The 287,117-nt window shown below is 46.6% G+C and overlaps 1 protein-coding gene across 1 annotated transcript; it reads left to right on the forward strand.

Moving 5' to 3' along the window:
• Positions 1-43,863: 43,863 nt before the first annotated feature.
• On the forward strand, positions 43,864-197,121 carry CADM1 (cell adhesion molecule 1). Its single transcript, XM_065738301.1, has 12 exons — positions 43,864-43,987; positions 147,954-148,100; positions 149,426-149,578; positions 152,403-152,540; positions 154,337-154,492; positions 165,449-165,548; positions 168,824-168,996; positions 172,468-172,539; positions 182,221-182,253; positions 187,914-187,967; positions 196,095-196,226; positions 196,793-197,121. The coding sequence occupies exons 1-12, from the start codon at positions 43,864-43,866 to the stop codon at positions 196,909-196,911; spliced, it is 1,401 nt and encodes a 466-aa protein (XP_065594373.1). The 3' UTR covers positions 196,912-197,121.
• Positions 197,122-287,117: the final 89,996 nt, after the last annotated feature.

Genomic DNA, 287,117 nt, shown 5'->3' on the forward strand with positions numbered 1-287,117 from the left:
CCTCTGCAAAACAGTGGAGTTATGCTGCTTTGAGCAGGCCAAGCGTCCCCTCTGGTGTGCAGTGGGCTTTCTCTCACCATTGGTAACTTCTGTTTGCTGTTTTGTCTCTATTGCTCCAACCATCAGTATCCCAGTTGTACTGAATGCTAAATACTGCTTTGACCTCAAATTCCAGCTGAATTTCCTCAGATACAGTATTCCAAGCAGCAGTTCACAATTCCCCCTGCAAGCTGGGGAGGGGGTGTTAAAAATGGTAAAAAGCATTATTCATACCTCCTTGCACCAGAAGGTTTCCAAGCCCTTTGCAAATAGAAATGAAGAAAGCAGGTGAGGATTAGTGTTCCTGCTCAGCGGATATACATGAAGAGAAAGCTGTGTGGAGGTGGCTGGGTGCACACAAGGGCACGTACAGGGGTCTGCATCGGGTCACGCGTGCAGCAGGGGGGTGCTGCATGATGGGTTCCCTGTGGTCCTCTCCTGCTGGGCCCTGTAACAACCTGTGCTTGCAGCATTGCCTGCTATCTTTGTTTGGGATTTTTGGGATGTGTGTTCCTTGGGATTTGTCCTGCAAGCAGCGATTAAGAGCTGCTTTCAGGTGTGCTAGAGGACAGAAGTGCCTGAGCAATTAGCTCCTAGGCAAGCCCAGTGTCCTAGATATCTATCTCCTACTTCTTGGCTCAATACATGGAGACTGGGAATCCTTAAATACAGAAGAACCTGTCCTGTTTTCTTCTCTCTGGTTTTATTTCACTCTTTAAATTATTTAATTGATTACTTCTTTCTTATATATATGTTCACATTTAGCTGGTTTCCACAGTAACAACCAAAACTGAAACCCAAAGCTTGGAGTTGTTTGAGTAAATAATGCCAAATACAGTCTTGGAATATTTAATTAAATTCTCTGTCGTGCCCCTTTTATCTTTATTTTCTGTAAATCTCCTGTAAACAAATTTCATGGAAACACAAGCAGCAAAGAAACTGGTAGGGGAAGGACATCCTTCAGGTGAGACACCAGAGCTGGGTCTACAGCAAACCCCACAGCCTCCAGTTTGCTGGCAGAATTGCTCTTGGGCAGAACCTCTCCACATCCTGCAGAGTGCACGTTTGTGACTGCATCCTGTGGCAGTGCCTGTGTGCAACAACACGTGGCTGTTGGCTCATGTTCAATTTGTGACCCGCAGCAACCCTGATCTTTCTGTGGTCCTGGCTTGCCAGCAATACCTTATGAGTTAATTAGATTCCCTGGACTTTTTGATCATGCTTCCAGTTTATCAGAATCGCTATTGATCCTCAGCTTATCCTCCAGTGTACTGCCAGCCCTGGTGCAGGGTCATCTGCAAGTCTAATAATTCTTTCCATTCCATCATTTAGGCCAGGAATGAAAACACCAACTTGTGCTAGACCTCAGACCCCAGCATGTCCCTGGCACATATATCCTTCTGTTTTGACAGCAAACCATGGGTAAGTACTCTTTGCATACAGTAATTTATCCCTTGGTATAAATGTGTTCTCTGGGAACAGTTTGAATGATGTGTTTTCGCACCTACAAGAACTCATTCCTCCTGAAATAGTGCTGTTATGTCAGAGCAGCGGTCAGCTCTGGGGCACTGCAAAACGGGAGCTCTGTGCCTTACAAAGGATTGACCTAGATGGGATGGCTCTCACTGAGAGCACTGTGGGACTGCTGGCAATGTGTCCTCTCTCGTTAGGCTTTCTAATCACAGTCCTGTGCCACTACCTTGGTTCACCAGGAATATCCCTTGAAGCGGTGTGGAACAAAGTAGAGCATCTGAGTTTTCCTAAGCACTCAAGCCAAAGGAATTCCTCCCCACTAAATTCCCCCACAGAGGAAAAAGGAGGACAGAGAGACCTGTATCTTTGGAGTGGGAAGCAAGAAACTGTGCTGCGTTCTGTCCCAATTTCACATCTTCATGCACAAGTCAGAGGATGGTATTGCAGATGCAGCATCAAGATGAAGAATTTGGATTTGGCTTGGTTTCTCGGAGATGAGTTGCTTGTAGGCATTGAAATGCCTTGTGAAAATCTGGCCCCAGGCCCTTAAAACAAAGCGTTTAGTCCCAGCATCTGGCCTTTTAGGCATGAATTGCAGCCAGGTGAGAAAGTAGGGCTTGTTCTGCTCTCCTTTGCCCTAAATAAGAAGGAATTGCAGGGATTTAGCTTTTAGAAAACCTGATATCAACTTTTCTTCCTCAGAATTTTGAGGGAGAGGTTTAGGGATGGGGGAGAATTTCAACCAGCACGCTGCTGTTTTACTTTGAGTGAGACACAGAGGGAAGTGTGGAGGTTGTTTCAGTAACACCGTGTTACAAGTCAGCAACGCGAGCTGTCTGGGGGCAGCTTTCAGCATCTTTTATCCCTGGTGCTGCCACGGGGAGCGAGAGGTTTAACACTGACAATATTGTCAACCTGCAGTAATTATCTTGGTTAACCTCTAGGCAGATCAATTATCCCTTCTGACAAGGAATATAATATTAATACCCAGTTGTGTAGGTTTACTTACAATAGCTCTTTGGTACTTTTCCATAGTATCACTACACATCTTAATCAGATGGTGAGTGGGCTTAATTAGCTGAAGTATAGGTTTTATTTTTGATTTCTATGACTACTTAATCTAATGGAAACACATTATCTGCTCTGAGGTCTGCAGTTTTCCATTTGTAATTATTGCTGCTCTTAATTGATGGTGCATCAGGGGTTGTGGCTGCAATATGGGAGTTGAAATATGTCGCCTTTCTTGAGTACAGCTCCTGGTCTGTTACTGCTGAAGCGTCTGTGACCCCACAGGCTGAAGCAGATGGGCTCCTGGTTTTGACTTGGTGTATGGGAACTGTTGAATCACGGCCTGAACCACTGATTGATCACCATAGGTGAGCACTGAGTCAGCCATGGGAGCACAGGTGAAGGCAATGCACTGTGTGAGCAGGAGGGGTGGAGTCTGACTCCACCTCCCCAGACCCCATTGAAGGGCTGACCAGCACTGGGGAAGGATCTCTTGTTGGAGATCCCTCCTCTGTGGAGTTTTCCCCTGCGAGCCTCGATCCTCAGAGACAGGTGAGCATTTCCTTTTATATCGCTTGTCTCTTTTCCATCCTGATAATCTTTATAACAACACCATCTGTAAAGTATATCAGCTAACAATAGCATTTGGTATTACTCGTTTCGTTAACTTTACCCCTTACATTTGGAGGATACCTGGCTTCTTTCAAAGGAAGGGGAAATTCTTTGGGGCAATGGGATGCATTGAGGCTGTTGTGCAAAAGCGATGCATTGGAAAGTTTCTCGTGTTGTTTCGTGGTGGAGCTCAGGCAGTTACAATTCCTGCTATAGGATCTGGAAGCTGTTCAGGTAATGGAAGCAAACCAGCTTATAAATTTCCAAAATGAGGCCTGGCATTTATGACTAAAACTTCACATTTCAGGACATGCAGATGGTGAGGGAAGAACAGCTTGGAGGGATGGGCTAATACAAAATTATTAATTGTAGCAATGTTTTTGGCACCTTTTTTTTTATCCAAACCAGCTCTCAGGACTCCTGTTTCAATAGGCCTTTGGGGAGGGCTGGGTGCTGGGGGGGGGGGGAGGAGTGTCTTGGTGTTGTTGCACTGGATTTGCTATTTGCGTGCCCTTCGTGGCTCACAGCCCCTCCTGCCCACCCTGCAGAGAGAAGGGAACCTGCCCCATCGGTGGGGCTGGAGGAGCTGCTGATATGCAGTGATAACATCGCACCATCTGAGACGTACCCGCAGCTCATGAAGTGCGCTTTGCAACTCGGGCGTCTTCTTGAGTTTAGGGTGTTGCCTTTTCCAACTTCTGCCAGCAGAGGGAATATATGCAAATGTGCCAAATCCTCGTTTTCTCCTCTGTTTGTTTCGATTAAAAGCGCACGGTGTAGCTGTGGAGTGGGCAGGTGCTCGGCACTGGGTGCTGCCTCTTGGACCACATCAGCACGCAGGACCCCACGCATACAGCAGCGGTGCTGGGAGGCAGCTTGTTTTACAAAAGATTTGCACCAATTCCTTTGTGCCTGACCTGCTTCAGTGACAAGGAGAAGCTGAAGACTCTTCCCCAACCTCTTACAGGGTGACTGATCAGATAATGTTCACTAAGCAAATGCACAAATAACATGAATTGGGGTTGGCACTGAGCAGCGAGGTGTAAAAAAAGCAATTTGAGGTGTTCTAAGAAAATGCCAGAGCCTCTGAGATGTGATTGCTTGTCGGGAAGCCGTGCCCGGAGCACAGAGCTGCTGCAGCACTGGGAGCGTGGCTGCAGAGAGAGCAAAGGGGGTCCTGGGGACAAAACACAGAGCTGAGCCAAGAGGGCAAATCCCAATCCCACCCTGCAGTCCTCATCTGGTCAGTCAGTCTCACTCAGTCCTCAGCTGCAGGAATTGGCTTCTGCACTGTGAGCTGCTCAGGGCAGGGATGTGCAGCACTGAGGGTGATGGTGTGAGAACAGGAGCTGATGCAAGCGGTGCTGGGAGGGCACTGGCTGCTGGAACAGGGCACGAGCTTTTTCCTCCTTTGAATACGTGGAGTGGCAGGGTTCAGCAGAGCTGCTGTCGCCTGCTGGTTCAGCGACACGCGTGGCTTTGTGCTCAACACGGTTCCCTCTGCAACTGGAGGTGTATGTGTGCACTGCTTCCACTCTGGACTTGTCCCTTATCAGTGCTCCCTTGGAAAACTGGTGTGCCTGCAGCCCCCCATGCTTTCACCATGCTCCAACCCTTTGTGCTCCAGCACTGCCGTGCCCATGGCAGCTCCCCTGCTCTGGGGAGCAGTTCCCCCTGTGCCTGCCTGTCTGCAGAGGGGAGGATGATATCTGAGATGGCAGCCCTGCATTTCTGCTCCATTTCTCTCCTGCCTCTGCCGCCTCCCTCTCCTCTTGTATCACTCATTAGCCGTGGAGAGGCGAGGCTGAAGCACTGAGCAGAGGTTGTGTGCAACCCCTGAGTAACCTCGCTGCTGAATGCTGTGCCTCTGTACCCCTCCAGCTCCTCTCAGTAGAGTAGTAAGCCCTCACCTCCGTGCCCCAGCCACCCTGTGTAATGCTGGTGCTCCTCATTAGTGCAGCAGAATCAACATCTGTCTCTTTTACGGTGTCTGTTTACATTGGGAAACTTCTGGGGGAAGTTCTTTATCATTTGAGCAAAAGGCAGGTTATAGGAGACCTGGGAATTCCGTGCATTCGTATTGTTTAGGAATGACAGAGCTTTCACTTGTAGCAGATGATGGCTTGCAGCTTCTGCAGGCAACTGAATGGACATTGTCTACACAGCCTGGTGACGTGGCAGAGCAGGACAGAGCCTGTCCAGTGCAGGGCTGAAGTCTTTGGGAGCCTCTCTGTTCTGATTTGAACAGAAACCACACGGGGTCCACAAGTTGAGATGCACTGCTGGATTGGACCACTGCTGTCCAAGCCACTGTTGGACCACCACTATGTGCAGCTGTATGTGAGGGATGGGGCTATTCCTCACCAGACCTTGATGCTGCAGCACTCATCACTGAGTTTCTTTTTGCCTCTGTTCCCTGCCTGGCAGAAAGGGGGATTGCAATGCAAGGGGCAGGAAGGAGGGCAGAGCTGTGGTCTAGGAGCTTTCTGCTCATTGCTGGAAGGGAGAGGCAACAGGATTGCTGTGGCACCTGGGAGCAGAGGGAAGTGAGAAGAAGCACTGCAGCACAAGTGAAGGGCTGTACTTGAGGCGATGAGAGCAGAACCTGTTCTGAACACCCTGGATCTCTGCAGCTGGTGTGAGTGGTTGGTGTGCTGCCTACTGAGTCTGGTGGATGGGCTTTTGATGTGGTGGCAAAACCAAAGGTGCTGGGGAGGGTTCAGATGAGCAGCTGAAAGCTGCCTTCCTCTCCATCTCCTCCTGAGCACTCCTGGAGCTTTCTTTGCGTGTCTTCACTGCCGCTTGAGCGTAATGCTGGGACAGGAGCGAAAATACTCTTTCAGATAAGGATGTGAGGGTGTTATCTGGAAGCCTGCAGATACCGTATGTCAGGGGAAAGGTCACTGAAAAGAGGGAGGTGGTGGAGATGGAGATTAGGTGATTTGGAGATGGCTTGAGGGATTTAGTGGAGAGACAGAGCTCCCGTGGAGCATGAATGGGCAATGGCACCTCTGACGGATTATAGGGCACCTTGTTCAGAGGCTTTCCATGCTGCTGCAGACGCCAGCAGGGAAGAGAAGGGGAAATCTTGCATTGAAAGGAAGCTGCAGAGCTCCAGATAGTTACATCCCTTGTTATTTCTCTACCTGCCCAAAAAGCGCCTTATCATCCAGGCAGAGTTGAAGCAGCTGACTGCTGCGCTGGCAGTGGGTGCCAAGCTGCCCCTGAGCTGGGAGCAGTGCATTGCTCTGCAGCAGCACAGGTGAGATGGGGATGAGGTGGCTTTGGTCTTTGAGCAACATCGGGGTGCTCCCAGGGCTGGACTCTGCTGGGGAAGGCACCTCGTGCCTTGCTGTGCTCACCTCCAAGCAGCTGCTTCTGGTGCTGAGGTGTTTCAGGAGCTTGCTCCAGGATGGATGTGCTGCCTCTGATGTCCTCCTGCTGCTTCTGCCTTTGGGATCTGCCCTTTCATATCCAATTTCAAACCTACTTCTGTTACTGTAAGCACAGTTTACAGTCTTGATTATATTATGCTGGGGTTTTTCTTTGCACCTTTATTGCTACGGAAAATATATGGCAAGCTGATAGTGCTTTGTGATTGCTGCCAAGGATGTGAACCCTGGGTAATCTGCCACAGCATCGTTATCGTTTCAGCTGGAGCCGAGCAGTGAGACCCCAGCACTACAGCTGAGCAAACTGCATCAGGGTTTGTGAAGGGCAAAGATACTAAGAGCAGGGATTTGTAGGTCTGGCAAAGCTTAAGCCATACCCACGGGGATGTTCCCCAAACTTTCTGCTGGCTGTGTTCCTAGACCAGCTTTTTCCCTGGGCTGTGTTTGTTTTGCACGGGTGTTGCACTTTGCAGTCAGTGCTTGGTAGAACATTCTCAAGTAGCACTGCAGACCGGCAGCAGTGTGGGTTTCAGAGCATCACTTTCTCTGCCCAGCTCCGTGCCCTGGTTCCCTCCCAGCTGCTGCCAGCATTACCCCTGGTTGCACAGGAGGTGCATCCTGAAGAGCGTGTTAACATTTAGATCAGGGCGATGGGCTGGGAATAGCATCAGGTTAAAAGGACCTCTCCTGAAAAGAGCACAGCAGGACTCAGGCTGAAGAGTTCTCTCATCCCCCTGAACGCTGGCTGCTCTGTGGATTTCCATCAGCAGCGACTCCATGCTGGGCCATCAGGGCTCGGTGGAGCTGCAGTGCTCAGGGTGGGAGGAGGAAAGGGGTAGGAGTGTGAATTGTCCTGTGTATGATGGATGGTGCGGGGAGACCTAAGACTTGCTGCTCCCTTTTCTCCTTCCCCGCAAGCCCCAGTTTCCATGCCTTATAGAAGCAGAGTCAGAAGGGACCCCCAAAGGCCGCGTGGTGCCGCTCCCTGCAGTGCTCAGGGACACCCACAGCTCCATCAGTGCTCAGAGCCCCGTCCAGCCTGACCTTGGCTGTGTGCAGGGACGGGGCAGCACCGCCTCTCTGGGCAACCTGTGCCAGTGCCTCACCGCCCTCAGTGTCAAACCTTCTTCCTTATAGCCAGTCTGAATCTCCCTCTTTGAGCTGGGAGCCATTTCCCCTTTTCCTGTCACACAGACCAGCTGAAGAGTCTGCCCCCTTCCTTCTTACATCCCCCATTTAGATACTGAAAGGAGATGCCGAAGTTCCGATCTTCCATTTTCTTTTTGTTGTTTCCCCTTACCAGCTGTTACTCCAAAGGCAAAGTCTCAATGTTTTAAAGTCTCTCCTCACTTTGGATTTTCCCACTCCTCTCCACCCAGCACCCCCCTATTCCTCTGGTCCTGCAGGTGGGATTCCAGCAGCATCCCGGAGTGCTGCTGCCCATTGCTGCTGAGCAGTGCTGTCAGCAAGCTGTCAGCAGGGCTGACAGGCCCTCGAGCTGAGCTGACAGGATTAATTTAAAATCCCATATGGCGGAAGAGTTGGCTGTCCCCCCAGCTCACTCCATGCATGGGCAGCAGCCCTCAGCTGGTGGTTTGCTGCCACCTCACCTGAGTTCCCTCTGATCTCCAAAGCTCTTTGGTCTTCCCTCAGCCTGGCAAAGCGTAGCAGCTGTCCCGGACATGTGGTGTTGTGATTCTCTTCCTGGGATAACAAAGTACATCAAAGGCTGTAAGGGGACACCGTGAGTGCTCGGGGTCCTGAGTTATGGGGCAGCCCTATGTGCCCTGGTAAGCTCCCAGCAGGGAGGTGGGCAGCTGTGCCTTAAAGCAGGGGAGCTGAGGGCAGGATTCTGTTTGCAAGTCTGCCTTGATTTAACGTAACTTCAGGCAAGTGAATTAATCTTCCTGCATTTGTTCCTTCTGCGGATCCCAGCACTGAGGTTTTGTTGGTTAATGTTTGTAAAAGTCTTTTGAAATGTGGCTGTTGCTGTGTGGATCCAACAAAGCGAAGCAACAGTGAACAATAAGAGAGTATTTTCCAAAATACAGTGTAGTAAGAGCGACTGAGATAAGGTCTGCTCTCATTAATTTTAAAAATGATATTTTTCTTTCTTTCAATAAAAACTGTCTGCTTGATAAACTGACATCTTAAACAATTGTTTAAGCAGCACAGGTTTAAATATACACTTCCTGCATATGCCGCCGATGAGTCACTGCTCGGTTATTTATCAGATGTGATGGTTCTGTAGGAGACAGTGCAAAACTGAGCTCCTTTTTTCCCAGAGTGGCACAGTTACTGCGAACAATGAGGGTGGATGGAGTTGTGCCTGTGCTTAAATGACTTGGAGTTGGTTTTAACATCTTCCAGGGAGAGTTCTGGAGATGGGTGCGTGTGGCACTGAGAGTGGTCTGAAGAAACAGGCAGCGCTGTTAGAAATGCATTTTGGGAATCTCAGCTGCTCAGAGCTCCACTGTCAGTGTTTGAGTGCTTACAACCCTCTTCCTTTTGATTGCAAATACGCAAATGCTGTTTGGCTAATGTGAAAGTAACTTGCTATGTGGGGAAAGGAACAAACAGACTACACAAAGGGCTGACAATATGTGCATGAGAACTGATTTAATAAATGTATGTAGACGTGCATACGCCCAATAAGCTTTTATTTCTGTCAACATCAGATGGTGTGTAACAATATAAACAATGTAGGGAAGGTGGTTGGTAAGATGTATACCAAAAGTTAGTGCTGGATGGTTTTTGAGCTTTGCTTTTGAAAGGATTCGAGCCCTTGGCATCTGTGATTTGCCTGCAGCTGATAGTTGGGATCACGGTAGATGTGTTCACTTCAATGAATTGGCAGTGGTGTTGAGGTGAGGGATGTGTTTATGGTCTGCACATCAAACACGGGGCTCAGTGTGCTATGGGCTAATGAGGATGATGCCGTAGAATCTTAAAATATTTCAGGTTGGAAAAGATCTCTAAGGTCACCCAGTCCAGCCATCCATCTACCACTAATGTTGCTCACTAACTGTGTCCCTCAGTGCAACACCTCCACGTTCCTTGAATGCCTCCAGGGATGGTGCCCCACCATCTCCCTGTGCCAATGATCACTCTTTTGGAGTTGCTTTTCCTCGTGGCTGTGTCATTCTCAATAGGACACAGAGTCCCTGAGTTATGTTCTGGGCCATGCCCTCGCCTGCAGGAGGACGGGGCTCCTTGCTGCAGCTCCCAGGCTCGAGCTCCTACACAAAACACCTCTATTTTCTTTTAATCAAGTTGTCCCCATGAAGCACATCTGTTACTGCTTGCCTCGCTGCTTTCATCAAGGTGAGGATGGAGCGATCCTTTTGAGCCCGCCGCTGTTTATGTAAAGCACTTCAGCCAGGCAGGGCTACTTGGATATCAAAGGCAGAGACTGGAGAGGTGGCCTGCTGGAATTTGCATATAAAATTGCAAACCGAAATACAAACACCAGAAAGATGTGAAGATCAGTGTGAAGGGTGAGCATGAAAAGCGTCGGGGAAGGGGGGGAGCAAGGGCAGGTGGGGAGAGGGGAGCAGCGAGATATGAAAGAGGCAGAAAATGAACACACAGAATATTTTAACTAACAGAAAAGTTTCTTGTTCTGAAGACAGATGATGAAAGAGAGACAGTGAGGAATTATTAGGACAGAAGATAAGGAAACAGCAGAGATAGGAAATAATTATTTTGTATCTGTCTTTATAAATGAAAATGAAGGGCATTAACTTAAATAGGATTTAGATTTTCAGGGACAGAAGGGGATGAATTAGGAAGTGTTCAGATAACAGAAGAAATGATTATTAAAGGTCGGGGGCTCTTGAAACCGACGCCGCTCCTCGACCACTTGCGGCCATGCTGGGATGGGAAGGGAGAAATCATGGTGCCATTGAAATCATGGAACCATTGAACTGTTTGAGTTGGAAAGGACCCTAAAACATCATCCAGTCCAAATCCCCTGCAGTGAACAGAGACACAACAGAGGTGGGAACAATGCAGGGAAGGCCCTTCCCTACGGCTGGGGGGCGCTGAGGGGCTGCAGGGCCACTAGGGGAGGGAGGGAGGAATATTAATGGTGTTGGAGGAGCTATGGGCTGCATACTCCCTCCATGCTGTGTGCCCTCTGGGAATTGCAGTTGGTTTTGCCTATGCTTCATCTGGATGGCTCTGGTAGGATGTGCTAGTGGTCCATCTTCTCTCTAAAATGCATTGCCCACGGCAAAGAGTTCCCCAGCATAGATGCTGCTGTTTAGGATAATGATAATTAGCAACACTTTCCAGTATTGCTGTGGGGTAAAAAGTAAACAGCCCCAGTAAGAATTTCCTCGAGGTATGTTTTTATCCCCCTTGCACACATACAACCAAATTCAGCAAGTCAAGCATTTTATTACGTTCTGAAGCCAAACAGCCCTAGGCCCTATTGCATTTTCATGCACTTAGAGCAGCACTTGCAAAATTCTTTTCATTTTCAAGTAGTTTAATTTCAGATGATGCTCTCATAAATCATCTTCACTGCTTTGCATGCACGGTTTGGTACCTGCAGTTATTCATAGATGTAAAACTGCATCTGTGTAAGTAGAAGTGTTTGTTCGGTTTCACGGAACACGTGGGTAGTTTGGGATGTGCCAGTAACTGGAGACCTAGAGGTGGGGCTGAGCATTTCATTTAGCACTACAGCTCAAGATTTTGCAGGTGTCAAGGCTGATGTCAGAGCTCTGTGAACAACGCCTGACCTTTGGAGGCTGCGTGCTCACTGCCTACCAAGAACGGCATTGGGAGTGCTGTCTGTTGGGTGTTGAACCTCGTGAGCCACTGATGGAAATCCTTGATTGCCCCCCAGCACTGCCCATGGAAGGAGCTGAGTGATGTACTGCATGGTCTTCCCATTAAAATCCTGCATGGGAAAAGCTAGAGGAGTTCCATATGTTTGTTGCTGAAAAGAGGAACAGGATCAACTTTGTGAGTGGGCGAGTCACTTATTTATAACTCTCCTACTGAGCCGGAGTTTGTTTAATTTTCTGGAGCAGCACAGCACTCGCAAATGTGGCTGTGTAAATTTGCTAACAATAGTCTGTGGCTATATATAAACCTGAGGGTGCTGCAGTCCATAGTGTGTTCGCATTAATGGGATGATGCACTGAGATATGGCATGCCATGTACCGTGGCACAGGTAATCAGGGATCTTAGGTTGCTGCTGATCTGAATAGCAGGAGCTGCAGGTGTGCTGCCCAGTGTGTTCAGATCTTCTCATTGGTGGCCCCTCCCAGTCTAAAGAGATGTCTGTTACATTGCTAATTGCTTCATTCTGATGAAGTGAAGGACATAGTCTGCGTGAGGGAAGCTAAACTTGTCCCATACATTACCCAAATAGAGTTAGATTTTCTTCTTGGGTGTTCCATCAGTAAGCTCTGTTTGCCTGCTGAAGTAGGAAACCACAATCACAATAAGATTTAGAGCAGGGTTGTGGGGGAAGACTCAAAGGCAGGGACTGTGTCTCAAACAGCTGATGACAGAGCATGGGGTGGCCAAACAAGGGCACCTTGGGAGCATGGCATAAGGTCCTGAGCACAGCTTTGTGCTGGTGCGTATGGCTGAATATCCAACTGGCCAAAGGGGCTCTTCTAGAGGCACTCTGTTACGCTGATGTGTCTTGTTAGCAGAACTAGTTCTGATAGTAACCTGAGCCTTAGTGAAGAGATTTGGGAACTTAATTTTGGAAGAGCATACCAACCTGTACGGTCTCAGAACGGTTCGTACCCTGTGTGGTGGTGCCTGCTGTTTGGCATGCAGCAGCAGTAACGTGTTCTGCACCATCTTAATGGAGCAAAGTAAATTCCATCAGCTCCAGAGCTATAGGCTGAACCTGGGGAGGGACTGCTCCAACCTCTGGATAAGCTGAGTCACAATATGACCGTCTGATGTCATGCAAAACGAAAGGTGCAATTTAAACTACCATCCTCGAGATGCGTTGAGCAGTATTGGGTTGTCAAATGTGGATTTCTTTTAAATCAGTGGTCCAGAATAACCTGGTAATGAGGAGCTGTTTGACAGCAGACAAGCTGAAAACACATATATGAAGATATACACGAGTTGCTAGATTTTGTGAATTTGACTTTTGTTTTTCACATACAGCAACTTGCACGGAAAGTAATTCAGCTCAACTGTATTTTAGGGAATGAGACTGCATAAATAAACTGCATGTGTGCAAGGTGTGTAAAAGGGCCTTCAAGGCAGGAAGCCCACGGCAGTGGGTGGAAGTGGCTGATCTTCAAGGTCCCTTCCAACCCAAGCCTTCCTATGCTGATGGCTAGAGGTCAGGCATCTTCCACACGGAGCCACTGCTCCTAGACACAGAGCACATTTCCACTCGAGCTAACATAAAGGATAAATGCCTCATTCCTTGATTTTTACATCATTCCTCTCTGGTCTTGAAGCAATGTCTGACAAGACCTATTATTTTTCCTGTTATCCAAGCTGTCCACATCTTAACAGCTTCCTACTTCAGCCGAGACAGTCTGAAAAGTTTAATATCATTTCAAATCAGAGAGCCAATAAAACTTGACATTATTAATATGATGTCAAGGGGTTTTCCAAATGCTTAGGGAAAAACAATGTGTCCCATTAAACACAGCTCCTTGCATGGTGAAATATTAAGTGACTTTTCAATGAGTACCAGCTGGAGCTATTAGTTTTTCTTTGCTACAGTTGATATTGAGAGCAGGTTTGGTTGAGAACCTTTTATGAAGACATTAGCTGAATCTGTGCAATCCAAAAAAGCTCACGATTTCCAAGGGACTGCACTCTATCGGGGGCTGCATATGCGAGCATGAATTATTAAAGGCTGTAAATACATTTGTCAGGATGTGCTTTCTCTCCCTTAATGCACTTGTTACACCAGGGAGTCTGGAGCATCTACTGGGAATTTGATCTTGGATTTTAATAAACTGAACCAACTTCTTAATCTTCTCCTGCACCTTCCGCTGGGGGGCTGGAAAATGGGAGTGTTGCAGACGTTATCTCTGGACTGTGGTAGTTTGCTCTGGGTGTTGCTGTCGGATATCACCTAATAGCAGCCCTGCTCTTTGTCCTGAAAAGCTCTCCTTGGCTCCGGATGTTAATTTTTCCAGGCCTCTCCTGGGCATTCCTGCCTTCCTGCTGGCTTGTTTGCTTTGCCAGTGCCGAGTGGCTTTGAGCAGGTGGGAGGCCTGATGGCTCTGCAGTCTTTCCTTTACTTTTAAGTTATTGTACAAGAAAATTGCTTCATCTCTTTGTCTATCCAGACTAAGCATGTTCTGCACAAAAAAAAGTCGAAACTTTTTAAGAATGCCTTTTGGTAACACACCCTGGGATGGAGAAGCTATTCAGTGTGCTCAAGGCTTTGCACAGCACATTAAAGCCTCATCTGGGCTAGGTGTTTACAGTGCGTATGTGTTGGTGCATGTTCTGAAATGCACCTCCAAATTCTGGTCTTGGCTGTGCGTTGGTGTCTTGTTTCCCCACTCGTACAATAATGCTTTGATGTCTCACGGGGGAAGTGTGAGTGTTTAATTTAACTTTTATGAAGTTCTTTGACAGTGTAAGGAGCTCTGAATATTAAGCAGTTTCGGGGAAGTCGAGGCAGCGTTGTTCCACTTTTATCTCCGATAGGAGCTCACATCTGAGCCTCGGTCTCTCTAAACACCAGGCTCCCAGCCAACCCCAGGGCTCCCAGCCAACCGTGTTGTTGCCGTAAGGTCAGCTCTTCTCGGTGTTTTTAGGCAATAAAAGTGTAACTCCTCCTTTCTGACATGATCATAAACCATTTTATTACCGTAGCTGCTAATTCAGCTGCAGTCCTGCCTCTTCAAGGCACCGTGGCCAGGAATTGGGATGAGAACTGGCCAGGCCACGCAGCAAAGCAGGAGGTTGTACGCAGCCCTGGATGCCTTTTGCTGCCTCTTTTGCGCTGCACAACCTTCCTTCACCTTCTTTCTTTTAATGTCTTAATCAAGAGGCTGATAAGAGAAGTGATCCATGAAAAGGACGGGTATCTTGACAAGACACAGAAGCTTGTGGCAGCACTTTCCCCACAGATCAGCATCCTCCACAAGAGGGAGAGACAAAAAAGACAGATTTTTGTACCCTTAAGCTTCCACCACTGCAGTTCAAAAGACCAATCTTTACAGAAAATAAATTTAAAGGAGAATTTTTGATGTATATGATGGTCTCTTGTGGTTGACAGGAGTGCTGCTGGCAGTATATGGAGCTATGCAAAGCCAGAGTTGGGATTACTTAAAAGTGTCTGTAGTTCTTTGATTAACCAGTGTGTATTTTATTTTTTATATGGCACAATCAGAGCCCTACATTGATAATATCTTGCTATTATTGTTCAATACATGAAACTCCCCTTTTTCCTGCAGTGTGTAGCTCCTTTTTAGGGCACTTTTTAAAGAATTCATTCTCTGCATGTTAAATGGCTTGCTTTCAAGCCAGCTTTGTGCACTTGGGTGCTGTGTTGGAGTGGTGGTGCTCTCAGTCTCGTGGGGTTGAGAGCGCAGGAAGGGAAGGGTGCAAATGGCAATGAGTGTAACGCTTGCAGGGGACCCGTGCCACCTCCTCCCCATTGATGGCAGCGTGCTGCAGCTCTGCACAGAGTTGTTTAGGTTGGAAAATACCAATCAGCAACCCCATGCCCCCTAAGCCACGTCCCCAAATGCCACTCTCATGCAGAAGTGCGAGCAATAGTACTGAGGAGGGAGGTGCTGAGCTGGAGATGATGCATCAGGTCACCAGCACAGGCAGGAACAGATGCAGAGCCTCCGCTCTCCCAAACAACTGCGTTTCCTTTGTACCCTCTCTCATCAGCTGCCTTGTTCAGCTGTTTCCTGGGTCTGGCCCGAAGGCATGTGAGAAGTTTGCAAAATCAAGAGATAATAATAGTAAACTCTGAGAAGGCAGAAGCGAGCAACGTGAAACTTGAGCCGCTTCAAGGGGAAGCTCGGCAGCTGGAAGCGAAACAAAGAAGGAAAGCTGCTCTGCACCGAGGGCACGTTGGGGTTTGGGGGCTGTGCTTTGCTGCACACTCACTTCTGAAGTCAACGCACAGCCCTCAGCCCCCCCTGGGGCAGGCATGGGGGCAAAGCTGCAGCCTGGGCACGGTGCTCTGCCAATTAGCAGCTTGTCCCTGCCCTGCAGGTCTCGCAGCCTTCCCAGCACATGCAGGGCTTGAAGCCACGGCGGTGCATGCGAGCCGTGATCTCGGTCTGGCCGCTCTCCTCTGCTTTTATCCTGTGATTTTATTTATTTATTTCGCCTCTGGCCTCTTTGCTGCCAGCAATGTCTGTTCCTGAATCGGGCTGAGCTGGTGTAGCGTTGAGGATCACAGTCTTCACGATGCTGTGTGATCCGTACATCCCATGCGATGCAGGAACGGCTCTCCCCTCTGCGGCCGCACTGCTGATGGCTGTAATGACTTGTTCCTGTCAGCTGGCAGAGCGCAGGGCTCCTGGGTGTGTGTGCAGAGAGGAGCTAAATCAGCGTGCCTTGTTTCCTCTACAGACCTACCTCCACGTTCCTTCTGAATGGGAAAAAAATGCTATGGAGATGGCCTGGCTCGTTTGTAGGGAAGCTCTGGCTCTGCCCTTTTTCCATTCGCCTCATGTGAGCTGCTCTGGGGTGGAGGAGCATCCCTGTGGCTGGGGCAGGGAATGATGGGCTGCTGGTATTGGGGGCTGGAGGGACATGGCACGGGCAGTGCTATGGGTGGGAAATTAAGAGGGAAGTTGATGCTCGGCCCTCTGATCATCTTCCTCCTTTTATAATGCTTTCATATGAAATAGAAATGAAAGTAGGGAGTAAATTTCCCATCCGATGATGGGTGTCTAGTTCAGAATAGGACTGGGTTAGAGTCAGTGCTTCCATAGCTCTGAGGATTTGGGATTCAGAAGTTCCCACCCATTACTGCAGTCAGATTCTTCTAAAGGGCCGTACACGATGACATTTACAGCCAGGATTCTCAAAACCAGTGCAGTACTTCAGATGCTGAACTCCTGAAAATCTACTCATTTAATTTGTTAAATGAGAGTGAAGGTCTCTTCAGATAATCTCTGTCACTGTAAGAGTGGAGCTCTTTGGTGAGAAATGCAGCCTGTTCCTCCCCAAACCTCCTTTCGGGTCTGAAGCACATTAGCCTGGAGTCACTTTAAAGCCCATTTGAAAGGCTGAGAGGAACCTAAAGAGGGAAACGTGACCTCATCTCAATTAGCTGAAGTCTTCATGGCTTGTCACTTAAATTCAGACGCATTTTCTTTGTGACAACGTCTGTGCTCATTGGAGGCGAGTTGCAGAACGTTGGCGTGGCATTCCCCATGCAGTCACTGGGAAGGATGCTGCACGAGTCTGCCCGGGTGAGGGATGGCTCTCTGAAGGCAAATAAAAATACTTCTGTGACAATTCACTTTGAAGATTTCAGGCGCATCTTTTCCTTAAGAGACTCCGGTGGGCTGAGCACCGCCTGGGGGGACACAACTCTGGGCTCATTGCTCCCTCCAGCCACAGCCTTCTGGGCAGACACTTCATCTGCCCGCTCAGTGTTGGTGGGTCAGGAGTTCCTGTTGGCTAAATTTGGGTGTACCGAGGGAAGAGAAATGGAGGAGGAGGGGGAGAGATCCGTCACTTCTGTCGGCGGTGATCTTTCCTTTCGTGTGTATAATAATCCCAAAGCAGCAAAATAATGGCTAGTCACTGCGTGCCTCCTTTCATCCAGAGGTCTGTATTTCTGCAGACTTTGAAGGCATGAGCACTTGGAGAGCACCAGGGCTTGAATGTGAGCACAGTGTCCCTGTACGTGTGGTTGGTTTGGAGGGCATCTCTCTGGATAAATACTCACCGACGGGCTGGACCTCTTATTGACCTTTAACTACTTGGTAACTGATTCTCTCCCATAACAAATACCTCCTGCAATTAATAGTCAATTGGTACTTAATTAATGAAGCAATAACAGCGGAACAGAACATTGTCACAGGGTAATGGTCTCCTGCAGCCGTTATACCGCCGCTGTCCCACTAAATCTAAATTAAGTGTGGTGTCTTCTGGGAGCAGGGAGGGAAGGACTGCAGGTTCCCTGCACTGCCCAGCCCACCGCGGGGTGCTCCCAGCCCCCCAGCTCCAGCCAACGAAGCAGGGAAATGGCTCTGGAGTAAAGCAGGCAGGTAATTGCACTGAAGGTTAAGAGCACAGAACAAATGGAGGCTTTAAATAATCTGCCCCAAAATTCTCCAGGAGCCTCCTGGCAGAGCTGCAGCGTGCAGGGGCTGAGTGCTGGCAGCAGTGCTGTGCAGGGGAAAGCTCAGCGTGCACAAGTTTAATGCCACCAGTGGCGTGGTCCTGTTTGTCTTTCATCCTCTCCTTCCTCATGCAGATATCTCAGTTGAAATGAGTGCTTCTCTGGAAAAGGACTCTAAGTGCTGGATGCGGCAGCCTTTGCTCTAGGGATGGGGCTGTGCTGGTGCTGAGCACCATGCTGTAAAACCTCCTGCAGCTCACTCCCATGCCCCGTCCTTTCCCAATGCTCAGGCTGTTGTGTTAAAGGTGACTCAAGCCATCTGAACACTGGCTTCCTGTTCGTTTTGTTTTTTTTTTTTCTTCTTTCTAAAGTCCCATTTTTCTGTCTTGTCAGGTCTATTTAAGTATTTAATGAGGTGAGATAGCACCAATAAATTTAACACAGCACAATAACTCTGATGTGGGCCACAGCCTCATAAACTCCCATGCTGGGGACGAGAGGCGCCGGCTGCGATTCCCTGGCTGAGGCACTGCGAAGGTTGGCCAAGGACTCAGAGCACTGCTGCAGACCTGCTCCTGCTCCCTGGGCACGGAGCTGCCAACAGCAGCTGGGAATTGAGGACGGGGTTCATTCCTGCACACCCCGTGGTACACAGCCCATAGACTCATTAAGGTTGGAAAAGACCATGACGTTGGTCATGCCCAGTGCCAGTCCATCCACAGCCCACTCACCACGTCTCTGAGTGCCACATCTCCATGCTTCTGGAGCACCTCCAGAGATGGTGACTCCACCACTTCCCTGGGCTTCCTGTGCCAGAACCAGACTGCTCTTTCCATGAAGAAACTTCTCCTAATATCCAACCTAAGGCCTGCACTGAGACACTATGGTTTGTTGGGTTTTTCAGCCCATGCTGGTGGATGTGTGGCTGTTTCCCTTTGCTGCAGCTGACCCCAGCTTTGGGCAGATTGGGTTGGATGAGCCCTGCAATGAGCCTGAGGTCAGCATCATTGCCCTGCTGCTTTCAGTCTCAGAGGAAATGCTGGGGGATCTTTGCATTGTGTTATAGAGTGTAGAGGAATCCTTTACTTGTCTGTTTTAAATGTCTCCAGAATGAGTAATTTAACAGATTTTTTCTCCCCCCTCACTACTTGCAAATCTGTTTGCAAGCAGCTTGCTTTCTCAGAGGAGGACTTGGAATTGTCAGCTGGCTCCTGCAAACCATTTACTAAGGCATCCCTTCCTCTGACTGGCATTGGCAATGCCATTTCTCCCAATCTGAACGCTTTGGAGTGGAGAGAATGGGGAAAGATGAGTGTAAAGCTGTATCACGTGAGGATATCAGCAAGCCTGAGATTCATTCTGGCACTCTGGCATACGAATTCGTGGCTGAAGGAAAGCTATATCAAAGCTGGGAAGAATTGTCTCTTTAAGTCTTGAGATTGTCACTGCTTCTGTAGTGTGATGCTGCCCGCTCTGCAGGGGCAAGAGCTGAAGGGTTAGAGGAATTATCCATTTGAAGTGGGCTCTACACAATACAGCCGTAGGCAGCATGAAGTCACAAGGATTGCATGGTTCTGCTCCTCTCGCTTCTTCAGCTGCTTAAATACACAAGGCACAAAGAGAAACTGTGCTAGCCCTGGCCCATGCCAGCAGTACCCATTAGCTCTACCTAGACCTGCCAGCATCCCCTCCTTACACCAATCCCATACAAATTTGCTTTGTGCTGTCTTACAAATAGCTTTACAATGCCTGCCCATACTGAAAAACCATCCTGCACCATAAGTGGCTGGGCACAAATCTAATTATCCCAAAAGGGGAGGGAGCGGAGGGAAGAAAGCACACAGAAATTTCATCATCTAACCTTGTGAAATCTGTGTGACTCAGGGCCCCGGAGTCTTTGCTTTGCAGCTCACCTCCAGGAACACGGCTTCCTTCAGCACGCTTCTGTTTAGCTGGTTATTTTTTGCTCTGTGCGCTGTGCTAAGGGACACGCTGCGAGTAGTTTATTACAGCTTTCTGTTCCGTTCTGCTGCAGTACAGTAGAAATAATGCAATCATGTCTCAGCTCCATATGGTCTCGGAGGCTGAGAAGCAGAACAACCTTTTTGCTTTGTTTGTGTTTTCACTCCCAGCACTGAGGGGTGTTGCAGGGAGCTGCCGGCTCAGCCCCTGCTGGGCTGCACCCTGCTCCCAAAAATGCTGTTGGGGGAGGGGGGTGGCCGTGCACTCAGAGCGGTGGTGTGGCTGGAGAGGGAATCCTGTGCTTGGAAAACGGCCATCATTTATCTAAATATTTGTGTTTGTATGTGTGGGCTCCATATTGCGGAGAGCAAGTGCGATGCTTGTAGCCTTCCTACTCCAGCAGGTCACACCATATGATCCAGGGATGCCTGCCAGGTTTGCAGTGCCTCATGTAGCAGAAAATAGCCCCGTGCTGCCCGTGGGATTGGATTGCTGAGAGTGCTGGGGGCTGCAGGAAACGAGGGGGCACCCGCTGGTGTTGGGCCCCCACGGAGCTGCTGTGGGTCACGGGGGCAGAGCAGCGGGGGCTCTTCTGGGGCGGTGCTGCCGGTCTCTTTCTGTTTCTGTGTGCGCAATGTTGGCTGTGAGGTTGACCAAAAGAACCCCGTTCTGCACCCAGCACTGAGGTTTGTTAGCAGTGAGCTGCTCCAAGCCAGCCCAGGGATAGCTCACTGCTCTGAGCAGGGAATCTGATGCAGCTAAATAAAGAATTCAGCTATTCTTTGAACAAAGGGTCGAAAGGTGCTGTTCTTGCCAAGTATGGATTGGTGCAGTGCACATACATTCCTGAACCACTGAGTTTGCTTGGCTTTGGGGGTCGTGAACTCGGCTAAATTCTTCCAGACTCCGATGCTGGAGCTCCATGAAACAAACCTGGGGAGAAGGAAAACATTCCTGGTACCCATTGCCTCTGCACAGAGCTGCACTAACAAATGGTTCCAATTATGGAATGGAGTTTGCATGCGCTGTGTTATTTCACCAAATGCCAGAGGGTCTGAATTTCCTCGGCGCTATGGATCAAGTCCGTCAGCCAACATCTACATTGGTGTAAAAATGTAAGATTTAGCTTTGTGTTTCATCAGAAAACTAAAGTCTGTGCCATAGAGCGGGGTTGCAGAGGCAGTGAGGCACCCTGCTTTGCTGGAGATAAGGAAGAGCAGCGAGCTGCACGTGGCAGTGCGTATTGCATTGCTTCCATGCACTGCTGCTGGGCATGGCAGCGTGCAGAGAGACCCTGAGGTGAGGCAGCCTGAAAAGTCAGGGATGGTTCTGTGCAAAGATGGAAAGCAGCAGAGAAGGTGGCTGCTGCTTACAGAGCTGCGCTGCAGCAGGACTCGGGATGGTCTGCTTTCAGTTGCTGTGGATCAGGAAGCTATCTGAGTGTAGTGTAGATACAGGAACACAGCACGTCTCTTATCAGAGGATGCTGGGTCAAAAAGCTCGTGTGTTATCGGTGGAGTGCTTCCTACTTGGTGCTTAACATGAGTGCGTCCCAGAGCACTTGACAGAAGAGGGCAGGGATTGTGCTGGGTGCAGAGCTGTGCCCCGGCTCTTGGAGGTGGCAAAGGAGCAGAGTGGGTCCTTCCAGCCACGCTGCCTGCCTGCGATGCACAGGAAAGGCTCTGCAGAAGTCTTCCAGCTAAAAGGAAAGGTGACAGGAGGGAGGGCAGCCCGTGCCAAACAGCGAGCAGCACCCTGCGTCCCAGCCCCCTACTGGCACCAAACGCGGGCAGAGCCCAGGTCTGCTGCTTTCTGCATCTCCAGCCTCTCCCCACACAAAGAGCACTTTTCTCTCTTCTGCAGGATCTGAAGAGCTCTCGTGACCAGCATAATTTTTCCAGCTACTCCTTTCTCTACCTTCCATGCGTGCGCTTGCACTTTTTCAGCCTTGTGTTGGCATCACTTTTCAGTATAGCAGCAGTAATGTCCAACCAGGAGGATATGATCTGTTGTGGGCATGAGAAATGAAATAGCTTCACCTGTGACATGTGTCAGAGGTGGGACAGTCTGTCCCAGTGCCCCGGCAGGGCAGCCCAGCCTGGGGATGCTGCTCGTCTAAATGCCCTGCAACCCGTGGCTATAATTAGGCTGCACTCTGGCTATTTATAACCCCTCCTGTCGTGATGTTTGCAATTGCTGAGTGCAGAATCTTGTCTGGGAGGGCGGGAGGATCTCGGTGTGCTGTGTGCAGGATGGCAGCCCCTGTGCTATTGTGGCCTTTGGGGCAGGGGCTGTCTGTGCTCAGGGTGCAGGTCCCAGCCTGCTCGTCCTCACCCACCATCCCAGGCACTCTCCACGCTGCCTTCCTAAATGCCCTACATATGGATGAATGTTTCTTTAAAGCCTTTAAAAACAAGCAGCAGCAAAAATGATCCTTGGCTGCTTGACAGCCCAAATGTGGTGGAAATCCCATATGTTTCTGGCTTTGACCTTCCTTAGGGTGCCCCACTTTCTCCACGTTTTGATTCCTAGATCAGTCTCAAGCAACCATTCTCAGCGGTCTGGCTGCTGCTGGGAAGTCCTCCTGTCCCCTACTCCTTTGTTGCTGGAGCAAATGAAGCAGACCTTCAGCTCCTTTACCCGAACACTTGGTGTCCAGTAATCCTGCAACTTTTTTTTTTTTTGGGTGGCGACATAAATTTGCAATGGTGTTCTGCAAAAGCACCCTACCAACCCAGAGCTGCCTAGCATCCGTAACAAGCTTATCAAAGGGTTCCTTTGCAGCGAGATCTGAGCCCTCCAGGTTTTGATTCATAGCAGGTGAAGGCAGAGTGTGCTGAAACCTGATTGAAATGTGCGAGGTCAACAAAATAGAGCAGAGAGTGCACAATAATTGGGGAAGAAGCAGCAGCCTTGCTTTCTGCATGTGTTCCAGTGATCCCTGTACTTTAATCTCCCATTTCCAAAGGGAAGCCTGTCTTGCATACTTCATCACAGCGTTCATTTGCACAGGAGGTCTCTTGTTACGAAAAAAATAAAAAGAGTGGGGGGAAAAACAAAACTAAAATTACTGCTGACTTTACTCTCCTCCTTTCTTGTTAAAGCAAAAAGGGAAAAGCCTCTCTCCTTCCCACCAAGCAGGGGAGCGGGGAGAGGAGTGCTACCTGACTTCCATCCCAAAGATCCTCAGCTCTCGCAGAGCTGGAGCCCTTTCTGGTGCTGCAGTGCCAATGTTTACTACAGATGAGCAGATCTGAGAATGAGGAAAACCTCCCGTGCTCTTTGGGAAATTAAAATCTCCTGAAAGATGAGGGCTTAGGGCTGAAGGAGCTGGGCTCCTTGGGGCAGAATGTGTTTTCAGAACGTACTCTTACCTCTGCATGGAAGAGCTGTCACAGATTTGGGGATCTCTGACCTTTCTCAGATATTTGGGGAAGAAGTAGGAAGAGTTTTAAGTAAATATTTTCCCCAAAGCCCATAACGTTTTGTTGGAAATGCTCCATTCCCTAACATCTGTGCAAATTAAAACCTATCTCTGCTTTCAAGTGTTTGTTGGGGGGGGGGGGGGTGAGGGTTGCCTTTCTTCTGCATTGGGAGTGGGAATATATTAGAAAAAAAAAGGGCAGAAGGAGAGAGGGGAAGGGGAAAGAAATCTGTCCCTTTCTCCCTCCTTCCCATCTGTTGTTGAATCAGCAGCTGTTTGTTCTTAAGCTTGCATTACAACCTCTTCATCAGCCCCTCCTGTGCAGTGGGGTCTGGCACGCTGCGTTACCCCAAAGGGCAACGATGCAGGGACAGCTTCAGCCCTGCTGCCCGTCCTCTCTCAACGTGAATTTCTCCATCCTGCGTATTCCTGCTGGAAATCCCTTCGAGGTGGAGCACGGGTTTAATCCTCCCACCGCAGGGTACAGATGCTCTGGGTTGCTGCCTTTCCCCGTTGCAGTGGGAAGGGATCTGAATGCTGGGGGGGGTTGCACTGGCTCTCAGGGCACTCGGCTGCGACACGCCGATGAGCAAATGCTGTGTGATGGACTTGAAGCCAAGAGTGACGCCGGAGCTTTGGGATGGGTGCCAACTCTGCCTCCGTCTAGCAGAGCCGTAGGGGAAGTCAGCAGAAAAGCTAGGGACTGCTTAACAAGCTCTTCAGTGCGACTGAATGTGCTGAGCTCATCCGGGCGAGCCGCGGGTGCCAAGTGTGCTCCACCGACGGGCTTGATGCTATGGGATGAGGAGCTGTCAGTCTGCTCCCTCTGCTTCTCCCTTCTGCCCCAGCTGGAGGAGAGCTTGGTACGCTGCAGCAAAGCTGGGTGCTTGCTGCTGCTGTGCTGCTGATACCGCTGTCAAATGCAGACTGTACTCAGACGCCCGTGTCAGTGGGACAAGGCAGAAGCAGAAAGCCAGGGCTGCAGCGCACAGCACTCAAAATGTTCTTATAAATTAGCCCCGCTCCTTTTTCAGAAGGGAAAGATGTTCAAAGGGAAGGAGGGCACGCTGAGCAGCCCGCTCCAGAACACGTGGAAGCATTAACTGACTTCACCCTATTGACAAAACCAAAGCAGAGAAAGGGAGGATGTTTTGAGGAATTTCTTGCTCGATTTTTTTTCTGCACGGAGCTGCTGTTGGGTCCAGATGCACTTCGCCTGCGTGCTGCGCTCAGGCGTTGCATAGGGCACTGTTATGTGTGTGCAATGGGGGAGGAGAGGTTGCCAGGCCTGAATTGCAGCAGGGTGAGCTCTGCAGACGGAGCCTCCACCGCAGCCCAGTCCAGCTCTGACACCAGACGACGTCTCTGGAAGAGAGGAAAACACTGTGTTCGTAAGCCCGCCTCAGATAACAGCTTGCTGGGTCACCACGGGGTCACCCACTGCCCTGTCCCTTAGGTGAAGGCTGTGAGCAGTGGCTTTAAAACAGCTTTTAATCTCCGATTTCCTGGGAAACGCAGTAATGCAAGAGCCAGGAGCTGGCTGGAGTCCGTTGGCGGTTGGTTAATGCATCACCAGCAAATCAGGGCTTCGTTAGAGGAGGGCTAATCATTTACAAGCTTTAGGTTTGTATGCACGGCTTAAACCTCATTACTTCATGCCTTGGGTATGTGCTTCAATGTCCTGGCTGTAGATGTGGCTGCGCTGGTCTTTGTGCCCCTGTACTGGAGAGATTGGCAATGCAGCACAGATCTCATCTGGTGTTTGCATGGGCTCGCTGCCCCGTGTCTGCTGAACGTCAGTGTCAGCGTGTGTCTGGAAAGAAAAGCCATCTCACAGCGAAGCTGCGTGCGAGCCTCCAGATAGCCGAGCTTTTAAAGCTTCTCTCTTTTGTTTTCTGCATATGTTAATAGGGGGGAAATGAGTACAAACCTCAATGCAGGAAGCGGGGCTCTTGGGGGGGTCCAGGGGAAGCCAAATGTGCAGACACCAGACCTGGAACAACGCAAATCGCACCTGCGTGCCAAAGCTGTGCCCCAGAGATGCACCATCTGCTCAGGACTCGTGTGGCTCTGGGCACGGCGGGGTCAGCCCCCACCTGCCCCACAGTGACCTCCTTCCAGCCCCCCACCCCTCAGCTCAGTGCTCGGGCTGCCCTGCAAACTTCACATTGGAAACCGCTATCGATTTTCCTTACTAATGCACTTCGCTGCGTTGTGCAACGCGCACCAAACAAAGCACAAAGAACTCAATCAGCCACTTAAAAACAAAAAAACAAACACGAAACAACCGAACAACACAGCAAAACAAAACAACAAAGCAAGTCAAACAAAACCCACTGCCTTCCCATTACAGGCCGGGCAGATCATGCAGTTAGAGCTTGAAAGGGCTCCCATTGACCCGTAGCACTCAGTTAAAATGAAGGCAGCAGTGCGAATACGGGTGGAAGATGCGGGCTCAAGAGAGCTCTTTCCTTACATAAAAAGAACATTTTACTTTTTTCTTTCTTGTTACCTGCAAATGAGAAAGAAATGCTGTGCTCCTCTGCTCCGTGTAGCATTATTCCAACCGTACCAGCTCTCAGCTCCCTTTTCCCTTAGCTAATAAGTAATCATGAGGAGGTTTGTGGCCTTGTTTACTATATTTGGCCCAGAAAATGCTTTTTTTCCTCTCCTCTTCCCCCTGCCTCTTGCAGTAAAGTGCTTCCTGAGATTTATTTATAAGCCCATAAATACAGAGTAAATAGCTTTAATTTAATTTACCGGGCTCCTATAAGAAATTGTATCTGTGAGCAGGAATTGTTTCAGCCTCTGAGCTGAGAAGAGCGTGTGGATGCAGGATGGTCAGGTCCTTTGTCTTGCTTTTTATTTTTTCCCTAAGGAAGAAAGAGTTTCCCTGCCTTCTGCTGCCCCTGGGTGTGTTGCTTGCAGCGTGCTCAGAGCGCTGGTCAGGCACACGGTGTTGAATGTAACGCACTGCTATTTGGACCCTGAGAAATGGAAGGTAGTGGTGTGATCCTACAGTGGGGACCACACACCTGTTGGCCCAGCTTGCTTTTAAGGCTTACAGATCCAGAGGGGACACCCTTCTGCCCAGGAGAGGCTGCTTTGCTATTTTCTTCCTGGTACCGTAGGGTTTGTGGGTTCTGGTCCCTGGCAGGCAGAGCTCGGCACCCTTCCTATCAACTTTGTGTCTACAGAGCTGTGACTTTAGAGCAGGGTTTTATGAATGAGGAATGCTGGCGGCATATGGGAAGCAGCTCTGTGCCTGAAATCCTGGTGAGAAAAAGGAGGAGGACGTGCGATGGCATCCGGTGGAGGCTGGAACACAGGAGGTTCAGCCTGGATGGGTGCCCAGGGCTCTGTCTGCGACGGAGGGGTCTTTCGGACCCAAGCTGACTGCTGTTGCCATGTAACAGAGCTGCCGGACTGCCAAGTGGGGGACCCCATGTGCCCATGACGCAATGTCAGGTCCCTGTGCAAAGCAAACAGGAGCTGGAGCAGCACAGCTTTTGGAAAGGCAAAAAGTGCCAGTGGTGACGTGCAGTCACAGCACTGCTTTTCTCTGCTTTCTGCTCCTGGAGCGGGGTGAAGCCGCTCATCCCCGCACTGCTCGGCAGCGGAGCGCTCCGTGGACGCGAGCCCAGAGCGTAACGGGTGGGAATAGAGGCAAAGCTGGCAGCCTTGGCACGTTATCCAAGATAAATCCTGGATAAATGAGTCACTGACGCAGGCGGCTCGCTACGCCCCGTTTCGCCCCCGTAACGGTGCCTGGCACTCTCCCAGTTAATCAAGTGTTGCTTGTGCACCAGCTCGTGTGCGGGGTTGGAGTGCTACTCCAGGCTTGCTCATCTGCCAGTGACGAGCTCGGGTGGCTGTGCTGCATACTTTGTGTGTGGTTTTGTGCTCCGAGTTATGAGATTCACCAACAGAGATTTTATTCTCTTTTTTTTTTTTTTGCATCAATTTATTAGGATGTTACACCCCCCCTCCCCACCCCCCAAAGCCCCCCACCTTCCTTGCACCTCTTTTATTTCGTTAGCTGCCTTGGTTAAGTCTGACAGCTTATTTAGAACGGGCCGGCGCCCAGAGGTAGAATTTGCAAACAAATAACTTTCACCCAACATGACAGCGTGCGATAGATTGCAAAAATCCGAGGCGATGCTCTCTGACATGACAGTGACAATAGGAGTTTTGTCCTCATTAGTTTTCCCCACATAAAGACTTCCTGCTCTGCCCAGCCCTGATTGCATGTCAGTAGGAACAGACTCCAGCAACACCCCGCTGCTCTGCAGCACGGAGCTGCTGTCTCGGGGATGTGCACCCATGGCTGCGTGGATGCTGTGCAGATGAGCCTCACATCTGCAGGAGGATTTGGCCCCGCTGTGCACGAATCATCCGTGGGAATTGGAATCCACGTCTGGTTCTGGATGGGAGGGAGCAGGAAAGGGAAGATGGTAGTCTGCCTTCTGCTGCTGAGCATAGATCTAAGAGTTGCAGCAAGTGTTGTTCTCTTCTGTGGTCATAGCAACTTCTAAATTAATTTTGCTTACTTTTAATCTGAAGTATTTGTGGATCCCAAATGAGTTGTCCTCTCCAGCATTGATCTCAATTACTTTGTTAGGATCAGAGCGTGCATGGTGGCAGGGGAAGGGGAGGAGAGACTCATAGCCCTGCTTGCTGTGGGCTTTGCAGAGGGGTGGGGGCTTCCTGGTCTGGAAGGAGTGCTCCTATTTAATGCAGCTTTTTAGCATCGCTGAATCAGAGAATGTTGGAGTCAGAAGGGACCCCCAAAGGCCGCGTGGTGCCGCTCCCTGCAGTGCTCAGGGACACCCACAGCTCCATCAGTGCTCAGAGCCCCGTCCAGCCTGACCTTGGCTGTGTGCAGGGACGGGGCAGCACCGCCTCTCTGGGCAACCTGTGCCAGTGCCTCACCACCAATCTCATAGAAAAGTCAAATTATGCCACAACGTTGGGTTCATGTCTCCCATATTCAAGCCTTTGGATGTCGACCTCCCGGAGGAACAGGAACCCTTTCCCCATCCCTTCCCACTCCCAGGGTGCTGCTAACAAATGCCTTTGGAGCAGCTGTTGGATGTCCGTGGAGAAAAACCGCCTGTCTCCCTGAGAAAGGAGACGGATGACACACTCCTGCTCGGGTGTAAGGGGGTGACCATTTTTCCTAATTAGTCATGATGTCTTGCCCATCACAGGAATAAATAGCAAGCTTTCCCTAAGGATGTGAGATGAGAAGCACTATTTATCGTTGCTCTCAGAGGAAGCTGACAACATGACAGGTGAAATATCAGGAATAATTAAGAAAAATAAGGGCTTATGTACTTTATTGCATCAACAGCAGGAATGCATGGCCAGCTCCTCGTGGATCCTCATGCGTGCCCCCATCCTGACATCACCCGTGAATCGCGTGCTTTCTCTGCGCCTGTGCAGAGCTCTCACTGGGGCCCTTGGCAACGCCGCATCCCAGCGGGCACCGAGCACTGCTCATTGTTCCCTTTTAGCTGCTTCAGTGAGACAAAGGTGCCTGCCTGGTGACTCAGCGATGGCTTCGATCGCAGCGCTGGTTCTCAGCTTCCCGCTGAGCTGTTGGAAAACATCACCTCCTCCTTCCCCGCCATGCTGTGTCTGATACTCCGTCCTGTTCCTCTGACCACAGCTCCTTTTTTTTCTTTCTTGGGAAAGTCTTTGCTCCCACACAGCATGCATGAGTTTTTCCCCAAATCGTCCCAGGTTTGCTTTGCGTCACTGAGCATTGGGGAACGAAGGTGCGTGCTTGGTAAATACTCTTTTCCAGTAAACTCTTTGTCCAGGAGAGAGGAAGGAGAAATCACTAACTGAAGACTTATAGATTTTAGGCTGAGCCTTTTTGCAAATGGTTGTCTTCAGACAAGTGGCTGGGAAACAGATCCCTCTGAGACTGGTGCTCGGGGAAGGCTACGCCTGCCCTCACCACTTACCAACCCATGCATCTTCTTTCTGTCTGGTTGCGAGAGCTCTTGACTGCATTAGGAAGAACAACTCCTGGCTTTGAACTGCTGCTTTTTTGCACTATCCCCACTGAAATCGATGGTGGATGATGGAGCAGAGCTGGGGGAGGAGGGGAGGGGGGAGCAGCTTTCCCTGTCCTTGGGATACTGTTGGGCTGGTGCACACTTTGGGTGCGGAGCCAAAGCTGCATCCTTCTGCATTACAGAGATGTGTTTGCTTACAAGGCAGGACAGCTGGAGAGCTCAGGAACTGTATCTATTCAAACAATGTGAAAATCTGATTACAGCAAGTGTCACTGGGCATCACTTAACTCTTCCTCTGCAGCCCTGGCTTTGGCTGACAAGCATAATAGAACTCCCGGATACATCTTGTGCTGGAATAAAATACCTGGTCAGAAGTGCTTAAAATCGCTCAAGTTTATGGAGTTTGCTAATCATGTCTCTCATTTGTTGGCTCAATGTGATTTTGGGGCTGTCCGTCCTACATTAAGCCTCATTAAGATGGTGTAGCGGCGCTGGTAAATGTGGTCAGTGGAATGTGTCTTTTTTTAGCCACTGAGGAGAAAAGAAATTGTATGTCACAGTCCTCATCTTGTCCCCTTTGACCAAGTGCTCATTGGAACTTTTAAAGAGGCTCTGAAAGAGGTCTTTTGTTAGAGGGGGAGGAGAAAGCGAGCAGCAAACAACTCCTGCACTGGGAAATGCTGCTCTTGGGGCACTTATATTTAGCTCGCTTGCAGCAGTGTCCCTTCAATTTGTACTCGCACTTTTGTTCCTTTTAACTACCACCACTAAGGGTCTAAAAGAGAGACACCAGCGAGGGATAGGCAGTTTCTCCTTGCAGAGGTGAAGGTATTTTTAACACAATGCCCGAGAGAAAGGGATTTGTTTCCTCCAACATTCAGTTGAAATCAGCACTGCAAAGGATCCCTCGTGGAAAGCAAAAGCACTTCTGCCCACAAAAGCATCGCATGCAGCAGTGGGAGAGAAATCAAACAAAAGCTGAAGAAGTGTGTGGGAAAACAAAGGTAGAAGTTCAGCCCTGCTCAGTGGCCTGCAGTGATTCACTGCGCTGCGAGGGAGCCATGTGCATCCATTGGAAATGTGCAGGGTGGCCAGAATTCCAGCCCAGCAACAGGAGAGGACGGCATTGGGCTGCAATGAGAGCCAGAATTAAAACTGTTGTGGTTTATTTTTTGTTCTTTTAAATACTTATCGCATGCTGTAGCACCTCGTACGCAGCCCTGAGGCTTTGGAATAGGAAGAAATGTCTGGAGCTCTGCTGGCTCACAGCACTGCTGCTTTAGAGCCGACCTTGGGGATTTTTCACCTCCCTTTTGATTTACGGGCAGAGTGGCCCCAGGGAGGGAGCACAGAAGCACAAATCCATTGCAGCTGTGGCTGGAACCCAAAACTGAGTATTTCATGCCCAGTGCTGTGTGCCAATGAGGTGTGTTGCCTTGGGAGAGGAGTCCTGCTGGCCCAGCAGATAAGGTGTGAGGTGAAGGTCCTGCCAAGCCCAGACTTCCCTTCTCCTCCACTATCTTTCAAGTGTTTGCTTTCTTTATCAGTAGCTGGCTGGTAACAAGTCGGACAAGTCTTGGGTTTAAATGTGTTATTCCTCAATTCTCCCGGCAAATAAGCCAAGATAAGACCCTGACCTTTGAAGCCAATTGTAATTTAATACAGCTTAAATAGTAAACATTGAACAGTTGCAAAGGCGTATGATCAAAGCCATTGATTTCTGGGTAGTGACATGGTGACTTGCTGAATAATTCCCAATAATGAGAAAATCTGAGAAAATTGAGACCTGCTTCCAAATATTATAAGCACAACTGATCAAATAAATAATTAGTAAGCTGCTCATTTAAGCTTTGCATATGAGAAAGCAAGAAAATCCTTCACTTGCAGTAAAAATGCTACACTGAGCATGTTTCTTTTGGGGAAAACAGAAAAAAGTCACCCCAGGCAGAGTTGAAAATAGATTTCTTCCTCCAGGATGAGAGCAGGATGCTTACTGCAGAGCACAAACAGCTTTTTCCAAACGGCATCAATACAGCCCTATACTTTTTCCACTGGGCAGTTTACAGTTCTTTGCTGGGTGGTGGATTAATTTAGGAGCACTCATTATGAGGGGCTTGATACTGCGTTGAGACCCTGCAGAAGGACTCATTGGCAAGAGCAGTGATGCATCCATTTGTATGTTTGTTTGAAGTTGTCAAAAACAAACTAGCCAACGAGACAAATATCACTGACTCTGTTTGGAAACGGTGTCCATTTCAGAGGTTAACAGTGACCAAAGACCCCATGGATGCACCAAGCGTCACCATAAAGCCCCCAGCCCCTTTCATAGGGTCACAGAATGGCTGGAGTTGGAAGGGAGCCTTGGAGGTCATCTAATCCAACCCTCCTGCAATGGATGTGGATGCATACAGCTTCGCTGCACGTGCCCACCTCTTGTGCTTTCCACAGCACGGAAAGCGAAAGTCAGCACAACACTAATGGCAAACAGCACTCTCTGAAATATTTCTTCCTAATGAAAACGTTCTAGGAAAGCAGTATTTGAACATTTGTTAAAGAACGTGTTTGTGCCTGGGTTTGTTTAATGCTGGCTGCCGGTGGTGCCACAGTAGGAGATGTTGTAAAGCACCTTGGTGCTCTGCTGACTGCCTCTGTGCATTTGGATAGGGCCAGCACTGCCCTGCCCCACACTGCCAGCAGCTCCCTGCCCTGGGAGGAGCCCCTGGTTGCTGGCCCTGTTCTGCTCCACCAGCTGCACAAACACAGCGTGCAACCCACAGAGCAACCTCCACTCCGTGCCCTGACCCCATGCCTGTCCTTCATCTGGTTCTGCCAGAGGAAATTGGCTCTCACTTGGTTCTGCCTTTGTACACAACCAGATCTTCGTTTCTATTATGAAAAGCAGTCCCCATGGCCCTGCCTTGCTGAGAGCCCCTTCTGCTTCTGCTGCTCACCCACCACCAGCACACACCGTGCTGTGATGTGGCTCTTGCAGCAGAGCAGCTCCTGTGCCTGGTCATACCCAAGGCGTGCCACTAAAATTGCTTCTGCTTTAAGTGCTGCCAGGTCTGGGAGAGAAGCTTCTCCTTGTTTCCAGCCTAGAAACAGAGGACATGCAGCACTAAATGCTGTTGTGTTGGGGAACGTCCGTTGTGGTGCTCTGTTACTGGTGGACAAGAAGCAGAGCTTCTGGTTTGTGCTGCACACAGCACACCTGCCTGCTGCTGAGCTGCTCCACTCCAGAGATGTTCCCATACTGGCACATTGAGTGGGATGCTTGCCCACCCCATGCAGACCCCCATCCAGGCTACTCTGGCTTTTTGCAGGCAGCCATGCGGTCTTTCAGATGTCAGTATTTCAGCTTTGTCTTGTGGCTGCTGTTCAAAGGACAAAAGTACGGTGGCCAAAAATCCGGATGCAGCAGATCACACTGACAGTCACATCAGGGCAGCTCTGCCTCTCAGGGCAGGAAGCCACCATTTATTGCTAATGCCAGGACGAAGCTCCAAGTGGATGTCCTCGAAGCACAGCCTCGCTCTTCCCCAGCCCTTCAGACAGAAATGAAAAGGCTTTCATGTTCTGCGGGGGTGGAGAGCACAATTTGTGGTGACCTGACTCTGGCTGGTATTTGAAAGGTCACTTTGAGTACGATGCTATCTGAGCCCATTGATTTAAAAAAAAAAAACCAACCCAAAAACAAAACAAAACAACAACAACAACAACAAAAACCCCAGCCCTGTACAGAAGGGGAAAGCGGGGGAGAGGAAGTGAAAATAGAGCTGGCCACAGCCATTGTTTAAAACCAACAAAGAGGCACTGAAGGGCTCTGTGTGCTGCCAATAGCCGAGGCCAAGCGGGCAGCTGGGCAGCTCCATGCAGCAGTGCGTGGGGATCTGCAGCTCCCTCCTGCTGCTGGGGGCACACAGCCACCCCACAGCAGCGACTTTGAGTCCCCACTGCATGACAGCAATCCAAAAGGGAGATGGGTGCTGGTAGGATGCAATTGCACGGGCGTGTTTAATGCTGTGTGTCACTGAAATGCAGTGAACTCGTGAGCAGCGAACTGCTCACTGGGTGCTCTGGTTTTGTGGGCTCGTAGAGTGGCTTAAGTTGGAAGAGGTCTTAAAGATCATCGAGCTGCAACCCTCCTGCTGTGGAGAGGTGTGCATCATCCCACTGAAGGTGCAAGGGTGTGCATGTCGAGCTGAGCATGCCTTGCAGGGTTTGGTGCCAACTGCAGAGGCAAGTTGGGTTCCTACACACTGCACTGCAGCCTGAAAGGGCCTCACCCCACAACTACAAATGGATCATTACCCTGAAAGCAGCCGGGGCCAGGGAAGAAATTGGTTGCCCTGAAGAGCTCAGCCAACTGTCAGATGTTTTGTGAGCATTAGTGAATAATAAGGAGAAAGAGCAGCATTAGCCCTGCATCCATGCAGCAAACTGTCACATAACAAGGGGAGTATTGGCACATTGTCATGTTTCAAACACTGATAATCAATGTCTCATAGAAAAACAACAAAATCACCCCAACTGCACCCGGTGCCATGCAGCTGGAGCCTTGCAGAGGGCAGGGACAGCTGCCCTGTGCCAGCAGGGTTGGTGGGGGCTGTGTGTCCTCATCCTGAGCCTTTGGTGCATGCAGAACATGCATAGCTGCAATTTTTAGAAGGGTGGCAGTGGACCAAACTGCAAATTTGTAGCTGCTGCCATGTGGAGGGGTTGGTCTAGTCCCAGGAAGGATCTCTTATTTTGGGGTGTTGGTGAGGAGATCTCCTCTCCCTGTGAGCATCGGTGGGCACAGCAGCACTGAATAAACTGTTTTTTATCAGGTGCCAATGGTCCCTGCACGGGAAACAAAGCTGAGGGGAGCGGTGGCAGACCATAGAATCATGAAGGTAGGAAATGACCTCTAAGATCATCCAATCCAAACAGCCACCTCCCAGTACTGCCCACTGACCGCATCCCTCACAGCCATGTCCTCAGGGTTCCTGAACACCTCCAGGGACAGTGGCCCCAACCCCCCCAGGCAGCTTGTGCCAATGACCACTCTTTTGGCGAAGGAGTTTTTCCTCACATCCAACGTGAGCCTCCCCTGGTGCAACATAGGGCCATCCCCCTCTCATCTCGTGGTCATGGAAGAGAAAGTTACAGTGAGGGAGACCCAGATTCAGTCTGTCGGATTGTCTTACCTTCCGTGTGGGACTGGATAAATTAATCTCCAGCTCAGTGCCCTGTCTGCAAAATAGGGATAATAGCATCTCAGAGATGCTCTGTGGGTGGTAAATGCGTATGAGAGACAGAGGATGCTCTAATGCTACCATCTTGGGAACAGTTTGAGTGCAGTAGATGGGAGAAGCCTAGCAACTGCTACCTCATTCACCTCTCATAATTAATTGCAACATGCAGTGGCAGACATTTCAATGGTTGAGAGGGGAAAGGGAAAGACTTAAAACTTGTAACTAAATTTCTGCAGTAAAGAGGGAAAAAATGAATTTTGAACCACAGAGAAGTGCAGAAAGGATGCTAGGGGAAGACAGGAGGGAGGGGACAGCACTGAGTGTTGGGAAGGAGTGCAGAGGGGATGCTTTTAGGGAGCTCACACTGATAGGTATTTGGGGAAGGGGGATTTTCTTATTGGTGTAGCAGAGGAGAGACCAAAAGGAGCTTTGCCAGTCAGCAGTGGGACCTTCCTGCTTTGGGCATGAACTCAGAGGGGTCCTGGGCAGTGTGATGTACCTGGAATGGCAAAGTTCTGTGTTGGCAGAAAGAGATTCAGCAAAACCACTTCCAAGCTTTGGATATAAGCAATGAGGGCAAGTTAAGGCATGGATTATAAAAGTGATGGATCTAAAGAAAAGGAAGAGTTTTGAAGGGTTGAAATTTACTGCAAAGTCTGGCCCAGAAATGACCCTCTTTCTCCTCCTTTGAATTTTTTCATCTTGTGCAGAAAAAATGCAGCTGGTCAGCTTGACAAGTGGAAACTGTAGCTTTGTCATTAATGTGCAATGCTGAAACAATGATGTATGGCTGGCGATAGATCATGTTGGGTTTCCGGAGAGCAGGGAAGAGTAAGGCATGCGACTAATTCATGATGCATGAACGCATTGATCTTCCTGGCTCTGAAAATACAATGTAATGAACCCCCGCTAACACATCATTTTTATGCCACTGCACCTCACTAATATCTAATGATTTCACCTTGCTCTGAGATAAAACATAATTGTATGGGAGTTCCAGCTTTGTTCTTCAATATCTGAGCAGAGGTAACGAATTATGTTTTGCTCTGTAGCTATTGGCAAGTTGGGACAAGCCTACAAAAAAACTGCAATTATTGGGCTAAGACGTGTTTGGAGCCCTGTGTGTGTGTGTGTGTGTGTGACACTGTGTGTATATATATATGCTAGATATTAGGAAAATACTTTGAAAGAGTGGTCAGGCACCAGAATGGGCTGCCCAGGCAGATGGTGGAGTCACCGTCCCTGGAGGTGTTCAGGAAACATTTAGGTGTTGTACTGAGAGATGTGGTTTAGTGGGGAAATAATGGTGGGTGGTTGGACTGGATGATCTTAGAGGTCTTTTTCAGCCTTGATGATTACATGATGCTATATGGGTGTGTGGATATGCACGTCTTCAGGTGTCCAGGACTGGAGATCTCTGGATCTCGCCCACCCAACTGGTGCTCAGAAAATGGCACTGCCCATAGACAGGGGCTGCCCTGTAAACATTATGTCTGCAGAATTCCAGCTGGTGGTTTGAGAGCACAACAACTGCCTTTTTCCAAAGTCCACAATCCCTTTGAAGATCAACCTGCCGCAGTTTGCCCTCGCACAGCTCTCTCTAGACAGAGCATTTTTTCTGAAGAAAACAGATTTGTGCTCCTTTTGATAATTTTGAGTGCCAGCACACTCCTAAGTTGTTTGTACTTCATCTCAACAAAGCTGCCCACCGGGATTTTTTCCTGCTTGTTGTCCATAAGCAAACGCTCTCTCTCTTCCAAGACATCCTAATGCCTGCAGCCTGCATAAATGCCAACAGTGAATGCTTTGGACCCTGATCAAATGGTCACAAGTAGTGCTTCCCAGCACTTGTTGCATTCCCCATTACACTGAGTGCTCTGGAAGGTGAAGAAGGATGTGGGGAGAGGGGCAGTACTGGGCTGGTCATCCTATGCATGTAGTGACTGGAAGCTCTTGGAGGATGAGCAAGCGGTAAACTCTTGTTTGTGGTACATCATCTGCTGCAGTTGAGGTCCTGGCCAAGACTGTGGCTTTTAAGCACTCTTGCAGCACAAAAATTGAGCAAGAGCAGTCAATGTGAGTTGAAGGTGAAGATGCTTGTGGATTCTTCAAAGGAAAACCCTACTGGTGCAAAATAAGTCAATGAAAGTCTAACCGTTCTTGACAGTGAAAGCTGAAGTAATGTTGTACCTAATTTGAAATTCCCTCTAGGCTAAGTAAGACTTTTCCTTTCATGTGTGATGTCTGTGTCCCTTCTGGGAGCCCTTTCTTCCGTACCATGGTTGGTTACATGTGGTGTTGACAGATGATTAAGACATGAAGCCTCTCAAATCAGAGGAACAGTCAAAGCTTTGCATTGTGTGCTCAGGTGTTTACCCACACCATTTTAATCATTTCAGGCTGACTTTGAGGTTCTGGGCTTGCTGCCTCTTGCATCTTACGGTGTCCATAGCAAACAAGATGCTGAAGGGAACAACACAGCTCAGTTCAGCGAGCGAGATACAAGAGGAGAGAACTGGCAGCAATATAGCTGGAGCAGATGATCTTACTGGATTTGCAAGTTTCCAGCCTCTACAATACTCTGCTTGCCACATCAGTTTAGGGAAGTGCTGCTTCCAGCCCTGCCTCTGCATGTTTCCAGTGTTGCCATAACAAGCGTGGGCAGCGTTGCTCTGTGGGCTGCGCCGCCCCGTCCAGGTTTTGGGGTACTGGAGTGGGGCAGAAAATGCCCAGCAGGCATCTCGATGGGGAGGAGATGCAGCTTTGGATGCCATCAAAGGGGCTGTATTTGCAGCTGCACGTAACAAAATCCCAGCCCTTGTGGTGCCAGACAGACCCGTGCCCCCCCCGGCACTTATTTTGATGGTTTCCTTTTGTCCCCATCCCCACGATCTCTACGTCTTGACTCTCGCAGGCATTTCCTCCTATAAGCATATTAAACGTATTTAAAAAACCCTTAAATGCTAATGTGAAACCTGAAAAGAGGATGTCAAACGCAAGAGACATGATGTCTCTGTAGAAGGATTTGACCCCGGTAATCTAATTTGCTTTACATTTCAAATGATACTTCATTCTCTTATTAAAAGGCTCTGTGTCATTGGCTCATAAAGATTACAATTTCTCATCTCCCAATTGTAATAAATCCAATTCAAGCACCCTCTTGATTTGAAATTTGTCACAACAACATGTGGAGGGCACAGTTCCTGAGTTTTATGGCGAGGGTGCATTAGACTCATCTGCAGAGAAGATGACGCAAGACTATAAAGCAATTTGTCCCTCCATCTCCATTGTATTCATGTTTTTTTTTTTTTTTTTTTATAAAAAATGTCTAAATTATAGCTTATTCCCTATTATCCCACTGTAAAGAGGTTAGAGCGGCGGGGGAGCCAGACTGACTGGATGTTTTGTGCTTCATCGTTACACTGGGGAATCATCTGGCTTCTTTAAAACCATCTGAAAACATTTCATCTTGCTTCGGCAGGCTTGGGAGCTCAACCTTCCTGCTTATAATTATTGGAGATGATAGAAAACCGATCAGTGCTTTGTGCACGCATCGGGTCGGGCACTAAGTAATGCAGTCACAGCAGATGATGCATGGCTGCTTGCTGGCCAGGCCCAGCCACGTCTCCACGGGCGGGCAGCAATCAGGTGTTGGCACAGAGCTCCGTGTTTGCATTGCAGGAGCATCCAGGTGCTGGGTGCTGTGCATCGAGGGTTGTTTTTTATTTTGTCGGCCTCCATCGTGTTTGTTTTCAGTGACAGCAGGCTGTGCTGAGCTCTGATGGAGGAGGTTTTGTTCCACATTATGTCTGTTGAAAGACGTGTGCACCTCGGTGGAGGTGTGGTGCAGATCCCAGCCCGGCAGCTGGGTGTGAACCGGCGCTCAGTGTGCTGCTGGGCACCTGCCCGTTGGGATCAGCTCTCCTGTTTTGTCAGTCTTCCTCCCATCCACACTCGTTTGGTTTTTTTTCTCCTACGGAGTGCAACAGCTGCCCTGGGCTGCCGCTTCATTTCCTGCCTGTATCCATCAAGGACAGGGCGATCCGCAGTGGGCAGCGGATTCCTGCGATGAAAGCCACGGTTTCATGGCAGGCTCTCACTCGCTGCGCTGTCGAAGCAATTGTAAATTCATGAAAATAGAGCAGCCTGCCCTCGGTAACCCTTTCTTTGATGGCAACCCCTCAGGGCGGCAGGCAGCTGCGCAGGGCAGGACGATGGCATGCTGCAGGAGCCGGGTTCGGGTGGCTCCAAGCACAGGACAGCAGCAGGGCAATGGAGCTGACGGCAGAGTAGCTGCTCATCATCCACTGGTGGCATGAAATGCAGCTCGTGGACAGCCTCATGTAAACAGATGCGAGAGACTTTGCTCAGAGAGAACTTTCACACTTTCGGTGGCTGCTGCTCCTCAGGGCTTTTTTTTTTTTTTCTTATTTTCTTTTTTAACAAAGATTTTAGCCCAGAAAAAAAAAAAAATAAATCCCACCGGTCTGGCTTTTTTATTAAAAGATGAAAAGGAGGAGTTCATAGGAGCCAGCATTAAGTCACGGTCCGTAGCAATCTAAGGTATTCGCTGGCTGGGGACTCTCTCTGTTTATTTCAAATACCCCTTTATCATTTTGTTGAAAGAGCGGTGTTCTCTGTAAAGCTCTGCCAATTGAAAAAAGAATCAGATAATGAAGACTGATGCTGCACTGATGACAGCCCTTCAGATCCTCAATAGGATTTCTCCAAAATCAAAAGCCTTTTTTTTTTTGTTTTGTTTTGTTTTGTTTTATTGTCACACTTGTGGCTTAAAAAATAATTAAATTTCATCTTCCAGGTCGGGGATATGAAAATTTAAAAGCAGACCCCCCCTCCCCGCCCCCCACACGTGCAGGATAGAGACAAAGCAAATGCAAATACGCAGTAGGTGTTGAAGAAAAAGTTGCCAATTATGAATGAAAATATCCTATTTACAGTGGGGGCTGAGCGTAAGTGCTTCACAACGAGTACGTTATTGCTCCCCGTGAGTGTGACCGGTCTTTGTGTGCGCCTGCGGTGTTTGTCACCAGGGAATTAAAGCCTCTGACTACAAGTTAGAAGCGGTGCTGCTGTTTTTAAGGCAAGGCTCCCCAGCCCAGCCTGCCTGAGAGCAGTGCGTGGGGTTGTGCTGGCTGCTGCTGAGATGCTGGGAGTGCTGGAGATGCGGTCACTGCACCACAGCACTGGGGTGACAGAATCGCAGGGCTGGAGGGGACCTCTGGAGACCAGCGAGTCCAACCCCTTGCTGAAGCAGTGCCCTACGATAGGTCATACAGCTCTTGAGTATCTCCAGCTCTCTGTTCCAGTGCTCTGTCACTGTGACAGTAAAGAAGTTCTTGTTGTGTTCATACGGAACTCCCTGGGTTCCAGTTTCTGCCCAATGCCCCATGTCCTGTTGCTGTATGCCACTGAAAAGAGTCCAGCCCCAACAACTCAACTCCCTTGAGGTATCTACAGTGATGAGATCCCCTCTGAGCCCTCTCTTCCCCAGGCTGAACAGCTCCGGAGCTCTCAGCCTTCTCTCATACAAAAGATGCTCCTGGCCCTTCGTCCTCTCTGTGGCCCTTTTAGGAGATCCCTACCTCCTTCGAACTGGAGAGCCCAGACAGGGACGCAGTGCTCCAGATGTGGCCTCCAAGGGGTCCAACAGATTGGGAGCATCACCTCCCTTGCCCTGCCAGCCAAGATACTGCCGTCCTTGGCCACCAAGGCACACAGCTGGCTCATGGCCAGCCTGTTGGCCACCGGGACTCCCAGATCCTTCTCTGCACAGCTCCTCACCAGCAGGTCAGCCCCCAGCCTAGACTGACTCATTCAGTTACTCCTCCCTGGGTGCAGGACCCTACACTTGCCTTTGTTGAACCCCCAGGTTCCTCCCTGCCCAATTCTCCAGTCTGCCCAGACTTTGTTGAATGGCAGCACAGCCTTCTGGTGACGCAGTGTTTGTGGTAATGGCAAGTAGTCCAGCTTTGCCTTTTAAATTCTGTTTTGCACCTCCTAAAGTTTCGAGCCAATTTGTCGCTCATCATAGCAGACGCCAGAGACATCACGTACAGAGGGAGACGTTTGTACCGTAACAAAAGTGCTGAGTTTATATAGGGAGAGCGTGGAGCAAACTTTGTCACAGTGTATGGAAGAGCAGAAATTAAGCTTTGCATTTCTCCCTATCTGCAAGCAGAGAACTCGGTTCCTTGGCTGGGACAGGTAGAGGGAGATGTGGGGAGGCCCCAGCAGGGAGATCAGCCGAGGAAGCACGCGGCACTTCCTTCCGAGGAGCCGTTAAATCCGAAATGCTATAACTTGATTATTCCTTCCCTGGATTCCTTTTGAAAAACTCCTAAATTTTCAAAGAGGTACACAGGATTTAGCCCCATGCCGGCTTTAATGTGAATTGTGTCGCTAAAATTCCATGCAGTTCTTTGAACATTTCAGAGCCGGCGCTTTTCACAAGATCGACAACTGTTTTATTTCTCTTGACAGAATATATGGAGTGAACAAACACTGCCATTTGTAGAGAAATCTTTTTGGTCTCTCAGTCTCTATAGCACCTTTAATCTGAGACTCAAAGAGCTGTGTAAGAATGGAAAGTCCCAGAGTACCTGCAGAAGTTAAACACATTGTGCATTATCTCCGTTTTCTAGAGCAGAAAACTTGGGCTTTTTTAGGTTATCTTTTTCCCTTCTTAGATTTATGCAGTGAGAGGATGAGGTGGAAAGCCATTTTGGCCAGAGAGTGATCTTGGTTCCCCAGCCTGTGTCAAACCAAATAACTGATCACGGTGGTGTCATCTCTTCTGAGACGGGCGTAATTAATGCCAGGTACTTGGGCTGGAAGGCAGATGAAGCTGCACCCTCTAACCCAATTCCCAGCAGCAGCCACAGAGGGACGGCAGTGACTTGCATAGGAACTGGTTCCATCTCCAGCCTGTTGTCTTGGCAGCACCTTCTGTCATAAAACAGCTCTTGCCACCAAAGGACACCAGAGTGCCCCAAAACATAGTGCCCAGTGCTGGCTCTCATGAGAAGGTAACGTACAGCTGAAGGTTCTGGTTCTTTCCATTCCCATTTGGTACACGCTTGGTTTTGGCTCTTTGTTTAGAAGAACACGCCACAGATTGCAATTGTCATTTTTATTTCTTCTCCTGACTCGAAAACTGAATTAACAAACAATTGATTATCAGTTTTAAAATGCAAAAAACACCATCTGGTCTTCGAGATGTGCTAAGCAGCCGTGGGGGGGGCAGAACGATGAGTCTGAAGGATTGCCACAAGTGGCCACAGAGGGTCCTGGTGTGACATTCCTGCTGCTCATAACCCCTGCAGAGCAGACCCAAGGTCGGGAAATGCCATCCCCCACACGTGCATATCTAAATCTTCAGCTTGGGGCCTGTCTCCCATTGCACGGGGGCTGTGGGGACAGGTGCTGGGTGCTTCTCCTCACTGCCAAGTGTTGCTCTGGACTCTGAGGGCCAGCAAGGGCACAGCCCGAGTGCGGCCCCGCTCCCGGAGCAGGAGCAGAGTGGTTTTTCCATCGCTCTGTGCCTCCTGGCTGCTTCCCATGAGAGCCGGGTCACCGCGAGTCTCAGCAATGAGTGGCTGCTTGTCAGTGGGATGTGGCACTTCAGGAGCGACCTTGTCATGTAATGCCAACAATTACATCAGCTACAGTTGTGGGTCAGGTCAGCCTTCATCAGACCTTTCTCTCCCCTCCCCTTCCCCTGCTCCTGCCACCGCTCCCCTCTGAGCCAGCTGCTGTCTCGGCCTGCCTATAACTTGAGCCATCGCTGATTTAATACAGCTTTCAATCACTGCCAATGGGGCTCACGCTTCAATATCATAACTGCTAAACACACTGTGACAAATAATCTGAGGCTAAGCTTCCAGGACAGAGGAAATCACTTTCTTTTTGAAATTAAAGTTGATGCATAATGGAATGCAATGAGATGTTTCCAGCAGGAACATGGCCAGGCTTAGGACCTCCCGAGTCCCCTCCTGTCTGCACAGGTTACAGAAGTCATTTCCTAGAGTTCAGGATCTGCAGTTGGCATTCTGCAATCAAACCTGGTCATTCAGCAGCAGATCATCTGCCTGGGTTTGTTTCAGCTGTTGTGATACTGATATTTATTATGCAAATTGTATTTCTTACTCCACATTATTGCTCCACACCCCACAAATACTTAAATTGCTGTGAACCTTTTGGCTTATTACGGGCTGTCTTTCCGTTTGGTGTTTGAGCAGCAGTATGTCACAGCTCACAATACTGTACAAAACACGTCGGAAATGTGTAATTAAAAATAGACAAATGGGATAATCTGGTGCCTAATGACACAGAGGCAAAGACAGCCACTCCGCACAGCCTCTCAAGCCCGAGTTGTTTACCAGCACTAAAGTCCTTTGGAGAGGAGGGAATATAGCATTGTAGCCCAAGATAAACCAGGGATAAATTTGGCTTAGTTACATAATTGTGATGAGTGTGGTGTGCTGGAAGCGTGTGTCCATCGCAGTGCTGGGGCAAGAAGGAAGGAGCCATTCCCTGTGCCTATGGGGCAAAACGTTCCAGGGATGGATGGGGCCGTAGCATATGGGGCACAGAGAGGCGTGTGTTATCTCCCCAGGCGTCAAACCGTGCTGGGAGCCACGGGGAGGGGGGAGAGCTCTCCCACCCGCACTGTGACTCAACGTTGGCCCTGAGCACTTCTGATGTGGGGCTCGGAGGAGGATGGGATGATGAGGTTAAGCTGACACCTCAGCTGCCTCAGGCTCACGTGGGATAACCTAATTAATAATGTCAGAGGTACTGACGTCTGTTCGCCTCGTGCAGGGTCGCCATACAGCGGGTGGGAGGGGGGAGCATCCTCGCGCTCGCAGTTGAGCGCTGCTCACGGGCTCCATACCCCACTCCCCCATTCATTAAGGCGGAGAGAGCAATTATCCCGGCTCGGTGCGGCTGAACCGAGAAGGGCTCGTTCACCGACTCGATGTAAACACGACCGCCCCAATTCCTTCCGCAGCGCCGATCCCGGCCCCGCTCCGCTCCTGGCGGCCGCCGCCCGGCTCCGCACCGCCCCCAGCGGCCACGCACCACGCGGGGGGGGGGACACAGACACACGAGGGGTGGGGGGAGCGGCGGATCTATAGGGCGGGACTGCGCTTAGGGCCGCCCCCCATAAAAACCCATCCCGGAGACATCACCCCCTGAGCCGAGCCGCCTCCCCCCATCCCGTCCCGCTTCACCCCGCGCGGCGCGGGGGGGGGGAGGAGCTCGGAACGAGGGGGGGGGCGTGGCTTCTCATAGGCCCCTCCTACAGTCGTGGTGACGTCGCGCATCTCATTATCGCGGCGCGCGGTCGCTAGGTGCCGGTGCGGCAGACAGAGCGAAGCAGGTGCCGGAGATGGCGGTTCGCTTCCAGCACAGCAGTTCCGCGGCGAACGGCGGCGGCGGCGGCGGCGGAACAGCTCCATCCCTCCTCCCGCTGCTCCTCCTGCTCCTATCCGTCGCCGCCATCATCCCCAGAGGTATGGCGATGTTCTGCCCCACCCGTAGGGGGCGCCCCGCGGCCGCAGGGTTGGCGGGGTGCGTGCCCGCGCGCGCGGTTTCCACAGGGTTTCCATGGCGGCGGCGGCGGTCGCTCGGTGCTGTCCTCGTGTCCGTGGGGGGGGGAGGTCCGCGACGAGCAGTGCCCCGCAGCCGCCGGACCTGTTGGCAGCGAAGTGCAACTTCCGAGCGCTTCCATTTTTCTCGTGGGAGAAGCGCGAGGTGCGGGAGGGAGAGAGGAGGAGGAGGAGGAGGACGGGGGGATCGAAACGGGACCAAAGCGGGGGGGGGGGCCGTCTCGGGGGCACTGCTGGCGGGTGGGTGCCGTGCCGTGCCGCTCCGTGCTATTCCGCTCCGATCTGTGCCGTGCCGTGCCGCCCGCTATTGTTGCATCGCCCTGCACTGAGCCGAACAGCCGCAGGAGGGACCGCCACCCGCGTCTGATGGCTTTGATAGAATATCCCTCGTTTAATGCCACTTTATATTTGCAGTGTGTCACTGGAGACGCACAAGGCTCCCTTTAGCGGCTCGAGCGACGAGAGGAGCTCGCGTTGTTGGCCCTGGAAGTTTGGGAGGAACAAGGGGACCATTGAGCAATCTGTTGAATTTCGCTGATACCAAAACGGGGAGGGGGGGGCAGCAGGGGGTGGGGGGGAAAGAAAGGAGCGGGCAGCTCTGGCGGACAAAGAGCTTTATTCATGCGTGTATCGTACACGCTTCGCCCCGTCCTCCCCCGTGGCCGTCCGGGTGCGGTTCGGGGCTGTCCCGCTCGGTGCATCCCCGTGCTGGGATCGGTGCCCTCGGAATGGGGCCACCCAACAGCGACAGTCACTTTTTGTCCCCGGTGCTCTGTTGATTCCGCTTTCGGGAGCGCTGATGGGGTGTCCGAACCCCACCGAGGGCGGGTGGCAGAGGGCCGGCATCGCTGTTGTCGCTTCAGCTCTGGGATACGGGGGAACGCTCCAAGAGCATCCGAACATCGGTGTCCCCGGCGCTGTCTGAAGGCGTTGCGCGTTCAGGTGGTTTCTCTGGGATTCGCGTTTCTCCCCGCCCGGTGCCGAGCGCATCGTCTGGCGGTTGGTCCAGGGCAGCTCCCTGCAGCCTGAATCCCGCTGCAGCCGGGCTGCCGCTCGTTCTTTGTTTTGCTTTAAAGCGAAGGCTCGGGTGATGCTCCCATAGCGTCCGCCCGTTAGCTGCAGCCCTGCTGATGGCTGGAATAACCCCGGGGAGGTTATTGAAGCGGTGCCGACAGCTGGAAAGGAACAAATGCAGGGTGTGATGCTGTGGTTACGGTGCTGGAGCCTGACCTGTACCCTTGATGCTGTCTGATAGCACGAAGCATCACCCGGTGTGAACTGAGATGGCGGTGCTGTGGGTGCAAGACAGCTCCCTTGTCATTTTAGCACTCCGTCGTGAGCTAAGGGATCAAACCCTACAAGGCTCCCTAATGTATTTTAAACAAAACTTCCTTAACACTGAAGGCGTTATTGCTTTATTTTGCTTTTTTTTTTTTCTTTCCTTCTGTTCCCCCCATCTTTTAAAAGCCATCAGTGGCCCTCGGGGGCAGTGTGTGCTGTGCAGTGATTGCGGCGTTGGTCCCGGCCCCGCAGGGTCTGTGTGTGTCTGCAGTCACCGTGTGCCCAGCTGTGAGCGGGGCTGATGGGGATGGCAGTGAGCAGTGCTGGGGCTCCCATTAAGCTAGGAATCACATGAATCTCTGCATTCCTTTGGCACCTTTTATTATTATTTTTTTTCATCTGATCTCGATGCTGTACAGTTAATTAAACTTCATAACACCCACATTAAGTGGGAAGAGAGCTGGAGAGTGGCTTCGGCTGATGCTGGGATGGAACGGTGCTGGGATGCTGTATGACCACACTGCACAGCAGCAGAGGAAGACTACTTCTCAGGAGGAGCTGCAGGAGGCACTGAGAGCAGCCGGGTGCTAGCATCACGCAGGAGCCAGCTGTGGTGCTGGATGGATGCACGGAAACAGCTGAGGATGAGGAGTGGGGTATCTGCCAGCACCACGTGCAATAGGCCAGGGAGAGACCTCGGATGTGGTGGGGGATCCCATGAGGTTGCATTGAACCGGGCTCCTTTGGAGTGAATGTGTGAGTGAGCAGGACAAGCTTTCTGATCTGCAGTGGTTTCGCTGAGACTTGGCTGGGCTCTGCCTTGGGAAACACACCGACGTTGTGGTTGTATTCTGAATGGAATGCAAACACTTGGGGAAAATGGCAAGGAAGAGGCTGGTAAATAAAGTAATCCATCTGGATTGCAGCTTGGGCTCATTTGTCTTGCATGTAGGCAGTTGGGCACAGGTTGATAAGCACGACAATCTGGCTGGGGAGCCCCTGCCAAGGAGCTCCTGTGGTTCCCAGGGATGGGAGGAGGAGGAGAGGCAGCTCTGCTCCGAGCCGGGGCAGCTCTCTGCTCCTTCAGCTCAATGGCACTGTCTGGGTTGGGTTCTGCTGATGGTTGCAGCGTGCTGGGTTGCACCTGAGGTCAGAAGGAGCTGCGTTCCTCCTGCAGACACCCGCCTTTATCAGGTGCTGTTTGTTGACGTTGCTTTGCTGATTGCTTTGTTTGCATTCCGTGCTGTCTCTGCTGGGTGTGCAAGGAAGGCTCTGTAAGCATGTCTGCTCTGTAACCCCACGGACGTCAGGGCCAAGGTTTTGCTCTGGGCTTTGCATGCTCCTAATATGGGGTTTGCTTAAAAACATACTTTACAAAATACCTTTCTGATATTACCTTCGGGCACATTTTTTGGGGCTGTTTAGTGCTATTATCATAGTTTTAAAAAGGAGTTTAACCATTTGTCCTTTCTCATTTTTAGCTGTACTCTTCTTGAATGCAGGAGCTCTGCATATCCAAAAGGTGCATTTGCTTTGCACGGTTCAGGGATTTTTAGCAGCCTTCAGAAGCTTTACACATAACACGAGCTGTAAGTCTGCAGCTCGCTGCAGTTGGAGCCGGGCCAGGAGGTAAATACTTCTGCATGGGAGTTGCAGAGCACAGGCAGGGCTGGACGTGTAAGCTGTGTCTTTGCTGAGAAATGGGATGTGTGCAGAGAGTTGTGTTGGTTTCTCTGGGGAATACTGTCTGCTCCTCTCTAGTGGTGTGCGCAACCACGAGCATTAAATAAAGAGACTGTGTTTGGAAACCTGTAATGAAGGAGAGACCCTCACTGGAATGCTGTAATTAGGAGTGGTATGTACTTGTTTAAGTTTCATCAATCACTTTGCTGGCGATGTAATTGTGTGCTGCAGCTAGCAGCTGCTGTTGTGGGTAATGGCAGCTCCACCACTGAACTCTTTGAAGCTGTCCAGCGTGGAAGCTTTGGTGTGCTCAGCTTCCAGGCAGAGCAGGAGGCTATTTCTGCATGTGGGGCAGGCAGCTATGAAGAAGAATACCACGAGGCTTCCATTGAAAACACAGTAATAGGGGTGTTCGACAGCAGGACGTGCTGCTCCCAGCTGGGCCGGGCTCCATGGCCGGCCCTGGCTGTGCATTTGAGTTCTCCATGCATGGTTTGCAAGTGCAGGAGCCCCGAGTGCAAGCTATGGAGATGCCCAGAGGGGTGATGGATGCCCTGTCCCTGCACACAGCCAAGGTCAGGCTGGATGGGGCTCTGATGGAGCTGTGGGTGTCCCTGAGCACTGCAGGGAGTGGGACCAAATGGCCTTTAAGGGTCCCTTCCAACTCAAACCATCCTTTGATTCTTTGTAGGCTGGCTCTTCTCATCAGTGCCCGCGTGTGAGCAGAATCTGCCTACTTTCTCAACTTTTTTTCTTTCCAGAATCATGTATATTTCTGCTTCCTTCCTCATCTGTTTGTTACATCTTGAACTTGTTCTTTCTGTTATGTTGTGCGTCAGGTTGTCGTAGGTCTTTGTAGGTCGATGAAGTTAGATAGCAGGGAGCTGTGTGCTGCATGGGACTCCTGGAAATGCGACTTTAGGGTTAACCTCATTCACCCATTCCACGTGTGTCACCACCAGCACCTGCATGGCAGTGACTCTTGCAGTGTGTTCCCTGCTATGTGTGCTCAGAGGCTTCTGTGTTCTGCTTCAATCACCCAACTGGGCTGTGCTCAGAGCTCCTGTTGGCCTGCTAACTGCAGATTAATTAAGAGTATTTCTAACAGCAGGTTCAGGGTGGAATTGATTACGCTCTTCTGTAGTTTAAAAACTCGAGCAGTAACACCTGACCCCAATGAATTCTCAAGGTGGAGCTCTTAGAACGATTGAGACCCCATTAAGATGCTGGTATATAGGATAACAATGATATTTAAGCACATCTCTGCTCCGAAATATTAAACCTCTGAGGGCTGTAGCTTAACTGAAATGTCTCTTTAGTTGTGCTTCCCTTAAATGTGCATTTGAAGTAATTGTGTTAGGAACTTGCACTCCGACTGGACAAGAGGAGAGATGCTTGCCCCTAAGGACGGACATCACTGCCTGATCGTTCACTGAAACAGCAAATCCAAAACTGGTGCTGCATTTTCCAGTCTCCTTGGCTAAGTGATGGGTGCTTGATAGCAAGAAATTGTAGTCAAACGTTTTGCTCAAATGGTTTCCTCTGAAGAGGTTCGGGTGCTGATTGCCTTACGTGGCAGCAAGCATCCCTTACCAGAGCATGTACAGCACCCTGAAAATGAGGGAAATCTAAAGAAAATGCTTTTGCTCATTGTATTGAGCTCTGGTGCGGGGTGTAACTGCTGGAGGGCACAGACAGGGAGTGGGGTCAGCATTGTGTGGGGAGCTGGGATGCTGCGGGGCTGGGATGCTCCTCCGGTTACAGCTCCCAGGTATACCAAACGCTGGGTTCAGGTTATGGGTGGGAAGGAACCCCTTTAATCTTTCTGTGTCTTTTTTTTTAGCAGTGTTTGCAAGCGGCTGGATCTGATTTATAATCTCTTCAAAGGTCTGCCTGCAGAATGGGAGCGTTATTGTGTTCCCTGAGCTATCAGCCAGCGCCACAAGCTGATCTGCTCCCAGGTGGACTCGAGTGGCTTTCTTCCTTATACGAGATGTAGCCCAGCGCTAATCCAGAATGTGACAGCTGGACCTAGGATATGTCAAAACTTGGTGCAGAAACGCAGTGCTGGTGGTAGATGGGATCCCTTTGTGGGGCCACAGCTCTTAAGCGTGGTTGGAGAGTGCCATCACCGCAGTGCTGCAGGGGGTGGGCACAAAGAATTACAGAGTCATCAAGGTTGGAAGAGACTTCTAGGACCACCAAGTCCAACCTACATCCCCAGGTGCCATATCTTGCTGCTTGCAGTGTGTGCTTCTCCCTGGGAGCATGACAAGGAGGAAAGAAATGTCAGGCAGCAAAGTGACGCTCCCCTCCCCTGCCCACCCCCAACCCCTGTTTGGTGATAGAAATACGACTCTGAGTCTGCAGCATCAAAAGGGAGATCAGAGTAATCGGATCAAGCATGAGAAACTGCTTGTTGCTGCTTTTCTGTTTTCAGACAGGGCTGCCTGGCAGCTTCCCTCTTGGAAGACCTGAAATATTAGTGACGTTCAGCTTGAGAGCTGGGGCTGCGGCTCAGGAGGGCTCAACTGAAATTAGGCTGGGAGGGGAAACTTTCTCGGTGCAGTTTATTATGTGTAAATGGGACTGATGCGCTGATACAGAGGAGCATCTCTCATATAAGCACACAGGGCAAACACGATGCTCTGTATTGCTTGGTGTAGTTGGGCTATGGGGCTGGTCATCCAATTCTGATGGATCTTATTATAATGAAATCCTAAAATACTCTCATTGAGATGGGTTGCTGTCACTTGGTATCTATTTATTCATTTTAAATTTGCTTTCTAAATTACTGAGTTTGTAAATGTGACTTGGGCAATCCATTCCTTGCCTTTTTGGTGTCTTTATCCGCTTGAGCTATTTTGGACTCAGGTTGTGAAGTTAGGTGTGAGTAGGAGCAGAGGGCCTCTGGGAACGGCCCCTCCTGCTTCCGCAGCCAGTAGGTGATGCTCTTGTTAGTTGAATTTGTGAGTAGGTGCTGCTTGTGCCTGGCTTTGGGACAACCTCATTCCACTGTTGGGTGGTGTGTGATGCTGTTCTCACCACCATTCCCTGGCATGTTCCTCTTGCAGAGGGATGGGAGGCAGATTGTGAGCACCAGAGCCATCCCCAGGTGGGCAGCAGTGATGGTCAGTGCTGGAGTGAGCTCCGGACCGTGGCTGGGGACGTGGCTGTGTTGTGTGAAGTGCTTCCGTGGTGTCAGTGGGAATCTAGGTCAGCTTAACAGCAACTCCAGCTCTCTAGGCAGATTAGTATTTTTTTTTACCACCCTAGTTTCTTACCATGCTGTGCAGAGTCCGTGGAAACTACGCCGGTTCCTTGGCGCATATTAACCTACGGGGGGTCAGATTAAAGTGATGCACGGAAACGTTTTGATTTGCAGTTGAGCAGAGGGTGTAGTTGGGTTGTGATGGGGCATCCCGCTGAGCTCCTGGTGTTTCCTTTGCTCTTCTGCAAACCAAAAGCGTGTACGCTGAGCATGGGAGGTGCTGGGCTCCTCCTGGATGCAGCACCTGAGGTTGGTGCTGGGGGCAGGGCAGCAGGATGGCAGGGCTTGGCACACTTCTGCATCTTGGAGTCAGTGTGTTGGTACTGTGTCTCAGTCTGCCCCATGTGAGAGCCAGCAGCAGCTCACGTGGTGTGAGGAGGGCAGAACCCATTGAACCTGTCCCAGCCTCATGGTTATGACTGAAGCATGGGTGCGTGGGGAGATTCTTTTGGGTGTGTGAAAACACCAAGCGTGACTTCTCCTTTGTCGCTTTTACACTTCTGAACTTCATTTTCGAACAGTTAACTACTGCTCAAATTAAGACTTCTGCTGTGTCACTTAGGAGTGCGTGTAACCGTGACCTTATGCACGTGGCCATTTGCTGCCACGCTGCAGTTAAGCACCGTTCCTCCTCCTCCTCGCTCAGCTTCTGCTCCGAAAGAGCCATTATTCATTAACCTTGTAGGCAGAACTGCTGGAGATGCCTCCCACCTCGAGGCTATGGGGCTCTGTCCACTTTAATGGCCTTCTGTTCGATTTAAAGGTCTTATGCTCTTAATCGTGCCATATAATCTTTAGTAGAACGTACACATTGAGTCAACTCTTCCTGAATCCATACCTGCCAGTGGCTGCTGCTTCTGCGTGTGAAGTGTAGTTTCATCTTTTCTTTTTGGTAAAAGCAAGGATTAAAGTGAGATGGATAGGAGATTAACACTGTTCCCTTCGGACATCTTCAGCGAGAGATGGAGAAAATTGTAGACAAGAAAGAAAAGAAAATACTTGGAGGCAAATCATTTCTCGCTATATAGCGATACATAGAGCTGTGTAAACAGAGGGTTTATAGCAAACCCAGTGATGTAGGTCTTTAAATCTCTCTGGGAGAATCTTGAGGGCGTGCTTATGCGACTCTGCCATGGAGGCTCTTTGTTGTAAATCGGGTCCTCAGTTTTCAAGTATGTTAACACAGTGGGATGTGTAGAATGCAGTGGTGAAGGTGTGTGTGCTGCGTTAGATAACACTGTCACGTTGTCTTTTTTGGGGGGTAGATTTTAATTTTTCAGCTTCACATTGAATTTGGATCACAGAATTGCAGGGGGTGGAAGGGACTTCAAGAGATCGTGGCCAGTGCCTCTGCTAAAGCAGTGTCCTGCAGCAGGTGGGACGGGTCCTGAGGTTGGGATAGAGAGCAGAAATCAGTGGCCAGGGGTGTTTGGTGTGTGTTACCATCTGGAGTCCCAGATTGTTAAGAAGTCCTGGAATTAATCCTTAGCACAGTAAAGCAGCATTGGTGGAACAGCGTTGTGCGTCTGAGATGTCTTGGAGTCTCACAGTGTCTTTGGATTGGAAGGGACCTCGAGGATCATCAGGTTTCTAACCCCCTGGCACAGGCAGGAGCAGAGTCAAGGAGCATTGTCATGCTTCATATGGACTGCCTAAATATGTTCCCAGGGTTCTTTTCTTCTTTCCTCTTTTTATTTATTTATTTTTTTAAGGCAAGAGCCACTGTTGCAGCGGTGGTGAGGACTTAAACCTGCTTTCTGGAGCAAGCCTAAAATGGAGTGTAACCTTTGGCGCTTTGCTACGCTGTGCCATCATTCAGTAAGAAATGACCATGGCTTGGTTTCTTCTCAAGGACTTTGTTATGAGGCTGAAGGGCGTTGGGAAGAGCACATGCATCTCCTCTAGTGATGCGGGCTGGAAAATCCATGTCACGTTGTCCCATCCTCCTCTTCGTTGCATAGAAATCCTTCTGCCAAATAGGGAGTGACTTAAATCACCCCGCAGTAAATAAATAGGCATTAGGAAGCTATTTTAAGCTTGGTCATCTGCCACTCCGTCTGGGGAGAGCCGAGTGGGCAGAGCTGTGGAGGTATGGGAGGAGTTTCGTGCTGGGCAATCAGAGCAATGTTAAAGTTTTAATAGCTTGATACTTCTGTTGTGCCAAAAAAGCCAGAAATCAGATTACTTAAAGAATAACCTTTCCTGGCTCAGCTGATTTATAAATGCCTCGGAAGTATTTTGCCTGAACCTCTAAGTTGTGTTGGAGCGAAGCGGCTGTTGAGCTGTCAGTTTAATAAGCGTAATAAAACAGTAAATCCTAGTGGAGAAAAAAAGAAAAAGGACCTCTGAAATGGGTATCTTTTCATTTTAAATTGGTTCTTAGGATTTATAAGGAATTCAGAGGCTGATGGAGAATGAACAGCTCCGGGTAGATGTTGGAAGAACGCGTCCCTGTTTTTTTTGTTTTGTTTTTTTTCCTGGGAAATATACGGATGGTGTGGAACAGGAGCTGAGCTCTGAGAAGGGCTGCACGTAAACCACAGCTGCGTGGCTTGAGTGTGGCAGAAGTGTTCTTGGGGTGGACACTGGTTTCTCCTGTGCACTGACTTCACCAATGGCACCTTTCTGTATCGCTGGTGCGCTCGCTCCTCTCTTGGATTGCCTTTCCACCATCCGTTTGTCCAGACAATCAGCATGCAGAGGAGGGCTGACTCGTATTTACATGATTTAGTTGTAAATACGGTAAGTGTTGATAGATATTGTTGTCATAAGTGCTTACAGCTCCCGTCCTCGTTACTGCATTGCCTCCGTGCAGCTCTGTACAAGCCATGCGTGCGAGCAGCATCCCAAGGGAAGAGCGTGAAATGAGCTCTGGTTGGCACGTACAGACCAACTCCTAGGTGTGGCCGTGTTGTGCTGAGCTACTGGGGAGGTATTGTCTGGCAACAGGCGGGATTTTGAGGCTGGAATGAAGGGGAAAGAGAAGGTGACTGTTCTGTGGCTCTTTTTGTTTTTGTGGGAGCAGGTTCCGTTGTGTGGAAGATCCATTTGGGGAGGGTACATGTAGAAAACATCTGTAATGCTCTGCACGAGGGGCATGGTGTGAGCGGTGTTCATCGTTGCCACTGGGGTTGAAGGAGCAAATGCTTCATCTGCTGGTGGTTCCTTTCTAACTGACCGATACGCTCTGCCTGAACCACCATTATTTAACAGCCTTCCTTCCAGGATTCCCACTTAACGGGGTCAGGAAAAAGGGGAGAAGAAGGAATCCTGAGTACTTAGTATGGGCAGTGTAAGCTTTGCAGAGTCACACATCCAGATGGATTACATGAGGAACTTGACATCTTGTTTAAAAACAAATCATTCATTATGTAGCGATGAATAATCAAGCATTACAGTTTCATCTCTGGAGGTTCCTTTTTTTGGTTGGGATTTTGATAGTTCAGTAATTAAAAGCTGAAAGCTATTACACTGTCTCCGTGTTGATCAATTGGTAATTAAAAAGTTGATGATAGATACGGTATTTCGTGGGACTGGTTTGTTACGATCAGATTTCCTTAGTGTGTTTTGGAAATTGTCATTTAACTCAGCACTTAAGCGTTTTTCAATATTCATGGCCTATTTTATTTGAATGTTATAAATGCCTTTAAATTATCAAAATTTGCATACAGTAATTTGAGATTCTAATGGATCGCGTGATTTTAATGTGATCTGAAAGGTTGGTTTTCTCCCCATCTATAGAAACGCCTTTCGAGCCTGTGTAAATACTCTTCCTCTGGATGCTCTGTAATTATTTGCCTGTTGTATCATTAATTTGCTGCGGCAGATTGCTGTGGCTGGTTTAATCAGCCTGAATCGAAGGCAAGCACTTAAGTGTGCTTGAGGTGTGACCCTTGTCCCGGGACTTGCTCCCTGCAAGCGTGCCCGAGGTGTGCTTGCAGGGGCTGCAGCACGCACCGGGCTCGCTGTGTGCATGTGGAGGTGATGCTCAGGGCAGGCCTTTGCCTTCTGCTTCTGTAGCACGAAGGCATCAATCTTCCCCCAGGAGAGGCTGCTGCAGATTGCTTGTTTGCAATTGCGGCGTTAAACGAAAAGAGCTGGAAGGATCTTAAGCGGAAGGCTATCAAAATACTGCTTTATTTAAATTGGAGGATTTGGTCAAATTGATTTTCAAAGGGACAAGTAATAGTGGTAAGTAGCACACTTAAAAAGCGCAGTGCTTTGCTGCAGTATCCATATCTCGGGTAGTATAGGGCAGCTTGCCGTGCCGGAGCAGCTCCTGCTCTTTCAGCTTCTGGCTTCCCTGCTTGATGAATATTTGAAGAGCCCAGAGGCCTGCTGAGCCCCTTACAGCTGGGGAAGGGCTGAAGATGAGTTTGGTAATACAATCAGGGATAAAGCAGTCTAAAATGAAGGAAAACTGTGCTGGTAATGGCCTCCTTGATGGAAGATTCATTGCTTCAGGAGTCTAATCTGAGACCAAAATGAAGCCCAAACCTGACACTCTTTGGAGTGTAATGCAAGATTTACAGGTCTGCCATACTCCAGAGATTAAAAAATAAAAAACCTCCAGACCTCCCTTCCTACCTTTGCGAAACTTCAGGGCGAAACAGGAGATTTGTTTTCTTGAGAACAAAGGGGGAGGGGGGGAAGGAAAAAAGAAAAAAAGGCTTGCCCTTGCCATCTTTCTGCCAAGGCATTCAGATCCCTCCTTTGCATGAAGCTGGTGGCAGGGAGGTGATGGGGGAGATGCCATTGGGCAGCAGCAGCAGTGGTCCTGGTGCTGTGGGTTGCACTGTGTGCGTGGGGCAGCTCGGGGCCGGGCAGCCCGGCTGCTTTGCTGGGCACTGGGTGAGCTTGCTTGGTTCGGAAATCCTTCTGGAGCGGTCGGCAGCTTGGCTGGGGCCAGCCTGGCAGAGTGCCCCGGCGGAGCTGTGCTCCTGGAATGGTGCTGCTGTAATTGGCGTGAATGCAGAGAGCTGTTCAACATCCCTGCCAAGCTGATCTACGGGAAGACTCCTTATCTGCTAATCTGGCAATGCAGTAAACCTGGGAAGGCAGGCAGGGCTTTGCTGGCGGGCACCTGTTTGGGGTGGTGAGCTCATCCCTTACACGGCATCCCTGGGATGCTGCAGGGAGCTGGGAGGCAGCATTCAGATTCTTCAGAACAGAAGAGACTTGATGTGACTGGGCTCAGAGTCCCCCTGTACCCGAGGACAGAGCTCTGTGCACTCACCTAATGGTGTAAAGCCTTGTTGCTGTTTCATCCATTCTCTTTAGGCACATGCAGTGCCTGCTTCTGTCCCCGGAGGTGCTCAAAGGAAAGGGCAGATGTTGTATGTAGGGACACGGTTTAGTGGGCAGTATTGGTGGCAGGAAGATGGTTGGGCTGGATGGTCTTAGAGGTCTTTTCCAACCTTAATGGTTCTCTGAATCTGCTCGGGAAGGTGACATGACTTTGGTGTGAGCACAAATGACCTAGAGGCGTCCTGAAAAGCCACTGGTTTAAAAAGCACTCTGTCCTTAGGTACTTGTTGCTTTGTGACAGCTGGTTCCAGTAATTTGTTTTTATAGGGCAGTTTGTAGCAAATGAATGACATGCTGAATATTTTAGTGAGATTTTAGATTATCTAAAGAATACTTTCTGGTTTACTAATTGGTAGATAATGCTGAGTACATTGATGTTGACATGAGCAAATGGATTTAAAATGATTTTGAAGCGAGCCTCATTAAAAGATGCTCTAATTCAGTCAACAGGAAATGTCAACTAATATGTCCGTGCTTACTCTCTCAGACCAGACTGTAGTTGTGGTGTGGTTTTTACAGGTCTGCATTCATTACAGGCGAATATGACCGCTGCATGTGGATATTGATAAGTCTTGTTCAATTCCAGGTGACAAATTCTATGAATTCAGTCCATTAGGAGGTGGCAAGTGTGAAAACTGAATAATAAGAAGGCAGAATTCCTCGTCGAGGACCTGTTTTGATGTGTATTTTGCTATGATGCACGGAGATTTTGCTGGCAAAGGTGATCAGATCTTCGGCATGGATTCTGATCAGCAGATGCTTTCAGATTGGAACTCACCTTGCTTTTTAATCCTGAGCAAGGGGGTGGATTTTGCTGTCTCCTCAGGTTTTTAATAAATCACAGCAGCGTCATGGTGCTCCAGGCCACTTTTGTTGTAATGGGGGAGCCACGCAGATGAGGATCTGCCTTTTGTGAGTCTTCTGACAATCAAATCACTTTGGCACCTTTACAGACCTGAGTAGTACTTGGCTGTGCTACGTTCATTTGCCTGTAGCAGACCCATGAGTGCAGTGGTGATGGGGAAGGCTCCCTCCAGCACTTGCTGTTATCACTTGCTGTTTCTGCCTTGTTCTGTGCTGTGCAGGTGGATGTTGTGAGGGTGAGCCTGGTGGTTTTCTTCAAAGCTTCCCATTAGTGTGTGTTCTAGAAGATCATTCTTGCAAGCATCCCTTGCTCACTGGACACCATCCACTTCAGGTCGTACTGAAGGACGCTGCTTTGCTGCCTTGCAAATGGTGCCTGAGGTTTTGTATTGGTAACAATGCATTTGGCTCAACCTCTGGTATTGGTTTCCTCAAGAAGACAAATGGGGAAATCAGGGCATGTGCAGATCTGGGCCAGCATTAACCCTTCTCTCTTTCAGGGAAAATGAGTTTCTCTGAAGCCTGGGGAACGAAGGCACAAATGCCTTGGAGATGTGGCTATGCTGCATAAACCTTCTATGAGTGTGATGTGATGTTGCCTCTAAAGAGATTCGTGGTTGTTGGGGCGAGTGAGGCAGCAATCTTTTTCAGAAAATTGTGGCTTGATGAATATATTTTTAAACAGAAGCTGAGAAACTTAGACTTCTCTTAGAGAATTGTTTCTCTTCCACTTTGTCTCTAGCTGCAGCCATCTGGCTTGCTGAGGGAACGTGGTGTTCCCTGAAATAAGACTAATGGCTGAAATATTTGGCTTTACTAACAGGTTGAGTGCAGAGGAGAAGATTGCCTGTAGTCTTTGCTAGTAGTCTTTAAATCTTGGAGACAGGAGAAGCAGTGTGTGTGATGCCACAGCTACGGCCACGTGGGCAGAGATGCCACTTGCTCTCCAGACCTCTGCTGTATTGGCAGTACTGCTGCTGACAGTCGATGCTTCTGTTTCCCTGCTGCTGTCTTGTTTCCTGGATAGTTATTTCTGTCGATGGCTCTCATGCCATGTGTTACACAGCGCAGCATTCGTGTTTGTTATGCCTTCTGGTTGCTGCCCTTTTCCAAATTAACAACATCATTGCTAATGTTAGAGGGGAGCTTTCCCTACCGAACCCAACTATAGAGTAATAACATCAAATGGGAGCAGATTAAGTTCCTTTTCTTGGTGCTTCCGTGCTGCTCCTTTCCTATCCAACACTTGTGGGGTGGCCTTAGAGGAATGAAGGTTGATGTGATGTCAGCAGGTGAACAAACACTTTTGTATGCCCAGTGCTATACCGCGGCTATGAGCAATGGCTGGGGAGATTTACCAAAGCTGAAAGATTCTTTTGATGTCTCTTAAGTTAAAATCTGAGCAGTTCTGCATTAACTTTATAGGAATAACTCTTCGTTTCCCAAGGTTGATTTCCATGGACAAATCGTGAATGAAAGCTGCCAGGGAAGAGTAAATGAGGCATAGGAGTCCTTCACTAAAAATACTTTCCCATGCAACAAGGAATCTTGAAGAGCTTTTTTCAGAAGGGAGGAGAACTTGCAGAACCAGGAAATCAGTTTTCCTTTGCCATTACGGACGTGCCAGGCTGAATGGGGCTTGAGCCATTCTGAGTTTTCATCAGCGTCTGAAGCTAATAAATACAAGCGTTATCCATTTAGTGGATAATCTCTTCAGTAGATTGTGCCTACATGCAATCAAAGGATACTTCATGCACTACGTTACCTGGGATATTGGGGGGGAATTTTTATTATATTCTGAAAATAGTCCGCAAGATCTGATGTGAAGAGGCACAAAAGGTTGGTAGAAAGCAGACAAGAACCGAATCATTGAACTGAATAAAAACTGCATTGTGCAAGCTGTAATGCTCCTTACCATTCATTACTGCAATTATAATTATGGAACCCAAAGTATTTAATTGGCCTCGCGTACTCTTTGCGCTGAATAGATTGCATTGTTACTATTTAAAAAAACACATCCTCTTATGCATTGCAAATACACGTACGTGTTGCTCTCTGGTTCTCAAGAGGTTTCTTTGTTTATATGATGAGTGATTAACTGAATTATGGATCTCTCCTATGTTGTGTCAAACTAAAATCAAATGGAAGAATAATTCTTCCCCTGCATCAGATGGAATTAAATAGAAACTTAAAAAGTACAACTTCCTATGTTTAAAAACTCTACCCGTAACCGAAGTAACTTGGATCATTGCAAGTGTGGATCATCAGAAAGTGTGGCAAGCTCTTTTTGAAGGGGGAAAAAAAAATAAGATAAAGCCAGAACATCAGTTTAAAGGCTGAAAAAGTTGCTCTTTTGGGTTTGATGCATTTCAGGAACAGCATGCTGCAGATGAAGCTTCAGTATGCCACGCACAGCCACTAAAGGGCAGTGGTTTTGTTTAAAGGATCTCACAATTGCTGTTCCTCTAACAACTGGCCAAGAACTGATACTGTTTTTTTCTGTTGATGAAAACTGCTGGCCAGGCAGCAGGGATTATGGCTGGAAGGCTGGAATTTTGTGTCAGCACAGCGTTGTATTTATCTCATCAGTGACAGGTATTGCAAATTTCCTTTTAGAGGGAAATGAAAAGTCATCACTGTATGAGGTTTGTTTTAGTTTTTAAACTAAACGTGTGCATTAAACTGAGCATCCAAAACTGTAGTGGGAAAAGGGTTCTGTGTTTTACTTTAGTTCCAGGGCAGTCCATTGTACATCTGTTCAGACTTCCATCCCTGGGAGCAGTCGGTTGACGTGCTGCTTTGTGAAACCATTTTTGTTTTCCACTCCTGCATAAAGCTCTATCAAGACTTTAAAAGCATGGATCTACCAGTTTGTGTTTGTGCTGAGAGTCTATCAGCTGAGCTCGCATCTGTTTGTTTGGCTTTGATGCACACACTGCCCTGGGTTAACGTGTGGTGTGTGCTCTCTGTACCGTGCAAGGTGCCTTCTCTCCATTTCATTATGGGTAAGCTAGCTCAAATGATCTCGCCTTGTGCAACTTTGCTCTTAGTGCACAGTGTGAAACAAGCAGACATGTTTAATTGCAAAGCAGTAATTCCATCAGCAAGGCTCTAGTGAGCCCTGCAGATGCTGGGAGAGCCTATTTCTTCACCATTAAGAACAGAAAGGTGGGGAAATTTGTTTTTCCCTGTTTGCTGTTCATACAGTAGTTACTGTTTCTTCCTGATCTTTTAATGCTTCCGCAAATGGAAGGACAGTGAGCTCTGATATACCCAGATCATAACTTCCCACTTAAATGGCTTTTTAAATGGAGCGTTTTTCTGAATTGCTGTTTCTTCTTGTTGGCTAATCTTTGCTGAGGGGCTGGTGGGGGATGAGGGCTGAAGTCGTCATACACAAAGATGCTGTGTGTAACACTTGGCAGGAAGACTTGAAATTGGATTACAAGCTACTATTCCAGCAAGTAAATGTCCGTGGTGTTTTTATAGCTTATCTCTATTCATCTATGTTTGCTGGGCTTTGCTTGCCAAGTGTTAATGTAAACACTCTATTTTGAGACATTGGTCCATTTGCCTTCTGGAAATCCTTCTTTTATAAGGTGGTAGTAAACCTCTGTACACAAAAATAAAATAGCCCCACGGTCAGAACTGCATGCGTACTAACACTGCTGATGCAAAGTGTCTGACAGCAATTGTCACCTGTGTCAGCAAATGAGCACGCTCAAACCAAGGCATGATTTCAGTGAGATTCTCTTGCTGTAGGCACTGGAGCTTGCTGTGGGTTTGATGATGTCCTCTGGTTGCTGACTGGCTGCTTTGAGCTTCGGTACAGGCTGAAACAAGCTGTTAACTGAGGAACACAGCTGTATGGGAACTGTTGAATCACGGCCTGAACCACTGATGGATCACCATAGGTGAGCACTGAGTCAGCCATGGGAGCACAGGTGAAGGCAATGCACTGTGTGAGCAGGAGGGGTGGAGTCTGACTCCACCTCCCCAGGCCCCATTGAAGGGCTGACCAGCACTGGGGAAGGATCTCTTGGAGATCCCTCCCTGTGGAGTTCTGGGCAAGCCTTTGACCATCTATGACAGGTGAGCCTTTCTTTATTTTACTGGTTGTCTTTATACCACCCAGGTAAGCCAAACAAAATATACCATCCACCCCATTACGTTCTGTGGATACTATTCTTTTGGGTTATTCACCCTACAACAGTCAGTGAGGCCTGCAGCTTGGTGCCCCTCAGGGAGCTCCGTTTGTGATGTGTGGTCGTGGGTTCCTTGGGGCCTGCTGAGAGCAGCCCATTCAGGCCTCTTCCCTCCAGGGGAACAGTGTCTCAGGGCTTTGTAGCTTGAAGCTGGGCAGCAAGTCTGTGCAACCATATTCATGTTTGTCAGAGCCCCGTCCAGCCTGACCTTGGCTGTGTGCAGGTGGGCAACCTGTGCCAGTGCCTCACCGCCCTCAGTGTCAAACCTTCTTCCTTATAGCCAGTCTGAATCTTCTTAATTGAAGGTAGAGCTCTTAGGAAACAGGAGCAGAGCCTGGTGGTGTATATACATATATTTTTTTTTATTCCACTGGAGAGAGACCGGAGATCTCTTACAGTTGAGTTTGGAAGAATTAAGTTGACTTAAACAGAGTTGCTTCTGATGAGTCTGCAAGAAGAAGGGCTGTTGACTTGATGCTTGGTGCAAAATGGCTAATATTTCAAACTCTTTCTGAGGATTTAGGAAATGGGTTTAGTATGTTGTTGGTTTGGCTGAAAAATGGTTTAGAAACATCATTCGAGAGTGACTGAAAAGAGAAAATGAGCAAAGCCTGTATGTCCAGCCAAGCAGTAGATTATTTTGGTGGTATGTGTTGTACAATATTTTGGAATAAGCTGTCCTAGTTCTCTGAACTATAGCCTAGAGAATGTGTGGGGAATTACAGTAGTCTGTGAATGTGCAATCTCTGTAGTTGTTAGAGGAAACATGATGTCAGGTACTTTGTATTTTGTGGGTCGCAGTACCTGAAATGTGATAGTGATGTGGAGTGGAATGCAGAGCGTAAATGCCCATTATACTTTGCTTAACAAACACATTTGTACTTGTGTATAATAAAATACTTTTATCCCACGTTATAATTAATGTGCTTACTGTTACAGTGCTGCTCCACTCTCGTTTAGGCCAGGGGAACTCAAGGGTCAGCTGTGTTCTGCATGATTTTATGAGGAATATGTGTGATCAGCTCCCAGAGTGACAAATGGTAACTGTCACTTAATTTTTATCCCCAATTATGTAGCTCTGGGACCAATTTTTCAGGTGGAATGTTGGAGCCATTAAAAAGAAATAAGTAAACTATACTGTATTCCATCATCTTTGGCAGCTGCCCAGTGGTCTGTAGCTTTAATATATGCATTTCTCTGTGGATATTTTTCATAAAGCTTCTGCAAGAGGACTGTTTAACACTTCGCTTGTCGACTTAATTTATGTAAGATGCAAGTGTCAAGTAAATCTTGAGCCAGGCTCTTACATGTGGAGCGAACGATAGTTCTGTGCTATTGTTCCCTGAGTTTGTAGGTAAATTGGTAGTGGATGTGTTTAATACTTAAATCTGTGGTATTTCTGGCCTCAAATAAGGGAAGCTCTTCCCAGAACCATAAATGTTTAAGGAAGTGACATTGCATTGCTCTGCTTCTTTTTTACTGATCGGATTAGAGGTAGATAAACTGGTCTGTGCTTTGCACTTTTTGGCAGCGCAGTGGTTTCTGCAACTTCCTTGTAATTTAAAGGCTGGCAGAACCTTAGTTTTATTGGAAGCAATAATGTACCGCATAGAGGCTTAAACATTATCAAGCTTTGCCAGTTGCTCTTAATATTTTCTATAGAAAGCAATAAAGATCACGGTTTTCAGATGCTATAATATTCAAATAAATTTTCAGTGCTCCTAGGCACGTTATGAAGGTTCTTACCTCCTTTGTTACGGGGGACAGAAGTCCTACATCACCTGATGTAGGATTTCCAGCCTGCTAGTTTCCTTCCAAGTCAAAGTTTTATGGTGTGTTGCAGGTGATTCAGCCTTTTTTAGAGGTAGCTTGGGAGAAGCTGGGTTTCCTTGGGAGCTGAAAGAATCCATTCTCGGCGTGGGCTTCGCCGTTGCTTCAGACCGCTGTGTGAGTTTTTGATCTTGTTTTGGCCGTGAATCTGTCCTCACCTTGGTGTAGTCTGCTTTCTATGGAGCTGCCTATGACCGCAGCAGCGTGTGATTTGTGAGTAGCTTGTGCTGTCGGTGTCTGCCTTTGTTTTCCATCAGCCATTTTAGGAAGGGAGCGCAGGTATTTTACTGTGAGTGGCAGAACAAGCCTTCGATTGTGTGCCCTCTTTCACTTGCTAATATATTTAATGAGCTTACTGTGTTACAGGAAATACACACGAGCGTATCTGTTTCTTTAGCAGATTAATATGTGTATACGCATATCAACCTACATAAAAACGAAAGCTGCTTAGCAGCTGTGGTTCTGGGTGCACCCTAGGCTTGTTGGACACGCGGTCCCTTGGTTGCTGCCGTTGACACAGTGAAGTGGCTCCAGTTGGTTAGCTCACTGCCTTCCCTGGAAATACTGAGATTAGCATGTGCTGAGTTTTGTTCCTGGGTGGGATTTTCTGACAAACTTGTTATCTTCTTTAAAGCAGAGTGAATATTCTTAGCGTGCGAACTCTATTATAAATTCAACGTGGCCCTTTGTTTGCATCAGCCCAGGCCAGCGAACTGGCTTACCCTTGCTTGTGCACAGGTCAGAAGAAGAAAAGTGAGGTCGGAAACCTGCCTTTACTGGGCAGAGTTGCTATCTGTCACTGTCACAGCCTTGCCCTGCCTGGGTTGCTTCTGCCTGAGTCTAAGGAAATGCTTCACATTTCCTGTGAGCGGAGTCTGAGCCTTGCTTTCTAATGTACATACACTCTTGCCCTTTCTGAAGTAGATGCTCTCTCCCCAGAGCTGTCCCCCTCAACCCTCTTGGTGGCCTCTTGGATGTCCCCAGTGCTCCTGATGTCACTTAGCTTGACAATCGCAATTGAAAGATTAACTTTAATAGATGTTACCCACGAAGAAAGCAGTTGATGTCCTTTTTGAAAGTTATTTCTCTCTGTATGATGCAACTGGAATGAATGAGAGTACGCCTAATTGCAGGCTGCGTTATTTAAAGGTTTTGCAGTTGTGGAGTTTTGTCCTCCTACTGTTATCTTTGCAGTTCTGTGTTTGGGATAATTATATCCAGAATGAGGTTTCACTGTAAGAGAAAGCCCTGCTTCTTTAAAGTAACTGCAGGTTTGCCTGTTGTCTGGTAAAGTTACTGTGTTGAAATGGCCAGGTGTAATAATACAGTGTTAACTATGTGAGTTTTATTGACCTAAAATAGTTGTGTATCTTCAGGTATCGCTTTTTGACTAATGGATATCTCCAAGCTTTGGTTGTGAACGTGTCCTTAGCTTTGCTTCTGAGTTTACTTGTTCTTAAATGAGCGATGAGAGCACATGCACAACTTCAGGAGGGACAATGTGGTTCTTGTGCAGGGCTGGTGTGTGGCTGCGCTTGTCTGGGGGAACTCAGTGTTGAAGGCTGGAAGATAATGAAGTTAATGAGTACACAGAGTCAGTGGAGTTCTTGGATTGAGAACAGAGTGAATAGAAGATGCTGTCCTTGGTTAAACTAATTTCAATAGAGGCTTAGTTTAGGAAACATGTGCCTTTCAGTAAAAGCACGGTAGAGATTTATTTCAGTATATTGAATTTTACTTTGTGCTTATTAGTCACTACTGTTAAAAATAAATGCTCATTGATACCTTGATGTTAAAGATGTTCCAGAGCACAAGGGAAGCACGTGGTCACGGGTGTCCCTACCTACAGCTTAGCTGCCAGTGGCCCTCTTTCCAGCGACCACATTGGTCCTATTCCATGGAAGGATTTGACCCTGTTAACCCCTTGAAGAGCGACAAAGGTGATGGTGGCAATACTTGCAAGGTTAGTATTGGCTAGGAAATGGCTTTTAAGACTGGTCAAGCTTGAAATGTGGCATTTTTCTTTTCAAATAAAGCATGCTTCTGCTTTTGAAAAAATTCATCTGAAGAAATCCCATTCTTCTCAAAAAGCTCAATGATAGAAAGTACAGGTTATGAGCACCCTAGATAATAGAAAGGGAGCTGAAAGAGATTATCTTTATTTCTGAGATAGGATCAGATGTATTAGATGATTTCTAATTTAGTTTTGAAAATCCTCCAGTTACGGCGTTCCTGCAACGTTCCTTGGCAGCATTTGCACGTGCTTAGCTACCCTGATAGTTCTTGTATTCTTGAGTTTTCTAACTATTAGGTTTAAATCTTGCTTGCTGAGGAGGTTGTGCTGTAAAATTGCTCAATGGGATTTAAACACATGTGCAGCAAATTGCTGAGGCCTGGAGCACAGGTGCTCTGGATATGGAGTATTTTCGTTTTATTGACCTTAGCCAAAGAAGTAAAAAGAAATCAGCAAACGTGATTCAAGATAATGCGATTTGCTGAAAAAGTATATGCTTTTAGGGGCTTTACTGCAGAGGTCTGAGGTTATGTGGACAGTTTACCACCACCAACAAGAAAAAAAAAGGCATCTCCAGTTAAATTTTGTAATAAAGTCAGTGTTTTAATAGACTTGTTCCTTAAAAGCTCAAGCAGTTTAATGAATCACAGACTCACAGAATGGCTCAGGTTGGAGGGGACCATAAAGATCGCCCAATGTCACTCCTGGCTGTGGGCAGGGCGGCCCCCCCCCCCCCCAGCTCAGGCTGACCAGGGCCCCATCCCACCTGGCCCTGAGTGCCTCCAGAGCGCCCACAACTCTCTGGGCAGCCTGTTAATGAAACTTGCTTCGTCATAAATCAAAGCACTTATTCCTCTGTAACCAAGAAGTCTGAATCAGGGCTGGCATTTCTTTTATCATGGTGAATAGTACTGACACCTTTCACCTGATTTGTTTCCTTATTTTCTTTCAGAATAGTACATCATCTGTAGGCAGTGATTCTTAAGGTGTCAGTTTACGGATTCAGCAGTAAGCTGAGCCTTAGAGTTGTGGTGCAGTGCTGCCATGGAGCACAGAACCTAGGGCAGCAGTATTGATCCTCTGCTGCCTTACACAGTAATGCATCTAAAGCCCTTGCTCCCGATTCCTCCTGCAACCTCCTCCTTCCTCTGCTTTCCTGAAAAGTAGAGGTAGCACACTTGCTGGAAGGCTGAGCTGCGTGTTGCACGGGCGTGGTGCCACCTCCTGCACAGGGACGGTCAGAGCTCCCTGTGCCCCAACCAGTGCACGGCCGCTGGAGGCTCACAGCAGATCAATAGCAATTCTGTTATGGGCCAGATGTCAAAGCACAGAAATATGCTTTCAGATCCCAGGGACTTGCTGTGACAGCCAGTGTGCTCAGAGACATTTGCTTGGCAATCAAAGGCATTAATAGTGGTTTTTGTTGACCACCTGTTCGGGGGAGGTTTTTAATTACCTTTTTGGTTGCTGGCCAGTGTGATAATGCCTCTACATGTTTCTTTTCCTCTGTTTGGTTCTCCCAGCTTGAACACAAAGCGAGCATTAAATTGCCTTTTTAGAAGTGTCGAAGCTGTTGGAAGGAGTAGCATGCTTATGCCATATCTTGGTTGTATCTTGAAACCTGGGGTGACGGGAAGTTGAATTTCAAGGGAAAAGGCTAAGAACAGGCTTCAGCAGTAATTGGCAGTCTTTAGGCTGCTCGCTTTGTTCAGGAAGTTTGCATGCTAGAGGATGGATGGGAAAGGCACTTCATTACTGGTGGCATGAACTGGAAGAAGAAAGGACTGCTGATGTCTGTGTAATTTTTTTGGATGCAATCTTCCAATCTGAGAACTTGAAAATGTGTAGTCTGACACCTGAAGTGTGTTTATTCCAGTGTGGATCATCAACCTTCAGATTCCTGTTAAGAGACCTCTGTCTCCTGAGCTAATGCAGAAACATTGTGGTAAGCTGTTATTTTCTGTGTGAACCAGTCGACAGAAGAGGGATGAAATGTGCACTGGTGAATGGGTTTTATAGATATTTGTTGACAGCAGTAGAGGATTGCAGTGTTCTGGACTTGCTTTGGGACCTCTGGCAACACTCTGCTTATAGATTTTCTTTGCTTTTACCCCGGGCTATCTCATTTCCTACTCGGTTTACTTTTTGGTACCTCTCAGCTTGTGTAACCTTTGGTTTGCCTGCCTCCTGAATCCGGAGGTGAGTGAGCGGCCTTGGTGCTCCCTTCTGGCTCATCTTCAGGAAGGTAAACACGAAGCCCACGTGCTCCCAGCCATGGGGATGAGAGGGGAATCCCTCTGGTGGGGGCTGTATGGCGAGAAATTGGGTTTAAGCGCAGGGTTGGGGCCTTTGGGGGTTTGATGGGATGATGGTTGGACAGGACGATATTCTGCAACTATGATTCTTTGAAACAAGGGTGGGTGAAGAGCATTGGGAAGCTGAGATGCTCTGACAAGGTCTGGTGGGATGAGGCAGAGCAAGCAGCCTGGGCAGCAGCGAGCCAGGGCTGCTCCGGCCTCCGCCAGCAGAGCTGTCAGCCATGTCTTTGATGTGGGGAGAGGATCATGCCGGCCTCCCTCTGAGAGCTGTTAAGGATTAATGTTTACATGGGGCTTGGAATATGTCAAGCGTTATGTAAATACCAGAGATGAGGTTGTTTTTTTTTATTATTAATACCCCCTAATGCTCTCAAGTGAATAACCCATGCTGTGTACGTGGCAGGCCTGAAGGCGGCCTGTGGGCACTGCATGGGGCAGGCAGGGTGGATGGCCTGTAGCATTTTGGCATCAAAATGGCATTAATTTACACCTTGCCCTTGCACTTAACGTGGGATGTTGAAAGGAGGAGGATTAACCTGTGTTTTTTAAACTCACGTGTTTGTGTGTGTCTGCAGTAACAGACAAAAACAACCCTCTGCATCCCACCTCTCCTGTATGGCTCTTATATAAGGCTGAAGTGCTCAGTTCAGGACCTCATTTTCAAAACATCACGTTATGCCTGAGAAACTATGGAGGGTAGGAATTGACTCTTTGCCAGTTACTTACTTAAACTTAAGAGATCTTTGCATTCAAATTACTTATCTGGAGTGCTGGCAGGCTAATAAATTCATGGGACTGTTCTAAACACCGTCAATCTCAAAATGTAATCCTATTAAAATAATTGAGTATTTTCCCTCTTCCTGCTGTCCGCAGCACACAAGAGAAAACATGAAAGGCAGCCTGGAGTGTCCTCTGCACATCATTGAGCCGACCCCCACATGTGCTGTGCAATGCCTGTCAGCCAGGACTTCGGAGAGGCAAAGTTTGTGGCACAAAGTTTGTGACAGGCCTAGTGTATCTATAATTGAGCACTGTGCCTCTTTTGTGACAGTGATGCGAGTGATTTTCGGCCTCGCTCCGTGGTGAGGTGGGTTAGTGCACCTTGATTATGATGGGGGACTTTCTGTTATCCTCTGGGATTGGTGTTTGGAACGCCAGGAATGTGAACCTGACGTGACCTGCTCTTGCAGGAGCCAGCCCGTGATGCTGCCAGATGCGTCGTGCTCTTAATTCAAGTAGGAGGCTACTGACCCCATAACAGATTTCCTTCTTTCTTCTGATCATTATGGGCTGTTTTACACTTAGGTAGGTGCTAGCAATCCCTCTCTGCCTGTGTGCTTTTTGTCATTTCCAAGTCAGATCAGCTCTTGGGGTTGTAGTGCAGCTCTGCGATCGGTTGTTTCAGCAGAGCCAGGACAATGGGAGCTCTTTGTGGTGGTGCTGCTGTCGGAGCCCACAGGACATCAAAGCATAGCTTCTGCTGCTTTTTTTCAGAGGTGACAGTTTTTCCAGTTTGCCTTTTGATAATCTTCAAATGCAAGCATGACCTGAATTTACGACGTGGAGAAAGAGAGAAACGATAGGAAAAATATCTCTGAAAGCCTTTAAGGTATCTTTGACAGCAGTAAACTGGAGAAAATAAGCACAAGTTCTTCCCTCTCCCCTTTATTTTTGCAGGTCACTTTAGGGGAGATCTGAGCAAATCAGAGTACTTCAAAAACACCCCTCAACCCAATCACTGCCCGCATCCAATCAAAAAAAATCTGTAGCACAGCCCACAGATCTCAAATTCTCTTTGGCAGGCTTGTGTGAAAGCCATCTTTGAATAACTTGCCACAAACAGGTCTTGAAGTTATCTTTATTTGGGAGAATGAACAAATTTATGTCCTTAATGTATTGGCTCACTGCTGCAGCTCACGTGTGGTACGGTACTGGCCAAGGCAGCTGGCCTGTGTGTCTTCCCAACGAGCTCGAAGGACAGCATCACTTAGCGAGTGGTGTGCTGCAGAGGTGAATCCTGTAGCTCGTATCTTGTAATTGTAAGGTGCTGTATTGTTTAGCCCACCCTTTTTGCTGTGGAGAGTAATCTAAAATGTGTGCCCATCTAGTTCTGCGTGTGTGTGCTGTTTTCCCCCCCCCCCCATCAGCTTGCGTTACCTTGAATTGAGCTGGTTTATGGCATGCCGTTTTCGGTAAAGCGGCAAAAGAAATGGTCACATAATTCAGCAGGGCTTGCCCTTGGAGAGATTTAGTTATGCTGGGTGATGGCTGAGGTGCCTTATTGATTTGGAGCTCCCATTGGAGCTGAATTCGGAAGGGCTGCAGCACCTGCAAGACACCCGCCTGAATGGAGCTACTGAGAGAAGCGTTTCAGTTATTGGCATTGCTCCTAATGCATTTTGTATGTGTCTATACCACAGGGAGAAATGTGTGGTTATTGTTGAAATATTATCTACACAGGTTTTCAGAAGATGAAGAAAAGGCACTTTGCTGCAATAACCGTTGTGGCCGTGCTATTGTGATAATGCTTTGGCATTTTTATATTGAGATGAGGCTCAATATATTTTTTTCTCCTTGCTGTGTCTGTTTTTAAAACAAGTCAAGCAGAGAGATTCTGATTAATGGTGCTTTGAAGGCTGCTTTCTGCTGTCCAGTAATTTTGTGTTGAAATGTTTATTTGAACCATTATTTAGTTTAATCTACTTGGATCTAGTAATACTTACCAGCTGTTCCAGTGGCTGTAGCATGAAATAATGTTGGTCATAGGAATATGAAGAAATAAATGAATCTCGGAATTGCTTTGTATTGATAAGTTGATTTGGTTGAACTTTAAGGAGGAGATTTCCTTTGGTCATGGCTTTGCAGTGTACGCTGTGAAGCAGCTCTAAATGTGTCATGCAGCCAAGCATGTTTGTGTGAGGAAATACTCTTTGTGCGTGATGACTTTGAGGAAGGTTTTGCAATTATTTGCCATAACAGCGCAAATCCTGTGGCTTTTTCTCCAATCCATTTTAGATACAGTTCATAAATTATCCTTCAAGTGTGCAAGTGAAGGGGGGCTTTGCGTGAAAGGCAGTGACTTGTGCTGGCCTCGAGGTAGATGGTACAGTGTGGAGAAACCCAGAGGTGAAAATAGGAAACCTGTTTTGTATCTCAGTGTTCCTCTCTCGTTTGCTGAATTCCCACCCTCTTTCATCCTTGTGAAGGGAACAGGAGTTTATTGTCTAATCACCGAAGTTGCAGAGTAAGTACTTGTGTCCAGGGTGATACTTGTCAGTGCCAAGAAATAGAATTGAGCAAAATTAAACCAAAGCCTTATTAGTGACCTACTTACAAGATGCAGAAGGGTCTGGGATACTAGCTGAAGCAAACTCAAAGGCTGTGTTTAATTGTTTTCCCTGGGTGAAAAATACCCATGTGAAACATCAGTCAAGATTTTGAAAACAAGGAAGCAACTTTAAAACATTGCGTTTGTTTTACCTTGGGAGAACTTAATTAGCTGTCAGCAGCGCTGCACATGAGTGGTGACTTCTGAATGAAATTATCAAATCTTTATTCCTGAGGCATTTTTCTCCCTCGTTCCAGGATAGAGAGAAACACAAAAGATCTGTTTAGATAGAAACCAAAGTAATTTTAGGAAAATGCTGCTGTGCGTGCAGTTTTCTTGTATTAATTACACAAGTGTATAACTCTTCCTATGTGAAAGGGAGTGACTCGCACGGAGGGGTTATTAAATCAGGTTGGAAACACGCTTCCAAGCAAATACAAGATTGTGGTCTTGTGGTTCTCCATTAATGGGCTAATTTCTTAAGTGATTGAACTTCGATCATTCAACTGGGTACCATGGTAATTTACTTATTTTACAAATGCAATAAATGAAAGAAAAGCAGCCAATCACTTGAACAATCCTAATTTACTGCTCCTTGCTTTTGCTGCCGCGTGATGGAAGCGGTGCGTGGTTATCAGGAAATTCAATGCGTGCTGAAGAGAGATTGAGGACATAGTAGCACAGGAAAGCAAGACAATTTGAAGTGTTAAAGTAACGTGGTGTTTTGATAGGTTTGTTGGCAATGATGTGAGTTGGTGAGACAGTGTGCTAGTATAAACAGAGAACGTGCTGGTCTTAACCCAAGGCGTGTCTCTTGTAGGAGCGCTTTATCCGAATGGATCCTCTGAATGTGTATTTGAAATACCACCTTCCTGCTATTAGATCTGATGCTGACCATGCCATTCTTTAAGGATTTCTCAACAAAACCTTGCCAACGTGTTGTTAAAATGGAGGGGATTGGGAAATCCGATGTATGCCTACAGTGTCAGTCAAACTTCCAGTCAGACCTTCATTAAACGGTCATATTCTTCTTTTTTCCAGGATCCTTGGGCAGGGAAGAACTCTAGACACAAAAAACACCTACTGAGAGGGCCATCACAAGTTTTGTGAAAATCTTTCATGTGCTGAGCTGTGATTGTAAAGAGTCAAAATCAGTTGGCAATCTGTCTTAATAAGTTCAGGCCTTTCTTTTTTTTTTTTTTAACTTAGAATGAGCTTTAAGGTTTATTACGTGGGTCGAGTACCACGAGGCTTCCTCTGCGTGGCATGCTCTGGTTGTGTTGTATGAAGCATCTTCTGTCACGGTGATGTCTTTCGTTCTTATTCTGAACTGTAATTCATCTCTTTGTAGTGATGCATATGTTTTGTGAAACAAATCAGCAGCTTCTCTAATCACTCTCGAAGCAGTGTTGTTTTGTCACCTCATGAATGATCTGCGAGGCAATATAACGCAAAGGGGAAATGCTTCTGCCATTCACAAGTGATTACATTCAGTCCACAGTGCTCAAGCACCAGAAGGAATGAAGTCAGTGCTGCTAATGGCACTGATAAAAGCAAGTTTGCTGTAGTCACTACATCATCTTGACCATCGGGAGCTGCAGGTGGATTCTCACACCAGATGGGTGTTGAGTTGGTGATGGTAGAGGAGCTCCTTGCCTCTGCTGGGCTATGTCTCTCTTTGTAACTGGAGATTCTGCTGCTGACTGGAGTTTTGCGGGTGTCTGAATTAGGGCTGAGGTAATTAGGGCTCTGTTTTATGAGCATTCATCTGTAGTATTGGTGCTGTGTATGCTGATACCTTGTAAGCTTGCCTCCTTTGTCCCATGACCAGAGTCCTCCTGTGTTTCGCTGGGGACGTGCATTTGCTGAATCTGCTTGGAAACAGGGACACTCAAGACAACGTGGGAAAGGATTGCTTTGGCAAAACGTGTAATAAATAATGTTGGGGTTGTTGTATTCAATCCAAAACTAGCCTTCAGCCTCACCGTCGTGGGTCTTTGTGGACCTTCTGTCTGAGCTCTCCTGCCTTCCGAGGCAATATTGAGAGAGACTGTAAAGTGCTCCCCCCATATTTGTGGCAACTTGTGACAAACAATTTAAGATTTGGCAGATGTAACAGAATTGTTAGCTGTATCCTGACACTACTTCTGGGGCTTAGGAATGTGTTTTTGTAGCAGATGGAGCTATTAGTTAGCTGTGCTATCTTGAAGAATTGCTTTCCCAGGTAATCAGCTCTGCTCATTTAGGATGTCGTTTCCCCACCTCGATATGTCAGCGGAGGAAGCAGGAATGATTAATCACTGCGGCTTGGACACTGCACAAGAATAACTGCGGAGAGGGAATCGTTCTGTGGAGCGCCAATGCCACAGGGAGTTTAAAGCGCTCTGATGCAAAGCAAACAAGATGGAAAAGATGACCGTGATGCTTCCTGATGGCTGTGTGTCAGCGCGGAGAGTTTCTGTGGCAACCCGAAGATTTGCAATTCATGGAAAGCCTGGAGCGAGACAAAACTTTTAAGCCCTGGCTGTCACTGCTGTGCAGTGGGTATCACCAACACCTGGCGACCTTCTTCCTTTGCTTGCTTTTCACGCTTGGCAGAAGAAATCATATAAAAGTACCATGCGCAGTTAACCCTTCTTAAAATATGTGTGCCTTCAACGTTTTCAATTACTTTATACAAAGGAAAGGCTTATGGGAAGTGTTTTTAAAATCAGCATTTGCTATTGATCCTAGCTGCAGACTTACTGTTGAAAATACTGCCTTCTTGTGATTGGATATGAAAAATAATATAAGTGTTGGATTAAACACTGAAAATCATATAACCATAGAATTGTTTGAGTTGGAAGGGGCTCTCAACAACCACCTGGCCCAGCTCCCCTGCAAGGAACAGGGACACCTGCAGCTCCATCAGGTGCAAAGCGAGGCAGCCTTGAGTTGGTGATATGAAAGGTATCTTCAGCTCTGAAGTGTGACCCAGTAGATTAAGCATAGTAGGCAGCCTCATAATGATGGATATGCTGGACTTGCAACCTTATCCCTTCTCAACCTTATCCTTTCTGGTTGCAGCCTTCTCTTGCTGCCTTTCCCCTGGGCCAAGTGCTCTTTGTGTTGGATTTCCCACTGCTGTTGGAAGACCTGGAAGGAGAGTGCCAGGACTTGGGATGCCTCAGCTTAATGTGTGATATTATTTTCTGCCAGGGTGAATAAAAACAAATTAAAGTAGGTGGAAATCACTAAGCCAGTGCTGTGGGAGTTGATGCTGGTGAGCTTAATCTTTGCCAAGCTGTCAACTTGAAATACAGATGTTTGGAACTTATCTGACCTGCTCTTGTTAACCATTAGGGTTAATCCTCGTTTCACTGTGGTTGTGCAGCAAATGGTGAGCTCCGAATATCAAAGTTATAGTGGTATTAAATGTTTTGTGTCTCCAGGATGCCCCAGTTACAACTGGTGCCCACCAGTAGTGCTGTCACCTGTGCTTAACAGCTGCTTAAATCACTTCACAGTGAGTGCTTCCCGACTCTGTCTTTAAAAAGTCACTGCAGTGTTGGAATAACTCTTCCAGAAATTTGCTTTGGGGGTTTCTTGGTGAATGTAGTGTTTCCTGTGGCTTCTTGAGTGTTTTTTTTTTCCTTTGTTTTCCTCTCTTTGGGCACAGTGGTTGTGAAATGCATCCATCTGCAGTCATTGCTGGCGGGATAACAAACTATTTCCTCAGCAGAGCTTGGGGCTTGTGTACCTTTGCATTTTCTGCGTTCTCTGCACCTAATCCTAGATGTTTCCAAAGTTTAAATACGAGGTCATACATATTTAATACATCTGACATAACCATGTTATTCTCTACTTAAATGGAAACAGACCGAGTGAGAAGTTGCGTGCATAGTAAGTAAGATAATACGCAGCTCAGGGCTGGTTGTTTTCCAGAGTGTGTTGGCCCCAAGGCATCGAGGCATATAATTTGTAGTGCAGAAAAGTTATTTACCTTGAAGCGTGTTTGTGAACTCCTGTTATCCTTACCTACTTTAGTCATGTCTGTTCCTGAAAACATTTGTGTTTAGTTTCAAAGCACCTGGTGCCTGTAGCAAAATTCTGCAGTTAATTGCCTCAATATATAGCGCATGGAAAATGAAGTGTTACAAGAAGATAGCTGTAGATAGAGGGATTCAGAGAATAACCTCGGGGCATCTGCCTGTGAGCAGACACGTAAAAATACTAATTTTTTAAACTTCTGACTTCCAGTGTTTCGTGTAGAAATGTTTAAATACTTTTTTTTTGTATCAGATTTGGTCTTTCGGAAGCACGGAACCTTTTTGTGGTTGGCAGAGCTCCTGTAACATATTTCTTCTTATGCGATCTCTGAAGTTGTCAAGCGTATTTGTTCGACAGTGCTCAGTGGAAAGCTGTACAGTTTGTTCAGGCAGTGGCATAGAATGGTTTTTATTTCAGTGGAAGCTGAGTTGGCTTTTCAAAACTCTGTTCCTAGTGTTCAGGAGAAGGTTTGATGTGCGACGCTTGCAGAAGTCCAAGCACAGCTGCTTCTTGGGTAGCTCTCCTAAACACTGTGAAATTACACAGTGCAGTGTGCGTTTTCAGGTGTAATCTGTATCTTGAACCTGGAAAGTTAGTCCTAAAATACAAAATAAAAACCAGAGGGGTGCGAGCCTTGTTTTTTTTTCGAGATGTTTGTATGTCGACTTTCACAATTTGTCTGCCCCCTCCTCCCCACCATGTGTTGTCATCGTGGTGGATGAATTTTTTGGCTACCAGTTCCATAGTTGTTTTGACTGAGTAGGAGCATCCTGACATGCAGAATCGTACCAGACTGTAGCTGAGTCATCAATGATTGAACTAGTTAGATTATCACTTCCTACACAGGCTCTCTGAAGTTGTCCTGAGAATCCAAATGAAGGGAACTTCATTAACAGTGGGGAGAGCTCTGAAGACTTTGATGCGGTTGTGCGTTTGTCTATTTATATATGTGTGTCCATATGCATAAATAAAATGATTGTTACTTTTAGTATCAGATAACGGATAACCCAGTCCGTGTGTTCCTTGCTGGTGACTTTGCAGACCTTCTGTGGGTTGAAGAACTTGTGTTTTCTAAGCACTGAAGATGTCTTTGAAGACGAAGGATTCTTGGCTGGGACAGATAGTCAGGAATTACTGTTGGATCCCCTGGGCGACCTGACCTGGTGCCTGATTGAATGGTTGGCAACCCTGCCCATGACAGGGGGCTTGAGACTAGATGGCCTTTGAGGTCCCTTCCAACCCAAGCCGTTCTATGGTGTGATTCAGCTGACCCACAAGCAAGCAGCAGTGTTCATCAAGATGGACCACTTCACTGTAAATAATTCAGGGTTAAGAAACGTATCATAAGAAAAGCAGAATGCTCCTGACATATTTCATTAGTCGAGGAAAAATGGTCAGCTTCAGTAAAGTTCTTGTTTCAGTCTTGAGGTTTGTTCCCTAGGGATTGGTAACTTAATGCTAAAGGAGTCTTCAGCACAGAGTACGCTTTTGACCCCGGTAAGATGGACAAGAGAAAAGAGCAGCAAGAATATATCAGCTGCAAAATTACATGAAAAAAAATAGATTATGTTCTGTGGAACTGTGCTTTTTTTAATAGGAAACAGCAGTGGTGTCCAGGCTGATGTGGTTAAAGTTCAGTTCGTGGCTAAATGTTTTGCTGAGTCTAGGGCTTAATGAGGTGCCGTTTTGGGGAGATAGTTATGCTTGCCGACACGAGCCCGTGGTGAAGTGTACCTTTAATAAGAAGTGTCACTTGTCAAAATAAATGAGCAAGATTTTTATTGCATGTTCAGTCGCTTGTAAAATTTGCTAGTCTGCGGTGGCTCTTAATCATTAATGTGAATTAGCCAGGTTCTCCCGTAGTTTAATTACTAGTATGTCATGTTTACATTCCCTCTTGATGAACTAATGGTTACACTGTGTGCACGGTTTCATAACAGGCAAAATAGAAATACAAAAGATGAGTGAAGATGTGTGAAGTGCTCGTTCTGCAGAAGACTGAAGGATAATTGCAGCTGGGGATGGAAGGTGGGATGGGAACGCAGGGTCACCGCGTCCAGTCCTGCACTAATTGTAGGATGAGGAGCTGCCCTACCCCAGGGCATGTTTCACCCTCCTCTGGGGGTTGGTGTGCCTAAAGGGCAGTGTCATGCCAATGTTGCTGTAGCCAGAATGTCACCTCTCTGCTCTGATCATACCTGTGGTTTGCTTGGGATTCTGCTTTCTGTTGACATCATGTTGCTTTATGTTGTTACGTGATGGCATTTGTTCTGTATTCACAGCCTGTTTCTCATAGCAAGGTTTAATTATTTTGACAAGCAAAAGCAGGCATGCTTTCTATTGTTTCATGTTTCTTTGTTCCTTGAGGATTAATGAGGAAATTGGCAGAGAATTGGCCAAAGATGCGGACTTTTGAAAGGATTTTTTTCCCTATATGGTATTACTTACAGCTTTTCAATAACCAAAAGAGCTTCGAAGCTGTGTCACTCTGTGGAAATGCTGGATGTTAATTGTTTGACTCGGTTTTTATAAGATGACTGAGCTACAGTATTTAAACAGAATGGCAGGTGGAGCAATAGATAACATTAAACGGAAAGTCATTGCAAGAGATGTACTCCTACAGATTGTCTGAATTCAGCTGTGGCTTTACTCATCTCTCTAGCTGAGTAAAGCAGGGACAGTGATTGAGCCTGGAAGTGGTGTTGGGGGCACTGCAGCCTGGCCCAGCTCTGCAGGCGGCTGCCAACGCACCCTTCTGGTGGCAGCACTTCCACCTCTTCCTTCTTTCTTGACCTCTTGCTCAAAATGAATTTGTTAATTACTGAAGAAACTGATAAACTGAGTCATGCCACGTGTTGTCAAGGAGACAAAGCCCGCTGAGATCATAGGAACTGTATGAAGGGACTGGCACGTTTCCTCTTGGTTGTGGAAGAGAGTGGTTTGAGATGCTCAAGTTCTCCAGATGTTACCTACAGCTGTTGCCTGAACAATATAGACTTCAAAATGACATACCTGAGCACAAAAAGCAGGCTTCCTCCTGCCTTTCTCTAATCTCCCAGGGAGTTCTCCATCTACGTTGGCAGGGCAGGTTTCTAAGTGGCCACATTGGATAATGACTGCACGAGAGGAGACAAGATGTGCAGAGGTCGTAATTGGAAAGGAAATAACATTTAAGAAGTGGGAAATTGAAGATGCTTTCCATATGGAATAATATGTAATCAACCTTTTAAATGCGAGGACTGTCTGATTGCTTTTTTGGGCACAACATGTTCAGCAAATCACCTGCAGCAGTTCAGCTGGATACGTGGCCTTGAAATAACTAAACAGGAAATTAGACTTAGTGTCCAGCATTTGTTTACTGCTTTTTTTTACATATTGTTTCACTTGCAGCTGAGAGGATCCAGATTAAGAAGTGGTGGTTTGTGAGCACTCTGCACTTCTTTCCATTGCCATAAATGTGCTGTGAGCCTGCTTTGCTTTGAGCTCATGCCTGTGCACAGCAGTGCAGGGTGTGTGTGTTCCTGCTGTGCGTGTGTCTGCAGGGCTCTGGGAAGGGACCCACATCTCTTCTAGGAATATTTATTTCTGGATTTACTTGCATGAATGGATCCGAATGATTTCCATAATATTACCTTCGGTAATTCCAGTACTTGAGCAGTTCTTAACTGGTTTTAGGTGAAGAGCTGACGAGGTGAAAGCAGTTAATGCTGCAGCAGCTCCTGGTCCCTCGCTAACCCTAGGGTCGGATTCTGGCATGCTGACTTTATCACTATTGGGTCACCATTTTCTTCCATTGAAGACTGAAATGCAGGGCATTAAGTAACTCCAGGACCTTAAGCTTCACGTGAAGCCTGTACAAGCACAGTTATAAGGATGGAGCATGGGTTGCCTGCATCCCTGAGAGTATGGTTAACAGAATGTATAATGCTAGATAGTATTGTAGTTGAGATATTTTACAGGTTATACAGTTAGGAAGGTTATCATGATGGAAAGAGAGAATAAAAAATGAAGGAAAATGCTCCCTTGTGCCCTAGGCTCACAGTAGGAAACTCCAAAGGAGCAATCTCCAGAAAGAGATCCTTCCCCAGTGCTGGTCAGCCCTTCAAAGGGGTCTGGGGAGGTGGAGTCAGACTCCATCCCTTCTGCTCACACAGTGCATTGCCTTCACCTGTGCTGCCGTGGCTGACTCAGTGCTCACCTCAGGTGATCCATCAGAGGTTCAGGCCGTGATTCAACAGTTCCCATACACTGAGCAATGGGTTGTTGAGCTGCGTCACGTTCAGGCATTTCTCTGCAGTTCACTGGGATGATGCTGAGGATAGCTTTACACGTGTACACCTGCCTTCTAACTCAGGGCTTGGAAGAATCCAGATGCGTGCCCGTCAGTGTGTCTGCTTAAATTAGAGGTGACAAATTATTGATAATTAGCGTCGCTTTTTGTTTCACCATTGCAAAATGTGAATTTATAAAAGGCAATTTATTTTTATCTTTGGCCTCAGGAACTCCAAAGCAGTTGTACTTATTCTTAATTGCTTGTTTTATGGGTGAAAATTAAGGCTGTAACACAGACTGCAGTGTGAGGAGTCTCAGAATGCTTGCAGTGTTGGAACAGGAGGGAGGAGAACTGGTTTTTAGGGTTTGCCTAATACTTCACAAATTCCAATCTGTATTAAGTTTAACAATGCAACCATTTCCAAGCATTCTATAACTAAATATAGTAATGAAATTTTATTTGAAGTCAGGAACATTATCCAGATATGACTTGATGTGTGTAAGATACTGCACATCAATGGAGTGGTACAGATTGTGTTAAATGGGCCTGAAATAATCTTCGGGAAAGAAAATCGTTTTCTATTCTTCTTGACACAAAGTGTTTGTCACAGATACGCATTCTTATCCGCATCTTGTTAGTGAAATCATTATACTTTTCATTACAACTTTTATGCAAATACACTGGTTTTCCTTGATTAGGTTTTCACGAATATGCTGTAATTACAGGCTGAGGTGTTATTAATGTGTAACAATTAAATATGAAATTACGATGTGTAATTACAGCTTGAAGAAAGTGTTGTAATAGCGCCCGCACCACGCTGGCTTACAGGCAGGGTGTTGCCCACAGGAGATAACAGCTCTGATGTTCTGCATATTTATCCTAACAAATCTTCTTGGCAGAGGAGCATCCTCGAGCAGGAGGATGGGGATCCGTTCTGGCTGGGGATGCATGGCATTAACACATGTCCTATTCAGGAGCTCAGGGTAGGGGAGGACGGCAGGGGGACGTTCCTGCACCGTGGACAGCTCTCCCAAAGTGTCTACTGCTGTGCATTGGGTTTTGGGAGTGAGGAGCCTTCCATCCCTCTCCTGCTCTGCTGCTCAAGGATGCAGTGCCCTGGGGGCTCGATGTGTAGATCTTCCAGTACGCTCTGTATGATGTCTGATGTATCCCCAGGAATAGTTCTTCTTGTGGAAGGACTTGGTACTCAAGTAGGGGGTTGAATTTTTAGCTTCAGCCTGGCAGTGTAATGCATTGGTTCTGTTGCCATTGGGGTATATGGATAGATGCATGTGAAAGGGTCTGTGCTTGAGAGGTGCTCTCTGCTTTCCTGTATGGTTCTGTATAGGTTAATGTGACAAAGGGGAGCAGCTTTGAACTAAAAAATTGGAGATGTTGGTTAGATGTGAGGAAGCAATCCTTCCCTCAGAGGGCGGTGAGGCGCTGGCACTGCTGCCCAGAGAGCTGTGGGTGCCCCATCCCTGCAGGCACTCAAGGCCAGGTGGGATGGGGCCCTGGGCAGCCTGAGCTGGTGGGGGGCAGCCCCATGGCTGGGGGTGGCTCTGGGTGGGCTTTAAGGTCCTCTCCCACCTAAGTATTCTGTGATTCTCTTCCTCCTGTATGTGTAAGGAGAAGGTCTGTGCTTAGGCTGTGGCACTGCTGTAGATCCACCAGAGTTCATGCTGAACCCTTCTCAGCAACTTAAGCAACTGCTGCGACTTGGAGCCTCACTAGAGAGTGACTTAAGGGCAACTCTTCAGCCACGTCCTGCAGATGTGCAGAGTGCTCCTTTTACCTGGCTCTAGGACAGCTGGTTGGTTATGTATATCTGGAGATGAGATCTGTTTTCCTTTTAGTATGTTTTTGCTCTGATGCTCTGAGGATGATTTTGCTTTAGCTCCTTTTCATTGAAGTGTAGGCCAGGCAACAAGAACGCCTGGGGGGTACATCTTGAAGAAGGCTACCACGAAGCAGATAAAACAGTAATACTTCTTTTGCTGGAAGAATACCAATGAGGGACTGGAAGAACCTGCTTAACTTAGGTTTTATCTGTACTAAGAAAGTAACTGAAGAATACAGATGGGGCACAGTTAAAACACACCTCATATCTGCATTGCAGTGAGGACATGAGCACATGGGTGGGGGATCTGAGATAGGAGAGGGAAGAAGGTTTGAGGTGATGGGAGCTGGCCGATGGTATCCTGGTGCTGCCCTGTGAGCACAGAGCTGGGGAGGATGCCTGTGTCCCAGTGTGGCATCGCTTTGTGGCCTGAAGCTGCACGTGTGCTCCTGCTGTGCATGCACAGGGGTCTGTCCTTGCTACGTGGCTTCTAGCAGAACTGCCACAGAAAGCAGATAGATCCATTAAGCGATGCAACTCAGGGCTGCTGGAACTGGAGTTACTGCAGCTTTTCTGTCCTCAGACGAGTTATTTTTCCTCGGTGAGCTCTCTGCAGTGAAGTGTTGCTCCTCTGTGTGCTCTCTGTGTTGAGGATGCGCAGGACACGCTCTGGGGAAACACAGGCAGAGTTAAAATCGACCTCCAGGATTTGTTCTAGTGAAATTGATAGGAAGAAGCATCCCAGGGGCTACCTTCCCAAAAGCATTAATAAATTAAACCCTTCACTTCAGTGTCTGGAGCTCCACGTGGAGGTATGCGTTCAGTTGTCTTAGTGCTGGAAGAGTGCAAACTCCCTTCAGGTGCTTCTGTGTGTGCCCTCTCTTGGCCTTGCCATGCTGTCCATCTGCATGAGGCTCAGATCCTATTTGCATTCCTTCTCTTGCCTCCTGGATCACACGTGGCCTTTGAAGTTTTACATTTATGGAAACTTTTTTTTTTTTCAGGCACCTTATTATGTCTGGTTTAATTTCTGTTAATCTCTTCGTGCGTGCGGCTTATGACTTTTAAATGATGGGATTTTTCCCTCTGTGTGACACTTTGCTGGGTTTTCAGTCGGTGCTGGCAGAAGGAATACAAAAATAGAAATGGAAAAAAAAAAGAAGAGAAACGGTAACCTCAAGATGCTTGCTGAAAAAAAAAAAATCCTCCTCTTGGAAAAAGGCCAGAAGAGTTTTTCCAGTGGATTCAAGGTCAGGCTGGACCAGGAGCACATGTTTGAGCTGTAGAGGTCTCTGTTTGTTGCGGGGGAGTTGGACCAGATGGCCTTGAAGGGCCCCTTCCAACTCAGACAATTCCATGAGGAAGTGTTGAGACGTTCTCAGATGCTGAGGATATCCACTTCTTGCTTTGGGAGGATTGCAGAGGGTTTGTTTGTTTGTCAGAGCCGCCTCTTGTGGGAGGAGGGATTCAGTGTTGGCAGTCATGGAAATGCAGTTCTGGAGAGGGCTGGATGTAATTAAAGATGTGTTGGCGAGGGCACGTATTTAAATGGCTCTGTTTTTTTCATGGCATCCTTATTGCAGCTACAGGGGCACCCCGAATTTCTTTATTTTTGCTTTGGAGCTGGGCTTTTCAATCGGCTGATGTGCAGCAAGAGCTTCCTCTTGGAGAGGAAGGGCAGCCCCTGTTTGTTGCCTTCCTGCTGCTTTGCATCCCAGAGCACGAGCTGTGCTGGGATTCCTGGCGCAGAAGCACTACTTGCTGTCTTAGCTTGGAGAAACGAGTTATTGTGCCGGCAAGAATTGTTTGAAGAATTAAAATTGACCCATTTCCTTCAGGCGCAGTGAAGTTAATACTCAAGAGTGTTAACATCGTAGGAGTGATTTGAGAAGTATTATTTGTCAAATCCCTGAGCTAATATGTATGTAGGTATAAATAAGAAGGCCTCAAAGGTTGTTTTAGTATTTATTAACCTCTCCTCTTCTTCAGGGGCCTAACGTGGCTGCTAAAGCTTGGCCGAGGCTTGTAGCTGGCTGTCTGGATGCTGTTTCCCAACGTCCTAAAGCATCTTCCAGGAAAAAAAAAACAAAAAAAGGGATTTGTTAACACTTGCTATGAGAAGCTTCGTGGCTGTTGTTGCTTGCTCTGCCCTTCTCTTGATAAATGGAAGGAATGTGGAGATGTACACTCGTGGACGTGGTTGGTGGGGATGGGTGGGGCTGGACTTGGTGATCTCAGAAGTCTTTCCCAACCTTAATGATTCTATGTTTCTAACTGGTGTCATGTCCTGAATGCTTTTGTCTGCTACATTATGGCTGGTGTCATACACCTGGATGTAAACAAGGAACTTCCAGGGGCTGTGGGTTGAATTTGTCTTGTTTCCTTGACAGCAGCACACGCTGAGCAGCAGTGGGTTTGGGGATGAGCCTCAGCTGAAGTGTACTCATGCAGCCACTGGAATGGGTGCGTGATAGCTCAGCACAGACCTGCTGCTGGCAAGTATTAAGTCACAGACACTATCACATGCATCACCTTTCATTTTTCAGTGATGTTGCTTGAAAGTAGGGTCTGTATTCACTGCATTTTGATCCTGCAGAATAAAAGCACCGAATGATGCTTTTCCTCCTCTAGATTTCTGTATCTAACTCGCTATGTTTGTACTAAACTTACTTTTTTTCTTCCCATTTTCTTTAGGTAAGTGGACACGATTTGACTGTTGATGTTCTGCATTGGACAACTGCTGAGTCTGGACACTGGAAACCATAAGCCAGGTGTCAGCTGGGAGGTGCTCCATGCAGTAGTGAGTCCAGAACAAAATGGTCAGCGGAAATGTGGTGTCCCTACAGCGCGGAGTGGGGTCAGCACATGTTGGTTGGAGGCACACCGCTCCTGGGTTACAGGTGTTTGTCTTTTTCTGGTATTATCTCAGTGGAGGGAGGAAAAGAGAACTTGAGTGCGTCCTTACCCCGTTCCTGTTGTGCAAATGCGTGCAGCCTTTGCTGTGCAGTGATTTATTCTTTTCTCCATTGCATATTTACAGTTGTTACTTGTTCCTCGTTTTTAAATGCAGTTTGATTCCTTGGCTTGGGAGTGTTCTTCAGCTTAGTGCTGAAAGGGAGCGTGAGGTAAGAGGCAGGAAGGGATTTTATGTATGTATGTATTTATTTATTTTATTATTATTTTTAAGTAATGCTTAATCTAGAATTAAATTCAGAGGAGTGCCTGGAGAAAATAAGATCTCTCTGATCAGATTCTCTGAATACTTTTTTGTCTTATCTAATAAGCAAGAGAAGCTAGTAGAGGGAATTATATGCTGGAAGGGGAATTTTAATAGCAACAGATATGCAAAGAGGAATGTATCTCAAGTGAACAAAGAGTACAGGCTGGCAAATGATGAATCTTTTCCCTGCTTGAAAATTGCAACCTTTCTGTGGTATGAACCTAACACTTGGCCTTCCTCATTTAAGCTGGAGAAGTCTTACCAGCTCCCTTGAGGTTTTGAGGTTGTGAGAATCTGTGGTCCTTCCCTGTTGATGTGGGAGCCACCAACGAGAAATAAATAGGATAACATAGCATGCTGACTTCTGATTGCAGAGGCCTTGGCCACGTGAATGAATTTGTTTGGCAGCCCCGCTTGGAAGTAGTGGAGTTAAGTACTTGACTCCCTTAATTAAAGTAGTCTCGATAAAGGACAAAATGTATTGTCCTGTGAGTGATGACTTCAGCTGAGTTAGTTTTGGAAGGAGGTGTCCTAACAGAGGGGCAGTCACAGTGGTCAGGTCTCCTTCTGTTAGTGATGCCTGGGCACGTTACAGGAAAATGTGAGTGTGTCTGGGTGGGTGTTAGCTGCTCTCACTGCCTTCTTGTCTAAGAACCCAGTTAAATAATACAGAATTTTTGTCTAATTTCTGGAGGTGGTATTGCAGGAGCTGTGTGCTAGGGGCAGGGCTAGCAGAAAACCCAGGGTTCTGGCAGATGTGCTGCCATTAAATTGGAGGAGGCAGACTTGCAGGAGCTGAGCACTACGGGCAGCTGAGGAGCTGGTGCCATTTGGGGTCACTCATTTCATTGTACTGCAGCTAATTCCAATTAAAGCAGAAAGCATTTTCCTTTTTTAAAAAGAGAAAAAAAATATTGAAAGCTTTAATTTCATGCAGTGAACTCTCAGAGCTGGGCAGTTGAGTCCCATCGTGCAGGGCTCCACAGCAAAGTAATGCAAACCTTGGGTGTAACAGGTGGTTTCCTGGGGTGTGTATGATATAGTGAAGGTCTGGACGAGCATCCCTCTTTGCCTGTGTAGTTGTGGGCACCTGTCTATTGTGTGTGCAACCAGACATGTGGAGAGCCCCTTAATGAGAAGGGGAAAATGGGAATGAGAGCCAATGAAGTTATCGTTCCAAGCAGGACACACTTAGGAAAAAAAAGAAAGAAGAATATAGTTGGGTAATGTGCTAGAATCCCATTTTTGAGCAATAACACCCTCATCGTTGTATTCAAACACTGAGATAAATGCATCAATCTAAATTCATGATTTGGGTTTTTTTCATATAGTTGCTAATTATTGAACATAACTAGCTTATTCATAATTTCTTTTCTCCTTCTGCTTGATAGCCTTAATCCTGTATTTGTGCGGCTGTCATTCCCATGGTAACAGACTAGTGTCTGAAGCAGAAGATTATTAAATACAGAATAGCACATTAAAATAATGTTAAGGTTCTGACTTAGAGACTTTCACATGGGGGCAAACTTCAAAAAAAAAAAAAGAGAACATTTTAACAAAAAGCAATTTACTTTGCCAGTAATGTTCTCTATTCCCATAGCTATTACTGAGGAGATTTGTTTGAGTAACAGCCTGCTCCCTCGCAAGCCATCTTCTCCTCCTGCTTTGCAGAGAAATCCTAATCTCGTGTTTATGTCGTCAGTCTGTTTCCATGGGAACTTTGTCACCAATGCATCGTGACCTCACAACAGGGCGGCAGAGGAGGAAAATGTAGGTTGAGAGGCAGCATTAAAAATGATCATTAAAAAAAAAAAGAAATGATAACAAAAGGAAGCAACCTCAAGCTTTAGTGGGTGGAACAAAGCAAAACAGACGAAAGGGAAATGGGGTTGTTGTGTACTTAGCTAGAAGCTTCTGTATGCATGTGTACAACCATGTTTGTTTTGTCTCCTAATCTGGCTTTGCAGAAACTTTCCTATTAAGCCTTGTCAGTGCTATAGCTTTATTTATCCCATTGGATTTGTGGCAGTGTCGAGCATCCAAGGCTACATCAGTACAGAACAGAAGTGAACAGAGTTTCCTTCAATTTGCTGTTGTCTGCCAGGAACGAGTGCACCCGTTGGTGTCAGGAGCACGGAGGCAGTTGTAAGAGCTTGGCAGACTTCGTGTGATCCTTCTCACAGCTGTCAGTTAAGACGTGGTGTGGATAACTGGTGTTCATCATGGAGGCAGCAAAGCTTGTGTCACCATGTTGTGTGTGCCCGTGTCACCGTGGGGTGCCTCTGTGTTGGTGCACACACACATCCCAGTGGGACACCCCATGGGGGCACCACAACGTGGTGCAGAGAGATGGTTCTATGGAGGGGTGCAGTCACTGTCCTTGGGGGTGTTCAGGAAAAGGGTAGGTGTGGCACCGAGGGACGTGGTGAGTGGTGAAGTTGGTGGTTGGTTGGACTGGATGATCTTAGAGGTCTTTTCCAACCTTCGTGATTGTAAGGAGGGATCTCCAAAGGAAGGTTCTCCTTCTCGTGGGAGAGCTGTGTGGTGGAGCCACTGCGGTGTGCTGACTGATCTGCGTGCCTGGGCTCGGAGCAAGGGCTTGTATTGCATTGCTTTTCAGCTTGACCATTTCCTAAATATCAAGCAAGTAGCAAGGCAAGATGATAAAAATAAAGAGCTGCGTACAGGAAGATGCAGCTGCTCAAACGTTATCTTCATTTCCAGGTGCTTAAAGCAGTGAAACCACGTAGAGAAAGTGTGATTGTCTGCATACTTAAGGTATTTTTAATACAATTCTTTAGAGTAGAAATAGATCTTTGTGCAGCTTGAACATCAGTGAGTGCTACTGGCCATTCCAAATCGTAATGGATAGGTGTACGTTAGGCTTTGCAGACAGCTCATTTGTAGAGTGTGTGCTTCAGTATTCCCTTCCTCTTTTAAGCAGTTTCTCTTGCTTCTGAAGAGTTTAAGCATCATTTGCCTCTTCAATTGGTGAAGCTGCAAGAATTGTGCAAGCACAGATTTGTGTTCTGCCTGCAACTTAAAGCTTCTCTTCTTTATTTGCTTTGTTATTGCTTTTCACGCACGTGTGTTTGGTTTTAACAAACAAGGTTTCCCCTCCTGGACACATTAAAAGAAAAATAAAAAAAGGTGGAAAAAAGGCTGTAAGGAAACATATTGTTATCAGAGGATCTTGTTTTGCTCTTAGCCTTAAGAAATCTGTGGCTTCAAAAGAAGATAGCATTTGGTCTGCTTGGTTTTTTTTGTACCTTTCCTTTGTTCCATTTGCAACGCATGCTGCCTAACTTTGTTTTAGTCTGCAGCCTACGATGACTTTACAAGACAGTTTTGTAAAATCAGAGAGCTGTAACGTTTCCTGCAATGGATTTTGATGTCTCTTCCATCACTGGCACATCCCTCTGGCTGCCAGGGGGAGTTTGAATACTTCCACTTGGATTGGAGTGTGCATCCCCTTGAGTATCCTTCGTAGGTGCATTTTAGAAGAGGGAAATGACAAAGTTAGCAGAAAAATATCCTTTATAAGTAGGGCATCCTCGATGCTTGTCTGTTGCAGAGCTGCTGCTGTTTTGTAGCTGTTTTCTTGTCCCTCCTTCCCAGCCCTGTGCCTCCTGGGTAATTTATGACCAAGTCACTGGAATTCTATATTTGGCTGATATATTGAAAAATCCATTTGCTATCAATGACTTCCTTTAATATAAAGGGAAGCAGATTTATGGGAAGAGGAGCACCTGCATCACACGTACCCTTTAACTTTGCTCTTTTCGTTCATTTGCCCCCAAGCCGTGTTGGTGTGAACCGGGTGCGTTATTGGCGCTCTGAAAGACGAGGATTTGAAACTGTAATTTTCGCTCTGGTTTCCACCTCCTGAGAGATAACCCAAGGATGTGAGGTTTCAGTCACACTGGAACACTGAGACGTGTTCCTTTCTGTGCTGTGTCTTAATTCTTAATCTTTTCTTGAGCTTTTCCAACTGTAGCTAGAGAGGGAGAATTCAAAATGTATGAACTGCAAAGCAAGAATTTTTGACTTCTGACTCGGTTCTTTTCCTGCTTGTGTGACAAAGAAAATGAGGTGGTGCTTTAAAAATAGTGCTTTTGGGGTATGTCACCCAAAGTTAGTCATGGTTATGACATCTGATATGTGCAGTAGATGGGTAAGGTTCTGCGACCAGCACGCTATGTGGAGCTGAAGGTGAGATGGGAGATGGGTGAGGAGATGGGTGAGTACTGACTCCGGTGTCCCTGCAGCAGCGACTGTGGATTGAGCGCCTATCAACAAATTATCTTCAAATCATCTTCTCTGCCTCGCTTTTCAATTCAGCAGTCATGCCAGCGTGCTAATCCCTGGGCTCCTGCAAATGCAAAGAGCTCTGGAGCAGTGAGGCAGGGCAAAATTAAATTGGCACTGGGGTTGTTTGGTTGAAGGGGACTGGAGATGACGTCTGAACTCTGTGCAATTTGACTTCTAGAACAGTCGAGCTGTAGGTAAAAATATTTCTTGACAAAAGGGGTAGAAAAGCTCTGAGGTTCGTAATGGAGTACTTATCCTAAAATAATTTCAGTGGCTTTCACGGGAAGATCGCTTCCCACATTAATTGACTTGTATTTTCACTTTACAAGAGGATTGCTCTGAAGTAATGAGGCTCTATTTCAAGACATCTGAAGAGCTGCCCTGGGATGTTTCCCAAAGTCTGGGAAGCGCTGGGGTGATGCAGTGTGTCCTTTTGAAAGGGAACAAGAATTAGATGGTAAACAACTGTGGTTTTGTTCATTCTGATGAATTCTCCAAATGCTGTGTCTAATTGTGCTCAATCATTACCTCCTAGCGCAGATACGTTAATAGTTTCTAGACGTTGATGTACATTGATTCCTTTCACAGGCTTTGAGACAATAGTCGGTTTATAAGGAATGACTAACTTTGGTTTACTGACAATTGTTGGTTGTTTTTTTCTGCATTTCTGCTGCTGTATCATTGGCAGCCTTTAAATTGATCCAATTTGAAAACGGAATGAGAAATTAGAATGTACTTAGGTGGACGTGTTTCAGCTAAATTATTAAATGAAGTGGTTGACTTTTCTGTCTGAATTAAACCAGTAGAAAAACTACAATTAACTACTTCATTGACTGAGGAGAAGCTGGAAATTTGACGTGAGGCATTGACCTCATAGATTTTTTTTCTTCTTCCCCGACCTGTGGAAGCCAGGGAAAGCTTAAACAGGGATAAAAGAGGAGACGGGCGCACCTAATTTGCTTTCAGAAATAACAAAAGGTCTTCGTTCTTGCGGATCTCTTTCGCTTTATTTCTCCTTTCCCTCAGAAAGGTTATCTGTCGGTTTCTGATACTTGGCAGTGCAATGATCCTTGCAGCTTCTCTGGTATCGCTCATCCTTGTAAAGAGGTGCCTTTGGATGTGCCAGAGGCACGGGCTCCTTGGGGGACCTTGCCGTGCTCTGACGATACAGCATGCAGTTTTAATTATGGCTCAGAGGGATGGGGGGACGGTGGGTTTCATTTCTTTTGCAGGAAAAGCACGTAGCTGCTCTGATGACAAACAGTCTGAGGCTTTGTTGTGTGCCTTCCCGTGTGCCTCTGTAGTGAGTGCTGTGCACAAGTCTTGTTTAATTTCTTAAGCTCTGTGGCAGAAGCAGACTTGTCCCAGCATGGATTGCGTGCCCTCTGCTTTACCCCCTGTGATAGAATTGAAGCACTCTGCTGATGCTGAATGCTCTGAAGATGCTCATGGATATATACCCCCAGGTCTGTGCTTGCACAACAGTTACGTGGTGTTGGAAGACTGACATGGATAGAGGAGGTTGGGCATTGGGAGGTGCAGCTTGTGGTCTGTTTTTGCTATTAATGGGCATGGCTCATGGCCCTTTCCCTGCTCCCAGAGCGCCCATCCTTATCCTGTGCCCCTCTGCAGCCCCACAGCACCTCTACCTGTGGTGGAGGTCAGGAACCGTGGAGGTGTGGCACTGAGGAACACGGTCAGTGGGCAGCATTGGTGGTAGATGTACAGTTGGACTGGGTGATCTTAGAGGTCTTTTCCATCCTGAGTGATTCTGTGACTCTCTGGCAGTCTGACTCGCCTGTGTTCTCCTCTTAGCCATCAGTGGCTTTTCTTACAGAAAAGAAACGAAGCGGTGCAGCACCACCTCTGGTTTGGATATTTGCTTAACAAAACACACGTGCTGCTTACATGACAGAATCAGCTTCTCCAGGAAGAGTCCAGCAAAGCTCAAATGAGACAAGGTGCTTCGTTCAAGTCTCTGGGATGCGAGCAGATGTCCTGCACCCGTTGTTAGGCCGGGATTCGACAGCTGCTCGGCTGCCAAATATGTTAAGTATGACGGGTAGACACTTACTTGGCACAGCTGCCTGTTCTGGTGAAATGCTGGAAAATGCATCGTATTCATATCTTGTGAAAGCAGCATGTAATAAGTGGTCAGTGAGAGCCTATTAAGGCAACCAGGACAGAACTTACTCCCAGCTCCTCAGGGGTGTGTAGCTTTGGTTTGCAAGCAGGGAGATGGAGATGTATGTAGGTGAAAAACCAAGGTTTGGAAGTGCGTGGCATCTCTGTATCAGGCAGTGATGTGAGCCGGTGGTTACACAGTAAATCCTGCTATATGAAGTATCAGCAGCTGTTCATTACAGAAGAGTACATCACTGTTATCTGAATAGTGGGCATTTTTCTTTGCTTTATTTGCATGCAGAAATTATCGTACGTTTTCTTGAAAGCTGAATGCATGCGGATCTGTATCACACAACAAACTGAGAAATGAAGGATCACGTTTTCTTAGCACAGTGCTATGCTACTGTGGTACTTACAGCCCCTTTGATCTAGGAAAATATTTGCTTTTTATCAAGACTATCCAAGTTACTCTCCTAATACGAAACCACATAAGGCATATAAAAGCAGATTTCTTGGCACTGCATTAGTAATTAATTTTTGTTGTTAGTAATTAGCAGTTCTTTTTTGTTGTTGTTCAGATGCATTTTATTTCCTATCCAAAGCGTGCACCTACACGTATAAACCAGCTTGAAGGTTCTTCACTATAATGAAAACTCCTGGGTGACCTGAGGGAGCAGTGATTGAGTTCTGTGACCTGAAGTTCTTGTAAGCGTTGTATGACACTGTGTGGGTCTGTTGAGCTCGTTCACATATCCCTGTCTCATACATAGCAACTTCTTTAACCTTATCTATTTTTAATCATGCTGTACTGCAGTATGTATGTATGATAGCCAGCTTGGTGGGAGAAGCTAAAACTGCCACGAATGCAGGTTTGCTGTAAGGTTTCTGAGAGCAATAATGGGATGCATTTGAGGTATGCCGTTACAAAAAGGTGAGCTATCCATCAAAGGCTCAATCTTGGATTTGAGGCTTCTATTTAGATTAAGCGTGTTAAGAAAGATGGATGGCAAATGCGTTTCAGCAGCATTGTCCCCCAAACCAGAATGAAATGTAAAGACGCTTGAAGGATTCAATTACGTTAGCAAATAGTGTGAACAGGAACTGGGTGAGAACGAAGGTCATGGGGAAGTGGAATGCTAGCTTTAGATTTTTAAGATGAAAACATTATTTTCATTAACATTCTCATTCATACATCATCCCCCGAGCTGCTTGTTTGGTGCATTTAATGAAGATATACCTCTAAGTTTCTTTATGTAGTGGTTTTTATGGTGCTTTCTGTGCGTGGATATGTATGGAGTGTTTCATGCAAGTGGCATGCCTAGTTAATGCTCATGTGAAATTCTTTAGAGTTTTTAGGCTTCAGGGTTTTTTTTGGCACTATTAAGTTGGGAATTGCTCTTGTCACTGCCTTTTGGGGTCAGGTATTTATTGTTTCTGCTGGGGGAGCACAGCTTTTGGGTTGCAGGGTGGTAGAGTGGGGGAGGCGTGTTGGGTGAACCTGCAGTGTTTGCTGATGGATCTGAAGGGCAACACCAAATGAGCTGGAGTGCAGGTAAATACATTCAGTGCCTGGTTTTGGTTACAGGAACAAAAACAAGCACATCTGTCTTGTCTTCGAATATTCTTTTCTTAAAGCAAAGTTATGTCAGCAGTTGGGATGCTGCTGGGACTGGTGGCTGGAAGGTGTTGCTGTTATTCAGTGCCTCAGGCACACAACGTGGGGAGGGACCTGCTCAAGCTCTTGGCTAATCTGCACATCCACTGAAGAACTTTCTTCAGTGCTGTAACACAACTGGAGTGGGCAGAGTGGCCCACGGCCATGGTCCCATCCTACAAGCTGGATCCCAAGCCTTGCCTTCTGGTTCTGGGGGCTGGCAGAAAAAGTTCTGTAGGTCAGCCTGGAATCAGCATGCTTGCAAGGGAAAAAATTAAACTCGACTTCAAAGGACAACTCTGACACGGTCAATTAATAATTAAAACAGTTCTTTAATGAGCTATGCAATTACCTGTGTGTCCCTGGAGATGATGGTTTATGGTATTACTGCACAGTGCCCTTTCTTTAGTCATGGCAGATGACATCTGTAATTTAAAGCAGGCTAGACATTAAAGTGACAGAACTTTCATTAACCTTGTCTAAAGTTTGTTAATGACAAATGTCTCGTTAAATAAAAAGAAAAGCTTTTGTCAAAATACGAGTGTGAGCCTTTAACCCCGTGCTTTGAGAGGTTTCATAGAATCATAGGGGTGGGAGGGGACCTCAAGAGACCATAGTTCAACCCCCCTGCCAAAGCAGGTTCCCTACACCAGGTTTCTTTCCTGTTGGCAGGTACGTGAGAACCCTCATGGTGTCAGTGGGGCACACTGGTTTTGAGACATTAGTTTCCTTCCTTGCTTCCTGATGCCTAAACTGGACAGCTCCGTATGTGCATGTGTTTTCCACCTACTTCTTCTGCTTGAGTTTTGGCTTCCGTAGCAGCAGTAGTTCAGTCCTGAAGTGTCAGAGCTAGTTGTTGCTTCAGGTTGGGTCGGTCACATCCACGAATGTGTTGTGGGCATGGCAGGAAGGCTGAAATAAGGCAGAGGGTGAGAGGTCAAGGCCACATCTGCTTGGTGAGCTGCACTGCTGCTGAACTGCGGTCAGTTTCCATATGTTTTCCCAGCTGCAAGCCACAGACTGCTGGCTGCTGTTAGGCTGCTCTTAATTCTTGGTATCTCTGGCTGATGGAGGCTGGGATTTGTGTACGAAGGAGAGGTAAGGCACAAGGATGGTGCGTTTGTATTTGTGCATCTTGCAGGCACCCTGTCTGGGAATGCTGAGATACAAGAGGTATTTATGGAAGTATTGTAATACATTGACAGCCTTAACTCCTCCAGCGTGACTCCTCTGATGCAGTGCTTTCCATTTGTGGCACTGAGAAGTTAATTTGGTTTCCAGTGGAATCTAGATGAAAAACAGAAATTATCTGTTCGAATCACGAGCAACTTTGTAGGAGAGGGATCAGCCCCAGCGAAGGCTGGTGGGGACAGATGCATTAGTGAGGAGATTGCTTTGAAAAGGATAAGTCAGATCTTAACATCAGCATTGTGTGTCAGGCTGTTCGGAAATGGAATTTTTGCAGAAGCGTCGGTGGAGATATTGTTGGAGAAAACACTTTGTTTGGCATTCTCTGTGTCTCTGCTATGAAGCAGGTAGGAGGTGGCTTTTTCAATTATTTTCTTCAGGTGAACTTCTAAGAGTTCGTAGCATCTCATTAGCATCCTGTTGCCTTGTGCTTGGTTAAAGTGGATAAATTCTTGCTGCCAGCCCTGTGAGATTTAAAGACCTATTAATACTGACTGCAGTATTTAGGAAATATATTCCATGCAGAACAGTTACTTCTGATGTATTTTGAGATCACGAGACCTGTATTTCATCTGCCAGGAGGAAATGTTATTTCCCATTTTAAATTAGCAATAAGGAATGCAAATGTCTGAATAAGGGTAACAACGTGTTTCATGCCTTCCTATTTGTTGTGACAAATTGGATTTTAAAAACTTCCTTCTGCAAGAGTGTTTTATTTGCCCCGAGGAAGGGATTTGCAATACTTGTTGGAGCTTTTCACTGTTAATGTGTGTGCATGTGTACCTGTTTGCACACACTTTCCTGTCCATATAAGCAAACATTTCCTCCCTGTTGCTCCAGCTGGTCAGAATTGGGGTACTGGGACAGAAGGAGTTACCTGCCTTTGGACAGTGGTTTGATGGCAAGCCTGGAGTGCTGTTGTTGCCTTCAGTGATTTTTTCACTAACTTTCAGTGGTTTTCAATTTGTGTTTATTTCTTGTTGTTAATAAGGAGTAGTCTCTGTATCTCCTGCAGAATGTCACTTGTACTCTCACCACTGACTTCAGTTTGTAAGGAGCAAAGGGCAATGACAGCAGCCTGCCATCATGTCTTGCTCTCACGAGCTGAATGTGGCATGGATTTGTCTTGGTAAGTAGGTTCTATTTCTCCTTAATGAATATTTTTGAGGTTTTAGGCCTTTAATAAGATTGCTAAAGACAAAATCATGTGCTTCTTTCCTTTTCGTGCTGTTAATGAAGGTTTAGGCAGTGCAAGTAGCACCTTCACCTTCTCCAAAGGTCCTGTGCGTGTTGTTATGCCATCTCAGAGGCATTGCTAATTCCAGTTTTTCTTGCTTGTCTTCTCAGCATAGATTTCACTGTGGCCTTTGGTCTTTCACTGTCACGTGGTCACTACGGAATTGATTTGGGAAGGATCCCTATGTTGGGAAGGAAACACAGCAACCTGGAGCTGATGGAGTAGTTAAAACATAGTTAAAATCCCTTCTCTCTGTGTTCTCTTCAATTCTGCCATTTTATAATTTTCCAGTTGAAAAAGTGAGGTTCTCGAGTGAAAAGTATCCTCTTATGAGGATGTAGAGGGCTGTTCACTTTGTGGCTTTTTATTCAAGCCATCGTTCACTGTGTTTTTTTTCTGTTTTTTACTATTCACAAGTCCTTGAGTACAGATGCAGTCCATGGGTACATGAGGATTCCCATAAAAACGTACATTTCTCCTGTAAACCACTACTAAATAAAGACAAGACACAGCAAAGTGGATCCCGTGGATTACTGTCATCGGATGTCAGAGGGAAAGGGCAGAGAGGAAACCATGGACTACATTATTAGTAGTGGGTATTGAGGCACTTTAGACGTACAGTCTTATACGCGTGCCTTGTGATTCCTGAAACACTCTTTAAAGCCTCTCTGCACCTAAAAAAGGAAACATCATTTCCTGGGTAGCAGGTTTGACCTTCTCTGGTGTGAAGGTAGTGAACCTTTGTGGTTATTGAGTCAATTAGCCAACTAGTAATGGAGCTGCTGAAAGTAGATGGGGAATAGTGATTATGTGTATTTATCTAAGTAAAACGTCATGTGTATTCCCTGGATAAATGTATCATGTTGCCAAATTTTTGTCTACAAATTGCTAAAACTATTTATGCAAGCATGTTTGCAAATGCACGTGACTCTGGGGACTGTGCTTTTGTGTAAAATAGCCCATTAATCTGAACAGAATGTTTTAAATAGTTGAAGATGATTTATTTCTAAAAGCTTAGTTGCTCTGATGTAACAAGTAGCAGATGAGCAGATGTGCTGATACTTGTTCCTGTGTATGATAGATGGGCTTGGGAGGAATCTCAGCTTGCACTGACGTTGCACTTCTGCATAATGTTGGTCTCCTGCAGTACAGAGGGAGCTAAATTGTAAGAAGGTTCAGCAGTGGGTTTTCTGGTGTGTGTCAGTGCAGGTTTGCTAGCAGTATGCAAAAAGGCTGTGGAGTGAATATTAGTCTGTATTGCAGAGTGCTTTGGCTTACTAATAAATGTCTTGCAGTTTACTTGTATGTTTTGACTACTGTACTTAGCACAGAGCAGTGGCTGCAAAGGTGGGCTTGTGCCACGTAATATGAGTAGCAAAGATCAGTGATAGGACAAGAGGAAATGGCCTCCAGTTACATCAGGGGAGGTTTGGACTGGATATTAGGATGAATTTCTCAGAAGGTCAGGCATTGTAAGGCTGCTTCAGGTCACTGTGCCTGGATGTGTTTGAGGAAAGGATGGATAGAGTATGCAGGGACATGGCCAGTGGGCAGTGTTGGTGGTAGGTGGATGGTTGGGCCGGATGATCTCAGGGGTCTTTTCCAGCCTTAGTGATTCTGTAATTCCATTTTGGTGGGTCTTGGGGTAGAGGAGTTATGTGAGTCCTGTTGACTTAATTAAGACAGCACGTCCTGAGCTGGAAGATGACTTTATGGTCTTCCAAAGCCATGTGGCTCCAGCCTGTGTGGCCTCGGCTAGGGTTGAGTTTACCCAACCCATTCCTGACTGGCAATCATCATCAGCTTGTTTTTAAAACAGCTGTGACTGCCTTAAGCAATCTATTTTGGTGGTTTTTATACTTGGATAAACCTGCTGTGCTGTGGTTTCGACCTGTTGCAGCTTGCCGGATCTGTAGTGCATATGTGGAACGTATATCTTCGTATATCATATATCTTCTCTGATGCCACCTCTGAGGAATCTGAAGACCATTATCTTTCCCTACGTCCTTTCCAGCACGAGCAAGCTCACTTTGCTTAGTCTTTCTGCATGAGTTGTGTCATTTTGGACAGCAGTGAGCCAAGCTGCTGTGCTGGGAGGAGACACCTGGTTTTTGCTGCTCTTGCCGGATCAGTTTTCAACCCAAGTCTTCCCTGTCTGATCTCTTCACCACTTCTTGTCTGTTGAGTTGACCCCTGGACTTGTTAGTAACATCAGGATGGCTGTTCCAGGCCTTCTTGATAATATATGCCTGTGTGTGTGTGAAGAAATGTCTGCTGTGGCATTGCTTTGCTTATCAGGATGGTGGGTTGCTCACTGGCAGCTCTTTTTCATGGCAGCTGTTGCATCGTTTTCATGGCAGACCATTCAGCTTGCCAATCCTGAAGAAGGCTGAAGGAATGGGAACAGATTTGGTTTGAAAGACGGTGAGGTAACTGATGCACAGCTAACCTGTGGTTACTGCTGCTCTTGGTGTTTTATAACCACAAAAATATTAAATGCTGTACAGTTCAGGACTTATGATGTTGGGGGGAAGCAAGGTTAAATAGCATCTCACACCTCTCACTTCACATCTCATTATTCATTGCTAATAGAAGCCTAGACCATCTGTCTCCGTGCAGAACACTTGTATGTGACAGGCATGGTAGATGTTACAGAACTCTTGGAGATGTTTATTTACGGCGTGCTCTGCTGTTGGCATCCCCGTGCCTCCAGTAGCTCTTACAGAAGAGACCAGCAGCTCAGTGGCTGCTGCACCTGAGCAATTGGGATGCTGTGCCTTGCTGTCTGCTTTCTGGGCTATCGAGAATGGATGGTGCTTCCTTTCCTCTCACGTTCTGTTGTCTTGTAAACAGCATCCCCAAATCCTTATGGATTTTTGTCACGTATTAGAAGTGCTTATCTGGCAGCAAACGGAGTATTTTTGCTGGTATTTGTTTGGGTGGCTTTGCCACATCAAGGCATTTCATTCCTTTGGTGCTGGACGTCTGCCTGATAGGAAGCAGAATACCTTAGCAAGACTGCAGTGCTGTCGTGACGGTTCACAGCAACGAAGAGCTCGCTGCTCTTCCCTCTGCTCCACCAGTGCCTTCCTGCCTCTTGCAGGTGGTATCTGGATGCCTGAGTTGAGCAGGAGAGGTGGGACAAGCGGGGGCAGGTGGTGCCCATTCACCCCCAGAGGTGAAGAGAGGAGTGAAGGGCATTTTATTTTAACGTAGCATGCACGGATCTCCCAAGAACGCCTTCTCTTTGTCTTCCTGCAGTTTTGCTGTAGAAATACTTAGAATATCAAATACCCATCTTCCCTGGAGGGAAAGAACTGCTGTGGGATTTTTATTTATTTTTTTTATTCTTTTGTGTTTTCTTACTGCAGCAGTGAGGGAAAAAAAATATCTGCTTGTTTCCATCAGTTCAATCTTTTTGCAAGCGACAATTTAACAAATACCTCCTTTCCAAACATTTATCAGGTTTGTGAATTCGAGAAGTAAGCAGAAAACAAAACACAAAGGGCTGTGTTGAGTGGAGCTCCTCCCTGCTCAGGTTTTGGTCATATTGGTGACCGTGGTGCGTTTCAGCTGTCTGTCCATTGTTTGCAAACCCTTCCCTCTCTGAAGGGACTTTGTATTTCTGAATCAGTTCCAACTTTGCAGGAGGTGAGTAAGGGATACGAAGGGGAGCGAAATTAATGTCTTGCTTTTTGGTCTTGAAATAATTATAACGTCTAAACCTGGACTCTTTGCTTTAAGAAGCAGAGCTACCAAGCCCTGCTGCAAGGAGCAAAGGCATACAAATTGTAAATAAGGGCTTCAGCTTTTGCTACGCAGCACGCACTGCGGTTGGCATCACAAGGGATATGTGAGTAGTGGTGTATGGGAGCAGAGAGCTGTTTATACAAAGCTCAGGGGCTGCGAAGAAGCACGAAGCTTCGCTGCCTGGATCTGGATGTCCGTATGCTGTGTGTCTCTACGTGAGCAGCCGTTATGAAGGACAGAGATCAATGTAAATGCTGAATAATTTAAGGGAGAAGTGCAGCACGCCAGGCATTAAGCCCGGCCACTTAAGTAAGAGATGATAGATTCCCGCAGAATCCATTTTTCTCACTTTTTGAAGACGTTTTAGGGAGACAGCCTTCCTAAGGGGATTGAGGTCATCACTCTTTCCTTTTTAAGACCCGGTGAATTGCCTCTTGGACACTTTATCTTATGAATGACATGGTGTTCAGTCAAGGGGTTCTGCTGACAGCATAAACCACACAAGTACAGCTCGGTTTGTGAACATCAGCAGAATCGCAGATTGAAATACCACTGTAGCGGTTATGATTTAGTCATGGAATGTAAAGAGTTTTCAACAGAAAATGCATCAGGTTTTGAAGTATTTTTTTCCTCTGCAGAGCTCTAAGTTAGATGCCAATGGGATATCAGTATTCATGTTAAAGAATGTTTTCCTGAAGATATTTTTCCTATTTTTGTCGCTCTGATGTTGTTCATATTCGGTTTTTCTGCTATCAATAACTGCAGGAGCATTCCTAGCAGAGTTTGCAGAAATTGCTTTGTCTGTGCTTTATTCCTCTATTATTTATTGGTCGGCACTGAAATATTATTAGTTCTCTGCATCCCTCTTAAGATGCAGCTTTGAAAGGCTCTATCCCAAGATGCAAAATCGGCAGTTTTCTTCTGCTGATTAATTTGCACGAGAACAACAGTTTTTATTACAGGTAGCCGATTTGGAAATGAATCCTTTGGAAGTTGAATGTTAAGGATTTGAGTGTATTTATGTATAATACTTATGGAGATAGATCTCAGATGTGGTGAAACAGCACTGTTTTCTTTGAGATGCTGTGTGTGATGGATGAGGTTCGTTGCAGGGTGAGTAAGAACCACCTCACTGCAAAGCCAGACTTGCAGTACTCTGTCTTGGTTCCTGCTAAATTCCCTGTAAGTGTTGCCTAGGTTTCTGGGGTACTGCTCATTCCCTTGTTCAGCAGGAAGCTGAACCATTGCATCATTTTACTTTCCTGGTGCACGGTAGGGAAGGCATGCGCTTTCCTCCTCGCTCTTGAAAGGTGCATGGGAAGATGTGAGAGGAGCCCACGGTGAGGCTGAGTGATCTGTGCTGCTGTGAGGTGGGATGTGACCACCCTTAGGGGCTGCTGACCCTTTCTGAAACACTGTAGGCAGGTTCATGGGAGTCCAGGAGCAAATTTGGGGTGCAGAGACAAGGAAGAGCCCGTGCAACTTCAGCACTGAAAATTAAACTTAAACCCTGAACAGAATCACAGAATTGTAGGGGTTGGAAAGAACCTCTAGAGATCATCGAGTCCAACCCCCTGCCAGAGCTGCTCCCTAGCCCAGGTTGCACAGGTAGGTGTCCAGGTCATCTCCAGAGAGGGAGACTCCACCACCTCTCTGGGCAGCTCCCGTGCTCCATCACCTGCGCTGTGGAAGTGGGTGGCACAGTTGGAGTACTCTGCTTCCAGTGGTAGACGTGCTAGTTATGAGTTGGAGGGGGATGCCTGTCATTCCAACCTCCTACAAATGTCAGTTTCATTGCACCTTTTTCGAGTGCTCTGAGCTACTCCTGCAGATTTGAACTAGCAGAGAAGGAAGGAGATAGACAGAATTCCTTGTCTGAGGCTCCCTCTGATGCTCTTACCCTATTTTTTTTGTGAACACGAGAGAATCTTAAGCTATACTTCTCCAGCAGCAATTTTGTCGGCGTAAGCATTTTTCCCAGATCAGTGTTTTTTAATAAACCTAGCAGTACTATTTTATTGGCCTGCAGTTCTGGGTGACAGTTGACCGAGATGAATAATTTATCCAGAGGTTCTGCAACTCGTGGCCCCACTCTGCAACAAAGAACTGCTGTATTGGGATGGAGGCCGTTCCATCTGTCCGGGAAGGGGTTGCTCTTGGGAAGGATGTTGAGGTAGATGGTTAGATCAGATGGAGCTGAAGTTCTGGAATGGGCTTTTAAGAGAAGAATTTGAAATTCTGGAATGTTTTTATTTGATTACACTTGAAATCTGGTAGCAGAGAAAAGTTATAATAGTACAAGAAACAAGTTGCTTAACTTAGCATCTGCAGTGAATCTCTATTGGCAATACGTGTCTTTGAGCTGTATATTTTGCCACTGAGCTGGAAAATTGTTATCGTTTGTGAAAAGGCTATTTTTAGTCAGCAACATCTGTGCAACACCATTTCCTCAAACTTTCACTGTCTTTTGACGAGTCAGCCAGATGTGACTCACTTGAGCATATTGGGTGGAGAGGAAAAAACAATGCATTGTGTTTACCAGAAATGCAAACATGACCTTTTTAGGATGGAAGCAGCCTCCATTCCAATCTCATGGAAGAGGCAATAAGAAAAGACGGATCGTTATCATCATTAAACATTCTTACAATTCAATATTTCTGTGTGACGTTGTTGTGGAAGTCATCCTGAACAGACTTCTGTAAAAACCTCATTTTCTCTCTGCTAATTTCAGAATTGAAGGGGAAGATGACTATAACATTGCTCTTCTCAGGCCATGCGTCATTCTCTGTAATGAACTCTACTGAAAGCAGGATGCTTTGCGTCATCCTTCGTTTCCAAGTTTGTGTGAAAACAATGGGGTTCAGTGGCAGCAGTTTGGTTTTTCCCAGAAATACTTGTCCACTTCTTCAAAGATCATTTTTCTTGTGCTCTTTCTTAGCTTATGCAGTCCTGTTTGGGTTTCCACTGCTCCGTAGTCTTTGGTTGGTAGTAGTCATACCAGCATTGTTGACGTTGGCTGGTGGTTCTGTTGCCTTGTGGGCTTCTGGGTGACAATGGTTCTCAGAGCAGAGCTCCTGTTCAGCCCCATTGTTTTACATCTTGAAAACATTAGTTCCTAACTAAAGGAGAAAAGGTTCAGACTGGCTATAAGGTAGAAGGTTTGACACTAAGGGCGGTGAGGCACTGGCACAGGTTGCCCAGAGAGGCGGTGCTGCCCCGTCCCTGCACACAGCCAAGGTCAGGCTGGACGGGGCTCTGAGCACTGATGGAGCTGTGGGTGTCCCTGAGCACTGCAGGGATTCTGTATGAAGAGTGAGGCTCAGTCTACTGCATGGATGCCTTGCTACGGAGAGTTTATTCTCCTTTCATCATAACTCATGAGAAAGCTTTTGAGCATTATTGGCTTTTTATGAATGATGTGATGCATTTTTATTCACTGTTCGGGTGGCTTCAGCTTCGAGATTGCTGTGCTCCTCCAAGCTGCAGTAACATCATTTGCTGAAGTCAGCTCGGGAGCTGCAGCTCTTTGGCTCCACGTCCTTGTGCAGCACAGGCAGCAGGAGCTGTGCGGAGTGCGGGTGCCCTGCTGTCATAAAACGGTTTTCGTGTGGGTGGAGGTTTGTATTGGAAATGGCTTGCAGCTTGAGATGTTACTGAGTGGGAGTTGGACCTTGACTTGAGGCCTCAAAAACAGGTTTGGCTTAGAATCAGTTGCTAACTAGTATAATCAGAAGCAGATTTGTTGAAGATACTTTTAAAATTGGACAGCCTAAGTTAACTTATAGCAGTGTATTAATCACTTGCTTCCTGCCCTCCTGCAGACATCCACAGGGAGGAATAGACCCTGAAGCTTGTAACAGCTCTTTGAGAAGGCTTTGCAGAGTTTCTATAATCCTGGTGTGGTCTTTGAACCATCGCAAGCTGAGGCAGAATAACCATGATAGACTACAAAACAGAGCATTTCACTGCATGTAAGAACTTGCTGAATTAAGTGCATCTTATCCTTCAACGCTGCCTAGTCAAAGTAAATAGACTCTGAGGAAATATCACCTGCCAGGCTTTGAATGAGGTGTTAGGAGTTAGACCTTGACATTTGATGCCTCTGAAACAGGTTTGGCTTAAATTCACTTGTTTACTACTGCTGCAGTCATGGGCAGATTTGTTAGACAGGGCTAATTATATGTGCATGTTCCAAACTCATTTGGAAACTAACATTTGTTGCTTTTGAAACGCTTTAAAATATGCAAATATTTCATACAATGAAGAGGACTGATTTACTTATTTGTTTTTTAAGCAGGAATCCACAAATGATGTTAAAAGCAAAACATGACTTCAGCAGATGAACAAAGTGAATCCATTGTATTTCTGGAGAAGATGGGAGGAGGACAGGGAATCCTCCCCATCTGTACCGCTTGGTATAAATGTGTGTCTCCCCAGACGTAAAACAAACAGGTGTAGAGTTTGTTTAATCTTCTCTGTGGGGTTTTGTTAAAGAAGAAGTGGGAAGATGACCCAGGAGATCTGTGGGGTTGCAGACACAGTGATCTGTGTGATAGTGGTCGCTGTGAGCGGGCTGCTCTGTGGTGATGTTGGCTTGCAGCAACGTGGGGAGGAGAGGAGCTGAAATCTGTGCTACTTTACTATTTAAGCCCTAATCCCTCAAAATGAAGTGGCTGCCATCACAAAACCTTACCTGCACGTGAGTAAAGTAAGCGTTCAGTTGGTGCTGCTTGATGTTTGTGGGTGTGAAGGGGAACCAGAATTAGCTTCTCTAATAAGTAAGGAAAGCAAGCTTTGAGACCTGACAGCTGCCAAAGCAGGAATCGTAAGGCTCAAGTGGGCTCTTCAATCCCTATTTCTACCATTTCACCCGGTGGTCCGTGCTGTCAAAACTGTAATAAGTATGTTTTTAGTAAAACTTGAATCTTGGACTGTGTTTGTCCTCCTCGTTCAACCCTTTGTGCCTTTTGGTTACTTTGCAGTTCCCTTGGAGGTGGGATTTGAGGCCGAGGTGCCTCTTGCACCTTGTGCTCACAGTTGGAATGGATGTTGACGTAATGCTGCCTGGCTTCAGATTTACTCTGCCCATTCCTGGATGCTGGCATCTGAAAGTGTTTTCTATAGGGCAAGAAATATCACTGGAGGAAACCTCCATGAAAGCTGTTAGCATGATGGGAGTTGCCAATGCATTTCATATTTAAGTCGTGGTTAATTTCTTTTTTTTTTTTTAAAGCCTCCTTATTTTGTTTATTTCTTTGCTTGAAACCGTGTCTATCCACCAACCTTTCCGAAATGTCATGATGTAATTATTTTAACAGGCAATCTGTGCTCCTTTATTTGGGGGATATTAACCTTTCTAAACAAAAGGAATGTTAATATACATCAGCGATGCAACTAATGGGATTTCATTTTTCTTATTAGAAAGGACTTGAATTCTCTTTTTAAATTATTGTAAAAGAATTCAGCAAGTCAAGTAATTGCCTTCAGCTAATCCATGATAGCAAGTTTGAACGTGAATATCCAGATCATTTTGTACGGATTGGAAAAAGTAATGTGATTTTCTTGTTTTTTATTTGCTTTGGCTAAACAGTGTTGAAGGATGATATGAATTCATTGGAGTTGGGACAAAAGAAATGCTAATTATTAATGCGCTAAGCTCTGATATGCTGTAAAATGTAGTGTTTAATTTGCGAAGCCTATTGTGGCCTGTTTGTATTTCATTGCATACGGATTCAAGCTTTGGACGAGGTTCACTGTCTTTCCATGATAGCTTTCAAATTTCAGCCTGAGCTCGTGGGTGCTTTGCTCCGGTTTGGAGATAGGAAACAAATGAAGTGAATGATCCCTGACTTTGGAAGGATGTGGCTATTTCTGGTTCCTCGGATATACCATAAGCCAATGTTCAGTGTGATGGCAGTTTGCTAAATGAGGCAGAAGGTGAGGAGCTGGCTGGACGTGCTGCTCTGGACATGTTGCGTAGATATACCTATATTTGGCTCGAGTTGACAGCGTTAATTAAGTTTGCACACGTGCAATCTACACTTAAAGCTGTTTGCTGGTTACCAAATAGCTGCTTGGCTGAAATATTATTTTCACTGCAAACAATACTGCTTTTAAGAGCTGATGCTGCATTTCAAGTCCCCTTTTATTATTATTTTTTTACCTTATTCCCTGTGGTACTGTGCAGTTGGAATGCGCCGAGATAAATATCCAAAGGATTTATCTTTCCATCTTGATTTCAGAAGAATATTTCAAAGTGCTCTAATCACCTTGCTTTATCTGCAGTGAACCTAATGTATTTTGCAGTGCTCTAACTGTTCCAGCTCCTCTCTTGAAGTTATAAAGAAGTAATGCTTACAGTTAACAGATACATAATAGAATTTAATATAACCTCTTGATGCATAAAGGAGGATAAGTGGAAAGCACGAGTTGATTGCATGTCTGGAAGAATATTTGTGCCTGATTTATGTTCTAATTTTAGTATTGGATTTTCTTTGTGATAGTAAAATGCCACATTAGCATGGCCCTTTTAATCTAATACATTCCCTGTGAAAACAAACAGCAGCACTGAGCCTGTACGTCATGCTCCCCCGAACCTGGTAATCTGATGACTTCGTCAGAGCATTGTCTTGCTTCAGGTAATCTTCCTTCCTACATATTTTTAGGGATATCTGAATAACACTTTCTTTTCCCTCCCTGGTCTCAGAGATGCCCATGAGTAACTGGCATTTGATCAGCTGCTCGGGGAGGTGTAACTCTTACCATTCAAGTGAGCGTTGGTTCCTGGGTATCCTGACCTACAGTTTGGCCTTCCGTGCTTGTCCAGAAGTTTGGCTGTGGCTGCCCAGTGTTGGTGCTGCTAGCATAAAGCAGCAGAGATGCAATCTTCAGTGTGGATCTGGAGACTGCTGCCGAACTAACCATGGTACGCAGAAACTGACAACTCATCTTATGTCTGTAGGAAGAAAATGAGTATTACATCTGATTAGTAAATGACAGGTTGCAGCTTGATATTTGCAGCCTTTATTAACAAACTTGTGAAACTCACCAATAACACTGGAAGCCTCTTTATTTGTGCAACTGTACTGCAGCTGCCGTCGTTTTTCAGAGATAAAGTAGTGCTGATTTTCAGATTTTCATTTCTATGCGATGCCTTTCTCTGCTTCTGTGCCACAGATGAGTCACTGGTGTGGTTTGACTCCTGCCTATTCTCTGCTTGCTTTGCCAAATGCCCTAAGATTTCTTCTTGAGGTGATATGTGGTGGTTAACCTCAGCTTAAATCCTGCCCACAGATTGGGTGTGGGATTTTTGGATTTTTACCAGGCAGTGGAATGAAACCTACAGTGGAGAAAGTAGTAGCCATATGTAGTGTACCTGTGTGGGTACCAGGGACTGTGCCTGTCCTGGGAAACCAAGTGTGTGAGATTATTATAGAGTCATTAAGGCTGGAAAGGAGCTTTAGTATCACAGAATTGTAGGGGTTGGAAGGGACCTCTAGAGATCATTGAGTCCAGCCCCCCTGCCAAAGCAGCTCCCTAGACCAGATGCACAGGTAGCCATAGGCCAACTGTCCACCAGTACTGCCCATTGGCATTGGCCCTCAGTGCCATATCTCCATGGTTCCTGAACACCTCCCGGGATGCTGTGGGAGGAGGCCTCACCTCCTCCCTGGACAGCCTGTGCCAATGCATTGCCACTCTTGTGGAGAAGTCTTTCCTGATCCACCCCTTGGTGCAGCCTGAGGCCATTCCCTGTCCACTGTTACCCTGGAGAAGAGGCCAATCTCCACCAAAGGGATGGGCTGCTCGTAGCTCTGGGTTTCATTAGATCATTCCCGTGACGTTGCTGCGGGATAACATGATTTGGGAAATAGATGCTTGAGGTGGCACGGCTGTGCAGTGGCATCCTCCTCATGATGGCTGTGCTTGACGTGGCAGCGTTGGAGAACACGGAGTGAACAGCAGCTGAGCGTTTCGAGGAGAGCCTGCAGAACAAAGATTTTTCCTGAAGGCCTTCAGGGTGAATTTACACTCGAGCCGAAAGCACTGGTAATAATGACAGTGCTGTCACCCTGCATCAGGAGCATTTCAGCTACAACACCACTTGCTGGTAGTATTTGGCACAAGAAGCAAAGCTGTCGATGGCAGAGATGCTGACAAATGGAGCGGGACTGCATCCACCAGGCCCAGGGCAGTGCTTCCTCTGCACAGCAATAGCGTGTGGATGTGTGATGCAAATGCTCGGCGTGGATCTGCATCGTGCTCGCTTGGGATGATGCTGTTAAAAGTTGTGCTGCTTTTGTAGATAAACACTAAGACATCCGCTTTCAACTTCACATTCTTTAACCTTGTTTTATTCCTTGCTGAGTGCTGACATTTTCAAGGCAGATGAAAATCATACTAAATTTAGCCATGAGAGAAGTCCCCTATTCTTCCTCCCCCCGCTCCCCATTGCAGGCACAGCGTCTGCATTCTTTTGATTAGTTTTGCCCTTGGTTTTTGCCTTAGATGTGAAGCTTTCTAAGGCAGCACTAACTAGCAGCGTGTTCTGTATTGGAAGGGGCACGACATGCTGCTACCATCCCATGGCTGCCAGCACTGTGGTCTGCTGTACCTGGGCCTGAAGGTGCTTTTGGTTTGCTTCTGCTGCTATCAGACTGTGTACAAAGCTGTTCCTTCTCCTGCTCGTAAGCTTCCTCCAAGCTCTGGAAGGCTGCAGTGAGGTCTCCCTACAGTTTTCTCTTCTCTAGGCTGAACAAGCCTAACCCCTCCCCCTCCTCTCCCTGCTGCCACCCCTCTGTTGCTGCAGCCCAGGGGACTGTTGGCCTTCTGGGCTGAAGCACACACTGCTGTCTCATTTCTGCTTCTGTCCATCATGACCCCTGTAAGAGGTGAAGTTAACAAAATGAATAATACCAAATGGTATTGGTAGCCGATATGTTTTATAGATGGTGTAATTAGAAAGATTATCAGGATGGAATAGAGACAATCAATATAAAGAGAGATGCTCATCTGTCTCTGTGGTTTGAGGCTCGCATGGAAAAACTCCACCCAGGAGGGATCTCCAACAAGAGATCCTTCCCCAGTGGTGGTCAGCCCCTCAGTGGGGTCTGGGAGAGGTGAAGTCAGGCTCCACCCCTTCTGGTCACACAGGTGCATTGCCTTCACCTGTGCTCCCGTGACTGAGTGCCTGCCTCAGTCAGTCATCAATCAGTGATTCAGGATGTGATTCAACAGTTCCCATCCAACCCTCAAGTCCTTCTCTGCAGGGCTCCTCTCAAGGAGTCTTCTCCAGTTGGTGCTCGTGTCTGGGACTGCCCCGACCCGAGTGCAGCACAGGATAGTCCAGCCTTCTAGTCCATATCTCTCCTGCTGAGAGCGAAGATGAGCTGTTCTGCTGTGTTAGGATAGCTATTCAAACCTGAACCCTCTGCAGAAGGAACTTTTTGAGGTGATTGTGCTTCACAGTGTTATTTGAATTGTTGTTTTTTGCATTCGGACAAGCAGAGTTGGTCCTTGATAGTCACAAGCTCTGCTCCAAATAGAGGTGGAGAGATTACAGCTGCTTCAGCTGCACCTGGAACTGGCAGATAAACATGTGAGGTCTGTAAGGGAAGATACCGAAACTTCCCCTCTCATTGCTAAAATGGAAAACTCGAATATTTTGAGGCCATATGTGCGAGTTTGGTCGTCCATTCTATCTCAGGGAGCATTGTGAAGGATGCTATTCACAGCTGCCTCATCTTTCCCAAAGAATGTTGATGAATTGTTTCCCACAGCTGACCAATGAATTCTGTCCAGTGCTGAATAGCCAGCAGCTCAGCTCATCGGCCCTCCCTCGTATTGCTGCATCTTGATTGTTGCATTGTTTCCCAGTCTTCATTTAGCACCAGTCGGTTTGCATTTTTAACAAGGAGAATTTGGTGATATCTAAGGATTAAATAGTTCCCATCACTTGTGAAATTAAGTTCTCTTGAGTGTAAAAACGCTACTTAGATGGGAAGCATCCATTTCTATTATTAGCCTTTGGCACGCAGCTGAAAAATGAGACTTGCTGTAATGTTATCTCCTCCTGTAGCCACTTAAGCTTGCATGTGTCCTTCTCAGAACAAAATGCACCTGCGTAAATGTTGTAATTTTATACTGCACAAAGCAAAGGCGAGGCAAATCTTGAACTGCCATCGCTTCTGGGACGCAGCCGTTGTGCCATGGATGAGGACGTGGTGGGTGCATGTTCTTCAGATGAGCAGGCGGTGTTTCTAGCAGCTGTTGGGACAAATGGGACAAGGGAATGCATGCTGGTGCTGCTGAGCTGTGGGGCACAGGTCCGTGGCAGAATGTCGTGCTGCTGCTTAGTGCTTGGCTGAAGCAGTGCAGGTGCCACGGCACAAAGATGTACTGGAATTTTTCAGTAAAATGTTCTGTGTATGCCATGAAGCGTTTTGCTTTCTGAACAACTACCTGCATCCTCTGCTTTGGAAACAAAGGTGATGTATGCAGTACTAAGATTTAGGATCGAAACTTGGATTTTCCCTGCCCTAATCTCATTTCCTTACATAACTGTTTATAAGAAAATGATGGCTTCTGTAGATCCTTTTGAAACTGATATGTTCTTTAGCTATGACTCTGGTAACATTCTTATGCAAAATATATCCATGGCTCTTCAGTGTGATAAATTGTCACTGTTTTTTAGGTCCTCTATTAAGTTTGTTCCCGAGGAATTAAATTAATCTTCTGCTATAGGATGGTAGAACGTGCGTGTACAGCTATTTTTTATGGTCGCTGTAGTTCTTAAGGTAAGTTAAAGTTATTTCAGTTGTTACTGATCTTCGCAGTGACGGTCATGACAAATGGCTGGTGTAATTTCTTTCCTTAGTAGATGGATATAAAGAGAAGATATTACACGGGCTTCTCACTGAATGCATGCAGTTTTAGATTGGGAACATTGAATTAGGTATTGAAATGTTTAACTTGACAAGAAGATAGAGAATTGTTTTCTGATCTTGTTGTTACAATAAAGTGGAACTCGCTTGATGAAATTTATGTTGGCAACTTTCTGTCGCTCTGCGGTTTCGATACCGGAAGAACAAATAATCCAAGTGATAAAGATTGCCAGGCTTTGTTTTGAAGCAGGTGTGCACGTTTGCTTTCCGTGCGGTGTAAAAAGCCCTGAATGAAGCTCTGGGTGGTCTGCACGTGAACTTGGAGGGAGCACACGGACCTCGGGGTGGGGAGGTGACCCCACATTGGGTTACTTGTGTGCCGTAGTGTTGGTGAATGTGGTTAGCGTGGAGCCAAGGAGCACGATTCTATCTTGGGATTGCTCTTTGAGTTCTTATGGCTTGAGCTAACCAGCTTGAGGTTTGCTGATGCACGCCACAAATGAAGTTATATTTAGCATGATGTTAATTGGGTACTGCCCTTCCGAGTGCGGTTGTTTTGGTTCGTGCCACGGGTGAGGAAGGAGTGAGGCAGCTGAAATGCAGAACTGACGCTTGTGGCTCCCTGACTGCGTCTGCACTGCTTATACTTTCACTTATAAAAGGAAGAGAAACTTTGGCTTCGGTTTTGCCAGCTATAAAGAAAATATTTTGATTTGAGCTCATGAGTCATCTGAGATAAAAGGAGAGAAGCGCGAGCACTTGAGCTGCGCGTGGCTTTCCGGAATAGTGGAGCAAGGAGCTGAGCCAGGGGATGGCAGCAGGGCTGGGGAGCAGCTCGCCTCGTCCTGCAGGCACCGCTGCCCTGAGCCTGCCGGCTCTGCTGCCCGCTCAGTTCCCATCTCTTTGCTCAATGAGTGGGGCTGCAGTCCTTGATGGGGACTGCTGAATGGCCTCTAAGCTTCATTCCCAGTCCAGTGCAGACCCTTTTCCCCCTTTCCATGGAGGCTGGAACGAGGTGGTCTTCAAGGACCCCCTCCAAGGTAATCCATTCTGTGATTCTGTCTCCTTTAGGCTGCAGATATATGTCTGCTGTTGGAACTGCTGCCCTGCTGTGGGATGGCACCAGGTGAGGGGCTGTGGATGGAGTCAGGCTCACCCCTGTCTACCCTGACCTTGGCTGTCTGCAGGGATGAGGCAGCACTACCTCTCTGGACAACCTGAGCCAATGCCTCACCGCCCTTAGTGTAAAAGACTTTTTCCTTGTATCCAACCTAAATCTCTCCTCTCTTTTGATTTGAGAGCATTTATCTTGTCACCACCAACCCTGCTCAAGAGTTGGTCCCTTTCTTTCTTGTAGCTCCCCTTTAGGTACTGAAAGGCATAGTATGATCACAGAGTCATATTAAATCAGAATTCACAGGAGGAGCCCATGAGATGCTGCAGGTTGTTGTTAAATGGGACTGTTAATAAAGATTTAAAGTAAAAAAAACAACAGAGTAGTACATGCACGAGTTGTTGAGGAGGTACTGCACATGCAGGAGAGCAGGATGACAGAGCATTACAGAATGAGTTAAAAACGAGAGAGGAAATTAAACTATCTGGAAGTGCGTTAATGAATCCACGTAGGGAATATTGACCAGATCTGTGGGAGGATGGAGGGAAAAGCCATGGGAACCAGTGGGTAGGAGGCAGGGCTCGATGTGAGCTCCGATATAACGGTGTTCAGACCAGCACTGCCAGCACTGTACCACATTGACAAGAGCATTTCAGGTGCCAATAACCTGTGCATCCCCCGGGTGTCTGTGGGGTTCGGATGCTGCAGAGAGGGGAGTTGGTGCCCGAAGCAATCAACCTCTGCTGCAGGAATGCTGCTCGGACCTGTGTCCAGGAAGAGAATTGAAAATAGCAGGGTGAAACATAAGCTGAGCGATGTGAAGTGATGAGATTTATTAGACTGGAATAGTCTCCCAAGAGGAACGATGGAGGCTTAATGACTTGTCATTTCTGGAGTAGACTGGGCAAAGCACCTCAGTCAGCGTTACAGCAAGCAGCTCTGCAGAAAGGCAAATGGACAGGCCAGACAGTGTAAGAAGCCTCTTCCATTTGTAATTCTTGATATACTGGTTTTTAAATGATATTAATTTAGTGCTCATCTTTCATTTGTTGGATAGTTGGCTGAGAAAAGATGAATCCTTTTTTCTATTTTTTTTTGTACGTTTTAGGATAGTTAGAGCCACAAATGTTACTCAAAGTGGCTGAAGGGAAAATGGCTCTTGGAATAAATACCATAAATGCATGTATATCTGTGCTAGATCAGAAGGAGGGGAAAGAATGCAAAGGCTGTAGCTTGGAAATCAGGTGGTATGCTGCTCTTATGAAATGAATCCCTTAAAGACTCTGTCTGAAATGATGCATACAGGAAAGCAAACACGTGCCAGTGCTTCAGCATGAACAGGTCAGCCAGAGTGCTGCCCCATCCCTGCACACAGCCAAGGTCAGGCTGGACGGGGCTCTGAGCACTGATGGAGCTGTGGGTGTCCCTTCCAACTCCAGCCATTCTATGATGTGGGTATGCACGTAATACAACGTTGGTTTTATTCAGTATAGCATTCCAAACGTTAATTTGGAACTATATCAGTGTGCTGCTTATACGGTGTCATGCAAATGAATAGGATCCTTTGGTCTTCTAGGGACTGTTTGTTCAGTATAATTGCAGCTTTAAACAAATTCAGTGGTCAGAAAGCTATAAAACATTTGTAGGCAAAAGCACGCTTTTAATATTCATCTTCTTTAAGTGCTACCAAGTGACATCTAAGACAAACTGGGCAGATATGGGTGCCAGGCAAAACAGAGAGCTGGAAATCTTACTTGCTAATTGGTATTCTAGATGTAAATCTTAAATTAGTTTGAGATTTTTAAAATGGATTTTTGAATGCCAGGCACATAAGAGACGAAATTGATATTAATATTAATAAGCTTCAAAAGATATGTAGTGAAATATTTGTATAATTTAATTTTCTTCGTAATCAAGTCGGAAAACTAGCAAGTGACCAAAGATGGCAGTCCGAGCAGTCCAGCAGCTCTGTCTGATTGCACAGAACTTTATCACTTAAGTGTGAATAACTGGGATAACACATGCTCAGGGACTGTGTCTGTCTTCTTGCACCTCGGTGCAGGTCTGTGGGGGTAGTGGGTAAGCAAGCAGGCAAGCCAGGGTCTGCTGCTGCTCTGTGATGCTTCTTAATGGCTTAGGAAGTAATTACAGCAGCCTTCCCCAGGTGAAGGGGAATGGCTTATTTCCTTGAAAGTGTGGCCCCGTGACAGAGAGTGTTTGTTTAAACAAGCAGGAGCTCAGAAGTGAGGAAGAATGGTATCTCCTGCAGGCTGAAGTGAAATGAGGGCAGTTACAGGAGGAGGAAGAGATAGGAGAAAGTAAAATATTAATGAAGATATAAAGCACTGCACCTACACTGAGAGCAGCGTGATGTTCTTGCTCATCTGTTCGTGTTGAGCTAGCTGGAGCTTGAAATTTTAAAGATGGGTTGAGGAGAGGGGTGGATTTCTGTGTCTCCTCCCAGTGCTGTGGTTGTGCTCATCAATGCTTGGAGCTCTGTGGATATGTACATGGCAGTGAGATGCCATACACAAGGCTGGCAGGCAGCCACCAGCCCCATGCAGCTCCCCCCAGCTCCAACCCAGCAGTGCTGGCACAGCTTGCTTTGCTCTGGGTCCTGCAGGGTTCTCCCCCAGCTGAGTCACAAGTGGAAACGACAGCAGATTGTAAGGGTTTGGGGTTTTTTTGTGGCAAACGGCGGTAGGATGAGATATATTATATATAGGTGAACAACCCTGCTGAAGTGCTGGTGGTTTTGTGAGGGCAGAGGTACATTCAGCTCTGCTTTCTGCACGTCCTCCTCCTCTCAGCAAGGAGTTTGCCTCCACCTACAGGAAGCAGAAAGCAAGAAAAAAAATGAAATAAACTAAAAAATCACACTACTTTCCGTTAGCCCTCGTCTTTCAGAGGAGCTCAGTAAAGCATCTCATCAGTCTTGAGCACTGTGCGAAGCACTCGGGCGCAGTGCTGGAAGGTGCTGTGGCACTCTGAAGACTTCTTGCCTGTTAGACAGATTTTAATTCACCTTTTTCTCGTGCCCCAAACCTCAAAGAGGAAAGGTGTAAGAGCTGACAAGCTAGTAATTGAATTTTGGTTGGCGTTAGTGAGGCTTCCACCGGGGCTCGTGGCTGAAAGACAAAGCAGGTATTTTTGAGGAGAGCTGTAATAATGCTGGAAGGTTTTAAAGACAGCAGCTTTGGGAAAGTGGAGCACTGAGTGCTGTCCAGCTGGAATAGGCCGTGGGCAGGCAGTGTGGAAACTGTCTCAATCTTTGTTCCTGGATGGGAAAAGAGGACCAGGGTCAATTATTCGCAGCCAGACAGGTTGGGCAGGAACCTGGGAGAAGTGGATGTGCTATAGAAATCCCTTTTCACATAGAAACAGCTGCAGAGGGGAAATGTGGGACCCTTAATGCCTGTCCTGGACCCAGTGCTGAGAAGGTGAAGTTGGACTCGTGGAACCATAAAGGTTGGAAAAGACCTCTAAGGCCATCCAGTCCAACAGTCCACCTACCACCAGTATTACTCACTGACCATATCCTCAGAGCCGCATCTCCAGGGATGGTGACCCCACCATCCCACTGGGCAGACTGTGCCACCACCTGACTGAAGAAGATGATGCTGCCCAGGTGCTGCTGGCCCCCACCTTAACCAAACCCCCGTGTTGCCCATGCCTGCACAACCCTTAGCAGTGCCTGTGGGGTGGCCTCGCTGTAGCACCGTCCCCATTCCCTGCAGTCCCTGTAGCTCCCAGCTCTGCAGCTCTGCTGCTGCCCAGCCCCTGCACTGCCTCTTACAGCTGCCCAGGAGCTGTCTGTCACCATTCTTTGCTTCCAATCATTGGAATGTGACAGCAGAAGCAGCCTGTGGCCAGCTTGGGCTTGTTTGGGGTTAAGCACTGCTATTTTAGTCGCGTTCCATATTTACAGTTCTGTTTCCCTTTTCTCTGTGTGCATAAGCAGAAGGAAATGACACAAAGCAGAGGCAATTCCTCTACGAGTTCTGTACAGAAATTATTGGAATCTGTTGGTTCCTGTTTCATTCCTGTCATCACCATTAGCTGGGCTCAGATTTTACCCACTGCTGCATTTGAGGGTTCGCTACTGTAGGGATGCAAATAGGTTGTTGCAGCGTGAGTCTGGGGATAAATGTTCTCTTGTCAACGATAACAAATGTCTAATGAAGATGTCCCTGCAAGAAGGACTTACCCCCTGGAGGGTTTTGTGCACCTAGGTGCTCAACAACTTTCAAATCATAGACTCACAGAAGGGCTCAGGTTAGTGGGGACCTCAAAGCCCACCCAGTGCCACCCCCAGCCATGGGCAGGGCTGCCCCCCACCAGCTCAGGCTGCCCAGGGCCCCATCCCACCTGGCCTTGAGTGCCTGCAGGGATGGGGCACCCACAGCTCTCTGGGCAGCAGTGCCTGTGTGTCAGTCCAGAAGAGACTCCAGTCTCCCTGTTTTATATACAGAGTACCTGACAGTAGAGCTGTGTGATGACCTTTATCTTTATGAGCTGTGAGAATTAAGGAGTTCTGTATTTTAGTTTAATTAAGCAATAAGGCGTAACAGATGGTGCTTTTCTGGGTGATTATTGAATGTCTCTGGTTTGACTGAGAAGCGCAGTAACGCCGCTCGCATAAGCGTATTGTCACTGGAGAGATTTGAGCTATCTGTGAACATGTGTCTGATCGAGATGTCTGTCATCAGCTGCGTTATCAACCAAGTGTCTGCACCTCTTCACTTTCTGCAGCGTTTTATAACCCAGTGCCAGTGCTGCAGCTGCGTGCTGCCCAGAGGTGCTGCAAGGGTTTGGCAGAGGATCATTAGGGGAGGCTTTGCTTGAGTTGCTCTAGATGGAGGATGGAGCCCTGGCTCAGCAGCTCTGTTCTGATCCGTTCTTGACGTTACTCAAGAAATTGATCCCCTTTCTTCTCCAGCCTCATCCATTTTGGAGCAGCTTTTTATAACTGGAAGAGTGTCATTAAAAGTAATAATTGTGAACTTCAGGCAGAAATAGCAGCATTTTGTGAAATAAAGACCACTGCTCGTGCAGTGTGGTGGGACTTCACTTAACGAGGAGAGTTAACTCATACAACTCAGAACTGGGACCTTGCAAGTTGCTGGAAGTGTCTTTCCCATCTCATTTAGCCAGGGTGTTTGTTGTAGGCTTTCCTATAAAAAAAAAAAAAATTGCCAATGAATTCCTGAAACTAAATGGATTGAGGAGGCTCATCTTCGTGTATGAATTACAAGCAAATGAGAGTGTTTTGTGATCAGCACGGTGAGGGAAGGCTGGGAAGGCCAGTGGCTGAGAAAGCCAGACCAGTAACTTGGGTGTTTTGCTGCCAACTCCTGTCCTCGTGGTCTGGGAGCATTGGGAGTATTGAAGATGGTGTTACTGCAGTATGATATATGTAAACTGGGCCGAGCGTTAAACATACATCGCAGTGTGATCTGCATGTAGGTACTCAGACTTGGGGGAGCCAGGAAGATCCAAATTCATGGCAGGTTGATCTGCTGTTTGTTTTTTCTGACTACAAGAGAGCTTTGCAAACGTTCTGTGGTTGGTGTTCTGCACTCTTGCATCTACCCTATTTACTCCGGAGGATGTTAAAAAGCAATGGAAGCAAGGAAGAGCATGGAATTAATTGAGCAAATCTCACCAATCTGTGGCTCTTAAAGGAGGGCACCAGGCAGATAGCTTGAGTTGCAGTTACTCCTGCGGTACGTAATAACTTGTGTAAGAACATACCCCCTTTTTTTTTCTGCTGCCCCCTAACACCGTCAGAGATGTGAGTTGCTTGCAGCCTGGCGCTGAGCTGTACTCGTGCAGTATTTTAGGTGGCTGACTAATACGCCTAGATTTTTCTCATTAATGGGGTATTTGCAACGATCAAAATGAAATAGATTCACTTACTGGCTGCGGAGTTGTTATAAAGATGATCTGTGCGAAGTTTTTAATACAGCTGTAGTTCCTTTCGAGAAAATCAACCATCCGTCTCAATCTGGTGCTCACGAGGAGCATCCCTGGCTCCCCCTGAGCATCTGAAGTTCAAACTGCCGAGGTGCTCCGGTCTCATTCCAACCCCTCAGCAGCCCTTCAGCTTTTGGCACGTAACCCAAGGCAGCTCGTTTGCGCTGATGGTATTTCTGCAGAGCTGGAGGCTGCCGGGTTAATGGTAGCACTCTGCCTGGCGTTGGGCTCTCCCACAAGAAGTGGCCTCTGCGATGCCGCCGTTTCGAGTGCACACTTTAGGAGCCGTGCAACACAATTAAAGCAAATTCTTGGTTGCAGATTAGTTGGCTTTGTGCCATTTTCAGAGACAATGTCCCACTTAAATAGCTCGGATTGGGCTGGGAAGAATAATTGCCGCTATGAAATAATTTTGCAATTACCACTGTAATTAAGGGCAGTTTGTTAATGAAAGTGCTTGGTGAATAATGACTGCAGGGCACTCCATCTTGCAGCTCCATACCAGATGATTGGTTCATGTGGTGGAAATGGTTGGGGAATCAGTGACACAGCTGTCACGACTGCAGGATGGATGTAAGTACCCGGTGCTGCTCGTGATGGAGTGCAGTCATTAGCCTTCTGCCCTATGGGAGCTGGTCAGACAAGGAAAAATAAACTTAAAATATGATGGTGAACGCTATTGCTTATGGCTTTTACAATCTCCTTTTTTTTTTATCCCAACCATGTTAATTTGATATGCAGATGCCCTTAGCTACTTGATTCATTGTTCAGCTGGGAACCTCTGATTCCATTTTTCAGGAACATGAGCTTACCTGGGCTGTATTTCTGAAGCTTTATGTGTTTTTGAGCTTTCCTTCCCACTTTTTTTCCTTTTAGCACACGGTGGATTATTCCATTGGATGGGTTTAAAAGGAAAGAAGTTAGAAACGACTTATTTGTATTTCAGTGTACATACACACATCCGTTGCTGTGAAATCTGATGTTGTCTCTTGGTAGGTACAAACTCTTGGCGTTTTTGTGCGCGTTCTGCTGTAAGAGTTAAGCAAAGCAAGCGTTTTAAGGCACTGGAAGGAGGCAGGCAGTGATGGATGTGTTGCCCGTAGCCTGAGGATCACTACGGGCTCACAGAACAAACATAGTAATGACGACAGTGCTGGTGTTATTAGGCAAGCAATCTTTAGAAGCTTCCCAAGGTATCTGTATGACCTAGTACCATATTTAACACTCCTGCCTCCTCGTGATGCTCACAAATAGATTTCACAGCATCAGGGGAAGGCTGGAGTGGAGAGTTGGGCTCGTTTCCTCTAAACTATATGGCTTTCACAAGAGCTCCAGGTACCCAATCACTCCTCCGGTGTCTCAGTGCTAGAATCAGGATAGCAGTGAGAAAAGCTGAGTTCTTGGGGTGATGCTTCTTTCCAGGCAGCCGTGAAGTATTTCCCTCCAAGGTCTCAGCCATTGCCTTCTATTGTTGGAATCAAAGGGCAGAGGACTTGGGGAAGAGGTGGGAATGGGGCGGATTGAAGACACACTGAAAAGCAAAAGCTTCTGGAAGGCTCAGCTGAAAAGGAGACTGTTCAGTGGTGAGGGCTGAGGGCCAGGTTGAAAACCAACTGCATGATGCTGTTTTCTATTTAACTAATTAACTCAGAATAGAATACACCACTTTTTCTGCTTCCTTTTGCGCTGCCATAACCTAGAAAGGATGAGGCTTCCCATGCTCCTTCTGCAGAGAGAGAAACCATTTTTGTTGGCGTGTTTCAGAGCTTGGAGAGATCGATGGAAGAGCTACGTGGCCCCTGAATGTCAGTGTTTGAAGTCACCAAGAATTATTATCTTCTTTTAATTTACTGACTGCATTGCTATATAGCAGTGTGTTTTGCTCTCACTGGATCAGCAAACGCACTGAAAAAGCAGCATTTACAACGTGTGCTCCAACATGCATGGCGAGCTCTGCAGAACTGCTGAGGCGTTCCTTGGGTCATCAGCATGAAATACCCCAAGCTCCCAACGTCCCATCCGCTCAGACAGCTCCAGCACTGTGCAGTGTGTGTGTGTGAGGAGGGGTCTCAGCCTGTCTGCTGTTTTCTGATCCTTCCTGGTTAGTGCTGCCTTGTGGCAGCAAGAAAGTAAATATGAGGAAGCAGCCCGTCTTCGTTTATGCGAAGCTTGTCAAAGGTTTTATAGATCCCCATAATGAAGATGGATCAGGTTCATTCTCGTTGCCAGTTACTCTATCAAAATAGTGCTAATTACTGGAGTTGCACATGTTACATGCTACCATGTTCTTTAGTAGCTTAAAAGCACGTTTTGTACCACTTACAAAAGATAAAATTAAGGCAACTTTTTTTTCTTTTCTATTTTGGGAAAAGTAGTTAGTAAAGGAGAAAGAAATTGATTTTGGTGTCACAAAGGACATTTCTGACAGGAGCATACTTTGAAATGATTCAAGGCATCTGTTTCTGTTGCAGACACCCAATGCCGCTAAGAGCTGTACCTAAATTAAACTGTTTAACATGTCAGCTCTGGATGTGAATGCAATTTACATCCCCGTGGCACGGTTGGAATTTTTATCGTTTAATGAACTTTCTCACTCAATTTGCGAACACAACCTCTCCCAGGGCAGCTGTTTTTGTAGCATGTGTGGATCTCCACATTCGTTCCCAAGGTGAAGCAGGCCAGGCTTAACAGTGGCCAGAGCCACTCTGGTCCTGGTCACCAAACTGAGCCAAGGTCCGGGCAGGTTGTTGTCAATGAGCTGCCCCACTATCAGCCCCAACACACCCTGCTTGGGGAGGGGAGTTCTTCCCATGCCTTCCATGGGTGTGCAATAGGATGGCAGAGTTTGGCGTGGCGGCCGAGGCCTGACGCACCGCTCTGGTTGTGGGGCAGAAAGCGAGGTGGCCAAGTGGTGGGTGCCTCCAAGAGCAGGTCTGGTTCCTTCTGGTAGGGATCCTTTTTGGTCACTGACGTGGGGGAAAAAGGTGTCTCAAGGTGGTCTCCTCTGTCCTAGTGCTCGACGGAGGTTTTGAAGAAAGCCGGTGGTTTCAAGGTGAGCATTAGCATGAGGGCCCTGTAGAGCTCTGCAATTAAAAGACCTTTTACTTTACCCACTTCAGAGCAGATCTGATGGCTTATTGCTGAAGCCTTGGCTCAGAGCCTGGCTGACCTTGGATCTCTGCCTTTCAAGTATCAGCAGGGATTCTTGTGCGCCGTTGTGGCCTTTTATGCGAAGAACAAGCAGCCATTGTGGCTGCAGGCATTGCAAAAGAGTTCACGATCCTTGGTGGGGTTCGAAGAAGGTGGCACACTTGATTTTTATTTTTCCCCTTTTAAAAGCATCTCCCACTTGTCGCTTACTATTGCCAGCTGGGTTTTTGTGGAGGTTGGATACATTTTCTATTTAGATAAATATCTTATGTTGCTCCTCTTATTTGACTCCATCCTTTTTGTAAGAACCACCGTGACTGCCATAAAAAGGATGGGTATGGGGCATCTTGGGACATATGAAAAATGGAAACTCGTGATGAAGAATGCTGCAGACAAACACAGTGTTATAGTCTGGCCTGTTGTTGAAAATCCCACCCCATGTGCTTAAGATAGGGCATTAAAAGCGCCTGTGCTGTTTTTGACGCGTTAGGAGGATTGCATTAATGCAGTTTAGGAATTCCTTTACCTAAAGTAAATTTTCACTCAACTTGAGTCATCTGCTTCAAGGGGAGAATAAATATTAGAGCACTAACATAAGGAGCGTACTTAAGAGGTCACGGGTGACATGTCATTATCATCTGTATTAGTTTATATTGGCTGAAAGGATAAAAGGGGAAACAAGAATATTGACTTATGTAACTTAATATTGAATTAGCATCCCTTTGCAAAGGGCTGCTGGTTTAACTCCTGCCTGTAAATAGCCTCTATCCCAGCACGGATTGGGAAGCTTCAGAACATGAGAGAGCAGGGATGTGCCCATCAGTTCTGATGCTTGCAAATAGTGCACTGCCCATTGGGATGGGTTTCTTTGCGAGCTGAGTGAGTCAGTCTGTTTTACAGCTGCCACATTCAGGCTTGTCCTTCCCAGAGCTGCAGCCTTTTATCCCAGCTCTTAGAACTGCATTCCTGTAGCAAACGCTAGCCTGCCTGGTTAGCTTCAGTTCTGTACCCAGACCAGACTGCACAGGGTAGAAGGGGATGAGTGCCCATTAAAAATACTATGTAGGATGATAACTGTTACACAGCATTCCTTAACGGAGGGAGAAATAGGATGGCCAAGACACAGATGGTAAAGACATGAGGATTTCAGTCTGGAGAGGGGAGCGATCTCTCTAACAGAGCACCGCAGATCTTTCTGGGGTCTCTTCTTCTTTCAAACACAACTTTTATCTGTCTCCACCTGTGTCCGTGGGTATGTAATTTGTGTTTATGGAGTTGCTGAGTTGGAGGGGATCCTGGTGTAAGCGTGTGCTGTTCTCAGTCTGAACTTCATTACGTATGTGTGGGCAAACAGCACCCTTGAGAGAACGGCTCTGATTACAGCGGGCGTTTCCTGGGGGACGCAGGGAGCTGGCAGATGACTGGAATGCATGTTTTCATTGTCCTCTCCATGAGCAATATGGACGAAGGAGATAAAGCTAAAAACATACGTAGCTGTGGCTTAGAGCTGCCCAGGCAAGACATTCAGGAGCTGTTTGCGGTGCAACTAAGATACACAGTGCGTGCAAGAAGAGTTTTGGAGACTGCAAATACAGGAGATATTATCTCTGGAAATAGAGGGGGTTTTAAAGTCTTTGAAATGAGTTTCTGATTGTTTTGCTCCGTGTGTACTCCTTGGGTCCTTCAGCAGAGCAGCGCGATGCCGCTGTCGTTCTTTGACATTCCGGCTGCATTGCTGTCGCTGCAGAGATCGATCACAGCTGCTGCCCTGCGTGCAGTATTGACAGACAACTTAAATGCTTCTCATTCTAAGAAGTGCAGCATGGATAATTAAGCAATGCACTCTACGAGCTGGTGATCAGCTTCTTGTGGAGGACCGGTAATGAATAAAAAGTACGTTAACCAAATTAAACTTTCGATGCCTTCAGGTCTGCAAACGTCGAGCTGCCTGTATGAAATTCATTACCATTTATAGGAGCCGTGTTAATCAAAAGATTCCTTACAGGCAGTGTCCTGGGGTTTAAAAGTTAATCTTAATTCTGCATTGTTTAGGACAGAGATGAGCATTGTCACTGCTGTCCTGGCTGACTCCAGGCCCATTGGTAGAGAAGCTGTTGGAATAAACAGCCCAGGGGTCGGTGGGGTCACCATCCCTGGAGGTGCTCAGGGGCCGTGGAGATGCGGCAGTGTTGATGGCAGGTGCGTGTTTGGATGATCTTAGAGGTCTTCTCCAACCTCAGTGATTCTGATGGAAGCGCTGTGCTTGGTTTTGTGTCTTTAGCACAGCTAAACAGATATCCAAACAGATTGTCTGGGGATCCGAAAGCTCCAACATATGTGTGCAGTGAAATTTGTATTTCTTAATGAGCGCTGCTCGGATACGCGGGCTCTGGTAAATGTCTGCCGCGCGTGATGGCCGTACGTATGGTGCTTTATTCAGATTCCCTTCTCTGGAGCACAGAGCTTGAGCTAACTTCAGAGCGGAACCCGGGTGCTGAGCACAGCACAGGAGGGCTTTGCATGGGCGTTGCTGTCCGCTGCAGTGATGTGGCTGTAAGTACACACAAACACGTGCTGACTGTGCCTTGGAAGCTCTTTGCCTGCAGACTCCTCAGCCAAGCAGACGCTGTGCTTGCAGCCCCAGAGTAAAGCTGTTTTTTCGACTCGTGCGAACATACTGTAAAATCCATGTTTGCTTTCCTAACTTTTTTTTTTCTTTTTTGGTGGAAAAACTGCCAGCTGCGAACTTGGACGGGAGCCATTTATTTGCAGCACAGTCAGCCTTCCCTTCAAGAAAACCACCAGCGAATTAGCTTTTGCATAGTGTTTCAATCAAAGCATTTGATCCTTGTTTCTGTGAGATAATCCTAAGAACTTCTTATTTTGAGAATAGAAGACCATGATGGATTTAATTCATAAAGGGAAGCAGCCGTAAGGAATGTAAATGTAAGAGGCTGATAAGGTAGGATTTCCTAGTTGCTATGACAACCCCTGGGTCATGAGCCTGAGAAAATATAAAGTAAGTCCTGAAGCTGTGAAGATGATTATAAAATTTAACTGTCATTCTTCATTTAGAGTTGATGGCAAACATTATTTACTTAAGTTTATCTCCAGGCAGGCGAGGATCCTTTCTTCCTCCTTTAAATCCGAGGCTTGGATCACAAATGACTGTGTTGTGCATGTCTGACACGACGCAGCCAACCCGCTATTTATGATTCTAAGCAGACAATTTGAAGGGAATATCCCTGTAGGTTGGGTCTGGATCCTATGGAAAGTGCCCTTTTATCTCACCTCTCCACGCTCATGCAGCTCAGTGCGGGGTAATGCTGGGCATGCAAGAAGTCAGCAGCTACCCCTGCGTTCTCCACGTGGCATTTTCTTGCAGTTATTTAGCATCCTCTTGTGCCCCAGCAGCGTAGAGTTGCCATTTTAGGGGTGTTTTGTTTTGGTTTTGTTTTCCTTCCTTTTCCTTTGTCCTGCTATAGAGCCACTAGGTGCTTGCAGGGATCCTTCCGCAGTGCTGAAGGCTGAAAGAGCCCTCTGAGTGGAGTAGAAGAAAGCATAACACGCTCCTGTGTGCACTGCTGGCATTCCCAGGATTAACTGCTCCGGGAGCTGTGCATCATCTGGGTACGAGCAGACAGCTGCCTGATGCCATGCTGCCCCAGATCCTCTGCCTGCTGCATACGTGCAGATTAGGCTTGTAAACCGTGTCCTAAAACTCTCCTTCTAGATGGGTATCTGCAGTCCCTGGCTTAGCAGGCAGAGCTGGGGGCTTTCTGCTGGCTGGAGAGGTAGGTGGGGGATGTGCCTGTGTACACCTCCCTGTGCATAAAGTCAGCTTCTGTTTAGGAATGTGATGTCTGATCTGAACGTGAGGCACTAAAAATCATCTGGAATCTGAGCTTGGATTTTTTTTATTTTTTTTTCCCCATTGCTACTCAGTCTTACTCAAGGTGATGAAAGTGAAATGCCCCATCCCTGTAGGCACTCAGGGCCAGGTGGGATGGAGCTCTGGGCAGCCTGAGCTGGTGGGGAGCAGCCCTGCCCATGGCATGCTGTTGAGAGCAGGTGATCTTTAAGGTCCCCTCCAACCTGAGCCAGTGGTTGTATGAACTTTGGATTGGAACACAGAGTGATTTCCTTTGGAGGCTCTTTGCCAGTGCCTGTAGTTAATGCAGTGCTGTTTTCAGGCTGGAGTCACCATTTCAGTCAGGACAGGCTTCCACCCTCGTGCCTTCCCTCCTGCAATGCTGGCGAGCTAGAGAATTGTACTGCACATCAGTGTGTGTAATCAGTGTGTGTAGCTGTCGCTGAGGAGAAGCACCTCTTGTGAAAACAGAGCAGCAAATTATTACAAAGACAACCAGAATTCATCACCTTTCCTAAGCTGGTAACTTTTGGAACGAACCCACCCCAGCTGAAGCAATCTGAAGTGCTGCTCTGAGGTCTGCAGAGCTCTGTGCCTGCTGCTGCCAGCTGGACGTGCCAAGGAGGAGGCAGTGCATCGTGCTCAGCTGTGCTGTCCTGGGGCTGTCTGGCTCCGTGCGCTGCAGGGATGCTCTGCAGATGGGAATGGGCTCCTGAATGCTGTGTGTGCACGTGCAGGAGCCCTTCTCTGAATGAGAGCTGACACTGTGCCCTGCAGGGTCACGGCTGAGCCGCATGACTCAGCTTTATAGGACACAGAGTTAGGATATCTTTGTCAAGTTGGAATAGTTCAGGTAACTTTTTTCCTCGTTTTCTAACATGGGCATTCAGGCCATTTCATAATTAGGCTCTTACCATCTCCAACTGGAGCGATATTGTGGGGAAAAAAAGAAAAAGGCTTTGGTTTTTCCACCATGAAGGGATAATATGGCATTCTGTGGGTGGGAGATGTGTTCAGGTCTTGACTCTTCCAGCGCTGCACTTTGTGCTGCACCATTTCCCCTCTGGCAGAGGAAGCCTGCAGAGAGGATCCCACTGCTCCCTGCATTGCTGTTTGAGGTGATTCTTTGCTCTAAGTCAGAAGTTAGCAAGGGGCAAGGAACTTTGATTTCTGCCATCTGCAGTGCATTTCCCTTTCAGTCCATCCTCTCCACTGTGTGAGAAAGCTGGCACTGCAGCTTCTGCTGCGAAGCACAGCCTCCACGCTCGGAGTACAGCAGCAGCTATGAACTAGAGCAACCTCCCTTGCCTCCTTCTCTGGGTGCTTGCATCTGTACTTCTTATCTCCCAGCAGAATCTCCCTGCTCTGTATGCATGGAGGGGATGGAGAAGATCATAAATAGTGACCCTACCCTGGCTGTGCTGCTGCTGCAGGCCTGGGCTGGAGAATGGAGCTGGAGAGCAGTGAGGTATCAGATACTTGGCTTGTGTTGTCCTGGCTGTTGCTATCCTTACATCTAACATGTGCTTTGGGGGCTGAGGACTGCTTGACTGAGTGTCACAAAGGCTTCAAGTGATACCTAAATGTGGAATAACATCATCTGTTTCTATCTTTCCAACATGTTTTGGAAACCAAGGCCTTTGAGGCTCCTGCAGGGGCTGAGCACTGCCCTCCCTACATAGCTAGCCTGGAACAGAGAGCTGTGGGTGCCCCATCCCTGCAGGCACTCAAGGCCAGGTGGGATGGGGCCCTGGGCAGCCTGAGCTGGTGGGGGGCAGCCCTGCCCATGGCCGGGGGTGGCACTGGGTGGGCTCTGAGGTCCCCTCCAACCTGAGCCATTCTGCAGTATGATTCTGCGATAACTTATTTTGAGAAAGTTTCACTCAATACTGAAGTGATACTTTCCTCTTTAGAGCAGCCACGATGTTTCCCTGTTTATAGTCTGATTTAGACCAGATGAAGTTATATTTGCACCCACCACGCATTTGCAGCAGCTAATCTGAACTAGTGCATTTCTATCACAAAGGAATTATAACCAAGCTAACTTGAGAGTGCTTGATTTTTATTATGCCAAGTTCAGGTCCCTCTACATGCTACATGGAAACTTTTTCACTTGCCTTTGTTAAGCCATTAGTGATTCCAGACAGAACTTTGTTTCCACCTTCATGGAAAAGCACAGGGAAGCATTAATGTGTTTCTGTACAGTGTTGGTTCACCGTAGCTCCCAGTTTGGAAAGGTGCAACAGAAAGCCTGCTCCAGGCACTGCCCTGGGACGGTGCTCAGCTCCCAAGTGCAAAAGAGGGTGGAAGCATCCGAGCATAAAGCAGTGCTTGTGTTTAGCATCTCCCCTGCACTCCTTAGGCACCACAGCATCTCTAAATCGATTGGAGCTTTAGTTCTGTGCCCCTACTTTAAGATGGAAAATTCCTTTTTTTATTTTTATTTTTGCATGTGCAAAGACGAAAGCCTTTGGAGTTTATTATTTATGTGAAGAAGCAAGCCATGAGCTGAGCAGTGTAGTTATCCATCTGAAGCACAGCCCCAGCACTGTTGGTACACTGATACCTCCTGACCTGACAGCATCCAGGTAACGTCAGATCTTTCTATAAAATGGAGATTTTGAGCAATATGCAGGAGACTGTTCATGTAGATCGCATCCAGAAATAGCTGCTCTTACAAAGACTGACAGGTACATGCCATTCTCTTCAGCTGGCACATGCTGTCTGTGATACTGCTATGAGAGCTGGCAACAGCCCTGCAGTGGTGGGTGGTGAACAAAAGAACGTTCTGAGAAATATTTTTCCAGACAAAGTTAGAATTAAAAGCACGGAGCTAATATAAAATAAATGAAGACAAAGATAAGGATGGAGGGAGTTGCTGCAAATACATAACTAAACCGAAATTAGGACAGTGAGATGTTTCTTCTTCTTGTATTGAGTTTTCCAGTGCTGCTTTCTGTTTCTTGCGAGGCGTGAATTGCTTGTGAGCTGCTGTGGCTGCTTACTATTGATACAGCGGCGGCGATCAATAATTCATGCACATACGGAACTGAATTTGCTCTCCAGATGAGGTTGCTTATTGACTCTGGGAAGAGATTTTTGCTGGTCCATCTCGGGCGAGCACGGTCCGTGTGCTGTTGCTCACCTTTGACCAAAGCCCGTGATGCATCTTTGACTCAACCCCAGCGGCTGGAGGTGGAGGGGGTACATTCATCTGCCAGATCTCTTTCAAGAACGAGCAAAATTGGATGCAAATGCCAGCTATTTCCCTCCCACAGCCACCCTACACACTGCCTTGAGCTTTAATCTCACCGCTCATAAACACTCGTATGGTGTTGGTCCTGATAGCTCTGTGGAGCCCGCTCCCTCCCCTGTGAGGGTAATTGAGTGAAGGCTGCTACTCGTTTCCCATTTTTGGCAATAAGGAGGAGTGCAGAATATTTTTAACGCATCTATTTGTTGGCAGAACTGGAAGACTGAGGCAGCGTTGGCCCTGCATGCCGGCGTTCTTTTGCGCAGTCCCTTCGTGGGAGGGGAGGACCAACTCCTTACGTAGTCTGATAGTGAAAGGACAAGGGGAAATGGCTTTAAAATGAAAGAGAGAGATGTCGGTTAGATGTGAGGAAGCAATCCTTCCCTCAGAGGGCGGTGAGGCGCTGGCACTGCTGCCCAGAGAGCTGTGGGTGCCCCATCCCTGCAGGCACTCAAGGCCAGGTGGGATGGGGCCCTGGGCAGCCTGAGCTGGTGGGGGGCAGCCCTGCCCATGGCTGGGGGTGGCACTGGGTGGGCTTTGAGGTCCACTCGAAGTTAACCTGTTCTCTGAGTCTCTGATTCTAAAAAACAGAAGCTGAGAGACTCCTTTTTGTGCCTTTGCATGAAGGGATCTGACTCAGCTCCCAGAAAGCCAGCTGACCTCACGGATTGCAGTCAGATCCTGCTGTCGCACTTGCAACAGTCATCAGAAATCTGCAGTCCTACACAGTCCCACTCATAAAGCCTCAGAAGTTGGCAAGTCGTCCTGGTATTAGTCACATGGTGACAGTGGGTTTCGCAGAGAAAAGGAGCACGTGTAACATTCAGAACAGACCTGGGGGAGCTGAGACAACAGCGTGACCGTCATTCTTCCCTTCAGATTCCCTTGGTCGGTGTGGGAGGTTAACAGCTGAAGCTTCGCTCCCTGTAGGGTCCAGCCCAGTCCCAGCTGACCTGCAGGGAGAGGTTGGCCTGGGCAGCGTGGCCCTGCAGCAGGAAGGCAGCTGGGGGCTGGGACATGTCCTTCTCATGACCGCCTCGGAGGGCAGCACCGGGGCTGCAGGGTGGGTGGAAGTGTTGAGCATCTGTGGCCAAAATGAAGTTGGACGGCGGTGGGTGTGTGGCTAAGAATCCCACGCTGACATTTTAGATACCTCCAACTAAAATAAGAGATCATTGTGAAACAGCAGTGGTAAATGTCATGTGTTCTGCTTCTGTAAAAGAGATGAAGTAGTGCAAACAAGTAGGCAAAGATCATGCAACCAGTAAAGATCATTATGAGTAAGCATAGAAGCAGAAGAATCAACCTACTCCTTTATTGCCAACTTCTTTAGCTGCCAAAACGTAACGTGTGTTAAATACACGGGTTTCCAAGCAGGTCATGCTATTGGTGGGTGTACTGTGTTGTGGGAGGTGATATCTTCTCTGCTCCCTTATATGGGAACACAGATTAGAACTCCCACCTCAGTAGTGACTGTGTTTCTCGGGAGTGGTACTGGTTTGGCTTTTCTTGGCCTCTTTTAAGCACAGGATTGAAGGAAGAGCAGGCTCTGAGCAGCCTGAGCGAGCTGTAGACATCCCCGTTTGTTGCAGGGGAGTTGGACTATGGATGATATATAAGGGTCCCTTCCTCAAACAGTTCTGTGATTCTGTGAAGGCACATCACGAGTGCTCTGCAGATAGTTCTGTCCCCCAGGCTGTGCAGTTCTTAGCTCTGCTTCCGAGTGTTTTTCACCTTCACTTGTTTCTTTGAAGATCTTAAGGAGCTGATAACTTCTGAGAGGAGAGGTCTTATTCTCTCTCTACAGTCTGTGGGCTTTGGAATGTCTTTGTCTATAGGTTGGGTGGGCAGCTTGATCCAGTGGGTGGCAGTCCTGCTTGGTTTGCCCATGGCTGCATGGGCTCAAGGTGCATTAAATAACCCCTGCACCGTATGGTTTGTGGAAACTTCAAGGGAAGAGCATGTTAAGATGGTATCAAGACTGCTTAATTTATGGAAAAGAAGGGAGGGTAACACGAGACAGAAATCCGCTATTCTCTTTGTAAGTGAAAGGTCATGTTACTGAGCACTGCAGGGTGGATTTGTGAAAAATGAGCTCCTGTTTGCTGGGAATTAGAATGAGTATCTGATGGAGGGTTTTTTTTGTGGATTTTTTTTTTTTTTTCCACTTGTGACCTTTAAAGATGCTGCTCTTAGATTGATAAGCAGGCTGATGCTTTTAGCAACCCAATCCGGCGTTTCTTCCTCGTGGAAGGGCTATCTTTTCACACTCTGCGGGTATTACTTCCACCGAACATTTCTATAAAGGCCTTTGGTAAAAGAGGTGCAATGAGTGCATCTTATCTGACGTACAGAAGGAAAATTCAAGTTTGCTTTAAGTGGGTAAAAAGGCAAATTTCCTGTGGTCTAAATGAGAGGCCGTCAGATCCCTCTGTCTTTGCAGTGGGTTCTGCCAGAGCCGCAGCTCCTGCGAGCAGGGATGTCGGGATGGGAGAGCTCGAGTGGCAAAAATAAGGCCAGGAGATTTGCTGCAGGAAGAAGGATCCTGACCCAGGGTCAGGCTGGACGGGGCTCTGAGCACTGATGGAGCTGTGGGTGTCCCTGTGCACTGCAGGGAGCGGCACCACGTGGGCTTTGAGGGTCCTTTCCGACTCAAACAACGCAACAGTGGGAAGTTCTGTGTTCTCCAGGTGTGGTGCTGCATCATCAGGATGCGCAGGGGCAGCTCCCCAGCCCCGCCTGCCTCTCTTAATTAAATGGAGGGCTGCTGTTCCAGCTTGGCAGTCGCACTAAGAGGCTTTCACTATGTTTATTTTATGTTCCTAGAGTGCTTTTGGCAAGTGAAGTGATGTGACTGTAGACACCCTTAGTATTTAAATCCCTGTAACAGGGCTCTCCTATGCGGCATGATCTGCCAGCGCTGTCGGGTAGGCAGTCTCCTGCTGTCCTGGGCAATTAGGTGAGACCACGCTCCTTAAAGGGGAAAATGTGCTCCTGAGCAGCGAATGCTTTTTTGGCGATGTCTCCTTCCGTTGACCTTTCTCACTCCTTGTCTTCCATTTCAAGCAGGAACCGAAGGTGTGGGCTCCAGCAGGACTGTGCTCTCAGTCATGTGAGAGCAGTTAACAGGAGGAATCCTACTGCACCGTTCTTGTTGGCGTTTCCTGGGGACGGCAGTGATGCTTAAGTAATTCTCCCACCTCATTCCTCAAGCAGTTTTCTGACCTGTTTCTGCATATTACAAAATTTGCTGTTAGTTCCCTGCACGGTGCTGGATTCCCATAGTCCGATTCCCTCTGTGAGGTGACTGATGTCCTCTGATGAGCAGTCAGCAGCCTTTTTTGGGTCATCTTCAATGGTTCTGGCACAGAGCAGAGCTGGGTGCACTGCGCTGGCGAAGCTGTGACAGTCTGGGCTTTGTCTGCCTTCTATCCCGTGGCTGACAGCTTCTCAGCAATTAGTTTGCTGGTTCTCTCTTAATGAGAGGTGCTTTAACTTCTCACTCTCGCTGGCTTCGAGTTTTTACCTGTGCAACTCTTGAAAATAAAGATGCTGAATTTCATTTAGGTGCTATGAGCGTTACAAAACAGCAAAGAATGCGTGCAAAAGCCTGAAAGTGTGAAAATGTATTTGGATGGTATGTTCAGCATCTCCAAGTGTGATTTTTAACTAAATGGTGCATTGAGTTCTGATATGTCACAGTGACATCGTGGCATATGGATCTATATATTAACAGCACTGTTTCTGATGAAGAATAGACTCCCTTCTGTGCTAAGGCACAGTAGCCTCACCCCCAGGACATTTCATCTCAGTGCTGCTAAAACAGTGTTACAGAAAGCCAAGCGTTCTGTTTTCTGCAAGGAAAGCTCACATCAAGCAGTGATACTCTTTATTTTAGTATTCATTTGCGAATGCCACCTTTGCATAAGTACAATACTTTGGGCAGCACTGTAGCAGCGCAGTATCAGCGTAATGGAAATCTCATTGGACCAGCCAAGTTCCCTGGTTTGGAGCCAGACATCTGGGTTTGGGTTTTTTATTGCATTCTTTAGGAGTATTAGGAAACCTAATAAAGCTGCCTCTCCAGGGTATTGTGTTAAGAACCATATTCCCAACCAATTACAAAACTGTTCTACATCAGTAATGAGCCCTTGCTTTGGGATGGCGGGAAGGCAGCACAAAACTTTCAATGAAAGCTGTGAAACCTTTTCACTTGAATAGATGTGTGCTTGTTAATTGGGATCACCATATGACGTGTTCCCTTCAGCTCTGGTTGTGTGTCAGCAGTGGGGGAAGGAGGTGTTAGCAAGGGAAGAAAGCGCGAGAGAAGCTGATTTGGTGGGATTTTGCTTTCAGTGGTTTTGTGGGGGCTTTTTTGGCAGCGACGTTGAGGTGCTAAGGGGCATTTCTCAGACCAAAGGTTGCCCCAGTAGTTTTCTCAGCTGGAAAATCCCAACTTGCAATTCAGATAAAGACTGACCCAGGAATAGGGAAGTGAAGAGAAGCCCAGGGTTATGGCCACGCTTGGCAGTAGCTTGTGGTCCACTGAGAGCCAAAAGAGACCTGTTAGGGTCACAGTGTTGACAGTGCATAGAACTGAAGCAAGGGGTCTGCGCTCACATCTTGTTGGCGTGTCAGCATCAGTGTTGTTGATGTTGGTTTAGGAGATAGTCCAGGAGTGCTCACAGCACGAGAAGTTCTTCCTACGATGATGGAAACCGTGCTGAGGATGAGGTTTGGAGGTGGTGGTGTGAAGCACTGTCTGGCAGTTGCAAGAGAAAGTGATGAGCTTAATTAATTATACGGCCTTTCAGATTAAAATGAGGAGTGGCAGCTAAATTTCCTTCTTTTCCAATCCCCTACCCCCTTTTGGTTACGCTATTGTTTCTTTGGGCATATTATAATAGAATTTGACTTAAGTCATTATCTATTGTCCCCCACGTTGCCTCCGTGTAATCAGCTTGTTGTACATTCTCAAAATCCTCAGCTTTATGCGGGAAGGTTTGATAATGAGCAGGATGTAATTCCTTTTTTTTCATATATATATTTTTAGGAAATTCTAAGAAACAGCATCCCCATAAAATCTTATGATTCATGATCGTTTGTTTTGTTCTCATAATGCAACCTAAACTAAAAAGCCATTCATCAAACTGTAAGGGCTGCTCATGGCTGTCTCTGGGTAGCACACAAGGGATAATTCATCCCAAACTGGAGAAAAGCACATGCTCGTTGATCCATTTCCAGGCGTGCTGTTTAGATTCCCTTATTCAGGGTTGTGACAGGAAGATGAGCTGCTACCGAATTAAATATATGCAGTAGAAAAACGAAATTTTCCTGGTTGAAGAAACCTAGCTCATTTTCAGTGTTAAGCATATGGCGTCTGTGTCAAAGTGTTTTTCTACAAAACCTGAGTGTTTTATCTCATCAGCCGAGCTTAATAAATTCCATTCACAGAATCTTTATTCCATGGTAATGAGTTTCAAGCAGCAACCGAGTGAGCTAGCTGTTGAGGTGAGCAGTGCTTGTTGCAGGAGGGATGTTGGTGCTCCATTAACATCGCTCTGTAGGTGGAACTCATGGAGCACCTCGCAAGGTTGGAGTGATTTATGGTGCTGCGTGCTGGTGTAACTGCTCCAGCTAACAGCTAACCCACGCGGCTGGGATCGTTGTTAAGCCAGTTTGTCATCTGCTCCTAAGTGGTGTGTAGGTTATTCTCAAGACACATTTGTTTACAAAAAAAACCCACAAAAAAACAAAGTGCCTTTGGTGCAGAACCTGCCGAAGTGGCGTTCCAGCAAAAGCCATTTTAAAGTTTATAAACTGCTTTTAAAAGATTGATCCAGGCTGTAATCTCGGTGACTTACTAGAAAAATTACCTACGATGAATTGCACTTAGTGTTCGTAGCTCCAAAAGTGTGATGTATCATGCAGTGTTGACGGCAGCGTTGGAAGGGCAGCCTTCCTGGACTGAAAAGAAGAAAAAAGATGTTTTTGGTGAGTCTTACTAGGACACGGAGGGTTTCTTTAATAAAACTTAGTTAATGCAGGCGATCTGTTTGTCTCATTTTGGCTGGAGTACAAAAGCAATGCCATCTATTTGGGAACGTGCCCAACTTTGAAGCTACCTGCATGCTCTTCAGGCTTTGAAAAATGGATGGTTTTCCAAAAGCATAAGAAAAATGTGCATTTGTCCTTTAAAGAAAACACTGCTTACCAGTGCTGGTATGACTGTGCAGCAGTGTCTGTGTGGAAGGAGAAGCTTTATTTAATTCTAATAATGATAGAGATAATATTGGCTTTGTGATCGTCTTAGGCACAGCTGTTGTGTGATATCCACATCGGTACACAGTGTGAATGGCTATAGCGAGGTATCAAACCTCTGAGATTTCTTTTCCTGCTATTTGACGCTTGAATGGATTGCATTGGTTTATAGGAGTAGCACTGACTTTGTGCTCACAGTAATTAATTCTCTTTTCCGGGCTGGGCAAAAGTTGGTTATAATTTCCTGCGTTCTTTTATCATAAGGCCAAAGGAGAAACTCAGCATAGTGAGCAGATAGCAGCCGTGCATACATGCATTTTAAATTCAGTTTCCAGCAGTTAAGAAGATAGATTTTCAGTGGAGTGGTCTCTCTCTCTCTTATTAGCACACAATCCTAAAACAAGGTGACCCAGAGGATTGGTGTGAGGATGTGCTCTCCATTTCAGAGATCTCTGCCTAAGGAGAGCTGGAGCTGAAGTTGGCTTCATCTCCATCCTCTGTTGGGTGCTCGGTACCCAGTGTCCCATCCACCTGCACCATGGGAGCCAGCGCAGCGTTGGTGCCACCAAAGGCTGTTGTGGAGCACCGTTAGGGCAGTGGTTTCCTAACTGGCCATGTCCTTCCCTTCCCTCTGTGTACACACAGTAACTTCCTAGAAGTCTGCAGTCTGTTGCCTTGCCAACGCATCGCTCGCGGGTGGGAAGCAGACGGCAGCACGGAGCCGGGTGGAGGGGGAAAGGGAGAGAATCTCTGTGATTTGAAGTCGAGTGATTACGTACTGGGAAAGTGGGGAATTGATACGTGTTTCCAGCAGTCTGTGGGACTGTAAAATGGCTCAGGTGGGAGGCAAACTCATAACCCACCCAGTGCCAGCCCAGGCCATGGGCAGGGCTGCCCCCCACCAGCTCAGGCTGCCCAGGGCCCCATCCCACCTGGCCTTGAGTGCCTGCAGGGATGGGGCACCCACAGCTCTCTGGGCAGCCTGACAGCATTCGCTCCTTGCTACTTCTGAAATTGGACAACAGCATAATTTTGTTAATGATGGGTAACTGTGAAACGTGTCTGTTCCACGTCTGGGTTTTCCTTGATGTCTGAAGTCAGAGCTTGATGTAGTTTGCAGTCAGTGCCGTGCCTGCTGTCCTGGTACCCTCTGGTGTTTACCATGTACATGTCATCAGCAAATTGAAAATTACTTCTGGTGGACTCCATTTACATGTTCTTGTACTTCTCAAGGGAAAAGGGAAAATTTTAAACAAATTTTAGAAGTTCTTTATGCTTTTAACATGCAGTGGGCATGCCAGCATCTTATGTGCTCTGCTTGTGTTTTTCTTCCTTTGATGGTTTGTCCCTGGGAAGCAGCCACACACACACACAAATGGCATTTATCTCAGCTGACAGCAGTTGCATGTAACTGGAGGTAATGGTCACATTGTCCTGGTGGTCAGGTAAGCAGGGGGACACATTGCCACCTTCAGGAGGTGGCACCATGCATCTGTTTCTGCTTCACACCTTGTGTTCTGCGAGCAGGATTCCTGAGCTGCCTCCAGCTCAAAGGCCTTTGGCTCTGCATTCTGCTTTTACATCACGTTACAGCACTGGCAGCAGGAGGGGTGTAGCCTGGAAGAATCAGAGAGCAGGAGGTGCTAGAGCAAAGCAGGGTGGTACTGAGCAAAGCAAAGCGTGTTGGATTCCACAGCGCTGCTGAGTGCCTGCAAAGTCCAGTAGGGAATCTCTCCTCTTCTCACAGTGCTTTGTGGGAGCAGCAGTGGACGTGGCAGCTGGTAGTGCTTGTAACAACACACGGGACTTCACTTTGTGTTGCTTCCATTGCAAATTGTTCAATGAAGACCTGACCCTGACCCCTTTTCTTGCCAACCCTATGCCCTCTCTCCCTCTGCAGTTCTCTCACTGGCTGTGGTGGGTGACATGTAAACCTCACTGTCCCACCGTGCATGGGAACGTAGCAGAAAATTAACATTACAGTCAAAAAGATGAAGATACGAAATGTGAAGGTTTCTTTTTTTTTTTTCACTGCAGTTTTGCCTTGCAGCATGCTGCTTCAAAGCAGCAGTGAATTGAAGTCACTAGCTGTAGCTGTCTCGTTCTTTCTCGAGGCAGTGTTTTGATAAATGTTGATGAGTTTAACTGTAAAACTAAATGACATTTATAGCACGATGTATGCTTTACCCACTGCTTAATTATATCTAATGGTGTTGCATGTAAAAGGCATTTACCACTTTACTTTTGTTTCAAACGACAATCCAAACCTCAAGGCCTGTGTTGTTTTTTTTAAAGAAAGATGAAGACTTAATTAAAAACTAAATACAATCTATTTTTAAAAGGCAACCACAACTTCAATGTGTGATATCCAAGTGAATTCCTGACAGGTGGGCTCCTGCTGTTGAAGCTAGTGCTGCAAACCAGGAGTGGAACAATTCACTGCTGCATGGAGGTGCCAAGCAATCAAAAATGTTCCATTTCTCCTTATTTCTGTGTTATTTCTGTAAATACTGTATCACTGCTGTAAGTCCAGAGGCAGCAGAGGAGGGCAGGGCTGATGTAGTTGTAGTGTGATTGAATCACAGTCACCAAGGTTGGAAGAGATCTCTGAGATGACCCAGTCCAACCATCCACTATCACCGTGTAAAGGTTGCAAAAGCAAAGAGATCAGCAAAAATGAGGGGGTGTTACAAAAGAAGGAAAGTGAGTGCTCACCCACCTCCAAAGATCTGTGTTTGCAGGAAGGAGCTCCACAAAGGAGGGCTCTCCAGCAAGTGATCCTTCCTCAGTGGCAGTCAGCCCTTAATTGAGGTCTGAGAGGAGCCAGGCTCCACCCTTTCTGGTCACTCAGGTGAATCACCTTGACCTGTACTCCCAGGGCTGAGTAGCTCTTTCCTTCAGGTGCTCACTCAGTGGCTCAGGCTGTGACTCAGCAGTTCCCATACGCACCAATGTTTCTCCTCTAAACTACATCCCATAGTACAACATCTGAACACAGTGATGTGCTCAGGAGCATCTGCCCTCCCCAGTTTGGTCATGGATGTACTAAAAGCAAATCCCATAAATAGAGGGAAGGGGGAAAAAATGCCTGCATTATCCTTTCCTGTGCGTGTTTTTCCCCTTTACCTGAGAGAACCACTGGGTGTGGGCTGACAGAGGGACCTGAAGGATCCGTAGTGAGTAGATTAATGCTTAAAGACACCAGCATTGGTCTTCTGCTGCCATTTATAAACCTGATGGGTGGCAGACTGAGGGCTGCTTCCACATGTTTTCTCCCTCTCCTGTGAAATAATAAATATGGTAAAATAGCTCTCAGAACTGCCTTTATCACAGGGATGAATCAGGACAGTTGGTGTAGCAAGAGACTTAAAACTTACAAATATGTTGCCCTTTAGGCTAGCATTCATCATTGTGTCTGATCTGGAATCCAGACTAAAGCCTTTTGTTATTATATACCTTTTTATCCTTCTTTTTGGAAGTAGACGTAGAAAGGAGTTCTTGCTTTGATTGTAATGCTGAGACTTTTTTCTCCCTGATTTCTTTTTTTGGGGGAGGGGGGGAAGGGGGTGCATGGCTGATGGTGTCTGTCATTCTTTCTGTGTGACAAGAGATGTTGTCTCTAATCTCCTCCTTCGGGGGAAAAGGAGGAAAAAAATAAGCAAAAGCAAAAATTCCCTAAGCACAATGCCCCTTCCCCATCAAACTGTGATGTACAGATATTGAAGTGACCCATGGCCCTCAGGGTCGGATTTTCCAAGCAGCAGCAGCAGAACTTCAGCAAAGAGATGAAGCTGGAAGTTTCTCAGCTCTTTTATAAGCAGTTATTAAGTGAAGGCAATGCAAGTAATGCTGCTCATAGAAACGACCAATTAGAAGTGTAAAGTCCACCCAGTGCTGCCCTCAGCCATGGGCAGGGCTGCCCCCCGCCAGCTCAGGCTGCCCAGGGCCCCATCCCACCTGGTCTTGGGTGCCTGCAGGGATGGGGCACCCCATTCACCACCACTCTCTGGGCCCAGCTATCCATCCATCTCCTTGGAAGGTAGCACTGTGCGTCCTTGGCAGTGAGCTTTCACTCACACGTTGCCCATCCTGGATTGGTTGCCTGCCTTCTGTAGAGGTCGGTGATGGCGTCGGTGCTGGGCCTGGCATCCCTGTGGGGTGGTTGTAGTGCAGCAGAAGCAGGCAGTGCTGAGCTGCAGCCCCCCTCAGAGTGCAGAGAGCCTCTCCCGCCTGCAAACGTGATGGGACTGTAATCCAAAGTCATGACATTGGTGTGCATACTCTTGTTTGTCCAAAGAGAACATGAAGAGTAGGCAGATAACGTGTGTTATCAACTTCTTGAGTTGCTTTGCTATTGCAGCGTGAATTGAGATCAGCTCTTCTCCCGTGATTTCAAGCTGTGTATTAACTTCAAAGGGTGAAATACAAACTTAATTTAATCCCTGGAAGGACTCATCCTTTTGCATTCAGTGTTTGATGTGTTTGTACACGGAAGTGTGGTTTAGATGCATAAGCTCACGGTCTCTCAGGTTGATGGATATTTTAGCTCTCATTTCATGTAACCAAACACTCTGGATAAAAGTTCTGGGGGTGTTTGCTTCAAAATGACTCCTGTGTACAACACAGCTGATAAAGCGGTGTGGTTTAAGACTATCTGCATGCTGTCTTGCTTAAAGGATGGGAATTGGCCAGAATGCCTAACGCAAAGTACGGTATTCCACTTTATCATCTATTATCCCATTGTGCCTTAGGACATTTTCTGCAGGCTTGCACATTTGTTACTAATTTTGTCATTTAATTCTCGCCTTTTGCAGTGACAGAACTAAAGATTTGAGAACAGCTTTAAATTACATGCGCAGGCAGTTAAGGGAGATCCTTTTTTATGAAAGAGATCAAGCTGTTGATCAAAATTCATCTCAGATACTTCATGGAAATAAGGATTTCTCGGATTTAGAAGAGATTATTAAGCTGCACATTGTGACAGATGCTACTGACAGTAAAATATTATGGATATTAAAAATCTGCGAGAAATGGGTTATAGGTATGAATACAAGAATTATCTGCTCGTTAGAATAAAATGGTTCCCATCATCTGTCTTAAAACAGTTGTCCTCGTTATTGGAAAATCCCATCATCCTGTGGTGGCTTTTGGTTGGGGGGTAGGTCATGTAGTCTCTAATAATTGAGCGCGTCGAGAAATGGACTCTGAGTGGCAATAGCTGTGCAGGACAGATGGAAATCACAAAGACAGCCTCACAAGTGGAAGGTTAACCTCTGGTTGTCCTGCGTCCCTGCAGGTGTCCCTGTGGACGTGTGGGGAAGGCATGGCACCAAAGGGAGAGTGTGCCGTGCCCTGTCTGCTGTAGGTGATGTACGTTCTTGGTAGCGTAGGTTCAGTGGCCTACGGTGTGAGCAGTGTGAAATGTGAAGTGCGGGGCTGCTGCCAACCTGCACAGCTCAGAAGTGGAGGTGACAGTGCAGGTGGCACACCTGCAGGCATGCCGTTTCCTCCTGTACCTGGGGTTTCAGCATGGATTTTACAGCTCTGTGACAGAGACGGAAGTGAATGCTGTTGAATAATGTTGTTCTAATAAGGTAAATGTCCTGAGTGCACTCACTGTCTGTGAAAAGGGAATATTTTATTACTGCTTCCTCTTCCTACCTGCAGCAACCTGCTGTACGCCGTCAGGCTCCAGTTCCTCGTAGAACAAGTCAGAGCAGGTACAGGAAGCTCAATGTGTATTTTAAACTCCAGATTAATCAAGGTCTCCTTCCTTAGATCCAGGCTATGTGTGTCCTTGATAGCGATGTAGCTGGAAGATAAAAAGCAGATAAGAAATTCTGTATTAGAACAGCATTAATAATAAATGAATGTTGATCCTAATTGAGTATTATTTAAACATACTGAATGGAGGCAGCCGTCTGCTGGGACCATCTTATGTTGTCAAACTACATCTCCCTTGTCAGCGCTGCTTCTGAACGTCTCTCCTTGGTAGCAGGAGTGGATAGCTGGTTTTCAGGCAGCGTCCTTGACGCATGATGTCTTGCAGTGGTGACAGCAGAGTTGGAGGAACACGTGCACAAAACTTGTGACAGGTGCACGCGGTGCATTTCTTTTGGGGCTGTGCACGGCTTTGCCCTTTGCTTTCGTTTTTTTCCCACTCTTCACTTCTCCCTTTCCTTTTCCACCTGACAGCCCCATTTAGAGGCCACCAGGCGCTGCTCGAGGGTGACCAGCTGCTCCTGCTCCAGCAGCGGGTGACTTCCTCGTGCAGCCTCATCACTGCCTGTGTTTTCTCATGATTTTTTCCCCAGTGCATGTCTTTGAGACATGATGGGTGGTAGCAGTGGGAATCGAGCGTTCCCTGTCATCTGAAGTCCCCCCTGTTTCTAAATTGCTTTGTTCGTGGTTGAAAGTGTCTCAGAGCCAGGACTTGGGCATGCAGTAGTGAATGAGCCACGTAGCTGTTTGAGATTGTGTTGTTTCATAGAGCTTTATCCTCTTTGGAAAAAACGAAGATGTTCCCTAATTTCCTTTTCCTCGCTCAGTAACTGATGAATGATTTTGAATTGCGCTGCAGCATGGCTCGGTGCTTGCTGGTCCTTCAGGCTCTAAACCCAAACCACTGCTACCTGCAGACCGGGCAGTGTGTTTCTCCATGCTAAGCTGTTGGTAAGGCTCCCTGAGAGTGCCTCCTTCCTCATAATAATACCCTTGTACAAGAAATGCTAACCTCAAATAGGAAGTTAATTCCGTGCAGCATCTCGGCTTGCTTTCTGGTTTGAGCTCCTGTCTCTGTTCCCATTCTGTCTGCAGTGGTGTACTTTCTTCCTCTAGAAGGAAGCTTTGCTTTTTTTGCTTGGAACTTCTGCTGTGATTTTTTCCCATGTATTTTTGTGACCCTAACGTGGCTGCAGTTGCTCCATCACAAGTAATTTGCTGCAGCACCTTGTAAACCATAGAGCTGTAGAAGGGCTGGGGTTGGAGGCTCTGTGGGTGATGTGCTGCAGCCGAGGACTGCTGCTGCACAGATGTCCTTTGGTCACAGTGCTGGGATAAACCCCTGACCTTAGCAGTGCAAAGTAATTGTTTAATAAGTGACCTTTGATTGTTTTGCAGCACACTGTCTGCTTCCAGCACTGAAGGAAAAGATCAGCCTGTTCCTGAAAACCGCTCTTCTGGTGCATTAGTTAACCAGGGCAAAGCATCCCTACCTATAAATATAGATAAAGGCTGCCACATCAACACCTTTTATATATGTGAGCTGCCAGATGAGGTACGAAATTAGTTCTGAAAGAGGAAAAATATAGCCAGCAGCTTTCCAACTTAGCCATGGCAGCAAAACATATAAATTGTGCATTTAGACATCGTTGTGGGGAGTGTGACTGGTGGGGCTCTTGCTCCGTGTGGTCATATTCTGAAAGGCTAAATTTCTGGCAATTGCTGTTAAATTATGTTCTCTTACGGGGCTTGATTTGGTTAGAAGCGTGGAAGGAGAAAAAACAGATTTGTGGAGTAATGGGCTTTGTTGCAAAAAGCTGCACTGATCCTGAGAGCCGTGACAGATTCCTCTCTGCCGCGTTCCCGCGAGCCTTGTTTGCAGTGCCCCACCGAAGGCAGTGGCAGATAAGATCTGTATTGATTCTGAGCATCCTCTGATGGTAACCTTTGAGGGGACAGGCAATGTATGGCTGTGGAATTTTATCTATCAATATCTGAGTAATAGAAAGACAAGCATGACATCTAATCCCAACACAGGTGACAGATGATAAATCTGAGCTGGTGTGGTTACTGGTAATGGGAGGCAGTGGGAGGGAGGGCTGGCGGGGCGGGGACGGACGCGGTGAAGTCAGGAAATGCTTCGGGCTGAGAGATCTTTCAGCCAAACAAGTGTAGCTTTTCATCATAGCAAAAGGAGTTTTATTCCCAATCACAGTATATATGAGATCCAAATCACTTACACGGGATGTGGACTGCTTGGTTGTTCCTAGCGTGCGTTGCAGCGTACAAGGCTTCTCACCACGTGCATTAACCTCAAAGCAGATATTTTGCAGGGGTAGTGCAGGACTGGCCCTTGTGTTTGCTGCCCCACTCCTGGATCCGTCCCACGGCTCCGTGCTGTGACACCACAGTGCACTCCACGCTCCCTTTGCAGCCAGTGCTTCCAAAACACCTGGGGCTGGGGGAGCCAGTTAGAAATGGGGCACTTCCAGCAGCTTCAGGAGTAAAGGATGCTGAGAATTTTAATAATTCAGATGGAGAGTGATTCAGCAAAGGGACTGCTCTCCTCTGGACTAACGAGACTTAGCTATGTTGCTTTAGCAGTATTTCAGATCGGTTTTCCATCTTTATACCATTCCAGTTGCACGCCAGCAGAAAGAATTCCCCGATGCAATTTCATCATGCAGAAATGCACAAATGTTTAAAGTAAATATAACCCTCGGTGTCAGTTCGGAGCTATTGTCATCTTTTATTCTTACTCTTTAAACAAGAAAAGCAGTAAAGGTGGCTATAGCCTATTTTTTTTTCCTTTCCTCCAGAAATTTAATAGCTCCACACAACTTGCTCAAATTTGCAGTATATTTTTCTGAAGTGTATAATTCATAACACAAACATGCTCCCCATAATAAGCAATTTTTTTTAGCACCATCTTGCGTATTCTGTCTGAAGCCAGGAGAGTACTTTGGCGGAGGAACGTTGGCTGCAGCTCAGTGAGAGCTGGGCAGAGGGGCTCTCTGCCTCTCTGGGTGAATCAGTGATGAAAGGTGCTGAAAGCATTCACACGTGTGTACACTTGTTAAAATATGTATCGAGAAGTGAGGGAAATAGGTTCCTGCAATTACAGAGGTTGAGTAAAGCGTATGACAGGAAAATTAAATAGCTTGCTGAATGGTGGAAGTGGTTTTGTCCCTGCAGAAAATGTCAGGGAAACTTGCCGGAATTCACAGTAAATAAAGAATGGGAAGACCTGAGGTGGCCAGGCTCAGTGAGGGCATGGCTTGCAGTAATCTGGTTGGATTACTGGTCATCCGAAATTAACGTGTGTGGATTGGGTGATGGAGACTGTCAGAGAAAGGCATCACAGACCTTACTTACCTTCAGAGAAGACCTCTGAGGTCATCCAGTCCAAGTGGATGCACTTACCACCAGCACTGTCCACTGACCATGGACAGTACACCATCTTCCCTTTCCTTGCACACCTCCAGAGATGGTGTCCCCACCACCTCCCTGTGCTGGTGCCTGACCACTCTTTCAGAGAAGAAATTCTTCCTAATATCAAAGCAGCCCTTAGGAAACCAGGCACAGTGAATGGAATGCAATGGGTGAACAGAGGCGTCTCCGACCCTTCCTGCATTTAGGGCCTGTCTTGGCTCTTCTGATAAATTAGGACGATGTTTTCACCAGGGGTCTCCATCTTTTTCCGTTTCTTCTTCTGAGAAATGATGAACCTCAGCAAAGAATTGTTCTCTAGTTGGAAAACAGAAGCGTTGTGCTTAACACCAAGCAGCTCCTTAATTGATGTGCCTCATTAGTGACAGGCAGTAGCTGTGTTTTTACAGATCCGTGATTCTGGAAGTTGGGGAATAGTTTCTGTGAATATTAATCCCCGACCCCCTTTTTTCCACCGCAGAGGAAGTCACTCTTTTAGCTGCTGCTCTTCCAGAGTGAGCACATCAGGTGCTACCAAAACTTACCACGGCAGAATTGATGTGGAAATCAGTGCCCTTCAGGAAAATCAGTTTCCTTGGTACAGGAAGAACAACACGCGTGACATTTGAAAGCAAACATGAATGCAACGTGAGCATTACCATATCAGTTTGTCGTCATCGAAGCTTCAGACGTGGAAGTGGAGGTGCTTATATCCCATTTCCTCCGTCCCCTTTGAGCATCATCTGCTCCGTTGGGTTCTGAGACCGCGGTGGGACGCCATGCTATGAAGTAGCTGTCACTCACATCACATGGGGATTTACACAGGGCACAACTTCACAAGAGCTTATTGCAGATGACAGCAAAACAAACTTGAAAATGAGATTTTCTAGAGTTCTGTTTGTTTGCCAGCAGTACTTTTTTCTCAAAGAGCTCTTTCCCAGAGGAGGTGCAGTTGCATTTTGGCCATACTGAAGCAGTTGCTCGCCATAGAGAAGGTTTTGAAGAGACAGTGAGAGCTACTTGAATGCAGAAAAATCTCAGAGACACTTGACTGAAGGTCACGAAAGTGGTAATTAGATCTTATTAGAAGAGAAAGTTGCTATTTCAAAATGTTAGATGTAAATCTTGGTTGAAAACAAGATTTTCTTCCGAGGTTGAGAATGAAATTGAAAGAATAATTGTTCATAAATATCCGTGTGCAGCTTTAGATTCTGTGGCTTTGGAGGGTTTCCATTATTATTTTTGCCTGGGCTGGGCGTAGAAGAAAGACTTCAGGTCAGAAAGGTATCAGTAACTGGCAGCCAGCTGAAGTGTGCCAACCCTCACAATGGGCTGGTGGGGCTGAGAAACCCAATTTTAAGCTAAGAAACTGCTCTTTCATGTTATAGGCCAAAAGCCCTTGGCTTCTTCAGCAGAAATACGAGTAATTTTCACAATGCAGTATTATTCAGTGTTATCATCGTCATCTGTTCACAGCTGTACCTCCAACAAAATGTGTTCCTCCCACTTGCTTGGAGCTCTCCTGGGCTTTGAGTGCAAGCCCTGGGCACCTCCTCTGGCCATCTCCCATCTCCCCTCTCTTTGTGGTGGTGGTGGATGCAGACACGTGCTCCTGCATGGTGCCAGTGATGGCCATGGCTACACGCTCTGAGGTGATACCTGTGCACCCAGCACTCAGCCCTGATGCTGTGTCAGTCCCAGCTTTTAACTTGCAAGGCTTTCAGCATCTCTGTTTGGCAGACAAAATGGACTGGGAGATGCGAAGAGACTAATAATAGTGCAATTACACTCCCCCAGCCTGTCAATACTAACAGGTGCCCTTGAAGCTGGTGCAGCCGGTGTCTGAGCCTGGAGATGTGCTGCACATGGAGGCAGGATCGTGCATCTTTGTGCAAAGCAGCAAAGCACTGATTTAGGACTCATTCCTCGAGCACATCTTTCCTTCGTGCCACGAGCTGTGTCTCGTGCTCCTATGTGCACGTACATTTCGTAGGCAGCCCAGTCTAAAATTGCTACCATTCTCTTGTGCACGAAAAGATGTCATGAAATTAACTCTGTAGAAAGCAATCGCCTTCTGTTGCCGACACAATTAGTGTGGATTGTCCATTCTTCTCAAAAGTTCGAGTGTGACGATGCTCTATGTTGGCACAGCCTGCTGAGGCTGTGGGGACAGATGTGCTGAGCTCCAGCAACTTGCTTTCAGCACGCCGTCGTCGATTCCATCCCATCTCCTTAAAGCAAATTTGCCAAGACTGTAAATTGTGATTTGTTTCCCTTCTTCTTGCTGCTCTGTGGCGTCCCTGCATCTGATCACTGCACAATGCCTGTTCAGTTACTGCAGTCTCTCTGAAGAGGCAGATTGTGATGCTTCACGGGGATTCTGATCTTCGTGTTGGGTGGAAAGAGCACGGGAACCTCTCAGCAGTGACAAGGAGACAAAGCCTTTGGTGTATGAAGATTGCTGGGTGTTTATAATCCTTCTGCAACATTTCTCTCAACCTTTAGTTGGTTCTTTAATCGTTGCATTCTTCTTAGATTGCTGAAATCGGTGAGTTTTGACATCAAAATTACATTAATTCTTTGGATTGATCATCATGTCATTTTTTTCTTCCTCCGAGACGCAAACAAATAGTTTGTATATCTGAGTGTGGGTTTTTGGTTGGCCTTTTTTTATTTTTTCCCCTTCGATTTGATTTATTAAAAGGAATTCTGTGAGTTTACATAGTTAAGGTTTCATGAAAACTACTCTTTCTTGGAAGGCGTTTCTGTCTGTTTTCTGTGTATGGAATCAGCAGTGCAGTTGGCTGTGATGAGGTACCCGTGGCTGGTGCTGAGTTGGGAATTGAAGAGGCATGCTCACTAGCACGTATTCCTCATCGTTCCCTCTCCTCCCCCTGATGCTTCGCTCTATCCCAATGTGCTGCAAGTGGAAAAAAGAATTAATTTTCAGTGTGACCACTGCGTATACACCGAGGTCCCTGCGCTGAGCCCTCCTAAGAGAAACTTGTTCTAACACAATTTGCTGTTCGGAGTCTTCTTACTTTGCAACCTTAGAAGCAAATACTGCAGTGGTCCCAGGCAGAAGTACAAGTGTAAAAATTAATTGCTTAGCTTCTGTCTGAAATCCTCCCCTGAGCACGTTACTTCCCTCCATCTAGTTCTTCCTTCCAGTAGGTTTTCTCCCTTGCACAGTGAAAGAATCACTTTAGGTAATAAAGGGAACATGCAGAGTATTTTTTTTCTTCCCCCAGCATTGCAGATACTGTTTTGGTTATTGCACATGCTCACTAATTGTATATACATCGTGTAAAGGTTGTGTGTGCATATGGCAGCTCCCCCTGAAGCCCACCCCTGGAAGCTGCCTCATCTCACATCGCTGTTTTCCTCTCTCAAGAGCAACGCCTTACACTTCAGCTCAAGAATGTTCTTGCATCTTACGTCAAGTGCAAGTCATCCGGTGCGTGTAGGCAGCGATGAGAAGCTCAGTCCAGGAGAGCACGTTTTGAAGAACTGCCTACCTGCGAGCGCAGGTTATGTGTGTGCACAGGCAGAGAGATTTCCTGCTGAGTGTGGGTAGGGCTTAAAAAAACTTATTTTCACTTGCAATTTGTTGTTCTCTTTTTCCGTGGCCTTAATGACAAGAAAATGGCTGCAATTTTTTCACTTCTGCTCTCCTTTCGTGCTAGACTCAGTCTTCTTGTGTGCATGCTAAGGGAGTCAAACACTTTGCTGGAAACAGAGGCTTGATTTTCTTCATAGCTTTATAAACAGAGCCCAAAGGGAGGTGAATTACGGAAGCAAAGTTGTGATGTAATCAAGGAATCCTGCCCCATGTCTGATCTTTGACTCTGTCCCTTATGTTATAGAGCACTGCAGAGAGCTCTTTATCAGTAATAGCCTTCCTTTTCTTTTTTTTTAACTCTCTTTCTGTTATTCTATGTGAGCTCTGTACAGTTCAGAAACTGAGAAGCTGTAGATGTTGAGAAGCTGTGGGTGCCCCATCCCTGCAGGGACTCAAGGCCAGGTGGGATGGGGCCCTGGGCAGCCTGAGCTGGTGGGGGGCAGCCCTGCCCATGGCCGGGGGTGGCACTGGGTGGGCTTTAAGTCCACTCCAGCCTGAGCCTTCCTGTGGTTCTCCCTCCCCCTACCCAGATCTTTGTGCCATTAAAAGACGTGGTGGTGCTTTAGATGTTTGTATTTTAGTGAAAGCAATACTCCCCAGAATGCTTGCATAGCGCTGGTAAATATTAGCAAATAACTTCCTGAAATGTTTAAGTGAAAATGGGCCTAGAGAGTTCTCGCTTCGCACTGCATGTTTATTTAATTTCAAGTTTGTAATTGATGCTGTTCTTGGTAACTGGGAGCAGATGTGAATGCAGATAACCAAAAGCGTTAACTTGTACCGCCTGGTGCTGCTAGTTAAGCAAACAAATTTAGGTCAGCAGAGCAAGGGAATCTGTGCAAACAACAGCCGGATGGGATGCCCTATGGTTCAGAATAAATACACAGAAATCCACTGTGGTTGAGCTGATGGCTGCGTCAGGCTGTGGGGTGTTGTCCTCACGTGCCCTGTGCCTCTCATTAACCCCAGAGCTTGTGGGAGAGTAAATATTCCTTGAGACAGATCATGATGCCAGCCTGGACCTAGATGCTGGACTTCCAAAGCAATCTGTCAGCAGGCTTTCCAGCATGAAAAGCTTCAGTGGCTTAAACTTCAAATAATTTATTTCTAAATTACTTCTACTGTAATTTTTATTAATTCAAATAGGCTTCCAAGCTGATGTAAAACTCAGTAAATGCAAGGAACAGTTTAATGAATTGAAAATAGGATTGAGTCTTTTAACGTAAATGTAAAAAAAAAATATGCTTGCAGTAATTGCTTAGATGGAAATCAAGTCTTAATAGCTTTGTTAATGATTTGTAGCGAATATTGCATTTATGAGAACGTATCAAGCTGATCCTTGTGCAAGAACCTTGTTTTGAGTGGCTTTGATAAAATCGTTCCCTGGGAGCAGTTAGTGGTGGTTAACATCTTCACAGAACAGGATCACAGAATCGTGGGGTCCTTAGAGTTGGAAGGGACCCCTGAGCGCCGTCTGGTCCTACTCCTCTGCAATGAATGGGGGCACCACTGCCCCGTTGGGTTATCCTGATTTTGTCTTACACTGCTGCTGTAGTATTGCAGTGTAGCCTCCACTGGAGCCTGGCTGTGAGCATGGGGGATGGGTTGTGGTCACTGGTGCCCTACCCACAGCTGTGTGTGATCAGCGTCGGACCCACTTGACTGGGTGTAAAGTCTTGTATCACGGTGCTGTAAGTTCCTGTTTCCTAAGTGAGTGATGGTGTTGCATCCCCTGGCTTTGCTTGGGTCGGTTGTACATGAGAAACCTTTGTGCTGCCATGGTTAGAGGTGTTGAAGAAATCCATAGTGAGACACCTGACAGCACGGCTAGGTGCTCATCTTCTGACCCGAGAGGTTTGAAAATGGTCAATAGAGTTACAGTTCACTGAAAAAAAGTGGAGAGAAGACAAGATGAAAGAAAACCCGGAGCATAACAAGCACTCCTGAGTGTTTCGAGTCCCAGAGTTTCTCCCACTTCCTTGGGCCATCTACAGGTAAAGCTGCAGTGTGGTTGTCTCCTCGTCCATATGGAAGGCAGACAAGCTGTGAGCTGCCACCAAGAGGGGTTTGGTTCCTGCTCCCTCTCCCACACAGCTCTGCTTTGCTGTAGCCTGACATCGAGGATGTGGAAAAACTGAAGTACAAAACAGTTTTTATTACAAATTATGATCTTCTGCATTCTTTAAAATGCAAACCAAATTTCTCCGTGTGCATCTGATGTAATGATTCGACTCATTAGAGAGAGTGTTTTGAGATGGTGACCTGTAAATGATGACAAGCCTCCCACAGCATAATTGCAGCGAGTTCTTCTTTCCCACCTCTGGACATTAATAGCACCCACTGAGGAGATGTAGTAGGTAAAAAACAGTTCACAAAAGCGTATCTGCTGAAGTCAAAGGTCAGATGCTTCTTACAGTGGGTTTTTCTTTCAACATAATTTAACAACACTCTTCTTTTTAAGAGAGGAAGGAAATTTCTGCTGTTCCCCTGCACATGGCATGGAACTTTTGCTCCTGAGAGTGATAGGAGGATTAAGGTGTGGAGAGATGGAAAAGTCCAGAGAGATTTTTCCCTGCTTATCATTGTTGGTCATTATTTAAAATACAGTAGAGAGAATGAAATGACATGTTTGCTCTGTAATGAGGCCATACAGTGGTCATTTGGCAAGCAATTAGCTGTACAGCAGTTATTTTTCCACTGTTCCCATCATGGACCTCTCTTCCAATTATTCCTTTTTAGTTCAGTTGCTTAAGGGGAGGAAATCCATCCCCGAATTTTCTGGTGTCACTCGTTCAATTTTTCCAAATGAAACTTTCTGACATTGTTTATGATTTTCATATTTCATCTTCCCTTTCTTCTTAAGGTGATGGCCAGAACTTAGTGACAGAAGATGTGACGGTAGTGGAGGGAGACGTTGCCACCATCAGCTGTAGAGTCAAAAACAGTGATGATTCTGTGATTCAGCTCCTCAATCCCAACAGACAAACCATTTATTTCAGAGATTTCAGACGTAAGTTCCATCTTTTGTTGTTTGGTAACAAGTTTTCCTGCAATGTGCTCACGCTTGGGGTAAAAGATATGCTGAGATCTTTTAATTTTATGTTGGACACTTAAAGTTTAGTCAATTCTTTAGAGGGCAGATCAGACAGGCAATCATAATCTTTCTCCTTAATGGAAACCTTGATGGTCCCCTTTAAAAGTCAGACCATCTTGCTTTGCAATAGGAATTGATTGTAGTAATTCAGGGTGAATTGCAATTGAGTGCCAAATATTTAGCTGACACAAACAAATTGAATAGGGCAAAGCAGAGACGGTGTAATGTTCTCAGAGGTAATCTCTTTGGTTGGAGGGCTGAAATTTTCCAGACGATCTCTGCCTCGTTATAGCCAAAGCAAAATCTCCCATCACGGTGGTGTCCGCTGGCTTTGTTTCCTGTCGTGACCATACCACCTCATAGCTCCAGTGAAGTGTTTGAAGTGGTTTGTACTGATGTCAAAACAGAGACCAGAGACACTGGCACGTTGTGCTGAGAGCTGTAGGAACACTTGGTAGAACATGTTCTCACCCAGGACGCTTTATGACCAATCTACAAGTACAGGCAGACCATGGAGCCTGTCTTGTTTCACTTGTGCTAGTGTTTGGGGCTGTGTGATTGCTGGTAAGATTTGAAACCTTTGGTTTCCAAATTTCTAAGTAGCCACTGTGAGTCAGGATACAAATGTTAGGTTGTCCTTTCCCTTCTTCTTTTATCTTTTGTGCTGTCCCTTGTTTACTCACTGCTCACAGTCCAAAATGCATACCTGTAAGAATGGCTTTTCAGAGTAAGCAGTTAACCCATGCATCCTTAAGCTGTCTGACTCACAGAACCCTCCAGGTTGGAAAAAACCTCTCAGATGCCAAAGCCCAACCCACCATGCCCGCTGACCATGTTCCCAAGTGCCACATCCCCATGGTTCTGGAACACTTCCAGGGACTGTGACCTCCCCTTCCCAACTCCCTGTGCAGCCCGTTTCAGTGCCTGACCACTCTTCTGGAGAGGATGTTTTTCCTAACACCCAACCTGATCCTTCCCTGGCACCACTGAAGATAAATCCTACATGGATTACCTTGGTGCTGTGCCCAGCTGATTTGCTTCTGTTGATTCTTTGTAATGGTTTGAGAACAGAAGTGTTCCATAGCTCCGATCCTGCGAGGAGGAGGATTACAGCTGCAGTCAGGAGCCCACGGGGTGCTGCTTTAGGTGCTGCTCAAATCTCGGCAGACTTTTGGCTTTGTGTTGGGAGAGGGACTTCTGCATCTGTCGCCGCAGTCGCTGACGATCCCTTTGCTCCGCAGCGCTGAAGGACAGCAGGTTTCAGCTGGTGAATTTCTCCAACAGTGAGCTCCGAGTCTCGCTGACGAACGTCTCTATTTCTGATGAAGGAAGGTACTTCTGTCAGCTCTACACGGACCCCCCGCAGGAAATTTACACCACGATCACAGTGCTTGGTAAGGACGCAGTGGGTGGGTGTGCTCAACTTCCCTAATTGCGGATGACTTTTGTGCTTTCAGTAGTCAGACTCATCTGATCATGCGCTAAATATTTTCTTCCCAAACTCAGGGATTTGAAGGATTATATTCTAATGAAGGCAGGCAGCATCTTTGCCCATCTGTGGTATTCCTTAAGGGCAGTTATTACCAACAGCATAGCTCTGGAACCTCCTACCATATGAAGATGCATAAGGTTTTGCATGCTTCTCTGTTGACTTATCCAGTGAAATGTAAAGCCAACTAATGGAAAGCGATAGTTTCCTATTAATTGTAACACTTTTTATCACATTTAATGAAGCGTAAGATCTTTCACTCCACATCCTGAAGTTGCTCGTTGCTCTAGGAACAGCTGTTTGAAGAGTTGAAGTTAATTCTGTCTCATCCCTCCCATTCCCACCAGCCAAAATACGTTCGCAGCCGGTCACGCTGAGCTCATGCCTTGCCTTCTCTTGATGCTTTGCAAGGCTGCGGTGGATGTGCAGCTGTAAGTCTGTGGTTACCAATAATAGCAGCTCAAGCTATTAGTGCTCTTTCTACAGATTAGCAGTGGCTTTTAAGAGTCTATTAATAGGAGAACCTGAATCACAGAGGATGATATGATGTGAGATCTCACTTGCTGATTAGTTTAAATCTTTCTCCTTTTATTTAATGAGATTTGGTTCTTAGGTTTTTATACGTTGTTTAAATAATGTTTATAAGTGATTCTACTGCAGTCGTTATGTTTATCAACAGCTTTTAACTTCTAATACAGTTTTCAGTATCTGTGTGAATAAAAAAACTCTATTTCAGCTCTCCTCAGTAATCATACCTAAACAAAAGTACTGTGTTGTAGTTAATTTCCCTGCTAACGCTGTGTTTGAAATAATGCTATTTACTTTATTCACCTATAAGCCAGGACTGCATGTCTCCCAAGTGGGAGATATAATGCATTTGGGTTTTGGTGGTTTTCTTTTTAACACACGTTAGGCTTTAGAATTCAAGGAGAAGTCTGATTTATTTATTCTTCCTGGTCTTTTGCTTCAGTTCTTTTTTAGAAAACAGCATGACCAGTGTGTGCCTGCCTTTCCCTGGCATTCATAAAGCAGTGAGCCTTTCCCGTTCGCCTTCATCACATGCTTGGGCAAAACCATAGTTCACAGGGCAGGCAATAAAGATAGATGTTTATTATTAGAGGGCTAAGGAGGGGAGTGTTTATCTTTGCTAACATTTGTACTTCGAGACAGGGTGTGCAGAGCCGAGGATAACATGTCTGTCTTTTCTTCCATATTATTGACTTCCTGATTAGGAGAAAAAATAGGGCAGGGCTGGGGAGTAGTTATCCATGTCAGTGCATCGTTGGTCCTCTTAGGGATTTGTTCTCCACCAGAGATCTCTTGGTCATTACTCAGTCTCCTCTATATGTTAAGTTCTGTCAAAGAGCACTGTTGCTGATCTGCTTCTAATGGCACCAGCTTTGGTGAGTGGAGCAAAGTTTTGAGGCATCCTTCTTTGTACTCAGCGTTAGAAGAGAGCTTCACACTTTTTTCTCCTTCAGTAATGTTCTTCCCTCCTCTTCCCCATGACTTTAATGCCTTCAGTGAGACTATATGTAGATTTATTCATGCTTAATTGGAACATGTGAAAATCTCCCAATATGTAGTCTGTTCTGTTCCTCTTACAGAAAAGCCACAAGTGACTAATTAGTCCATTTGATCATCTGGATGGTATTTATACATATTTGTTCTTCATTAGCCGAAAAATGCGTTAGTTGCATTTGAACTATACAGTTGCTTAATCATATCGATCAGAGCAAAGTTGAGTTTCCTTTGGAAGTTCTGATTTTTTTCCCTGTGAGTGCAACTCCACGTCGCATGAACTCTCGATGTTCATTTTTTCTCACTCTCCAGCTACCAGTGCTTCCATGGGGAGGACTCCTTGATTCCATGTCATAGTTGATAAGCTTGTTTGTCACGTCTCTGTGTGAGGCTGCAGGCTGAAGCTGTGGCCTGTTTCTGAATATTACTGGCTTATGCTTCATGCAAGACTCCTGATCTGCACAGAGAACTGGGGAGAATGGCCAACTGCCATCCTAGAGGGACTGCCATGCTGTGCAAGAATCCGTTATTGGGTGCACAGTTGACAGTCTCCTCTATCTGGGATGGTTTGGGGTTTAGTTTGTGGAGGTAGGCAGCATTGTCCCAGAGGTGATTGCAGTTTGATGTGCTCCCGTGCTCACTGCCTTCTGAGCATTCTCAATGAGCTTGATGGTCCCTGGCCTGCTTCCACTCCTTAAGGCTGAGACTTGAAACTGAACAGCAGGAGAGAAAAATTGCCTTCCGAGGTTAGGACTGCAGTAAGTAATGCGCTTCCAAATGTCAGCTTTGGTGTTTCCTCTCCCTGTCAGCACAAGTCAAGAAATGTTCATGAAGTCAAACTGTATTTTTAAATAGCAACGTGCACAACTGAATACCGTGGAAGATTCAGACTCTTCTGTGGAGCAGTGCCTTGCTAGGAGACAGAACAGAGACTTAAGGATTTGAGAAGTGCTAATTTGTGAAACCACTCTGATTATTAGGTGGAGAGTGAAAGCGCTTACTCTGATTACTGCAAAACCATCTATCAAAGGATTTGATCGATTGGAAGATCAAGTGCATGCTGGTGGCTAGTTTGCTCCAGTAGGCTTTATGGGTTTTTCAGAAGTCTTTCCTGTCTTGTGTTAGTGATCAGAAAATGCCTTACTTGCCTTTTCATCGTGTGTTGTGTTGTGATTTCAGTTTTTTGTTTTATTTATCTTTCATTTTAGTCCCACCACGCAATTTGGTAATTGATATCCAGAAAGAGATTGCTGTTGAAGGAGAAGAGATTGAGCTGAACTGCACTGCCATGGCCAGCAGACCAGCCACCACCATCAGATGGTTCAAAGGAAACAAGGAGCTGACTGGTACGTGTACCTTCCCAGTCACCTCTTCTTCTTCCTTTCCTTTTCACATGCTGAAATGATTTTTGTAACGTCTGCTTGTTCTCTGTTGCCTCTTAAAAAAAGAAAACAAATAAAGGAAAGAAAAAGTAGAAAGCAAGCTGTTTTAAACACCAGCTCAGGAACAAAGAAACATGTGGGCAGATGGAAATTATTCTTTAATACAGAAGGGCTGAACTTCGTGTTGTCTTCGGCCTACCTGCTAGACTTAAGTGTAGGGATCTGGAGCCTTTCTGTAACTGCAGGTGACTTTGAGGAGTCCTAAAGCTGTGCAGAGAGTTTATTTCTGTGGCTGTTTGTACTTTTCTGCCCTGTTCTAGGTATGAGTAAGATCTTTGAGCCGTAAAGGTTTTCAGTTCATATCTCACTCTTTTGTTTATGGAGTATTTTTCCCATGTTCAGTTGCATATTCATGTAAGATGTGTTTCTCCCACTCCCCTAAGCCAGGTTACTCCTGGTATTAGCACAGTCAAGTTGCTGACACTGATTGCGTGTGTCATGCTGTTAGTTTTAAGTCTGCATGTAGATGTGAGCTTGGTTGACAACACCTTTGTGCTGAGACAGTGAAGGGCTCTCTATAGAAGTCCAGACTCATTACTTCAAATGCAACCCCCCTACAAGGGCAAGATAAAATCCTCTATTTAAGTACAACACCTACAAGCATCTGAGTGTGACACATGCTGAGCGTATGCTGATAAAGGTGGAATGCAAACCTGCTGCTGCTTGAAGTGGTGCCCCACTGATTTCCAGCACCTGTTGTCATCTAAACGTTACACAGATCTTCAAATGATCTCTTTCTTGGTTTTCTTTCCTATTCTGGCAGACAGCAATGCAGTAGTTTTTGACCCTTCATGCTTGACCTGTCCAGCTTCTTGATTGAGTTTTCTTGCATTGGCAATTGAATCCCAGCTTTGCTTTAGCTTTGAAGACTGCTGAGCTGATAGTAGCTTCTTGAAATACCAGTTCACCCTGTGGATTCTTTGGATGTTTTTTAAACAGAAGTCAGGAAACTGAAATACTTGGTTGAGAATAGAGTGAAGCCTTTCCTCCAGGCATAAAGGGATGTCACTTTCTGCAGCTCTCCTCGTGTTGTACTTAAATATATTATCCTGAAGTGTTTTGTGTTTGAAAGACCTCTGCTGCAAGATGCTCCTGATATTTTGGCTGTGCAATCTGAGTTCTTAAATAAAAAGCCACAGATATGAGTGTTTGGAAGCACAGGGGAGGCATACTGTCAGCAAGTGAAGGCACAGGGCATGGCAAAATCCTCTCTCCTGTCTTGTCTTTTCTTCCTTGATTCTGTGTTGTATGTCACACCACCTTTCAGGTAGTAAATCCTGGACTGTGCTGTGCTCCCACCACCACCGTTACAGAGTGCTGCTGAAATATTTCAGCCTGTCAATACTGCTTGTAATTAAGAAAATCTGTTTAATCACTATTCTAGCGGATTGTTGATCCCAGAGTGGGAGGGGATTTGTAACTCCATTGATTGAAGAGTTCGGGGATTTGGGGAAGGTGTACAGGGATTGTTAATCACTTGTGATAGTGTATTGTAGATTTTAATCAGAAACAACTTCACGGAGAGGTGTGCTGCTCCATCCCCATGTACCTCTCTGCCAAGAAGCCTCGTGTCTAAAGAGAGGAAACAGGTGTATGAAGGGAGCGTGTCACCTGGGCACAGAAACAAGGAAGGTGAACATACCCAGTGCATACCTACATCCGTGGTCACTTTCTGCTCTTCTTTCTCATTTCCTTGCCAGGCAAGTCAGAAGTGGAGCAGTGGTCTGATATGTACACAGTGACCAGCCAGCTTCTGCTGAAAGTGGGACGGGAGGACGATGGGGTCCCTGTCATCTGTTTGGTGGACCACCCCGCTGTCAAAGACTTGCAGACACAGCGCTACCTAGAAGTCATGTGTGAGTAGTGGAACTTTATAGTGGTTTTAATATATAAAATTACTCGAGAGTTCAGGAGCCGTTCACCATATGTTTAGGTGAAGCCATGGAGGGTGTTGATGGAGCTTATATCCTGTCCTTTAAAAACTGAAATCGAAATGTTGTTTACCATTTAATTGGCTAAGTCTTGACTTTTCCCAGCCCTTTCATTTACACTGAATTTACACCATGAAAATCCTGGCTGAGCCTTATGATCATCAGAACAGACTAAATCTCAGGGGGTTGGAGGGTTTTTTATAGCAAAAATCTCTTTGAAATGTTTCTCTGTGAAGCCACATGAAAGCAACTGGCCACCATTGCGAGTTTAATGCAAAAAAAAAAAAAGAAAATTGCCACTGTGCAAAAAGAAGTGTCGGTTTTGTGCATTGTGAACATACACCTGCAACTGTTCTTTCTGAATTAGGGCAGGATGAAGTATGTGGAATCTGTAGCAGCACCTCTGACAAAGGCCTGGCCACTTTCACTCTTCTGTTCCTGTCGTGTCGGGTGTTAATAATTCATTTCCCTTAGTTTAGGAGCTGTTCTACTGCATGACGTTAACAAGGTTTATCTGGAACTACCTGTGGTCCCAAATGCAGACATGCCTGACTTCCAGCTGCTCTGTGCATATGCTTCTGCTCAGAAAGAGCTCCAAAACCCAAGTCAGGCTGTCCTCACTGCATAGCTTTGGTGCCTCAGAGAAGCAGGGGTATGCAGATGATTCCAAGTGCTTATTTTTGCAGGTTCACATCAACTGCAGCATTACGCTGAAAGGGAAAGAGGAGGTTGTATTAATTTTATTTCATTTGCTCCATTGTGTAGTTTCATTATGAACATCTTGGTTACAATTCTCATATCTCTGAAACTAGCGTGAAGTTATGTTCCTGTAATGAGGAAAACAGAAACGATCAGATACTACCTAAATTGGCAGATAGTAGATTTCTTGTGACTGCGCTAATGTGTAATTCATTTATGCAAACTTAATGTCCATTAACATTTCTTGTAGAGCTCCATTAGCTTTAATAATACATTAGCACCTTTGTGAGGCTTGATCAAATACTTAACAGGGAAAAAAAGGAAGTCCTATCTCCCCTATTATGTTGATACTGAAATCTTCCAGAGTTTCTTCCCCTTGTTTGAAAGGGCATCAGATTTCCTTCAGGCTTCCTTTTAGAAATACCACTGAAATCCCTGGTAGTTTGGTGGATGGGAGAGGACCGATGTTTTGGGGAGAAAAAATGTAGCAGAAACTGTCCTCTTTTTTCCTCTCTATCAGATGAATCCCATTTGGACTACTTTCATTTGCAGTCTTTACAGGGTTGCACGTACAACGAAGGCAAAGCACATGTAAAATACAGTTACTTGGATGTCCGTTGGGATGCCTGTGATCTTCTGATAACGCATTGGAGGTTTCTGTTGCAAAGATTTTACCCTTATCACTGATTTTAGTGTTCCCTATGGTTGTTCCTGGAGCTGAGCGTGTGCTTATTGGAGTAGAACTAACACAGCACCTCCTTGTAAGGGAGAGGGGGTGGGTGTGAAAAGGTCTTTTGAGTGCTCTGGTCGGAATTAAACTCAGAGCTTGTTAACAGAAGCTATGTGTATATTTACAGGGAATTGACCCGTGTTAGTCAAGTTAGTTTTTTAGTGGGCAGGAGCAGATGGCTTGAGAGAAGAGAACCAGAAGAAAAAAAACGTGTAACATCATAACCTTGCAGCTCCCAGCAATTAGTTGCTTCGGGACTTGCTGTGCTGGAGGACATCCAGATATGAACAATCGGTGCCTGCTGCTGGGCCTGAACCTGGGGTAGAAAAGGTGGCCAGAGAGCAAACCCTTTACCCCTGAGCTTTTCTTGCTTCAGTTTGATGACTGCAGCTCAGTTCTAAGGGAGAGCGTGAGCGGGAGGAAAATCTTGTCTTCACCAACCAGCATCTCAATCAAAGCTTCTGTTGGCATGAACTCAGCCTCTTGGGGAACTTTGACAATCAGGCTTAATTGATACTTTCTCAATTGCTTTTTAGATATGGGACTTGCAATCAGAGCACCGGATCCCTTCCGATGGCTGTTGATGCATTTCCACTGACCATTCTTACTTTCCAGGCACACGAAATGCCAAATCTCCAAAGCAGCAGCGATTAGCAGTCACCCATTGGGCCAGTGCTTTTGGTTTTAGCTGCTTCTCTTGCAGCCACGGAGGCATAACTCCAGATCAGTTAGCTGCATGGTGTTCCCTGAGTGTCTGCTGTTCCATTCTCTCCCTTTAAGTCTTGCCTATCTGTACCAAGGGCACAACGGATCCACCTTTCTGGAACACCAGCAGGATGTAGTGAAGTATTTTCTCAGCAGATGTTGTATTTCTCTGCACTAAACTGACTGAGCATGTTGGGGAAGGATGGGAGGATGATGGATGGATGGAGCCTTCTTGGATAACGAGGTATTTTTGTCTGACTCAATTTCAGAGCATGGGGAGGTGTTGGTTTTGTGGTTTTTTTTTTGGAGAGGCAATTCAAGAGCTTAAAAACAAAACACAAACACGGAAAACAACCAAACTAGCATGTTTTGTTGTGGGGGGAACTTGTCCTCATAGAAACTCCTCAGAGCACAGCCTGCAAAAGGGAATGGGGATGACCTCAGTGTTGTTTGTAAATGTTGAAATGGGAAGAAAAGGCATTTTCAGAGGTCATGTTCCCACGCAGCTCAGCCATTTTGCAAGGGAAAGTTACTGCTGCTGTTCCTCATGTGCTCCGTGGCAGAGGTGGTGCCTCTGTGATGCTCCTGGATGGAGGAAGAGGAGCAGAGATGGAAGCAGGGTGCAGGTCCGGCTCCTTTGCAGCCCAGTGGGAGTTTTGCAGTCCTTTCTCCCTTCAGTGTTTTCATTCTGCCTCCAAAACGCTTCCCTTTTCTCTTTTTCAAGTGATTTTCTTAAGATGAAGCACCTCAAACACATTCTGGTAAATCAGGAGCACTTGTTCTTGCTTTGGTGTGTTTGGAGGTGGTGCCTAAAACACGCATTTGTTTAATTGAAATGCTCTTCTATTCGAAGACAGGAACAAAAAAGAAAAAGTAGGTGCAAAAAATGGAAGTCTGCACGGCGACCTACTTCCCTGTGCTTTAAAAACCATCCATTTCAACATTTTCACCTGTGTTGTAGTTCAAAGAAAACTGCAGACTTCAGGGTTTGGGGGTTTGTAAGTTGCATGGTAACTTCAGGAGTGTATTTCACACTGCTCTTGGCCTTGTCACCCCAGGCCGTGGTTGCTCCAGTTGTCCCAAACCCCAGAGAAGCAGATGCTTGTGAAGGGAGACAAGCACAGTGGTTTCAGACTCTCTGGGGAGTTAACGTGTGGGGTTTGTGATAATGCTGAACCTTGGAGCACCCCATCCTTGTGCAGCACTAAACCCCGTGTCACCACAGCCCCGATTTAACAAGGTGGTTCTTCACTGCCCTCAGTGTGATTTGTTGCCTTGTTGTCCTCTTCTCTGCTTGGTGTCTCCTCCAGCACTGAGCAAGTAGAATCTTTAATGCACGGTAGACTTGAGAGATAGGAATGGCTGTTTTGCTCCTCCTCTGGCAAAATAATGGAACTGTTGCATGATCTGAGAAGTGTCCAAAGAACATTCAGGTAACCTGTTACTATACCACAAGCTAAAGGTGGAAGAAGAAATGAATAGCAGGTTCACCTAAATCTAAGCAGTGCATGTTTTGCTGCAGTCAGCATAACGATGACTAAGACTTATTCATGCTGAGTATTAACTTGTCCTACTCAGGGAGTAAGCTATTTATTGCATATGTAATGTGGCACAGCCTGGCCCTTTGTGAAGCTTTGAGATAAATGCTTCCCCGTGAACGCAGAGTATGTTATTAAAAAGAAATCTCTGCAAACAAGCATTCTGTAATATTTATGAAAATCTCCTGGTAATGCCTTTTAAAAGCAAACAGAGTTTGACAGATAGCGCCGTGTACTCACAGTAACAACAACACTTTCATGCTTGATTAATAGCCAGTGAGCACGTAGCCCTGTGCAGTTGATGGCTGCAATATGCTGCATGGTGTTGGCTTGGAAATATACATTGAGTTGGGCTCAAGTTGCTTTCCTTTTGTGATTCAGATCATTCAATGAGGGGTGGAAGATCAGCATGTTGAGCGTAATTTTAGAAAGGAAATGAAGCACCAAAATGCATTAAAATATCATTAAGGAATTAAATGGAACCAGATACTCTGAAACATTTAAGTTCAGCTTTTGTGGTACTTTTCTTTGTGTCATTATGTGATACTGGAAGTGAAAGTGTGGAAGTCCTGATTTGACTCTTCTCTTCTCTTCTCTTCTCTTCTCTTCTCTTCTCTTCTCTTCTCTTCTCTTCTCTTCTCTTCTCTTCTCTTCTCTTCTCTTCTCTTCTCTTCTCTTCTCTTCTCTTCTCTTCTCTTCTCTTCTCTTCTCTTCTCTTCTCTTCTCTTCTCTTCTCTTCTCTTCTCTTCTCTTCTCTTCTCTTCTCTTCTCTTCTCTTCTCTTCTTCTCTTCCTTTTCTCTTCTCTCTCCCTCTCCCTCTCCCTCTCCCTCTCTCTCCCTCTCCCTCCTCTCTGTTGTAATGAATTGCATGTTCTGTAGCTACAAGTGTACTTCTAACATATGCACTGAAGGAATCTGTTGCGGCCTCTGCTGTTATGATGGGAGAATGCTTTGCACCCAATTATGTTAAAAATCAACCATATATGTATTCTGTCACATCTTCAGTAATCCTTATGTTTCTATCGAGTACAGATATTAATTGCATAGTATGCAGTGAAGTGATTAACATCAATGTAATTTATCATCTGGAGATTTCTTAAAATGAATAAATGAGTTGTTTTGTTCAGTGAGGTGTTGACCTCTTCAGAAACTTTGATTTAAAGCTTTTTTTTTTTTCCTTCTCTTTTTATAAATATGAAAAGTACCACAATCAGCCAAGTGTTCAGTTATTTGATTTTCTGGGGCATTAGCCACTCTTGTTTGTGACATTTCCCAGTTGGGTGCTCGTTTGCAAGCTCATTAATAAGGTTTTCTCAGAGGAGTGTTGTTGGGAATGAAAAGCATGCAGCACAGCCTGGACGTTGCATTTTGGAAGCATTCAGCAGGAGCACACAGCTAAATACTGAAGGCAGGAATGTGTAGGTACAACACATCTTCCCATTCCCCTGAGTACGACTGAGCATGGCGTGCTGCTGGGGTGCAGTCCCCAAGAGCCCAGTCCTGACCACTGATGTCAGAGGTGGCTCTGCCCCTGTCAGAGCCGGGGAGAAAGAGCTGGGTTGCCAGGTCCGTGCTCTCTCTGACTTCATTCCTGATGAGCAAATCTTCTTGATGTTGGGATAAAGGTGACAGTTGCATCCCTGCCTGTGTATAGATGTTAACATCTCTTACTTCTTTTTTAGTGTTGAAAGATGTATTCCTGTTGAATACGTGCAAGCATAGTGAGATATAGAAAACTGCCAGGAGACAAATTGTGAGAATGGTTTATTACTGCTATTTCTATAGACAATGCAGCTTGCTAGTTTGGGACAGAGATCAAAGCAGAGCTGAGGATCTCTGAGAAATAACCATCTTTCTTCAGATGGGCACTAAAGTGTATTCCGGGTGATTTGGAAGCCAGAATTACCTAAAGTGGGCAAAAACTCTGCTTGACCTGCAGGATCTATCTCCTGAGAACGCCATCTGTCATCATTTCTGCAAAGAGGCACACTTGGAGAATTAATTCAGTAATCACCAAATGGATTTAAAAACTTGGATTCGCTACCTAATTTTACAGTGCAGGCATGGACATTTTCAGCTGAATCATTGAAAGAATCCATTTTGTAATTTTCTCAGTTGGCAAATAGTCAGGCACTACAAAGCCCCCCCAGGCAGTGCTCACTGCCCTTGTCTGCCATGAAGGAACTGACCACGTATCGTCACGTCACTACTTTGTGATGTACATGTTCAGCTGCAGTTTGGCCATGCTGTGGGCCAGGAAGGGTTGGCTGCTTTCTCACTCTTGGTGGTTGGTGAGCGTTAGGAGTCGGCTGAGTTCAGAGAAACGCCTCTCCTGTTGAAGAAATGCTTTCCAGAATGTTTTAACTGTGGTATTAATGACTGTTCAGTGCAGTTTTTATGCTTGGAGTGGACAGATTGCTGCATCGCAGGAGCCGTATCACTCTGAGATTGCTGGAGGACCAGGAGCTGCTGGAGTGTGATGATTCAACTCGGGGATGACTGGCATGGCCCCAAAGAACATCCACCTCAAGTGCGATGTAGTTTATGTTTTGCAGCTTGTAGCAGTGGAATTATTGGGTACAGCCACACACTTAGATTTACTGCACTCGTTTTCCTCGTTAAGCATATTCTGATTGTGTTTCATAGGGGAGACATGAGGGCAAGAGCATAACCATCATTCACCTGCCTCCTTGTATTTCCCAAGTAAACCATCCTTTTATTTAAGGTCATATTTCCATGTAGGAGTCATATCTATTATGTGTTAGCATCCTCGTGGGCTGCAGTGTGTGGGAATTCAACCACAGGCTTGGCAGTTGGAGAAACCCATGCTGTTACCACGCAGCACTTACTGCCTGCAGAGAGATGTGCTGCCTCCTGTCGTGCTGCCATTGGGTTTAGTCCGCTTACAAACGAGATAAATGTTCTCAGCAAAACTTGGCTGCCTTCCTCCAGTTGGTGTGTTACGACAAAGGCAGCAAAAGAATCAAAGAATCATAGAATCAGTGAGGTTGGAAAAGACCTCTGAGATCACCTAGCCCAACCATCCACCTACCACCAGTCTTGCCCACTAACCTTGTCCCTCAGTGCCACCTCTACGTGGTTCTTGAAACTGGGGGACCCGTTGACCAAAGGAGGCCTGGAGGGATGGCACGAAGGCTGTGGCCTGCCCTGGTTTCCCAGACCCACACAGCAGAGCCAGTGTTGGGCCATGCTGGAATCAAGCTGTCACAATCAGTCTGGTGTCACTCCTTGAGACGATGAGCTCGCCTGTCTTTGAGATCATAGGTCTGCCTGATGAAAGTAAATGGGTAGAAATAATGGGCTCAGGTTTTTGTAAGACACTGAACTCTGTATAACGTGATATCCTGACTGATTAATGAGAGCTAAGCATAATCGATGGAGCGCACATTTAAATGGATTAAGAAATCACTAACTGGCAGATCTCAAAGAATAGTCATTAGGGAGTAATCAGCAAGCGATGGTATTTTTAGAGTAAATGCACTGGCCTGGGTGCTTAGCCTGATGCTCTTCAATGCTCCCATGACTCATTTAGAAGTTCTTTAAAAAAAATAATAATCAAAAAAATCACTGTTAATAATCTTTGCTGATGGCACAAAACTGCCTAACAGTTAATAAGAAGAAGAGTCAAGGCGTATGCAAAATGACTAGAGTGTTTGGGTAATTTCTGAACCACAGCACTTGGAAACTCTGGAAGGTGAGTGCAGCCTGTATCCCTTCTTCACAGAAGTGGAACTATATCCTGGGAGTGGAACAGTTAGAGTGCTGCAGCAGAGGCCTTCAGTAGAGAAACCAGCTCGGAAGACCCAGTGCTTCCCTGCGTGCATGAAGCAAGGAACTGAGGCTAAGGTGATGGTTTTTCTCTACTGCGCTAGTGAGTCCAATCCTGAAGTCCTGCAGATGTCTCAGTGTGCAGACTTAATAGAGATGCTGCTGGAAGATTGGATCAATTGTGGAGAAAAGTAAAAGGAACTTGACAGCCATGGACAATACCACACATGTAGGAAGAGCCTTAGTCCAACTGTACCATAAGGCACTGATAGCACGATAGCCATGGGGGAAGTATGCTGAGTACAGGTTGGATATTAGGAAGAATTTTTTCTCAGAAAGAGTGGTTGAGCATTGGCACAGGCTGCCCAGCGAGCTGATGGAGTCACCGTCCATGGAGGTGTTCAAGGTGTAATACGCAGGGACATGATTTAGTGGGCAGTATTGATGGACGGGTGGACTAGATGATCTTAGAAGACTTTCCCATCCTTAGTGATTCTGTGATTCTATTACTTTTCCTTTCCTGGTTGCCTTCAGGAGTGTGGGAGGCTGAGAGGTTCCATCTCATGCACACCATAATTGATGGGCAAGGCAAGGAGCAGGCCGTGCTGTCGCCTCTCTGAAGGCTGCTTTTCAGTTGTCTTTGAGGCACACAATGCGTGTGTTGTAAAAGAAATCTCATCAAATGCAGAATGGTTTTGTAATAAGTTTTTCAAATTGGTTGCTGCTACAGTGTAACCTTTAGACTACTGGTATTTAACCTTGTATATCACTCGTAGGTTTTGAATGAATTTAGCTTAATAAAGGTGCCTTATTAAATTACTAGGCTTTTTTTTTTCCTTCTAAGCCACTAGAAATGGGCATACAAGGAAATAGCTTGAGGTTGTTACATCTAATTGGCTGCCAGTGGAGTATATTGTGGCTCAGAAGCATACATGCAAGCATTTATTTTTATGTAGTAATCCGGCAGCGTGATGTTATGAAGTTCCGAGTTGAGGATTTCAGGCAGTTGGAATGGCTGTAAAAGTTCGTCTGCTGTTGCTTATGCCCTGGACTGCCCCACACTGTACTACCACAGATGTCACTACTGGAACGTGGCCTTTTTAATGAAGTGGTCAATAGGTGGCAAACGTTTGGTACAGACCTTGAAAAACATCACAAGCTGGTGGTGTTGGTTACTGAATGTCCTGATTCCAGGGAGGAGCTGAGCTCAGGATCTGGCATTTTACAGAGCTTTACTTAAGAGTCCATAATCCGAAGAAAACAGATACTGACTTGGTCTGAGCAGCAGAAGTAGAATTAAAGATTATTTCTGTCCTTAAAAAAATAAAAAACCCTCACAGCCTGCCCTAGATTCTTGGTCAAAGCAAGTGGAATTTTCCCTGTATACCACATGCCTAATTAAAATGTCAGTTCTCCAGAGTGACCGGCCATCTTTCAGCATTTTGAAGTGTTTTCCCATTTCCATAAGTGCCTTCTGTAATTACTTGCTTGTTGGTGAGTCCTGCTTAAAAGAGACATTCACTGTGATGACTCTATTGGGAATGTTGTTGTCTTCACAAGTACAACTGTGTGTTAATGAAGTCCAGATTTATACTGTACGTGACATCACAGAATGGTTTGAGTTGGAAAGGGACCCAACATCTGTCTGTTCATCGTCTTCATCAGTGACCTTGATGAGGGGATAGAGTCCACCCTCAGCAAGTTTGCTGATCACATGAAGGTGGGAGGAGTGGCTGACACCCCGGAAGGTGTGCTGCCATTCAGCGAGACCTGGACAGACTGGAGAGGTGGGCAGAAAGTGGTATGGATTCAGTTTGCTTCTTTCATTTGAGTAATGAAGACGGAGGAGCCATGGAATGGAAGGGCTCAGCTCTTGTAGTTTTGGGAGAGCTTACTTCATTTGCAGTTCATTCTCAGTACAACAAGCCTTCAGTGTATTCCTCTTGATTTCCATAAGTAATTGACAGCTGATAAGCATCTCATTAGAAACAGTGAAATTTATCTCACTGGAGCAGCAGAAGAGGCGAGCTGCAGCAGGTCTTGCACGTGGCTCTCAGCACTGGGTGCCACGCAGGAAAGCCTCCGCATTCCCTTGTAAACACGGGTTTTCTCTTCCACAGAGTCATGACAGTTGGGAAAGACCTCTAAGACCATCTCATCCAATCAGGCTTGCTCTGCCATGAGCCCTTCGGTACCGTAGCATCACACATTGTGGGTCAGCTTGTGTCTAAGGCATCCATCAGGCTCGTGGTTCCAGTGGAGTTGGGGCTCTGCACCTCATGTGCAACACGTGTCCGTGACACCATGAACTGCACACAGATACTCCTTAATTTCTTGGCCACAGGAAGCATCTGTAATGGAAATTTGTTCATAAAATATTTGCAGTGCATCATCTCAGGAGGGGATTTACTGGTGTAGCTTATTCCATTACTAAAAATTAGGGGAGTTTAAATTGCTCAAATCCTGACATGCATTTATTTATTTTTTTTCCTGATCTCTGTTATTCCATAGGAAGCACGTTAATGAGTTGAACACAGTTAATAAAATGCAGCAAGCCGATATTTGTGGTAGCAGTTAACTCTCAAAGGAAACAGAAACATTTGGATTGTCTCAACCTTTATGCATCCCGATTTATTTATTTATTTTCGCCTTCCTTTATTTCTTACAGTTGAAAGACACACGTGGCCTAATGGCAACCGTAGCACTGATATCACTGATAGCATTTTAGCTGCAGCTCAGATTACGTTCTTAATCTGCTTTGCAGTTATAGGAGGTAATGAATTTTCTAATCACGGGCTCCAGCGTGTTCTGGTTGGTTTTGTGGGTTTTATTTTTCCTGCAGGGTTTTGCTAACGTGTGTCTGAGCTGCCTCCCCAACTATAAATGCTTTAATTCTCTGTGTTTATTTTAGGATTTAGAAGAGCTTCATTTCGGCTAACGAAAATCTTCAGTTGTTCAAACAAAAGCAGCGGTGGCTGTGATTTCTTTCTGTGTTTCTAACAAGCATCTCTTGTAAAGCCCCGGCGTATTAATATGCGCAGACACAAGGTGTTGTCATACAGTAATATATGATACACGATAAAACGCATCAATTCCGAGCACCACAAATATCTCCGGTTTCACCTTAGCATGAAGGCAAATGAGTTCCTTTTAGCTTGAGTGAGTTCAGAGATAAACTCTGGTGCAGCAAAATGCCTTTCCTGGGGAAGGGCGGTGTGTAGTCGGTGCAGATCTCCTATCTGCTCGCGTTCCTTGTTGGTAATCACTCTGTCTTGGAGCAAAATAGCAAGCACTGATGAGACGCGTGGCGTCGAGGGGGCCGAGAGGAGCGGTGGTGACGGCTGTCTTTTGGTGTTGGGTGCGGAGAAATCAGATTCCGTCTGACAAGGAAATTTATGAAATGATGTTTTTGTCATGCAGATAAGCCTCAAGTGCGGGTTTCTCAGAATTACCCAGTGCAAGGCCTCACGAGAGAAGGGGAGCCGCTCGAACTGACGTGCGCAGCTTTTGGAAAGCCACAGTAAGTTGGGAACTGCCCGAGGATGGACCAGGCTGTGACGGAGCCGTGCCCCTGAAACGTGTGGGTGTTTTCCACCTCCTTTGCTCTTGCAGAAACTGAATACGCCATTCTCTGCTGCGAAGACGATGCGATAGAATGAAAGAGTGGAGAGATCCTCTCTGCACCCGAGCTCGTGCTGCCCTAGACTCACTCAGAATGGTTGGAGGTGGAAGGGACCCCCAAAGGCCGCGTGGTGCCGCTCCCTGCAGTGCTCAGGGACACCCACAGCTCCATCAGTGCTCAGAGCCCCGTCCAGCCTGACCTTGGCTGTGTGCAGGGACGGGGCAGCACCGCCTCTCTGGGCAGCCTCTTCCACAGGTTTAAATTGATTTAAATTAAGACATCTATTTTGATTTGCATTTATTTATATATATGTATATATATATATATAAGAAAAAGAGAGAGACTGAGGAATTTGTGCTGTTAGGACTCCCAGGAGAGGAGCAAGCCCTCTGGTGCAGAAAGGACAGGCAGCAGCACGGGAACTGTGCAGCCGTACATCTCTTCCCCAGGGAATGGCGTAGGTGGCAATTGGTTGCAATTAATCTGCAAAAGCAAGGTCAGTGGCCTGTGTGTTGAATCCTAATAAGGTGCAAGTATGCAGAAGTATGAATGGCCCAAAGAATTGAGCACTTGTAAAAGTGGAATGGATCTGTAAGGTAAGGCAATCCGTCTTTCTGTTTGTATTGACTGTATGATAATTCTCGCATTTTGGTGACCTGTGTTGTTTCTATGAAATGCAAGGTTTTATTTCTTTCCCCTTCTGCCATGCCCTTGAGGCTTTCTTATATTGTTTAAGAGATTTATGCATTAGGAAATTCCTGATGAGGGAGGGTACATTTTTTTCCACACTTCCATTGTTGTTCTAATTTAAATTTCGTTGACTTTTTTTTTTTTTAATACTTCCTCTTCCACTTGGATTTATGGCTGTCAAGTATTTACTATCCTTTTTTATTTTCATCATATCCATGAGATTTCTGCACACATCCCTGAAATCTGTCAGCGTCTCCTTGGTAGCGTGCCCAGAACTGAAGAGTACTGCAGGTGTAGTCTAACTTGAAGTCATCTAGTTTGACAGATCTGCTTCTGTGGGCAGGGACAGGAAGGGTCTGTGCAGCTCAGAAGCGAGAAGGCTTGTGATACTGTCATCCTCCACAGTAGTCTCCTACCTCACCTAGATGATTTTGTTTATTCCTCCTTCCCTGCACATTAGAGGCTGGCACATCCCCTACTCCCCGTTCAGAATCTGTCAAAGCCCCTTTGCATTTCTCCTCTCATGGGTAACAGCAGTTCCTCCCATTTGCTATCAGCAGGGAATTTGATGAATAGGCTTCCTTACTTCTTTATTTTTTTTTTCCAGGCAATGAATAAGGCATACACACATTAACTAAGACAGACACCTCTCCCAGGCACTATGCCACTTAATGTTGTGGTGATGCTAGTGATGTGCTAGGCATTTACTTATGTAGTCATTTTGCCCATGTCTCTCCAAACAGAAGAAAATGTACAGTAAAAAAAAAATACTGCATTTAGCTCTTTGCAGCAGTTTAGGATGTTCAGAGATGTTTTTTCAGTTTAACAAGAGCATTTCTGTACACTGTTTTACATCATGAACATTAGGCTTGGGGGAAGCTCAGGGAAAAAAACAAAGCCAGAAAGGAGGAATTTCTATTTTGTTACTGCCCAAGATTAGACAATGGGGGGAAACCAAAACGCAGCAAAACCCAATGGCAGAAGTAGGAAGATGCTGAAATTGTCACTTTTAGGATATTCTCATCTTAGAGGACAGGCTGCTGTGTGGCATAAATAGCGTGTGAAACTAACGGGCTCCAAAATTGCTAATAGCTCTTAGAAAACTGTAGCTGGGAGCATCAGAAACCTTTCCCCAAACGTTGAGGTAGAACTGCAACTACAGCTCTCAAGGGAGCTGCTGTTTCATGGGCATGGGCATTAGTGGTATGTTGTGCCTCCTTACCATGCGTTACGTGCCCATCCTGTCATGGGTGGGAATGGTAGAACCATAGAAGGGCTTAGATTGGAGGGGAACTCCAAGATCATTTTGTTCCAACTCTCTTCCATGGGCAGGCTTGCTGCCTAAGGAATTAGGCTGCTCAGAGCCCCATCCACCCTGGTCTTGAGTGCCTCTAGGGATGGAGCAAAGCAAGGAAGAGCACGCCAAGCCCTTGTCCAAAATCAGATGTCAATTCTGTAGTATGCAACCAATAACCAAAGGGTTTTATTGAGTGTTGCAGCCATTCCAGTTGAGAGGCTGGGATGCTGAGAGTTGAAGAGCTTTGACTTTATTACAGCAGTCTGCCATAAGCTCGAGCTCTTCTGATACCTTCAACAGCACTAGCTCCCAGCAAAATACGACCTGCAAACTTCGCCTTTGGAAATAGGCGATCTGAAAACTGTGTGATGGTTTAAACCTCCCCTTTTTCAGAGCTCAGTGTTTAGTCAGCCTAAAAGCTCCTATATATTTCTTGCTGGTATGAGCTGTCTCAGAGAAATAGCTGATCTGTCCTTACTGCTGTTTAAAGATTTTAATAATAATAATAATAATAGTAATAATAATAATAACAACAACTCCCCAAGCCCTGCTGCATTTGTTTTTCTTACTGGCTTTACCAGCTCTAACAAAACATGCTAATTTCATTCCCTAAATTATCCAAATGTGATACTCATTTTGGTTCCATTAGTAAAAGGATGCAGGAAACAAGCTGCCAATTGGAGAAGCAGAACTGGGGAGAGAAGAAAGGTTCTCCTGTTTGCTAGCAGCTAAAATGCTATCACTGAGCAGCAGAGCCAAAATTGCAGTAAATAAGTCTATCACATCTCTTTGTGAAATGGTTCAAACTTTGATGCAGATGTACTTGTTCTGTCACGTGTCCAGATCTGCACTCAGCACCCTATGGATGCACGTGTAGTCCATAGGCCTCAAAGATTTCAGATGTACTGGATAAGTGAATGATTAACCACTAATGAACTTTCTTCCTGCTTGCATTAGTGTCTTCAGAAAATTTAAGGTCTGGATACAGTTTCCTGTGGGGTTAATATAAATTTAAATTGAGGAAGCCCGACAGCATCTGGGCTTGAGTAGTGCAAAAAAGCATGTGTTGTTTCTTTACAGTTTTTCTTGGTTTTGGGCTTTCTGTCTGTGGATGAACTATTGAAGATGCCATCTTTACCATAGGAAAATAGTAATGTGATTATTTCTTTTTCTCCCTCCTCTGTAGGCCTACGGACATGAGGTGGTTAAGAGTAGATGATGAGATGCCTCAACACGTTGTAGTGTCTGGTTCAAACCTTCTCATTAGTAACCTAAACAAAACAGATAATGGTACATACCGCTGTGAGGCTTCAAACGCGGTGGGGAAATCACATGCGGATTACATGCTGTTTGTATACGGTACGTGAGAAAAACCACCGTTCTTCTAGACTCATTTACACGTAATTGCAACATCCCCCTCTCTGAAAGCTTTAAAGAAGTTAACGTTTTGCTTCCTGGAAGGATTACAGATAGCTCCCAACACACCTCCCTGATATTGGGGTGGGCTAAGGGCTGGAAAAGCGTTTCTTTTGCTTCTGTAACTCTCGGTGTTGTGCATCAGGTGCAGAGCCATTCACTTCCCCTTCTCTGGAGCTGTTGTTGGGGGCTTACCGAGGCACGTGCTGTCAGATGAAGGCTCAAACAAAGCTGGAGTGGAGGCTTGAGGAGAACTGGGAAGTTCTCTGGCCTGGCAGTTCTTGCAGGACTTTCTGATGATTCGTTTTTCCTTTTTGTGATCCCTTTTTCAGTGTCATCAGCAGTGGTACAGGGTTGTTTTTGTGGGTTTTTTTCCCTCAGTCTTTTATTAGCGAGTTAAATGACTGAAGAGTCAGCCAGCATTCCCTGGTAATTGCAAACCAGTAAATAAACTGGAGGAATGAGATGTCCTAAGCCTATCTGTGACTGCTGAGCAGACACTAAAACATGTCTCAGCCTCTTTTTAAAGTGCTATTAAGTACCTACTTTAATTCCTCAGTTCCTCTACATTATTTTACCATTGCTCTAAACCTTGTTGTACTCCTGTCACGAGGTGTTTGCATATAATGAAGATTCAGAAGGCACTTGAAGAATGATCCCCTACTTTAATTACAAAGAATTCCCTGGGCTGAGTATGTAAACTTGAGCTGCTGGAGTGGTTACTGTACGGCGGAGCTGAGCTTGTGGTGGGTATTGCCTGTTATTTGGATGGGACAGTAGTGTGCTTTGGTTTGAAGTTTGTTCCATGCAGCAGCTTCTTGAAGCCCTGCAGTCCAAATTCTCTTGTATTCTCTCTCTGATGCTAAATAGTGGGGAAGCTAACACCGCCACTGGCATGGGACCACTTTTAGGCCCAGGCTTAGAAACTTGCCCAAAGAATGAAGTCAGTACCACACTTCATAGCTCTGTGCTGAAATTGAACTCCTATACTCTAGCATGCAGGCAGTTTTCTGGTGTCTGTAGCTCTGAAAGACTCCAGTATGCAGTGCTTCCCCCCTCTCAAGGTTAAGTTCCCAGGAGGAATTTTAACAGTAAAGGTGATGCACTTCCCAGGGGCTGTTAACTTGTGGAGTGAGGAAGGCTTCTCATGGTTTATCAGGAGCTCATGGCCAAGCAATGGTTCTGCATCCCTTTCCTGCACATTTGGCTGTGCCCCACTACAACTCAGCACTCTGGACAACATAAAGAACTCCTTTAACTCTGAGTTCAGATGGGAGAAATCCAGAGCTGCTGTTGTAATGGAAGCGACTGGGCTTTGAGCATCCCCTGGGATAGAACCTCAAGGAAACCTGAAGGAAACTGGTGTTGCTGTGGTGAGCCTGGAGAGGAGCAGCTGGTCTCCCTTCACGTGTCAGTGGAAAGCACGCACTTCTCCAGACTTTGCTGCATTTGGCTCCTCTCCCCACTGGAAGATAGTGAATAGTATATTGGCTGTGCAGCCTGTATGCCTCTGTAGGAGTAGTGTGAAAGCCTGCAGGAGGATCTGCTCGCTGCTTGCCCGCTGGAACTCAGCCCCCAGATCCCTTTCCCCTTGGGAGGGACACACTCCACGACAGGTAGGGCTGACTTAAGTCTCCACACCAAATGAACGTACCTGCAGTTCAATGGTAGTAAGTGCAAGTGATTGCCAGCAGCCAGGGCTTGCAAAAGAACTGCTGCTGCTCTGTGCTTCGCTCACCTTCCTCTGTTGCACACGTGGTGTAAGGATGTCTGGTTGCATTGACACACACAGAAGACAACACTTGTTTGTCCAATTCCTTTCACACTTTTCCTCCCTATGGGCAGCCACATTTTCTAGAAACTTCAGGCACAATTAGCACACGGTCTTTCTGTTGCATTTATTAAGGAAAATCCTGCTGCACAGCATCGTCCCCAATGCAGTTTGGGAAATGAGCTGGGTTCAGCCATGGCTTCTGGCTTGGTGGAAGGGCAGGGTCATTCTTCCCACTCTCCTATGGAGACGTGACAGCATCTTGGACCTTGGGCAGAAGAGTGGGAAGGCTGTCCAGCATGAGCATAGGGACTGGGGTACTTGGAACATAGGAGCAGGACAAAATGGCTCTCAGCATAAATGACCACTTTCTTCTAGCTGTCTCCACAGTGGAACAAACTCCAAGGTAATATCTCTTAACTTTCAGGAAGTTGTGCAGAATACAATAAAGGTGCAGCATATAATTAAAGTTCAGATGTATTAATTAGGGAATCTGAGAGCTTTCTTGGAGATAAAAGAGTAGCAGATGTGTTAGTGATGGAAAGTTGACGTGCTATAGAGAAAACCTAAAATCAAAAGCCTATGAAATGTTTCATGCTCTATTATTGCAGAATGAATCCGTAGTTCAAAGTCTTCCCAACTACTTAGCACATTCAGTTTGATCATCTGGGCGTTGATACATATTTTTTTCTTTTACATCTTCTCATATCTACCTCCTCCTGCCCAATAGTTTTGATGAGGATGTGCCCATGTACGTAATATAAATACTGGGAAGAGCGGCAGCATTTTGAGTCTGAGCAGGTCAAGTGTCTCTGAGAAGTGGTTATTAGTTACAAAGAGAAGCATCTCCATATCTGTGTTTCTCATTAACAGTGCACTACGAGCAAAAACAAGACTGTCAAAGTAAAATTGTCAGAGAAATACTGACTTTTTTATGAAAAGATCTTGGTGAAATGGATATTCAGTAACGATGTTTTCATTTCTTTGTATTTATTACTATCTTTGAAGTAGTTTTTAACATCCTGCTGACGTGTATTCATAGAGGAAGAATAGTGAAGTTAACAGCCCTGGAAAAAAAGTGAGATATATTCGTGTGCTGTTGATATTTAGTCTGTTAAGCACAGCAGGGCCCCTCACACAAACCTCCCACCTGGATTTCAGATGTATATGTAGACAAACAACAAAGCACCACTGTGTCTTTCTTTGTACATGTAAACTGTTCTTTTTTGTTGTGGAAAGTGTGCAGTTTATTTTTCTTACAGCTTTCCCATTCCATTTTTCTCTCTCACTCATTGACTAATTTATGCTGGGTTTTGTTTTGTTTTGTTTTTTATTTTGTTGAGCATTGTAAGAGGCAAAAAGGGGGAGAGTTTCTGGGCCAGGTTCTCCATCTGGACTGTCTACACATAGCTCCCTTGATGGGGATCGAGCTAGGGATGACGTCCAGCTGCTGGGGATCTGGTCCTTGGTCTTTAAAGCCAGCTGGAAGTTCCCCACCTGGTTTTAGAGAAGGAAGGGCACCCAACAGCCATGCTGCTTCTTAGCATCCTTGTTTTTCTCTGGTCATTATTGATCGCTGTTGTGTTCTGCTTGTTTTTTCTTAATTTGCTTTTTTATTATTTTCCTTTTTATATTTTATCCAGATCCCCCCACAACTATCCCTCCTCCCACAACAACCACCACCACTACCACCACCATCCCTACCACCATCACAGGTATGGTACCTTCATAACCATTGAAAATGTCCTGACTGTTTATTGTCTTTTGTGTATGTAAGCAGAGCTTGAAGCCTGGGGAAAAACAACAAACAAATCACTTGATTTTTATTTTTATTTTTTTTTCTCAAATGCACCCACTGCGTGAGTCCTAATCTGGCAGTTCAACAAGTTGGGGTGTCTTTACTGCAGGTGTTTCTGAAGCATGGAAATCGCCATGTCAGAAAGAGCTTTTGCTTCAGTTACTGGTGGCTAATACTGGGTACTTCCAAATGCAGGATATTAACAGCCTTAGAACTAGGTTTGTACTGGGAATCGTTTCACCCTCAACCCCATCACTACCAATTTCTGAGCAGTTAATTACTTGGAAGCGTAAAGTATGGTCTTGAGTGATTTAATTCACCTAATGTAATTGGAGATGCTTTCTTGTCATGCATCGGTGTTCCTTCTATTTCTGTAATAAGCTGTGTACCTCACTCTCCCACCAAAAATGAGTCCCACCAGTCATTTTTAATTGAGTCAAAAAGTCTCTGTCGGAGCCTTTTTGAGGAGCTGGCTTTAAGGATGCTGAGTTTTTTTGCCTGTCCGGTAAGAAAAGATGAACAGATCCAACCAGCTGATCACCATACACCTCTCTATTTTACACGTATCCGTCATACTTCCTCACTAGACCCGACCCTCTCCACCCATTAACAAAGCCCTTTCTGATTTTGTTGTATTCATTGGCATCACCATTTTTGTTTTCCTGATGTTTTCTATTCCAACGGCTGCTTTTGCTTTTGCTGCTTTATTTATTTGGGTTTGTTTGGTTGGGGTTTTTTTGAGGTAGAAGTGATGAACGGAAGGTGAGAGTGGGCCATTGAGAAGTGAATGGCTGAATGTTTATTGTTGCTGTAAACCCTCCCCTTTGTAAATACCTTCGCATTGATACTCTTTGATGGCATTCCTTGGCTGACTCTTTAACAGTCCTGTTTGGGGCATCTCGTGGCTTTTTTCCTTCCTGAGGTTTTATAACCAAATCAGGCTCCACTAGCATGGACAAGCAAGTTTTCCAATGTGCCTTAATATGCACTTTCTGTGCGCTGTCTTTCATATGTCATTGTGTTGTCTGGACTTTGCCATTTTCTGTCTTCCTCTTTCCAGGTGGTTTTTAATACTCCTGAACTCCAGGCACCCAGATGCTTGAGGACGCTTTCCCATTTTACGATTTAGTCACTTTATTTCAGTTCTCTGTTTTTAATCTCTTAACCAATTTTCGTTTCAGAATAGGCTTCAAACTTCATTATTTCTAAGTCTCCCTAAGAGCCCTTTGCAGAGAAACTTTGGTCCAGTGTGTCTCAGTGCAAACCAACACGCGTTCAGTTTTCTTTTGTTTTGCAGTAATTTGTGAATTATAGAAGGCTAAAAGGAGGAATCTGTCCTGATGCTTGAGTGACCCCATTGCATTTGTGTCAGTGCCTGCTAACATTAACCACTGTCCTTTTTGCTGGAACTGAATTACAATCAGCCTGTCATTGCAGGGATCACCCGAGGACTGTAACAGTGCATGCCAACCTCACCTGCAATTTCAAACTCTGTAGCAGTGGCTGTTAATAATAAATAGCAGTGTTGTTGCTTGCTCTTCTGCTGCAATCACTGCTGACTGCCTCAGAATGTGAGGGAACTCCGTTTTTGAATAATTCTCACTCTTTCTTCTCTAGCCTGCTTCCCCATCTAATGTTTCTCATCCAGCATTCAAACCTTAGCCCTCCTAACCTAAACTGAGCTTGTGGTCCTTCTCCAGACATGTGAGGATCATGGGATTTCCTCAGCCCTTGAGGAGCCACCAGCGTGATGCTCCCACATGCCGTGGGGTGAGTTGTCACCACCTCACATCTCCCAGTGATCAGACAACCTGGACGTGTACCTCCACGGGGTGGCTGAAGCCTCCCTCTAACCCTGTCAAGCTTAGCATTGTGGGTTCTGGTTCCCAAAAAGAATTGGCTCCATGTTAACAGTGGTCCTTCAGGAAGCAAGGGCCTTCGGATATGACATTTCTCAGCTGTTCCTCCTGCGTAGCTTTCCCTAACAGTGTCCCCCAGACACAAGCTCAGCACTGCCCGTTATGAGGTTGTTGCACTGTGAGGAAGTGTGACTCGAAGCAGTGATTCAGTGCATGCTAGGGCTCAGTGGCTGACAGTGCTTTGTTTCCTTTACAAGCAGAATTGTGGAAGTGCTGTGGTCTGAGGAGCATGTGACTGCCCTATGTTTTGCTCACATCTTTATTTTCAATGGTGGAGAACGTACCTGTTTGCTGTCCCCCCATTTACAAAACCTGGACAGGTTTCCATTGTGTCTTCGATGCATTTCTGTATTGGTTTTGATACACTGTAGTTGTCCCTGTTGCAGTGGAGTTGGAGTCGATGACCTTTAGGGTCCCTTCCAACTCAAATGATTCAATGATTCTGTGCTGAAGAGGCTCCAAATGTAGTGAAAATGTGATGATGTTAGCTGATACCAACGGGTTTTTTTAACAAGAATCACAGGATGACCATGTTGGAAAGGATCCCCGAGATCATCCAGTCCAACCTTCTGCCTGTCACCAGTATTTCCCCACTAAACCATGTCCCTTAGTACCACATCTAAAGAAGAAGCTGATAAGAGAGATTTCTCTATTATTTCTGACGCTGATGTGGCACTGAACCTTCCTGACATGGATCTTCACATTGGTTGCTTCTCTCACAAAGAAGAGCTAAGGTTTGGCCTCGCTTCTTTGTGCATAAATATCATATATATGTGTTGTGTGTGTGTGTTAGCCAAGTGGCATGTCTGCATCTGCACCCCAGGAAAGTGGGCGATCCTGGATAGACTTTTAACCTCTTCAGTAGTCCATAACCAAGCAGTAGGAAACCATGGGAATGTACTTTTGGTTTTTCATTTTGTAGGTGAAAAAAAAATAAAAGAAAAAATAACCCCCAGGTCAAATTAACATAATCTTTAGAATTATATGGCATAGCAGTGTTGAAACACTTTTTAAAGCCCCGAGAGACAGTTGAAAACTTAATTCCTGTCATCACCAAAATGTCGTAAGATTCATCTGCTGTGGCATAATGGATTTGTTTGCAGAGGGGAGTGCTTCTGGTTTCCACCTGCAGGAGATAGCTGCAAGCATTCTTCCAGCAGGAAGCGTTTCCTTAGGGTGAGGAGGATTTCCAATCTCTTCTCCTTCACCGTTTTCCTATTTCTGATATATTTCTGGACTGGTTTGTGTCCCCTGAAACCGCAGAGTACAAAGAGATTTTTTTGGTTTAATCAAAACTGAAAAGGGGGAGGTAGGGGGCAGGGGAAGAGAGGCCTTTCTGTGTCCATAGCTCATGTTTTTAGGTGAGCTGCCCACAGAACATTTTCATGGAGTTATTCTTTTTGAGTTATCGGAGATAACCTGTTCTGGGTTCATTTTTCCCCGCTGAAGCTATCTAACAGAACAATCTCAAAGGGCTGCATTTGCTACTCCGTGTGCATGGTAAGTTACTCATTTTGAGCAGCTTCCAACGACAGGCATCTTTTGTACTTGCTTACATGCAGTATTTCTAGTCGAGCTATGTTCAGACATGACAGGGAAATGCAATTCTGCCTCAAAGAGTTTATCTTTGAGTGATGAAAAATAGGAGCCGGAGCGGCAGATACAGCAAATAGAGGAGGACAGGTAGTGCAGTGTGTAGGTGTGTGGTGTAATGTGGTCATTATTCCCCAGCTCTGGGTGCAGCAAGATCCCTGCTGTGCTCACAATCCTTCCCCAGCCCCCTGAGGTCCCTGTGCAGAGCACAGTGTCCCTTTAGCAGCTGTTCCTGCTGGACAAATCAAAATCCCGTCTCAGGGCTTCTGTAGGCTTGACCTACAAAGGCACGCTGAGCTGATAAAGTGGTTTTACGGCATGGAGGTTTTGGGGAAGATTACAGCAAAACTCTGCAAAGCTAACGTGCTGCTTTTTTTTTTTTCAGCAGAAGGGAAAGCAGAGCAGTGGTGAAGTTTCCAAAACAGCACGACCTTTAAAGCTTTTCCTCTGTCGCTGTTGCTTTGCTTCAGTGTAGGTGCTTGAAAAGATTTCCTGTGTGACAGTTTGATCTTTTTAGTATATCCTCCAACTGCATTGATATTCTGACCGTCCTTTGGTGTTTCAGCTGTTATCGCTGGCAAGCTCTTTTTTATCAGTTCAAATTGTCCTTGTGGCTTTGTTCATTAAGATGTACAATATGATACAGCAGAGCAAACTGCATAATTTGAATTACCCCTACAGTCGTTACTTGAAATGCTGGTATTGGACAGCTGTTGTTTCCTGGGAGATAAAGGTTCTTAATAATAGCAAAGCCCTCATCTTTGGGCAGAACACAGAATGGAGTGCTTCAGCCTGCTATTTCCAGTGTTGTTTTGCTGCCTCCTGGACTTGCTTAGCACGTGCACCTCCATAGCCCAGGGTCTGCAAAATTACCTGGACGTGTATATGTGCATTTATCGCACTTTGTCTGCACGTAGATCTTGCAGGCGTCTTGGCAGCTGTTTCAGTGGAGGCCTGGGGGTGCAACACACGCGCCTCACCACTGTTTCAAGCCTTGCACTGGGTGCTGCTGATGCTGCAAAAATTGTCCACCTTGCAGCAGTGCCAGGCTGGCAGATTTCATGATTATTACATGTCTGTAGTGCAGGTTGAAACCAAAAGTCCCTTAGAATATACAGTATGAGGCATGTGGGGCTGGCCAAGCTCTCCCTTCTGCCTAAGGGGCTGTGCATGCCCTGTGGAGGTGAACAGGGGCAGAGGTTGCTTTGTCACTGCTGGCTGAGGGCTCTGGAGCTGCCAGCTCTATGTAGCCCGTGCAAAACATGTGCTTTTACCCCATCTCAGTGACCTAAGAAATAATAATACGTGGATATCTCAAATGATTGAGAGGGAAACGGTGCACTTGCGCACTGTGAGGTCACGTGCAGAGAACCTCTCTGAAATGAGGAAAAGGACGATTTAATCCTCAGCAGAAGTTGGTTCTTTGCTGATTATCGCTGGCTGTGTGTGAAAGCCGCTGCTGGGTAGGATTTATTCCAACAGGAATCTGAAAACAGAGAGGGTGGGAAGAATGCAGTAAGTCATTCTTGGCTCAAATTACCTTGCAGTGGGTTTGTGGAAGGTGAAGAGGCGACGTGGGGGTTACTGAAGTACCCACACACTTCTCAGGCTTGGTATCTCATCAGGTACGGTTGTGTTGGTTCCTGGTGCAGATGTCCACACAGAGCTTCGGTTTGCACCACAGCTGCAGCTCTCTGCACACAGGTCACTTGCAGTCCCCAAAGAGCCAGTGTTGGCCTTCCCCCAAAGTTAAATCTAGGTGTGGTGTTCCCTTCCTCTGCATTCAGGGGTTGAGGTAAAAACCAAGCCCTCGCAGAGCTTGATGGAGAGACATGCGAAGGCGTAGTCTGAGCCGCAGCGCTAATTTAGGAGTGTTTTTGTTCTTGTCACACACAGCTTCCATACAGATTGTGATTATTTTTGTGAAACATCTGGTCTCCAAATCAAACTGTCTCTGGGGTGCATTGCAACATGCCCATGCACAAATGCTTTCAGTACAAGCTGGAACTGCTTTACTGAGGCTCATCGTGTAGGATCGTAGCACAAAGTAGGCTTTCATCCATCCTTCAGGGTAGCGTTGGAGACAGAAAGGATCACTGTGGGTTTTCAGATTGTGGATGGGGGGGATCTGGGGCTCCTCTGCCCCTCACTGTCCCACAGTGTAACTGAAATACAATGTGGCTGTTAGCATCTAACAGGGATTAGAGGTCATTGGAAATCCAGAGGTTTGCATAGGTCAGTGCTCAGGCTGCGACGGGTTAAGGAACAAGTTTAAAAGCACTGCATTGAGTGGGTCCCTATAATTATCAATATCTCTTGAATTCTTTTTAAGAAGAGTCTATATGAAACGTGCATTTTGCCTTTGGTTTGGGGTAGGTGCTGCTGCGATGCTCTTTGCAATAGCAGCATGCTTTGAAGCTCTGATGCGAGGCTGTAGCATTACAGAAGAGAATAAGCCTTCGAGTTTGTGAATTCAATTTTGCTACCAGGGTTTTAATTTCCCTCGTTCTGTTGGAGACCGTGGACTAATTATGGGCTGGTTGCAAGGGCCCAGTCCGTCACACTCAGTGAACTGTTGTAAGTTGGAGAGAATCCATTGGAAAAAATGAGAAGGCATAACAGTGGAGCTCGTAACTCAACTAAATGCTGCCCAGATGCCTTCGTGCAGTAATTTTATGAATGTGTGCTTCTGTGTGTGTGTGTGTGCGTGGCTGCGTAGCCCTTAACGTGAGTGGTGAGTGCCCAAAACTTGGGCCATGCACGGGTGCTCTCATTTGGCAGATGACACCGTCTGTATCACAGCACAATGTATGTCACTGTCTTCGTTCATTCAGGGTCTGGCGTGGTGAAATCTGCTCTTACTGCTGGTGCTAAAAAGAGGTTATTATGAAGAGAAACACTTTGCTGAGGCCCACAGTTCCTTTCTTGGGTACCTTGTCTAATTATGAATCAGTCCCCTAATGAATTTCTGTACAGGCAGATTTCGAAGGACCGTTACGCTGTTTTTACTCTTCATGCAGCAAATTTTGTCGAGTCTTCCTGGTAGAAATCAGGAAAAGAAGCCTTGTCCGTTTCATCTTTATCTTAAGGTGAAAAGTGCCTAAGTGGATGGAGCCTCTTTGTCTCTCTGCTTTTCCTCATCCTCTCTGCTTTGCTTTGCCACGTCGTGTAGAACAGCCCTCGTTGAGCACCAGCTCATTTGAAACGATGCGCATCGACATTGTGCGTGCTCACACCCGTCACTCAGGGCTTGCTTCGAAGTCAGAAGCACACCGTGTATGTTCTTGTCACTCCATATCAGAGGAGGACAGGGGAGATGGTTTCTCACCCACGATCTGGGGCAGAAGTCTGATCTGCGGAGGTCTGTGTGTCTGGTCTGGCATATAGAGATGGTTCTTGAAAATGAAGTGATAGCAAATGGCGTGTACATTGAATCAGCTGGGCTCAGGTTAGCCTGTCTGTCTTAAAATTTGGGGCTGTCTCAGCAGCAGCGCTGCAGGGTCTGGAATGTTCCTTCTCACATAAGGCAGAGCAGCGGTGGAGCTTGGCATGTGCGCAGATTCGCGTGTATTCATTAATTTCATACCAAAGCAACAATGACAGTTTTTCTCTCCTTTGCAATGCAACCCCTGTAGTAGTGTGCGTGTGTTGGGGGGTATTCTTTGCTTCGTTTTAACATGAGATTATTCCTCTTCGGAGCACTGTGTATGTGCAGTCCTTCTTCTCAAAGAAAACGCTGGGATTGAAACGGACTTCAGACAACTCATGCTAAACTTTATCTGGTCTGTGTTTCCTATTTGCAATCATCCAAACCATTTGCTAATCATAACTTTGTCATTCCAGCTGCAGCCAACATCTTGTTTGACTTGGATATTTGTTCGCACTTACAACTGCTTGAGAACTTTATTTTTTGTAACCTGTTGGTCTCTGTCCCCAGATGGGGAAGCGAGATGCACTGTCCAGTTTGCACTCTTTCTTGACTAATATCTCTTCCAGCACGTGAACACAAGTTTGCTTTCAGCAGATTTTCTATTTAGTGTAAAAACTGACGTAACCTTTTTGTTTCAGGAAGACAGTAAATTGAGACTATTTATAGATGCCGAGATGCTATCTCAGGAATTAATACTCGGTTTTATAATCCTTTCTAAATGCAACTTCCCCCTTCACCTTCACCACCATTTTCCCCTTCACCATTTGCTTGGTTAAAATGAGGCATTATTTGGGGATTGCAACTCGAAAACAAGGAAGAATCCCACTCTTGTTCTCATCTGTGCTTTGGAAGGCTTCCCTTGCAGCCTCCACCAGAGTTCCCAGCAGGAGAACAAGTGCTAGCATATTTAAGTGTGTGTTAGATTTGATTGCCAAGATGAGAACAGTCTATGTTGGCAGTGGAAACAGGCTAATGACAGCTTGATAATCTGTTATGCAAATCTTGGTGTAGTTTGTTAAATTGTGCAGGGTTTATTTGTTTTGCTTTGATAATTAAAGCATGTAGACCTTGTATCTGTGAGCATTGTGTATACCTTGTATATGATTCTTGTCCTCACTGCTGCTTCAGAAAACCAGACTAGGGCTGTCCTCAGCTAAGTTAAAAAAGGAATCACTCCTCATTTTTCCACTGCTTCTTCTGAATGTGAAGGAAGGCTACCCTTCCTTCCTAGGGTTGTCCAGACAGCATGTTAATCAGGGGAAATGCCTTTGCGAATTGTCCATCGTTGGTACAAAACTGAAGTTCCAGGGAAGTTCACAGAAACTCACATGGTAGAGTGCTTCTCCACTTCTACTCCTGATTTTATTCATTTAAACGTTGCCTGCATCAAACCGAGCGCAGTCCTGTGGAGCTGTCTTTGCTGTGGGTGACAATGTCTGGGTTTTGCTGTTGGCTTGGGAGTGTTGGTAGGTATCTGCAGAGTTCTGGTTGTGATCTGAAGAGTCAGCCCTTTAAAGCAAGCAGCCAGCAGGTTCACCTGTGTATGTTCCATCAAGGCAGAGGAGGATATGTAGGACTAGATGAAAATTGAGTGTAACGGGAACTAAATAAGCCAGGACTCTAGATAACCTGACTGAAATGAGATTTAGACCCGGTGGTGTCTGAAATAACACAGGGCACTGTCAGGATGGAGTTCTCTAGAAAAACCTGTGAATTTGGGTCAGTCTCTAAAATTGCACATTTCAAACACCTATGAAGGGATGAAACTTATTTGGCAAGGCAGCTGCTCCAAGACGTTCCCCATGACTTGCAATGTCAGTGGAGTAAAGTAAGCTTCAGAATAACAACCACCATAAAGCTTAAATACATTATAGTATAGTAATCTGTTAACCACGGGGAAAAAAAGTTCAGTTCAGGTTGTGACCCAGTAAAACTCAACTCCAGAATTCAGGATATGTTTTGTGGTATAGGAATGGGTACTGTCTGTCTGCATTTGCCCATTTCCAGCTTTGCACTGAAAAGATGCTGCATCTTGTGGGTGCACAGCTCAGTGTAGCCAATGCAAGGCCGTGTACACGTGTAGCATGCTAAGGGATCCTTTTTGTTTGCCAGCTCTAAGTGTGGCCTGGCCTCAGGGGCTTTAGGATGCTTGGAAGTGCCCTGTGTTGGGTGAAGGAGAAGAAACTGAAGCATTCCCTGCCCTTGGCAGGTGGTGGGTGCCTAGACTGCAGGGAGCATTTTGATGCAGGCAACATTTGAATGCATAAAATCTATATTCCAAGTGTTAGCTCTTTGTGCTGCTCCTGAGCTTCTGTTTTGGTACTTGCCAACAGAAGAGTTGGTGTTGGTGTTCTCCCCATCTCACGTTCCCCTGACTTTACAACCACCAGTAATTGTTCTGGCAAGGTCCTGGAAAAAAAATAAGACAAATTTACTGTTTTCCTCAGGCTCATAGCTTTTGAACTAGAGGCATGTCTTCTAAACAGTGCAACTCACTTCAAATGCTTTTTGCCTTTCATTTTATTATTGCTTGTCACGCAATGTTCTTTGAAAGCTTGCTCATATATTATCTGTTCCATTTTTTCCATTTTCCCTTTTTTTGCATGCTGTTCCTCCTGTTTCTTCCCTTCCTCCAATCCTCTGTTCCTGTGTGTAGACACAACGGCGACGACAGAACCGGCAGTTCACGGTTGGTATCACATTCCTGTTTATCTTATTTCTCAGCACTGCTGAGTGGCAAGACAAGCCTGGGAAGGGGAAGGAAAAAAAGAGAAAAAAAAAAAAAGGAAAATGCAGTCTTCAAGGGAAAACCACATTTCAAGTGAACCGATCTCATAAATATCACATTTTAAGGCTTGAAAGTCTGTCTAGGCTTGTCGTTTCAGTTGTGAGTTTCATAACCAGTTGTCCCAGTTCCAAGGCCAGCACTGATCCCCCAACGCAGTGGAAATGACACTGGTGTAAGAGGAGCACAAAGGAAGCAAGTGACTTTCTTTCAGTAATTTCTGTTACCGAGGTCATCGTTTTGGGCACTAAGATGAAATCTGGCTAGGGGAAAACAGGAACGCAATTTATTTCTTAAGAGATGCGTGACTTTTTCAGCATTTTTCTTTTATTTCAAGTCCAGAAGAAATGGCCTCTGGGAGGTGTGCCCGAGCTGAGCACCGTGCTTGGTGTTCTGCGGGCACTCGGCAGCTGAGCCCTTCGCCTCAGAGATCAGGAGGGAAGTTTTCGTTATTACACTGCAGAAGGAGATTTTACAAACAAATAGCAACACTTTCTTATCAGCATAGCAGTCTAGCAAACTAACCCTTCTCAGCTGCTCAAGGAAGTCTAGCTAACAGCTTGACAGCTTCCTTAGCTTCCTACATTTTCAAAGTAAGCCTAAACAGTCACTTCAGACTGAAAGTTGAGCATGCAGTTTTTTGGCACAAACTCTCTTTTCAGCTGAAGAACCAAAACCTCTGACGATTTTAATTGACTAAACCATATTTGCTTTTCTGTTTTATTTTCTTAACGTTCGTAAATCAAGTCTTGCAGTTACTGATGTGAAATGCCAAAAGTCTGCGATGCCACACAACCTTTTCTTCTTGCCTCCTCCCAACAAGGTGCACCTTGGACACTATTGTGTGGACGGAGGACTGAGTAGAGCTGAGTTTTAAGCAGTGATGCCCCATATGCAGTGGAGGGAAAAGCAGTTTTGGTTCCAAATAGCTAACCTACATAGATGCATTTTTCCAAAACCAAAGGATTCAGGCATACTTCTGTTTTCTGTATTGTTGCTGATCTCCCGGTGTACATTGTGTTTAATGTTGGGGTTCAGCATCACTAAGTTTGGAGCTGTGGCCATGGAAGTCATGGCAAGGTAATAGGAGTCCCAAGTGACATCTCTCATGCACTACCCTAAGGCCCATGAAAGTCAGTTGAAGGCAAAACATTAATCACCCCATCATTACCCGTGGGGAAAAGCCTTGAAGGCTCTGAAGGTATTGAAAAAGACAATGAATATGGTTTAATTAAGTAACAGCTTAAAAAGAGAACTCGGTAGCTCTTGGTAATGGATGATAAAGTGTGAATAAAATTACAGGAAAACGCAGATAAACCATTTAGCATTTTTCATGGAGTTGAGACTGTTTTCCACCACAATAGAAATTGAAGGTGGCTGATTTATTTAAGCACTCAATAAATGTTACTTCATTAACTCTGCCCTTGGGGCTGTGCAGTGGGTTTTGCCATCACTGTGCAATGAGCACAGACCCAGTGTGGGGACAGCAAGGGCTGTCAGAGCAGGGTGCTCCCCACCACAGTGACCCACCTGGTTCTTAAGCACAAGTCCTGGTGGCTTTCATCTCTTACTTGTCATAGCCATACAAATAATGCTTTTTTTTTTTTCGAGGAAGGGCTCTGAGTGTTTTAACCTCTGCAGGGGAGGACTCCTTCTGTATAAGACTGACAACTGAAATGACAAGCAACCCTAAGCAAGTTAGCTCTGGCAAACTTTTCTGCCTTAAAAATCCAACCTGTTTTTGTACTAAACTTCACTGTGTTTGCCCTCTTGGGTTCTTTTCCTGTGAAGACTCTGGGATTTCTTTCCAAGCTTGTGTTGCTGGAGTGTGTATGGGTATACCAGGTGTTTATGTACGTTGGCCATTTGTTCTTACCAATGTCCAATCGGAGTGAGCATGTATGTGAATGACTAGAAATGCATGGGCATGAACTAAAGCCAAATGGATTTTCTCCAAAAACGATTTCAAATGAATTGGGGGAAGAAAAAATAACAAGAACAAAAAAAAAAAAAAAAAAAAAAAAGTCCAACAACCAAACCCAGAAAGATTGATAGCAAAGAAAATGAAATGCAAGGCTAGTGTGGAACCAGCACAATACTTCAATCTGGGAAAGGAATTTTGAGTCATTTCATTTTTTGGAGTGTATCCTAGAGGACTGGGGGGAAAAGGAGTCCTGTATGTGTATGCATGTGAAAGTGGTAGCAAAACCCCTGCCATTCCTGTTCTCTGATGGAATGGAGTTAACAGCAGCAATGCATGAGTGACTTAAAAGCACGAACATTGTTAACTCTTTCTGTTTGAAAATGAGAGCTTAACTGTAAATTTTCTGATGCACTTTCTCCTTTCTCTGCACTGTTCATTGCCAGAACTCCAATAACAGCATGGTCATGGCCGGCAGGAAGGCTTGTGCTTCTGCTGCACTGCACTACACGGGGTTACTGAGCGTAAACCCTCCTTCCCTTCTCTTTTGCACTTCACGTGTCAGGGTGCCAGTGGGCTGACGCACCGGCGCACCACGAAATCGCAGCTCCCAGCCTACGTGCAGGCAAAGTGAGGGCAGGCATCGGTGTGGCAGTAGCTCTGAAGTCTGCCAGCCCTGAATTTGGGAAATCAGATATGGTTGTTTTTTTTCTCGTTCCCCCTTCTTCTCTCCTGTCCCGTTCCCCTCCAAAGGTCCTAATGCAAATCCACCACTTCCCAGATGCGGTTCCTCCTTTTTGCAGGCTGTGGAGCTCAGCCCTCTGAGGTAGCTGCCCTCTTTTGTGTAAGATGCCCCAGCTCACTTTTTGCCTCCTGTCCCAATAGCACCTAAAACAGCCATGACCTCGTACACCGTGTTCTTTTTGCTACAGCAAAAGCAACACACGTTACGTTTGGTTTTTTTTTTCCCTCCAAGTTTTGACCCGTCCTCTTATAGGCAAAGAGCTTTAATGAACTTCTTTGTGACTTTGAAAGAACGCAGCCAGCGCTCGTTGTGGTGAGCTGTGCTCCCTGTGTGCATGGCATGTGTTTGGGCACCTGTGTGTGCTGCCTGTGCAAACGCTAATTAATGAGGAGATAGGGTGAAACAAAGTCTCTCCTGAAGCAGGCAGAGCAGGAAGTCCGGAGCCTAGGTTAGTATTGCAAAAAGATCCCAATGTGAGCGAGGAGTGGTGAGAAAACATCGTAGTCCAAAATAGAGCAGATAAATTATTTTCTAAGCTGGAAATACTTCCCTGAAGGCCCGTATGAATTTTTGGTCTTAGCGAGGTTTTGAATAGGAATATTTAACACTCCGATGTTAAGCTCCTGTTGCTTTTTCCCGTTGTGCTCAGTCTCTGAAATGAGTTTTGCTTGTCTGAAGCTGCAGCCAAAAGCTCAGCCGTGCCAGAGCTCTCGTCAGCTTGCACATCTTGCCAAATTAAACAGCGTACAAGGAAAAAAATGAAGCCCCAGTGCTTTCTGCGTGAGCACTACCGAGCAGCTCTGGCTGTCCAACCGCCTTTTTTTTTTTTCTTCTTTTCCCCTTTTTAAAAATGCCCTACTTAAAAGTGCAACTGAGAGTAAATAGGTTTCTAAATACAGACCTAATCCTCGGGGCAATTGAATAAAACATCACAGAGATCCACACGCATGTTAAGATTCCTCTTCAGTCTCGTAGAATTCTCCACATGAAACAGAATCCGGAATTGGTTATTTACAGTTTGATACAAAGGAGAGCTTAGATTTTGCTTAAAAAATCAGAGGTACCCTGTGAAGAAGGACAAAGCATTGCTTTATCAATAAACCCACCAAGAGGTGTCCATTAGATTGGCCTGTACCAGGCTGCAGGAGATGCAACCCAGCTCGCTGGTTGCGCCTTTTTCAGCTGTGTTCTTCATCAGGAAGGTCACACCTGAGCGAAAAGTTAGCTTCCATCTGTCTAAAAGAAGCCACAGCGGACGCTGAATTGCGTCCTGATCAGAAGAGGAAATAAAGGACTTTAATCACGGATGTGAAAGTTTTAAGGGGAAAAGCCAAGAAGCGATTTGCCGCAGGTTTGAAATGCCTCACGATGCGTTTTAACACCGTTCAGTGGCGGTTTCCAGTTCGCCAGGTGCAGGTAGAAACTGCCTCATCCTTCATGCTTCTTTTGCTTCCTTAAAAACAGAGCTTTGCCCTTGATTTTATTTTATTTTTTTTTTGGACTACAGAGGAAGCGTGGTTCCCTGTAAGCGAAAGGGAAAATACACAGCAATTCTGGAGAGAGAAGAGCTGAATCGCTCTTGCTCGGAGCACGGGTTTGCATGTCCAGTGCTTCTGTGCTCTGCTCTAATTGTTATAGATTACAGTAAAAACAGGGGGCTCCCTGCAATTCAGCAGCGTTGCAGAACCAAATTTCTCACCGTTCATCTGAACGGCTTCCCTCTTTAGAAGATCGTTCAGGCTGTAGCTTCGAGATGATCTATTTTAAACCCCATTGATTAAAAAAAAAAAGAAAGAGTTGTCTTTTTAACGAGCTGTACACTTGCAGCTTTCCAACAGGGGACAAACGTGCACTGTATTAACACGTTTGTTATTTACAAGGAAGCCTTTGCCCTGCAAAAATCCATCTCGAGCCACTGTTGCTCTCTCCTCCCCCACGTGTAAGAAGGAGACAGGGATGGAGGATTGCTGCTCCTCCAGGCTCTAACACCCCTGGAAGCACAAAAATCTTCCCCCAGCAATTTCCAGGAGCATTTTGAAGCTCCACGAGGAGTTTCCTTGCTCTTGAACAAGGTTTTACCCCATATCACAAATAAACCCAGAACCCAAAGCAACACCCACTAGCCATTCATTGGACCCGTTTTGCAGAACATGGTTGAGCTGCATGGCACACTGAGGGCTCACCCACCTTCTGATGCCCTCAGTCTCCCCAAACACATCAGGCCTTGGCCGGCCTCCAAGCTCACACTGACAGTGCTGATAGCTTGTGGTCAAGAGTTTGTCTCAGTCAACTTTGAGGGTAGATGTGTGGGTTTTTTTTTCTTCCCAGAAGTGCGTTAAAAGTGGGAAATCAAAATATTTTTTGTCCTTTTTTTTTTTTTTTTTTTTTTCCAGAAGGTACAGCCTGCAGTCTGCATCTACAGATGCTTTTCAGATTTGAAATGTGCTCCACGATATTCTTGAATTTCTATATCACTGTGCTTGTCAATGTTGCCCAAAACCACTGAATTTCAGTGGCAAATTGGAAGAGAAAATTGATATTGGTACATTTGCATAACCCAAATCAAACCAGAATTAATTGGGAAATTGCCCCTATTTGATGAGTCAAAGGCTGAGTCTGGGGGTTTCTGCATGCTGTTATGAATGAGTGACTTTGGTTCACCTCCATGTTCCGTGTGTTAACAGTGTAGACTGAGGAATGTTTCTGCCAGTCTGTCAGTAATAAATGATTGGAATCCTGAAATACAAGTTACTTTGCTCAGACCAGCAGAAGGTGGCAAGTGATTGACTCATTTGTTTCCCCCCCACCCCCCCAAGAAATTCACCCTCAGTTCTTAAGTGTGTTGTTTATTGTCACTTGAGGAATACAAAGAAAAATGAGTTTGTTTTTACTTGTAAGGCTTTACTCAGTTGCCAAATTCCGCAGAGGAGCTGGACTATGGGGATCTCTCAGGTAAGGGCTAGCACCTAGGTAAAGCACTGCTCTTCTACGCTAGATACGGGTTCCACTTTGATTTCTGCCTCTTGGCCATTGTGCATTGTATAGTTGCTGTGGTGTAACAATTAATGGTGCAGAGTCCCATGAATCAGAAGCGTGCTGTTGGGTTTTCCCCTCCCTATTTTTTGGCATTGGCACTTTTTGGTGAAAGGAGTGAAAATGGGGTGGGAGGAATGCCGAGCAGTGGGGTCACCTTTCAGGCTGGCTGCCAGGAGCTCTGCCCTCGGTGGCATGCAGGAGCTTTTTGAGTGCTGATTTGGAGGCAGGTTGAGTCGACATTAGATGTTTGGAAAACACTCGACTCTGCCGTAATGTGTGAAACTGTCTTCACAAAGTGCAGGCAGCACTGAGCGGAGGCTGCCTGCTCGTTTCTTGGAAGGGGAACGTCAGCTTGGGAATCAAAAGGAGGTCCTCATTTTATCAGCAAAGACAAAGCCAACAATTCAAACCGTATCTTTTGTTTCTTTGGTTTTTTTACCCACAGGCGCCTGAAAGCTGCACGAATGCATCTTTCTAGTTGATCCTTGCAAATTGATCCTCACTGGGTGACCTGGGGCAATTGGTAAATACAAAACGAGGGCCATAGCACAGTCCAAATCTGATCTGCATGGTTTCCCAGGCTCTCCTTCAGGAAACAGTAGAGCACAGAAAGCACCGGTGTCCGGTCCCCATCCCAGTAGGTCCCTGCCACTGGTGGGATTTGGTCCAGTGCTGTTTTGTTGTGCAGTTTGAAAAACAAACGCTGGGTACCAAAACCTTGAGTCCTCAGTCTTGTACTGCTTTTATCCAATGAAACTAGCAGCACCTCTTCCTGTAAGCCACTATAAGAATGCTTTGGCCAAGAGGTTAGAAATGATTGATTAACTCGATATGTATTCTAACACCTGAGCAATACTAATAATTATTATTGCAGGCCTGGGCCAGATCTCATAGGTAAGAAGCACTAGGTGTCTGTTAAATATCACTGTGTGGGTGGAGAATTAACTGTTTTGCTCTGATACTCTTTTTTTTTATTTCACTTATTAATTTATTGTTAAAGAAAACGCACATTTTGGTGAACGAACAGAAGGATGGGAGTTAATTCCACAAAGGAATTCCTCAGAATGGGTGTCTGCTAGCAGTGCTGCCTCCCCCCTGGGCAGCAGCACAAGTTGGGTCCACGCTGCCCGGCTCCGCCGTGCCTTCCCCTCACCCTCATTCACTCATGCACTCACCTTACAGTGCCACATCCGCTTTTCTCAGACAGCTGTGGATGTGTTGACTGGTTGCTATTTTTGTTCTTTTTGTCAATCTGAAATTTAAGTCCACGTTTCCTTCGGGTTTCCCACAACAGCACCCTTTGTGCACTAACAAACACCCATTTTGGAGCATCAGTTTTGACTACTGAAGGTATTTTCTGGTATTTTTTTCCCCCCTGAGAATTTTGCTTGTTGCAATCTTAAGTTATATGTGTATGACCAAAGGATGGGTCTCCCAAGTCAAACATACCAGTGTTACTGGAAAACAGAGCAGCAGCCCTGCACTGCTCTCTGCTCTGACCAAGCCTCTGCCCTCCGTCACATAACTCATGCCCAGATTCCTGAGAAACTGACATAGGATCCCGTTTTGGACTGGTGGCAGCAGATCAGAGGGCAGCACAGGTGAGTGCTGAGCCGAATTCTGTCCCGCAGAGGTGCGTGCTCAGCCCGCCGGGCTGATGAAATGTGGTGTAAACTGAATGTGCTGCTCCTGCTGCGGTGTTTGCTCAGTGTGCTGTTCGTTTCAGGTACTGGTGTCCTACTAAATGCTTCAACGGAGGCTCTGCCAACTGTACAAATAAGTAATGCATCTGTTGCCTTGCATCCAGGTAGCTAGCTCCCAGTGCCGCGTTCACTTGTGTGTGTCTGTACCTCTCAGAGCTGTGCTCCTAACGTAGGATGTACGGGACAGAGGCGTTCGTCTCACACCTCTGCAGCACAGATTGACTTCTGATTCTACTGCAGCGTTTTTTTCAGCCCTGTAGTGTTACAGAGACAATTCCTGCAGTGCTGTGAACGACGAGTCCAAACTGCTTTGTATTGGTGTGTGTACATACACACGCACGCACGCATATAAATATATATGCTGCTGAGTGCAGTGATTGCAATAATCCAGTTAACCTAATTCCGTACATCTGTATTTTCAGGCCCCTCAGGTGCATTATGGTCTTCTTGTTTTGCTCAGCGGTGTTGATACACATCTTGTAAAACACTGAACAATCAAGAAGGACCCGTGTAGCCTTTACATCTGGTTTGATTAACTAATCAAAACCTGATTAGCACCTTTGTTCAAGGGGTTGCTGATTAATCAATTACTATTGATTGTAAGTGTCGCTCCATTTTCTAGCGGAGGGAAGTCTGAAGAAACAACCAATAAACATTGAGCAGCTGTCATAGTGATTAAATTTATTAAAACAAAATGCATTCTTTTTTATGAAGTGATCTTAAAATGGGTCACTGAAGGGGAGCTTATTGATTGAAGAAGGATGAACTCCTTGAATTTCTCTAGCTTAAATTAGACCAAATTCAATTACGATACGACGAACAGGTTGACACTACTCTTTAACAGTCCATCAATAAATTAGAGTAGGGGTAGGAGCAGCACACTTAATGCTGGACTGCAGCAATGAATAATATTATTGCTCATCCTGCTGTGCCGACAGTGATTGCTGTCTCCCAGCTGGTAGATGAGTGCTGATGATTATTTTCCAGTGGTTCTGAGCTGAAGACAACCTTTTCTCCCTGCTCTGCCCACGGCCTGCCCCCATGTTTTAGTGATGTTCCTGGCTCTCAAAAACTTGGTTATCCAAAGGGATTCACTGCCCATTTGTCAAAAGAGCAGTCAGTGGGAAAATGTCAGTGCTATCCTGGTTTCTTACCCCTTAGGAAGGAGGAGTGTTTGGTTCATCGAGTGATGTAAGGCCACTGCCCCTAACTCGTGACCACCAGGGAAGGGTGGAAACTTGCATCGTTTGGTGTTTTGACTGTGTAATGGTTGGACTGGATGACCTTAGAAATCTTTTCCAGCCTTTGTGATTCTATGATTATGTCTCTAAAAGCTTTGGTTATATTATGCCTCTGGTACTTAAAGAAATGGAGCCTTAATCAGAACCAGTGCTGGAGCACGTGGGTAAAATAGGGAGATGTGCTGCTCAAAGTAATAGCAATACCAGAAAGTGAGGACTGGCATTAAGTCACTCCGGAGTTTTTCAGCTAAATAAAACAATTTGTTCCTAATAGGTCTGAAGCTTTTAACTCTGATGTGATTGATATACAATTAAAAACCAGCTAGTAAAGTCAGTCAGGTCCAATCCAGTCCTTTCTCATAAGATTGAGATGCCACTACTTAAAAGAAAGAAGAGCTGGCGTATACATATATGTGCATATGTGTGTATATATAAATATATATGTATGTCTATCTTAAAGCCTCATTAAAACCAGAATTGATTAGCTGGGAGGAGAAGAGCCTTCCATAAGCTAAACGCTGCTGTAAGAGCTTGACCCACATTATGAGGATATTACTATTAAAATGTGCCAGTTGGGTGTTTTGGGCTTTTTTTTTTCATGCTCCTGAGGCTGCAGTAAGTGATCTATTTTTAAACAATTACTACTGCAAAAATGTTAAGAGAATTTAATATTAAAAAAAAATAAATCCCATATTCCCCATAATGAATACTCGGCAGGATTAAAATAGGGATGTCAGCTGGGAATATTCATGTGAGAAATAATCAGTGTCAACGTCTGCTGTGGGTTCCTTGTTACTACCTCCCTAAGTCACTTTCCATGCTCAGATACTGGGGCTGAGGAGTGTCAGTTTTGCCATCTGCACGGGTTTGTCCTTAAGCCAGGAGAAAGGTGAGCAGAGCAGTGGGTGTGCTGCCAAACATTGGGTGCTCGGTCAGGACTCTTAAATGTGTAATGCTAAGGGAGTTAGTGTGGAGCGGAGTAGGAACCCAGCAAAACGTGTTTCTTTCTGTGTGCATAGTGTTTAATGATAATAATAGTGTTTCCTGCTTAAAGGAAAACTTCAGGATTCTTGCTGGGAGTGCTGTCGTTTCTTTTTGTCAATTAAAAGCTCCCAAAGTTTCTTATCGGCCACAATTTTAAATAGGACTACAGTGCTCTCTGCTGCTGTGTATCGTGCTGCATCTCACGCAGAGAAGTTCAGTCCTACGTGAGGTAAAGATATGGCGTGCCCTTAACATAGGGCACAGTCATCCTCAACACAGCAGTTGAAAACAAAAATTGATATATTTTTCTCCTGCGTATGTTGACCTGTCCTAAGCAGACAGCACCATTATCACTGCAGTTTTCCTTTAAGGTGCTTTGATATAATCCATCCCGTTTGGATCGCATCAAAGCACCACCTCTGGAATGGGGTCTGCCCGAGGTGCAGAGTAGCTGTGGAGTAGCAGAATAGTTGTGCATGTTGTCCCCAACATGCAGCAGTGTCTCTGTGCTGGCTCCTTCCATCCCTCCCTGCGTCCCTCCCCTCTCCCTCCCTCAAGGAAACACAAGCAAAACAGGAAACAAAGCCCTCGTAGAAAGCACTCTGACTATTCGATTTAAAGGCCAGCGTGCTCCAATATATATTAACATCTTAATGGGAAAGCTCTGCATGTATACATTTACTACTGTCTGACAAGAGGGAATTAAATGTCAGAAGGATTTGTAGCATCTATAATTGAATTGGTGCTGAGAAAAGCAAATCTTAAGGAAGAATAACATATTAGGATTAGCAAATAATGTGGCATTTTGTCAGTTCCTGCCATCTCGTCTGTTCCCTCTTCAGTAATAAAGTTGTGATTTCTTTTTTTAATCATAGATATGAAGCGGGAATAGCTTTTGTGAATCAGAGATAGCATTTTAAAGCAGATCCCAGTTTTTAAGGTCAAGTTTGTGTTTGTCGGCACAAATTTGGGGAATGATTCCCCACTCTGAAGTCTCAACACTTTATGACCAAGGAAATAATGAGTGGCATCAATCACCAATGCTCATTCAACATGAAATAATCTGCAACCTTCTGGGATTATTTCTGCTGGGCACCACCCTCACAAAGTGAGGGCATTAGAAAGCCCTGTGAGCCCCAGAGGATGCAGACTCACAGATTTCAGATTTCTTCTGCTTTGTCCTTACTTTCCTCTTTCAGGAGGAGAAACCATTTGGCAAGAGGACTCATGCTTTGAAAAATCTGATCTTCATTCTATTTAAAATTTCAAGTTGTTCCTTAGGAGAGCAGATCGATGCAACGTAGGAAGGGCAGGAAGAGGAGCTGATTCCGATAAGTGCAAGGGTTGTAGTGCTTCTAAATGCGGTGTGTTTATTTTTAAACAGAGCTCCCGCCTCTGTTCATAGAGCACGTGTGCAATTAGACACCAAGAGCCATTCCTTGGGCGATTAATATGTAAATATAAATATCTTTAAGGTTGGAATGCACCGTCAACTGCTGCACAGTTGGGTATCACACGGTTTGCAACCACTTTGGTGTTGGGTGTCACGGTTTGCGGCCACGAGCTTGCATCTGAAGGATGTAAGTGTGATGAAGGAAGCATTTAGCCATGTACCTCACGGAATAAACTTGCACTTTGCAAAGTTTCATTAACACAGAGACTGAAGAAAAAAATGACAGCGTGTATCCCAGAGCAGAGCGCATCTGAAGCAGCATCTTGTCTGAAGCTGCAGTGTCCCCAGAGCACCCCAGGCTCTGCTTTTCCCTGGTCGCTGTTGCAGCAGTGTTCTGCCTGAGTGGGGTGGTCTGATTGGCACCGTGCTGCACCGCCCCAGGCATCCTTCCCATCAGCAAGCAGGGGTATCCTGTTTCTTGCCAAAGCAGCAAATGCTGGGAAGTGCTCACGACACAGTTTGTTCCTAATGAAGGTGATTGAAAAAAAAAAAAAAAAAAGGAAGAAAAATGTCCTTTTTTTAGGGGCAGTTTGTTCTGGCAGCTTGCCACAGCAAGTAGAAATCCTTCTGTCGTGGCTCCAGGACGCGCACCACATTCATAAATACCTGTTGTTGTTTGTCTTCATCAGAAAGCTGGGAATCATTGACCTCAAAGGCAGTACTTCTGCTTGGACGTGGAGCTGCTGACAGTTCAAGATGTGTTAATTCTCATTGCAAGAGCTGTGCATAGGGCTTTCCCACCAAGTAAAGCGTACTCCGGGTTGTTTCACAGTTGGGTTTTATCCTCTGAGCGTGCTTTGCTGTTACAGCGTAAGAGAGAATTTCATGTCTTGGTTCTCTGTGTCTCATTTTTATTCTAATGGTGAACTCCTGTGCAATAACTTGTTCCCCTCGCTGAACTCCAGGCCTTAGCGTGCATCCTGGCTCGCTCCTCCCACTGCTAAGTGACCCGGCTTTGGGTTATGTGGAAGCAAATGCCTCATGGTTTACAGCAGTATCATTTTTGTCCCATTGAGTTGAGCTCATTAGGCGAGTTGCTGGAAGGGGTTCTCCCTTTGTGATGCTCACGGGCTGTTCTTTGTTTTATCCCCCAGCGTACACCGGAGCTTGGCAACATTAAACCGTTGCGTGTGCCAAAGCTGCTGCTTTGAAAAGTTAGTTGAAGAAATACTCCAAGGTTTTTTTCCTAAATGGTTTTAATTAAAGCGTGCTATACAGCGCTCCCAGTCACAAGTTATTTACTTACATCCCCTGGTGCTTCATCTTAGAACAGAATTGGAAATATCGATAGGAAGCGTAAATCCAGAGCTCCTGCTTGAGAGCATTGTATCAGGTTTCAGCTCAAAAGAGCACCATTACCTTTAGCTGTCACGGATCTGTACGCTTGATCGATAAACTTCAAATATTATTAGAGGCGGAGGCTTCAGAGATTTGCTCTGTTCTTTGGAGAGAGACCGGGATAAATCTTGCTTAAAAATTGACTTGAATTTGCACTCTCAGTCTTCCTGGTAAAACGCATTTCTCTTAGGTGCCTGGGCAGCTGCACGCAGGGCAGATTTATAGGCCATGTGCTTCTTGTAGTGAAAGATCTAAATGGTAAATCCTTCACATATGACTTCACAAATCATGTAAAGTTAAAAGATTTTTACCGTTTCTGTTGCTGCTGTGCTTAAATTGTAAGGTATGGCCAGTAAATCATTTTAATGGAGGTGTCGTGCTTGACTCAATAAAAAAAAAAGAGAGAGAGAGAGAGAGACAATGGTTTAGCTTCTATTCCAAAATGTTAATGTATTAATCAACGGGAGAATAATTGTTTTTTACTGCATTATAAATCTCAGTTGCCATTAGAATTGCAGCGAGGGTTGATGTAGCCGCGTTCTTAAATTAAAATTGTTTACACTGCTATACATTCATTTTACACGGCCGTAGCTCATTCCGGGTTCATTTTGGAGTTGTTCCTCGGCCAAATAAGTCATTCCTCTCCCGGTGATGGCATCCTAAGGGGGAGATGCTTATAAAAGAAAACTAATTGCATGGTGAGGAGTTAAATAAATAAAATAAAGCAGTTGGAGGCGATGCACAATTATTGCTCGCTATCTGCTTTTGAAGAGGTTTTTATAGTCGGGATTAAGAGTTTTGTGTCTCTGGACGTCATGAACTGTAATGAACAGAAAAGGTCATGCTTAATTATGTAATTTCAAGTTCTTATTGGGGGAGAAGATGGCTGCAAATGCATTTACAGAGCTCGGTTGATTGTTTTTTTGGGGCCTGACGTTAAAGTGTTTTCACCAGGGCACCTTGTTCATGATGTCTTTCTAGAGCTAACGATTCATACTGCTGTGCCCCTTGCCCCTCAGGAAGATTGGAATTTTGGGGAGTGTCCTTGGGGAGTCTCTCCAACAACTCATGCCCACCAATGATTCCTCATCTCTTCTCCTCCTCTCCCTGTCCCAGCTGTCCACCAGTAGTGGTAGTGCTGCTGCTTGTAGCGGTAGGCACCTGGCGAGGTATCGGCCAGATCTGTTCACCCTGAACTCATCTGTCTGGATAGCTCCACGCTTTATCCCTTCTCCTTTGGAAAGCAAAAAGGTGGCTGCAGCCAAAACCTTCACGTTGCATCGTAGTAAGTCCCCAATTCTTACTGCTCTTCTAATCTCAACAGATTCTCGTGCAGGTGAGGAAGGGGCAATAAGGAGCGTGGACCATGCAGTCGTCGGTGGTGTCGTGGCCGTGGTTGTATTTGCCATGCTTTGCCTGCTCATCATTTTAGGGCGATATTTTGCAAGACATAAAGGTAAGACAAAGACTGCAACTTGAAAATGAACGGACTTGGCACGTGCTTCACTTTCCGCGTGATGTTTTGGCCCTCTGGGTGCTTTAGAAGAGCATCTCCTCTCTTTTAAAATGAGGAAAGTTGTGGCAGGCAACCAGCGTGCTGTGCTGAGTGTGCTTGGTACACGAGTTAAAGCTGAAATTCGGAGGTCTGGCTACAAAACCTCACTGACCTGAGCTGGTACCTATTTGCTTGGTCTGCCCCAGGAGCTTGTACACTTGCAGAGTGAGGCCGAACCCACACGCAGTTCTGTGACCCTCCAGCCCCTGTGTGTGTGATCAGCAGTTCACACCAAAGGATTTATGTTTATTGGCTTCACCGAGAGCATTTGGGAAAGCTCCTAAGCATTGGAAGCAAACAAGAGTTGCGCATCGGGGCGTCTTGAGCAGGACTCCGTGCTGGGCTTTGTGGTGTTCTGGGACTTGCTCTCAGGCTCTGTTTCTTTCTGGTGGCACTGAATGCCCCTCGTGCTCGTGGCTTTGTTGCTAGCTCTCACCATGTCACAGAGCAAACCATTTCCTTTGCAGGTACATACTTCACTCACGAAGCCAAAGGAGCGGACGACGCCGCCGACGCAGACACAGCTATCATCAATGCAGAAGGAGGACAAAACAACTCTGAAGAAAAGAAAGAGTACTTCATCTAGAACAGCCTTGGTTTCAATGAGGTGTCCAACTGTGGACGGTTACTGGCCCTATTTAAACGATAGAGAGACAGTGATGTTGGAAGTTGCAACCAGCTTGTGTCTTTTTTAAAGAGAAACGCAAATGGGTGGAGAGCTGTGACACTGGGAGGGTCTGGGATTTGCTGTGTAAAAATATTCTTCGTAAAGTACACTCTGCTGTTCGACACCTCAGTTCGTTTGGGTTTTATTTTTTTGGCCAAGTCCAGCTTGGATTTAGTTTAGTGAAGTCATTTGCAGAAGATTCTGTGCCTTGTTTTATTTCTGTTTGTTCGGGTTGGGGAGGAGGCTGGGAAGAAGAGGGGCTTCTGTGCGTTAGTTCCCTTCGGGTTTCTACGGTTCTTTGTTTCCCCTTTTGTCCTCTGTGGAATCGGTTGGTTTCTTTCGAGGTGTTTTTCCTTCTTTTGATCTTCACTGTTTTCTGTTCGAAACTCGGTTTCATCAGAGGAGAACCAGCACATTTTAGATTCCATTGTTTGCAATTCGCCGTACCCGTATTCCATTTTCTCTATTGTCGTAAAGGCTTGGATCAACAAACAGATGAGAACCTGTTTGTGGCTGCCCGTGTTCCAAATGCTTTAGATTGATGGAGACTAGAAAATAGCCTGCAACTCAGAAAAGGTGCTGCCCACCCGCGGTGCGTCCGTCTGTGCCCGAGCTCCGCTCCTAGCCAGGTGCCCTGCAGCCCCCAGCAGCTCTGGGGTGCAGGATCTGCCCCACAGAGGGCACAGGACAGGATTTCTGCTCAGATAGTTGTTGCAGACCGCTCTCTGTCCCAACTCCTCCCCGATTTGCTAGCACAGGAAAAGCCCTCCCAGAGTGCCAGCAGCTGCGAGCATGCAGCTATGGGGTTCTGTCCCCCTCCGTTGGCGTGGTGCATGGAGGCATCGGGGTGGATGTGGGGTTGAGTGCTCATCCCACTGGGAGCTGCCCGTGTGTCCTCAACCCCAAAGCCACCGCCTCGTCCCCGCATTGCGTTAGGTACGAGCCCTGGGGTGGCTGGACAGGTACGACTGCCTTTTATTTTATTATTTTGATCTGATGGATAAGAAGTGGGAGTTTGAGTTCAAAATTACAGTGCTAAGTGACTCCTTAAAGCCATAGGTAAAAAAAAAAACAACAAAACAAGGAGAATTTAGGTCCGTGATAGGTTTGTGACAGACAGCAAATCGCAGTGGGAAGGCGGTAGGGGACTTGGACATGAATTTGGTGAATTATCATGGATGTAGAAAGGTACTTTTTTTTTTTTAATTGTGTTTCTGTGGAACGCATATGCTGATTTATTTAAGGGTAACATTAATCTTAGCGTCAGCTTTCTTTTTTTAAGGGGTTGGGGGGAATCATCTTTCATGTGTGGTTGGTTTGTGGGGTTTTTTTTGGTTTGTTTGTTTTTAATTGTTTTTTTGGCAGAACCATTGTAACGCAGGAGTCTGTTGGGAATGGGATGGCATGAAAACAAACAAGTCCGTTCCAGAGCAGTAGTCAGTTTTTACCCTTAGTACAAAAGAAGAAGAAATTCACAGGAATGGCTTTTTCTTTTTTTTTTTTTTTCTTTTTTTCCTCCTGAGCAAATTTTGTCGAGCGCAGCTCTTTTCTGAGCCTTCAGCACCATTGCCAAACCACACCATGGTGAGAAGCATTCAGCATGTAGAGTTCGGGTTGGGGGGGGAGGGGGAGGGGAGGAGGGCGGGGGTCTTTTTTTACTCATCGGTCACCAAATTGGCATCCTGTTTTTGGACGGCCCATCTTTGTTTTGGAAGTGTACAGTAGTGCAGTGTTACCGATGTAACTTTGACTTAAAATGTTGACATGTCTCAGGTTCATGTGTTTTGATTGGTGTTTTCCGTCTCAGGTAGATTGCAAAAATTTCGGCCCCACACATTGGAAAAAGGAAAAACAAAAAAAAAAAAAAAAAAAAAAAAGAAGAAAAAAAAAGTAAAAAAAAAATTAAAAAAACAGGAAATTATGAATTTTAGTTGTATATTGGTTTATGTATTTTTTCTTCAGTATACAGTGCACTGTTTGAAATGTATTGTTGAGTATTACTTTGTACAGCTTTAGGTCATTAGGATTTTTAAGTGTGAAGAAAGAACAAACATGTCTAAAGGAGAACTACAAATGAAGGAAGTGTGACTGATGCTAAACAGCCTTGTTCTTGATTCACCCGGCCTTTTTATTTTTTCCCCTTAGGCCAGTTCTGTTTTAAGGTGTCCATGGAAGATGTTACAGTGTAAGAGAAATACATATCCATCTGTTCCCATTCACATTTTGTATCGGTTCATGTATACCATTTTTACAAAGAAAAAGAAGTACTATAAAAATATCTGTCTTCTTAATAAAAAAAAAAAAAATTAATGTTACAAAACTACCTTGGCCTCTCATCCTGCACTCTTTGGGCGGAGCTCTGCATTGTGATGGGAAGGGAGGGTCGGTGCTGGTGAATTGGGGGGGGTTTTGGGGGACCAGGACTCTCTGATCCATGTGTTCGTTCCTGTTTGGGATGTTTTGTGGTACTGAGTCACCTCAGTTTTTAGGGTTTGGAGTGAGAGCCCTGAGGTGACTGTCGAGCTTTTGCTGATGCTGCCTTCCAGTGTCTCCTGCAAGTCTGAGAAGAGAACCTTGCTCTCTCAAAGAGTTTGGGAAATCTCTGATTCATTTTCCCAGGCTGCTGAACCCACAATAGCAATGCTGCAGCTCAGCTCCCCTTTGGGAGGGGACCACCATTCCTGGCTGCCTGCATGCTGGAGAGCCGCAGAGGTCAGTGCAGCGCCTTGCCCTCTCCCTGCACCACTTTGTCGGCCAATTCTGCGAGGCACATCTGGCACGTGTCGATCCATTCTAACAGTTTGAGTTTGGTCCTGAAGGGCCAAATGAAGAGGAGGAAAAAGCAGCTGAAGTGCTGGGGCTGAGCACTTCCAGTTGCCTTTTTCAGCTGACAGCCGACATTTGGAAGCTCACGGGTTGGTTTGTTGCGCTGTTCTGTTTTGTCTTTAAAGAAAGATGGCTATCTTGTGTATTTAATTTGACTGCCAGCATAATGTGCTGGCTGCTGAGCCCTGTAATAAACGCTGCCTTGCTGCACGCGGTTGCCCCGCTGAGCAGCCTGCTTTGTTCAGCTCCAGGGTGGGGGAGGATGGTCCCCGATGAGGAGTGCTTGGCACACCGCGCACGCACCTGTGCTCGGCAGCACGGCGCCCGCTGGCAGCGCAGAGCATTTCAGTGGTGGGAGGAACGTGGCAACGTCGGTTGGGACACATCATGCAAACACAGAAGGTGTTGTTGCCTTGGGAGGTTTCTGGCTGTCTTCAAAAAAGAAGTTTTATTCCTAAAGGCGTAGAGGAGCGGTCCATGGTTTGGCGATGAGATGGGTCTCGGGGGGACCTTAGGGATGGGGTCAGGTGGGATATGAGGAAGAACTTCCCCCAAAGAGTTTTTGGGCACTGCAGTGGGCTGCCTGGGGGGCGAGAGAGGGGGGGTGGTGTCACCATTCCTGGAAGTGTTTGGGAAATGCAGAGATGTGGCACTGAGGGACACTGTCAGTGGGCAATATTGGTGGTAGGTGGACGGTTGGAGATCTGAGAGGTCTTTTCCAACCTTTATGATTCTATGATCTGTGCAGATCACAAATTCAGAGCAGCAAGTGGAGCTTGCCTTAAATCCCACGTGGACAAAAAAAAAAAAAAAAAAAGGGAGCTGGCAATTCAGCTCCGGCGTGAGTTCAGATTTCCAGCCCTGATAACAGGGCATCATCTCTTAGGTGACACTCAGATGTTCAAAACCAGGGTATGACCCCTGTGGCCCTTCATTCCTTAGGCAGTGCAGTTTGTAAGACAGAGAAGTTTGCAGAAGGTAAGAACTGAGCAAAACACAGGTGAGTGCCAGGTGGCAGCCTGGGGAGCTTCAAGCTGCATTGGAAGTAAATCCACACCAAACTGGAGCTCTGCTGGCAAAGCTGAGATCCAGAACTGGGAGAAGACCTGTGAGCGTGACAGTGGCCATGGAGGGCAGCTCGCCCCAGCTCACACACCTGATCCCTAAAGCCAGAGCTGAACAAATGGGAACCATGGGAAAATCAAAGCATGTTCACCTCCTTTGGTCTCCGCTGCCTTCCTGCACGCACGGCTTCTCTGCTCATATTCCTGAAGTGAGAACCTTAAATCTTCCCTAAGTGATAGCTTCTCAGGTTAATTAATCTTTAGGCTTAAACTTGCTGGGAGCAGCGGGAAGTCCAGCCTGCAGTCAGCAATGTTACGATTGCATCTTCTAATACTGTTTATCCTGCATTAGTGTTTATTTGAGGAGAAAATTGATCTGTAACTGATATTTCAGATATTTCAGAGCTGGTGTTGGGCAGCCCAGTGCAGAAGCGTTGGATAGCAGATGGGTATTTCAATCCTGTAATGGTGGGGGAGCGTTGGGATATGTGGTTTTCTCCCCTCTATCCCTATTCCAGACTCAGTTCTGATTATATTCACGTTGTTTTCCACTGAATTGAAACTACAGGGATGCACTGTCTGAATGTCTATGCAGAAAGCAACTGCAGTTGCAAGGAGCTTTCTTTAGCCAGGTTGGCTTACCGAGGCTGCTGCTCAGTGCTTCCAAGTTGAATCCACCTCTCCAAGAAACCTTTTTCCTACCGAAGTTCCAACACTGAGCCAAAAGCTCCAGGGCAATCCAGAAAAGGGAGCAATTCCTCTCGTTATATGAAATGAGCATGAACATATGTTCTTTGATCATTAGCGTGGTTATTTTCTAATTATTTCCATTTACCAGAGATGTTAGAATCACAGGTCTGATGCTGGATTGTGGTGTTTTTCTTTCCCTTAAAGCCAAAACCTGCTGCAGCACACGCACGCGGTGTCAGAAACAAGGTTATGGAGTTGATGGGCAATTGAATTCCACCCCCACCTGTTCCTCGCTCCCCTCTCTCTGAACGCTTTCTGGTCATTACCATTCAGGCAGCAGCGTTTCTGTCTGGCACAATGTCAATAGAGCAGGTGAAAGAAAAATTCGGGAATCTTTATTCCGCTGGGAGAGAGATAATAATTTAAGGAGCGAGAGAAGAATGGCGCGAGAGAAACGTGCAAAACACAGCGAGCGCCCGGCGCCGCTTCCAGTCCAACGACGACGAGTTGAAAGCGCACCGAGAGCCGTCGGAGGCGTCGCATCCACAGAGCTGCATCGTGCACGGCTCCTCGCACCGGTGCCAGCCAGGCAGAGGTGTTTGATGGCGAGCCCATCAACACAGAGATACCGAACGTGTGCCCAGCTGCTGGCTGAGGGAGCTCAGCACTGACAGCTCATCATCTTCCAGTGCCACCCTGTCTGGAGACTCCTCCGTCGCGGTGAATAAATCCATTAGAACGCTATAAAGAGTGGGAAGAATAACAAATCGCAGCGACGCTGTTATCTCGTGAATTTTAGCTGCATTCAGCGTTGGCAGCGTATGTATTTTGCCTGCGAGGAACAACGGGAGTGGGGCAGTTTTGGTGCCAGATGCAGTCCCTCCCTGCAGCAGATGCGCGTTGCTGGGCTGAGCTGCGCAGGCCCAAGGAACGAAGCAGTGAATGTGTTAACACGGGCTGACCCCTTCCATCTGCCCCGGCCCTTGTGGGTTCGTTAATAAGCAGTGCAATCTGCAAAAAAAAAAGGGGCCTTTTATGGCTGAAAGTAGAGATCTGTACAAAAAGAAGCTGGAGAGTTGTCTCGCTCCTGTTTCTGGGTGTGGTGGAAGAAGTACAAAGGCATAGGAACTGCTACTCCAGAATACTTCACGTCTTAAAAATGTGGTACCTGTTTTTATGGAAGAGGTTACAGTGATTTTTATTTTTGGTCAGGCTGAGAATCTTACTCATCAGGAATGTATTTGATAGAATCACAGGACCATAGAGCAGCTTGGGTTGGAAGGGACCTCCAGGATCATCTACCCCTGTTGTCCCTGCTGTTTCCTGTACTGGGACACCAGATGTAGCACACTAGAAACCTGCCCTATTAAATAAGCTGGGAAGCCATGCATCAGTCTGTATCTGCAGATGGGGGAGGCAACACATGAGGAACTTCTGTCCTGCCTACTGCTGTGGGGTGAGTGAAACTGGGCAGATCTTTCCTCTTCGAGGCACTCTATGTATCTTTGTGATGAAATGTAAAGAAATAATAGAAAAACGGTGGCATATTCCACTGTGGAGCCAGGAGTTGGACTGAATGATCCTCTAGCCTGGTCTAGTGGTTGGCAACCCTACCCCACAGCAGGGGGATTGAAACTGGATGATCTTTAAGATGATCTTTAAGATGATCCTTTTCAACCCAGGCCATTCTATGATTCTATGATCCTTTTGGGATGTTCTGTGGCTCTCACATCTGCAGGAAGAGCCATCACTGCAGAGCACATGGCACCTCTCAGTGCTGGTGACATTCCTCTGTGTGATGCGTTTCCACATGCACCAACAGATGAGTACCTCATGTATGCCAGAACCCAATTTATACTTCTCTTGTTCTGCCACGAGACGTCTACATGTTGCAATGGGGAGAGGTTCTCCATCTTTCCCATTGTGACCTCTCTTTGCCTCTCAGCCCTGAGGGTGCTGGGCTGTGATTAACACTGCATTTGCCTTGAGGCAAACTGCCCTGCTTCTCGCTGTGGTCATTGTCAATAATTCAGTAAGCACAGAGGCAGACGCGGGGAACAGCAAAGCCAGCATCAGGCGAAGCTGCAGTGGGAGATAGGGAAGGGATGGGGCTGCGTGGTTGTGGCCACATCTCAGTTTCTGGAGTAAAACTGATAGAAGTTTGATTGAGCCTTAATAGCCTATTAAGGACCCAGTTGTGAACATCGCTCGGCGAAAATGCTGCCAGCACCGGCTTTTGTGAGAGCAAATAAGCTGCCTGTTGCAGAGTTCATGATTTATTTATGGACATGTGTGGCTCATTCATGCCATGCCCCAAATCGGGACATTTCTCGTTATTCTTGCGTTTGCCAGCACCTCTGTGCTGGGCAGGAGACGCAGTTGCTTTGCTCTCGGGCTGTTTACCTTCTGTGAACGTTGAGCAAATCCTTTGCCAAGACTTTGGATTCAGCTCCTCAAATAGCCCAGCTATTTCCCCAGTCATGTGTATTAAACCACTGCTCCCTTTAATCTTGGCAATTTCGGGCTGCAGCATCCATCTGTTTGGAAAAAGAAACCCAAATAAAGCGCTGCTTGAAATGATCACAGATTTACTTCGCTGTAACTTCAAAAGAATCTTATTTATACTTCATTACATCCCAGGGAATAGGGAGGTCTGCCCAGGACAACTGGCGCTTAATCCACACTCTTGTGTGACTCCAGTAGACTTGTGTCAACATCCAATCTCTTGAAGTTATCCAGCAAGTGTCTGCTTTGTGCCTTTGTCCGGCCATTTAGAGCCATGCAGAGAAGGAAGTCCACCCAGAAACCTCTCTGATTGCATTTGCTGAGGCTTAGGAAGTCGCAGCAATTTTCTACACTACCCAGATTGTGCACCCAACGTCCCCCTTCGTTCCTTGGCCATTCAGACCTCACAAGCCAATGCACTTTGTCATTCAGCATCCAGGCATCCCGGCTCCTAGGAATCCCCTGCGTCCCCACGTTTTCCAAATGGCCCCACGGGTTAATGGGGAAATGCTCTGCGTTAACTCTTCAAACACCAAAACGAAAGCATTGCTGGGATAGCTGGAACCAAGAGCATTCAGCAACCAGAGGCTGCAAATCTGACAGCCCTGGGAGGTGGCTCCAGCAGTGCTCCCCTTGGGCTGTGAGCCTGCTGCTGGGGAGTGGTTTTAATTAAAAGGACCAAAGGACATTTCATGAAATTGAAGAAAATGAGCATTACTTAAACTAAAAGTGTAGCATTCGCCCTGAACTTAACGTTTTTACAAGTTGTGTAAGTAATTTGGAACTAATTGCACGATTATATTATTAGGTGAGAAATACAATTCTTTATAATAATTATCATTATTTTACCAAGTTCGATGGGGAATTATTTTAACTTCTGGATGCCTAATTACTGCCAGGCTGGTGATTCTGGAAGCCAAGGCAGCTCACACCACATGAAGTAAGGAGCGACAACTGACACTTTAAATTATATCGGGTAAAATGCACCTGAATTCTGAGCTCAGTGATTGAAATACTCTCGTGTTAAAAAAGGTGGGGAGCTGGGGCGAGGTGCAACTGTCCAACTCCACAGCATTGATCCGAGCTGCCCAGTCAGTTATCATCAGAAGTCCTGACACCAGACTAATAGGTTTTTCTGAAGATCCAATCACATTTTGCAGGCAGTGGCTCCTGGCGTGCCACATGGGATCACATCTGCTCCTCAACACATTGATCTCACCAAGACCCGTGCTGTGCAGGCAGCGTGGGGCAATGCAAGGCGATGTGGAGCAATGCAGAGCAAGGCAAGGGCAAGGCAGGGCAGTGCTGGGCAAGGCAGAGCAAGGCAAGGCACTGCAGAGTGACACAGAGCAATGCAGGGCAACGCAAAGCAGTATAGGGTGATGCAAAGCAATGCAAGGCAGTCATGGGCAATGCAGAGCAATGTAGGGCAATGCAAGGTAATGCAGGGCAATGCACAGCAGTGCAGATCACTGCAAGGCAATGCAGGGCAGCACAAGGCTGCAAACACAGCACAGGCACAACGTTTACAGTACACACATGGAAATGAGTTGTACTTGAGCCCTGTGAGCATGGGCAGAGCAATTCAGTCCTCCACACCGAACAAGCCCATAATTCTGGTGGTTCCAATTTACCAGCCATTTGCAGAAGATTATCTCCCTTGCACACATTATCCTTCTTTGATTTTAAATGAACCCTATGTATCTGGATAACTTCAGCAAAGGGAGAAAACAAATCCCAACTAAAAAGCTGCGCTCGGGCTAATAGTTTAATGCCTGAATTAGTGCAACAGAGAAAATAATTTAAGTTTAATGGCCAATAAAAGTTTAAACTGGGTTTTTCTATTTCAAGAAACAGCCACGGAGACATTTCCTATTGTATGCTGAAGGTTTTTCCTGGAAAATGTGAATACATGGGGTCCAGCTGCAGTAATACATTAATAAGAGCGGTGGTATCATTGTCCCTGTAGGTGTTAAGGAAAGGGTGGATGTAGTACTGAGAGATGTGGATTAGTGGGCAATACTGATGGTAGGTGAATGGTTGGACTGGATGATCTTAGAGGTCTTTTCCAGCCTTCATGATTCTGTGCTTCTATGAATACCTGCTTTAAGCTGTGTGTCTCTGCCTACCTGCTGCACAGCCCCATGCCTCCCTCCCATCTCTGATCCTGTTTCGCAGAGCCAGAGCACTCCAAGTAATAGATATAGAGTAGTATGGGCACAAGAGGAATACAGAATACAGACAGAAAGGACGGGGCTGGATACATCCAGCAGTTCCTCAGCCAGCAATGGGGGAAAATCAAAGGCAGGCAGATCTATCAGCCCGAGTTTAGTTTGGGGGAAATTCTGACCTCGGGCTACAAAGAGAATTGTGCTCCTTTAGAGGAAGGCGGATGCATGGCCCCACAAGGGGCTTCCTCCCATCCCAGGACTGCCACGCACAGCCCCCTCCTGCCCGTGCCCCTCTTGTTCCGCACACGCTGCTGGTGGGGTCCTTACCTATAGCCCCCCCTCCCCTCAGTACTCTGCTGTCTGTTCTGCTTCCATCTGCTCCCTCTGAAATAAGGAGCATTTATCTGCCTCTGAGTACAAAGAGGGAAGGAGTCCCTGGTGTTTAAAACGGTGCTGAGACTCGCAGTGCTCGCTAAGAACAGGGCTATTGCAGAGATCTGCTGCCTGCTTGGAGCTCTCTGCTGTAACCACCATTGCTTTCTGCAAATCCCATTTTCCTCTGAACAGCTTAAATAAAGATTTGTTTCCCATCCTGCTAGCACCAGTGTTGTCCTTTGACTTTCCTCCAAGTCCCACCCGTGTGCCCTCAGCATCCTTTGGGGTGAGCGGGATTCTCTGGCTCTTAGTAATGCATGCAGGGGGTTGGGGGCTCCTATTTCAGGTTGGATATTAGGAAAGATTTCTTCTACAGAAGAGTGGTCAGGCCCAGGCACAGCTGCCCGGGGAGGTGGGGGGTTAACTGTCCCTGCAGGGGTTCCAGAACTGTGAAGATGTGGCAGTGAGGGATGTGGCCAGAGGGATGTGGGGATGGGTTGGGCTTGGGCTTGGTGGTCTTTTCTAACCTTAATGATTGTATGATTCTGTTGGGGCACGCAGCTCACCCTGGGCTGGCCTCTCTCCGTGTGATGGCAGCACTGCTGCTCTCCCTGCTCCTCTCTTTTCCCTGCAGGCTGCGTTTGATACTTCAACACCTTTCCCATATAATGAAAGAAACAGACAGGGTCCAGGTGTTTTGCCTCATTCTTAAGAACCAGGAGCAGCTCAGCCACTTATCTCCTTACTTCAGGAGCTGACAGAGCATCCCTGGAATGACAGCAAAAGCTTGTGTTCCAGCCTCATCCTGGTGCTTCCAACACACACCGATGCCACGCTCCAGGCTCTCACACTTTTCAGGCTGCTCATAACCCACACCTGACAGTAACACGTACAGATCCCTTACAACAAGCCCAGCACAGCCACGCTGCACACATGAGGTTTTGCAGCACTGGGAAGCAGTGCTGGCCCTGGTGATGTCCCCTTCTCTGGGCAGCACTGTGCTGAGCAGGAGCACGGAGAGTGGCCGTGTTTGTCTGTGACTAAGGGAAGGTGTACGTGGCCTTGATTGCCAATGAAAAATTAAGGCCGCGTGTCTTGCATTCATTCCTCCTTGATTACACGCCAGTACATAAACAAACCTTCAGCCTGCTGCCTGAGGGGTGTCAATGATCCACCTTTGCTTTCATTCGCCTCTCCTCCAGCAAATCTATAATGCATTTAATCTTCAGCAGTCACTCTCCTCAGTTTTTAAATGTCTAATTTGCTGCAGAGCGCTGCTCCAATTCTCTCTGTGCCATCGTTTGAATGCTCTGCCTCGTGCTTGCCCAATTGGTTGTCTGCTTGGACAGACTGCACCTGATCTCTGGGAGGGAGGGAGGGAGCGAGGAGCACACTGAAGAGCAGAGATTTGCCAGTGTTGCTGTCCAAGCAAATCTCTCCATGTTTCAGGAGCCCATCTGTTTGCTGTTGCCACACTGACCACAACAGGGGCATGGGCTGCTCAGAGCCCACAGCCCTCCTTGCCCAGGGATGTGCACTCCACCAGGCACACCAGCAGGAAAGAAGAGATCTGGGGCTCCTCTAGGATGTTCTCAGCGTGACTCTGGGTGCTACCTCTGTCCACCCCTCACCTGCTCCCCGCTATCACCCCCCAAATATCCCCACTAACATGGCAGCCCCCCCGTGCTGCGGCGTGGTCGTGCTCTGTGCTCTCACCCTGCCTGTCCTACACCATGTGCAGCCACTTCCCTGCCACACCTGGGGCCACTCAATGCCCATCATGCCCCAGCTGCAGCACAGGGCTGGTGGGCAGAAACTGGTGTGCCCTGGGCAGGAGCAGTATGTTCCTGACTTCCACTGGTATTGTGTCAATTCAGAATCGAGCTCAGCAGGTAAGGAGGGTTGTGATGATGCAGCTGGATGTGCTTTCCTCGTGGGCTGTGGGTATCATCTATTGTTTTATTTTTTTTTTTCAGTGAAACCTGAGTTTTGCGCACTGCTGTGGTATTTGAGCACTGTGCTCATGCATAACACTGTTGTAGTGGGCAGTGCTGTGCTGCCAGTCTGCCTGGGCTGTGGAGAAGGGTGTGGGAGCAGCCTGGGATTTACATGAGTGTTCAGAAAGCTTCTAAGTGTATAGAGAAATTAAACCTGAAGGAGCCTGGTGAACCTCCAGTTCTCTAGGTGTGTTGCTGGAGTGGTTTACTACACAGAAATGCAAGGAAAATGAGCTGGGAGCAGGAATTGCTGAGGACATTCAGCCCCTCGCTTGTTCCATGAAGTTCTTTCTGTTTTTATCAGTTAGGTCAGTGTCTTTCCCTCCTGGGATAACAGAGTTAGAGCAGAATGAAAACCACATTTTCTTATGGCTGTCAGGTTTGAAGGACAGGGGACATTCAGCACTGGAAGTGTTTTTGTTTTTTTCTTTCTCAGGATTTATCTCTTTGCTTCTGCAGAGATGGGCAAAATGAGTGTTCCAGACCGGGGCTGCTTTCATCCCCCGTGGTTCTGGGGGGACTGGGAGCTGTGGGTCAGTGCTGGGCTGAGGCTGAATGGGCAGAGAGCTGCCAGCTCCCGGGTCAGCAGAACATAGAATTAATGCTCATCTTCCCCGCTGCTCTTCTCCCAGGATTTCTCAGGGATGTGTTTGAGATGCACTTGTGTGAGAACAGTCTGCTTGGAGCAAAATATATTCAGATTATCAAACTCTCCACAAAATTTATGAGACATCTTTCCTGTGTATGTGTCTGCATGCTTCTTTATTTTTCTCCTACCCTACCGAGGTCTGAGGCTTTTCTTTCTCCTAGCTTTTATCTAGTCATTTGAAATGACTCCTACCATATTTAATCTTTATCAGAAACTGTAAGCCTTGTATTTATTTTATGGGTCACTTGTTCATCCTTTTTTCTTGATGCTCTTGGAGCTGGATTCCATGGAAGGGAAGGGGAAAAAAAAAAGAGGAGGAGGTGGGGAAAAAAAAAGAAACCCCGTTTGTTTCTGCCCGTCAACATTTGTCCAAATGACAGGCAAACAAATCAGAGCTCTGAAGGCTAATAGCAGGAAGATAAATCTGGCAGAGAGTAAATGGTTGCACGAAGGGGATGGTGGAAATTTCCATCCCCAGCTATGTGGAGAGGATTGCAGTTCTGCTGGGGCCACTGCTCTGTTTGCATAACCATGGGGGGGGGGAGGTCCGGGTGTAGGGGAAGACTAAGGTCAAAACCCATAGGGTTGCTCGGGGGGTCCCGCCTGTACGAGGCTGTGGGTGCCACGTGGGGACTCTGGGTCCCCAGAAAAAGTTTAGAGTCTTAAATTCCCAGTACCTGACTCAAAGGCAAAATACCCTTTGCTCTCAGTGCCTTCTCTGCTATCTAGAAAGCTTTCACTTAGAGTGGAGATGAATAAAAGATTAGTGTTACAGGGGAGAGGCAGCACTGAAGGTAAAGGTGATGCACTGAATTTACTGTCAGAGCTGCAGAGACAGAGATCTGAAGGAGCAAAGTGCTCCCTGGGCATCCCAAGTCGTGTTTAGGATCCCCCGTGCATCCTCAGGTCCTTCTTTGTAGGACGTTCCTCCACACCCTGGGAGCTGGTACAGCACAGTGATGGAGACCTGGGGACTCGGGAGGGCTGGCTGTGAGTTATTTGGTGATACAGAAGTGCTTCCTGGTTTGTAGACCCCGCGTGCAGAGAGGCAATGAATATTTCATGTCTTAAACAGTATCTGAAGCGTGGAAAGGCGAAGATTCTCTTTTTCTTCTCCTCGCTCTTTTTTTTCCCAAAGTCAGGAAAACCTGTCAAAACATTTATCAGAAATCTGAATAAACTGGCTAAGCACTGCGAAGAGCTAATCTGCACAGAGCTAATAAGAATGAACGGAGTCAGCGTAGACTCGCCACGGGCGCTCTCGATAAGGATTTATCGTAGGAAACTCAGGTGAAATACAAACCGCTCCGGGGAAGCGTGATGCAAATGTGCAGTTGTGAATGGCTGCAGCCCTGGGGAGATGTCCGGCCGTCAGGAAGAGTAGAGAGAGCTCTGGGCAAGGTCACAGCTACCTGGACCCCAGCTTTGTGATGTCTGCACAGCACGTTGAGTGGATAAAAGAGTGAGAGAGGAGCTGTGGCCAGGCTGCACGGGGTATTGCTACTCTCTGATGGTGCAGCCATGTCGGCGTGCATGGATGAATGTGTCCCTTAGCAAAGAGGGCTTGGGAGAGGATGGGAAGCCTGGAGGGTGCTTTCCAAAGGCTCTGCTTGTTGCTGAGATGCTCAGAAAACAGTGGCAATGGAAGGCATCAGTGAGAAGGACAGCTGTTGGTCTCTCCATATACATACAGGCTCCAGGGAGACCTCGTAGTGGCCTTCCAGTACTTGAAGGGAGTGTATAAACAGGAGGGGGAATGGCTGTTTACATGGGTTGATAGGACAAGGGGGAATGTTTTTCAACTAAGACAGGGGAGGTTTAGATTACACGTTGGAAGTTTTTCACTCAGAGGATTGTGACTCACTGGAACAGGTTGCCCAGAGAGGTTGTGGATGCCCCATCCCTGAGGCAAGGAGAGGCTGGATGTGGCTCTGGGCTGCCTGCTCTAGTGGCTGATGGTCCTGCCCATGTCAGGGGGGTGAAACTTGATGATCTTTGAGGTCCTTTTCAAGCCAGGCCATTCTATGATGCAGTACATACACAAGCGGGAGGGAGCCATTAATTAAGCCTAACAAGAGCTGTGTCTAGTTTGGTGTAGCTATCTGGCCTGGCTTGGGTACTACCCGCATGCCTTGGGCAGCCCCTTTCCTTAGGCCAGCAGACTTCAGATCCCTATTTTACTACAGATCTTGTAGTTAAGATTGCCCTGATCATCTTTATGAGCATTGGGGAATCTCTAGGTGGCTTGTATTTAACTGAAAATGTAAATAGTCTAATTGGTGTACTGCTGGAATGGGCTGAGAAGCTCATTGTTTGGGAGGAGAAATCTCTCATTCCCCCATCAATTAAACTCTGTCTGCAGGAGGCTGGAGCTTGCGTGTCAATGGGAGGATACACAGCTTGCAGGAAACAAATGGAACAAGCAGGTTTGGGGAAAGGAAGGTAACACTACAATGCCATCCCCTTTCTTCCTCTCTCCCATGGCTCCCAAGCACCCAGAACAGAGCACAGAATAAAGCCCAACAGGGAAACTGCCCCAGAACTGCTGGCCCTGCCCCGAGCAGTGAGGAAGCCTGCAGACCTGCTCCTGCTGGGGTCTGCCCCTTGCCTCCGTACTCCCCGTGGCACAAACAACTTTCCTCCTGCTTCAGTTTCTGCAGGAGGCAGTGCTTCATCAGGAGCGTGACGCGCCCTCGCCTCGACCCGAAATTAAATTAGAAGGAAGATATTTCCTCTGCCAGGTGAAGAGTTGGACAGAAAAAAGAGTGAGGGCTTGAGCATGCGGTGCGCTACCCATCGCGTGTAATAGCTGGGTCCATTCTCGTGGCGTTGTTTTAGGTCACCTCTCTGCATCCTCCTTGTCCGATTGTGGGGAGCTTGTTCTTCTGCTTTGTTCTGTTCCTTTCATTTCAGAGGGTTAAATGCTGAGTCCTCCTGTCAGCTGTCACTGCTGAATGTCTTTGCGATTGACCTGCACGGAGAAACGGACGGGGATCTCACAAAAATGGCAGTTTGAAAAGCAGGCATTTTCCAGGCTGTTGGTTCACTGATTTGCATTGCACTTAGCGGTGGGCACGGGGCACTGCTGGCAGTGGGTGCAGCTGTGCTGTGCTCCGCCACCATCCTTGCATCACCCGGGCAAAGCAGCCCCATCCCAGCTGCAGCGTTCCCCTTGTGGAGCTAGGAGCTGGGCTTTGAAGCCTTTTGTAGCTCTCTCCTTGTGCCTCAGGTTCACATCCTCACCCGCCTGCTTGCTGCAGCCTTCTGACCTTGCAGAACTTCAAACACACGGCATCCCCTTGGTTGCTCTGATGGCAGGTTAAGCGTGTTGGCCTGGGAGTGGAAGCTCGCTGTGTCCCAGCCTATGCAGGCTCCTCTCTGGAAGGTCTGAGATGCACAAAGTTGGTTCATTTGTGTTCTGAGCTTCACATTCAATCTCCTACAAAGCAGGCAGTGGGGTGACCCCACACACCCCATTGTGTTTTAAGAGGACCTGGGTGTCACAGCTCGAACTGAAACAGTGGTGGGAGCGTTGTCTGGAGAGAACCGGTCTGGATATGGCAGAGACAACATTTAAAAAGCTCATTTAAGTGAACACGATGAGAGGGCTCTTGGGTAGAAAGAGAATTAATTAATTTCATTCCTATGTAGGTACATTTAATTAAACGTAAGTGCATGGTCTTTTAAAGTACGTGGAGAAAACAACCCGAGCCACTGTACAGCTCTGCCTGAGGTGGAGGACAGGGCCAGAGAGGGGGTTTTGGGAGTGTTAAGGAGGTACAGGTGTCAGAGCATGCTGAGATCTTCCATCCTCTCAGTGAGAGCAGTTGGGATGCAGTGAGGATGCTCCTTCTGAGTGGTCTCCGTGGGCAGGAAAAAGAAAGGCATTGTCCTGACTCGCCGAGTGATGGCTTATTCCAGCTGAAAGCAAAGCCTCGTTTCCCAGAGATGCAAATGGAGATGGAGGCTTCATCCTCACCAGCTTTATATTAGGAATGAAGGGAAACTGAGTTTCTTCATATTCCCTGTTTGCATTTTAACGGGTGAGGCTGTAAAACCGCTGGTAGGGGCAAGATATACCGAACCACATAGCCAACCAGATAATATTTAAGGAGGGTGGACTTGCAGAGTCTCCCTTTGGTGCAGTAAAGCGTGAGGGCATGTTGGTAGAGGTGAGACAGCAGATGGACAGGGAGGGCTGGGACATCTCAGGCCCTTTGAGATCCCCTGCCTGTCTCAAGAACTTACGTAGGAATATCCATTTAGGCCTTCTGTGGCTGCCATACGAATGCTGCAATACCTCTCTTGTGACTCAGTTTCCCCATAGAGATGGCAGAATCATTTGGGTTGGAAAGGACTCTCAGAGGCCACGTGGTGCCACTCCCTGCAGTGCACAGGGACACCCACAGTGCTCAGAGCCCTGTCCAGCCTGACCTTGGCTGCCTGCAGTGATGGGGCAGCACTGCCTCTGATGCAGGTAGATAGCTCAAAATGCCACACTGACCCCCCTCCCCCCCCAAACTCCTAAATTCCCAGCTTCTTGAGAGCAATTTGGGTCCGTGGGGCAGTAATATCACGAAAGGCTGAACTTCAGCACATGCTTATTGCTGAGCTCGCTGAATAAGCTGGTGATGATTCCCTGACTCCTGGAAACCCCAAACACCAGCAGGTGATGGATAGGCATAATTAAATATTTATGAATTGTTGGTTTTTGACAGACGTGGGGAATTCAGCCAAATATTGCTCCTTTTTCCTCTACCCTTGCTTAAAATATGAAGATGATAAACAAGGAATGGGAGTTGTGTGTGTTCCTTCATTAGAATCCTTATTCCCTCAGTCCTCTCCAGGGGAACTAACTCCTATCAAATGCAGTTGGTATATTTTTCCCTCCTAGATTTAACAGGGGAAAAAATAAAGATTGGAAAGCGGCTGTGGTTTGCTAGGCTGAATGGAGCATTAGTGGAGCAGTGTGTGTTACTTTCAGACATTAAATATGCTCTGTTGTAAGCTGGAAACAGCTGGGCAGCATCCTTGATGAGGAGTCCAACCAGCAGACCTCAGTCATTCCATGATTTGAGAACCTGTCTCCTCCTGCCTCCATTCTTGTTGGATCACCCACTGGTGCACAGGGCTGGGTCTCCATGCAGGGCTCTGCCTTGCTGTGTGTTCCCAGTGTTTTGGCTTGCAGGATGCATCCTTTTCTGTTCGCTTTCTTGCTCTCTCCGCATCTTGCTCTGTCTTCTCCCTTCTATGATTTCTTATCCTAGTAGCTTGCCCCCACTCATCTGCAAAACCTATTTAACATCAGGAAACTCTGTCAAGCATGGAGAGCTGACAAAATCATAGATGGTTCAGGCAACAGCGGCAAGATGTGCTGACTGCATTTTCACAGCTCAAATTATATTGTGTTGCAGCTGAGGCTGAAAGTGAAACGAAGCTGTATCCAAGAGAGAAGGAGTGAAATTTAATAATAGAAGTGTGAGATCTCTGGGAGGGATACACGGTGCTGTCTGGACAGTGCCAGCACTTTCCTGTCCTGATCTGCTGCAGAACTGCCCTTGTGTTGGGGACCCTGTGACTGACCAGGTTTTGCTGGAATCTTTTTGACCCATTGGTAGGAAAGCAAACAACATGCTTTCGTTTGGAAACCAGAAACTCCTGTGTCTCAGAACCTCCCATGTGCCCTTTTGCATCTGCAATAGCTTGCACTCGTAAACAACTTGCACTGACCTGTGTTGTTGCCCTACCAGATCTGATATGTTTTCCACGGCCTGAAGTTATCTCCCTGCTTGTGGCAGCCTCTCAAAGTCTCCAAAAACCTCTGTTGGAGAAGGATGCACACCTTGGCTCTGTAGCAGCTATTGAGAAGTGACTCATCCCCTCCGCCTGCAAAGGGTCAATGGAGGTAGGTGAAAATGAGCCCAAATTGGAAAGGAGATTACTCCTTCCTAATGTCTGCAAATGCACTTGTTTGTTCAGTTTATGGGTATCCATTGGACAAACAATTTTGCAGGTGGATTGGTCGCATTTTATGAACGACGCCAGCTGTTTGCCATCCACAGCTCTGTAGCCTGTGATCCCTCATTGCACTGTTGTTATTTCCTGGCTGGATGCTGAAACCACTGTTGGGAGAATGGCAATCAGCAAAAAAGATGCATCCCCACTGGTTTAGTTTCCAAGGCTCATTTGAGTCTTGTAACATATGGCACCCGATCAGAATGTAGAAGTTGAATTTAGATACGGTGATCGAAGGAAAAACCTGAGCACAGCAAAGTGGGATGCTCGAAACTATGTTAAAAATAAAATCTGGTGTATCTATTACTGCATTAACACTGGGGGCCATTGGATCGTTCGGAGGACTGTATTTGCTAACCTAGATGCTGGTTGTGAAGTACTGTGAAAAGGATGGGTGCTTCTGGTTGCTCCAAGTTTCTGAGGCATGGAATACTTCACCACACTAATTAAGAAAAGACACTGATCGTATTTTCTTTGTATTAGTCATCCTATGCAGTTAGTAACAAAACACTGAGATGACACACAGCATAGACGAGTCCCCTTGGCAGGTTCAAGGTTCTTCTGTTCCGAATCGCTGCCTGCTCACTTTTGTGTGTCTTTGCTGGTGAATAAAGAGCTGGTGACAGTGCAAGGGCATCAGACACTGCCACGAGCCGTCCCAGATGTCAGCTTTCAGGATCTGTCCTGTGCTTGGACACCCACACAGATTTCTCAGCTTGTTCTGTGCAATTACTTGTTCCCTGCTGCAGGTAGAGCTGTGCTTGGTGCTGAGGTGTGTGTCTGCTTGACCTTCATGTGGGTGAGCAAGGAACTAGAGGGAAACGAGCTCAATTCTCCCATTTCACTTGAGAAGGCAATACTGAACCCCTGTGCTGCTTCATTAGGGACAATGGTGGAGATGGCTCCTTGCGTGGCCTCATAGTGCAGTGTGGGTATAGGGTCTGAAGTGCCTGAGCAGAGCAGGAGGAAGAGAGCACAGCCAAAGGGGCTGAGACACCTGGGTTAGGGCACGGTTTCTGTTACTCATCTGGGTGCTTGGGTTTTGTTCTGGTGTTTTGTTGTTGGTTTTAGGGACTTGTTGTAACAACCCCTGAGCTCAAGGAACATTTCCAGCTTTTCCCCAGGACTGAAAAGAGCGTTGCTTTATTATTCTGTCATGTTTTGGTGAAAGGTGGGAACGTGGGTCTCCGCGGCTGCCCCTCGCCATGACAGCATGCTAATGAATTGAGAAATGGCTGCGGAATTGGCTCAGGACTGCAATGCCCGCATCACATCTTCATTAGCATCCTTCTCCCAGAGACCGCTGTGATTAACATTGTCACCACAAACAGGAGACGAATGAATAATAATGGCCCGTCTATTTGGAAGTGTTACGGTGATGGCACCTTGTGTTGAGCTGCAGAGCAGGGACCCCATGGAGAACCTCAGCTTGGAGGTTAGCCGCTTCCACGTCGCCTTCATCAGTATTTATTAACCAACTGTTGGCTCTTCTCTATGGAAAGAAAGTCCTTTTGTCTCGAGCTGGAGCAGGAGCGTTGGAATTGACCGCAGCACCCAGACAGCAGCAGCAGTGTGGTACTGAGGGGATGGATTCGTGTTGTGGCCGCTGCAGGTGTGCCGCTCTGCCCACGCTTCCCTGCAGCTGGCCTGAGGCTGCTGGCTCGTCAGGCCCACCGATAATTGCAGCGTTCACATTATTTTAAATTGGAAGCTCAGCTGAGGTGAGAGCCGGGGCTCTCCTGCTGCGTCTTCCCAAGCCAGCCTTCAGCTGCCAGTTAAAAATAAACTTGGCTTAATTTGCTCAGGAAGGCAGCTTTGGTGTCAGATCCCAGGTACTCCATCCCTGACACCTCCTGCTCATCCAGCAGCTCTGAGTTCTCACCCAGGACTCGGGGGAGGAACGTGTAACGAGTCTCTCGCTTTCCCATGGAGCTCTAATAGACGGCGGAGCTGAAAGCGATGGGTTGTTAGATGGATGCCATCCTGAACACGTGGTTAGTGACTCAAGAAGCAAGGGGAATAGTTACCCTAATGTGCCAGCACCTGCAGCTTCGAAGCACGCTGAGAAGGAAAAAGCCCCATTGTATGGAGCAGGCTGAAGTTGCATAAAACTGAGGAACTTGCAGAGGTCAAAAGAATAAATTACGATAATTTGGGGTTTTTTTGGTGGGTTGTTTATCTCTTCTGTTTCCAATTCAATCTAATCAAATGCGGATTCGCTACAATCACGGCTCGTGCTAACCTTCACCTGGAAGCTATTAATATGCATGATGCTCGTTAAGTGTTTGTTTAATTTTTATTTATGGAAACGAGAATCTGCGAAGTGTAGCCGAGCTGGGTGTGAGAACGTGTGCAGAGATGATGGGCTGGGAACCCAACAGTGAGAGGGCTGGGCAGGTGTGATGGGGCAGATCAGGTTGGGAAAGCCATGCCACCAGCTCCAAGCAGCACTGGGCAGCTGTGGAGAGCAAACCTGCCCGCTGTGGCAGCCGCAGACATAAACAGTCTGACTTCAGGTTTGGAAGTCACTGGGCTGAGGCAATGTTTCCTGAAGAGAGTCTGGGTACAGATGCTTGGTGCTGCAGAAAGTGTATCTTACTCTTTTGGAAGACTTTGGGCCGAGTGCTACCTTTCCTAAACAAGCAGAGCCTGGAGGAAGCTGCGATGCCCTCCTTCCTGGCCAAAACCAACAGTAATGTTTCTCGAAACCCAAGCAGATTGGTAGAGTTGTCCCCAGTCCTCCCAGGAGTGGCTGTGCAGGGCTGGTGGTGCCAAACAGAGCTGCCCCAAGAACACCAGCAGAGCATCCCTGCCTCTATGAGCAGGGCTTCTTCTTTGTCAGGCTGAAGAGCTGGCTTTGGGAGCACACTGTTAAATAGAAGGGCTTGACCCCCAGCCCTGGATTACTGTTTAATGATCTGAACCTTGTGGGCCATTCTTTTTGTCTATCAAAGATGTGCTCGCAGCTCACTTATTATCACCCTTTAGGGTGATAATGTTGTGCTCCTGAGAGAGAGGGGAGCTCTGTATAATGGGGGATTTTCAGAAAAATGGCTTTTACTTTTAGAATCGGTGTTAGGGAGAAGGGGAAGAAAGGAAAGGAAACGGCATGTATTTTTAGGGTGTTGGATATGCAGATAGGATAATGGGTGTGCTTGGTCTCTGAAGCAGCCTGGGTAGTGACTGCTTTGGTTCTGGTTTGGAGGAGCCATGCTCATGCCTGGCTGAGGTACAATGCATCCTTACCAGTGCTGCTCCAAGACCCTTGGGCTTTAGACTTGGTGATCTTCGTTGAGGTGACATCACCAAGTCCAACCCCAACCCATCTCCCCACGCTCATTAACCACATCCCCAGGTGCCACATCTCCATGTTTTGGGAACGCCTCCAGGGATGGTGCCTGCACCACTTCCCTGGACGTGTGTATAGCACAGAGGGCAAAACAGATTGTTCCCACTCTGCACTCTGAGTGCTGGCTCCAGCTGCATCGCGCTCAGCATGTCAGATCTGCTGCATGCTCTGGAAGAGCACTTGTTGAGCAAGGAGGGACTTGGCTTCAGTGCAACATCCCTTGCCAAAGAGCAGCATTCCCAAACTCCAGCATGCTCAGAGTCCATCTGTGGAGGTGCTGAAGAAGGGAAGACATCTGAATAATCAATAAACTGAAAGAAATCTAAATAAGCACGGGGTTATCCATTGGGCTGAAAATGTACAAAATAAATAAAAATCGGATTGTTGAGAATTATCTACTCTGCTCTGCGTGTGAGTAGTTCTTTCATGGATGGAAGGTTCCACCGCCCCATTATTTAAATCAAAGAAACGTCTTCCTAAAGCCTGCCCTAATGCTTGCATTGCAAACAGCATTTATGTAAAGACATTAATCTGAGCTATAAAGGAATCACAGTCCTTATGTTTGCACCAGGTCTATAAATAATAATTTATCATTGACCTCTCATTTGCAGGCTCGATCGAAAGTTATGGAACTGAATGTTTTTACACCAAGCCCGGTGCCTTTCAGCAGCCAGTCCTAATCTTGCAATTGATTACAAAGTCAATATTTGCCCAGCTTTATTCTGATCTCCCTGGAACTGGTGGTGAGCACCTCGGGTGCATCCTGCTCCTAGGATCCAGCAACGTGCTCCTCACACAATAGCGGCCGATGTTCGTGCTGCCGACAGCGAGCGCCTGAAACGAACCCGCACAGCTGTCTCCTGGAAACCCTTAACGCAGTCGTAATATGAGTATTTATGTATTTGAATTAAAAAAAATAATAAATAAAAAAAGCCTTAACCTTGGGGAAAGGGGGGGTGGGGTTAAAGGAAAGGGAAGAAAGGTTGTGGTGATTAAAGAAAGCTCCGTTCATTTGAGCGGTATTAAATACAACCGGCGTAATGACGACTGTGAGATCTGATAGAATGAAGGGAAGGCTGAAAATAAAGGGCTTGTATTTTTCCCTGATGTAACATAATGGTCACATTTTTCTTTCACAATGGTTTTCCTGAGATAAAGAACAAATTATACTGATTTGATTGCTACTTAGAAATACTTAAAATTGAAAAAGACAGCAGGTGGGCATGGTTAGGAAGGATGGTTATTTTAGCATAACAGATGCATGCATAAGGCATTGCAGAGCCAGTTTTTAATCGTGAGACCGATAGGAAAAAAAATAAAATAAAATTCCTTTAGATTTTCTTTGCATGATGGGGAGTGCAGAAGGACCTGGAAGGGATGTGGAGGGCTGCTGCTCCTCCAGCATTACCTGGGGCAAGTGCTGCCCATGGGAAGCCATGGCTGGGGGACTTTCATGGGTACTGAGTGAGCTGTCCCACTGCTGTGGGGTTTGGTACGTGGTGGAGGGAAGGGAGATGTTCCCGAACCACAGCTGGGGGTGGAAATTCTCTTAAACAAAACACACAGTAACTCTCAATTATTCCCACAACGAAAACAAAAATAACTTGTTTGCTTAGATTTAAGCAATGCTAATAAATATGACAGGGAAATTACTTAGTAAACCATAGTTAGTTAATAAAAATGCCATATATAAAGCAACTGCGTCTCTCTCTAAATCAATTAATTTCCAGTAATTAAATGCTAATTACTATCAGCTACTGGCTGGGGCTCCAATTTGCTCTCCAAGCAAATGGACACCCATGTTTGCAGGCACTGATATATTCACCCCGCTGTGGTCCTGTTGTTTTCTCCACCCGTGCCTCTTGCACCACCCCATAGTACTGGAGTGTGTCTGTGTGGGTGCCAGACTTTGGCCTCCAGATGAGCTCTGGTGCTCATAGAGAGGCTGGGACTGAAGGAGAGCAGCTGGGGTGGGCTGGAGGACCTTGTGCAAAGAGCAAGAGGTGAACGGTGGGGTTTGTGCACCGCTGGAGGGTGGAGGTAGCGCGGTGGATGGCGTGCGTGCAGCGTTGGCACCGCGTGTCGGCGTGCAGCCGGGAGCTTGTGCTTGGTGAAAGAGCAGAAATCATTGCCAGCCCATCGGTGGTGGTGGGCAGTGGGTTGGGCTGGGCAATGCAGTGTGGAACTGCTGCTGGGAGTGAGAGCAGAGTGATGGGAGGGGAAAGTGAGCGGCTCTGCACTGCTGAAAAACAGCAGCCGCCACCAGAGCCAGGAGCGTGAGCAGCCAGTTGCAAATAATGAAAGACAGCTGAGTTTTTGCTTTGCCCCAAAGGGGAATTCTTACAATACAGAAAGCACCAGGCACAGGAAGAGCTGCCAAATAACCGAGAGCAGGCTTCTCCGCAGCAGTGGGACAGTTGCTTATGCTGCAAAAGCATTTTGGGGATTTGCATGAATAATCTAGCTACACGATAAAACTGGGGAAGTCTCACTGGTGTGCTGCAGCATTAGTCCCAGCTCAGCTGGAGGAGCACCGTGTTTGTTCAGCTCGGGGCAGGGCCGTGTCTGCTCTGAGCGGGGCTGACAGCCGCGGGCAGTGGGATCCCCAGCACTGCAGGCACAGTGCTGTAGGGTTGCATCGATTTGATTTATTTTTAGGGCTCGGAGTCTAGCTCAGGATTTGCTGGGCTGATGTTTCTTTCCATCTGTCGGAATGGAAACTGCTAGCCCTGTGCCTGCTTTCATTACAGTTTTCATTTAATTTTTTTTTTTTTTTTGAAGTTTCATAACAGTACGTCCATTTTCAACAGTCTCCAGATGAAATGCTCATTTTCCACATTGATAGCCCAGTGAAAGGGTGTTGAGACAAAAAGCTTAAAAAGAAATACAAAAAAAAAAAAAACACAAGCAAACAAACAAACACAGAACTGTTGATTTGAAAACTTTCCAGAAAATATTAAGAAATTTTCATTCGATGGATGCAGCTGTGTTTCAGTCCTCCCCCTGTGCTCCTCTCTGTGGGACTGTGCCTCCATTGTAAGGGTGTTGTGGAAGCATGGAGATCTCCCAGTGTTTGCAGTGAGCTTCATGTTGGGCTGTGGCAGAACAGTGTTTGATAAAATTAGAGATTGTTTATAGAAATGAATAAGAACAAACCTTACACACTGATATTTCTGATCTGCCTCTGCAAGCCTCATCAGCTGGCAAGCCCTGCTAATTATTTGGTGTTTTTTAGCTGTGTGCATGGCAATGGAGCACTTTGTGTGAAGGGCAAAGCTGGGGGGCTCCTTCTCTGTATCCCAGCTCCTGGAGGGGCTGTGTGGGGTTGGATGGATGCTGGCAGGGTGCGGGCAGGGGCTCAGTGGGTGCTTGCACCAGGAGGGTGAGCAAACAGGCAGGTTTGGTGTCTATCTTTCCCTTTTTCTTTCTTTTTTTATCTTTCTTTCTTTCTTCTTTTTTTTTTTTTAAGTATTTCCTTTTCTTAATCCTGCCTGTCCTTCTGCAACCAGCAGGGCCTCCTATGAAAGTATGGATTTGTCTGGGTTCTGTGTTTAATCCTGAATCTGTCAAGCCTTGTTAAAATTGATGGCGCTGAAAGGTCTGGTGTTAAGCAAATACACGGTGACCAGAGCCTTTGATGGGAATCAGACTGAAGCCTCATCCTAAAGTAACGGCTTTATCCATAAGCCAGGAGGCCTCAGGGTAAGGATGAGAGCTGGGTGCTCCTCCAGACCTTGCACTGTGTCTTCAGCAGGGAGCCCTGCCCTTCAGGGTGCTGATTAATTAAAACTCTTCCCCACCTGCTCCCAGCATTGTCTGTTGGGTGGCACACAGCCTGGGACTGGTCATGGCTGGATGGGGGTCTAGGAGCAAACTGGGGCTGAAGCTGCTGAGCAACCCTCGAGCACTGGGCTGTGGTTAGGCTTTGGCAGAGGAACCGTCTGCGCTGGGGAAAGCTGCTGTGAAGAGTGCAGTGGGATCTGATTAAATACTCGTGCAAAAGATACAAACACTTTGCAAAGAGATGCTGAAGAAAAAGGAGTCTGGAGGGGGTGGTGCTGCCTGCTAACCACACACCTCTGCCACCCGCCCCGGCCCCACCTCCAGCGCCCTGCAGCCTTACATAGGGCCCTCCTATTGCCATGGGGCAGCTCAGTTCTGTATTTCTACTCCTCCTTTGGCTTTGTGGGTAGTTTCTGTTTTTGGAATCTCCTGTTTTCTTTGCTGTGATCTCTAATTTTTTTTTCCTGCCCGCTTCGAACAAGGCTTTGCAGGTTGCAGAAATCACTTGCAGGCTGTGTGCTTGCAGCTCCTGGCTGTTGGAGGAGAGCTCAACTCACCAGGAGTGGAGCACAGACCCTCCCATCACTGTAGGACAGCCCCCCCAGTGCCACGCTGCAGGTCCCTGTGTCACTCCTGAGCCATGTACCCATTCTGGTTCCTTTGTTTGGAACCATTTGTCAGGGGAAGCACACTGTGGCATTTCTTTGTATTGCAGTATATGCCATGGTCAAAGGTGAGCTCTGCTGTTGCAGCTGCTTTCTCCTCTCCTCTTGGAGGCAAAGGAAACAAAGAACCCAAATCACAGTTCTGTACGAGAGAGCATTGCAGAGGGCAGTAATACCTGCCAGGGGCATCTGCTGTGCAGTGGGTGGTGAGGAGCAAGGTGCAGATTGGACAAGAATGGTCTGAACACCCACCTTATGTTGTTTACATCACAGCTCACAGGCACAGGGGACAGCTAACCCTGTCCCAAAGCCTGGGAGGGAGGAAGGCAAGGAGAGTGCTGAGCAGGAATGCTGCAGGCAGGGCTCGTCCTGCAGGACAGTGTCTGACCCCTCCTGTTGGACTCCCTCCTTTCAGCCATAGGCCACCAGATGGTGCTTTTAATGAAGTGGATATTACTGGTCATGTAATTGAAACTCAACACTTTGTATTAAACTGAAATGCAATGAGCCTTGAAGGAAAAGGAAGCGACCACCCTAAGCTCCTGCCTTGTTTTGGCCACCCCAGTGGGAAGGAGTCATCTCCCCACCACAAACAGACCCCACACCTTTGGCTCTAAATCCTCTGTGCCAGGACTCAGCCCAGCTCCAATCCAATTCCTGACTTCAGGACCACTATTAGCCCCCTGATTAGCTAGGCCTGCATTCCAGGTGAAGCTGAGCACGTGCACTGGTGATGCACACAGCCCCATGGTGGAAGACCTGGCACTATGAATAGGACAGCAGGGCAGGGCTGGCTGCTGCTTGGAGCCTGGCACACAGATGAGAGCAGGAGTGAAGGTGTATCCTTCCCCATCCGCAGAGAAAACAGGGTGTTGTGTTTTGTTTTGTTTTGTTTGTAAATTGAAGCAATTCACTGTGAATCTCCAGACAAATTTCTGCTCGTGCGTTGTTATTAATATGGTCTCTGTTTTTAATTTGATTTTTTTTTTCTGCCACTAATTACCTGTCAGATAAAGAGTTATCTACTGTTCCATGTGCATGGAATAGCTGCTTGGGTAGATAGCAAAGAGGTGCAGCTGCTTTCAGACCAGTCTCTGCTCTCTCACAATGATGGGCTTGGGGTGATCTGTGCAGCATGCGTTGGCCTGGGTAAACCTCTGTGGGCATCATGAAGCTGTAGGCATGTAAGAGGGAAAGTTATTGGGCTTGAAAACAGGATATCAGTGCTCCCAGAGCAGTGGGATGAGCTGCACAGCGGGCAGCAGCCCTGTGAGCCTGGTGTCTTCTGCCTGTATGGCGTGCAAACCTTTGTTGGGCAGCTGTGCTGTCCCAGGTGTCCCAGCAGCTCTGGGCAACACGGTTCCTTGCACCAGGAGGATGCTGCTGGGGCTCAGGTACACAGCACAGCCATGTATTTAAGGAGCAGCAGCACAGACTGTGATTTGTGCACTGCACAAGGAGCAGTATTATCTTCGCTACTGGGGGTGTACCTCCCCAGTAATCCTTTGATTCGGGATCAGGTTATTCATCTCCCCGATGTGTTGGGGTGCCACCAACCATATTTTGAACCATTTTCTGGTTTCTTTGGATGAACCCACTTTCTGGTCTGATCCTTAGCATAGGTCCAGAAATGTTTATCTCCTCAGCCTTACTTTGGTTTGCATAATGTTGATAAATGAACGAGTTGCTGTTGCAAGATGTAAGTGGGTATGTGTTAGTTAACTATAAGCACATTCATGGGACAAATTCTGGATATGGTTATAAGAAATTATTGATATGTTGGGTTCTAATCACGCAGTTATTCATCAAATGATCTATTGCTCACCCATTAACCCTTTGCAACCCATGCATGCATTGCAACACATTGAGGGAAAAGTTTTTGTTGTCACCACACTCTTCTTTGGATCTCTCAATAACCATAGTGGGAACCTGTGAATTCTGCAGGGATGCCAATGCCAACAGGTGAGAAATAAGCATCTGGAAAGCGACAAATCCTCCTGACATGTGTGATGGCCGTTCAAATTGCTGGTCCTGCCCTGAGAGAGCTGCCAGGGCAGAGGGGAGGGACTGAGCCCTGTGCCGAGCTCCCTTCCAGTTCACTCATGGAAATGGCTTCAGACCTCGCCTCTGGGGACCCCAAAAGCTTTGTGTTTCTTTCAGCAGAATAATGCCATTCCTCACATTTTATTAACTGTAATAATCACCAGACTCCAGCCATTAATACAGCCGCATATGGATCTTTTTCTGGCCTTCCAATTATTTCAGCTCCTCGTACAGCTGTCAGAAAATACATTTGAGCATAGTTGGCCAGCTCGCTGCTCAAAGAGCTTTAAATACTGATGCAGGCAGAGCGACCAGCGCACAGCCCATGCTCCCAGTGAGCACAACCTACTGGGAAACCCCACAGCAACCTGATGAGCTCCCAGTGTTTCTCTCCTAGCCCAGATGCATCCCCAGCACCCACCATTGGTCACGTTAAAATTCACTGATGCCGTTCGAGAGATTTACTCCCCATAAAGAGTGAGTGACAGTTATGCCAAGTTGTTGCGTGTTCCTGACTTTTTCTTCAATGGACACTAAAACTGATTGACTCTGCAGCTTTGGGTGACTCTGCAGGGTGTTTGTTGGGGGATGGATCCTTTTCCCCCCTTTTCTTTGTACAGCAAGCACCTGAGGACTCCAAGTCGCAAACTTTGGGTTAAATCATCAACCTTTTGGTTTTGCATTACGAAAAGTATCTGAAACCTGATTTGCTACATCAAACCACATTAGTTGTGTTATGTTATTTTCTAAAAACACATTTCGGAGAAATAACTCCAATCTGTGTTGCATTTTATAGAGCAAAATAATTGAATGGCGGCTGTTTGTGATTTTAGCAATCTCTTAACCTTAATCATATTTAATGGCTTTTCTCTTCAGGCTAACAGGAGGGGAAAAAAACATATTTCAGCTCCATTATATAACAGCACTACAGTAATGCACTCTCGTCTCTGGCAGGCACTGTAAATTCCTGCTTTCTGAATTGTTGGTTCAGGACAATCATTCAGCAGGGAATTACTTTCTCATCTATGAAATAAATGAGATGTTAAACTAGTTTTCTGCTTCCTGTGGTACAAATGTGGCAACGCGCAGACCTGCGGAAGGCGAAAACAAATGCAGAGCTCCCATTATGTCAATAGAGAGTGTTGAAAAGAACCTGGGGTGAGTCGATCGATAAAATATCCGGGCAAAATAAATAAATCGAGCAAAATCAAAGCAGGCAAAATAGAGATGTGCTTGCAAACAAGAGAGCATCCGTGAGCCTGGATGGTGCAACATGCTGACTTCTATGGGGAACCAAAGGGCATGGCTGGAAGGTGCCTTTGCTCCTACAGGGAACACGCCAGCCCTGGCCCCTGGGGCTGGAAGACCTGCACAGTTTTGCTAAGTGACAATCACAGTCATTGCTGATTGAGTTACTCCTTGCTACCGAGCTCAGAAACCAATGCTTCTATAAAAAAAATCTGTCCTTTCTTGGCTTTGTGTGCTGGTATCTATTGGAGTGATGAAGGATTTTATTTTATTTGTGTGTTTTTTTTACATAGCTGACTGAGTTAGGAACACTTCTGTGATGCTACTAATTAAAATTTCAATTGCCTTTGTAATTGAAATGTGCTTCATGGATGAGCGTATAGAACTTCTCACCAGCACGTGATTGTTGCCCAGTGGCTTTTGGAGAGTTGCATCCAAAAGGAATGCTAGGAACAGACAGCACGCTGTTGAAGTTTGCAAGTGTTTGTAAGGAGGCCAGCTCCTGTTTGCAGGAGTGAGCTCCAGGAACAGCCATGGAGCTGCGCAGAGATGCACTTCTCTTATACTATTTTAGACAGTGATCTGTTCCTCCTGCAGCTACTGTGGCCTGGAAGAAAGCCTGGTAAAATAGCCGGCTGTCGTTGCAGAGCCTGAATAAAGAAGGGAAAGGAATTAACCTAATAGCTCTCATTTATGGGATGGATTCTGCCACCCCTTCCTCACACCGTATATTACTTCTGTTCTGGGCAGCACTGTGGAGAATTACCGTGCCGCCAAGAGGAATAAACAACCATTATGTCTCAGTACAAGGAAGGTGGTTAATTTTTCCCCGTTGCAGCTCTGTTGCTCTGAAACATTTTCCCATTGTAGTTATGAAAAATATGTTAGTATAATTATGGATACTGGTCCGGGCAGCAAATGAAAGGAGTGATGGTGATTAATGGAAGTGCGTGTGAGGTCACCTTCCCTCACCCTGGCATGGAAGAAAAAAGTCCTCTCTTTTCCCCAAAATCCACAGGAACTGATTGAGTGGCAGGGCAATATCCACAACAATGTGCAGCGCTCTGTAAGAGAGGGCAACCCTGAAAAGAGGGGGAGAAATTCCCCTGAATTTCTGACTTCTCTCAGTTGGAATATTAATGTCGTTTAAAAGGTCTTTTATATTCCATTTCTATAGATGGATTCTTTTTCAGTGATGGCACTAAAGAAAGGCAGACTGTACTTCCACCCCACAGACCCCAGCTTCTGGCTCACATCAGAGTGAAGGAGGAGACCCGGACTCGGCGACCCATGGGATGTCACCGCCTCTCCTGACCCTGGGGCTCATCCTGCACTCTACCTGTGTCACATAGGGAAGGGCTATAGGGAGAACAGAGGCAGCAAAATGCTCCACGTTTCCAGTTTTCCCCCAGAACACTGAAATTTTGGAAGCTGGCTTTTGGGGCACTTTCGCTGCTCTGGGCCAAGGACTTTCCCACATCCTGCTTGAAGCACAGGGTACAAACAAGCCTGAGCTTGGCTGAGCTTCTGGGGACAAGTCAGGCACAATGGTGTGCATCAAAGAAACCCAAACAGGCCAGTGTTCAGATGTAGTGCACCCAGCTTCAGAGCCACATGTCCCCATCTTTGGGCCACTCATCCCCGTTACGCTGGGATCTCTGAAAGAAGTGAAACAGAAGTATAGAAAATGCAACAGAAATGAAGCTAGGTGGCTGGGCCTTGCTTAAATCCAAGTGAGCAGTCCTGCAGCAACCCCTGGCCTTCCTCCCTGCCCCTGCTCCTGGCGGCAGCATGGTGCTCAACAGCATCTGATGCTTTGCTGAAGGAAAATGCTAATTGCCTTTTTATTCATTTCAATAGCATCGTGAAGCATTAAAAATGGATTGGGTTGGTCACATGGGAGCGTCATCCATCAGTGACTTGGTGTGCAAGAGTGCACAAGAGAGTTTCTCCCACTGCAGGCAGAAGGCAATATTAAAGAAACTAATCATTAAAAAAAATAGTACAAATAACCTAGTTGTCTGGTGAGCCTAATGGCTTTATTTTCCCGTTCTCCAGCATAATGAGAGCAGTCTGGGCTGCTTGAATCTGCCTCTCCAAGAGCCTAATTGTTTTTAAATGTCTTTGCTAACCACTTCACATAGAGCCCATAAATCTGGTTTGGGGTAACTGAGAGCCAGGCTTCTGAGCTCCTTTTTAGGATGACACATTTGTGTGTTAATTAAAAACATGCTTAGGAAGATGTAATCCTTCAGTATTTAAATGCACTGCGCTGGAGAAGGGTCTGGGTGCAAATTATCCCAAGCAGCAGAATGACCTCCTGCTGGGGCTCGGCAAAACTAATGGTCCCCAACAAGCGTTGAGACATTTTGTTTCTTGCTGTGATATATCTGCCCTTATTTTGAAGAAGTCTTTGGAGATTTGATGCTTGCAGCCACCACATGTACAGCTGTGGTTTGTTTTCCATCCGAGTCGTTCCATCATGATTATGGCGACAGAGAAGGTTGCTTTATTTAATGGTGCCCTATGGCGTGACTGCAATGATCCTCAAGCTCCTCTGCTATTTCCAGAAATACTCATTCCTGCAAGGTACATTCTTTGAAGCTAGATGACAAAGAAAATCTGAAGAGGGAAAGATGAAGGGAATGGGTAAATATATTCAGATTTTGAACTGTAGAAAAATATGAAATGAAACAATGGAGGCAAACAATGAGAGGGGAGGTTCAGCTGTTCACCTGATTATCTCCAGATAGTGCAGAAGTGTTTCTGTGCAGCCTACCACTGAGGTCTTTGTCCACATTAATTTCAAGTGATTTAAACACTTGTGGTCTATAATGAGAGCGAGCTGGAAAATGAGGATGTTTTTCCCCAAAATGTCAGAGTTTCTGTAGAATATCAGAATGATTTTGATGTGGAAATAGGGATGCAGTGCACAGTTCCCATGAGACCCATTCCGTGTGTGTGGTAGCAATGCATCCTGGCTGTGTGTTCAAGAAACACTTAGATGTGGTGCTGGGGTATATGGTTTAGCGGGGAAATACTGGTGGTGGGTGGATGGTTTGACTGGATGACCTTGGAGGACTTTTCCAACCTTGCTGATCCTATGATTCCGTACATGACAAGAGATACAGGTCTGGTCATACTGGTGCATACTGGAGAAGAGATGTGTGGTGGAATTTCTAAGAGCATTTTGATGCTCTGTTTCTAACAAATCTGTCACAAAAAAATCGTGTCTTAGCTGAAAAATGTCCAGTAGTTGAAAACCCAATTTTCTGTTATAACCAACATTCATTGAAGGTTTCCAACCTGTCCTCACGCTTCAAGTTCTCCAGTTCATCTGCTGTCCAACAGAATGCTGGAGGTACTCGTTGAAGGCCAATATGAAATGCCTCGTCCTTGTTTCATTACTTTTTCTCCCTCATTTCTTTCTAGTGGTGTCACTTGACATTGCTGCCTCTTCTCCATGGCTTTTTTTTCTTTTGCTTTCCTTTTTTAAACACAGTGTCTAGTTGTGTTTGCTGGCTCCCAAGGAGCACGCTGCAGATTCTGCTCTGAGGAATGGAGCTTTGCTCCCTGATGACCATGGGCCTGAAGGAGCAGCCTTCTGGAAGCAAGCAGGTTTCCAAAATGATGGGGGCAGAGCATCGCATCCTGCTGCCTCTCACCCACCTCTCCTGTCCATGGAGGACCCTCTAGCTGCTGGGGCTGCTCTGATAACACTCTGCATTCGTTTAAATGTCACAGATATATCCCTTAATTAAATTTGGCCTATGTTTTTCCCTGTTAAATTAAATGATGTCTGAAATGTGTTGCGACCTTGAACCTTGGGCTGCTTTTAACCCCAAACAGCAGGAAAATATCACTTTTTTTTCCCTACTCTTTTAACCTACATGTGGAATATTCTCCTCCTTGGAAGCTGAAGTATTAACTATATCTGTTTCAATGCAATTTTGTTTCAATTGCCCCTTTACCTGAACTGCGAGATGAAGCTAATGCAACGGGATATAAATGAGGCACGACTTCCAAACAGTTTTCTTTTAAGCAGCCCATTATACATTAACCTGCAAGACGATGTGTTTTAAGAGAACCTTGTTCAGCACCTCAGAAAAGTGAAATTAACATAATATCTGGCAAAGAACAATGGGGATAAAAAATGTTAGTCATTGTTGATTGAACAGGTAAGTTTCAGTGGCATGATCTGTTGAATATTCATACTATATTGTTTTTGACATTTAAGAACTCAATTATCAGTTGACTAATCAGTCTTTTACAGTACGTTATTTTTGTGATGGAAAATGAAGCGCTGATAAGCCTCAAGGGGAAAACTATTCAGTTAGATTTTCTTCTTTTTTCTCTTTTTAAGACAAGGTTTTTTCTTTATTAAAAGGATTAATGCAGCACTTGTATTAGTGAGTAATAGCCTTCTGGCAGGGAGGATAGCTCCTATCCAGGCTCCCCAGTGCAACCGTGGTTCATCTGCTGAACCATGCTCAGGATGGAGCCCAGGGGCTGGAGCAGCATGTGGGTGGTGTGGGTGCAGAGTGAACAGGGAATGGGGCCAACACATTGGCTTTGGGCATGTGATATGGAACGGGTATTGCTGAGAGCCTTTGTGTTGCCCTTTCTTTCATCAAGCTGAGATGAGCAGAGACTGCAGCCCTTTGCTCCCACTTAGTGTTTCAAGTTCAAGGCAGCAGTACGCCAAGAAAAAACGATGACAGCCATGGAGGAGCTTTCCATCCCCAAAGAAAAAATTTTGTTTGCTTGTTAATTAAATGCTGAGGGTTTCAAACTGAAAGAGGGGAGATTCAGACTGGCTATAAGGAAGAAGGTTTGACACTAAGGGCGGTGAGGCACTGGCACAGGTTGCCCAGTCGAGGGTGCTGCCCCGTCCCTGCACACAGCCAAGGTCAGGCTGGACGGGGCTCTGAGCACTGATGGAGCTGTGGGTGTCCCTGAGCACTGCAGTGGACTGGGACCAGATGGCCACTGAGGGTCCCTTCCAACTCAAACCATTCTATGATTCTGTGTCTGTTTTTCTTTATTCCTTATTTCCCCATCCTTCCTGCCTCTGAGTATGGTGAGTGTGGCTGAGTTGTCTTTCCCACTGTGCAGTGGGGACAACCACCTTCTTCAGTGCTTCCCTCTGGCTGGGAGCGGAGTCTGAAAGGGAGGTCTTGAACAATGTGCAGCACACAGTCTTTGGGCAACAGCAGCTATAGGGATGAAAGTCTGCCAGGATGTGTCATATCTTGGAGCCTCCTACCTCCACTTTGGGTGAAAAAGGGTGGGAACTGCAGTTGGTAATGTGTCTAAACTTATCTCAGAGTAACAAAGGAATGGGATCTAAGAGTTGACAAAGCGACCCAAATTTTGTCCTATTCTCATTTCTTATCTCTTCTTTTCTTTTTTATTTTTTAATATATTTTGGAAATTGAGCAATAATCTTTGTGTAATTTACCTCTTTCATTGAACAGCTCTGGGACCAGATTTCCCCTTGATAGATTATTTTGACATATTTACTCATAGCTATGTCTTTCTCGGCAGCATCCAGATAAAAACCCTCAAACTTTAAATTAACATGCAAGGATTGAGATTTTTGCCTGCAGTTGAACAATCTTAAACCTACTCTCCTCCCCCTGGCTCTCAGTTATATTTAGGCCTAAAGATGTAACTACAGTAAAGCAGAAAAGTGCTCTTTGTTGTGTTTTTTTTTTTCAGAGCAAAAGTTGAGGCATCATTAAAGAGCAGTTTCCTGAGTCTTTGAGACTCTTTGGAAAACATGGGCTCTGGTTAAGACAGCTCAACGTGGCCATCCCAAACTCGAGAAGCAGTGGTGGGCAATGAACTTGCAGTTGTGAGAGAACCTCTCCAATGTGGCACACCATGTGCTGTGGCCAAAGCTGTTGTGTTGTGCTGATGGGTGTGAGTGGAGATTTGTGCCCCTTTGGAATTGGGGCAGCTTCTTCTCTCCCACTCCTTAACCCTGTAAGGAATCTTAATGGCAGTGTTTAATCACCGAGGAAGCTAATAGGTTGTGTTCTTTGAAAAGAGTCCTTCCTGAATACAGATTTGCCTGAAGACCAGCTCTCTCCCCGCTTAGCTTACTAATACAAATTAATTGCTTTGACAATGGTCCCTGTGATTTTTTTCCCTTCCTTCGTGGGGAAAACAACCAGGGGGGGGCATAAGTGGTAGGGAAGGGTGTGAAGGCTCACATATAAAAGCTGGTCCTTGGCTAACATTTCCTTTTAAATATATCATGTTAATGAAGCATTTTGCTGCTGTATTGCTTCACTGTTCTGCACTGGCTTAAGGATACAAAGGGTGGGGGCAGGAGGACTCAGACAATTCCCTACAGGTTTGTTTTAATCTATGAAAGAAAGAAAGCACATTATTTCACCTTCTTGGAATGTGACAGTTATTAATAACCCTATTAAGAGCAATACTGCTTGGCTCTATTTAAGCAGGCAGTGCCTGGATGATTGCTGGGAAGCAGGAAGGCTGCCCTGCCTTACGAAGTTAACAAGATGTTGTGTTGCTCAACAATGTTTTTCTTTTTTTAACAATCTCTGCTAGGGGTGTTGCAGGTCAGATCAATAAGAACGCAGACCCCCTCCATCACTCCTGAGGAGAGGGGAAAAGGACATCAGCAAAAGGATTTCTTATGACTTTTTTTCTTTAATAAGCTTTTTGCTTTATGCTCTTGTTTAGAAGCGTTCTGTTTTTTCCTCGTGTTATTATAAGCTTAGCCCTCTGACAAGCAGCATGGCTCCCTGCAAGGTGTAAGTGGGAGGCCGTGAGTGGGATTTGCATCCGTGCAGGTTGGCTCTCGTAGGGATGCTCTTGGCACTGCGGCTGGCTCAATCAGCATTGCTAGCAGCACTGCAGCAAGCACTGGCTTGTCCCTGTAGGGCTGCGGGTTCTCCGTGCTGGTTTGTTATCAGAGGTGGTTTGCTCGTTGCACTGCATACGCCCATAGTTCATTTGTCAGGTTGCTAAGGGAGCTGCAGATGTGCGTGTGGGCTTGCTGCAGTGAGGTTGCTTATGAAGGAAGAGAGAGAGAAAGCCTCAGTGCACATCTCAGTGGAAGAGCCAGGAGAAGCCTTGGGCAGCTCCCCCTCTCCTCCCTCTGCTGCTTCCATAGCACTGCGCTTCGACTCTGCAGTTGCTCACACCAGTTTGTTATTTACAGTTGCTGATGCAGGGGGACAAGGGGTCAGTGACCATCAGGTGACTCTGTGGGATACACCAGCGTCTCATAATGAGCACGCATGGCAGGGCTTGGTGTTTGTTTCTTTTCCTTTCAAATAAAAGGAGAAGCAAAGAGCATTGTGTCTTGGGTTGTTGGTTTTATTTGTTATGTTTTTGAGAATAAAAAGCATTACAATTCTTGGTAAAGCCTGCATTGTATCTACATCCGTGTATATGTGCAAGTGCTCGTTTATCTCACATGAAAATAATGATGTCTAGTTTTACAGAACTTGAATAATTCATCAGCATAAACACTTTGTGCCCAGAATGCAACCATGTTCTCCAAAAAACAAAAGCAAACCCCAGAAAAATGTTAATGAATAATTAGATTTGTTGGGCTGCTGGCTGATTTTTGGAAGTCACTTTCTTCAGGAATTGGGGGCCAGAGGGTCCATCCTCTCATTCTGCACAGAGCTGTGGGCTCTGCTCCATTTCTTTCTCCAATGGATAACTTCTCCTTTTGAAAACACACTTGTGCTTTATTTCAAACATCACTACGTTGGCTGGGCCTGGCTACCATTTCTCTTTCTAGACAACAAAACAGACACTTTTTTTTCTTCCTACAAATATGTTTTTTTTTGTGGTAAGAAATCAAAACACCATTTAATCCCAAAGATTAAAACCTTACATTGTCGAGGGATCCTAATGTAAAACACTTATTTTCTTAGCACTTATTTCCTTTCTCTTTTCTGATGGAAGCAGTTGTCTTTCTTCGTTGTCACAAGCCAGACCCCTCTGTGTTGCTCCCAGGGCTATTACTCTGTCACATGTTACCACTCTACAGAAAAAAGGTATTAAGCAAAATAGCATTCTCAGAAGCAAGAATTGCTATTGTTAGCAAAACAATACCAGCAAAATAATTTCCTTCTGACTGAAGCCTCATTTCTCCCAGCAGCCAGATAGGAGGGACAATTTATTAACTAGTATTGGGCTGACTGCCACTTCTGACCCCAAGCGATGCCTCCCTGAGATGTGAGGGGGATGTAAGGGAGGGCCATCCAGCATTGTTCTTGTCCCTTCTCATATTGTGTGGATGGGAGTTGAATTGATACGACTGAGGTATCAAAATGGGGGAAGCAATCACAGAATCATTAAGGCTGGAAGAGATCTCTAAGGTCATCTAATCCAACCGTCAATAACTGCTGTCTCGTGGCCGCCCTTCTCTTTGCTGTTCATTCTTCTGCAGTTTTGTCCCAGGTAATATTCAAGAAAAGTAAAACAGAAGGCTTTGAGCAAAGGAATACTCCAAGAAAGAAGCCAGAAATAAGGACTTCTTCTGCCCCACTAAACCTGAGGTATTTTGCTACCTTTTGTAACCGTGTACAATGAGTTTGTGAGGATCACAGGGCTATGGCATTACATTGTGCTTTTCTTATTACCTCCTTTGGTAGGTCACATCACTGCAGATTTTCCCATTCATCTACCCGTAGAAAAGAGAGAGTGACTCCAACGTTTGGGAGTTTGGGAATTTTGCCTTACGTTTTTCTACATTTAATGTTGTCATGGTTTCCCAAGTCACTTCTGAAGGATCGGAATGCCTGGATCCAAAGAGCACAGATAAGAGGCAGTGATTCACTGCTGACAGGATGGGAAATTTACCTAAGAATGGTCTTCAAGTGGAAATCCAGTGAGTTCTGCCTGCCCGAGCTGAAATACCAGTGTGTGGCTTTTGTCCTATTCCCTCGTCCTTAGGGCTAGCGGATGCAGTGATGGGCAACAAGTCTGGAGTACACCATCGCATTTTTATGACGTCTGTCATTTTCTTATTTTGTCTGAATTTGAATTTCAGCTTTGTGTACCTCTGTTGGTTTGTAGGAGTCCTTTGTTGTGGAACGTTGAAGGGTAGATGTCACAATGAGTGACATGGCTTAGTGGGCATGGTGTGATGAGTGGACAGTTGGACCAGATGATCCTAGTGGTCTTTTCCAACCTTAACAATCCTGTGGTTCTAGGGAGTTTATCTGAAATGAGTCACAAATAACCAGATGGGATCCACCAGCAGTCCTAAGTGCTTTCGTGCACCAAAATCATGCAAGAAAGAAAAAAAAAAAAAAAAAAGGAAGACAACTTGTAGCATAGGGAAAAATGTGGGTTTGTTGGGGATTATTTTTCTGACTGTAAAAGAAGAAGATGTCAACCCTCACAATAAATAAGCACAGGTTCCTGCAGTGGCAGAGTGCCAGACCTGAAGATTCGCTGCTCATTTTTTCAACAACAACAATTAGCTTCTTGAGCTAATGAGGGGTTTCATAAGCAGCCATGAATAATAGTGCTTAGGGACTCTTGGCAAAAAAAGGTGTTTTGAATAACATAGCCACCATGTCATTGAAATCAAAGCAGAGACTCTTTGCACAGCAGTTTCCCCTCCAATTCGTTTCCTCGGCAGACAGGCTGGAAACACCGTGGGCTGTCAGGCATGGAGATGGGAAGGCAACAGAAATAACCTCCAGGTGGCTGAGGAGGGATGTAGGTAGTTTGGTTACTGGTATCTCCAACACATCTCTTGGGGAAACAATGATCTGCTGCTGCAGACACAGTGGGTTCTATTGGAATACAATGGTGGCATTAGGAGACACGGAGAGACCCTTCGATCCCATTGACATGGGGAGAGAGAATATCAATTTTATCGTTCTGAATTAATGAACTATAGTCTGAAACTTGCAACCTGGTTAAAAACATTATAGATCTGACCCACTTGCTGCTCACAGTGAGTTTCTGTTATCCCCCCCCCCCCCCCCACCCCGTGCTCCCTGCAGGATGCTGGACTTGGTGGGAAGCTGCAGCCCCGCTTCCCTCCCAGTCCCAGGAGCACGTTGAGGACATGGGATGTGCAGGGCTCCTGCCCTGCTCTGCGCAGCCCTAAAATAACCATTGTGGGGGCAGGCTGGTCCTTCCAAAGGGGATGGAGAGCTGAAGCATCAGTCATTACCACTTGTAATGGGGTGTTCACTCTGCAGCATCTTGCTAAGTGCAAGGCAGCATCAGCTCTCTGATTTTAATTTTATTCATAAAGCTGCTATTACTCCATCTGGATCACGCGGGATGAATACTAATGGGTCCCTGGATTGTTTTAAGTGCAGATCTGAACCTGATACTCGCTTTCATTTTGTCAGAGCTGTCGCTTTGTACAGAGATTTGTGGAGCTTTCCTTCCAACCCGTGCTGGATGTTGGCGTGTGTGTTTGTCAGATGTTGAGCTCTCCCCCAACTCTCTGCCCCAGGAAGGTCAAGCTGTGCCCCTCTTGGAGCTCAGGACGTGACCAGCAGCTTTGCTGTCCCCTTGTAGGGTACACGCTCACGTGCTCCTTCAGTAATTGCAGTGTGAGTGAGGGTGGCTGTGAGCCTGCTCCGAGGGCACTCCAGAGCTCGCAATGCATCCAAGGGGGGAATTATGCCATTTAGCAAAGAGGATTAATGTTTCATAACAAAAGGTAATTTATTCAATTGTATGCAAAAAAGGTAGCTGCAACGGCATGTACAAAGCCCGCTTTATTATTGTCTATTGTATTATAAATTTAATTCCTGTGAAAACATTGCTAACTCCATTGTGTACCTTTGGGGAGAACTTGACCAGTCCCAGCCTGGATTGGATTGTCTTAATTAAACACACTTGACTTTGACAGAGGAGGATCCTGATAGGCTTCCAGGGAGGAAGCTTAAACATCTGTGAATTGCAGCAAGTGGTGGGGCAGAGACAGAGAGCCTGGGAAGGATGCAGGGCTGGTACTTGGCTTGTACCAGGGCATCCCAATGGCAGCTCTGGGTGGCAATGGAGACGGCAACTTGATCTTCCACACCTCCAGTAACTCAGGTGCTGTTTTTTGGAGAGCCCCTCTGTTCTTCAGTTTGAACTGGCTGCTCTCAGCCTGGGAGATATCGCACGAAACTGAGCTCACCAGCTCGCCCGTCACTTCTACATCACTCTCCTGACTGTCATCGTCACATAAAAGGGAAAACAATATTTTTTTTCCCTATCAGTGTGTGAGTCACTGGCACGCAGCTGGAGTTCAGCGTGCCTCGTGCACTGACAGCTTCTGGGGGTGTTGCACATCGAGAGGGCTGCTGTTGTTGTCGCAGCTGTCACGCAGTCAGTCCCCGAGTGGCTGTGAGCAGAGCCACTCCACGAGAGCCAGCGGCTCCCCTCTCTAGGCCTGAGCTCTCTGCACCTCAGAAAGCATTTATAGCATTTCAGGGGCTTTTGTGAGCTGTGAACTCTTGAAATAAGCAAGGCACTGAGTGCTTCTACCTTCTGGGGAGACTGTAAAAGCCTCAATATCTGCATTGATCCAGCTCAGGGATTTGCATTAATTACTTCCTCTCCTCCAGTGACTTTTTGCTCCCCCATTCCTTTGCAGTACACTCAGTAATGACACAGCCACCTCCAACGGCTCTGCATGCCCACGTATTGCTACAGGAGAGCCCTGGGTAGGAGGGCAGGGAGCTGGGGAGTGGGCTGAAGGGTCTTTGTGGATGCTGTATGCTTCAGTCTTGCTTCAGCTGGGCTGACCTTCATCAACAACAATTCCAGATGTGGACAGTTTGTGTTGATCTTATCCTTGGGGTGTGTTCAAACCTCTTGCCTGCTCTCAGCCTTTGGTTGGGCTGTGGAGCAGCTATCTGGGCCGTGCAGCATCAGACGTGGCTTACTTAGCTCAGTAGGAAAGTCAAAAACAGAGGTGAAACAGCTGTTGGGTGGTGACTATGACTTGTGCTTCTGTCACTGCAGCGTGAGAACATTTGAGAGCTGCAAAGCCATCTCCTATCATCCTTGCAAACAGGGAACTCCCAGCATCAGCTACAGCACACTGTGCTTGTGCTGAAGGCTGCGCTTGGAAAAGCCATTAAAAACATCTATAAAGATATAGCCTACATTAACCGGGTTGCAAAGTGAATCTTATTTCTGCTGAACTGGTCAGGAGATAAAAGCAATGCCATGTGACCGGTCAGCACAATTAAACACCCCTTTTTGAGCTCAAGATGGCTCCAAAATGGTGCACAAAGCCAGCAGCAATGGCAAGGAGTTCATTGTTGGAGGAAACCCTGATCGGTGTGTGACTGCTCAAGCACTGTAACAGGGAAATTTGGCAAAACAATTACTGGTTGGAAATTATCATGTTTTTATTACAGGACTTTTGTACCACTCTGCAGACCTCAAGCCAAAATGCAAAGCTCAAAAGCCCAGCCCTCAGGTTTTCTGTGGCTTTTCAGTTAGGGTGCTGCAGGACTGTCCTTGTTCAGGTATGATCGAGGCCAGGTGTGGGGCACCAGCTGCAAGCACTCAGACCTCACTCACAGCTCTAACCCAGGGGTGGGCTTTAGGGTGGTGGTGTGGCATGGCTGGAGGTGCTGCTGCTGCTCCAGGTAAGAACAGATAGTGTGGGCTCCTGGTGTGGGTGTGATGTGGTGAGTGCATCCCATCCCCTGCCTTGTTGTGCTGGTTGTCCCAGAGCCCTGTTGTTGGTCCTTCTGTCCCTCTGGGACGCAGGCTGCAGAGCCACTTCCTTCCTGCAATGCCTTTGCTCTAGCAGCAGCTGTGTTTGCTGAGCCTGCTCTGCCCTCTGCAATCGGGGTGTCAGTGCTGCAGCTGTCAGTGAAGAGTTCATGAAAGCCTGCGATGCTCAGTGTTGTTTCTTGTGTTTCAAAGCCCTGTGTTTTTCTGCTGGGCTCTTTTGCAGAAGTGTTTTGGGAGGGGTTGCAGCTATTTGCCTTGGCACAGTTTTTGCTGAGCCTGGAGGAGGGGCTCTCTGTTGAGATGCTGCCTTCACTGTGGCTTTACAGGCTGTTACAGCAAGGAGAGTAGCAGAGAAATTGCAGCTGGGGATGATTAGGGACAGTGTACCTCTGGGACTGACACCAGACTCAGGGCTGCTCTGCAGTTGTGCATGGTGCACATATGTTAGTATGGGCAAATTTGAAGACAGCAGAGAAATTGTAAGGGTGTACACCAGAGCCTGCTGAAGAAGCGCTGGTTTGTAGATGATGTTGGTTGACCAACATGAAATGAAGCCCACCATAAACTCGGGAAGCATCTGTATGTTTATGTTAGAGAAAATCCCTGCCAAGTGTTCTGAAAAGACAAGAAATTCTGTACTCTTAGGAGCAAGTGGGGAGGGAGAAAAGAAAAAACCTAGAAATCTAATACTTTAATGCAATGGCTTGTCCTCATCCAGAAATGTGTGCTGGGTTCTGACTGATTTACCTCAAAAAGAAAATTCAGAAGAAATAAAAAATGATACTAATACTTCTCTGAATAAAATATAATTGCTCTGTGAAATTCTCTGCAACAAGTTATTACTGATTTTGAAGTGCTTGGCAGAAGTCATAGAAAAATAGATTGGAAGATACCTTATTGGTCTCAAAGTTCAGCATGCGGCACTCCACAGCACCTTTGTCATAAAGACTTTTTTTTTTTTCTGACAATCTCTGCATAGGATAAATTGCATAAAGGAAATGAACCTTTGTTCATCAGGATAAAATGCAAACCTCGTGCTCGTGGGGCACTGGAATGTGTTTCCCTGATTTCATACATATCTATTACAAGAATTTTTGCATCGTGCTCCATAAAGCAGCCAGGACTGGTAGGTGTGGGGGGCAATGCAGGGAGTGGTGGGTGCCTTTGGGGTTGTGGTGCTGTGTGTGGGTTGCTCTCAATGGCTACTTGTGGTTTGGTGTCCTTGGTGTGCAGTCTTTCCATAGATTACTGAATCATGAGCAAGGTCTGGCCCTGGGCCAGAGTGATTTGCCTGACTACAAATTCTCCCCCTCCAGCGTCTTCATTCTTGTGTAAGTAAACAGGAGAAGAAAAATGGAAGGAAGGAGAAGGACAAAATGCCCTCCTGCAGTCTGGCAAGCTGGAGAAGTGCAGTAGGTGGATGAAGTCTCAGTTTGCCTGACTTGAACTCCACTTCCCTCAATGCTCACAACCTGTGACATTGCCCCTCTCCTCCCTCCCAAAACCGCAGTGCCCCCAATTAAACTTCCAGTCCACTGTGTCTCAAATGTGCCACAGGGATAAGCTACCCGCTCGCAAGATTCATGGCGCTGCCTCTCCCCCCCAATAACTAATAATTCCACAGCAACATTCAGAATTGCAATTTATTCTGGTTGTAAAACACAGAGAAGGTAAATCACAGAGAGTATAATCATTTCTTTTTTTCTTGTAAATCAAGCCACATCCAAATCTTGCCCTCTGCATTCTCAAACAGACTGTTACGTTTGGGGGCCAGCAGGAAAGAAGTGGGGCAAGCTCTCACGTGTGAGATCCAGACCCCTCTGCCATCTTTCTGTTGTGTCCCAATGCTGCCCTGTATAGTGCCCCCCCACACACATTTACTCCAGCCTGGACTGTTGCACTGCAATTTGGGAATAGTCTTTGCAGAGCACGGACATCTCATTAGGAGCCATCCAACAGGTTGTAGTGATCTGAACCTCCTCTCATTCTTCAACATACAACCAGGGTGATGAGGGAGCTCTATCCCTTTCAGCTAAAGACTTCAAAGTTAATCTACATTATTAAAAGCCGTATCCTTGCAGGTAACAATTATACCCCAGTGTGCAGATCGAGGCACAGGGAAATTGTGCGACTTCTCTTGGGAGACACAGTGAATTGGCAGGAGAGCCAGGGGCGATGCTGAGAGGAGAGCCCTGCCCTTAGCACAGGTCTGCACATCTTCGTAGCAAGAAGAGATGAAAAGCAGTTTCAGTCGTTGGGTCTGACTTAACCACATCATTATGGAACTGCAGCTTGTTTCCATGCAGCTTCAAAGGGAGTAAAGCTTGCCCCAAAGACAGAGCTGAACGCTGAAAATTGTGTACTTACAGCTCAGCCTTAGGGGCTTGGGTAAAGGGACAGTGTTTAAAAGCAACTGAGGCAAACTCTTACAGTCCACAGAGTCATTAGTATGCCAAGTCCTGCAGGGCTTCCCGCATCCTCTTGGACTTGATAAAATTATAAATCAACCAGCAAAATTCCTTTTGGAACAGTCTGTGCTTCGGTCCAGGGCTCCTCGCCAGAGCTGTGCGGAGCATCTTCCATCGGCGCAGGCAATCATTCGAGTTAGCTCTTTTGGTTTGGAAATGCAGCGTCATAATCAGGGAAGATATGTACCTGATATTGAGCTGAAACAACTCAATTTACTGTGCACTGATAGCTGTCAGCGTGTACAACACTGTTTTCTTTTTGTTCCTCTCACCCTTTCTCTCCCTTTTTCTTCTGTATTTGCTCTTTCACCATCATCTTGCTGCTTCTTTGCCCTCCTCTGGTTCTGCTCCCCTGCTGCCAGCACTGTGTGCTCAACCTGGATTTTAGTTTCTCCCCCCAGCCTGACTCTGGGAAGGATATTGTACTGCTACATCCCATCCAACAGAAGACCAAGGGCTTTTGGCCCTGCTGGTGTCCTATGGCTGTGGAAGAGCTCCCGGTCTCAGCCGGACCAGCACAGTCCTGAAGGAATTTACACTGCAGTTACAGTGATGAGAACGAGTTCACTGTATCCTCACCAGCCTTTGTTTCAAGAAAGCACTCTTGTACTGTCAATATTATTTTTTGCAGTCAAACATGGCCCAGATGCTACTCCAAGTGCAGAGCTGGGGGTTGAAACTATGTGTACTGAAATTACAGTTTGGAAAATGATTTCCTTCCCTGCGTGGGCAAACCTCCCTGCCCCCATCACCGCCTGCGCAGCGGAGATAATTGTTGGGACATTGCTCATGGGACGGGACAGGATTAATATGTTAAAAAGCACTTTCTGTAGGATTAGCTTTCCTCCCCTTCAAACTGATGACAAAGCTTGCATGGCCTTCAACAGAGGCAGTCACAGTGCCAAAGTGGTTTTGAAAACCATACCCTCTCTGTTTGCACAGCACTCTGCGGGAGTTTGGAACAATCCAGCAGCACAGGGACAGGCTGCAGCTTTGCCACTGTATTTATGTCTTCTTCCTTGGCTTATGCCTCTATCATTTCATAGGAAGAAAAAGTCTTTCCATTAGCCAGGCCCCTTTCCTGTGCTGGTCTATACTGTTAATGGCTGTTTTTGAAAAGAAGGGCAGAGTTGAAGTTCCTTTTGCAGGTTTACAGTTGAGTTTGCAAGATTTGAGATTCGGTGGTGAAAGCATCCACGTTTCTTGTTAAATGAATGTGGAGAAAAGACCTTAAGTGAGACTGCTCTAAAAAGCTGAGTCACGCAACAGGAAGGCAATGGCTCGTATATTCCTAATTCACTCCCATTCTTCTGCCCAGCCTGGACTTTAATGGTCAGAGTCTGGCCAGTTCAGTGTCCTTTTGAAAGTCAGGAAGACTATTCTGCTGTTAGCAACAGTGCCTGGGGTCTGCTTCTGCCTGCCCCACTGCCTTCAGATGTGAGGATCACACGTCTCCCCTCCTGGCACATGGGGTTGACCCAGGGGCCGTGTCCCTGCTGTTCCCACTCTCTTCCTCCCAGCCTGATCCCAGCAGGAGGGGCTGGGCAGGCTGAGCAGGGCCCTAATGAGCCTGGGACTGAGCTCTGATGATGGAATCTTCAGGCGTGAGACAGTAATGAATGGTAATTCTTCAAGCCCAACCATTGCTCTATTTTTTCCCCTTAACAACTGAACTGATTAGAATGAAACTTTGACTTGATTAGTGATTATTGTCTCTGTATGGCAGTTGCTTGCAGCCCTTTCATTTCCTTGGTTTGTTTTTAAAAAAACATTGGCTGGCATTTCATCCCCTGATTTAATGCTTGGGTTCTCTGCTCCATATTCATTCCTCTCTCCCTCTCTCTTCCCCTCCCTCCCACCCAATGCAATCCAATTATTGTTTTATTGTCATTTGGAGTACAGAACCAGGGTTTCCGAGGTGTCTGCTCCCCTTGATTCCTATTACTGAAGGGGAAAAACACAAACAGGAATGGGTGCACTCCTTGATGCGGGGCGATGGAGATGAAGCTGCAGCGGGCCCTAATTACAGAATAATATGCAAGAGCAGCTCCATATTTCTTTCTCCAGGGTTCCAGCTCGCTGAGCTGCTTTGCTTTTCAAGCTCCTGCACATTGGAGGCTTATTCAGCATTATTTCTGTTAATTATTGGCATTAGAAGCATTTCTAGAAATCCTGGATGAGGTCGGAGCCTTTGCGACGGTGATTTATTGCCTTCCTCATCCCCTGCAAGGCACAGCCAAAGCCAACCCCACGGCAGCTGCTGTGCTGCTCCTGGTGCTCCGTGGCACCAGGTCTGATGCTCAGCCCCCAGCCCTCCTCCACCTTCCACCCACCCTGCGAACAGAGTGCAAAATATTTATAGTGGGGACCAGCTAGCTCCCAGCTCCTTCTGAGAACGCAGCTCACACGCTGCATATTTCAATAACAATGACTTATTAAATAATAACTGACATTTACCTAGCTGCTGCTTGTCCTCAGAGCCCCCAAGACTTGGCAAACTTTAATTAATAGTTGTTTTAATAGTTAAATAACCTTTATAACTGCATTTCATTTATTCAGAGCCCATCAGAAATAAAGTTATAACGATCTGAGTCGAGTGATAAAACACAACATCTGGTTTAATGTTTGCAGGTTATTAATGAGCTGAGGAACCTGGCAGATGAACAATATATTTATTTCATTTTTTTTTCCTGCAAGAACGTGCATTTTTGAGAGAAGTGCTGACGAGGACCGTGTGTTTTCCCTTCTGCTGGGGTCTACTCCATGCCATCCAACCCCTTGCAGGGACAGGGATATTGCTGCTCTAGGAGGAACGCATCTCAACCACTGCAGAGCCCTTTCTTGCTCTGGTTTGGTTGTCCTGACTGTGAGCCTGTCAGGGAGTCCTGCTGCACCGGAGACGTCCGTGGGCAGAGTGGCAGAAGCGCTGCTGATTTATCTCTGGATGCAATCTTTGCCATCTGTTTTTATATTGCTTTCAGCACAAGATAAGTAGTTCCCATATAGCGCGCGCTCTGTAGACTGTAAAGTTCATGAGTCTGCAGAATTTATGATAAGGCAGAAAATTGTCTTAGCGCATCATTCATGTGAGCAGGGTCCAGAACAAACGTTGCAGCCTCCAGATGTTGCCTTCCATCCTCGTGCCGCTGGGGTGATGCCCCCATCCCTTGCACGGGGTCTTTCTCTCTGACTTTGAGCATTCACGCTGGCTCCAGCTCACCCTGCGAGCATTAAGCAATCTGCCTTGAACTTCTGCCTTGGGTTTCTCCATCTTTTCCTGCATCTATTAAGACTCCGTCCTGACTAATGTTGCTTAGCGCAGCTCCCACTCCCTGGTTCCCAGAGCACAGCCTGCACAATGAAATGAGCTTCCTCAGGCACATTCGTGGTGCTTTTTTTCTCCCCCCTGCAACGTTACCTATTAATTGCGCTCAGAAAATATTCCAGAAATTTACTTATGCCCTTGAGCTGTATTCGTGTTTATTTCCATAACTCTTTGATACAATATTTGTCTTTGCCTGAAATAGTTTGCCAAAAGGAAAGGAAAGGAAGAAGCAGCATGCGAAAGATTTGGATTACTTCACATCTGCCTTTCTTTAAGCAGCCCATATGGGAAAACATATTCTTTTGCACAGAATTTGTTAAAGGTTTTATAAAATGCATCGCATACACATTTAACACAGAACCTAACAATATTTATATCTAAAATGGGTCCAAACAGATCCATTTGGTGAGTGTTGGAAACACGTAGGGTGGCAGTGCACATTGAGAATGTAATAGTCTTGTTATCTGCTTCAGCTTGTGGGATCTGTTCCTGCCATAGGTTTGATGGGAGGAAAGAAGTGGTACAGCTTGTTAAGTATAAAAATCATAATGTGTGTGATTTTATGAGCACGCTTTGCCTGTGAAGCTCAGAAAAGGCAACATTACCCATAGTCTCCTTTAAGATCAAGTAGCTGAGTAGATAGGAATTAACATAGGGAGATTGTGGAATGGTTTGAGATGGAAGGGACCCTCGAAAGCTGACTGATCCCACTCCCTGCAGTGAGCAGGGAGTCTTCCCTCTTCCTTCCTTCCAGATACTTCGTCTGTTTCCCTGTTGCTCACTTGTCTGCTCTGTGAACCCATAGCTTCTAGTGGACCCACATTCTGCAGCCTCCCAACAAACACCCACACCTATCCATGTGCTGAGATGACCTGGAAGAGATTATATCTTGATGCAGAACATCTGATTTCTAAGCTGTCTTTAATGCAATGATTAAATGTATTTTTCTCTCTCCCACCCTTTGTGCATTTCATTAATGCACAGACCCAGCATCTAAACGAGAAGGAATGCTCAGGTTTAACAAGTAAAAGGTAAAAGCAGAGCCTGAAGAGAGCTAATCAAATTCGATTAGCTAGTTTCAGACTTCACTGGGTTTTGTTTGGTCTGGTTTATCTGAATCTTTATTAGATAAGCTTGAATTGGCAACATTGGTGTATGATGCAATATCCAACGTGATTGCCATCCGAAATGGCGCGGGGCAGCTCAGCAGCCCTGCAGCATCCTCCCAGCACCACTCAGCTGGCTCTGCCTGCCTGCAGATAATTTTATTTAATCTTGGCAATCTTCCGTTGTATACGTAAGTAAACAAAGATCAAGCTACTCACAACCTTAATTAGGCTACACATAAATAATAGATGACTGGATTAGCCAGGAGGATAGAGGAAATGTGAGAGTAAAAACAACCACAAGGCCACTGGTGCTCTCCTTGCAATGCAATGCACTGCTCATCCCTGCTCCTCCCCACCCAGTGGTTCTCATTGGCCTTTTAATGGTGCTTCTGAGGATATTATTGTTGGATGTTTTGTTCTGTTTTGCAACGATGCTGAGCTAAGCACGAGCTTTGCCCTTACAGCCATTTCTTTCTGCTTTCTGGGTTTTTTGGTTTCAGACCCCTCTGATGCCTCAGGGCTTTGTCATACAGCACTCTAGAAAACACACTGGAAAACAGAGGGGCCCTCCAGCAGATGAGCTTCGTACTGCATGTCTCAGCGTGCTGAGCAGGCACTGATTGGTAGGTGTTGGCATCTTTGGGCATAGCTTTGGTGGACTCAGTTGCAGAGGACAGCCACAGTGAGCCCTGACTGTGCTGCCTCCCTCTGCACTATTGGCAATGGGTGGAAATGGTTCTTTACCAGGCGCATTGCTCACTGACACCTTCTGTCTCGAAGTGATGGAGTGATTCAGCCGAGTCAAAAATAACTCTCTGGCTGTGGTAGTTCATCCTGGATCAGCAGTCCATGTGGTCTCTATCTATCAACGTGTGTCCTATACTAATGATGTGATAGCTTTGAAAAGTTGAGCTATTTACACAAGGTCACTTTATTAGTAGGGAAATCGCTCTTATGATAAATGAGCACTCTGCAGCCTGTCACGGGCACGCTCCTGTCCCGCTCAGCAACTCGCTCAGCTCTGCAGCCTTAGCAAAAAATACACCTTGGGTAAGAAAACATAGCTGAAAAAGAAGCACTGGTGGGTGTCTGCTGTCTCTTTTCCTCCGTGCAGTGCTGGGAGGGAGGGGGGCATCTCTGCTCGCTGCCACATAGGGGTGGCTGCTTCCTCAGGTCCTGAGCAGAAGGTGTAAAATACCATGAGAAGATATTTCTCAGGCAATGTGCTGATGCAGCACCATCTCTGTTTCTTAACTGGGAGTGATGTATGAATTATCTCAACCTGAAGCCTGAAATATACATTATAGGCTGTATCTTTCTGTGTTTTATTTGGGCTGTAAAGTGAGACCTTATTATTTCTCCCTCCTGGGCATCCTTTAATGAATCTAGATTTGAAAGTGAAATATTTATTATATTCCAGGAGGTTAACTGTGGAAGGAGAGGAGGAGAAATATGCAAATTTGTAAGAAAGCCTTTTTTTTTTTTAACAAAAAAGCCCCTTTTATTAAGGAAAAAAAGTGCAAATGTGCATCCCTCAAGATGCTGAATGGCTGTCTCTAAAAAGGGATTTACCAGGGATGGTGGCTGTGGGAAACCACCTCATTCTCCTTTTCACAAATGCTGTTTTGGTTCATTTCATATTTCTATTTTTTTAAGTCACACTATTTTCACTCCAGAATATGTGTTGATAGCATACTTGTCCTGGAAGGTGGCAGACCCCACTGATCAGCGACACAGGCGGCAACGCTGCCTCCTGCCTTCCCTGACACCCAGACAGAGGAGCTGAGAGAAATAGCATGTCTCAGGAGATGAAGGATCCCTGTGGAGTGACATTTTCTCTGCCTGATGTACTGCTCTGCACCTGTTGCCAGGCAATGAGGTGCAGGGCTGCCAGCCGTGCTACGTGCAGGGCTTCTGGGGGATGAGCCCCACCTCTGTGCAGATGTGTGATGCTCTTAGGGGTGTGTGTGATGCTCTTCATTTTATTTTACACACGTGTTAAGTGCCTATATATGTAGGTATGAGGTGGTAGCTGGGGATGAGTGTGATTGGTTTTGGTGTGAAAAAGATGTACAAGTCTCATTCCCTTCCACAAACCTTCCCATGCCTGTTTGTAAGACAGATGCATAAAGCCAGGTTTATCAGCGTGGTTAAATACTGCAGAATGTTGGAATCACAGCATGGGTGGAGTCAGAAGGGACCCCCAAAGGCCGCGTGGTGCCGCTCCCTGCAGTGCTCAGGGACACCCACAGCTCCATCAGTGCTCAGAGCCCCGTCCAGCCTGACCTTGGCTGTGTGCAGGGACGGGGCACCCACCATCCCTCTGAGCAACCTGTGCCAGCACCTCACCGCCCTCAGTGTCAAACCTTCTTCCTTATACAGTCTGAATTTCCCCTATTCCAAGTTCTTAGCGACTTCCCCCTCACTGAACCACGAGTTTCAAAACCACAGTGCAAAAAAATGCCTTTGGGTTGGAACAGTATCAAGATGAGCCCCTGCTTCATTAGAATGAATGGCATTTGCTTAAAAATAGAAATATTATGCCATCCTCCAGCAGCAAAAAATGAAATACACTATTAAAGGATTACGATTCTGTGACTTCAGACCTATTGTCGTCTTAATATTTCATGGTGTATTGCCATAGAGTACATAATATGCTGAACAGCACTGTCGGCTTCAGCTGTTGCAAACAGTATGGTGCAGAAATAATTGAACTCAAAAGAAATTACAGCAACTCAGAGAGGTAGCAATTCTGCTGCGTAGATGTGAGATGGAAGGTGCTGAGCCAAATGTGTGCTTGAACAACAACAACAACAACAACAAAAGAAAAAAATGACTAATGGAAAAATGTTAAGTAGGTTGTCCTTTTGCTGGCAGTCACTTGTGGTAGGACCAGCAGTCACTGTACTGCTCCCATGCAGTGAAATCTGATTTGTCAGCAATATATAAAGGCAAAGAGTATGGAAAATGAGGCCTTATCTATACAGAGGATTGCATTCATTTCAGGAAAGCTGGTGTGAATCTCTGTTTATGCTTTTAAGTCTCAGATGTATCATCCAGTTACTGCAGCTTAACAAGTCGCTGTTTGTCAGCTTTGCTGTTAATAACGGCGTACACGCTCTTAACCCAGCGTAGGTATGAGGTAAAACACATTGGATTACATCTTTCATCTATTTTTATTTCAGTTTGTTTGGCTTTAAGTAGTTCCTTGCATCAAACAGGGATAGTTACCATCAAAATCCCAATCTGGACAGACTTCCTGCATCTTAACCAAGCTGTATTTAAGAAAATCTGGGTGATTTCTCACAGCTGTTGCACAGGGGAGAAGTCTTCTCCTGCACTGGTAAAACGTTGGGCTGCAGAGGTGGAAGGACATGTATTAATATAATTTTATTGCTGCTGTACTTCTTACACACTGCTCTGTTTAATTTCCATCCACATGACATCAGGGTCTGGGCGGGGAGGAGGCCATGGGACCTTTGGTTTTCCTGGCAGCTGTCAGAACTCCCTCGTCTCTGTCTGTGTGTTCTGAGCAGGAGAAGTGTGACCATCAGTCTGGAAACCCTAAATCATACTAGCTCTTCCCTGCTGCCTCTGCAGTGTGGGTGCCTTGGCCTGGCTGAGCTCTCAGAACAGGTAGGTTAGGACTGGCCTGATGCACACGTGTAGATCCTCTCTAGCTGGACAAGTCAGATAGCAGAGCCAAGAGCAAGGAGTGAGAATAGAAGAGTTTGGGCTTTGATGCGGAATGGGCAGAGGCTGCCGAGCTGAGTCCCCACAGCTCTGCTGGCCCTTGCCCAAGGTGGCTTTGATGAAAGGATTTGTCTTCTTTTGGACGGCCCCTAGCACAAAGGAGCCCCGACACAATAGAAGTGAGTGATGGTAATAGCAGCATGTCAGGTATGTCTCTATGTCTCCAAAATTGGGGAGCTAGAAATGTGCTTCTTGTTGCTAATAATCACAGAGCTTGACAAGCCTGTTGTTTCCACTCCTGTTCCTGTGTTGTTCCCTGCATGATCTGACCTGATCCTCCGTGTATCTGCACAAACAACTGTGGGACGTCACCCTCAGCCCTGACAGCATCAGCTCTGTGGCTGTTGCTCAGCTTCCCTGCCTGCTGCTGGAGACAGCGTGCTGGGTTAGCTGGATGTCAGCTCCCATCCTGCACGCCACTTGCTGCATCCCCGTATTTCTTTGAGTCACTAAGTGCCGGGCTGCCTGTCACTCAGGCAGTGACGTGCCTGTCACTCCATACTCGGCATCTATGTGACATGAGCTGTGCCCAGGAGGACTCCCAGGAGGAGGGATGCTGGGTGCAAAGGGACCTGCAGGTGCAGCTGGACAGACAGCTTCACCACAGTGCTATTCTCTCCAGCAACAGGACGTTGATTAAAACTGTATATTTTCTTTTTTATTTATTTATTTTTAAGAAAAGCCATGTTTGATCATTTCAGTATAAGCAAGAAATAAAAAGGGACTCTGGAACAGGTTGCCCAGTGTGGCTGTGGATGCCCCCTCCCTGGAAGCATTCACACAGCTGGATGGTGCTGTGAGCAGCCTGTTCTAGAGGGAGGTGTCCCTACCTATAGCAGTTTGGAAATGGATGATCTTCAAAGTCTCTTCCAACTCAACCCATTCTATGATTCCATGATACGAAATGTTCCAGCACCACTGAAATGTTTCACCAGTGCCAGATAACAGCATGGCAATATTTCATTGAGAAATAGATTTTTCACTCGAATTTTGTTAAATGGTGTATGTCAACCAGGAAACTCCAATGTTTTGATCACTGGGAAGTGTCTGTTGGAAGGGTACATTATTTTTTTTTTTTACCGCAAAGGATTTTGAGATATCTGCTTCCTAACTTGGGATGAAGACAGATTTCAGCATGAAGAAGTTGCTCTGAGTGTCTGTCCCATGGTTGCAAATACTAAAACAGCACACTGGGGGCAGGAAGCCTTTGTACCCCTCACATCCTGAGAATGAGAAATCAGGTCGAACTTTTCTGGTTGCTTAGCAGCCTGTTGAGATTCCCTTCAGAATGAAGGAAATATCTCCAGTACCAGTTATGATATATATGTTATATATGTGATACCTATGATATATATATATGTTATGTAATATATGTGTGACGTATGAGTCTTTGGTGGATGAGATGTTACTACGTGTCTATATAGACATACATGTAAATAATCATTGGATGTGACACTCACAATGCCCAGAGAGCTGTGGGTGCCACATCCCTGCAGGCACTCAGGGCCCTGGGCAGTCTGAGCTGGTGATGGGCAGCCCTGCCCATGGCTGTGGGTGGCACTGGGTGGTCTGTAAGATCCTAGAATGGCTCAGGTTGGAAAGGATATATAAAATGTTTTTCCTGTGAGTGTAGCTCATTTCTTAACAAATAGGGCTACCTGCAGCTCAGGTTGGAAGGCAGCACTCTATAATCTCAAAGCCTGAGCCGTAATAGTTCCAGCCTGTCCCAATGACTGATGCAGTGCTGCCAGAGCACAGTGAGCCCAGATCCTGGCAGGGCCTCTCCTCTCTTCTCACTGTGTTTTGGTGGCTGTCGTTTCCGTAACTTCCTCTGGAGCTCAGTCCTTTTCAAGGCCAGGCTATTGGGGATGTGTCCAAAATACGTGTTTTCTAATTAAAGGGAATTGTTTACTTGATGTAGAGGGAGGAAATAATGGTCCCTTTGGCTGGATGTTTCTTCCTGAGTAAGATGCATTAATGATGATGCTCTTTAATTTCCTTTTTTCCTCCCTAATCTGCATCCCTTCTTCTTCCTTCAAAGACCTCACTGTTCTCTTTCCTTTATTCTGTTCTCTTTCCTTTATTCCTTTCTTCTTTCAGCCCTTTCTACCCTTTTTGCTTACAGCCACAAATCAGCTCTCTCTGCTCCACATCAGGCTGTTTGCTAAGCCAAAACCAGCCATGTGCACTGGTCCACACTCCTCCGAAGCAGAATGTAAATTCATGTGGTTTTAGGGCAATGTGTTTTGATCAAAATGTACAATTTTTTTGGTCAGGAAAACATTTTCTGAGATTTCTTTGCCCGCATCCCCCAGAGCTGCACAGTTTTGTAGTGCATGCATCCTTCAGACACACGTTTAACAATCCACGTTCAACATGGTGATTTGCAAGTCATTAAGCAGTTTGACAGCCAATGCCATGAGAAAATGGAAGGGTATTTTCAAGGCAGATCCATTTTTTTGGCAGATAAGGTAAAGAAATCAATTCATTGGGCTAGAACTCTTCCAACCAAATGCAGATAGAGAATGTGATGTATTTACTAACATCCTGAAGTAGGTGGTGCTAGCAAGATAGAGACTTATGGATAATTTTATTTGGAGAAAAAAAAAATGTCCCCAAAGAAAGCATGCTGCTAATAGGATCTGCCAGCAAAAGATCGTGCAGATGAGGAAGTGCTAAATCTGAACACGGTTTTATGGGATTTAGAATGTAGTTTCCAGGCTTCAGTGGTAAATAATAAAGGAACAGAATGTGTGCACTTGTCATTCAGCTAAAGGACGTTTCCGAGCACTCTGCAATTTCAATACATCTATCGTGTGACAATCTCACGTCGATATTATGCAATTAAGATTCGAAAACAAAGCGCAACTCTTAGAGAAGTCGGGTGAACCTGTTACTGAGATGTGTCCACCTGTGGCAGGGAACACATTGGCTACTTAGTCTGTGTTCAAAAAACTCCACGCTGCCATTCTGAAGAAACAGCAAAGTTCGCTTTGTATGGATGAGAAAACAAATGTGGAAGCTCAGGATGCAATTCAGCCCATTGGAATAGGACCACATTCAGGAGCTGCATTAGTTGTTTGGTTTAGAGAAAGGACACTAGGATCATCTGTTGCCTTGGGGACCCTGTCTCCTTTTCCCATTTCTGCTGCATATATCTCTCCCCATTTAATGGCATGCTGAAGCATCATTTCAGTACCAGCACAGAATGAGAAATGGTTCCTAATGGCTGATAATGCTTCTCGTGTCGCTTGATCTTTCCTGTCTTCCTCACTTCTGTGGGTGCCTACCAGTGGAAAAGATGGTTCTGTCACTCACGAGAGGGGGTGCCCCTCCCACTGCGAGCTTCAATAACACTGCTCCAAGAAAATGACCTATTTGTTATTTTAGAATAGAAAAACTCTGCTTTGTGTCTCTGATACTTGACATGATATGGGTTCTTAGGAGACGGGGAAATTGAAGAAAATGCTGCTTTTTATTTTTTTTCCTCCCTTTATTTGTTGGGCATTAATACAGCAGAAGCGAGCTGGGTAATGTGAGAGCCTGGACCTTCTCATGGTCAGTCACAGTCCTTAACCTTTCTCTTTTCTGCTGTAAGTGCCCTTGGGACTGTTTGCGTTTTTATTTCAAGGTTCTCTCTGTGAATGCAAACAGGCAGGAGGGGGGGGGATCATGCACAGACACAGCCCTCTGAGTTCCCTTCTCACGGCATCATGCAGACAAAGGCAGGGTACAAAACGGTACCGTGCAAAGGTTCGAGTGATTTTCAGGCTCATTTGTAAGTATTGCCATCTCAAAGTTTTTGTAAAAACGAGCTCACTCCAGTAAAACGAACGACATTGTTCTGCTGAATTCACACCAGATGACAATCTAGCTTAAAATACATATGAGAGCTTGGTCATGTAGATGCTATCTTTTAGATTTTTTAACTTTATATTATTTTTTTTTGCGAAGAACACAAAATCCCCACAGGCTCTGATGTCTTACAGCGTTTCTATAAATGTGAAGCTCGAGCCTTTTTGGCTGGAGTTCCAAAACCTTGAAAGGTTTGGAAAGAAATAGAGCACAATGTTTTCTTGCAACTAACACTCTGCTCCATGCCAATGTCTCGTTACTTTTGACAGCAGAAGAAAAGCTTACGGCCAAAGATAACGAAGTTGGAGGTGTATTGCACAGAAAGCACTTAAATTTTCCTGAGTTTCTCCTTCTCTATGTTCACCCCCATGCAGGTGGGTGAGAACTGCCTCAGCACCACCCTAAACATTGCATGTTGCAGGACAGGATTAACGTTGAATAGGCAGGGAGTGAGGAAGTTCAGAGCGTGCCTGGGTCCTGCTTTGGGATTGGTACAAAGGGAGATCCTTCACTCTCTTCTTTCTCCTTCTGCTCAGAAGATGCTCACAATGCTGTATTTATCTCAATGTCATTTTCTTCGAGATGTGAGCTGGAACAAATCCGGAGCAGCTGCTTCATTTCTAAGTGTCCTTTAGGGATCCCTTCAGCAGACACTTTGCAGAATATAATGATGACATTCTAACGAGCATTAATGCACATGTTGTCATCTTTCTATATTTACACTTCCCACAGGAGGCATAGTTCTGAAAAGCAAAAGAGAGAGGGACAGAAACTTCTAAGCAGAAACTTCAGCATGTGAGTTGGGTCTGACCAGAGCATCCTCCTAATTAACAAAGCCAGAGCAAAAGCTGGATGTAGGGGTGTATGGGAAAGGTTGAATCATGGGCTGAACCACTGATGGATCACCTGAGGCGAGCACTGAGTCAGCTGCGGGAGCACAGGTGAAGAAAATTCACCTGTGTGACCAGAAGGGGTGGAGTCTGGCTCCACCTCTCCCAGACCCCATTTAAGGGCTGACCACCACTGGGGAAGGTTCTCTTTTTGGAGACTGATCCTTCAGAGTTTCCTATTGTGGCCTAAGATACAGGGGGGTGAGCATTTTTTCCTTCATTTTGATTGTCTCTTTTCCATCGCAGTAATCTGTCTGACTATATCATCTACAAAATATCTTGGCTATAATGCCATTTGGCGTTATTTATTTTGTTTATCTCACCCCAGGGGCCAGGCAGAAAACCACAGCCATCATGCAAAGCTTCTCTATGGAAGAGGAATGATCTTGCCCTACAGCTCCTGCTGATAAGACCAGTAGAAATGGGGGAAAAAGGATTCCACTGACAGACAGACCAGGAGTAGGAGCATAGGACAGTGATGCTACTTTTCTCCTCTTTGAAGAAGATGTTACAGCAGAACCAGGATTGCTGTAGACCTCGTGAACTTCAGACTGAGTATTTAACTGCAAACTATGGGTGCTTATATTCAAGCATATGCTTTCCCTCTCTCTGCCTCGCCCAGAAAGATGTGTGGAGCATACATCTGGCCTTTGTGATGGATGCTTATTAGCCACATTGTTAAATGACCCCTGTAATGGTCTCAGTGAGCAAAACATTCAGTACCATTCATGCAATGCCCTATCCATGTGTTTCCACTGAAAAGATGCTCCTTGAATCACAAATGCAATCAAATCCTCTTTGTCCAGAGGTTCTTCATGAAGAAAAAAGTGCTGTGAGTTCCTTTCCCCAGCAGGAATATTACATATATACATATATAAGCCCACATATATATATATATGGAAATAAATTTTAAAAGAACAAACAAAATAAGTGAAATGAAAGTGTGTACACTCAGTGCTTCACAATATAAGCAGTTGAAATGGATAAGATCGCAGCTTTGTCCTCTGCTTACTGATCTGATCAGTGAAAGATTGTATCAAATAAATAATATATCAAAAGATTTCTCCCTTCATCTCTTCACGCGTACACTCTCGCAGTCCCTGCGACATTATCCAAATCAGGAGTGAAAATCCAGCCGGTATGATAAGTAGTAATAAATGGCTGTGCTTGTCTGTGGAAATTTTGTTGGCAAATTTCCGAACCAGATTAAAAAGTAAATTAGATTTCTTCTGGAGAGTTATTTTCAAGGGGTTTTGTCTGCTGATGTTCTCGTGCAAGATTGCAGCTTAGCCAAAGGGGGAAGAGAACAAAAGAAGAGGATAAAGAATCGAGGTTGCAATTATCTGACTGAACAAGGTTCTCCCGTGCAAGGCACCTAATCAGGAAAGTCTCAAATTTGCTTAAAATACAAGGTGCAATAGCACATTTATTTATAATCTGCCTCACCTGCTCAGATAAAACTGTTTCTAAAGCCAGGCAATTGCAGGAGACAAGCTGTAAAATGGAACAAATGGAATCAAATCAGGTATTAATAACAGTGGAATGAAATAATAATAAAAAAGTGTCTTTTAGCAGAGTATAATTTCTGTTTTACAGAAAATACCAATGAAGCAGAGTGACACAGGAAAGTAGTACGGAGTGGGAAGAAGTGAGAGGGACGAGGAGGAAGGGAGGTGAGGATGGAGTTGTGTTAATCCCTGGATACTGAGAGAGAGAGAATGGGACCCCAGGTGCCTGAGGGTGAGTAATGAAGGGCAGACAGTGATAGGAGCAATGGGATGCCTCATTAGGGGCAGGTGAGGTTCCTGATGTCCTCAGGTTAAAGTGCTATCCAGTTCCCAGAGCTATTCTTTGGAGCTGTGTGCAACGTGGTGCCCTTCTACGGTCTTCCCCTGTGGATTTGGGTGAGTCTCTTTGGCTTTATTTTCCATTTATACAGCAGAAATGTTTTCTTGGTGATTTAATGTGTGTTTCTAGTCTGCGTGCATACAGCAACTGTTTGTTGTTGACCTTGCTTAGAAACTTGAGGGCTAGAGTAGAAGTGTGTTTCATGTAGAGCTGAATATTTTTTTGCCTGTTTTCTGATGTCCAGGGGCTCGTGCTCTAGTTGGGGATGTGGAAGAGTCCTACAGCACTTCAAGAATTGTCGTGTGGGTGTTATTTAAATCTCTGTGGTTTATAATGCACTGTTTGCCCATTGAAGGGCAAGCAGCTGCTGTGAAATACTGGGATCGAAGCTGAGAAAGTGCATTTATCCCCAAATGTTTATGAAACAATTTGCTAGGTAGAGTGACTTGCTGTTGCACTTAAACATTTGGAGAAACGATTTGCTTCTAAGTATGCTGGGTTTGGTGTATTACAGCAATGTGGCGTGCTGCAGAGCAGTTGGTTTAGGACTGTTGATAAATATTGTCTGGGCAGGTGGTTGCTTAATGCCTTTGTTTGGAAACGCCTGTTTTGGATGACTCTTGGTGGAGGCCTGGAAGCTCTCTGCACACGAACAGCCCTTCTGCATTTATAAGCCAAGTCTCTGGGAAACACGCTGACCTCCAGCATAACCTGTGCTCCTAAATGACTCAGCTGCACTGGATGTCTGAATACAAAAACTTGAAGGGGGGGGGACAACACACCATTATTCTATTTTTTCACCATCCCACACTTGAAAGAAAAGCAGGCGTGCTGCTTGCTGTGGGCTGCAGCATATACTCCTCATCCCACAGTGGGGTGATGGTATCAGGGTCTCTCGTGACGTATGGCATGAGTTGGACAGTCAGGTATGAGCAGGTTGCAGGGTCTCTAGTTGCTGTGAATGCTGCTTTTCTATGCCTCTGATGTCCTACTTTTGCGAGGTCATGGTGAAAACAAACTGTGTTAAATTAAGGGCAGCACTTGAAATAGGTGTCCCCACCTGCTCTGTTTGGCTGCTCCAGGAGCCTGCAGGTGTGGGTGGTTGGGGCAGTGGGCTGTGGGTAGGGCTGAGCGCTGGCCTCTGCTGAGATGCTGTACTGTACCCTGTGCACACAGCCAGCCCTTGCCCAGGTCCCACTGCAGTCAGTGCCCTTCATTTCACATGTATTTGGGTAGCTGAGTTTCCAGGCACCGAGCAGCTGCCTGCCTGACATGAGTGACGCACCCAGCCCGTGTGGTCTGACTTCTATAATTGGGGTCAATCACAGAAAAAACCCTGTCACAGCAGAAAGTGCTTCTCGGTGCTGGGGCTGCCACAGACAGCAGCACTCCAGGGACTGAGAAAGAGCCTCACTGCCCTCCCCTGCCCTCTGCTTTCCCCTCCCCTCTGCTGCTCCTTGCCTGCTGTCTGTGCACTGCTCCTTCTTGCTCGCTGCTCTGCAAAGCGAAATGTGCTCACTGAAGGCTGGGGTGGGTGCATGTTGCTGTCAGCAAGGGGACAGAGTAGGGTTTCCCAGCCTGACCAGGCTGCGTGCAAGGGTAACAATCGTGCCTAGGAGTGGACTGATGATTTATTTATAATACTGGGACTCTGAAGCCCTTCGAAGAGTATTTTTTGCTTCTTTTGTGGATTTCCGTGGGGGCAAAACCTTCATGCTTCTGTAGATTTTTCATTCAATTGGAGTAGTGGTTTCCCAGAGGAGGATTTATCCTCGCTCCCTGCATCGCTAGCATCTCTGGAGGTTCTCTTGGGTTAGCTTTTCTGGTGTGAGTGGATACAGCCCCAACTCCTGGAGCTCCTGAGTCTGCTGGGGCAGAGGGCTGGTGGCTGTGTAGTGGTGGCAATTGGTCCTCGTGGTGAAAGATAATGAGAAACCACAGGTGAGGGCTATGTCTCATCAGTGTGCAGGTGGTGTCCTCAGTGCCATCCAATGTGTAGAGTCTGCTGCTGAGGATATGCAGCAGTCAGGGCTGGGCTCTGCCCCTCGTCTTCCTCCCTCTGCTATGTGATGGGACCCGTGCTGGACACCTTCCAAGCAGTGAGAAAAAAAGGGTGGTGATGTGCCAAATGCACGTGGGTTGGAGCCAAGCGATAACTGGAAAACACAGAGAGGAAGAAAACAAATCTTTAGAGAGACGTAGTGGGCTGGATTAGGAGCAAGAGGGTTGCTCTGCATCTTCCCTGTTTGGCTGAGTCTGGTTTCAGTGTAAGAAAGGGACTTTGCCTGCAGTCATCCTCTTGTATCGTGCCTTGGGGCCAGGAATGCTGAGCCAAAGGTCAGGTGGGAAACCCGATCTGTGCTGGAGAGTGGGAACCAGAGATCCTTTTTGCTTGGCTTTCATCCTCCGTCCAGCAGGGATGAGCAGGATTTGTGAGCTCCTGAGCTCTGGGGTGGCTCTGCTTCCTGTGGTGGTGCTGCGGAAATAAATAAGCATAGATCATCCTCATTCCTTCTGCTCGCCCTGCCAGTCAGTGACAAAGGAGCAAGGGACCTTTCATTGAGATAAATACAGTGTAAGTGGGTAATTAAAGTGACTGATTTCTCCGCCCTAGGAGCTTTCCAAGGTTCCATTTCCCATCCTTGCATTCAAATGGAGGAGGAAGGAGCAGAGCCGGCACGGTCCTGAACGGCTCAGGACCGGGGGCAGCTGCCTGAGAGGAGACCTCGGCTCTCCCTGCGTGCCGACCTTTAATCAGATGTGCCTAAGCAAGCACAGAAGGTCTGAAAACATTTATCTAGAAACCAGCAATAATAAGCTTCTCGCTTCTCTGCAAGGTTGCGTTAGTGAGACCTTTTCTGTCTCCTTTTCTCCCATCTCTGTTGCAAAAAAATAGCATGGAGGAAGGATTCACAACTCTACGTTGACTTGTGAGTTTTTGCCCTTAGCTGTTTTTATGCTTTCCAAAATCTGGGGAGCGGGAGTCGGGAGCTGTCATAGCTCGAGCATGGCTGACAAATCTATTTAGAAGGTGAGATATGAAAGTCACACAACTCAGGCTTTCTGGCAAAGAGGGTTTTGCAAATTCGCAAGGAGGAGGGGAAAAAAAAACACCCAACGAATGTAGAAGGAGCAAGGCAGCCTTCCAGGGCTGCTGGCACACACAGATCATGCTGTGGTGGCCATAGCCCCCATCTCTGCCAGGTCAGAGCTTCCAGATCTGCTGCCTGGGTCAGCATAGGAGGAAGCTGTTTAGCAAAACCCAAACCGTCCACAGTGCTCTGCCCTACTGCAAGGGGTATGGTGGTCTCATGGTGTTCCCCCTCTGCCTGCATCTCCTCACCAGGGCTGGCAGCCCCATGGCTCCCCAGCTCCACGTGCTCTCCCCAGTACTTCCCTATATTACTCCTTTGTCTTTTGAGCAGCTTTGCTACGGGCCTTCCATCACTTATCATAAAAGAAAATGTGTCTTGCCTTGTTTATGAACGATAAATGGTTTATACACTGCATGTTAATCATTGCCCTGCACCTTTAATCTGAAGTGTTATCCAAAGCTGCAACTGGGGGCTCATTTAGATTTCTTATTTGTAGCAATAATATCCTTTTAATATGCTAAATGAGAAAGCAAATGAACCTTCCTCACACTTATGAGTTTTTAAAAACATCTCTTCTTTAGTGGTTGAAGGTCATTCTTTTGGCAGATTAATGCTTAACTATTAGGCCCTATTCATTGTCTGGGGTCAGCTCTGCTGCTGTCATCGCATATTAAGAAGTGCTGGCTTGGAACAGCGACAACAATGCTGTGAGGTGGGAGAGAGCTACAAGGCCTGGCTGAACGTGGCAATTCACATCTCAGACTCTCGTTAGCGTTTTAATCTGTAGGGCATTAATGAATTTTAATCCCGTCTATGCTTCCCCTAAGTGGATTTCCATTAGCCCATCTCGATGGCTGTTGTAACCCCATTCTTGATCCGGCACCCGCAGTGTCGGGGGGACACTGAGGCATTGCACCAAGTGAGGTTGGTTTGTTGGCACCCGTCTCCCACTGCCCAGCTGTGTCCCGTGGGTATGGGGGAAGCTCTGGTGGTCCCACAGCACTGATCCATGGGGTCTGCTCCTTTATTCCAGCAGTCAACGAGCATCACCACGCCACATCTAGATCTGGGCTATGATAAGCCTTTTGCTGCTTCTCAGCACCAGACACGTCTCCTCTGATGCTATCACACATTCCTCTCTTTTCTCTTTGCTCTTCCTAGGAGCTGGTGTCCTGGTGATCTATGAGTTGTTTGGAGAAGCAGCAAACACTACTTACGCATTATATACATGTCTTGTCTGTTCCACTTGATAATGCCATTCTTTAATATGCTCAGCAGTAGCTTTTTAGCTGGCTCTTCCTCCCACCCCCCTAATGCCTGCCTGGCATGCACTGAGGCCTTTTTATTCTTCAAATAATTTAGGGGATTTTATATCTAACTTTGTTTTCCTACGTCCTTATAGAGAAGAAAAAGCCCAACAAAGCAAAAATCTACCTCAGTAGCCTGGAGTGTTTCTGTTCCTTTCCTTGCAAAGACATAATGGCTCTGAGGTTTGCTCAGAGATCAAAGCAGAAAAGACAATGACAGATTAGTACATGTGAAGCCCAATGCTGTGATAAAAAAGAGGTGAGGTGATGCCTCTTTGCACGTCCATGTGTGGGTCTGAGGATGGGTTAGAATTACCCTTCCTCTGTGTGTGCACAAGGGTTCAGAACCTAGGTTGGCTGTGGGGCTCTGACGCTCCATCACAGACAGCCTTTGGCCCTGTGCTCCCCAGAAAAAGCCTGGGGGCTGGCGACAATGCCCCCATCTTTCTGCAGCTCCAGCTGAGCAGGGGCAATGTGGCTGCAGAGGGTGAGGGAGCATAGGCTCATCAGGAGACGGAGAGTCGTTTAGGGAAAGGGAAAAGCTTTCCCAGTGCTCTCTTTCCAACTGAGAGGAAAGGATCTGACGTTGCTAGTCTGATTCATGAAAATCACTCTGAGCTCTTGTATTGATAGCTTCAGCTCTCTGAATCCGCAGGAATCTTGGCCTTATCCCTGAACTCAGTTATTTTAGTTGTTCTCTCTCCAGATACACTAAATAAAACACTTGATGTACCGCACTTAAGGCTCTCTGGCTTAGCTTGGTACACGATGATGGCATGTTCTTTTTGATTCCTGTGTACAAAAAAAAGAAAAATCTATGACTTCTAGCTTTCTGTTTGCTCATCTCTTGAGTTTTGCACAGAGGGGGTGCACATGTGTTCTCACATTGCTCTTGCTTGGTGAATGTTGATCAGGGAAGTGTGCAGCAAGCATGAGGGATATGAAAAACATGGCAATGCCCCAGGCTTGCTGGGCACAGGGACAGATTCAGTTCCTTCTTCTCCCTGGACCCTGCTTTCAGATACTGGAGGATGGGATGGGCTGAGAACCTCTCTGGTTCACCACTTTATCTTTGGTACTGAGGCTGCATTAAAAAATGCTGCTCCTCTCCCAGTAGACTGTCCTTCTCTTACTTGATTTCTAGCAGGAGAGAATACACGATGGATACACTTTAAAATAAAAAGAAGTCCAGGGTAGGAGCTTTGCCTATAACATGTAAATAACACCAGGAGCAGACCCATCTCCCAGCTGGCACGGAGCTGTGCAGTGTGCTCACTGCACTGTGATGGAGCGCTGCCTTGGGGACATAGAACCCAACAGTAAATAGGGAACCCAACAGCTGTGAGGTGCCTCGGTGGAGGGAATGGCTCATGGAGAGCAATGCTGAGGCTGTAAATCTGTTTGCTGCTTGCATGGTGTTTCCTCCTTTTATGTCTCCTGTTGGCAAACGACTCTCTGATGTCTTATTTTGGAGTGCTTAGTGCGGAAAACTAACCCAACTCTGAGCAAATGCTACCGCATGGATAAATGCTCAGGGAAGAGGTGGGAAGAAATGCCTATATTGGCAAGTAGAAGTGTTCTGGGGTGGAAATTGCAGGGAGCAAGGCTTCGTCCCCACGGTGCAGCCTCCTTCGGGCAGGCAGCCCCCAGCTGCCTGAGTCAGCAGCTGCAAAGCACAACTTGACCTTGCTGGGAAAGAGATGTCAAACAAATCTTGGTGCTCGTCACACATGGTTTGACACATGCACACAAAGTTCCCTGCAAATCAATCTCTTTCGCTGGCTGGGCCACTCCATCCTTTCCTGGGGAGGGATGTGAGGCCTCAGTGCTACACCACTGTCCTGCCTCCTCCCCCTCTCATCTAACCATTCTGAGAGCCTGGAGATATAATAGGGTTATGGAAAGCTTCACTGAGCAGCACCCACAGGATTATGAAGTGGTCAGACAAGCTCTGGCCATAATATTTAGCACTATAATTATGCCCTGAAATGTCCTTGGAGAATTTGCAGAGGCACAAGAAAAGAGAGCAGAAAGGATGAAAGGCTTCCCAAACATTCAGATGTGCTGATTGGCCCCAAGAAACTTCCCTAAATGAGGGGACAGGGGTGTGAGTCGGTGTGTGGGCTGCCCCATAGGGAACAGGGGGCTGGGAGGAGGTACTAGGGCTTTGAGTGACGCTGTAAGGGAAATTCAGTGGAAGGAGGCAATGGGGCAAAGGTGGTGACCCCATTCTTTATGGGCAGGAAGCAAGGGGAGCAGCCAACCCCATGCCAGCTGGGTTCTGCTGTGGGGTGACAGCTGCCTTAGGGCAGGGGATGGAGGGATGCTGACCCTGCACAGGCTCACCAGAGTCAGCTCATTTAACCACTGCTCCCTCTTTGGTGTCTAATCCAACAAACGCCATGGCAACGCGCGAGCTGCTCTGCTTACCTGACCTCACCTGCCCCCACTGTTAACATTCTCCTTACCAAATTGTTGTAATACGAGTCCGAAAAACTGCAGAGGCTCTGCTATCTGAAGGAGAGGATGAAATGCAGGGACCACAGCCTTCCCTGCTGGGCTGGGGGCCGCAATGGCACCAGGGGTGTGTGAGGAGGAGAGCTGAGTTAGGGCAGCTGCGGACAACTGCTCCATACATGGGAGAGCGAGAAGTAATTTTGAATGTTGTGTTGATTTCAGGGTATTGTATTTGTTTTTTTGGTGGTTTTTTTTTTTTGTGGGGTTTTTTTTTTTTTTTTAGTTAATGGTAAAGGTGCCCTGCTGCCATTTGTAGAATGGCTTGGGTTGGAAGGGACCCAAGGATCATCAAGTTTCAACCCCCTGCCATAGGAAGGCCCACCAGCCTCTGGATCTGGTACTAGCCCAGGTTGCCCAGGGTCCCAACCAACCTAGCCTTGAATGCCTCCAAGGACCACTAATTATTTATTAAATTCATATGATGGTAGCCATGACCCAAACAAGCTCTCTCTGCTGCTACGCTGGGCTTGAGGGTTCCATAGGACAGAACATCGTCCTTGGGGCTTTGCAACCTCCATAGAACAGAAATAGCACCTTGTGCAGCATCACCCACTGCTCCTTGTGGGGGACTGGGCCCAAGCACCTTGGTTCGGCTTTCGTGGCATGTAGCAATGGAGGAGAGCAGGGCACTGGGGTTCCTGGCCAGGACAAGGGCTGAGAGCATTCCTTGCACCCTGGCTCTGTCCATAAAACACCACCTGAGAGTGAAGGGTGGGCTCGTTATGAGCCAAGGAGCATGGTGAGAGCTGCCTGAGCTTCGTGTGGGTTGGATGTTGCAAGGCACTTCCCAACAGGCATTGTTTATGGCAGCAGCGTTTGGAGGCTTTACAACAGTAAATAAACAAACAGTGAGAGACACGCTGTGCTCCTGAGCTCCAATGATCTTTGTTTGGGTTGAAATCTTCCCCGTGCTGCTGTCTCAAGCTTCAGATTGCACACGCAGGAGGGAAAAAAATGACTTTAAATATATGCGCTGCACTATAAACATATATTGCCGTAGCCCTGTGCAACAGAAATGTTGCAGAATCCAACACTCTGCAAATTTGAGTGCTTTTCTTAAGTTGAACTTAGCCCTCCTGTGTAACATTTCAGCCCAGACAGTTAGTTTGGCAATGTTGTAAGTGATTGAAAATGGGTTTGTAATGGGAAGCGATGAGCTGCTTTGACATTAGGCTGTGCCACCAGCTTCAGCTATAATATTTCCTTTATTGGGATGCATCCAGGCTATTATAAGCAAACGGTGAAATTAGGGCAGTGTCAAACATACAAGGATAAAAGAGTTTTCCTCTTGGGAATGGAAAGAGGTTAATTAAAAAGAAGCAGAAAGAAAGCCTTTGCCCATTTCTGGGGTGATTTAAGTGCTGGGAAAACACGTTGTATACACTGCGCTGAGATTACAGTACTGTATGAGTGTTCCCCCTGCAGCTCATCAGCAAATACCCGTGTCCCATATCTGCACCCCAGCAGGGCTGAGGGGTCCTCGTGCCCCATCCCATCCCTGCTCTCTGCTCCATCCCACAGTGCTGTGTGCTGGAGAGGAGAATCCCTGTTTGATGCCAGCTGCGGGAGCGAAGGACAGGCAACGAGCAGACCAAGATGTTGGTGTTTGTGTAAGCTTTTATTGCTGGGCTTTACCCTCTTCCTTTTGGGACAAACTGTGATTTTATTACTTAGCAGCAAGATGTTTGGCACAGCCCCACAAGCGCAGTGCAGCCTTCCAAGTGGCCCCCCGAGCCCTCCTCTACTGATTTTTCTCCACTAAGTCCCCAGTGAAAACAAGTCGAGATGAGTTTTTTCCCCTTGTCAGCGGAGACGTGGTCACTGCTGCAGGGTGCAGCTGCTGTTGCCGTGTCGGGGTCTCAATGCTTTCTGCTTGATGCGACAGCAGCATCACTGGGGACTCAGGGCTCAGGGCGAGGAAATGTGCAGTGACAACGACAGCACCAGCAAGCAGGAGCATCCGCCTGGTGCTCAGAAATAGCTCAGATCAGAGATGAGAGCAGGGAGAGGGCAGCAAGGAGGGGTTGGGGCCGAGGGAAGCTGCCTGCTCCCTCTAGTTTAGAGCAGAACAGCCCCAAAATGCAGTCGCTGTACACTGCCCGATGGTTTGGAACTGAGTTAACATACCCAATAGAGCATACCGAAGTTCCCCACATCGAACCCCTGGTTCTTCATTTTCACCCTCCATTTTTCTAACGAGGCCATTGTGGTGTCATTGTCTCTTTACATGGGGTCCCCAGGCTGCAGGCAGGACTCAGAAATGGGCCTGGTTTCCAATTTGGTGGCTGCAGGATCATTGCCTGTCTCCTTTCTCCGTTTCTGCATGAATGTTTCATGTAGGGAGGGGTTTTAATAATTTTTTTTTGTGCAAAGACATAATTATACCTCCCTGATTAATCTTCAGACTGAGTCAAGCGCTTGCCATAAATCTTTGAAACAAACATGTCTATTTATATTTTAATTATCTTTTCTCTTCTTTCCTAAAGTTCAGGTTGATTTCGGCTTCTTCTACATATTTATAAATTGAACGTTTCTCCCTTCACCCTTCCTATGCGTTATGTTTGAGAGGCTCCATTTTCCCCTGAGATGTGCCATGCTCCTCAGTGACTGCTCCATCATAAAACCATAGAATGGCTCAGGTTGGAGAGAACCTTAAGGATCATCCAGTGCCACCCCCAGCCACAGGCAGAGCTGCCCCCAGCAGCTCAGACTGCCCAGAGCCCCATCCTTCTTTGAGCCCCTCCAGGGATGGGGCAGCACGACTTCTTGGGGCAACCTGTTGCAGCCTCTCACAACAGCTCCCTGGAGCCAGACTCCAACCTTAGCCCCTGAGCTCCCTGAAACATTTCCAAAGGAATCACAGTTGGCAGAGATCATCCCAGTGACGATCACCATTGGTGCTGCCTTGAGAAGCAACCCATGCATCCTAGAGCAGATGTTTCTGGGGTGCAGCAGGCACTGGGTGGGATGGAGCGTGATGGTGATCCCTTGCTTCTGTTTACCTTTGGGGCCACTCTTTTGAAGCTCAGCCCTTCCTCTGGTGGAGTATTTTAAGGACTCAAAGCCTCCAGGCAAACAGCTCCTACTTTATTCTTTTCAATAGGAATAATTAGATTTATAATTACGAACTGATTTATATCTATAAGTGCTCAGGCTCAACGTGCCTGTAGCCTTGCAAGGAGAGGCTGTTTCCAGTGGCTACTTGAGCTGGGTGAGAGAATATCTGTCTCCCAGGGAGCAGGGATGCAAGCGCCCGCTTTCCCCGGGTAACTGTTCCAGACGTCCTTTCATTTCCAGTGAGTCGCTGTAATTTGTAAACATTAATAACCATTATTATTATTAAAAAGGAAAGAAAGTGAGTAGCCCTGTAACTAATTACTTTAAGTGTTTTCAATGAGCCACAGTTCAACTCCTTTATAAAATCTCCTGCTGTGAAGACCAGATTGTCATTATGATCAGATCTTTCCTTAGACCTATTAATTTTACCCAGAATAACAGCAGAACAGATGCAGGGAGAAGGCTAGTCTGATTAACATAATTCTTTTCAAAGACCATTTCCTCCCTAAAGGCCACCACACCAGCTCCTCTATCCTCTCTCAGATCTAATTACGTTCAGGAGAATTCAGACACTGATTGGTGATCTCGGCAGATGTCACTTCTCAGATATGAAGCCCCTTCAGGATATGAAACCTTATCAAAAAATCAATTGAAATTAACAATCCTCGCACTGCTTTTCCCTTCTTCTGTGGCCAGATGAAAGTTGCTTCTGAGCAGCAACGTCCATTTTGTAGCCAGAGAGGCTGAGCTTTAAAGGACATCCATCAACTTGCGGTTTGCTCCTTAGACTTTGAAATGCTTCACACTTCCACCTATTTCTCTGTTGTTTTCTCCTTTGCGCCACGTCCACAGTTACAAAAGCAAGAAATCTCAGCCCAAATTGGCCAACAAGTATTAAAAGCACAGCATCATTGTTCTGTCTCAGTTCAGACAATGGGAGCTGAGGTCTGCTTGCTCTGCAGGGATTCTTGCCTCTCATTCAGTGACCACTGCATTTTGCTTTGCTGTGCTCCATGGAGCAAGGCATATCCCCTGCCCAGGTAACGTTCTTCCTCTGCAGTGTATCTAAAACACCATTCCGTGATGAAATATATTTACATCCCTATGCAAGTGCCCACGTGCCATTTAAACGAAGCTTTTAACTGAGCATTGCAGTGGCATTTCACACGGGGGAAATTGCTCCAGTATTTACTGCTATTAAATTAATTTCTCAGTAGAGGATTTTAGACTCTTGTAATTCATGAGGATATTTTAGGTCCTGTTTACTGTCTGGTGCTTAAAAAATTGTCTCAAGCATTTGTTTGCTGAATATAACGTTGTTATTACATTAGCTTTCTCTCACAGGAGAGACAGAGGTTCATTAATGTTGATGTGGAGCTTATTGTATTGCTGAGCTCTCCAAACAGTGGGTAATTTTTCTTACCATACATGTGGCAATGCGCCGGCACATAAGGATGAGCTGGAAATGTTCTTTCTCCCGATGTCCACCACATCCTGAAGGACAAAGGTTCAGAGTGGCACTTGGGGGTGACACTAAAGGACTCGAGATCGAGAGGCTGCAGCAGCATGCTGAGGTCAACTGCATGCTTTTCCATGAGGTCAAGTGTTGGGTTCTGCATTTGGGTCACAACAACCACATGCAAGTCTGCAGGAAAAAGGATCTGAGGGTGTCAGCCAACAGCTGGCTGAACATGAGCCAGAAGTGTACCCAGGAAGGCCAACGGCATCCTGGCTTGTGTCAGTGAAGTGGTGGAGTCACTGTCACTGGAGGTGCTCAGGAACTGTGTAAGTTTGGCACTGAGAGGCACAGTTTAGCAGGCATGGTGGGAATGGGTTGGTGGTTGGACGTGGTCATCCTAGAGGCTTTTTCCAGCCCTTAGAATCACCAAGGTTGGAATAGACCTCCAAGATCACCTAGCCCAACAGTCCTCCTGCCACCGCTACTTCCCCACTAAGCCATGTCCCTCAGTACCATATCTAAATGTTTCTGGAGCACTTCTAGGAATGGTCACTCCACTGCCTCCCTGAGCAGCCAAGCACTGACCAACACTCCCAGGGCCAATTCCTCCAACCTTGGAGCATGATGAGATGGTGGGGTTTGGCGTCTGGGACAGGATGGGGTAAGACTTGTATTGGATGAAGCATTGCCAAGCCCCACGTGGATGGCTCAGCACAGTTGGCAGCAGAATCTGGCACCCAGGCAGGATGCAGCTGATTCTTGAGTAATGTAGAGCAGAACACTGAAATATGCACAGCCTGAGGTGGGAGGGGAAAAAAAGTCACAAAAAGGGCTTCATTTTAAATGTTATGAGCATCTTTTAGTAACTAATGCCTTCCCCTCCAAACTGTGATATTTCTGCTGTGGAAATTGGCAGCGATCAGGCATACAAGTGTTGGAAGAAGTTTACTTGGACAGATGAAAGAAAACCATTTTATTCTAAATGTCTGTGCCCACAGCTAGATAATACAGCTTTCTGTAACTATGCAGAAGGGCAGAGATGTGCATACAGCTTCTTCTCTCATGAAATATGACTACTTGGGTGTGGTGGAGGGGAAATCTAGCTTGGATGGAGAAAAGTGTGGGATTTTTTTAATTTTTTTTTAAGTAATAAGATTTATGAAAGGATTGATTATAGGTGTGATTGAAAATGTAAGATGAGGTGGGCTGGGCATGTGGAAGAATGCTCTGTGCCTGCAAACTTGTGTGCATCCAGCGTTGGGAGGTTGGGAAAAGCTTGTGGAGCAGGGAAGCAGCATGCCAGAGACCTCATGCTCATGGGGAAGCCCCTTTAGCCTCATGAAAAGGGAAGGAGGGGACAGCAGCCACAGGTCATAGCTGGTTTGAAAGCTGGGTCCATCAGGGGCCTGATATCCATGAGCACCAGCCAAGGACAAGGGTACCATGTAACCACATCCCTGCTGTAGTCGTCCTCTGCATGCGAGGACTGAGTTAGGTGTTGTTTTCATCTAGTGATAATGAAAAGCTCAAATCTGATTTCTTCATCTAGGCCATCATTTAGCGCAGGGTTTTGATCAACAAAATGATGCTATTTGGATCTCCCCCCGCCCCCTTCCCCCTCTTTTGTTTTGTTTTTTTTTTAATTATTTTTTGAAGTAGAAATCTGAGGAGGTTGGGGAGGGGCGGAACGAAAGCCTGCGAAGAAGACCGGACTTCTCAAAGCAAAAAAATAATTATTATCCTCCTGAGAAAAGAGCTTTTCTCTGAGTCCTATCAAAGCCACACTGCAGCCTTCAGATGAAAGCCCCACTTTTTACCCTGCTCCTTTTAACACCTCATTTGTTTATAAATGCTGCTGTACCTAGATGAACAAACACTTTGTCTGCTGCACCCAAAATAATGAAATAAGCAAGAGAAGAGGGTGTGGGCTTTGATACTGTGCTCACTTCTCAGCTCCCAACAACAGCATCCACAGCTCTGCAGTGAGTCCTACCACGCCACTACTGGGCAAGATGAAAGTTTCTGGGTGTTGGCACATCCATGTATTTCCTTCTCATTGCTTCTTGATGGGCTGCACCTCATGGGCAGCCAAGGGACTGCAGGAAGGGCTCATGGTCTTTGGTTGTTGCTCACTGTAAAAGGAACATTTCTTGGAGGTTCTCCATTTGCTTGCAGGGGAAAGAGTGTTCCTACAGCAGTAAAGGCAGCAGCGTTTGAACGTTAAGCAACCTGGAGGGCAACGATGCTGTGAAGTGATTTTTTTGGGCATCACTGGTTTCCTCCTAAGCATCCAGTGTTTAAGATGCATGTGGATGTGGTGGTGAGGGAAGCAGTTAGTGGGCAGTACTGGTGGTCAGTTGGATGGGTAATCTTTAGTGGTTTCTCCAGCCAGGCCTGAGAAGAAAAAGCCTGTCTGGGGTGCTTTAGGGCTACATGCCTCAGCATCTTGCTTTGCTTTGCCAGCTGCTGATGGGCAGGAGCCTGTCAGATTGTTCAAGACAGCTCAGCAAGCACCAGACAGTAAAAATTCCACCCATTCCAATTTTTAAAAATAGAAATAATGAAACAAATGATAGCAAGCAGCAGACACTGCAGAACGTAATTACCAGCTCATCAGTTCCTGGCTTTGGTGATTTTTGTTGTTTTTGTTGTTTGTTTTGTTTTGTTGTGTGGTTTTTTGCCTATTTATGATGGCTATGGGGGAAGTGGGGCAGCCCGGCAGTGTGGGTGGAGGTGGGGCAGGGGCTCCCACCTTCCCATCACTGTTCTGCTATGGGCTCCCCTGGACATCACTGCCCCGGCTGTGATGTGCGACCCAGGTGCACGTTGAAAATAAGGCCTGGAAGCTTCATTCTCTCCAAAATCAATACTTATCTTCAATCTCTTCTGGTCTCTTGAACTGAACTGAGTGGCAGAGCAGAGCAGGCGGCATTCAGAGGGGCTTGGCAAATTGCTACATCTGTTTGCTGTGAGGCTGAGCGGTGTGATATGGGATTACTCCTTATTAAATATATATGCTCTGTGTTTACCTTTGCTAGACTCTCAGATCCTTGAAACCCTCTTTCTCTGTGTTTGGTTACTCTTATTTAAACTATTTTTAAAAGTGCTAAAGGGAGCAGGAGGGAAGGGGACGCAGTGCACGAGCTGTGGGGAAGCAGTGAGCACTGTGCCTACGACTGCAGGGTCTGCATCCCGTGCTCACCCATCTCTTCCTCACCTCCTCTCTCCCTTCCACTGGAGAGGCTCCAGTCAGAGAAGCAGTAACAGCTCTGCTCTCAGCCTCTGTCTGTGCCCTCCCAGGGAGGCTCAAGGTGTGGGGCACAGAGGTTGGTTTTCTTGTAAGAAGTTTGAATTTTGAGCAAAACAACGCTTTCACTTTGTTGCCATTTGTTTAGGCATTCCGGGCAAGCATGCAGGTTTATCTCCCATCCTAGCATTAGGAAGAGAGCAGGAGGCTTTCAAGTAGCATTTCAATTAAGACTTTAAAATGAAGAGATCCAAGCCAGATCAGAACGGAGTGTGATCTCTGAAGCCCCCCTCTGCTCCCTGTTTGATATTCAGAAATGTCGTGTTCTGTAGAGCTGCATCTCCAACGCTGTTCACTAACGATTACATTTCTGTGAGCGCTACCCAGGAAGATCTGAACTGAAAGGGTTTGTTTTCCTCCAGCTGTCCCCCTCCCGTAAGGAGAAGGATGGTTGGAGAAGAAAAACTGAGCCATGAAATTAATCATTCAAGTCCAGAGTTAAATCCCTTTATAGTTGTATATAATTTTTTAGGGTGAGCTCTCATTGTGCAGTAATATGTCTATATTCTCTGTTCTTTCAAAAAAAAAAACTTTTATGTTTTGGGGAAAATTTTATGATGCAAAGTGTGAAGCAGGCAGTCCTATAAAAGCTGGGTAGGCTGTGCTCTTAACCAAAGCTGGGATGCAGAGGACTGTGAGCTGAGTCTGTTGCAAAAACCACTGTCTGTCAGTGCCCTATACAGCACCTGCACGGGGCTGAGGGGCTGCTCAGCATCAGTGGCCTCGTGGCACCTTCACAATAGAAAGGATGAATAACAACATAAACATGCAGAGTGTCGTCTGATTCCTCTCCAAATAATCTTTACCTGTAAATATAGAAGGCAGAGAGATGTCTTTCCGTAGCATAATTTATCATGAGCTCAGTCCTTGCAAGATCCAGAGCTGGAGGCAAAGTTGCAGGAGAACAGGCTCTTTTTTTCTTTTCTTTGGAGTTTCTGCTTTATAGCATCGCTTATCAAATTTCAGAGTCCTTGCTTCGGGCTTCACCTGGGATCTGAGGCAGAGAGGCCACTATAAATATAAACACATATATAAATATGTGTGTGCATTGGAATGTATACAGAGTTATCCAGGGATCTCAGCCTTGTAAAGTCTTCTCCAGCTTGGTCTGTTGTCTGTGTTTTGAGTGAAAGCTCCCATCCTGTCTTATTTAAGGCAAATTGTTTGTTTGCTGTTCGTTTAGATGGAATAATGATTAAAAAAAAAACCCAACAAAGCAGCCAGACAAAAAGCTCCAGGGGTCTCGCAGTTAATTAGTCGTACAGTTGCAAATGGTGACCACCTGTCAGTAAGATATAATCCACAAATAATGGATTAACTCAGCCAGCTGACAAACCCGAGCAGCCCCTTGGGACCATCCCTCCTGTTCCCAGCACCCCCTCCACACCCACAACCAGCAGCAACCAAAGAGACCCAAATAAACCTCTCGTGGGGCACGCTTGGCACGTCTTCAAGGAGACAATCTGTTGGATGCTGGTTCTGTTGTCTCCAATGCCACTGAACTACGGGCTTTGCAACAGCACCAACCTTTGGTACGGGAACAATGGTTCTCACTGCACGAGGTGAACCAGAATATTTACAGCCCTGATGAGTTGAAGCCCAGGATACATCCAACTCAGGTGCCCAGAGTTAAAGCGCAGCTGTTGCAGCCAGCCTGTCTTCTCTCTGCTTTCTAGTGGGCTCTGTTTGGTTGCAGAGGGCATCTTGTTGTTGTCTTGTGGTTATTCTTCTCTTTGCTCACAAATCTTCCTAAGCACGCAGGGACAGCAGCCCATGGTGTTACAGCAGCCTGAGTGTTAATCTCCTGGTCTGTTTCAGCTGGCTTCTCCAGGGCATTTCTGTAAGAAAGGAACGAGGAAAGTCCCTTTATGGGTCTGTACGTCCTAGGGGGATAGTGTGAAAATGCTGTAGCGGGCTTACTTGGGACTTTTCACTTTGCAGATGATGTATCTCAGGGGATAAGATGAATGTGCAGCACTGTGCTTAGATAGGAATTAATCTGTATGGCACCATTTATCTCGGGGGGATGATCTGAAAGCGCCGTTTAGCGGGGAGCGATGCACTCTGGGACCGCTTCCCCCAGGATCACATCAATACACCGTGAGGCACTCATCTGTTTTTTAGGAGAATGGGTCACCTCAAAGGGCATGGGACGTCCTGTGCTCTGCTCAGGCAAAGCATTCTGCGTGGGATGGCCTTCCCATGTCGGGATGCCACAAAGCATGGCACTGTCCAGCACAGTGAGAATCGCCTCTCCATTGGGATGAACCCGCCCTTACAACCCGGGCTCTGATTTATGGCAGCTGTGGAGCTGGGGCCCTCTGATTTAAACTTCAAATGTTCATCCCAGAAGAATTACCGTGGCACTGGTGGGTGTCACTTGCAGATAACCGATGAAACCTGTGATTACACCTCTTTGATGCTAACCACCAGGCTGGTGCGGTTGCTTTGTGAGGTTTATGTTATCCTTCCTGGCATGCCTCTGTCTGTGATGAGCATAGCAATTACCCCAGAGCAGAGGAGGAGCGAGGATCAAAGGGATCCATGCTCTCAGTTTCCCTCAGTAAGTGCTGGAAGATGGAGAGGAAGGAGGTAGAGCCTCCTTGCAGCCCCAGAGGTGGGCAGGTTCTGGTGTGCTCCCTTGTTTTCAGCCTTGGTATTACGTGCCACACAATTGCCCCTCACGTTTTGAACGTGAGATCCATTTTACAGAAACAACACTATCACTAATTGCAGGTTTCACGACGAGTTTTTTGTTAATGTGTGTGGCACAAAAGCTCATTCTTCCTGTGAACCTGAGAGTCTTCTAAACACCCCACCCAGAGACCGCAGGAAAGCAGTGAAACGGGGACTTTCTCGTTCTGCTTTAAGTATTTATAAGAAAAACATGAAGCCCATTTTTTTCTTTTTTCTTTCTTTTTTTTTTTGTTCAGCTCTTAGTGTCTTGAATTTAAACTGCTGAGGATGCTCAGTCTTCAGGCTTCTTTTAAGGAGTCCTGAAAGCTGGACCTGCTTGACCTCACAGACTCATAGAACTCTCTGACTTTACTATCTCTTTTCTTACCATCTCTGCAGAAATATACCGCCAGGTTCATTTCAAGTTGCAGGAAAAATGAGGAGTAGTGGGAAAATCAATGTTCAGCAGAGGACAGCAGTGACTGGAGGGTTGAGGGGGAGGAGGTTGCTTCCAGTTTCCAAAAGGTTATTTTATCTAAAGACAATAAAAAATGCTCTGCAAAAAGAAAGAGCAGCTCCCACAAAGTCCACCTAATCCTCAGGATGCCCATTGTGTTTCATAACTTAATTGCAAGAGCACGCGAACCTGCACAATGAGTATTATTCTTGTCGTGACAATCAATTCCCATTTTACGTGCTGTAATGTCACAGTCCGAAGATTTGCTGCCACTCACTATAACCTAGTGGAAAAATCCGGTGGAGATGTATTTGATCTGTGTTGTAGGTATCGTGGCATCAGCATGGCAGAAGGAGAAATGACCTAAGCTCAGAGGGATTCCTCTTCCTTTAGGATGTCTTAAAGGATCACTCTCTTTGTCATAAGGGTAATAGAAAGTAAATGGAGGATACTTGCTAAGTGCCAGCGAGTGACATTTTTATTCTGCTCTAGAGGAAGGTGGAGTTGCTCTCAAATCCTTGACGGATGAGCACGTTATCAATTCCTTCCTCAGAAGTGGGATAAAGAGCAGAATTCTACCTAGGGACAACTCCTCTGCTTACTGGAAAATGTTTTCTTCGGTCTTCAGAAAAGAAATATGACAAAGGAAATAAATTTTCCTTCTGTGGTATCGGAAACAGGTTTAAAAGCAAGGGCATCTTGAGTAGATACAGTGGAAATGCGTTGCAGGGTTTCAGAAGTCTCTGAATCCTTAAGGGATGTGCTTGTTGCTGGGCTCAGAATGAAGGGAAGCGCCTCTAACAACAGGTCTAAAAAGCAGATCCTTTCAGATATTTGCCTGAAGCAATTAAAAAATCTCAATAACTGGAAGAAATAGTTGGAGCACCTTTTGTCAGGGCTTGCATGCGGGTTGGTGGTGGAGGTTATGTGTTGTTTGAGAACTCTGTCCCTGGGCTGTGAATAAAGCATTGTTCGGGCTTGGTGCAACACAGTGGCTCAATCACTATTACAAAGTAATAATTGTCTCATTTGAATTTTATCTGCACGATATAAATTTAATAGTTTCACTGGAATGTGCTATTCACATTGTCATAACGTAGGAATAGTTGGGAACAGTTCAGAGGTGGTTTAATTAGCAAAGTTAGTCGGGAGGGCACGTCGTATTATCTTTTTTTCCTTTTCTCTCATGCGCTATAATTTACAGCAACTGAGAAGTACATAAGCTTTGCTCCACGTAATAAATAGAGGGGGTTCAAAGCCAACAGTTAGTTTAGCTTCAAAGGACAGGGGAGAAGGAGGTCGCTGGCAGGCAGTTTATTAGCTGTCATTTTCTGTTCTACCCTGTGAAAATAAACAAACGTGAGGACAAGCACTGTGCGGTGCTGACATCCCGCGGCAGCCAGCATCGCCGGTGCCGGCTGCATTCCCTGCTCCCACTTGCCATGGGTGCTGCCAGTGCCTGGCCAGGCAGTGAGGCTGGCACCAGGGCCTCCATCCCATCCATCGTGTCCTGACTCAACCCTGCAGAGCTGGGCGCTCCTCCCAGTGCTGGGACGGAGCGTGGGCTGACTGCGTGCCTTGATGCTTCCTTGGAAATGTCTCCGGTACTTCCTCGGGCACTGAGACCCCTGCCAGCAGCCATGGCAAGGTCCTCCTGGATGCCAGGAGAAACTGCTCGTGCGTTTTGTATGGGATTCCCGTGGCCGCTCTGTTCTGGTTTTCCGTCTGCCTTTCTGTCTCGTGTCCCGGGCGCTTTAGTGCAGTGCGGTTTGGCTCAAAGCCCGGTGGACTTAATGGAAAGATTTCCATGGACTTCAGTCTGTTTTGGAGCACATCCAGGCACGGGAGCGTGATGAAGACATCCGCTTTCACCCATGGTGACCAGTGGCCACCGGGAGGGGAGACCTCTGCTCAGCACTGCCCTAACAACTTGGACCCATGAGCATCACACCCCTTGAGCAGAGTTAAAAGCAATGACGCTCAGCTCTGGCATGCAGCAGAGCCTCCCCATCTGCCCACCTGGGATGGCTAAGTGTCTGCCTTTGTGTCTCCAGTGCCCCTCATGAAGCAGTCTGCTCCTAACAAATAGCACAAGGATGGCATTTTTCAGCTGCAGGGACACAGTGGTAGGCAAAAAAAAAAATTCTGATTAACTTTCCCACTCCTTTTCTGTTCTTTCTTTCTCTACATCAGAGAGTGAGGAGCATAACTGATTACAGTCCTTGTAAATTAATACTGTAGCTAAGGCCTTAAGTGGTCAATTATGACCCACAGCGCATGCTGAAAGTCAGATACGGGGCTGTGCAGGAGGATGGAGTGGGCACAGCACAGGAGCTGATGCCATGCCAGAAAAGCAAATGCATTGCCTTCCTGGTACGTGCATTGATAGATGTTCAGTACGGCCTTAAAAAGTGGGGGAAACACAGAGAGGACAGTGAGAAGGAACGTTACCCCAGGGGTGTGGGGACCCAGCTGGCTCTGCTCAGGGCTCACGAGAAGCTTTCTTCTCCTGGGCAGGGCTTCAGACACCTCCCGCAGCCCTCACCAGAGCAAAAGCACAATCTGGCTGCCAGTCAGGTGTGCATTTGGTATTCAAAGGGAAACACGTCGAGAAAACACACAAGCGAGCGGGGGAGCGGGGAGATGCGGTGCTGGGCTTTTCTACTGGGCCAATTCGAGTGAACTCAGGCCAATTAAGTTTTGCACAGAATTGGTGCCAAATTCAATGGGTTCCAGTGGATTCGCTGCTACTAGGGACTTAAAGGAATGAAATATGCCTGAATTGAGAGAGGAAAAAATATTCCCACCAAACTATTCAAGATTTTACCCCCTATAGTTCTGCTTTCATGACGATTACTTCCTCCCCGAGCTGGTGCACATGAAAGGCTCTCTTGAAGCCGCTCCTTCAGCTCACTCATGGACTCAGATTCAATTCACCAAGAGCAAATTGAGAAGTCTTTTAGAAGAACGTAAAACTAACACCTCTTTTTCCTTTTTTTTTCTTGTGTGTGTGTGAAATCTGGCTCCCATTAGCAAAAGTTGAATTAGAAGAGGTTATATATATATATATATATATAATTTCTTTTTTTTTTTTTAAGCAAAACCATTTTGTTATCTGCGTTAGCAAAAGTTAGTCACATTTGACTGAAGATGTGATTTGACAAGTCCTGGCTGTCAGTCAAACCCGAGTGTATAACACATGGCACACGCACGACCTGCGAGCGCCTGCCAATGCCATCGCTTGTTTACGCGGAGCTGTCACCTTCGTAGCTTCAATCTCCCACTGAAAAAAAAAAAAAAAGAGAAGAAAAAAATCCAGGTTCTGAAGGGCAGATTTTAAAGATTGCAGGGAGACATTCAGTTATGTCGAAATAAAATATGAATTTTAATGTGACGCATTAACATGAGCTCTTTTAGGAATAACTACAGGACTTCATGATGAACGTATTAGAGCGTTGCTTTCGGTACAGGTGCCTGCCAGTCTTCATAAATCAGCTCAAACAAGTTAATTCTTCATAAGGAGGGTGAATTTGAATTGTGGGGATGGATGAGTGATACGTAAGGAAGGCAGGAGCGCAGCGGGGTGCGATTGGGTGCTGAAAGGTGAGGGGAACGTGGGATGTGCTCAGCCTGGTATTGACCACCATGGGTTGGGGTGAGGGACCCTCCATCTCCTCTGCAGTGCCTTGTATCAAAGGCAAGTGCTGCTGCAAGTGCCAGGCAGCAAAGCACAGCTTTGGGCATGGGGCAACGCTCCTTTCTACGCTCTGCTTGGTCATCTCCCCTGTAGTGTGCCTCTCACGGCAGGATGCGTGTCCTCCTCGCCCCACTGCAGGGCTGCTGCTCTCCCTGAGCCTGCCTGAAGGCAGCTGAGGTGTTTCCCTCAGAATATACCTCACAGCTGAGCCAGGCTGCTGGGTATTGGCTGCTGATTTTATTGACGATATTGACTCTTTCATGGGGCACTTCGGGGACGTTTGCATGATGGTGTGTGCACGCGCTACAAATCGCTTGATGTTGCACAGTGCTTAACTCGTGCTCTGCACCAGCGAGAGGAGCGTGGTTTTATTAAGAGCCTTTTGTAGCAGTCACTATTGTTTTTATGATAAAATATATAATGCAGTCATCACCACTGCCTTCCCGCTGTGGCAACCGGGTAAGGCAGAATAATGATGTGTCATATAAGCACTTCCCAGATAGTAACAGAGGTGTGCAGCGCGCAGACACATCGCAAAGAGCTTCCCATGCTGCAACAGATAGGCACTATATGGGCAATTTCATCACGATGCAATAGAGATACAAAACCAGGGTTGCTACTGCGTGGTTATTCCAAAGCCAAACTTCTGCAAGCAGGACTTTGCTCTTCTGTGTGATCAAAGGGTAATTCAGATGGTGAAAAAGGCTCTTGGGAGGACAGAGGGAACAGGGTGCAGATGGGTTTGGCTGCAGCTTTCCCTGGAGACTGCTTGTCCTTGCTCTCACTGTCCTCTTTGCGTGCAGTTCAGAGCAAGGCATTAAGTGTTGTTAGCAGAGGTTGTGTAGATGGAGCTCTGGTAATGCGGTGTTGACACAGCAACACACAAACACTATTAATATTTCAATACATGGGTAAGGAAAGGAAGAACACGCTTTTTCCTGTAAATAAAACAGGATCACTTGTTTTCTATTCCAAGACTCACAGCCTGTCTGAGGCAGTAATATTTTAAAGTTGATTGGATCTTAAAATTGTAAGAGGTCCCCAGTGGTACGACTTGAGCTGGCATTATCAGCTCAGCCATTGTCTTACGAAGCAATCTTCTATTGAACCATTCTGTGCTCCCTCATCCTTTAAAAATGCGCAGCCCGGAAATGGCTCGGTTCTCCAAGGCAGCTCACTGGGGCTGCATGGTGATGGTGAGGAATGAAGATGAATATCTTCGTGCAGATGACCTTGGCAGCAGCCAGCCTTGTCCTTGGGGCTCTCAACACCTTGTTTGCTTTTTTTATTCACCAGGGACTGGTTGACAGTGTCATCCTTCAGTTTGAAAAATACTGTGAAGAAGAGAAGTTGGAAGTGTGGCAGGGCGGGGGAAAGGGAAAGCAGTGGGTGTACATGGGAATGGGTGGCAGCCTGCCGACCTTGCTCCTGTGCCACACAATCCCATATTAAAGTAGCATCCCCATCCCTGGAGGTGCTTGAGGCCAGGTGGGATGGGGCCCGGGGCAGCCTGAGCTGGTTAGGGCAACCCTGGCCATGGTGGGGGGTTGGGACTGGGTGGGACATGCAGTCCCCTCCAACCTGAGCCATTCTATGAAAGCAGCCCGTGGTGAGCAGGCATTGTCCTGGTGGTCTCCAATGCATTTTGTAGTAAGGAGCTTTAGGAGAAGGTTCTTCGCTTGTCCTCTGCAACTTTCACACGGTGGAATGGTGGTGATAGTTTCCAGGAAACAGTGATAAATAGCTCTGGAAAAGTCTGCGCTCATCAGAGCCTTTCTGTGCTGAAAAATGACTTGGAAGAAGCACAGCAAAGCAAGGGGCGAGGTGGGCTGTAATGATTCACAAAGGGATCTCCTGCATTTTTTACAGGTATCAAAAGGAGAAGGGGACTTGTGAAGGCAGACGGCTCTTTAACTGAATGGGAAAACACAAAATTATACGTAGTGGTTAGGAACAGAGCCTAGGCGAATCCAGACTAGAAACATAGTGCAAACTCTCAGCAGCGAGGTCATAAAACATGAGAGCAGTTTACTTAGGGATGGCAGTGCAGCTTCCTGAAGTCTGTAAATCAGCACTAGATCTCAGTTTGAGAGATCGGCCATAACTCAGGCAGAAGCCACAGGGCTCAGCACAGACGTGTCTGGGTTGGGTTTTGGACCTGTGTGTTGTGCAGAGAGTCAGAATGAAAGGACAAAATGCTCTCTTGTGTCCTGAAGATCCCAGTGCTTGTTCTGGAGCATCTGGTGTTAGGTGGTGGGAAAGGCAAGGGGAGATAATTGGCTGTTCAGGAGATCGTGGGGGGCTCAGTGTGCCCACAACCATGTTGCAAAAGTGCCCTCAGCCAAGGGTAATTTATGTAAGGGAAGCTAACTGTGTTTTCAAGAAGTCTGGGAACAACAGAACTCTTCCAGTTTTTATCCCATCTCTATTAGCTGAGTAACGTATTTTAGTTGAGTAATGTATTTTGCTTGAATCAGAAATAAACTCAATATTGTTTTCCATGGCACTGCAAAGCTCTACAAGATTTCGCTGAACAATGTGCTTCTTCTGACCCGAAGACAGGTTTCCCTTCAAACCTATCATCCCTCTGTCTCCCATTTCAGCCCTTGGGGCTCTGCCTCCTGAGGGAATCACCCCCCCCAGCTCGGAGCCACGCTGCCCAGGGGACAGGCACAGAGCAAAAGGCATTTTCTGAAAGCTGCCTTTACTTTTGCAAGGTTAACTCTGCTTTTAGTTAGGAGGAACAGAAATCCTGGCAGTTGGTTGGGATTTGTAGTGAATTTTCCCTTTGGCTTTCGTTTGAGCACTGTGAAAACAGGGTTGTGTGCCTGCAGCTTTTATTTCTGGCTTTATGTAATTCTTCCAAAATATTCTCTTGTAAAAATGAGACCAACGCTTATGTGTCTGTGGTATCTAGGAGACTGGCAGAAATTGTGCTCTGTGTGATTATCCAAAGCAGTTGTCGTGTTTTTCTCATTGCTAATGGTATATAATTATGTACTAAGGCTCACTCCAGGTAGAGCATCTCAGGGCAATTAGAACAAACAGAAGAGGACATGGCAAAGAACCCCAGGCCAGCGACTTTGTCCCCCTGGGAAAGGGAAATAATAGTACCAAAATATGTTGTCTCTTTTCTCCTCTCTGAAATTCAACTTGATCCATTAGAGAGAGCAGATCTTTCTAGAAAGACCTCATTGGAAAGCCTACGGTGGGTGAGGAGCAGAATCCTATGGGATGCAGTGCTGGTGTTGGCTGAGCCTGCACCTCCAGGGATGTGGAGAACTGTGCTCCTGGGAAGCAGATGCAGGCATCAGTTCCCCCCCAAAAGCAGCTGGCCCCACTCCCTTGTTACTCACAGTGCCCTGCAAAGCATTTGGGGCTCTTGGTGCAGTCAGGCAGAGCAGCACAGCATCCCTGCTCCGAGCCCATCAAACGCACACTGAGCACGCCTGCCTCATTCTGTGAAGCTGTACATGAAAGGAATACATTTCCGCTCATCTCTCCCTCTTATTTTTTTTTTTTTTATCCCTGATAACCTTTTGTTCCGAAGCGGGTGATTTGATTAGCCCCCCGTTTATCTACTCATATTATTGATGATTAGAAAATTGCACAGACCTTTTAAAAGCCGGCTGTGATATTTGACGAGGTGAATTCTTGCGGGTGCGAGCGTGAGTTACAAATAGGATTATATCTGAAGCACTTTTCTTCAGGGGACATCACTGCAGAGCTGTAGGCTTGGCTTGTCAGCAGGTATCTCCTGCCCATGCTGGCTGGGCATCGTGTGTGGGTTTTTACATTCCTGATCGCTGTGAGTGCACAAATGGAGGGAATCCCCTCTTCTAAAGAAGAGGTAAATGTGCACCTCTCAGCCAGTAACCTGCAGGGAGAACGGGGAGGAGAAGGGCACCAGGCACTGCTTAGGTACCACGCAGGACGGAGCTGAGAAGCTGGAGGTGATGTATTTATTTTAGAAAGCGTGGGAGATGAATGACTACACGCTGGGATGCACGGTCCCGTAACAAATGGCCCCAGCGTGGCTCTCTGTCTCCTGGAGCCCTGTCTGGCCCGTCCCTACAGAGCAGCAGGAGCTGGAAGCGGGTCCTGGAGGTGCTCTTGTGCTCGCAGAGCACTCCCCGTGCTGGGGATGGGGAGCGGCGAGCCCACGAGCTGCAGAGGGCACCCAGCCAGCAGTGTGCTGCCGCCTTGGGTGGGAGAGGGGGCGGCAGGAATCACGGCGGGGCGGGTGGGATGCTATCCCTAACTCCACGTGCCACGGCCCCAAACGAGGGACAAAAATCACGCTCCCTTCCGCAGGAGGATCTCCCTCCGTTTGGAAGCAAAGCAGAGGGCTTTACCCGCAAAGCCAACAAGTGCACCTTAAAATAGCAGCCCTAAAGCGCAAGCCGAGGGCTGCGCTCCAGCACCATGGCTGCTGCAAAACCTCGGAGCTGCCTTTCCTCCCCCCCCCACCCCCCCCCTAAGTTCCCTGCTCGCAGCTCTTTGTCGTCGGGAGACACCTCAAGACCGACTGCAGCAACAGCAGCGGCTCAGCGGGATGGGGCGGCACTGGGAGCAGCGCTCGGGGTCCGGGAGTTCGAGCAGGGGGGGAAAGGAGGGCAGTTTGGAGCTGAGATCGCTCGGCCCGTCAGGGTGCTCGTGTATTTTTCACGCAGACTTGTCGATGGGTTGTATGCACAGCGTGGTGTGGGTAGAGCAGTGATGATGGGAGCTGCCAACCGGGCTGGGGGGGTTACTGCTTGTGTCCCCCCCTCCATACACTTGTATCTTTGTGCTTTTGCTCCGTGTCGTCACGGTCAGCTCATCCTATGTGGGTGTGCGAGATGATCAGTGCCAAGCTGTATCTTTGTCCTTCAGCCCTCCCTTGTCTGAGTGCGTGGCCGTGCTGATGCTCCCGGCCGTGCAGCCATGGCCGAAAACAAAAAGGCAAAAACAACAACAAAAAAAAGACAGCTCCTGCCCCAAAGATCTTAGTTAGCAGACAAGAGAAAACAGAAGGACACAACAGGTTGGAAAACTCAGGGGGACAATGAGCTGATACAAATTGTCTGAATAAGCAGCAGGCAAAGCACAGGAGCCTTCCACCAGCTGTTCGCCGGTCCTCTGGGTTTATTTGAAGGTTTGTTGCAGATATCAATTCAGACACATCCCATCCAAAAAAGGGGTTGGCATCTGCCCCACAAACAAGCTCGTGTCCAGGCGTGCATGCCTGTTTGCAATGAGATCTGACACAGCTGCTGCTAATGGGGGAGGTACCACTAAACATGAAGCCCCCAGAAGGGCTTTTGGGGTTTTTTTCTGCATGGAATGCTTTATCCCAGAGGAGGCGGTGGTACACACAACACCTACCCACCCTTGCACATCGAAGAGCGTTTAATTGGGCCCACAGCAATCAAAACCTATTGTTTCCTTAACAAACAATGTCAGTGTGATGTTACATCTCTCCACAAGCTGTCCCCAAAGGGAGCCCATGTCCAGCTGGCTCAGGATGGATTGAGACAAGGAATTGAAGCCATCATGATCTGATTCTTCCCACCTCTGAGCCGTGTGGAGGCCATCAGCCCACTCCTCATATCCGAAGTGCTGTCTGTGTGACAGCATGCAGACATGGAAAGCCTTTTTCTCCTTCGTTATCAGACGGAGTTTTATTCCGACTGAAGCGAACAATGTGAGCAGTGCAGCGGAGCGCTGCCTGGAAATGGAAAGTTTCTCTTAACCTACAGAGGTTCACTTCAAAGGGGCCTGCGACGAGGTTCCGTACTAATTATGGGGAGGAAAATGGCAAGTTGCCTAATTAATGGTTGCACTCATACTTACGTACATCCACTCACACGCTCCTCACATCCCTCAGAAAGCACAGCATGGGAGTGCTGCAGAGATGCAGGCAGCGTCGTGGTGATGCCGCAGTCCAGCAGTTAACAGAATGCACTGGAAAGTCACATTTCCGCTAAGCAGGAAGGAATCGTGATTTTATTTTTAACTTGGCTATCTAAAAAGAAAGGGGAAGAAGTACCTCGTGCTCAGACCCTGGAGAGCCTGGCTCCGTTCTGAGCTGTGCCACCAATTCCCCATGTGACCCTAAGCAGGTCACTTAATCTCTGTGCTTCATTTCCCTTCTGCAAAGTTTGGTGAGCGTTCTCCTCCCCGCTGCCCTCAGAGCTGGGGGCAGACACTGCTCCTGCACTGTAGCCAGCACCACAGGGACCAGGGGAAGAGACTTCAGAGTCTGCTCCGTGGCAATCACTTTGCTGGGCACTGGTGTTGTGTAATTTCATCCCCTGGAGAACGGGACTGGGGAGAAACTCTGGTGTTGATTTAAGTTCTCTGCAGGAGAGCAGTGGTCAGGGAAGGAGGAGGATGCAGGGCTGCTTCTCCCACTGTGCTTTTATTTCAGAACATGGTTTCGCAGAGAAGAGGTGGTGTCTTTCTGCTCTGCAAACATTACAGCAGATTAAAGTAGATTGGGAACGGATGTCCTTCTTGTAGCCCGATGCACGTAGACAATCTCTGTTGTTGTTTGCTCTCCTGTAGCTGTCAGTCTGTTTGCTCTGCAACCACTGGCTGTACAGTAAAAGAATGGGCTGTATACATATTGAACAGTGCCTCAGCCGAGCGCCTGTGCTATTACAAGCATTCTGTGGGTTTTTAGTGTGAGCTGTGCTGTGGGGTCAGCACTGCTATGGGGACTGTGGCACAGACTGCAGTGGGGGGAACAGGAGCTCCAGGAGCACAGCTCGGGTTCAGGCTGGGGTTTGTGGCCCCAGCTCAGGCTCTGCTCCCGAGGGGGGGAAGATCTCTAAATGTGAATGTGAATGTTTTTTCTCAAACTAGAATTTTTGATAGAGGGAGACCCTCCCCACACACCCACCCCATGGGTTTATCAAGTAAAACATCGACTCTTGTGATAAAATGCTGACTAAGCACTCTGCAGAACGAGCAGAATATCTTTTGCCGTATCCTTTGGAGCACGGGGAAGGTTTGGGGACCAGCATTCAAAAGCATCGGTCTCCATGGCATTGCGAGTGTATTTGAGGAGGAATTCAAAATATCTTTAAACAGCTTTGTTCTCAAGTAGGGAAGCAGAGAGGAGGAAAAAAAGCAAAAAAGGGCTTTCAGCTCCGACCCAATGTCTCAGCCCCTCCGAAAAGCCCTGAGGTCGGAGTGGGGGTCAGTGGGAGGGTGTTTAATCTCCCTCAAGACATTGGCCGTGCTCGGTGTTAGTGCAGAGCCCCGGGGCCGGGATCACACGGGACGGGGGCACTCAAAGGAGCTCTGTGCCCAGAGAGATAGGGAAAGGCTGGGAGAGGCGGAGACGGGTGGTTCTCGGGGAAAAAGGGATTTCCATGGTGAACAATGCTCTGTCTTGCTGCTGACACCCACTGATTCCTTCCATCCGCTGCTGACCGTGTGTTGGGATGGATGTAGCCCAGTGATCTCCTCAAACAGCTGAGGGTATCCAGCTGCAATCTGTGCATGACTAACAGCAACCAAAGCGTTTGGGGATGAAGTACAGCAGGGCACTGGGAGTTGTCCACGTTTTTATCGTGCCCAGGCGGGCGCCCATCTGTCTCCCCTGGCACTCAGTGCTGATCTCCATCACCTCTCCCTCGCGATGCCACTTGACACTTGACTGACAGTCAGTGCCCTGCACGCAGCACAGAGCCCACTGCTCGTGGCTCCTTCAGCACAACAGATAAAACATTGCTTCAGTACCCGGCAATTTATAGCCATTTTGTTCTCATCCATCACTCAGGAAACAGCACGGAGAGGCAGCTCTGCCTGGCATAAGCAATGGGTCCCTGATGCCAGAGAGAGCCTTCATCTCCTGCTCTCTGCATGGAGAGCCTTGGTGACGTTAGGCTGTGTTTTCCTTGGCTGTGTGAGTTGAGTGGATGGGTTGTGGGGCAGTGGCCTCCCAGGGCAGCACTGGTCCCTGGGCAGTGGACAACCTGAGAGCAGTGCTCTGCTTGCCCGGCCTTGGGCCTCACTGCTTCCCCATTTGTTGTACTTCTCACTCTTACTTCTGTTCTTGAATTCTCTCCCTCTGCAAGGACAAAGCATCAGCGCGTTGGTGAATCTTTCCCATTTTAATTGGTGACAACTGGTACCGCTCATCAGCAGTCCATGTCGTGGGAGTTTAATTTGATCTGATGACCGGTTAATGGAGGCTTTCCCATTGGGGCCTGGTGGTACCACAAGCTGCAAGGAGTTTGTGCTCTCTCTGTGCCAGCCCCCTGCCCGTCTCTGGGACTAGGTGTCCTTCTCGCAGTGTTCAGGCTCGGGGGCAAGGGCAGTGTTCAGATGTGGCCATGCTGCAGATGGGGGGGTCCATGCTGGCCAGGGCCATGCATCTGGAACAGCATACGAGTGCTTGACAAGTGTGTTTTATCAAGGATGGGCAGGATAATTTTGCACGTCCTTGTTTTGTCATTTAGGGCACTTAAAGTGTCACTGAGATTTCACTAGCCTAAAAGCTTATCTGTCAGCATCAGTGAGTTATTCCAGTAAAAGGCTATCATCAACAACAGCAGGAGTGGGGGGGGGGAACCTGAAGGTTTTATATTCCAGGTTGTCTGCAGCCAATCTCAAGCCCTTCCTGCAGCCCCTGTTTATCTGCACAGTGGTGGCCAAAGCTGGTGGGCAGCAGTGCCCGGAGCTGGGCTGCAGCCATCCAGCTGCATCCCTGGTGACACAGCAGGGATTTTGCTCGGGGTTTACCATTTCTGACTCTGTTTTAATGAGGCAGTGCCACTTGGATGCTGCAGGTTGTGGGTGTGCAGCATGCAGGGCTGTGCATGGGAGGCAAGGAGAAAAGGGTCACAGGGATTTTTCAGAGGGGACAGAAAACTGGAGCAGGGAAGCCTTGAGCAAAGCAAAAGTGAGTTGTGCACAGGTCTGGTTCTTTCCTTGATGCTTCAGTGCACCGTGAGGTATTTCTTTGGATTTGCATTTGTCCTTGGGTTGCACCCCAGTAGCACGGCATGGAAGGATGGAGGGCCAAGAGGGATGCAGGAAGGCAGAGAGAAGTGATGAGGGATGGATGGGTGGGCAGATAACTGCCCACTGCCATGGGAAACCTTGTGTCGGAGCAGAGCTCCCAAATGAAGAAGTCATGGTATGGTGCTGCCTTTAGCTGCAGGGACGCTTTTTCTGAACAGTGAACTGGAAAACAAACTTGCCTTGTGCAGTAAACAGATTTTAA

Source organism: Cyrtonyx montezumae, unplaced genomic scaffold, assembly GCF_038088225.1.
Source record: "Cyrtonyx montezumae isolate F1298 unplaced genomic scaffold, pur_monq_1.0 scaffold_22, whole genome shotgun sequence".
NCBI classification, from domain to species: Eukaryota; Metazoa; Chordata; class Aves; order Galliformes; family Odontophoridae; genus Cyrtonyx; species Cyrtonyx montezumae.

Coding starts and splice junctions, on each gene's coding strand:
- CADM1 (XM_065738301.1), top strand. CDS start 43,864: ATGGCGGTTCGCTTCCAGCACAGCAGTTCCGCGGCGAACGGCGGCGGC. Junction 43,988..147,953: donor CGCCGCCATCATCCCCAGAG/GTATGGCGATGT, acceptor TTTCTTCTTAAG/GTGATGGCCAGAACTTAGTG. Junction 154,493..165,448: donor GCGCTACCTAGAAGTCATGT/GTGAGTAGTGGA, acceptor TTTGTCATGCAG/ATAAGCCTCAAGTGCGGGTT.